The sequence below is a fragment of the Melanaphis sacchari genome, unplaced genomic scaffold, assembly GCF_002803265.2.
Source record: "Melanaphis sacchari strain LSU unplaced genomic scaffold, SCAv2.0 Contig2_pilon_pilon, whole genome shotgun sequence".
Classification (NCBI taxonomy): Eukaryota; Metazoa; Arthropoda; class Insecta; order Hemiptera; family Aphididae; genus Melanaphis; species Melanaphis sacchari.
This window is the reverse complement of record NW_020271173.1, coordinates 6150664-6372377: the sequence shown is the minus strand read 5'-3', so window position 1 is coordinate 6372377 and position 221714 is coordinate 6150664. Positions and strand designations below refer to the sequence as shown.

General features: G+C 24.9%; 6 protein-coding genes across 21 annotated transcripts; 3 read left to right on the top strand and 3 right to left on the bottom strand.

The window, feature by feature from the left end:
• Window positions 1-62475: 62475 nt before the first annotated feature.
• LOC112595922 (cAMP-dependent protein kinase type II regulatory subunit) lies at window positions 62476-73957 on the bottom strand. 3 transcript variants are annotated; one of them, XR_003114739.1, is made up of 10 exons: window positions 73545-73957; window positions 72864-73095; window positions 71539-71630; window positions 71396-71479; window positions 69892-69998; window positions 69550-69808; window positions 69317-69475; window positions 68981-69083; window positions 63849-64067; window positions 62477-63775 (listed from the first exon to the last, which is right to left on the bottom strand). XR_003114739.1 is itself a non-coding variant. In XM_025341320.1 (9 exons), the coding sequence occupies exons 2-9, from the start codon at window positions 73081-73083 to the stop codon at window positions 63937-63939; spliced, it is 1155 nt and encodes a 384-aa protein (XP_025197105.1). In that variant the 5' UTR covers window positions 73084-73095; window positions 73257-73520; the 3' UTR covers window positions 62476-63936. The 3 variants fall into 3 exon arrangements, 2 of the variants coding, with proteins under 2 accessions (XP_025197105.1, XP_025197104.1); XM_025341320.1 differs by lacking the exon at window positions 73545-73957 and adding an exon at window positions 73257-73520 and having other exon boundaries at window positions 62476-64067; XM_025341319.1 differs by having other exon boundaries at window positions 62477-64067.
• Window positions 73958-87716: 13759 nt separating this feature from the next.
• LOC112595902 (guanine nucleotide-binding protein G(o) subunit alpha) lies at window positions 87717-112205 on the top strand. Of its 2 annotated transcripts, none has more exons than XM_025341290.1 (9): window positions 87717-88496; window positions 90758-90800; window positions 93872-94022; window positions 101779-101939; window positions 104931-105059; window positions 105137-105266; window positions 110061-110214; window positions 111030-111259; window positions 112014-112205. In XM_025341290.1, the coding sequence occupies exons 1-8, from the start codon at window positions 88379-88381 to the stop codon at window positions 111215-111217; spliced, it is 1074 nt and encodes a 357-aa protein (XP_025197075.1). In that variant the 5' UTR covers window positions 87717-88378; the 3' UTR covers window positions 111218-111259; window positions 112014-112205. The 2 variants fall into 2 exon arrangements, with proteins under 2 accessions (XP_025197075.1, XP_025197076.1); XM_025341291.1 differs by having other exon boundaries at window positions 87721-88496; window positions 93872-94013.
• Window positions 112206-116794: 4589 nt separating this feature from the next.
• On the top strand, window positions 116795-189817 carry LOC112595959 (pikachurin-like). The gene is made up of 14 exons (XM_025341374.1): window positions 116795-117324; window positions 140067-140183; window positions 146430-146681; window positions 156930-157131; window positions 157206-157350; window positions 160704-160893; window positions 163690-163826; window positions 178424-178647; window positions 180474-180573; window positions 181042-181170; window positions 184702-184937; window positions 185821-186051; window positions 186462-186565; window positions 188894-189817. Exons 1-14 carry the CDS (start codon window positions 117204-117206, stop codon window positions 189034-189036), a joined length of 2331 nt encoding a protein of 776 aa, XP_025197159.1. The 5' UTR covers window positions 116795-117203; the 3' UTR covers window positions 189037-189817.
• Window positions 189818-195329: 5512 nt separating this feature from the next.
• Window positions 195330-201817, bottom strand: LOC112596030 (GPI ethanolamine phosphate transferase 2). The gene is made up of 13 exons (XM_025341474.1): window positions 201151-201817; window positions 200350-200548; window positions 200071-200280; window positions 199817-199999; window positions 199040-199191; window positions 198761-198957; window positions 197827-198023; window positions 197501-197731; window positions 197110-197431; window positions 196859-197033; window positions 196455-196746; window positions 195625-195773; window positions 195330-195552 (listed from the first exon to the last, which is right to left on the bottom strand). Exons 1-13 carry the CDS (start codon window positions 201324-201326, stop codon window positions 195330-195332), a joined length of 2706 nt encoding a protein of 901 aa, XP_025197259.1. The 5' UTR covers window positions 201327-201817.
• A 1165-nt stretch (window positions 201818-202982) lies between these two features.
• LOC112595820 (ubiquitin-conjugating enzyme E2 N) lies at window positions 202983-204538 on the top strand. Its single transcript, XM_025341186.1, has 3 exons — window positions 202983-203333; window positions 203442-203596; window positions 203781-204538. Exons 2-3 carry the CDS (start codon window positions 203499-203501, stop codon window positions 204136-204138), a joined length of 456 nt encoding a protein of 151 aa, XP_025196971.1. The 5' UTR covers window positions 202983-203333; window positions 203442-203498; the 3' UTR covers window positions 204139-204538.
• A 3449-nt stretch (window positions 204539-207987) lies between these two features.
• On the bottom strand, window positions 207988-218960 carry LOC112596052. Of its 13 annotated transcripts, none has more exons than XM_025341506.1 (24): window positions 218762-218960; window positions 218288-218596; window positions 218058-218195; window positions 217829-217929; window positions 217629-217777; window positions 217349-217561; window positions 217130-217279; window positions 215914-216078; window positions 215636-215848; window positions 215426-215576; window positions 214618-214855; window positions 214442-214479; window positions 214290-214372; window positions 213898-214047; window positions 212456-212495; window positions 211572-211592; window positions 210453-210595; window positions 210360-210365; window positions 209974-210276; window positions 209319-209501; window positions 209047-209259; window positions 208860-208979; window positions 208633-208773; window positions 207988-208360 (listed from the first exon to the last, which is right to left on the bottom strand). In XM_025341506.1, the coding sequence occupies exons 1-24, from the start codon at window positions 218920-218922 to the stop codon at window positions 208289-208291; spliced, it is 3501 nt and encodes a 1166-aa protein (XP_025197291.1). In that variant the 5' UTR covers window positions 218923-218960; the 3' UTR covers window positions 207988-208288. The 13 variants fall into 13 exon arrangements, with proteins under 13 accessions (XP_025197291.1, XP_025197297.1, XP_025197292.1 ...); XM_025341512.1 differs by having other exon boundaries at window positions 210453-210574; XM_025341507.1 differs by having other exon boundaries at window positions 214290-214369.
• Window positions 218961-221714: the final 2754 nt, after the last annotated feature.

The following is a 221714-nucleotide window of genomic DNA, read 5'->3' as shown; positions in this document are numbered from 1 at the left end:
GATTGTTTACTAGACGCAATTAGCTGATCTTCCTTTTAAAAATAAATTGTATTTTTATTATTAAGATAAATATTTTGTAATATTATTCAAATAATATATACAAAATAAACCTATAACACAAGACATTTTAAATGATATCAAATTGAACTATTTTTTATTCTAACATATTATTCCGTATTTTATAAGCTAAATATAGTATACTTGTAAATTTTTAAAAAAGGAATTTTAAATAGACTGTTATACCTATCTATTTTCATTCTAGCAGCACGATCAATGTATTTACATAGATTCTACATTCTACAAGCAACATTAACAATTTTGAGTTTACACTTTTTAACAATTATTTATCAAATTGTAAATATTTAGAATACTCCTTCAAATACCCAAATAAATAAAAAAATTTGTTCGTAGGATCCAAAGTTAACATACTCAGACACTTAAACCCACTTTTAACACTAAAACCACATCATTACTACATAGATTAATAAGATAAAATAAACATATTTTTAATATATCCGATATAGTATGTTAGTAATTATTGGGAACCGAATTTATATGCAAGTGCATATATGTATTAGAATAAGATTTTTGAAATCTAATGAGAATTATCCCCGATTTTGAACATTCTCATTAAAATAACACTGATTTTATTTTGCATATTATTCATATTTCAACGGTTTTACCTATTTAATTCATATTTAATGCCAATTAATAGTTTTATAGTGCATATTATTATTTATAGCACATATATTTGTTTTTTGTTAAATTTTCACGTTCACAGCCACATAGTATCGATAAAATTATGACCGATCGTTGTTGAAAAAATAAGATGACATACTCGTGTGCAATTTTTGTTTTAATTATTAATTAATGTGGACTTATATTTATTTTTATAAATTGAAAATAAAGAATGTTAAATAACGAAGACGACAAAATATTTTTTTATACTTTTAAAACCTTTTTATACCTTTTTTGATAATTAATAAATATATATTTTTTTTTAATAAAATATTTTTAATTCAATTTTTATTACATATTTAATAATATATACCATATTTTGTAGCATATTACACCATTTTTAGAAGCATATTTTAAAGACTTTTTGTGCATATAAATCCATTCCTAGTTATTATTTATACTATTAAATATGACATTTAATGTAGTTATTGTCTATACAGAACTCTTTATAAAAGGTATGTTTCTAATCCCTTAATAGTTATAGATCTAGATGGATTAGATATGGACTAACCCATATCAAGAAAAAAAAGATAAAAAAACTGGATGTATGCTTATTATATATTTATCATAAACTCATAACATAAAGATAAATATATTTATTTTTTAAATAACGTGTTTTTATCATAGTTTTTAAATTATATCCTATTATATATCACTTGCCATTAAAATAGATCTTATTTTCTTTTCTTTTCCATTTTTAACCAACAACAAGGGAGACTGTTTAATCATTCCAAATCTACTGTAAGATATGGATTCACCCTTAAGATATTTTACCGACAGTAAATTTATTCTTGACAAAGTATATTTTATTTTTTTTTTTTTTTTTTTATTGTCAATAGAAATCTCTGGATCCACAAAAGTATTACTCTGAGGATATTTTATTAGTTAAAAATTATAAAAATAAAATAAAAATACACACTGTGCATCATGAACATTATAAATTTTTGTTCATATCGAAAAATAAAAATAATTTTAAGCATTTTACTACATTTAACTATAAAACTCACTACTGAAAAGAAAGAGAAACAATAATGAATTGTTACCACATCCGCTTGTAACATTTTATTTAAGTGGTCGACACTAACCTTTTCATCGTATATTGTAATAATATAATATGTAACTTATATTTGTATATTAAACTTTTTTAACTAAAATACCCAAATAAATAATAATTTTAGGTTTTGTATCCTTGTTTTATAAAAGCTTTATTAAAATAAAATTCAAGTGTTTCTTGTAGTTAAATAGTTATAAATAATTATAATTATAATTAAAATTTTTAATAAATATGTATCTCTTTGATTGGTTAACTTTAAATGTCAATCATTAAATAATTAAAAATAATTAATACGTTTAATAGATTATTTGTTGACTAAAATTATAAAAAAATACGTAATTATTAAATAAATCTGGTGGTTGTGAGATACAGTAATAAGTAAAAAAAAAATTATGCTATTCACACACAATCCATATAAATTAAATATATTATAAAAATTATTATAGTTATTTAAATCAGAATATTGTATTTTATATTTAATATATTATGCAGAGTAAATAGTTAATAAAATGTATTATAAAACCAGACTATAATATTATATACTGTATATAGTTACAATTTCTGGTTTAATAAAATATAAAACATTTTATAAGTAAAATAAATAAAAAAATAGTAACATTTTAATAATAAGATCAATAGTTATTATTTTTATAGTGAAATTGATTTTTTGGTTTTCCTTTTTTTATTCACAGTAAACATTGGTGTAATTCTAAGTACTAACGTAATAATAATAGTTTACAATTCTTTTACTAAACTATAATTTACTTACGTATTAAATAATTTATAAATTCTAGAATTTATATATAAAATATAAAAAAATCATAACTTATTTTTTTTTTTTAGTATAATTATTTCTCTATATCACGTTTTATTTAAAAACATATTTAAACATAATTTAAGCGGAAAAAGTTGATTGTATATATTTAGCTAAGAATAGATGCCTTCATGCTGTTACTTATAAAATAAGTTTAATTAACTAAAAGTCTTATTTGCGTTTCAATGATGTCTGTACTTAAAATTGAACTTATTGTTAAATAAATGCCTTGACTGTAATTTTGTTCAAAACAATGTTCTGGAATTTTGTATAAAACCCATATCTGTGTGCTTTGTTTAATTCCCGTGTGTGTTAGTTTTTCATGAAAATATATTATTATATAAATATTCAAGTTCAATTTTGAAATCATTTAAAAGAAGATCTTAAGAAGTTATTCTTAACCATTCAACAGTTTTTACTTATTAAAAAAAAATAATAATTATAATTATAAAGTAATTTATATTGGTATGGTACATAAAATAAAAAAATAAAAATAATAATAATAGTTAATCCTGTACATTTAAAATATATTTTTATTACAATATGAAGGTATACTACTTCGTTTAAATAAGTAATTGCGTTAATAAACATAACAAAAAATGTTAACAGCTAACCATTAAATGGTAAAAAATAAAATGTATGATACAGCCGTTACACAAAAACATGAAAATCGTAAAATAATTAACGCTTTCATGCAATAGTGTTATTTTTTTATTTTTACTGTAGAAAATAACCCAAAACATTTTTTATTGAAGTCTTAGTTATCTCTTAACAATAAGCAAAACAATATATATAATTATATAAAAAAGTGTGAACTGTAAACTATTAATACTATTAAAAAGGAATATTCTATAGATTTTAAATTTAAATATATTTTACAATATAATGAACGAAAATTGATAAATTTGTACTTAAAAATTATGAATAAGTCTCTCAAAGGTGTTCTATGGCCTTTAATGATGAAAGAAGAACCAACCGGTGCAACCTATTTGCTCCCATCACACCTTTTTTATAACCCATTTGCGCCCGAAATATTTTTAATAAAAATGCGTTAAACCCATGTAACGTTGCAAAACTGTATTCTGGAATATAATCCAATACGACTTATTACCTTATAAGTATTGTATATATTTTTTACCAATTTTAGTTATTTTTAGTTTTTACGTTACACTCAAATCGATATTATCGAATATCGGTCCATTTTATCATAAGTGTACTTCATGACGTCTCAATTCTCTCTGTGCATGCATTGTGAAATCTTACAGAAACTACAAATCCTTAACTACAGTATTATACTTAAATAACTTTTTTAAGATTACTTCTAAGTTCATTAACACTAAAAATTAACTACAGTAAAAATTCAAACAATTAATTAAATTTATCAATCTAAAGATTAAAAATATATTTAATAAATTAAAAATAATTAATCAAAAAATATAGATATTAATTAAATTATTTATGTACATACATAAGTTAGCTAAAACAATATCTTTAAAATGTATTGTATTTCTGAAGTAAATTATTAAGTATATTCAATAATAATAACAATTTTTATAATTAAAGTTTAACTAAAAACAAATATGTAAAAATTACAAGTATACTTGTCTCGGACCATCAAAAAAAAATTTAACACAAACATACCTTTTGATTTAATTACTAATAGTTGATAACACATTATATCAGCGAATTAGGGTTATAAATTGTTGTACATAATTGAGTAATTCAAAATTTAATGTACTTTATAATTAATTATTAAAATTAATTTTTTTTTTTTTTTTCAATAAACTTTAAATTTTCTTATCAATAATTATTAAATAAATTAAATACATTTTAAGCCAATAATGTTTTATTTTCTTTTTAGAAAAGAAATTGTTTTCTTTCTACGTCATACAACATAAGGTTTCTTAACATCTGAAAATATTAAATTTACAGATCGTAAATTATGAATTAATTTAAAATATTTCTTTCTGCATGTCAGTCTTAGTTTGAAAAATATATCATAAACTATTGATATTTAAACAATATTTAGTTAAACTTGGCATAAGGATAAGACAGGATCAAAATTAGAATGTAAAAATCTCAAACCTTAGAACTTTTCTTAGCAAACTTATTTAATTGAAGGATACCTAGTTACTGAGATTAACATAAACTTTTCAAAAGTTGTCATAACCATGTTGATTTTAATATCAAAAATTGTATTTAAATAAATATTATAAGTTTTTATAAGTATATGTAAATCAGTAACTAAAAAAAAAAAAAATTTAAGAGAATGGAGTTGAACTCTTGCTTTAATTTAAATTGGAAGTACATATCATACTTAGGCAATAAATCACAAAGATTTTAATTCAACAATAATATTTAATTAACGAAAAAACGAGAAATCTATCGCAATTAAAGAAAGCATTTTGTTTTCAACAAAATATAAATTCTTAATTTAATGTACTTCAAAAATGAATAACCGTCAATACAAGTTACAGTCTATTTAAATCTTACAGATATCTAAAATATTCATCAAATACTTATTTCAGAAATTATTAGACATACTACTGAAAGTAAATTAACTATATTTTATTAAGAATTTATTTTATTTTTTTTGTTTAAAGATATTTGTAATGTTTAGTATCATTTTGACTTGTTTTATTTATGTATAATAATATTAATTCAATGTTCGTCATTAAATAATATTCGAAAAAGTTTGTAGTGACAGTGATTAAAAAGTACCAAAAATATAAATGTGTATTTTTTTTTATAGGAAATCATCAGATTCAAATAAAATGTAATTTATTTTTATTGATTTCACAAACATAAATATTTAAAAAACAATGAATTAGCTTTTTGTTTATATAACATAAATTTAAGTTAAAATAAATAATGAATTTATAAAAATACCCATATTTTGTATTTATTATTCTAGTTGTTATTTTATTTTTTTTTAGAGAATATGTTGTTTCTAGTTTAATAATAGTCAATTATTTATATTATTGTATCTCAGATGAAAACGGTGCTTTATATCATACTGAATCCATAAACAAATATTAACTATTAATAAACATTTATAATATCTACCTATATTAAAAAAGGTAGTTATTGTTTCAAGTAAAATGGATTATTTTAAAACAATTTATAATTAATGATATTTCATTATTTATTTTTACAATACCTTTCTAGCTACATGCAAAGGGTTACTTTACCCTATTAAGAATACTCTTACAGGAATTAATGTTATTATAAATTAATACATCTATTTAAAAACTATATTCCATCAGTTTTATAAATTTCAAAGGTAATAAAAATATAAATACAAATCTTTTAACAGCGCATACAATGCATTAATACATTTTTTTTTTTTTTTTATAAATGAGTTTTAAATAAAAATAAAACAATTTAACTTACATACATATGATAAATATCAACAGTTTTTTTTTTTTTTTTTAATAGAATTAAAGAGTGAATTAAAATAAATTGTTGGTGAATTTAAGTTAAAAAAAAATTAAGCAAATACCTTAAGTAAATTTATTTGAGTTTTAATATGATTATACATAAACATTTATATAAAAATATATTGCTTTAGTATGAAAAATTAAAAATGTAAATAATTATTGGAGTTCGATCATTTTATTTTAGATAATATTATCCTCATAAAATAAAAAAATAAAAATATTCAATCAAACATCTATACCTATAATTAATTGGTATTATATCGATAAATATAACCAGCCATTCAATAACCCATGAGATTACATTACTGTACCTCTTATTTATGAAATTCAAATCTAATAAATGAAAACTTACTATGTGGCGTATCTCATTATTTGGTCCATATGTTGGCAAAAATTTAATTGATATAACAAAGTGTTGACAGCATGTAAATACTAAGTGCCTACAACATACATATTGGCTAAATTTAAATTTAATTAAATAATAGATTTTATTGTATACACAGATCGTAGGATATAAATGTATAATATTTATAGAAGGAACATTAATTTAATCCTTGTTATACCAATGAAACGCACACTATCCAAAATACACACAAATAGATTCGAGAATATTGTAGAGGACATATTTCTATTGGTTGGTATATTACCTTTGAAAGTTGTCTCTTTGTGCAGATTTTAAAGTCTTTGTTACATGTTTACCGAAGTTTACAGCCTTTGTCAAATCGCCTACACCAACACCATTACGATAACCTTTTAATCTGGGACCTTTTAACAGGTATATTACAATTTAGGTTCTAACTCCTGAGTACTATTTATATATGTTTATTTTTTTTTGTTATTACTTGAAGATTGATTGACAAGTAGAATTATATTGAATAAATCATGTAAATATATAATCCGTATCATCAGTAATGACTTATTTAAATTTTTCGTTAGAATTATTATCACTTGTAAATACCATAAGATATCCTACCAAATCTTTTTTTTCTCCTAACTGTTTGTACTGTGTGCCTGTATTTTAAATTTACACGATAATTTCAATAAAATATATACTAATAAATTAATATACCTACCTTTTAACTTAGTATATCTTATAAAAGAAAATTTAGTGAGTGTCATACTGTAAAAATCTAGTGCACTAAATCAAACATATTAGTATTTAGCTTAAAATGTTAGATGTTAGAAGTAATTAATCAATTAAAATTTGTATTTAAGACTACCACTATAATGTGAAATATGATTAATATAATATTATAAACACAAGTAAATATATGTCAAAACCTATTTTCATATAATTCTTCATTATATGTGTCCTAATATAGATGTAGATTCGATAATAACCAAATGAGAACTGACTATTATTGTACACACTCATAATCAATCATAGCATTAGTTGCATATAATTTTCCACTAAATCACTCATGTACAAATATATAAAAACAAGGGTAATGCCAAAATAATGGTCCAAATTTACTCCACACATGCAACTTTAAATACTTATAACTAATAAACTATTCGTTTAAAATTCAAACGAATATAAATTTTATTTGTACTTACAACTCTTAGATAAATTTTAGCTTAAGAATATAAAATTAAAAATGTATTCTAATATTTAAAAAATAAATAAGCTTGAAAAAAGATAGGCAACGACAAATAAGTTGTTTTGTAATGACTTATGACTTCAAATGATGTAAAACAAATTTACAAACATACAAATATTTTTTAAAACATTTTAAGTCTGTCTTCAAAATAATTAACTCATATATCTATATAAATAATAAATTATACTATATATATTGTATATAACACACATTCAAAGAATATAAACTTTAATTATTGAATTATATTTTTTTATACATCAAAATGAGTTATAAAGGCTATTAAAATCAAACGCTGTAAGATCGCGATTGTGGTAATAGTGTTGATGATCATAATATTTTTAATGATAATATTTTCAACGTATATAGCTTCTGTTAAACTATTTGTGTTGAAATTGCGTGAAATCCGAATAAGGAGGCATTCAATAATTAGGATCCAAGCATTTTATGTAGATAATATTTGTATTAATAATACTCGATTGTTTTATTAACATTTTAAATTTTTTACAGTTTTTACGTAATATTTAATACGCGTATGTATATCATATGTACGAGCCAGATCTAAATCCACGACTGTTTGGTGTCAAAAACTTGAGTTGCATTCTGTGGTAGGTGGAAGAGGAGGGTATCAAGTTACAAAAAGACATGTGGGCCATCTGCATTTGTCATATTAAAATAATGAATTTTTTTGTGTGACATTTTAAAATAGAAGTACATCATAATATAAGCATAGAAACACCTATTATATAATACATCATTAGGCATTAGTAACAAAAGTTACTTAATCGATTTTCATTTCTAATATTGTGTTATTTACAAATTATATCACAAATGCATACTTAAAATATCTGTATGGGTAATTATATTATGAATTAACGTTGTACTGTTATATATAATGATAAAAAATCGTAAAAATGATTATGTATCACCGTCAGATCTATCTTGCCATTTTGGCATTAGATTTAAACCAATCAGATAAAATGAAATAAATTATTTGTGCGGTAAAACTGAAAATCCTGCCTGGAGCTTTATGATAATCTATATTATGTATAGAATATATTATTTAATATTAAATACGTAAACATATTATTCAAATTGAAACATAATATATACTTGAACGGGCCAGGAGCATATAATGATAAAATACACACCCGGACACCAACTTACTTGAGCACCACTAACACCCAAACATTATAATTATAATATGTTGTACTGAAATAACTCGAACAGGTTAGGTCATACACTGTCGAGCTGTGTAATGTTTGTTGTGTGATAGACGTATAAATTGGGTATTGTGTATGTGTGTGAACTTAAATTAATGGACTAATTAATGGTAACTCTTACAAAAATAATAACTCAATGTTACGGTAATAAAATATATATGAAAAGTAATTATTAGAGCCACAACCTAAGTATAATAATTTTATAGGCTATTCTGGCTCAATAATACAGATTTTAAACAGCTATTAGAGCTACAATATAAATAATAATAGTATAGTAATATTTAGCCCTTTTGGCCCAGCCGTAATAAAATGTAAATATATAATAAATAAATAAATAAATAAATAATAATAATCACACATACACACACAATACAAAAGAACATAATATAAAAATAGTAGAAAAAGCGGCAATAAGCGCACGCAATCTAAATTATAATACAAAAAAATGGCGATTCACACACACTTTATAATAATAATAATATACTATAAAAAAATAATGGCGATTTGCGCACACAATAATTACAACTTAAAAAAAAAAAAAACAATCAATTTAATATGAAAAAAAAAATGCAGATATTTTAATCTTTGAGCCACGACTATCGACAAAAGACAAAACGGGCGGCCGTGCTAATTTTTCCACACTAGCGAGCTGGCGGTGGCCAATAGCAAGACGCTCATAATCTTAACTTATATAAAATTATAATAATTCACAGTGACAAAATATAAATAAACAAATAATACGATAATGAGCAAGCTTTTATGTGTTTGTGTGTGTGTGTGTGTGTGTGACCAGCTATTCCAGTAGTTATGTATGTTAATAATTGCTTTACGGCTCAAACAATACTGTTAAAAATGCATTCAAAAATATATTTATATATAATATATATAAATATATTTTTGTAAATATATATATATATATATATTTACAAATAAATTCTTCCTAAATTTTTATTCAAGTTACAACTTCAGCAACAAAGTTGATTCGTTACATCATATAATAATTTTATAAACTTAAATTTTCTAAAAATTATAACAGTTATTAATAATAAATATCTAATAATATATAATTCTTGAGTCAATTAAATAATTTATCAATTGGTCAGAGAGACTAATATTCATGTTAGTTGAATTCTCCGTTTCATCTAAATTCAAATCACCTATAGGTACTGATCTAATAGCTTGAGTAATGCGACACAATACGATTGAACACAAGATATTTAGAACGACGTTACCATATCTTATCATTCCAACAACAATAAAGTTACCAATACGATCACAGTAGTGTCTGAGGGAATGGCCACTTTGTTTCTCTACGACAATTGTGCTTTGGAAACCGTAATATCATTACTTTTTATGCATGTACATAGAAATTTAAAATACAAATTAATTATTAAATATTAAGTTTTAAGAATATTCATGGCTACTATAGTATTAATATAATTGAACAATTTTAAAATGTTATAACTAATGAATTATCAATGATTACCAGCTAAAAACTTATTTATGCAATTTAAAAAAATAATTTTAACGGTATATTTACCATATGGCCCTTCTTTTGTAACTGGTGAGCTGATTCTAAGTAATGTATCGTATTATAGTAACTTCGCAATTTATTTAATGCTGAATATTATAGGTTTTCTTTCGTTTCTCATTCAAATTATTATACATTAACTAATTTGCTTCTATTGGAAAAAATATATTTTACGCACTAATATCGTATTATAGAAAAAAGGTAGAATTAATAAGTGTTTTATTTTTAACATTCGTAATATTTAAAAAGAAAATAAGACTTCGCATAAATCACATGATTTCTTTGACCCCAATCACACATTTTTCATATCACAACATATTTTTTATAGTTCAATTCTAAACCTTTTAAAGTGATTTAAAAATTGTTTGGTTTATTATTCAGTATAATATAAAATTTTAAAAGTCAAACTTATAAATTAATTTAATAACGTTATTAGTTATATGCTCGTAAATTAATACGTAATTTAGTTTTTAAGTTGAATACATTTTTAGTTTACGTTTTATGATATTATGTTGGTAAAAATTTATGGATACATTTATAAATACAAAAACCTAAAATTACAATAAAACATCCATATTTATTATTTAATCTTATCTTGCGTAACACTGAAAGATGCAATTTCAAAACTATCAAACATAATATGCTTTGACATAGCTGTTTATTGTAATTTATTATAATATGAGTAAATGCAAAAATATTTATGAATTAGAAATTTTAATAAATTACACGACTAAATAAATTTCAATATTTTTTTTTTATCAATATATACATATATGCATATAAATCTACCTCAATCTCTGCAGTATCCCTCATTTTATGTTATGAAAATACTTTTTAACAATGTAATAATATGTTATATACTTGGTTTTTACTATATTACTAGTATTACTCTATGGTATATTTTAATATTATATTAGTTACCTACGTCGATTGAAAAAAAATGTGATAATTCCTATCAAAATTCTTTAAAGACTTAAACATAAATCATTATTCCCTTGAGATTTAAATTTCCCTATAGTGCCTACTCAAACTTTAGCGTTCAAACACGTTGACATCGATGATATTGTTTAGGATAACATACATACGCAAACAAAATATCATACAGAGGAGTAATCTTCTGAAACAGAATTATAATTTATAACCTTTGTGCTGTCCTATTTAATTTATATTAATTAGTTTAATTAGTTTAATTGGTACAGCGGATGAACAGTTGTTAATCTAACATAAATCCTTAAATCTACAAAACACAATAACGCACTTGTGTAGTTTTAACATAATTATAAATAAAGATATTTATATCAAATCCAATAAATTAATTTAAAATAAATATATACATATATATTATTGTTTGAAATATACATAAAACTGCTTTGAATATTTACAACATACTTCTACTATAATCAAATCGCTTTAGGTATATTTTATTTCAAAATAACAATCATTCTAGTCATAATGTTTTAATTTTTTTTTCATTATTTTAATTAAAAAATGATCGCAAAATAAAAAGGTAAAAATTAAAAAAAAATCATTCATTTTCGAAAATTTGTATCATTTTACTTTTGCAATAATACTATTGGTGATTTAATGCAATTAATACAACTACGTCTTCATCAATTGCCCTCACAATACGCTCATACAATTTTATGAAATGAATATGATCTTTATACCATAGCAAATTTAAACTTGTATTAACCCGTTTCAGTGATAACTTTTTTGAACAACATAATATAAAGTAAACTTATCGGAACTTTTTTTTTAAGGATTTATAATTTCAATAAGTTTTTGAATTTTCATAGTTTTTTTAAAAAAACACTATTAAGAGCATAGCCATTTTCGATCAAAAGATTACCCTTCTCTTTTCAGCCGATTCTCTTTTCGATATGTTACAGTATGTAATATGTATAAATATATTACATACAAAAATAAAATTTAAATCACATAAGTAGGTTTATGACATATTAACATAAAAATGATGTTAATATATAGATATTCTTATATTTTAAATAATTTTCTACATTTTATTTCACAAAATTTTATGCATTTTATACTTTTAATCATTTTCAAAATTATATAATTATACAATTGCCCTAAATTTACAAAAATGTATGTACCAATTATTTTATTCTTTTATATACATTAAATAAAATTTTATTCTGGTCGAAAAGAGAGGAGATAATTTTGGTTGAAAAGTGAATCGGCCTAAAAGGGGAAGGGTACATTTTTGGTTGAAAACGGTCTCGCCCGTTATTCAAAAGGTTATTTTCTACTCGATATTATTATATAGTTATTCTAATAATATATATTCATACTATATTATATCAACTTATACAACTCAAAGTACAATAACATCTTTCTGTGAATACCATAAAACAGTAAAAATAGATCCATAGTATAAATATATGAAAATAAATTAAAATAAATCAAAAATTTTATCACGTCATTATATATAAAAAAATTAATAATAATATAAAATATATAAAATTCAAAAACAAAAAATAAAATAATTAACATATCGTTAAAATAATAAATCGTTTAAAAAGTAATTTTATTTAAATTTAACTTAAAATGTCTATAAAAAATAATTTATTGTATATATTTATTAGATTTTACAGTTCTAGTATAACCTACTTACACGTATAATGAATCTTGTATAACATTTTTTAAGAATTTCAACCCAGTGAATAATTTTTTATTAACAATTATAGAAAAAACTAAACAATTTAAGCATTTGCCATATCTATAAATAACTCAAAAAAAAAAAAAAATAAAAATATTTTTTCATACAATGAAAATTATAGTATAAATATTTAGTGCAAGTATCAAAAGTTATATAGAATTGTATCAAAAAAAAATAAAACAATTTTGTCAAAAATTGGACTTGCTCAAACATTTTTGTTTTCCACATTTTTTTTTTTATTTTTGATTTCCAAATAACAACTAGATCAAATTTACTACTAAAAACTACTCCCATTTGAAAAGTTAAAGCGTTGTTATTGCCTAAAAAAAAATATTTACAGACATAAATAAAACAAAAAAATACACAGATCGTTGTAAAATCGATAAATTTGTTGCTCTGCTCAGGATTTAAAAGGTTACATAAAATACAAAAAAAAAAAAAATAATAAGAAATTATTCAATATAATGTTATATTAATAAATACAAAAATATTTTCACACTATTTTAAATTTCATTAAGGGAATGTTAAACAAAATAATGTTAATAAATACACATTTATTACTATTAATAATGTTCAATAGATTATAAAGGTTTTCTGTGAAATAAAATGACCAAAATATTCACATATAATATGAAACATATTAAAATACCTATGATTTTTTTCACATCAATGGTAAACTTTTCACATTAAAATATCCTCTTGAAATTGTAATTCATCGTTTAATTTTAAATTTTATTTTTTATCATATTTTTTATATAAAATAATATAACAGTTAATAATGACGAAAGAAATTATTTTCATAAAAATTTCGAAAAAAACTTGATGTAGTAAAATATATAAAACACGGAAAAATATTTTTTATTTGTTTACGTTGAAAACAAAGATTACGGCTAAACGTAACCAACCATACTGTATTATGTGATTTATTTTTTTATTTAAATTGAATTGTATTTTTTAAAGTCCGTATCACCGTGAGAGTCGCAAATGGAGTTTTAAATAAGCATATTTGGGATAATCCATAATCCCAAAGTATCTTTACATACACAATATTATAATATTTTATTAGATACAATTGATTTGCTCTCCTACTTTTAAGGTATTCCCTAACGGGATATGATCAATGTATTAATATTTTCCAAAGTTTGTAAAATTACTTATTGAGCATTAGTTAGGTACCTGAGTTATGGAATCGACGATGTGTAAAATCTATATCGTTTATTCTAAAATTGGCGCTGCCTTTCAGAATCTGAGAACAAAACAAAGTTACTATATGTATAACATTTATTTTTGCAAATTCTTCAAGCAAAAATGCTGGAATAATATTGATATTTGATTTGCAAAAAACTTTTCTAAAAACCAAATCTTTAGACTATAGAACATAGGTACTATATAATAACATTTGTGTAATACGTAAGACTTTTAAAACTAATGGAAAATTGAAATAGATTTCAAGTATTTCATTTTCAATTCTTCCTTCCCTGATTTAATGCTGTTAATCCATTGATGAATTACATAAATTTTTTAAATGTTAAGCAAAGATTCAGAATATTAAAGTAAGATTTTAGTGAGTATTGAATTAGTTAGGTATGTATGTTTTAAAATATATATACGTATTTATATACCATGTTTTTTTTCTCCAAAAGTAGTTATTACTATAATCAAATATTAATTTATCAAAGTTTCTTAGATATTTCGTTTCATTTTCATAAACATTTTGTTTCAAAATAATGGAAAAATGTAGAATATTTTGTTAATATTATAATGTTTATAACTTGCTAGCTATTTTACAATGCACACTGCGATAATCATGCTTAAAATTTTGGGCTAAAAGCTGTTTTTACCATTTTTATGAGTAATTCAATTTTTATAAAACTTGAAGTGTAATATTTTAATATTTTACAAGCTTTTAGTCTTAATATTTTATCAATCAAATTTAATATGATTAATAAGATTATAATTACATTACTTTATTTCTTAGTATAATAAATTATATTATTGATTTTAATACGTATAAAAAATAATCATACTTGTCTGTATCATGATATCTGAATAATCATGAGTAACCTGAACCAATAAACCAATTTAATGCCACTCGACATTTATCAATATACACCTTAAATCTAGGAGAAACTTAGATATAAATTTTCATTTTACCCGATTTTCGACTAAATAAATGGCTTTTTTTATCTTTTATACTATTTTTAGATTCTCAGAAATAATTTTGATATTTTAAAATTAAAAGTTTAATTCACTACAGCTTAGAACTTTTATAAATGTACTAATTTATCAATTATTTTTACATTTTTTGGAATATAAAAGTTTATATTATTTGTATTAAAATACAAACATTTAAAACATATTTTTGTTACTAAATTAAATATTTTTTAAACCTACTAATATTTGTGGTTCTAAAAATTGTGATTACTACACCAAATTAACACTTAAGTATTATTTATAAATACTGTTAAATGTTTTATTTTGTAATGTAATTGTATCACATTAAAATTATTATCAAAGATTATAGATAATAAGCATATATACTAGATTTCAATAAATAATAACATTATAAATATTAAATTTAAAAAATGTAAATAATATATGAATCAAATTTACAACTAAAATTATGAAATTTAGTAATATTAGAAACTTCAATATAAATTATCGTCGTTTAACTCAAACTAGTTGTCTTGAATGTGGTTACTTACATATACGAGTATAATATATAATTTTAAAACCTCTATAGCTATTTTTGTTTTTAAAAATAACTTAAGATCTCAAAAACATCTTATAGCTGCACTATTTATATTTATGATACATTTTCAATTAAAAAAAAATAAATAAATAACATCATAATCTTGCGTTTACAGATACCACAATCTTTCATTTGTATGTAGACAACATTTCGTCAAGTATTTTGACCAAACATTAATGTATTATAGTTAATCGTCAACAAACTATATAAAATGGTAAGATAGATATCAATAGTTGGTTTTACTAGATGAATAACTGATGTCAATCGATTGGTTATCCCCTGGGAACATGCACTCAAGTATATAGGATTTTTTTTATAATTAACTAGTAATAGTAAATATCAGCTAATATTAATTGTCAGGTTAATCGTTATAAAACCATAATAAAGATATTTCTGAAATATACGTATATTATGATAATTGGTTATTTTCTTTTTAATATATGATGCGATCTTATTTCAAGTATTATTGATTTAGTTTGTATTTGTAATGCATACATGTAGTATTAACCACCAATTTTAACGTTATATGCGATAGAATTCTAATGAATAATCTATCAATACGCAATTTCTGATTTACAATAATATAATTGTAAATATAAATTTAATGACTATATATATATAATATCTAATAGTCTCACTTATTTAGTTCTTTTAATTTTTGATATGTTTTTATGACAATACAGACGATTTAAATCTCAGGTTATTTATTATTGGCCGTGCTTTTTTTCACTTTTAAATGTTTAAACAAAAATGAACCTACTCTAGAATGATGTATTTATATATATTATATATACATAAGAAACAATACTTAATTCAATCTTATTATACACATTAACACAATTCAGCACTTTTTTAATATTTTTAAACTTCAATATGTCTTAAATAGTAAAATTATTTTAATTTCCACTAGGTCTTTCAAAGTTAAAACATTAATTTGTACTTAGAGTAACATTTTTTTTTTATTTTTATTTTTTTTTTTTTAATAGACCAAAATAATAGATTTCCGGCGATGTCCACAAACGTGGCTCATTTTCAAATAAATAGAACGAATTTTTATTTTCCAAGAACTTATTTAGTTATATTTTATAACTTAACATAGTATTTTTTTTTTTAATTCTAATAAAATAATATATAGATAGAAAAATTGTTTAATTTAGCAATACTTTTTCAATATTATTTCTTTAATTATTATTCAACGAAAAATATTACTTTTTCAGTTAAAAATTATAATATGCTGTTCCTTATATCTAACAAATGAAAAAATGCGATGTATATTTTTTTCTAGTGTACAATTTCGTTCTAAATATTAAATACTAGAATTTATTCTAAATATAAAATATAGGATTTTCAATAATAATACAACCTTGAAATAGAACAATAGTCCAAATTATATACCTCTTAATCGTTATCGTCCTAGTTCACCAATAAACTTTAAATTACATTTACGATACAAGTGTATATACTATATTTTAGTATACTTCACTACTTTTTGGTGATAAAATAAAATAATATTGCGGAGCTAAGTATATTGTTATTATTACTGTTATTGTTATCATTGTTTTCACCTAATATACTAAAAACGAAACATATTCGAAGATATGTCAATGTTAAAATTTCTCTCTTTCTTAGCTACGTGATTATGTTACTCTACGTCGAAACTAAAGTTATTTTATGGATTAATATTGATGAACCTAACCAAAAATGAATTTATGTGAACATGCTTAGAAGATATTTTTTAACAATAATTATAAGTTTTTTAAAAATCAGAAAAACTCATCATAGTTATCATAATAAAATAAATATAAGTTAGAACTCATCCAATTTAGCTTTTATGCATTTAATTAGAAAGCTCCAAAAATATTACAAAATACACTTAAACTCATAAAAATTACACCAAAACAAATTATATTTTACTGAAATAAATAATATATCAAACAAATGCTTAGTAGTTATTTCTCAATGAAATCGACTAAATATTATATGCTGATAATATTATGTCAAAAAAACTACTATTTGTGTAAAGATATTTTTCAAAAATGTGGTATAATATACAATTTTAAAAACAATTTAAAGTTGAATACTTTAAAATGGTCATGTATAGTAGAGGTATAATTAAGTGGCTAACTAATTAATCGGGATATTGTCCGATGTCCTGAGTTACTTAAATAATGAGTAACCCGTCTATCGGTTCCAGACATTTTTAAATTTATTACGGTGATAAATTGGGTACTTTGTTTTATGATTGATAAATCACATTTTAAAAAATTAATAATTTATTATGTATAATTTTCTTGAAATAATATAAATGAAGTATATGCGATTATTTTATTCAATACCCGTATTTTTTATTAATCTACTAGAAACAGATGTATTAACATATCGACTGTAACTTCCCCATATCCCAAAATAAGGTTGCCAAATTACATCATTGTTAGAGAAAGATATTAAATATCTATATATATATAATGATGCCTTGAGTGTATACTATCTTACTTTAAAAATATTGTTATTTTTGCCGTTAAACTCCTTTCTTACATACATGTAGTTATTAATGGAAAAGATGGATTAAAGTGAATGCTATTTTTTTTTTTTGATGTTGGCTCTTGTTTAATGTACAGCATGCACCAATCATAGTTTTTATAAAGGCGTAATATATATATATTCATTTCGTTCAAAGTTAAAACTACTGTATTTTTATATGAACATGTTTTTATATTTAATAGTTGTCCCTAATACATTTATTTTTATAATTTTACTTATTTTACAATTTGAAAGGAGTAGTAAATGTACCTATTGGTTTTTTAATGATATGCGCGAGCGCGCGCGCGCGTGTGTGTATGTGTTTAATTAATTTTTTTTTTTTATTGTTTACCTCACATAATTTCATCTTTAAAAGCAGTAAAAATGTTTCAACTTTCAACTTAAATGGCGAATCTTGATAATTTTGGTTAATTAATTGCATGTAATTAAATGTTAATAAATCCACCCATATTTATAATTAATAATTATTGTATTATTGTATTATTGTTTTTGAATATTCAAAAACATGAATTATATATTTTAAAATAAAACACCGTATACAAACTACATACAAAACAACAAATATTGCACATTTTAAAAACAAAAATGTAGCTGTATCATTGTAGAGTATTACATTTTAATTTACAAATTATAAGTTTCTTATAGTGCAACATTTTCATAAAATTTTAGTGTAAACAACCAATTATTTATAAACCACATTTTTCTTTGAAACCTAGAGTATTTAAAATGACTTGATTTCTAGATTGAAGGATCTTTGACCTATAAAATATTTCAAATTAAATGCATACAGTACTTATGACATGCATGATCTTAAATTACATTATGAATTCTTTACAAGGGTTATTTTTTTTTAAATATTCAAGTATATATTATACTAATATTATAATAACCATACATATATGAACTGAAATCCTTATTCAATTATATAATATATTGCGATTCGTTTAAACTTATACTTATTACTTGGCCTTGACATAGGTATTTTAGTTCTATAGATAAGTATCCTTTTTTTTTCACTTTAGGCTCTTAGACTTATTTTGACATGATAATATCATGTATGTTAATTATATTAAATTTACATATTATATAATACACAGGTATATCTAACAATTATTAAAAATAAATGACTAAAATAAACTTTGAAGAATTATTTAGATTTTTGAACTGTCTATCAACTGATAAAAAATATCAAATTTTGAATCCTTGTAAATAATACAATTTATTTTGAGTATTACAACTAGGAACGTTATTCAAAATAGTAACGGAATTAATAAATAACCTCCTCTAATCGATTTCGATTTAAAACTTTTGTACAGAATTGTACAGAATCGTAAAACATAGATAAATTAACTTGTCTTTAGTTATAAATCTACACTAGACAATCTATATGATAAACATAGTATAATAATGATTTACAAAGTATAGTTATATCTTTTCTTTTTTTTTTTAGAAAAATTAAGAAGAAAATTAGTTACAATAAATGAAAAATTGATGAAAGACAATTTAAACCAAATCACTTTAATAAGGCTTCGAAAATTAAGTACGTACTACAAAATAATCTTCTAACATTTACCAATATCAACATTATATAAGAAAAAAAAATATATCATGAAAACCATATTTAGTTTAGTAGAGTATTATTTTAAATATTTTATGAAATTCACCTGAGACGCAGAAGTTTAGGCACTTCAATATTATCAGTATTCAGTGATTCGATAAATTGAAAACTTTTTAAAATATTGAACATTTATTTTTTGGATTTTTAAAATATATTTTAATATATGTTCATCAATGATTAAAAAAATATGTATGTAGAGATAAGAATACTTTTTAAACATTTGTTTACAATAAATATTAATTATGGACGTAACTGTAACCTAAATTTGTTTATTACGTCTTTTTGCACAACTTATGATCTATATATAGACAATACATAATAAATTACTTAATATAACAACTAAGAATTATAAATAAATAAGCTAATTTTCTCATAAATATCAGTATAAAAATAACTACTAAGATAATAGTTGAAATATTATGAAATACTTTATAATATTATAATATATGTAATTTAAAATGAACATTTTATTTTAATTGTTTTTGTTATAAATATTGATTTTTCTAAAATATGATATAATATGATACGTACACGATTATTTGTTTCACAAAGTGGTAATATTTTCTTAAAGCATACTTATATATGTGTCTAGTCGAATAGGTTATTAATACATCAACTTGAACAATATTATACCCTGCTTAAATAATTTATAAATCCATTTTTAAATTCCATATTTTTTTTTTTTTTAATATGTATTATAATTTAATTTTCATTGTTATTCATAAATTAATAAAATCATTGAAAACTAATCAATTATAATGGTAATTACACCAGTATGTTAAATCTTATAAAAAATATTCTGCTTTTACTGATCTAAATATTTTTAACTGAAATGTGAAATTAATAAAACTAAGTCATAATTTAATAAAAATTAAATAGACTACATTTTTATCATAAATATATTTTTAAATGTAAAGATTATTTTTAAAATACACTTTAAATACAAACATTTAATAGCCAATATAAGTATTGCAATACTTATATGAAATGAATTACTTTTAGACAATTTTTTAATAAACGATGATGATACCTAATACGACTAAATTAATGGGTTGGTATTCACACTTAATTTTACCGAATATTCTATTGACTATTACGAGTAGAGTATTATGTTTCCTGTTTCCCGTTTAAATTATGAATTATTTTTGTATACTTCACCAATTTATGTTAGGAACTAGTGTAGAATGGAGTAACTAGGAATGAACTACATATACAATTTGCAGAATAAATGATCTGATGAAGAATAGTGTTTAAAGAAAACGTTAATATCAAAGCATCATGACTATAATGTTGGCTAACATTAGTTATAATTCAAAATTTATTAAAATGTATTTAAATTCATAAATGATTTTTATACATATTTATATTATTCCAACTATGTATTGCGTTATCATTGAAAGACTGGTTGCACAGAAGACAATGACCTACCGCGGGGTTGAAGAGTTTTTTAACATAAAATTCACAAAAATACTTCATGTAAGAACACATAAGTTATAATATTATAAATTATAAATAATACAATAATAATTTTGAATTTAAAAAATAGATAGATAACTACACAATGTTACAATTAATATTATTTGAAATTTAAATGTAAATGTGGTTTATAAGGAGAAGTTACTTATCAATGGCGTATCAATAACATTAATGAAAAAACGAATAACGTCATTTTTCGTTCAACATAATTTATCATAACTCATATATACAATAGAAAATTAAAATTTCTAGATTTCATTAAATTTTATACCAATAGCTTCCAAATTTAATGTTATTTAGATAGCAATTGAAAAAACTATACCCCTCCATAAAAAAAGTATCTATTAAATATGATTCAATAATAAAATAATACGTAGGTCTCACTTAATTATTTTCTATAAAGTAAAAAAAGAAAGAAATTATTATAACTGCTCTACTGTACAGTAAGAATCAAATGTATCTCATCATTGAGTTTAGGTCACTGTAATAGACGTATAAAATTTGAATTCAGTAATCTATCATTACATGAAAAAAAATATTCTTAGCGAAAATGATACTATTGTTCATCTTATATAATTAACTATATTATATTGAAATATTTTTAAAAAAATGTACATGATATATATTTTTAATATTTTCAAATAGCTATATTGAAAACTTGTATTGCATATCAATTTTTTTTGTTAAAATTTATAAAAAAGAAAAACTAAAACAAATTTAAAAATTTTAATGTCTATAATAATTTAAAAATATTCAAAATTAAACCATTTATTAAAAAAAAATATTAATATTATGAACGTTTTTTAGAATTGTAATTATCTATGGATTATTATACGCACAATAACATTTTCATATGCAATGTTTTCAACAAAAATTAATTCAATCTGTCGTTTAACTAATAATGAAATATTTAACTGTAGCAATATAAATATAATATAATTATATAAACTGACAAGTCATTTTCGCTTGGAATTGTTTTTTGTTTACAATAAAAGAATCTAAAATAACTATATCAATAAAAATATATGATAAATATTTTCAAAGGAATGTTATTTAGGTATTTTTCATTATAAATGGAAAAATAAGATAATGCCAGCAACGTTTAAAAAAAAAAAAACTAAGCTTTACATTTTAACTGGAATAAAATGTAGTCGCAAATTTTTGGGGATGTTGACAGGACACGGTAAACAAAGTCGTGGAAACGACGGTTATTATAGTAGGACAGGTAAAACAACTTTGAAAACAAGACCAGCGTCTTTGTTATAAAGCCCGTAAACTGTTTTTAAATGTATTTTATTATCTCGGAATGTCATTGTACCACCAAACTTGTTTTTATCAAAAATTACTGTTTGTTAAGATAACTAACGTGTTTATTATGATATGACGGTGGCATCACGATAAAATAGATACGCCTCATATAGTAAAATGATCGTAAACTCGGAACTACACGTAAATATATGAAGAAGAAATTAATACTATACTATGGAAATATTCATTCAAATTGTGTGAAAAAAATTAGACATATTTATTTGCTTTGCTCCATCGAAGAGCAAAATACAATATTGTGAAGATATTGCGATATTTTAGCCATTTTAGCATATTGATTGAGCAAAAAGACTCAATGCATTTTGTAACTCTAATAAACGGAAAAACAAGAAGCGTCAAAGAACTATCCGGCATAATTTAAACTGATTTTAGACACACGACCTAGATCAATATATTGGAAAATAGCAATTTCATATTTTATTAAATAAATATTTTCGATAATAATCATCATCGAAAAAATTACATAAAAACATTATTATAATATATGTTTCAGTGACGTATTTACATTCTTGTTTTTTTTTTTTTTTTTTTTTTTGGGGGGGGGAGGGTGGATCAAGAAATTTTACATAAGAGGAGGGGGGGCGCATAGATAACAAAAAAAAAGGGAAACTTAATTTTAGTCGGTATTTATATATTATACATGCTTTTATTGCATATTTTTGGTGGGAGGGGAAATCCCCAACATGGGGAGTGTTATTAAATACGCCATCGATATGTTTAATATATAATATAGGTATTTTGTTTTATATTTGTTTTAAATCCTAAGCAGAGCGTATAAGTTTTACAATGATGTGCATTTTTTTTTTTTTTTGTGTGTGTTTCTGTCATCATCTTTTAAAGCAGTAAAAATACATAGATGTTTAAACTATAATGATGATTTCTGGTAGTAAATTGAATCTGGTTTATATTTTAAAGAACTAAAAGTTAAAACCTTAAAAAAAATGCTACAAAAATCGATTTTCTTATTTTGTTTTAATTCAAAATAAATAACTATACCTTTAAATTAAATTATTAAATACTTATGTTACACTGACTAAATCGATGACACAGTATATTTGACATCTACTGTACTGTAGCAAAGCGGTTACCTTCTTTACCGCATTTTATGTTTTAATTATAAATACATAATTAATAGTGGTATTTTAACGGTTTAACTTCTTAATATAATTTTAATTTTTAACCCACAAATTTTCAATTAAAACCATAAATTTTATTCACAGTTATTAATTATTAGCTAATTACAATACAAGCCATTTTATTATAATACTAATTTAAATGGATAAATTTAACCTGTAATAGTATTGGTTATTGTGAACTATCGTTAATAACTGATAAAAAATAGTAATGGAGTAAAATGGTATTTTCTAGACTCTAGATAACGAAATAGTATGGAACCTGCGGTTACGACATCGGGCGGTAGATAATTGTCGAGATAACAAAAAACTACCTTGGTACTTACCAGATTTTAAATAAAGGGTTTCGTGGTCAAAGAACAACCGATATACCTAACCGAAAAATTTGTCATAGTTAAACATCCAAACAACGAATAAAAAGCAAACGTTGCATATAGTAATATATTTCAATATAATATTATAATGATGATGAATACTTAATTTTATATGTTATATCATGTTTTGCGCTAACATGCAATCTTGTTATTATTTTATATTACTTCTTGATAATCTTTATGTTTATATTATTTTGAATCTTAGCTGCTATATTATATATTACTGTAATTGTTGAGCTATAATGGTTTTATACCGGAAGCTAATAAAAAAAAATTATGATGAAATAATAGGTATCATGTCTGTACCATAATTCTACTGTCACCTGTGGTAGTAAGGCCAGTAAAATAACACTGTGCACACGACCAGATTAAAATGATAATAATATTATCCCCGGTGTATTTTAGTTACGCCGATGATACGATTTATTTCAAACAGTCCGGTTAAGATTATACTTCTTTATATCATATCATAGTCTGTTATATCGGTTTGATGTTTTTTTTACAGAAACATTCCGATACTATTATTTTTATTATTATACCTATATTATCATTGTAACGTTTTACGTTTGAACTATAGATTTGTGTTTCTCGATATAGTGTTTATCGCAAATGAATGCTTTGTGCAACTGCATAACATTGTAATAATGTACCTATTTTGTTTACGGATTATGAGCGTATCATCATTATTCAATTTTCCCTCTCCCCCAACCGTCTGACTTGAGTTATAAACCTCTGTTTTGATTATTATTTAAAGCTGAGTTTAGTTGATGAAAAAAATAAAGGCAATAAAAAAAATATAAATAATAAATAAACACAGAGGTTGGTGTATTATTTTTGATACAAATGACTACACAATAACTTAAAGTATTAAAATTCATACGTTTATTTGTATTTTGCAGCATTTTAATAATGTATGAAACCATTGAATACTGATAGTTTATTTAATTTAATATATTCTACAGGTTGTTGTATTTCAAGAAAAATATGACAAAAAATGTTATAAACTCATAAGAAATATCTGTACTTTAATCAGGGCTTGCAAACATTATAATAACGTTATATTTTACAAAAGAAGATTGAAATTTGTAAATTTAATTATAAAGGAAAACGATAAACATAAATAACTAAATAATGCAAAACAAAACATAACGATTAAAAAAATATATAATATATCATCAAACAAAATATAACGCAAAACGTTATATAAAGTATATCATAAAAAAAAATAATTAATTTCAAATTATTTAACAGTTATAAATTATAAAATATACTAAACATTTTAACTCTGAATAACGTTAGACGCAAGAGTTGAATAACGTTTTAATTCTAAATGACGATAAACTCAAAATTTGTATAACGTTTAAATTATAAATAACGTATAACAAAATATTTATTTTTTTTTCAAATGCAAGCCCTGATTCTAATACTTGTACACATTTATAGAACAAATGTAATAGCCACGGGGCTTAAAAACAAAATCCTTGTAAAAATTTGATTTCTTAATTATTTCTTCTCTTGGGAAAAGTTTTTTTTTTTTAATGTCGATCATAAAAATTGTAGATTAAAGTACGAAAAAAAATTAATGTTTAAGTCAAAAATATTATAAAAATTGATTTATTTCAAGTATTATTAAACATAATATGATTAATTCATGAATCTAAAAATGTCCAAATTTCAATTGGTAAATCATTTTGCTTACAAAAGCAGAGAATGCAAAATTCGATTTATGATTATAATATAAAATGTAAAATAACCTAGTCATAGAACTGAGAAACAAATAAATTTAGAAATATTAACTAACATTTTAGATTCATCAAAATTGGTTGATAAAAAGAAATATACTTAATATTAAGTCATGAAACGAAGAAAATAATTTATAAATTTTTTATGTTTTGAATAATATTTGAATTTAGAAACCAAAAAACTTAGTGTTTTTTATTCTTAAATCTAACTTATGACATTATTAGATTTTTTTAATTTAAGTATCTTCAATTGACTTACAACTTCAATATTTTCATAAAATCTTTATTCGGTAAGAAATTGTACGATAGTAAAATTAATTTTCCATAACCTAGTTGTTTTTCATGATATGAACAAGTATACTTCAACTTTTCATTTTCATTATAGTATGAGATTAAACATTTGCTTTACATACTAACCTTTTATGGTTGCTCTGGCAAGAAGTTTGAACGATAAATGAAGTCTCGTGTTAACGAATATACTGCCTACGGGTAGATTTTATAATGACGTCACAAAATATCCTTCCTACCTATCCAAAAAACAATTATAATAACCACATTTTAATAACTAATAATCTTTTGTTTCATATTATATAACATGCGTATACGAGTACATGATACAGACGTAATATTATATTATATTATTCTAGTCTCAAATATATCAAAACACTTTTTGGAAATGTTAATTTAACTGAGATGTTAAGTAACTTAGTTTTAGCACAATTTTTATTTTGCATGAATTAGTACTTAATAATATTGAATTCCAGTAGTAAGAATGATTAGCGACTAGTAAAAATATCACATAAGATATCTCTGATTAAAAGTACTTTTGAAGTAAACTATCCTCGATCAAAGATATTTTATCCTTTTTTCATGAAAAATAAATAAATTATAAAATGTTGTAATTTTTATAAACATAACTTAGAAATATCAAAAATATTTGGTTTTTTTTTTTAGGTGTATGGCTAAAGGAAATTTTTTATAAAATTGTTTTTTAAGATATTTTAATCTTTAATCGAATGATATACCATTTGACGTTATACGTAAGCCTATTTCTCACTTCTCTCATCATAAAATTACATGGCATCTCTTAAAGAGATATTTCCAAATTGCATGCTACCTCCTAGAGAAGTCTGTTCAAATTGCATGCCGTGTATCCACGTTTATCTTTATTTATCATGTACTAATGTACACAATTCACACTTTATTTTTATTTTTGTTTTTTTTTTTTTTTTTTAATACGCATGAGTAGAAACTGATTAGTTTCAATATTTAAATACTTTTTATTCAAGTAAGTATTTAACTAATTTATAAAAGATGATACTGTGAGTATTAAATAAAAAAATTATAGTTTAAGATAATCAAGTAAATGTATTTCACATTTTTACATAGCATTTAAAATAAATAATAATATTATAAAATTTGGTGAGGTTTTTGTCGATATACAATAAAGAATAATTTTTTTTTTTTTTTTTTTAAATAAAAAAGTCAAAAATAAAGTTTAAAATGTGCACATAAGTACATAATAAATAAAGTAAAACTTATAGGTACATGGCATTCAATTTGGACATACCCCTCTAAGATATGGCATGCAATTCGGACATTTTTTTTTTCGTGCAATTCGGATGCAGCCACGTAAATGATAGTCGAACAAATAAGAAATAATTCCCATCTAGAATCTAGGTAGTCCTAGTTTCAGACTGCAGAGTCTCAACATTAACAAATTATTTGAATTACTCAATTGCTTATCGTATGCAAGCTTAATAGTAATAAGGTTATAAAGTAATAATTTAATGAATATATAATATATATGTTATGGTTTACTATATAATCAATTTTTTAACCAAACACGCAATTATAAATTTACCATTAAAGGTACAAACATGAAACACCGTGTTAGTGACTTAGATTTTTTCGTATTTATATATTGTTGTTTGTTTAATTGAAAATATAATTTAACTAACATATAATTATAACTTTGAACCAAACTACCTGAGTTACACTTTACTCTCGGAAATTTGAGATTAAGTCAAGTCCGATTATAAAATACTAGCCAACTATAAACACTATGCAGCACTGATCATATGTTCATTAGATCAACATTCACCTAAATTTCAACCTCAACATTATATACCTTAGTGAAACAAACTACTGTATGCCGTAATTGAATATTAATAAGTAATAACAAACAAGGTGTTCATTACCAACATGTGTGGTTTGCGAAGTGTGTTTCAATAAGTTACAATGCCCGATATTCGTTTAAACGAGATCCAAGTACGAAATCGTATGGTGTTTAAATATCGTAGCACACGTATATATTCATTGTTTACGTATTGCATTTCTTTTTAAAATAATTTAAACCATCAGCATGAGCTTAATCCATGAAACCTATTACTGGAATAATATATGAAAAAAAAAGAATAATTGTATTAGTCTTCGAACCCATTCGACCTAACATAAGCACTCTTAAGACCCTTCATAAACAGAGACAAATTATACAATAGACATACAAATAACAATATAAGTAATAACGAGTTAACAAATATTATAAGAACATATTATTATATGTATACTGTACATATATTTATATAATATACATTACTGTAAAATTCGTAAGTTTAGAGATCATTTAAGATAGCTGGTCAAAACCTTAAGAATATTATTCATTTTATCTTGTAAACATATATTTATAACTCTGGCTTAATAACGTAAACAATTTTCTTCTATGATACATCAATCTGATTTTAGCTACTCGTTAAACATGTCGATTTTCATGTAGATAATATTATTTGTTATAGATTCTCAAGTTGAGATTATTAAATTTTTGAAAGACAACGAATGTCCATTTTTTATTTCTGTGGTATTTTAAGATCATTGAGATCTCAAGAATTCCAACGATACCACACTGCAAAATTAAATGCAAATCTAATAAATGTTTTTTTCATTCATCTAAACGGCTTTGTACATAAAATCCCCACAATAGTTTAGATACCGTGTAATATAAAATTAATAATTATATGAATTCTTCTAAAATTACAGTTATATATTACAAATATACAATTCATTATCTTTAAATTATAATTTATCATGTACTTATTATTTTTTGTCAAAAGTACCTAAAATTGTATTTATTACAACCCTATCCATACAGATGGTCTTTGACTACATAGACTTAGTTAATAATAATAATAATGGCTGGTCAACTACAAAAACTATTATTTTTATTTGAATATACAACAATTGTGCTGAAATAACCTTTTAGTTTATAAAAATTTCGCCAATTTTTTTACATATTATTCCACTAACTACCGACTCTGCTAAACTTTTTTACATATTGATTCCGCTAGATATCAATTCGCTGAATATTTGTAAATTATTTACTTACTATCCAACTGTGCCAAACTATTATAAGACATACATGGTATAATATTGCGTCGGTTATCATAAATCTATATATATTATCAATTTATATAATCTATACAATTTCTATCAAAAATAATCATATTTTATTAACTGTCCTGTAAGTACATTATTAATAATAAAAGTGAGTAAGTCTTATTATTTTTGATTTTCTGTGTATTAAATTTAAAAATACAAACTGATTCTTATTTAATGATAAGAAGGCTAAACAATAATAAAATAAACAAAAATAAAAATTATAAAATTTAAAAAAAAAATATATAGCAACAATTTTTGACAATTATATAAATAAAGTTGATAGATAAACTTATATAAAACTGGTATCAAACCTCTATTTTAAAAAATGAATCAACTTATATTGTATTTTATTGATTTTTTTTTTTTTTTTTGCTATGATATAATATCTATACTTGTGTTATATTTTTTGTTGTGGACGACAATGAATTGTTTATTGAAATGTTTTTATTAAATATATATATATATGGTAAACTGGGTGTGTCTATACTAGTAATTAAAAAAATATACTTTATATTATAACCAACATAAACAAATATTTGACGGAATCAATATAGACAAACTTCGGGCAGAATCGATATTGAAACGGCAGAATCGACAAAACCCCTTATATTTACGTATTTATGGCGTATCTAAATTAGGTATAATATAATAAAACATACCTAAGAAAAACAGCCAGGGCTACTATAAACAATATCAATTTTTAATGTATAAATACCATTATTGGTGGTAACATATACATGTATATATATATATATATATATATGTCTAAAAATAATAGTAGGTATTTATGTATATAGAATATACAAATATATACCACTATTTCATACCTTTAAAAATGTTACCATATATTATAAATAAAAATTAGGAGAAGATGACAGATTTAATGATATTCTACTTTTCAATAATACGTCTAAACACTATAAATATACTATAGTTTACATATAATTATTTTATTTAACAAAATTAAAAATCACCTAATTTCTTTAAAACGCAATTTGTTTGTAGAAAAAAAGATTATAATCCCATTGAACATTGGTTGCCTTTTAAAACCATAATATTGTATACAGATTATTTTCAACACCCTCGTCGGTCGAAACCATTTTTATTTTTAAAAAAAATAATCGTGATCTCCGTACATTTAATTCTTCTTTAATTTAATTATTTTTATTCAACTCTTCAGTAATGTTATTAGCTTGTAACAAAATTTATCTCTTGCTGGTTTTTAATTTTTTTAATTTCTTTATGACAGAAAACTCAAAATACTGATACAATATTTTTTTTTCTTTTTTATACGTAAAATCAAAAACTGATAATTTATTAATATATATTCTTAAATAAAATTACGGTTCTCTGACCGATTTTGTATATAAATTCTTCATTGATCGTACAGACGATTACAGCGACCATGTAGATGGTAGCGTAAACTTATAGTATTAAAAGTACAAGTACTCCCTAGTTCATGATTTCACTAGCAGGTGAATATTATTATTATTATTATTATTATTATTATTATTATTATTAATATTATTATTGTTGTTGTTGTTATTGTGATGTGAGTAACGATGCTTCGTTACAAGTTTTGCTACAAAAGTGCCTTTAACATATTTTTCGTTATTATAAATACGAACATTCCATTATTAAATAATAAATATTTTATTCTCTATAGTTTTTTTTTTTTTTATTTTATCATTATTTATTTTTCCGAAAAAAAAATGGATTTTACACATAAAGAGTTTTATATATAATACACTCAAAATGTAATATTCAATTATTTTAAGTAAACAATTTTCCTATCTAAAATAGTATGATACTAAAATGCTAGTGCTACACTATCACCTTTTACGTGTTACTATATTATATAAATTATACAAAAAATATCAATACATGAATTTAAAATAAGCACACCAGTTTAAAAATAAAGACCTTATAACTTAAATAATATATTTTAACACACGCAAAAGTTTGTTTTATAATAATCAAAGAAGTTGGTACTGTTAGTCATTAAAATAAATATAATAATTGAATTTTCTGTACACATATTTTTAAACTTTTATAGGTATACATTTAAATTTTAGATAGAAAACCATATAGCATAGATATTTAGTGTCAACTCGTTGAAAAAATCCTTTTTTTTTATTTATTGTCAATATAAAATAACATAATAAAAAGAAACATAATATTTTAAAAAAATACACAAACAAAACACTTGTATTAACAGTAGCGTATCAGTAAGTTATATTCTGTTTTATGTAAATTTTATTTATGAAAAAAACTCTAATAACGTTGAAAGTGAAAGAAACCCGAGCCAAATCTGAAATACACTAAATAGATGCTTTATAATCCTATCTAAAATTCTCTATTGAAATAAAATATTATAAATCAAAATTAAAAGCCCCTTAACATGTATTAGGTATACGTATAAAACATATTACAACTTTATTTGATTATTTTATACGTCTCGTGATGTATTCAAATACAATACAACTATACAAAAACCTATTTGAAATAAATATTATTTATTTGTGATTTTAAATTTAAAAATTAGTACAGGTGCATGATATTTTTTTTATCAAAATATTTATTTGTCGATAATCCTAAAATAGATTACCTTAGCCCTGTTCAAAATCTAAAATATGAAATGCTTAAGAAAAAATACATAAAATTATTTAATGATTTCATAAAAATAATTATAAACCAAAAAATAAACAAAAAAACTAGCTAGATAAAGTCTAGGGTTAATGAGCTCTCTTAATCTGTCACTTCCTATTTCACCTGAATTTTTTACTAATATCTTATTTGTATTATATGAATTTCATGTCATAGAACAAATTATTTTTAATTTAAAATAAACACTGTCACAAGTCAATATTATAGTTTATTAATAATAAATTATTACTTGATAAAATAAAACGAAAATGCTATATCATAATAATTTTAATGGCTATACATATTTAAAGTAAGAGATACGAGTTTAATTCAATATGTCTATATTTTTTTCGTTGACCGTTATTCGTATTATTGTTGTACCGCTAAAATGGTTTATCCACTGGTCAATTAATAATTCTGTATTCTGACAAAAAAAAAAAGTACAAATACAAATTCAAACATATTCAATATACGGACAATAATAATCATAATTCAAGGAAATATTATAACGACTGGTATTTTATTCGATCCGCCAATCGTGGTTAATCGGTACCTACATATTATTATACGTAATATATAAGGATCGTATATTATTATTTATTATTGTTATAACCTAATATAAATTGTTCAATCAGTCACGGCGTTTCCTGCAGAGTACAGCTTTAATCCCAACCTTATTCTCATAGTTTCACGTATTTAGGTATAATGTTTGTACTACTACGTAATAAAGTATTAAGTTTTCGACTATATTCATTGAATAAAAACCTATGGACTTTTCTGTCCGATATGATAACACTAAGATTTAAGCCACTATATAAATTCAAAATTATGAGTGTACACTATACAGTCACAGCTAATAAATTATTTTAAATATTTACTGTTTTTTAGGTATCTAATGTGTTATTGTCTTGGATGTATCAAATCTTCTTAAAAACAAAATCTATAATCTATTTAAAGAGCTTATTCAAAATAGCTACACATTATTATAGTTTAGAAAAATAAAAAGTCAAACAGTACATCTGTATTATATGTATTATATTTCATTTTCAGTTAAAATATTATTATTATTATATGTGACTGGCCGTGATTGTATCTGTATGAGTTTGAATTACGCGTAAACATGAAATTAAAAATGATTTGAGATGCACACTTGTGCCATAACTCAAAAATATTCATCAAACATACTCACCTTTATGGTTTTCTTCAATAACATAACATATAATAAACTCTAATTTGGAATTTTTAGTACACTATAGAGGTTCATATTTTTAAATACTTGTATTTTTTATATGATTTAAAAAATTTTTTGTAGTGATACCATTTCTTTTTTTTTTAATTAGAATTTTCCCCTTTTTGTATTGTTATGTTAATATTTTTGAAAATGTTGATATATCTAGATAAGAATTTGAATGAATAATTTTTCAGTAAAATAACTTTGTGTATCTATTAAGTATAATAGGTCAATTATAATTTATAGATATGAAAGATATAGATGCTATGATGATAGATATATTAAAACTATACAGTAGCACAATGCGTTCATTCAGGAAAAGAAGGTTTTAAACTCACTTCCGATCCTATAAATTAATTAACAATTAAGTTACTATTTTTTTTTAAATAATTGGAAAATACGTGTTTCATAAAGGTATAAAAGGAATGTCATTTCGTCTGTGAACGACAAGTATAAATAATGAATTGAACGAAAATTAGATCGCATATAAGAGGCGTAATTTTAATGGGCAACGAAGTGTACGAGGATAACTGCTATATTACTTGCTGCCGTGTAAGCTCAGAAAACAATTTATACATCTATGCCCATAGTTATAAAAACAAATAATATAGTTTACAAAGAAATCAATATAAAATCAATAGAAACTTCAAAGTACACTTTAAAAATATATATTTATGGTGTAATTCCGGCCATCCAAGCAAAAAATATTTGTTTTAAATACGATTTTTCCGATATTTAAAGAAATTTGAACAGAGAAGCCGAGCGGGATACCTATATATTAAGTTGATATGTCGAAATATCATATATACACCAAATCAAAGTGCCACAAATATTATTTATTCATACACGTTCGCTAAATGTGGCATCCAATTTTAACACGAATACATTTTGTACAGACAACGAAACGCACACAGTGTATTTTAAAATTTCACGTATCATAATTTGAATAAATTCATTATTAAAATAAATACTAAAAGGTGATCATGCTTAGGTTATATTACCATATATGTATATTATAAATAGGTAATAATATCATAATTTGCACACCTGGCATTAGTTTCCATATCACATACACAAGTACTACAAAAACAGCCTAATTTCTAAAATATACAGTTAACAAATGTATAATAAGGGCCCTGTTTAAAATATATTGTATATTCATTATAATAAATGCAAACATTTATTACCATATACTTAAAAAGTATAATAACTTTTAAATTGAAATTATTTTAGTCCTATCGTGTAATTTAGCCTATAGCTAATAGCCCTGATTATTATACAGGAACAAAAATACACCCACCGGTTACTGAGATATATTAACATTATTATTATTGATTTAATAAGATTTTCTATCAAATTCCTCCTTTGTTTTAAATACAAGTGCTTAATTGTATAGATAAATTATCTGTATTATAGTACTATCTGCAAGTAATCAGTACGCATGTGATTCGGATGTTCCGAGTTTATCATTCAATAAAATCATATACCTACCAATGATAACATTTTTAAAGAAATTTCGATTTTATCCCAAAATATTTATATAAATGTCAACGATATACTTGAATTCGTATCTAAAATATTACACAACGGATGAAAAACGTATAAACCTCGTTATAGTAATAATGTTAGCAATAATATTTTACAGTATAAATACAAAGATACTCATTTAAAATTTAAGTACTTAAACACACGTGTTCAAAACTGCCTTACGATACGAACAATGAATTCAAAATATAACAGTTCATTAATCGACCACCGAAACTATAAAACATAAATTATGATTATATATTAAATCGCCAATTTTTAAAGTTCAATATACGTGCTTAAACCATATCCTAACTATGATTTTACGGTGAATTACATTATTTTCAATTCCTAGCAAAATGAATAATGTATTAATCTTAGAATGATATGTTCTGTGTATTTTAAAAATTCTAAGCAAATCAATAAACTTATTATGATTTAAAATTATATAAGCTTTTTATTTATTTATATATTTATTATTAATTTTTTTATAACCATAGATATTTATTATACAAAAAAAAATGTTGAATCTTCGATTTCAAACTTTGATTTCTCTAGAAAATTGGATCTTGTTGCTAGTTTGCGGGATCAAAAGTAAAAATATTCAATACTTTTCAGAATAACCGGAAATAAAATTGGTTTTGGTCAAAAATTAGATTAACTTACATTATTATTACTTATATATTTATATAAAAATAAATAAATAATTGCAATATAAATATTTAATAAAATATTCTTTGAAATTATGGCTGTCGAGTGTTTTCGATCAGAATAATTTTCCATCTTATACAATCGTTTATCATTTAAATTCATCTCATCTATTACAATAGCCTACTCAGTAACATTAAACACTTTTCAGTAAAGCGGTTTCTCCGATATTTATGTACTTATTTAAATGTCTGCGTAATAATAAAGTGACAGGTGTATTGAATAGCTTATACTAAAAATTATGTTTTATAGCTATATTTGAAGCTTTAAAAGCTCAAATAAAATTGGAAGTTAAGTTAACGATTTAAATGCTATACAAATTCCAAAGTCATGCACAATAGCCTCTGAAAAAAACAATGAAGAAGATAATACAGTCAAATCACGATTTTTGTGGATATAAAAATCCAAATGGCTATTAAATAAAATTGCAGATAAAAATATTTTCATCTTAATTTTGTGGTCAATAGTAAATTGTTTTTACTATTTGAGTATTAAATATAATATTTATGATTTTACTTTAATATGTAACGCAATGAATTTTTAAACATACGATCTTAATAATATTATTATACATTCCTTTAGTATTTTAATAATTTAGTAGTTTTTTAAATTACTACTCAATGTATGTAACAAAACAGTTTTAAAATAGTCATTTAAATATTTAAATATTATAAAATATTAACTCGAAAATACAAATAAATCAATTCACTCTAATATTTAAGTTAATTACACAAAATTGATTCTGTTAGACGAAAATTTGTTTTGTTTTATTTATTATGCGATAATAATTAATTGATTAATTAAATTGTCTAGCCATAATAACTTTTCTCAGTGATTGATATAATAATATTATAGTTATTAATATAATTTAAATCATTTTTAATTAACACATTTACGGTCTCCGAGTTTTCTAAATTGATATTTATAGTTTGTGTAAATATTTTACTAATGATTTATTTTATACGATCCAAAATAAAAAAATCAAACAAGGTTAAATCCTTTGGGTTTACCTGGAAATTTTCGATTTTAATAGGTATTCCCGAACATGTACCATTCTATTCTGACGTGCATCGGGCATTAAACGAGGAGTGGTGTAGCGTCGTGATTCGAAGTAATAAAATACCAAAATACGTATAGTCTTACCTCACTGATAAGTTTTGGGAAAAACGTAACAATGAAATGTTCGTTTTAGTTAAACTTAAGCGTCAAGTAAAATAAACTGTAAGACGAGACTCTTGTGCTCATTTTCAACCTATACCGATCAATCGGTACCCTCTCTGACCGATCGATGAAAACTAATAAAAATATAATAATTAATATATAATATAATATAATAATTACTTACAACAGTTCATGCAACATTTTCACGTAATATGATAACGAACGCATTAATCAAGTACATGGTCTTTCATATATAGATATTAACTACGTGTTGTATGGGATTATAAATACTACTAGTACACAGACCAATGACGCCATCTACAAAGATGGCAGATGTGCGTTGGCTCTTTTATTTTGCCCTGTGGTTTGTTAGCTAGCGGTAAATTTAAAATTTAGTCAATAACCACCATATAGCGGTCTTCGCAAAATATTTTATCAAAAACTTATCTCATGAATGCCGTCACTTTATTGTAAGTTTGCAATATGTATAATAAAATGTTATTATATATAATATTATCATATATAGTTTTGTATTAATTTATCTACGCCATGAAAAGTTATGAAAATAATAATTTAGCTACGAATATAAGTAGATTCTCATAATCAATGATAGCAATATTCAAGATCAAGATAAGTACTTATTATGTTTCTAAGACCAACAAATACATACCTATATTGTATGATATATTGAATGTATTTCATATAGTAAATTTCATCCAGTGATCTACTACCGTTAGAATAATAAATAATAATCTTCTATTATTCTTTTTTAATGATTAAAAATAATTTCGATCTGTAGTCCATTAAATTTTCAGACTAGTTGGGTGTTATTTAATTATCTATTGGTATATATTGTATGAATATTTTATTTATATCTTATGGACATACATTACCCTTTCTCTATTCTAATAAAAATGTCATGATTATGCAAATATTAAGGATACAATTAGGGATAACTTATTTTTATTAAACTAACAAGACACAGTTATGGTTTAAAAGAAATTCTTTCATATCATCATCCGCTTAAACCAATAATGTTATAGTGGATTTTTTGGTCATAAAATTTAGTCAAAAATGACTTATGATGAGAAAAAATGGTCTCTTTACAGCCATAATATAATATAATAGTAGATACTTAAAAGATAAAGAGTACATACTTGAAAATAGTGCTCTAAAAATAAGTTTTGACTAATAAAGAATAAAATGCTGATATTTTATAATACAGTATATTGCATATAGATTGATAGAGACAAACCGAACATAAATAATCCATATGATGTATAAATTCTATCCGCTCTACTACCCACCTACCATTTATCAACTAAATAAATCACTTAAGTACTGTAAAAAATACGAACATTAATAATTATAAAAATAATTTAATATTTTAAAAAAAAAAAAGTAAACATTAAATTTCCAATTAAAACAATTTAACTCACCGTATTACCAATTAAAATATGATATAAAATATATATGAATATATGATTAATGTATAATCAAATCGGATGTATACATAAATTAATATTTAATATTACTATTCTATCCTTACTACTATTCATTACTCATTAAAAACGTCCAACAATTTCGAACTTCTTATTATCAATGTTTGGCTACATCATTATACCATATTATTATATTGAAATGATGAAACGAATGATATGAAAAAATTTAGAAAATATTCGGTTATGACATTCTCAAGAAGTACAAGAGTGAAACTATAGATTATTATTTCAGATTCGTTAGAAATTACACAAGAGGGTTTTCGACTATGTTGAGTTAAAGTTTCTTAAAACTGCAGATACAGAATTATATGGATGAAACAGAATGAAAAACAACAGTTGAATAGAAACAAATAAACAAACGCATAAAAATACAGGCATTCGTCGAAAAATTGAAGCGCAAACTTTTCTCGTACAACAACGATACCAAATATTCACAGATTTTTCGAGTACGTGCGATAGTATTATAGCTACACACGCTGTGATGATATGTGGAAACAACCCATTTCCGAGGCAGTCCACGAAAATTGGTAATACCTACACCTGCAAAACGCAAGCGTAATCAGAATATACATAGCAATCACGGAATAATAGCGTGTACAGTGGTGGCTGCAATAGAAAAAACGAGTGAGAAAGCGAAATAAATATACAGAGAGAAAGAGAGAGCAACAAAGAAAATTCTGACAAAGAATATAGAATGCAATTTACGAGCCAAGAAACGTGTAAAACAAAGGTTGTTGCAGTAACATCTTAACTCTGATATGAAATATTCAACGGGACATCGCTTTCAATCTAATCTGCGGCGAAGGGATTCGGGTTGACTACGGGGACTTGAAATGATTTTACGAAAATTATATAAAAAAAAAAAAAAAAATCACACTAAAAATATTATAACCAATCATCGTAATAACAAGCAAAACACCACCACACCTATGCCTATGCTTATGATATTATGAATTTTTATATCTCTCCACTGCGTTAGTACCATTAGTTGAAAAAGATTGAAAAAAAATTCATAGACTCGAGATGAAGAATTTATAAGCTATATATATTCTGAATAACGATGACTTTTTCACACTTTGTATTTCTTATTTTATTTTTCTTGTAAATAATTGTTTAAAATACATCAGTCGGAACAACAAGGAAAATAAAATGTAGTATCATGAGTACAGTTGATTGTAAAATACATTAAATATTACAAAAATATATATGTTTATATGTAATTTATGAACTATAAATTTATACAACACAAACAAAATAAATACATTGTAATATTTATGGAAATTTTTTTCTTGTTTTAATAGCGTATAAAATAATATAAAAATCCAATTTATAAAAGAGTAACAGGTTGCGAATTATTCAAATTTTTATTTCTTATTATTTTTTTTATTATTATTATTTTTCGTTAAAATTCATTTTCTATTTTATCCTCTAATTGTCTTGTTATTGCAATGTATATTTTCTTTTTTTTTACGTTTCTTTTATCGTGAAGTACAATATTATAAATATATTGTACTACTAGAATGTTTAATATTAATACAATTTTTCTTCCGTAATGGCCGAACGAACAATTTTATGTCTGTGTACAAATCCACTGTTCAGTACCAATAAATTACATTATACAGTCTAGGTTAACTTTAAGTCAGTAAGTATCTAAGTAATGACATAATAAATTAAGTAACAGTTTAGTGTTATAATTATATTACCTATCATGCTATTACTATTATATTTACATGAGTATAAATGTAAAATTTTATCGTGAACTAAAAAGATAACAATTCTAATTATATAACTTAAGATATTAAGATATGATTGAAAGTACATTCTTAACACATGTAACCTATAGATAATCAAAAAGACAATATCAAATCTGTTTAAGCATTAATAATTAGGTAATTAGTGAGCAAGCACGGATAACATACAATTGACACAACAGACAATGTTCCTAAAACATGTCTGCCATACCATCTCATTTCGAGGTAATGATAAAACTGGCGTTGTGCTCTACACACGTTTTCCATACAATAAAAATAATTTTGTTTCTAGACGAGTACTTACTATTTTCTATGAGTGGACTCATTGCAGATTGCAATGTATATATTATTAACTATATATAGTTATAGTAGGATAAATTGTATACGTTTTATTATCAGCAAATTGTCAAGAAAATGGCACTTATAATTCTTTTTATTAAAACGCATATGCCAAAAATCCTAACTATTTAATATTATTCTGATCAAAATGGTAAATTGTGCATACCTTCGTAACTTATTTTGATGGTTATGATTATAAAGAACATTCTACAGGTGACATTTTAAGAGAAGGTAAAATAAAGAAAATGTCAAATTTAAGCTAAATAAAAGTGTGATATTATTTCAACATATACATATACAATATATGCTATTATTTATTTAATTAACATTTGTATTTATATTATATAGTAAATTAAAATAAATTTTAACAAATACAGGAAGAAAATTAAATATAATAAAATGTATTATTTGGTATCGGTCAATTCCTTCACTGTATCATGTCTAAGCCATTAGGTAATATTACCATTAAAATGTTTATTAAATTATAAGTTAATAATATTTTTTTAGATGGGCAAGTATTCCATTTTGCTTTCGTTCAATGGACGCCCACGGAATGGATTAAGATATTTTACCCGGAGGCCGGTTTTCAAGTATTGATAACCATAGTATACACAATAATACACTGCTATTTAATAATATATAATATTATATCTCGTACAAAACAAATATTTTTGGTTCATTTCAACAGTTTATAATTAAATAGTTTATAATATATATATTATAATACTATGAAATACATAAATAAAAAAAACTTGGTAGATCCTCTTCTCAATCTCCTCTTAAAACCGTAACCCTGACTAATGATACAAAAAAACATTTACGTCAAAATGTCAACGTCCGTCCACGGAAACGAGACTATCACATCTCCAATACCGAAAATTCACTGACTCATTAAATTATAATTATGTAAAAACCCGGGTGATGTGTTGACTCTTAAGTATTTTAGAATTCGTCCCGATATCAGATAAGATAGTGAATATTTTTTTCCTGAAATTAAGTATTAAGTAGTATTTTCTACAACGTGGTGTATTGAATTTATCATTCCTGTCTGTCACGTCTAGCAATGAAAAAACAGACCCGATTATAGCGTAGATACCTATATATTACATTTGTTCCTTTTGACTTAATTTTCATTTCTCTACGCGGTAACCACATCATGTTATATTTCACTCAAAATATTTACGGTTTATTACTTTCCAAGAAAATCGCAGTTTCTAACTGTCAATTTGTCACTCACGTAAAAATATTTACCACATTTTAAAGTACAAAACTTTTAATTTTTTGAACTATTTATGTATTACCTTTATTATACACTTATTAAACTGAAGACATTTATTTTATATGCCAAACTGTGTTTAATATAACTTGAAACATTATTTCAGACTATATAAAAAAAAAAAATGTTTTAAAAAATAAAAAGTTTTGATCGCTCTGGAATATTACATGATAAATATTGATTAAGTGAAGTATTTCTAGAATGAAGCATTATAGGTAAGAAATTAAAATGGAACCAAAAGGAACAATATACATACAACTTAACTCAATTTATATTTTTTTATACTATTCAATGGCCGGCATATTTTTAACTTTTTATTATGTTTTTTATTTTTCTGATATTTTTACAAATCAACAATTAATTTCATTAATTTCAATCGTTTAATATGTATGAGCATCTTATATTAGATGGAAATCCAATACATTTCAGAGAGAATAAAATTTTCAACATCAATATAAACCTATAAATAAGTCTATAATATATAATTATATTTTTGACAGTTATTGAGAGTGGGAATGAAATATTTGGGGAGCTTAACCCCCTTCCAAGGACTTAAAAATACCTGTCTAGGTTAGGCTTATTTTAAGTTAATAACATTGTTAAATAATAAAATTATTAACCTCTTTTTTTTGTTTTAAAAATCGAGTTGGAGTATATGCAGTCATATGTGATGGCTAAGTAAGAAATAGTTATTTATTCTATTTAGTTAACAATATGGTTACTATTACATATTTTGAACATTCAGGTAGAACTTATTGAGATTTAAAACATTATTTTATCCATGTTATGTTCACAATTGATTCAAATATCACTTTTTTTTTGTAACACGACTTAATTTTTTCAAATGCCACATTTTTTTTTCTATGTCTATTGTACTTCATCTTAATATTATGCCGTAAAAACAATCTGTAAAAAAATTTAAATTTTTTTTTTTTATATAATATTTTGAATTTTTTATTTCAAATTATTTGCTATGTAAAAATCATTTGATTAGGAAACATATTATATTACATTCATATTTTGATAATAATTTAGTTATTTTTGTCATTAAAAATTGATAAGTTTAATAATCAAGTTTAGTACTATTTAAGTTTCCTTTAGAAAATAATTTAAAAGTTTAATTTTACATCTAGTTCTATGTATTAGAATATATATTATATATCGTATATTTTTTTTTTCAATTATCAATGCGATAATTAGAATTATTATAAACTGAATACCTACCCCAACATTAAATTACATATTATACGTATATATTATTTATTTTTTTGTAAAAAAAAATTGCTTTGATTTTACTACCAATTTATATTCCAAAAATAAAAATAATTAACTGACAATTATTTTCGATTTATCTTTTACTATTATAATTTATTATAATATATAAATCATATCAAGTCACTAACACAAAACTTAAATATCCTATTTATAACAACAGACGACTCAATTAAGTAATCATAGTTTTATTATTAAAAATTTTTAAAGAAACTTTTGACTTATGCAAACGTATAGTCAGTATAGGTTTACCAGAAAGATGGATTTAATGTACTAAATGGTACAAAAAAAGGCAAAAATCACGTTAAAGACGTGTAATGAGTAAACCTACCTAAAAAGGATGCCATGAATATAGCAATAATGAAGTCAAAAATCAACTTGTCCTCAATGGGCATTGAACGAATTTATAAATTTAATAACAGTCCAACATAAGAATATAATATACAAACAAAACATCACCAAAAAAATATATTTATGCATAATTTAACAACTATTTTTAAACGAAAAATGTTAAATAATTAAACTGACCTAAATCCATATCACACTAAAACAGAATACTTCTGTGTAAAATTAAAATTATTGTAATACATATTAAACAGGACAAATAATTTTTTTTTTTACTTTAAACAATTTTAATATTGCTGAGTGTAATTTTATTATTTTAATTAATCTAAAATAATTTATTATAAATATAATAAAATATTTTAATTGTATATAGTTGAATTATATAAATTATAATATTATGAGTTAGTTACACAAAATATGTGACATTAGAATATATCATATATTAATAATATATTAGCGTTTACTGACTGCTAAATTTTTTGGTTTTTTTTTTTTCTGATCAATAGCATTACTATAAACATATTTTCACTTAAAATTTTTGTTTGTAGCTGTGACGCATTTTATATAGGCTACATCATAGCCGCTGAGGGATAGTTGCAGCATGTGCACCGTATAATATAGATGTCCCTGGGCACCCGAAAATATTACGCACTTACTTGCACAATTGCAGGTGTGCGATCATAGCCGTCAACGACGACTCGTAAACGCTTCGTGACACATGTGATATTGGTCTTCGAGTCGTAAACGATTTACCAAAATGTGTCTGTGGACATCAGGGGAGGAGGAAAATTTATCCCTCGTTATGGATGCAAAAATATCCTTGGCAGTTGGCGCCAAAATGATTCACGAAGACCATTTAGTTAGGTACACGCCTCTAAAGGGTATTCCCTATATTATTATGCATCAGAAAGAAACCTAAAACTATAAAATAAAACATAATTCTATGTAAAATACAAAGATATACTATATTTTTATACTTGTCATTACCAATTGGAAATTCGAAAATACTCTGTGGTTTCTTTTCTGATAAGAAAATGAATCTAGTAGATATTTAGGGGGTCAAAAGTAAAAAATCGTAGTAATTTTCTTAATTATTGGAAAAACAGAATAAAAAGGCTTACAACTAAGGATTTAAAATGTAAAACAAGTTTCCACTTCAGTAATTCTTACTAAAATCTTAAAATTTAATAAATAAATTAATTAAAAAAAAGACTTCAAAAAATTTCAATTATTTCAAATTTTGACGAAATTGAATATTTAAACAATGACTAAAAATTTAAGTTATATGTTGTAATTAAAAAACATTAGTAAAGGCTTGAAATTTTTGCATGTATCATAATAATTTACTAAACACAATGCCAATTTTAAAATATTAAGATTAATTTTAAATTATTGTTAATTTATAGTTCATACTATTAAGACATAATACATACCAATATAAACATATGAAAATACATACCTAGTATAATTATTAATACGAGTACAGGATAACAGTTTCTGCAAAGAATCTTTATTTTTTTTTGTTTAATTGTATGTAATGATTGATCACTGAATTCAAATTTAACATATCTATTACAGTAACCTATACATCCAACTTACGCTATAAAATAGAACGGTTATCTACTTTATCCCTATTTTAGATATTCTTTTCCTAAGATATATTATAAAACCATTATATACTATGTCAATCGAATATGGAATTATAATTTTTGATATTCAATCAATAATTTTTGAACTATTTGTTTGAAAAGTAATTAAATACTGCTAATAACATCTAATTTTTTTTTTTTTTTTAATTTCGGTTTCTATGTAATATGTTCTTTTCAATATATTTCAAATACAAATAAATTTTGCATTATATTTTTAAAACACATTCCCCAAAATTGTATTTTAGTCAACCAATTTAATATTTGCTTTTATTTATGTTTATATTCTTTAGAGATTGAAAATGTGGTTGCTCTTGATTATGGACCAAGAATTTTTATTTTATTTTTAGATTAGTTTTGTTCCAGGTTATTAACAAGGATATTTGGCTATACTCGCATTGAATGGTATTAAAATATTCACATAAATGAACAAACGAAAATTATATTATGTGTGATAACTTTAATTTATAGTTTCGCATTAAATTATTATTTTTAGGCTTTACTTGATAAATTATAACAGCACAATAATTATTGTCTAAACGTAACAAGATTTATCGCAAATAATGTAATATTTTCAATTTATTTAATTTAATTATTTAATGTTTCAATACTAAGCTCAATACTATATACAATTTTAGTCATTAATACGTATAATATAGAATATTATTATAGTGTAGAATTATAGAAATATTTCAAGGATGAAAATATATTTCAATCCTTCCATTAAAAATAGTGTGGGTCAAGTATATTGCATTATTCTTTATATATCTATCAAAATTTAAATAAATTAAAATAATTATACATTTTTTCAAACAAATTTTACAACACAGAAAATAATCTTGAAAATTAATATATCCATGTAGATACCTACATAAATGCCCAATGTTGTATTAATTATCCACTGTTATATTGGTTTTAAGTATTTTTTTCAATAATAAAATATTCTAGTATCCAAAAATAAAAAGCTTAAAAATGCTATTCTTGTGTTTCATAAAAAAAAAATATGATAGTAATAATAAATGGCTTAATTGCAAAATAAATATTTTCAAATATTTTTATAAGTTAAATTTTTATTACTATTTAGTATGTAAATAGTATCAAAGTTTTACATATTAAATGAGGCAGGCACACGGGTACAGTGTGTTATGATAAGCAGTAGTTTATTTAAAAGGGAGTCCAAGAATTGAGCCACAATTAACCTTTTTTTCAAATAGATATACGGTAATTGGGCCACTTCTGTTTTACATTTATAATAGGTAAACCCAATGATTAGGACACTATTTTCAACAGTTTTTATTATTGTATCCGGTAATCCGGTAATTGGGCCAGATATTTTAAATTTTAATAAAATAATATTTAATGTAATACGTCACGTATAAATTGCTGCAATACCAGCACTTCAGTGCACATGAAACTTTATTTGAAGTTATCACGTGCATTATTAAAAGGTAATAAATTATCCAATATTAAATGATATAGAATTAGTAGAAGCCGCCACCAAATAAAATTGAAAAAAATAACCAAAAGTATAATTTACAAAGATTATAAAACATCGCGATCGTTTAGTTCATTGCAAACTGAACGATCCACATTTAGTATTACAATACAATTCGGTTAATTAACAAAATTTTCAGATAATATTTTTGACACCAATATTTATGACGATGCTATTTTTCCTCCACATAATATATGGGCGTTACGGTCTGAATCTATAACTCGAATAACAAATATCATCGAATCTTTTCATTGGCATTACAAAAATAATTTTTACATGTCACACTAAAATATTTATTAATTTTTAATTTTTATTGGGAGTTCAATCGGAAGTTTATATTAAAATTAAAAGCGTAAAAACAGTAAAAGCCAGAAAATTAATTTCAATTCGAAAAAAAAATAAAATATATTCTCAATGAAATTAAAAAATACGAAGACGAAAAAAAAATGAGATTTGAATTTGTAAAATCTGTGTCATATTATTTAAAAAAATAATTATATTTCTATAAATAAGAAAAAAATATTTAATAAACGTTATATACTCGTATTATACATTCCTGTATTATACATTTGTGGCTAATCTCCGGATAGTAAAAGATAATCAAATATTATATTTTTTTTTTCAGATGGATAGAATATGGCTCAATTACAGACCATCAATTTAAAGTATTAAAGCGAAATAAAAATGAAATAAACAATACCGTTTAAAAAACGCCAAATTTTCAGGTATTAAAATTTCTAAGTATTTCATTTCAGTTATTTAATTTTCAGTAGTACCTATAATTTATAATCGCAAAACGTACAATTTATTAGGAGTTAATATTAATTCAAATCGTACTTAATATTGATTGTTAAATAGTAATAGTAATAACTTTAAAAAAAAAAGATACATATTGGAATTATTTTTAATTGAATTACAGACATATTATAAGAATCAAATATGAAATTATATTATTTTACTAATACCTATTACAGTATAACCATACAATACAAGTATTGATTGTATGGGTTGTTCGGTAACACAAAGATCTATAGTGGCCAGTAGATTAATACAAAACTGATAAAATATTGGTAAACATAGTATCGGAAGTTCATACATACAGAGAGTGATGCATTTAAGTATTATGTGCCATAGCCCATGTGGTAAAATATAAATGCTGCGAAACCAAACCAATATATCGTAATGAAATAATATCGCCATAAATTATTATGGCATTTTTTAAATCCAAATACACCAATTAAAAACAACAAGACAGTCAGTTGAGCTGAACGAATAAAGAAAGTAGTAGTAAATTATTATAACCAAGAGTTTGAAGATCATCTCCAAGGTATTACATTTAATATATTATACTTTCATTAATTAATATACATATTTTTTTATTTTTTTTAATACTTATATTAATTTTATAAAAATTATTTATATTCTTATAATGTTTATCAATTCTATTATACATATATTTATATAACAATATTATATGCTTTGAATTATATACACTTATTTATAACTGTTATAAAATATTAATCAATAATGATCAATAATATATATTTTTAATTACATTATTATTGCTATATTTCATACTGACGATATGTATACCATGCGATATATTGGTTTCGAGATATTTTGTCAGTGATTCATTATCCTCCCACTCCTAGAGATATTTGCAATACGCTTCTATCAGTAATTGATCATTATTTAATACTAATAATATTGAATATGTTTTGTAGAAAGTAGATAATCATTATAATATACACATGTTTTATAAAAGAGTAAAAACAAGGCTCCTTTTAAGTTGTTCTACTCATAACTACAGTTTAAAAATATCATAAATATAAAGGCACAATTTTTTTTCTAGACATTTTAAGTTTTTTTTATTAGTTTTATTTTTAATTTTTATGAGATATTATTCAAACAAAAATAATTAACGATTTTAGTTAGGTATTCTGTTGTAACTGAAAAATAATTATCGTAAAGACTGAAAACTTTTCATCTTTGGACATATTATTATTTTCCTTGCACAATGAAAGTTTCAAAATATTTTGACTAATTTCAAGCTTCTTATAAGTACGGGCCTATTTACTTAATTTTCTATTACCTTTACCTACGTCCTCACGTCGGTAATGATTTATAAGTTTTACGTTAAAAACAATATTAATAATTATTATATTATATAAATGAATAATAACTAATTATTTAATATGTACGGTGATTTTTACTAGAAATTATTTCACGTTTAGCTTACTATATTATTAATAAAACAATCAATTATTAGTAGTCGTATTACACAATGTTGAAAAAAAAAATATTAATTTAATGGCTTAACAAAATTTAATGGACCAATCACGGGCCACTAAATCGTGTTTAAAAGACCATTAAATTGATTCATTAAATATTTAATGATAATTCATGCAACCCGACACTAGAATATTATAATTTATAATAAATATCCTTAGAAATAGAAGCTGACACACGCTGTCTTTGCTGAGAATCGGTTTTTGTACCCATATATAATAATTTACGAAACTGAACTCAATCATTAGCAACAGTAACTTACAAAATTCCTAAGAACAATCAATATCTACGTTATTATAGAAGATCGAATGCTCCAGTTTTTTTGATGTCATATTTAGATTTAATTTATTGACATAAATTATAATTACCGCAATGGCGTAAAATTGAGGGGTCCGATTAGTGGATCACTTCCCCCTCACCAAAAAGGTTTGCACTTTATTTAATACTATATTATTTCATAAAAAATAAAAATATTAAAAAACTTTTTTCTAAATTTCCAGTCAGTAATAATAATAAAACTCCATGATTTTCACATTTGTATCTTTATCTTGTGCATTTTTTCTTAGCGCCTTTGCATAATTAGATTGGAAACATAATGATTACAATAACAAATGATAAATTAATATTTTACTTAGCTACTAGGCCATTTCGCATAATTTAATAGAAAAATTAATAGTAATATTGACTTATGTTCAAAAATTAAAAACCATAACAGAATTCCTAATGTGCTTATTACTATTAATTCTTTATTTCTTCAAACGTACAAGCTTTTAGTATAATTATTATATTTTAATAATTAAATATTTTTATGCATAAATGTTTACCAACATTTACTATATGTATTAAAACGATTAATTTTACTTTTTATAAATTTTTAATAAATAATAATAAATTTGACTAAATATATATAATTGTCGAGCTATATTAGTTGTTACTTAAAGCTATGATAAAAAAAATAAATAAACAAATAAAATTTGACTAAAATATATGTCATTTACATAAGTTTATTTTAGTTACTAAATAATTTTTTTAAATATGAAATCTCTATGTAAAACTAGTAAAAAACGAAATGATTGAATGGGTCAATTTAAAAACAATTTTTTTAAAAACACCAGAATTCATAATTAATTAATTTTTTTATCAACATTAACTATGAATGGGAGAGGAGGGCGTTGAATCCGTGATGATTCTCTCTCCTCCCGTGAGTACGTATAGATTTTGAATTTGTGTCTTCGAGACTTTAATACAACAACTACTAACTACTGCTTTGTATTATGACCGTTAAAAATATTTTTTTTCTATTATAAAACATAAAAGATTTCTATTTTGTGACTATAATTTGCAATCGATGAATTTTTAAAGTTTTTATTTATTTTTTTTTCATTTGTTGGTGGGATCATGATCAATAAATTCCATCATCAAAAATATTTATATAACCACTATTGATATATTTTGATCACTATATAGGTTAAATTTTACCCGCCCTTAAAAAATTGAACATCCAGGAAATAACTTTTATACTTTTATATATTTCTCTGTATATATTTTTACAAATGACAATTATAATAATTAATTTCTTATTCTCACAAAGATAAAAGTATACATATCATTATGCGATCCAAAAAACTAGATTAATTTATTTTGAAGGTATTTTTTCTATGTGACCATTGTGACCATTATTTAAGTAATAATTTTTATTATAATTATTATTAACATAAGTTATCTTAAATAAGAAAATATTCCTATAAAAGCTATTTTATTAAAAGTAATCTCACCTTCGCATATCTGTTATTTATTTAGGTGCCTGTTTCTTCTTTAAGGAGATAATGAGATCTATTTTGTTATATTTTTAATTTAACCAAGTGTTATTTAAATTTAAATATTAAACATCATTATACTGAATCACATTTTATATTTGTTTATGTTAAATAAAAAATGTAAGTTACCCCATTTGTTTTTATATGCTGTATCTTGGTTTCAGCGTTTTGTTATATTAATGCTAATTAATGCAGAAGAATGTCTTGGCGTAAGTTTAAAACAAGCATGGCCACCATTATGTCATGGTAATATACAAAAACAAAAATAAGTAACAATTTCCATCACTTTCATCATAAGTATATAAAACAATTCATTTAAGTAACAAAATATGATTAAATTTTGTCTAAAGTTAAATGCATTTAATCTATCTATAATACATATGTAAACGTAAAAGCTGTGCATAAAAAAAAAGCTAATGAATAACTATAAGCATCAAAAGAGTAAACAAAATATTGAGATGTTTGAAAATAATACATATGTATATTGCCACCGTATTAAATAAAAATCGAAAAAATCAATAAATATTTTCGGGATTTCAGAACTTCAATGCAGCTAGGTTCATCTTATTGTTCTCAAAATATATTTTTAAAATACATTCTCTATCAAAGTTTTGTTTGTTATCAAAATTGTTTTAATCATTTTCAGCATGTCTATCAAAAATGTATTAAATTATTATGTAAATCCAAGCTCAATTTAAAACGTTTATATTATTTCAGAGTCTACCAATATCTTCAGCAATGAGCTGACCTACAATGAAATACTTAAGTTAAAATATGTATTATAAATTCATAAATACATAAATTAAATTATATTCTGTACGTATGAAAAATAGTAAAACATTATTATTTATTTAGTAATAATTGAATAAATACAATTAAAATTTGCAAATCATTTATTTTATCGTGAATTTTACAAACATTGTGCTAATAATATTATAATTTATAATTACATAAATTATCATTATTAGTAATTTTTGTCATAGTATTTAGTCCCCTGTACCAATACTCAAATAAGTACGATGCTGTGCCACTTTATTCGACAGAAGATGGTTTAGCAATCGACCATTTGACCATTATCGTATATCGGTGACCGGTACACACCTGAAATCATAATTAATTTCAATATTAATTATAAACGTTCGGTCTGTTTAACGTCAAAATTAATAATATTCTCATCGTTCTATCGTAAATGTGGGAGGAGTACGATCCCGCTTGTTTTTTTTTTTTTTTTTGAACACGATTCCGCACACTTAATTGTTTATAGGAATACAATAAGAATTGGGTGCAACGTTGTCAAATTTATTACAAACAGTTTATTACGATCTCATAATTGTCATTTATTTATTTTTAAATTTGAACACCGTAAAAATATAAATTATAGAAAATACTCGAAATTAATACATTTTATTATACCTATTGAACTGTATAAACACGCGATGCGCTTTAACTAGATAGTTCTCACTAGACTGGCTACACTAATATTTTACCATCGTTCTACTAATAACACAAACCAACAAGTATAAAATAATCTTGTCATTATCAAAATATCATACAAACTCGGATGCTCGGTAAATTGTGATATATACTTAAAATATTATAGTTTCGCCTTTGCACCATACGATGTCCATTTGCCGTCAATTTATAGTATATTGTTATCTTTATCGACTTTATCAAAAGACCCAAATTATCTTAATTTTAATTAGTTTGAACTTGAAATATCGTAGTAAAGAAGTGGAAAAGTTCAGGTGCCTAAATATTATGCACTAATTGTATCAATCTCATGTTAAAAGAAAAAACGTGCGGAATCGTATTCCTCATGGCAACGTCGCAATCAAATACAATAAGTATTTGGGTAGAAAAAAAAGGTAATATCGAACAATGAACGTGCGGAATCGTGTTCTACCCGTAAATGTAACACTGATAACCCCCTGATAAAATAATAAGCACAATAAATATTTGTGCTTATATGTAGCGCAGAGACCTGAAACACTAATCGACTAAAGAATCTATTCTTTTTTGGTGTTTATATATTATATATTTAATAGTAATTAGTAGCTCATCTTCTCTTAGTATTATAATATTAAAAGTATATTTCGGTTAGTATATTTTGAAATCACACAATTTATTATCTTATGTATATTCACCAGCGTGAAAACTCTTCATAAATATATATTAAATATTTTGCTATTTTTTGTTTTATGAAGAATTTATTAAAAATATCAACAACTGTAGCTTTTTCTAGCAAAAAAAAAAATTGCACAAAATCACAATAAATTTTAATGATAGATTGAAAAGTTGTATCGTAATTAGGTACCGTTGTGCACCTATAAAATTAAAGTTATTATATTATAATCTTTATATTTATTTAAGAACTACAAATATCTATAAAGTAAGCAACACATAGCACCTACATAGGTATCAAAAATACTATATTATTCCCATTTTAATAGATTATAAGAAAATATATAAACCAACAATATTATTAGTTTAGCAATATCGAGTTCTGACCATACCCCACCTGAATTAAATATATTGTAATTATAGTGTACACAATTCATTTAGTTTAGTTCTTATGTAGGAATATTACTAACCTACTATATACACATAATATAAAATATTTAAAATACGATTGCAACATATTAGACACACGAGGTAAAAGGTTAACTACCGTACGCTTTTTTTAGTTGTACGTATTACTATTTTATTGCACTCCCGGGCGGTACATTTTCATTTAGATTTTGAAAGGACATCAGACTAACATAATTTCATTATGTGCTGACTCCATCTTATAAAATAAATATACAACTTAAAATCGACTTCAGCTTTTCAAAATTTTAAGTCTTGCGTTATTAACCTTGATATAAGAGTGAATTAACCTCTTTTTATACAAAATAGATAACATTCTTACTTTTAAGTAAGAACATAATCTGTATTCTCTCGTCAATATTTTATTTTTCAGTAAGTTATTCATAATTATATATAAAATTGTAAAATAAGAATTCTTAAATTCAATGTATAGAACATCAAATTTAAATCATTTATTTAAATTTATTTAATATAAAAATGTAATAATAATACAAAAAATCAGGGCTAGGACTTAAATTCATTGGTAATAATGCTTTTTTGACAGCACCTTTTACAAATTTGGTTAATAATATCTACAAATTGATTATTTTTCCAATTAACTTTTATAAATATATCACGTAAATATAATATAACCACACAGAGGTAATCAAAGTTAATAACATATAATCCGATCACAAATTGTTTAAGCTGCAATAATTTTGAAAAGGAGTAGAGATTTTGCGAGAGATGGTTTTCGGCTGCGAGTTGCGTTGACATCATATTTGATAATGAATAATGGTGGAAAGAAACAGAAGATAATATAAAATCAATACATTATACTACCTACTGAATTGTGAAAAAGTATGTGAAAAAAAAAAATTAATACAATTACATACAAATAATAATAATATAATATAATGTAATATATATCTAATAAATTATATTAAACATATAAAACAATACTATAATAATAATTAAAATCTATATTGTGTATTAAATTTGTTATGCTTGTATTAAAAATGTGTAATTATTTTACATGAACCTGTTGCAACAAACTCTGTAGACTGTATTCTACACCGCTGATGAGTTGCCGTTGTAACTAACGTACTGTAGTTGCCACTTGCCACTTATTGCATTAATTCCAATACAATTAAGAGAGTTTGCATAGCATGGTGTACATTTTGTAATCAAGTTGTTTATGCATACTCGTCTCATTTTTCAATCAACAAATACATTTTTTTAAATTAATTTAAACATGAACAAATCATTTTTCTTTGAGCATCCTTGCTGAAAAATTACGCCTTGAACAATATTTTCACTCACCACACTCCCCCCTCTTGCTCACCAGGATCAAAAATCATTATCATAGCAAACGTGCTTTTGATTTATTTTCAACCAATAGTGGCTCTCTTTAAACTATCACGATGTTATTGATAACTGATGAGATTCATACATTTACCATGACAAAATATATACAAAATTTTTTTTTTTCAGGCCAGTAGCCGTCAAACACAACTAAAATTCTATAGAATGACACATAAAATGTTGTAAGTTTAGGTGACTATATACTTGTATAACATATATTATTTAATGCGATGGTGATTTAAATTGAATAAAGTCAGACTCACGGCTTCGCCGTCTGTCAAGTCGTATACAAAAGTTTAGCTCAGCCAACTCTAGAAATTTCTCGGTAGATCATAGTTAGTGAATGATACCATGATTACAATAGCCAATCACGCTATTAAACAACTATACAATAGGTACATAATACGATGGACAAAGTAGTTGTAAAGGTAAATCCGAACTTAGTCTACACTATGTTCCGATATTCCGATGTCCGATCGTGTGAAATGTCTTGCGCGGAAAGGAAGAGGGATTAATCGACAAAGGTGACAGACCATCACGGCCGACCCAAAAGCCAGTCACTCGTGTAATTCGAATGGCGAATGAAATTATAATTTACATTTATACATCAGTTACCAATATAAATAATATAGTACACTTGTCATATTTTACTATTAAAGAACAAAAAACATAATATTTAAAATATAAGATGCTACCACAACTCACAAGTAGTTTTGTGTGTATACTACTGTAATCAAATGGAAACAATGTTGTATTTTTTGGCATGTGTTTTTATACAACTATAATCGATAAGGCAATACATAATTTATAAATAAATACTTATATATTAAAATGAGAACCTTAACATTCTAGGCTCAACAATCAAATGGACAATATGGCTCTTCAATACAATATAATATAAATTATAAATTATATAAAAGCAGTAACATAGACATTTACAAACAAAATCAGTGCGGTGCAATTTTATAGCCAAAAAAAAGCTATTTCCTAAATTCATCACAAAACCATAAAATACCTACAGATATAATAAATAAACAATAGAGCAATAGCTAACAATATAGCTATATAGATAGATATACTTGTGCATAAATATAATAATATATTTTACGACTATTCGAGCCAAACTAAAATGGCTGTTTTTCACTATTATAGTCGTAAATTGTGGTAGTAGAAGAATAAAATTGCTAGTGTTACTATTAAATATAAACACAAAAAGAACAGATATTATTGGTAATTTTAGAGCCACTACACTAGGCACAGTTATTAATTACATTTATTACATATATATATATATATTAAATAAAGAGACTATTATTGTCAAATTCACGATTGAACGATAGGAATAAAATTAATAACGAAAATATGCAGACTGAATATTTACAAAATATATTGAAATAAATTATAATCGTGGGTGTGTAATGTATATCAGTCGACAAGTTTATATGCAGCTGACCCATATTTCACTTTATAAAGAAATTATAATCACACATTGATTATAATAATCATGATACATATTTAGTTATAGTTTATGAATTATGATTGCCAGCACAAACACTTTAAGCTTACAGAGTTCATGTGGGCAATATATAATATTATATGAATTACATATATTATTATTATTATTTTATTATTTTTATTTTATTTATCCGTACATTGACGATAACACTTAAATATATCTACCATTTATCAAACTGAATAAAATAAATAAGTAATTAATGTTATTTATAAATTTAATTTAATTAACTTTTCCCAAAGTTAATTAGTTTCTGCAGCTGGATTTATTGGTAGATACTCTTCAATCGATACAATACGAACATTTTAAATTAAGTTCAAGTTCACATACTAATTCATCAAATCTTCTAACATTTAGCCATTCAAGAACATATTTTTATATACTTATTTATTTTTTTTTTTAATAGGAAAGTCGCTCTTCTGTATAGTATTTAGATATTAAGTGCACCTGGTCATTAGCAAGAGTAAAAGTTATCAAAGTAGAGGTATACATTACTATATTGACTGTATTGTAATGGAAATGTTAAATTTAAATTAAATATAATAAGTCGTTGCATACGAAAAAAACGATTCTGAGCGGAAATACCGTGTCCAGCCTCTACTTCTTTATGAATAAAATATTTTATATGAATTATTTAAATCTAACTAATTTTTGCCAAAAATATAACGCATATCATGTCATAACGTAATTTTATCATATCATATACTATTTCAAGAAATATTTCAAAATGGTTTATTGGTTTGTTGAAAGGGAGAGAGGCATAATCCGAATGTTGTAAGATCACTAGAAGAAAATATCCTCTATAAAAAAAATAATAATTTTATTTATTATTAAAAACTTTAAATCTTTCCTGCTTATGAAAAATAAAAGAGAGGAAAAATAAAATAGGAAGTATAAATAGTTCTTAACAACTTAATGCCTATAAATATAAAAAAAGACATATTCTATACGACTAGGGATTATATATAATTACAGGCATAAAAAAAAAAAATACAGATATGGCTATTTTCATTATTTAAACGAAAAATATGCTTATAAAAAAAAATCATTTAAATGTACGCATCACAAGTATTTATCTTATAATTGATACTTTTTTTTAAATATTAAGTATCAAATGCATCAATTATGCTTATTACTAAATTACCATTTAAAAATTATACAGTATAATATATAACCTACTATTATAAAAATTATATAATAAGCAAACAACAACAAATATTAAAGTATCACCATTTACCATAGTTTCAAATGTTTTCTTATTAACTAAAAAATCCCAGGATTCAATTATAATAAATGCATAAATATTGATGTTGTCATTTTTATTTTATTTTTTTAAATATATTTAATTATTTATAATATTAAATAATTCTAATAATGTAATTATGTAAATTATGTATGTGTTCTGAATGAGCTTTGAGATGGACCATTGGCTTCCTCCCCGGATCAGTCCTTAAACTTAAAACTACGTGATAAAATCGTGGATTTAATAGCTTAAAATCAATCTAAATGTTTTGAAAATGTTATTTTATTGCGAAAAGTTTAAAATACAACATAAAATAACATGATGAACTGATAATTAACACAAAAAAACACACATATTATAAGACATTCCAACGATCCACTCAGAATCTAAAATTATTTTCAGGTTTCAGGAAGTTATAAAACATTGGTACCGGTAGAAATTTTTCATTATTAACAATAACTAATTAATTCCACTTAAAATATTAGTTTAATAAAAATATAAGTTATATTTGAAAAGTTTGTAAGACAATTTAATAAAATTGAATTAATGAAAATAACAATAAAATTTCAGTAGGGTACAAATTATAATTAATTGTTTTTACGTGAGTTTGTATTGACATAAATAATTCGCCAAAAGAATGAAAATTTGATAAATGGAACCTTGCAATACGTTGCAGTAATATTATTCGCAAAAATAAGCTTTCGAAGGAATAAAACGAATCGAAAAATAAGTTATTGACGGTGAAAAACACAGCCATTGGGACTAACGCTTCAGCAACAGTATAGGTATAATAGTATACTTTATTATGTTGTTCACAAATTGTATCGAATACCAATCGATTGATCTTTAACGTCGATACGCCATCATATTATTATAATATATATTATATATGTATACGTTGCTATTTTTGAGAATTCGAAGTAATCAAAAAATATTAAAATGATATATCACAAGTCACAACATACATTTTTAACTATATACCTATATTGTAACTAAAATAATGTATGATGTAATACATAAACATAGTTGATGACAACAAAAAAATAAATAAATAAATTCACAACACCCTCGTTGTAACGTTTGCAATAAGTAATAACAGTCGTTATTGTTTATTTATTTTTATTTTTTTATTATTTTTTTATTGTTACAAGTCTTGGTATTTATTATTATTTTTTTTCATTTGCTCTCTATATGCATGTGCAACAAAAATAAATATATGCGTTTCTGTGCGTTGTTCGCTTCGTCCTATCCTAAAACTATATCCAAATATGATACATACTACATACATAATGTACCATTCAGCGGCATTGTGCCGCGTACATTTAATATTAATATAGTACATACTACATAACAATTAACAATAATGTTGTATTATTAATTATAGTAGTATAATACCTATAATCCATTATCTCACCAACAAGTTCGTTTAATATATATATGTTATCTATATCTTCAACAGCAGTTTGTTTCTACATATAATGTAAAAGTTAAATAATTATTTTGTATATATATATATATATATATATATATATATATACTAAGAAATGTTGATAATTATAATACCTAAAAATCATCATTAAAAAAAAAAAAATAGATAAGTATATTTTCTATATGCAATATTCAAGAAATTTCAGGGATATTATTTTTTACACTTTGTTAGTTTTATTGATATATTTATTTAGTCAATAACTAAAATTACTTCAATGAAACGTAGATATATTTTATTAGAATTAATTCCATTTATACGAGAAATAACTACAAACAATAATATATTATTTTTAATATTAAGCTTTCAATTTTTTTTTTTTTTTTTTACTTTTTATTAATTTAAATATTTTTAATAATTTATTGATATTTGATATTTATTGTACATATTCTTTTTGCACATATTCAAAGTTTCGAGTTTTAAAAATTATTTTAAATACTTCTAATCACTCATTTCTATTATTATTATAAAAATAACAATCTACGTATGAGCCTTCTAAAAAAGTTAAAAATTTGATTCAACAGAGATAACATACTATTATAATATACATACCTATGTATACTTATAATATTATACTTCCACACTTACTACAGTCTTCACATATGTATATAGATTTACATGCTCAACTATTACATATTATACTATTTATCGTTAAAACATCTTTATTGCGACGACGAAGGTAGTGTCAAAGGAGGTATCGCAAAAGGTTCGTGCTTTCTTTTCACACAAGAAATTACAAAGAGAAATTTTCAAAGCGGTATATGCGACACGCGATGCTGGTGCCTACAAAATTAAAGAGAACATCACTCGAAAGTCGAATAGTCGAAACATCGTAAAACTCGCACTGCGGAAATCATTATAGCATGTATAAATGAATAATATAACATATAGGGTAATTATTTTATTTTTATTCTGAAACAAACAATATCTAACAAAATACAATTTTTTTTAATTATTTCCAAACAATTATTATTCATTTAAACACACTATTTCGTGCATTTCTGACTATCAGTATTACGTAGGCATGTTTGTTCTTGAAATTAAAAAAGGAAAGTGATATTTTTTATATCCATTGTAATTTTCAAGATATGACCCATTGACGATGAAAGAACCACCCAAGTTTCACCCTGTACAATAAATAAAAGTGGTGCAATTGCAATTACTCGGTACTATACACATGTATACTGCAGTTGTTTATACCACGTCAAACGACTACGCTTTGTACGTTAACATCACGCCCGAAAAAATATGCCATTTTAATATCGTTGTCCGCCCTCCATATTTATTATATAATACAATAAAACTGTACGAGTTACGTTTCGTTTTTGGCGCTCACCCGAACGACGCCATTAGTCCAAAACTGCAAAATATTATTTAAATATAAGAACGTTTATTGAAATATTTTACTGTGGATGGCATTATTCGACCTCAGCGGTAAATTTCGCAAACACATCACCGGTAATATTATTATTATTGCGGATTAAAAAGCGTCATCGGCGAGTAACCGACCGTTTTTGGACTCCAATAAATATACAGTGGATTGCCGGGTGTATATAAGTGTTACGGCTAAAGCCCATACAATAATATTATTATAACAAAGGTACTTACGCGACGAACAAGGTATAATTACAAGTATATTCAGTTGTGTAGGTATTCTAGGTAAGTGGTTTCTAAAGTGTTTTTTTTTTCAGGACGTTGATTAGTTGAAGTCTATACTGTGTCATAATGTATATTATGTATATTGTTCACAATTAATATTATCCTGACGCCTCTACTATTTACCAAGGAACTTTTTTTTAGTAAACGGCATTTTAAGAATAATTACTTCTTTGTTTTTCATAGTTATAAAACCAATCATGATTAATGTACCATAAATATTTTTACTTCTTTGATTTTTCTTTGCGTGATAGTTTACGTTATTTGTATTCACTACCAACTCAAAAGTATAGTTAATAATAAATAAATAACTTTTAATGGAAAATATATCTTATTTGTTATTTTTTTCGTCATTTTATCACTGGATTTCAAACCAATATATTATAATATTGTAATTTGCCTATGTTTAATAATATCATTAATATTAATATTATAGATGGCCATTAAACTTTAAGTACTAAGTAAAATACCACAAGTTTAAAAAGGTAAAAATAAATGAAATTTAAATGCATTCTCTAGAACAGATTACAGTAAAAGACGTATGCGCTCTATTTCTTCCCCCCCCCCCCCAATACAAAATGTTTAGTTAATTTTAGTGGCTAAATTACTCAGAGTAATAGTAATATAATACATACTATTTGTCAATCATTATTCAATCACTGTAGTTTATTCAATTATACTTAATTTATCTAAAAAATTAGTTTTAGAATATTTTTTTAACATTCAATATTTGTACTCCGAATGTATAAAATAATATTCTGTTTTCAGTTATCGAATCAAACAAAAAGGTATATAATTAAATTGCAGAAAAAGGTAATAAACATATTTAAAAAAAATATATGTTACTTTAGGTACTTAAAAACCGTATATAAAGATTTTTTTCAAAACCTTGAACTACAAGCAGCTCATAAATGGATCACTTTATACGTTTGCTACATAAAATAATGTAGCGGCGATTACCTGTTGTCGTGAACCTACAATCTTTGGAATGTACAAGACGTGGAAAAGAGGTAGAGTGTAGCCGTATGAGAGCAATGTGTACGTAATAGATTGAAAATTAATAATAGAATACAAAGGATATTTTTATATGTATATACGCGTCTTTATATGTTTACAATGTTAACTTCGGCGAGCATATACAACATGACATTATTCAAATGGGGTAGTATTTTTTACTTTCCATGAGGTGCCTACCAAACTTAATCTAACGAATACACACACACACACACACACACACACCATTAACAATTGTTATCGACAACAATAAAGGACACACATTCATCCTCACTTCTATCCAGCGCGTTGGGGGTAAACAATAGCCCAGTAGATATATAATATAAACTGGGGCAAGTAAATATACATATATAAAAAGTGTATAGAACCAGGACCTATCAATGTAAGTTAACGATGAATGAAAACAAGTTCACAATTTTTCTCATTAAGTACCTAATATATCTACAATACAAGGGTATATAATTATCATTACGAATATCAGACGGGAAACAAATAATAAATTGACAAAATATTTAGGTACATTGTACTCGTTGTACTCGTAAATAATAATATATAATATAGTTATACACCATGCAATACATATAATAATATGTTGTATTTAAGAAGGACTACTTAGAGGGATTACTTAAAAGGATTTCGCATAATTACGGGGGGAATATAAACGACCAACAGTTGTGCAGTTTTTAATATTATATTTAATTATTACTTAAAAAATGGTAAATACAATTTTATTATTAAATATTATTTATCGTACTGGAATAGCCTATAATAAACTTTGCATTTTAATAATATCAACTAAAACAAAATAAAAATAAAAATAAACACATGGTAATAATACTCTAGGAAAATAAAAAGGCTCACATAACATAATAATTAATCGCAACCACCAAACAAAAAAAAAAAAACAATATATATATATAAAACATTACGATTAAATCATTGACTACAATATTATTTCACTAATACGATAGAAAAAAAAAAACGATTGTTACAATACAATAATTTACGTGCCTAATACGATGAGTGTGATAAATAACAACTAGAGTAAGATAAATTAATAAACAAATAAAATCACAAAACAAAAACAAAATTATGGATTACCTAAAAATAATAATGTATAGATAAATGTAAAACCTATACATTTATTGCACCCGGATATAATATATATTATATAAAACATTATTATTATATTTTAATTATTAATCATAATAATTGTGACTCTAACATAATGAATTAAACATCTAAATTAAGTCTTCATAGGTATATTATAATATATATATATATATATATATATATATATATAAGTATATACATATATAAATATATATTATATGGCTATTTTTGTTAAATTGTTATCACCTACTGTCTAAATAAAAATAATATTATTGGGGTTAGTTGATTATGGCCAAGGGGTGTTTTGGTACACGGTTATAATTTTTAAAACAACATTTTATCTCTAACAGGGTTTTTACAGGGCAGTCATCTTGAATTCATTTCGTTACCGAATGTTTTTTAATATTAAAAAAAAAAGCGAGGCATACATGTTTATAATTGAATTACACATAATCCGTTTAAGATGGTGGAGTAGCACGAAGATTAATTTTGTAGTATTGCACATAAGTATGTATTTCTCATACAATGTGAAATTACGTTCGAGAACGTGTTTCACGAGTTTTTGAGGTTCGTCGTTAGGAAGAAATAAATAAAAACAAATTGAAAATTGTGACCATCGCGACTAACATTTAGGGTTAAAAAAAATAGTAACTTAATGTCCACATTGGAAAATTATATTAAAATATATAGTCTGCCTGAGGACTATAGCTCACGTAAAATCCCAAAGATATTTTAACTACTCAGCGCACGATCAATCGAATAAGGCATTATTATGTAATATAAAAGATAAACGATTCGGCAACGTATGTATTGTTTATACATTGAACGACCTGACAATTCAACAAAGTTTATTGGTCGAGATGAGATAGAATCTGCTTAAATTCTAATTATCAAATACTCTCGTAATGTATTGTAATTATCATTATATTATATAAAGAATAGAAAACTTTACCCCAAATAGACATTTGAACAAAGTAAATTGAAAAACTAAATCGTGTTCATCATTCCTCGTGATTATAATAACACCGCGAAGTAACAATAGTATTTATCATAGTATTATACCGTTTTGAAACCTAAAATGTATCACTAAAAATACAGCTTTTGTAGATATATTATTAATCGTCTTCATATTATATAATATACATGTCATCACGCAACTAACATTGATATCAAAGCGCACAATAAAATTGAAGTAATACAGTCATTTATATCTTAGGTTATGATGTAGTTGTTCAAAAAGATTATCATATCAATATAATTATTATATATTATATTATATACACATTATGTATACAAAAGAGGATATCAATTGTTTGATTGTAATTGTTTGTATTGTGAAACTGTATCTAAAGTTAAAATTATATTCAAACATAATATTTTCTAATGGTAAATTAAGAAAAATAATAAATAATGATTTACCAAATATCGTTAGGATAAGAAAAAATATAACTACAAATGGTCAATGGATATACAACACAATCGTAGTGATCGGTCAAGCGTTAACCATTCATCGGACATCAGTCATATTTTGCTTGGAGCCAAAGATTTTCACCAGTTGATTTTCGTAGTCCTCGATGTTCCGTTGCATTATGTTCATACATGGACCCAGCAAACGTTCAAATGCATCAACATCCAAAACTGAACAAAAATTAAAATAAATATTTAAAATAAAATGCTCAACAATAATTTTTGATAATATTATAAAACATGACATTTGTTCAAAATAATTGAATTTTCTCTTAGAGCTTTTTATGAATATTATTAGCACAACTTTTTCAATTCGATTATTTTTCAAACCTCATAATACGTTATAACATCTAATTTTACTATAAATATAACAACATTTATATATAAAAACGAAACTTTCCTGAAAGTTAATTACTTTATCATAATTAATTCAAATAAGAAATTAACTAGATAAACAATCTTGTTATGGTTTCTGGAGTTAATAATACGCATATTTTAAATGTTATATATTAAGGACAGCTCTTATCATCGATTCTATTTAATATCATTAAACAGAATTGAGTGATATACCCAAAAACATAATTACTGCAGTAGTTGGATTCCATTTTACAAAATTCTAAAGAAATTATAAAATTACCTTTTGAATTCAATTTAAATTTTGATATTATTGTTTTACTGTATAAGTTATACATTAGTTTATAAAATTACATACACATGTTAAAAATCTATTCAATGACCATGAAAAAATATTATATACTCAGACTTTGACGGATATAATTTTAATAGTATATAGTCGTATATTAGACAATATTTACCTCGAATTTTATCCTAAAAAAATTATTGATAAAAAAAGAACCAAAGAACATTTTTTAAATAATTTTTACATTTATAAACTCCATTTAATAAAATTGAAAATATGAAAAACGTATGGCTCAGCTATTATTTCGTATATTATATAGAAAATAATGGTTAGAATATTAAGTAGAATATTTTTTTAAATTTTAAATTAGAATAGTTATTGCAGTGTACTTTAGGAAATAAAACGATAAGTTATTGAGGAAAATTTGAGACAATTAATAGAAAGAAAAACATAATTATCAACAAGTTCATATAATTTTTATAAGAACCTGAAATTTATAGGCATTTTATGGAGGTTGATGATGTTTAACAACAAATGTAATACGGGCCTTTATGGCTTTATTTATTATTTAAATAATAATATAGCAAAACAAGAATTCAAATGACTGAAAACAACAATAAAGTCAACCAGAATTTAATTAAATTCCAAGCATTATTTGCCAGTAAACTCAATCTGTAGAAGTGTTTATTATTTACGATATTTTCTTAGGACAATGTAAAGAATAAAAATCAATTAAAACATATTATTATAATCCTGTTTCTTCTCCTACTATACAACACACACCACCACTATAACCACTAATAGTGGAAAAAAATCTTATCACGATGTTTTAATTTATATTGTGTACGGAAAATATAATATACTTTTATTTTTTATTCATGTAAAAGGGTTTGTTTAAACAATCTGTTTATTGGAGAAAACAACCCTCTCGTTTAATAATGTCCCAGTTTCTTAACTTTCACTTAAACAGTAACACAGCAAAAATATCATTTTATGACCCCCTCTGGCACAACTCGGGCTACTATTTAATACATGAATAGGTAGGATCAAGAATCCTGTTGACAATATTATTATAACATTCCTGCACCATTCAACGCAGTTAAGGAAGTTTAGATTGTCCTAGACGGTTTAAATGAAATTCTTTGGTGTAAATGCAAGTAAGCAACGCTTAAAAGGATATAAAGTAAGAACAGACAATAGAGGTCGGCGCCATACAGTAGTACCTACTCGTAATATTGAACATTTTAAATTCTTAAATCCAGGTGCATATTGATATACCTAATGAAATAAACCATTTATATAAGTATAGTGATTGAAAAATGGTTATGGAAAAAAGTCCGTTAGAAATAAACCATTAAACTCGGATATATAATATTCAATATACATATTGCATGATATCGTTGAATGTTGAAAGCACTTCTTCTAACATGCATTATAACTCTATAAAATCTAAGTTTATTAGAAGGCCAAGAAATATATTATCGTATGGAACTTGAAAGTGATTTTTATCACAATCTAAAAATTATTATCAAAATAATTGATATATAATTTAACCTAACTATAGCCAAATAAATAATTTGGCTATTGTTATAGCATTTGTTGAACAAATGCTATAAATATACAAAAAAGATACGAATTACGTCACATTTATAATACTTAAAAAATAAAAACAAAACTGTGAAGAAAAAGAACAAATCACTCTTCAATACATTTTAATCACTATTAATACAATAAATATGTAAAGGTATGAAAAATACTTAGGTAATAGGGCTTTAAACGCCCATAGTGTGGTTTAGTTGCTAGAAACCATTTTAAGTAGAAAAACCCACTCAAATTCTAATTCAGCTATAAAAAAAAACAAATTAAAAAAAAAAAAATTTATGAGCAATGTCACTCTTTTTTTAAAAAACTGAAATCAAAAAAAATATAAACAAGAACCACGTGTACACGTGACCGTTAATGCTCATTAAAATAAGTTAATTCAGAAGTTGAGATAGTTGGAACATATAATTTGTATATTAGACTTGCATTAGGAACATTGTTAAATACAGTTGATGAAATCGATTGAACTTTAATAATTAAAAACAACTGCTTATGAACGTAATAGATTTTATAGTTTTCTAATTTTAAGATAATAACAATTAATTTCTTAATGATCACTTTTAACACTATTGTCTTTATATACTCCAATTATTCAGTTATATTCCAAGCGAAACAATTTAATGTTGCTTTGAATAAGTATTTAAATTTAAATAAATTCAAAATTTAAAATTTAAATTTATTTTATAAATCATATATCATTAAAAAAACTCTATATTAAACTGCTTAAAAAGAGGAACGCCTACTAAAATTTAAAATAATGAATAAGAATTTTATAATTTAGTATGAGAATTTGAGAAAATTTTCCAAATTACAATTTAAAATTAAGATGATGTGATACTGACATTTTTAAGAAGTTCAATATAATCAAATTTCTAAGCACGAGTGAATAAATGTGTAGGTACATATTAAATCGTAAATAATCATTAGTGTAAAAATAATATTGCGACATACTCGCAGCATGTCGAAAACATGCGACACCGTCACGTGTTCGACAAACAATATTTATTTTTTGCATTGATGACTTAACTTATCAATAATTTGACAACTATAATAACTTGTCTACTTATCTCATGATAATATTTCATCAAAAAAAAAAAAAACTTTTAAAAACGTGATAAAAACATAAATATAATGCATTACATGAATTTTAATTTCAATACTTTTTTCTGATAGGAAAACTAGAATCTAGTTAATACTTAGGGGTCAAAAATAACAAATTTTCAGCACTTTTTTCAAAGGTTGGAAAAAACAAAAATAATAAGAGAAAACGAGAATTTTAGAACATTAGAAAGTACACTCGACTTCTACTGTACAGCAAAATGGTTATTTTCTTTTTCTCTTTTTAATTGATTTTTCTGATTATAAATAGTATATTATTATCAATTTTAAATTTTAAAAATTGTACAGAGTTAGTTAAAATTTAAACATGTTTTCAGAAGAATTTTTATATGATAAATAAGATAAACGGTAAAATATATGTATATTACATATACTTTAGTAGAAAATACAGCTAGAATCTAATCCCTTTATCATACATTATACATATTACACAGTATACACCAATTATTCCCATATAGTATAGTTAAGCCATAAAACTATGATAGAAAACAGTAGTAGGAACTCTAACTAAAAAATTTTAAAAGTGTATGTTAAAGTTAAGTAAAGTACGATAGTCTAGTCATACTAGTATAAATATTCAATATAAATTTAAAATATGGATACCTAATCATAAATATATTTTATGAAGTGGGTTAGTGCAAATTGTATTTTTGAAGTCTTATTTAGAATTTAGTCCAATACATTGAAAAAAAAAAAGAAAATATTCGCATCAACTTGATTTTAATTTATAAGTCTCTTTTCTATATTTTATCAAAAATTTATTCTTGTAACTATCTAAAATAAAATTTGAAATGTATTTCAGAGCAAACCTATAAAACTGGTAAACCTACTTAATATGTTTTCAAAGTTAATATCAGTCAATCAAACAAATAGAATTGTTTATAGTTGTGACAAAACAGAAATATTTTTTTCACATTATGTCACATGTGCAATGTGCATACATAGTACATAATAGAGTAGACAGTATAGTAACTGAATGCTGAAAACATATATTAATATTAATTGTATTCTCATACAACACAGAATAAAACCACAAGCTTAAAAAACAAATGTTGAACGAATACTCCTTCTAAATAGAATACTACTTTGGAAGTATATAGAGCAGTGATGAGAAGTTAATTGATAAGTGAGTAAAATACAGTTGAGAAACACTAAGTCTAGATGAAAATAATTCTAAACCAATTATTATTTATTATTTATTGTTATTATTATTATTATTACGATTAATAAATTAGCTGCATTTTTCTGTTTCATTTTTAAATAAATAATAAATGTTTTTTTCCAATAAAAAAATTGTTATTTTACACAAAATTATATGGTTTTCTTATTAACATGCACAGGTATCCCGATTTGAAGAAAAATAATTATGATCACGTAAATTTCACAGCATAAGAGAGTTCTTTAGTTTTTTAATTATATTTCTTAGTCATATTAATGTATATTGCTAAAAATAAATAGATTAAATTATTTATATTTTTGGATAACTGATTAGTATTTACTCTGGAAATAACTAATAATATATCATTAACAATTTCTATTGATTGGTTTTAAAAGACTGACACCTCATGTTGGACAACAAAAAAATATATGCTATCTTACTATAAATCATTATATATCACATTTTATGAACAAATTCCAACACAGTTTACGCAATACATAAAAAATATTTATCAAGTTTTCATGGAAGATAAATTCAGCTGTTGATATAAAACAAAATACATACATGCTAATTTGACTTTGCCTTCAGCAAACACTGACGCAGCACGACCTTTATGAGTGACAAGAGCCAGTTCACCAAAGTAACCACCTTTTTCTATTTGATTAACCTATTGGAAATTAATAAATAAAACAAATGAAGTACCAAAACATTTCATATTCATTTAAATAAGGATGTGTCAAACATTCAGTTTTCACAAGTTTAAACTTTTTCTTAAACTTTAATATTCTTAAAATATTAAAATTGTTTGGATTCAAACTTAAATCACAATTCTGTTTGAATTTCTTAAAGTTTAAGATGTTATAGGGTTTAAAGAAAACACATCCATAATTTGAAACAAACCTTAATTTGTTCACCAGTTTCACTGGTTACTAATACATTAACAATGCCTTCCTCTACAAAATACATTCCATCACCCGGATCACCTTGATTTATAATGCAATCTTTATCTTGGTAATATTTAGGGACTAGAGCGTCAGCCAAATTCATACGCTCATATGACTGAAAATGTAAAATAAAAATTATAGTTTAAATAATTAATAATCATAATATAAAATTCCTTATTTGTTAATTACTTGTAATGTTTTTAACATAGGAACCACTTCAATGAGCTCTTCATACATCTTACGCTTTTTAAATGCACTCTTCAACACAATACGTCTAAATATCTGGCGATCCATAGCCCACAGAAGACCATCGGACTTAGCTTTAATAGTTGCTGCTCGAGGCATGTTATAAAGTAATGCAAGTTCTCCAAAACTACCTTTATGTTCATATGTATGCACCAAACGGTCATTACCATCTGCATCCGTAACATATGCTTCAAATGTACCTCTAAAAATTTTATTATAATCATAATTAATACGGTTCTTTATTTTTTCCTAAACAGAAAAATTAATATGATAATTAAATATTACCTATCAATAACATAAAAGTTATCACCATCATCACCCTGTTTTATAATATCATCTCCAGCATGCACCTCACGATCAAACATTGCATCAATCACATTGTTCATTTGTTCCTAAAATGAAATAAATAATATTAAAAAAAACAAAATCGCAACATGTATGATTGATGCCTACTGCAGTATAAAAATAACAAAATTATGCAAAAAGAAAAAAAATATATTCATACTATTATTAATATTTTAACTAAAAATTCAAAACACAATAAAAAACTTAACATGTACAACTATTTGTTTACTTTTTAATTAAGTATAATAAGAATAACAGAATGTTTTACACAATAAATTTAAAAAAAAACTAAAATTTATCTCACTAATATCGATGAACTTTTATAATATTATTATACAGTATTGTAGTACTTTAAAATTTGTAATGTCTTCTTTATAAATAAAAGCTGCATAAGACCTAATTATATACTGTTAACAATTAATTGATAAATATAAAGAAATAATTGTAAGTATTACAAGATATTATTGTGAATAGTGTCATATAAATGTTTTTCAATACTACAATTAATATATTACTAAATTTATTTAATTAGAAGTTAAATAATAATTTTGTATACCATTGTAAAAATTTCAAAAAAAAATATAAGTTACGTTTTTAATGACATTTTTTTTAATAGGTTATCAACAAAAACATTAAAAAATATACGTGTCTGAAGTAATACCATACTCCAAACTCATGTCATATGATGGTATATACTATATAGAAACAAACTTATGTATAAGTATTGTATAACTAAAGAATATCTATATAGAATATCTAATTTTACAGTTTGAAGTGTACAGATCATAGTTATTGTCATGGGTTACAAAGAAACAATAAATAGAAACAACATAAAAGTATCTAAGGAATAATAAAATCTACACAACACAGAATAAATTTAAATATAATTCATTCATAATATTGTACTATACAATAAAAATACATAAACACTGTCAGAATATTGAGAGAAAAATTTCCAAATAAAGGTTAATTTTAATGAAAATGTTCAGTCACATTAATGATCATTATTAAACAATGATAATATTAAGGATATTATATGACTCCAATTAACTTCTTTTCCACTAAAAATGTAAATACAAACCAAACCAATAAATTGAATTCAAATTATCCAAATACTCTATTATAAATAATAATAAGATTATTATTTCTCCTAAAGGATATTCTTTTAGGTATGAAAAAGTATTTACTTAGCTATTGTTAATTGCATTTTTTAACATTAAATACATTTTTATTAATTAACAATCTTATATGGCGTATCATTAGAAAAATTAAAAATATTTTTAAAATGGTAATGTAAAAGTTATTAATGCTTAAAAAATGTATAAACAACATAATTGTATTATTCTGTTGACCAGAGTTTCATAAGTTAAAAGCCTTTTTGATATTCAAAATCAAAAATATTCTTAAGATTATGATGATTAAACTAATGAACTTTCAAACTTACAGGATCCAAGGCCCTGAATATGAATATATTTTTAACACTAGCTGCAAGTGCTTGACGTTGATCATCAGATTTAGGAAACACAACCTAAAAAAAAAAATGTATTTTAATAAACTAAATTAAACAAGCAAACTTTCATTAAATACATTTGGTCCCTCTTCTTCTTCATCTTCTTCTGGATTATATGTTTCTGCAAAAACTGACTTACGTCTAGAACTATAACGTGTTGGTGGAGCTTCTACATAAAAAAAAAAAAAAAAATTAATTAAACTAAATTAAATAGTAATCATATTTAATTGAATTAATATACATATATACATAAAAAGTAAAATTACTCATGAAATGATTACCAATATTTGACCAAGGTCCTAAAAAAGTGTCATTAGATTTGAATTTAAGTTTAATAGATGGCACTTTTAAACATTTAGTAGTTTCAACACAATGATCAACTTGAAATATATACTGATCATTTTGAGCATTAATTAAGTTATAACAACCTTTCTTGTTTAATCTAAATATCTTCATACAACTCATGATGAAAACTTATAAATGAATGACATAAAGAGAAAAAAAAAAGGTATGAAAAATTAATTTTAATATAATTTTGTATGACGTGCATTGAGAGTATGGGTACTTTATGAATAAATAAAAATGATGTTGTTTTAATGATAAATTTTATTACTTATTGTATAACAATATCTACTGATACTGAAATGTTCAATAAAAATCCAATCAGAAAATGTTTAAGTAAAAATATTTTATTAAATAAATAAACAAATACTTATGAAAATAACATTCAATACTATAAGTCATGTTAAATGAATTGACTCGCAATCAGATTTATAAATGATATTCGTGGAGAAATTAGCAATATACCTGCCAACTAATAAAATTAAATTGTTTTAATAAAGAATATATAATCCTTTATAACTTGTGCTATACATTTATTACAAGTTTTAAGACTATTGTAATATGGATATCGGATTGATAAGTATGTATAGGTAGGTATTGTTATTTGATAGTAATAATATTAAATAGGTACAATTTAAACCATATAAATCCAAATTCCATCAATGTGAGATCAAATTTTTATTTATAACGATAATACTAGAGTGCCTACTAATAGATATTAGAGTATGAGTATTATTTTAAACAGAATGCAAATATTAGTAAATACTTTTTTTTGTAAACTAAAGCACATAAATATTTTATTTAAGAAATAAAAATCATTTTTAAAACGGAAGATTGTTAAATAGGTTTTTAAAAATGAGAATTATCTTAGTGTAGTTCCAAATTGTATAGATGCAATTAAAAAAAAGTTATATTTAAATAATACGGCTAGTTTCAGCAGCGTAACTAACTTAGAGTCGTATGACCTAACCTGTTCACTGGGTAATGAAAAGATAAGATAATCAGCTTATCAAGGGAAATAAAAACCATAAAAGCAAAGCAAAATATACAAGGTACGCACCTATGTCTGAAGCGTCGTCTTCGTCGCTGAAGTCTCCAGCGGTCTGCTGCTTTATACTGGAGGAAGACTTGGCGTTCTTGAGTTTTTCAAAGAACTCTATGCCATAGTCGATGAGATTGTTGGGCTGCTCGAGCAAGTAACCAATCGTGAATTCGAGCAGCATCTCTCTGAGCTCGTCGGGCACGTTCAGCCTGGCGGCGTTATCGCTGTTAGTACTCATCCTCGTTCGTTCCTGCAAAAACACGGCGCAGTCAGACAACGGTCACTGGTGTGTGGCCAGTCGGTCGGTCAAAGGACGGTCGTCGGTTAGCGAATACCACACGCCGACGGTCCCGGAAAATCGACGACCGTTTTTGCACAACAGTAAATAAATAGTTCCGAGTAAAAACATACGCATACATATGCACACAGTACACACAACGCACACAAACACACGCGAGAGCGAGGATCGTGTGGCGAGACGCGGGGCAATTGTCGTGTCCTTGACTGCGTATAATATTGTTGTTACAATATTATAACAACGAAAACGATAATAATTTTTTTATTTTTTTAATACTGCCTAAATAATAATAATAATAATAATAATAATCGCAATTATTGGGTATTGATAATCAGCGTCGGAATACGCCGTCGCCGCGTCGGCCTTCGACGCCAGCCACCCACGGCACACTCGTTACTCACCACGACACGATGTGACAATAATAGTATCGTCGATCGTCGGTCGGTTCGACGAATCTCTGGTCGGATGGGCCGTTCGGCGGCGTAGGCGGTGACGGCTATGCGATCGCTGGGCCCGCAGCTACAGTGTCACTACTAGTCACTACACTAACGGCACACGGAAGAAGATAACGCGCGCGCACACAAACACACACACGCGCGCACGCACGCACTACCGAATGTACGGGGCGGCGCGCACGCACGCACACACACACACACACACACGAACAAGCGAGGGCGCCCGCGCTCTGTGCGGCGGTGTCGGGCGGCGCGAGCTATCAGTGACGGCCGAGATCCGCGCGATCGTGCGAGGACAGACGGCGGCGTTCGTCTCGATCGCGATACGCCGCGGCGCGGACCGGAATGTTATGGGTCCTGCGGGCGACCGCCGATTATGTAACACTATTATTTTGTTGTTTTAATAAAAAAATTACAATATTATTACTATTACTATTATTATTATAATTATTATTAGTGTGTTTGGAATTTTTGATATCCTTGTTTTTTTTTAATCCGGCGGTGCCGTCGGCGAACGGAACGACGGACGGCCGTCCTGTTATCAGGCGGACGTCGCGAGAGCGGGCCGCGGCCGTCCGCAACGTTGCCTGCTCGACGGCAGCGGACGACCGACGCGCCGCCCGACGGCCGAAACCCGTGCGCGTATTTACATTTTACACACACAAGCTCCCGCGTCCTGATTGGGTGGCACATATTATTATTATTATTATTATTATTATTATTATGTACTATATATTTTTAATTATTATATTATAATTTATAGTTAATGATATGCCGCGCGTAATGATAACGTACCTGATATAGCCTATAGGTACGATTATGTTTTATATTCCACCCCCGTAACCGGCCCCCACTCCAGCCGCAACAGAGTAATAATAATTAAATACTTATAAACATGATAGTGGCGGTATTGTGTTACTCTTGGTATGTATTAATTACCGCACTTGTTATATTCATTTCGCTAATTGCCACTTGTTGGTGAACTGTTCAATACAAGCCGCCGGAAAACATATCTATATTATACTTGAGGTATAAACTATAAAGTATTAGGTTAAGCAGACACACCGTATACTGCAGTCATACATGGACGATAACCGACGAGGTCACAATTCGTCGTTATATCTATTTATATTATCGTATATGTTATATAATAATAAAAGAATTGTTACGAGTTTTACTCCGATCGCGTAGGTAAATAATTGTACACAACTGCCTTGGATTATTATGATTTATGATCACCTAATAGCTAATAACTTATTACTTATTAGTACCTAATAATCAATAAATACCTATCTACAGTCTACACAACGGTTAATTGTAAACGTGACAATTTTTTCTGTTGTCGTACCCACCGATACGATCGATGGATTGATATCTAGGTACGAGTTCAGTGGCGCCGTATCTATCTAAGAGACAACCACCTACCTTGTTCGAATGAGCGGGTGGGTTGGTGTTAGGTGTAATGTGTGGCAGGGGAACAGTGAGGATAGCAAACTGTGCATTTGTGTAATAGTTATATGTTTTTGTAACTGTAATTTAATTAATTAGCAGATACTTATCTAATTTAGTAATATCCTAATCTACATAATATACTATATATACCACTTAAACTTTAGACACTATAGTACACCTAATTAAACTGCAGTTCGCAACATAATAAATAGTAGTAAACATACCAAAATAAAATATAAATTATAATTAAGAACTGTATACTAGGTATTTGGATTTTTATTAAGTTAGGTATTAAAAATATTTAAAATACGCATAATTTTTCTTATAAAAATGTTAAGTTAAAATTTTAATGAAATCGAATAAACACAAAACGACTATTTTTTTTTCTAACGATTTTAGTTTTTTTCTGTACATAGGTAATTCAAAAAATTTTATAGTAATGGGAACTTAAAAGTTAAAACTTAACGTAGTTATGTACAGTATTATTATTTTAAAATTTAATATGTTATATATACGCAAGTACGCAACGAAATAATAATATAGTTCTATACTTTTGGAATACTACTACAATTTTTACTTTATTATTAGGGTGTGCAATTATTTAATGAGGTCATAGTTAATAGTATTTCCTTAACTGTTGTAATAAAGTATGTGCCTACCAATTAACTCCTCTCAAAATTAAACATAATTCCTATAATATACACGCATTGAAAACTGAGGCATTTTTGTAACTTACTTACGATAATACTCGAATTACAGGATAACATCCTGTTGGCCTGTTATGCTACTTAGATATATCTTTTTAAATATTTAACTAAGTGTCTTTATTTTTTTTTTAAATGTATTATACTACTATAATACTATGTAAAATAACACTACTACTGATATGAAAACCCATTAAAAAAATAATTTTGAAAGTTTCCAACTATACCGACCGTTTTAATAATGACATAGTGACAATTGATACCTACGTGATACTCATACTAGTGTTTGGATTTAACTATTATTTACATTTTGTCGAATATTTGTGCATAAAAAAATCGTTTTGAAATAATGATTTGGCAGATGCAAATTCATAAGAATATTTCATAGCCTACTTATTTTTACAAGATCCCATTTTTCAAAATATATCACCTTTTTATTTTGATTAAAAACATACAGAGTAATTTAAAGGTACACTTGCATAAATTAAAAAATATATTTAAGAAGAAAAATATAAATTAAGTTTCTACCTAGGTTAGTAATATATTAGCTATTCTAATTTTTTTTTTTTTTTAATACACGCACTTGTTAATAATGTACAACACTACGTTATAAATACTAATTGTATTTCTTAAATTTAAAAAGTAAGCGAATATTTTATGTAGAAATAAATAGTCTATAAATATTAATCCAATAATGTATTTAATTTTAATTTATCACAATACAAAAATAATATTAAAAACGTAGGTGTTTAGTGTTTACCTAAGCACCTATGTTTTATATGAAAAGTATGAAAGGTAGGTATCTAATAATATTGAAGAATATAGTTTATGTTTAATTATTTCATAAACAAAAATTAATTTAGATACATATTATGCATAGTTTTTTTGTTTTTACGTAAATAATAAAATATTTTTTATTTATTGTTAATTATTAGTAGGGGCAATATATTATAAAGTACGTAAGAAATCGTGAGATTTTGTATTGCAGTTTTTTCATATTTTTTTAGAAAGATTATAGAAAAATTCTAGTAATCAACAAATGTGTTTCATAATATCAGGAGATAAAATTTAAAATTTTGCATATTTTTGCATATTTTGTCATTATTGCATATAAATACATATTTGAGTATATTAGAAAAATTAAAAATTGATTTGGTAATTTTCGAAATAAATTTTTAAATTAGTTTAGACTAAAAAGAAAAAATTGATAAAATTTTCCATTTAAATATAACATTTTTATTATCAGTTAGGTAATATTTACTACCTGGTCGATAAAATCGACAAAATCGAATTACTGATTACTTCATTTGTCCGTCATATTTTTTATTCAAGATGCAAGATGAAGGAGATGAAAACAAAGAAATAAAACAAAAAGATTAAGACTATGAAAAAATATAATTTCAAGTTCTTATTATTAAACTTATCATAATGTAATTTTTACTATTATTTTTTTTTTTATATATAATTCGACAAAATAATAAAATAAAATAATTTTTAAGAGTATATTTTAAGTATATATTTCTTGATTTTTAAGTGCATAAGTGCATGCATATTTTTAAATTTCTAAGTACTAGAAGTCCTCAATCCTAATAATTATAATAATAATACTAACTGGTTTGTAATTTCTTTCGACGGTCAACAGTAACAAATAGCAATAAATAAGTTTTAAAATACAGATTCTTTACTCGACAAATCTATTAGCATTGACCATTAAGCTTAGATAATTATACATTGTATATTTTCTACAAGTCAATAATAGATGAAATAATCAAAATAAAATTGATACAACTATTTTAAAACTCTATAATTAATATAGGTACTCCTTAATTTTTACAATATTTTTAGAGCAACTTACATTTTTTTGTTTTAAAGTATAAATCAAGTTTTAGTGATTTCATTAAAATTATCGGCGTAGTATATATTTCTACAGAATTTATTATGTAGGTATTTATTACATTGCATTATAACCATTATGACGTACACAATTCAGAGAATAGAGATATTAAATGTATAGAATATTTTTTATAAAACACGATTTAAAACTTAAGCTTAAATAAAATGGTAATTTTTTCCTATTATAGTAACTATTTATGTAATTTATTTTTCATCGTTTCCCGGAAACATTTTTCCTCCGCAGTCTTATTATAGTGCACGCGTATCATAGAATAAATCTCTTTTAGGTACTAATTATCTGTTAGGTTTTTATAATACTCTACTGAGCAATGATGACTAAATATAATATAAATCCAAGCAGTATATTATAATATATAATGATATATTACTTGTATATTTCTGCCATGTATACATTTTTAATTTTTAATGAACACTAAACAAAACAATTTTAAGCATGAATAATAAAATTAATACTTATTCATAAGTAAAAATTAAAATAAAAGTAAATACAAAATAAACAGTACCTATATGGCTATATTATATACATACGTATATATGTATAATAAGTAACATTTCTAAAAGTTAAAATTCTGGTAAATTTATCTAAGTACAAAATCAAACAAAATTGTATCTTAGTGATGGTATGGTGTAATAGCATTATAATATATAACTGTTATGATATAAGATTTTCAAGTATAATCTTTTACAGATAATATTATAATTATTAAATAACAATGTAATATATTAATATTCTGTCTATTTACTGATGGCTGTGGTGGCGCAACAGTTTGATTCGAGCAATGTATATAGGTTTTACGAAGAATGAAAAGAAAAAAGGAAACAGCATTTTTTATAACAGGTCCACCGCTGACGCCAGCTTACGTCAGGAGCCAGGAGGGTCTCTATTCTCCAGCAGCGTCGTTGGCGGCGACCGGATCCCGGAAAAACTATTGATTTCTATTTTATTCAATAAAACACCGCGTGACACCCTGTCACGTGCTGCCACCTATACGGCTTGTCGCCCGTCAAAATTCATCTTTTCATAATTATTCATTTTTGTTTCTTTTATCTGCTGTTACCTCTATGTATAAGTAGACATAATTCAATAATTATATTATGTTTAGTACATATTTTGTATAGATATTTATCTCAAGATTAAAATAAAATAAACACATAATAATTTTTATATTATAAACCACCCAATACTTGAAGTATAATCTATATCAAAGATTACAAGATATATTTTTATAGATTTTGAGTAGAGCGAAATAAAAATATTTAAACTATACGAAAATAAATTGAATAGTATAAAATATACCTTAATTTAAAAACTTTTGAATAAAAATAAAGTTGGTCGTTTATTAAATTAATAATATTATATTATGTAGGTTGTAGGTATATGGCCTGGATAAAAAATAATTGTCTTTTTGAAGATAAATACTCAACATGTGAATTTAAATCTAAATCTATACAAATATACATAGCTTCAGAGGATCAATCAAATATATCAATCAAAATATATAAATATTTCAAATAAATAACAATGGAACTTTATGCACCGTCATTTTTTTTTTTTTATACTAAATATAGATAGGTGTTTTATATTTTGGTACTTATATGCATAAATAATAAATATATATTAACTAAAGTAATTAGTTAAGCTATAGTTTATATTAATGTTACAATATATTTTTGCTCATAATTAATTAAATTTATTCTAATCACTTTTCATGAAAATTATTCCATTACAGATTAATAAATTGTAAATCTGTTGATTATTTCCAAAAACCCTTTGTTTAACCCTATTCATATAAATATATTATTTTTAATTAACGGAACTTCACTAAACGATAAAGACTGTTTACTATATGTATACTATATTACTATAATACAGAGTGATCAAACCTTTTATAGCTGGCGAGTCAGTTTACAATTTCATAAAAACACCAGGAATCATCAAAATAAAAAAAAATGATATTGTTATTTATATTTTATTTTATTATAAACATATTACATAAATTATTATAATGCACAAATTATTGCATCATTTGCGTCATAGATTAATTCTAACATAAAATTGTGATGATTAGGTTATTTATATTTAGAATTTAAATTTAAAAGAAAAAAAATACAAATTTAATGTAAGTCTTCTAGTGGTAAAGAAGGGAGGGGAGGGCAAAAAAAGGCTTCGAGGGCCGTGAGTTGGGCCACCCTGCTATAATATATAGTATACATAATATAAAATAAATCTATTTATAGAATATGTGCATCGTACATGTACAATGTACATCTATCACCTATATATAGTATACGTGACAGAGTATGTTCAGATTTTGTTGTTATTATTTAGTTATTATTTTTTATCAATTAAAAAAGTATTGATTTAGTCTCCATGTTCATTTGAGAAAGACGGGGCTTGAAACACCATTTTAAATATTCTTTAAATCCATACCGATTGGCAAAGATATTATATTATAACATTAAAAAAATATATTTCCAACATGACATTTGAACTTAAAATACCAAAGAATAGTATAATTTAATTATCGGCTCTTGAATGTTTTTGGTTCAAGCAAAACTAAAATGTATTTTATACATTGTAGCCAAAAACAAATCGTGTATATTAAAAATTATTATATCATTATATATTTTACAAACTGTTATTAACTATAGAGTATAGGATCTAAAAATACAGAAGTCACTACCTATGTTTTATAGTAGATTTCAAGTAGAGTACCTCAACATTAAGTAGTTTTCATTGTAGTTAATGTGATATATATTAATTTAATGTCTTAATGATAAATCATTGCATACGAAAAGTTACATTGATCAGTCCGTTTAATCTTGATAAATAAATATGTTGAAAATATTTAATTTAATTGTATTCATATTTAAACTCAAAATTCATAACAATAAATCAATAGGAATAGGAGCATCGCATCTAGTAATAATAAAATTATGCACTGGTACCTGATATTAAGTGTATAGGTTTGTCATCACATATCAATCATTAGAATATTATGATTATAGTCTTATTTGAGGAAGTAACTTCTTGTATACCAATATTTATTGCTTACATAGCTTAATTACATGCATGCATAATTGCATAAATACATAATATCAATTTTGGAGCATATTTTAGTATTATCAAATTTATTTCAGATTTTTATGCTACGTATTTGCATGCCCATTATAATAAAGGTCTTACAAAATATAATTCGTGATATAAAATATGTATTATAGTATTAGGTCATCAATAAAACATGATGTACAATTTACCTACATAAATAATCCATAATGTTAGATATTGGTTTTGACTTATGACAATTATTGTGATTCACTATATAATATAGTAACCAGTCAGGATACTACAACCACGTATCTGTTATTCAGTTCATTACGATATTACTGATATTAGTATGAGTTTATATCATTATAGTTACAATATAATATTATACTACGACGTTCATAGACTTTGGTAGAGATATCTGATACAGTCATACATGAGAAGTAGATATGGTTTATTTCAGTGAAAAGTAACAACTTAAAATAAATCAAAAAAACTTACTTCTGTTGTAATTTATAGTATTAAGGTTACGGGTGTATAAAACTCGTCAAAGAGTAGTTCGTAGTCTGATTCAGGGAAATCAACCTTTATTTCGGTAAAGAAAATCTATGTTATAATTTTATGTTACCTATTATACTTTTATATTATATTATTTGTATAGATAGTATAGTATTTTATAGTAAGTACTAATGTACTATAAATACTTATTAATATCTATATCAAACATCAAACCTCATTTTTTTTTTACTTGTTTTTTTTTCGTATGACGCTTATGTCCGGGAGTAGGCCCGAAGGCCTATAGTTCGGACGCCTATTTGGCAGAATTTTTAGTGGGCACCCGTAGGTTTCTGCCATGCCCGAGTGATTTTATATAACAATAGCCAATAGGTTACTTATAATAATATATTATCTAGTCAATAGATTGAATTATTTTTTGGTAAGAACATTACATTAAATTTTTATGTCAATAATACCAGTGAAAAGTGTTTAAAATTTCTAGAATTAATATTTTTCTGATTATTAGAAAAAAATATCAAGCTTTCATTAAGAAAATTGTTATTTTTCATTTAAATAAACAGTTTTAAATATGCAGTATATATTTTCAATAATTTTTTATGTAGTTAAATTCAAATTATTAAGAACCTTTAATTATTTTTTCGATTCTTTTTATCCAGAAATAGAAATATTTTTAACATAAATATAAAAAAATGTATAAAAGTGCAAATATCAATTATTAATCAGTTAAAAGCTCAAATTTTAAATTATATCATATATCAAGAAAATTTCAATACAAATATTTGGTGAAAAATTAATTTGATTTTTGACAAAAATTTGTTGCGTAAATATTCTAGTTTACCTTCTGTTTTTTTTATTAATTTTTTCTTACCTACAAGAATTGTTTTTACTTTAAGTCATAAAAACACCAACTAATCAACATTTTCTCACAGAAACCAAAGATTTGAATTAAATTTTCTACTTAAAAATATGGTGATACACGAAAAAAAAAAAGAATAAATATTATAACTTTATTAAAATTTAAATCACGAAAAAGATATTGCAAGTATGTGTTGTAATTCATATAAATATACTAAAAATATGTCTCAAGTCTCAATATCTATGAATAATGACATAAATATTAAGAATTTTCAAATGGCTCAAAATCCATCAGGGTTCTAAAAATTAATTTTTGCAAACAATGAGCGCCCGTTGAAGGGGGAGGACAAGACGCGGCACTTGCTCCCCTCTGGAAAAATAATATGATCTTTTAATAAATATTATTATAGAATATAGATATTATATTATTATCTAAAGAGTATACAAATTATTTTTTTTCTTTATCACTATAGGAATTTGAAATAATATATAGTTATATTTATATATAATCGTATTGACGACTTGGTAGGTATATACGCAAAATTAAACGTTTATTTAGTTTATATTTTGAGACTTTTTTTGACATATTTTGCTCCCCCCCTAAAATTAAATAAATGGATGCCCATGATCATTTCACAAAATTTTTAAAGATTTATCTACATATATTATATTATACACAATATTACATTAATGCATAATATATAAACATATTTATTACAAGTTGAATATTTTTTTGACGAGAGCTTATAACAATTTTGAGAGACATTACAATATTTTAATATAATTATAATATTCAATAATGATATTTATTATTTTTAAATTTAATGTGTATAATAATATATGAAATTACTTTTATCATTTTTAGTAATACTAAATAATACCCATTTTTATTCTATCTTTTTTAACAATCATATGTTTCATGAGTAAATAATATGTGAATCCTTCCGTAATTAAGCAAATATTCACATTTATTATAACATCAAAAATATATATAAATATAATTTTATTTTTATTATATACTACATAATATCTATAGCTAAGGACCACAAACTTAACTAGTAATTAGCAATAAATAAAACGGATAGAGTATAGAGTATAGACCATAGACGGTAGTGATGATATTATGAAGCTCTAAAACAAGTTGTGTATTCGAATCGTTTTTTTTTTTCTGTAATAATTGTATTATAAAATATAAAAGTTATAAAAAAATGTCACCGTCTGCAAGTACACCTATTATTGTAACAATAATCGGATACTATCATATTAATCATCCTAGTAGTTTATGCATGTGAACACTAAACGACTAAACTATAAAGAGACTAAACTGGTTGTCACACTGACATTATGGCTCGAATTTATAACTATATAGTTATAAAATATAGACATAGATACATAATAATATATTTTGTGTAGTATGTGCACAAAATAATATTGGTTCAGATAGTAAAGAATGAAGGATAATCAATTTCTAAAAACGGTAAAAAAACTAGTACACATCCACTTTCTGGAAGATTTTTAGTCAAGTCCGATACCTATACTTATCCTACATTGTAATATAAATATCATATAATAATACTTCGTGGTTCAATGTCTCTTCTCATTTATTTACACAGTATGTGTCTATGTACTGTTCTAGGCTGCTTCATATAATTTTTTATTTGTAATTTAATATACATTAGACTTTAAGATTTGTATTAAATGTAATATTGTTATTATTTTATCGATCAGGTAAATGAAATAAATAATAACATAAAAAGATAAATTAATACGCGTTGTGTACGCGCTGTGTGGCAATATTCTACTGGGAGTAGAGACTAATAACACAACATGCCATCTGTCCGATGGCCTAGGCGTCATTTTTTCGTTATCCCTGAAAGTTGAACTTACCGAAAATATTTATATTATTTTATACGTATGCGCTGTGCTAGTATAACAAAATTTAGCTTAACAAAAGACATTTCAAACCTAAGACAACGTCGTCGCGTGTTTTATAGTATAGTAGTATTATTGTAATTCAAATTCCCAATGTACCTAACTATGTTATAGCTGTAATAATAGATGGAATAAAAATACTAAAAATTTATCTTCTAATTTGTATAGGCCTACTTAGCCGATCGTTTGGAATCTTTGAGATTGACAAATTAAGTTTTGAAGAAAAGTTTTGCTATTAGAGTATTTGCTATTTAATCTATTTATATTTTCATAAATCTATAATAATTAGTAAAGTTTAGGTTAATGTCAGTTAATAGTAAAAATAAATACTATAATGGCTTTAAAGACGGATCCAAGAGGGGGGCAAAGGGGGCACCTCCCAAATTAAATAAAAAAAGATATTATTGGGCCAACCTTTTTGCTTTTTTTTATCTGATGACCTTTTTTTTTTTTTTTTGCTTTTTATGTCCGCTCCCCCATGGAAAAATTTCTGGATCCACCCCTGAATGGCATAAAACACCATTACAACACAAATACTTAGCATTCAATAATTTGAATTTATACATTCAAACATTGATAGATGACAGTAATAATTATTGTTTTTATCGTTGTTATCGATCAAAAGCTACAGTTTACCATCGCTCGGACAATTATTACTAACCATCACATTAGAGTAAATTATATAACTGTATAGATCTAAAAATAATTGCCAACAAAATAATCGATTAAAAATTGCCACAAACCTTATCAGTTATCATAAACAACTATTAATATGTATCAAATATAACATTCAATTAAAAAAAACAATCATCATCATTGTCATATATTTGTGACAAAACAATATACTATGACTGATTGTATAATCTAATATAAATATAGCTTTTTTTTAAGAGAGTCTTACCCCCGAATCTCTCTTTTTAGGTGTCCACTGGACACTAACTCTATCGATAGACAATGGTTGAATAGGAAATATATGATTTTATTAAAAGTAAAAATATTTTATTTATATATGATGATGGATTTTTAATGATAGTTACACAATTATTATTGAGTACCTATATTCTATATTAATATATAGATTGTATTTTGATTGTGTATGTATTAAAATGTACACATCAACATCAAACACTGATAATTTAATTTGATATTTTTTTCTACTTCAGCTTATCGTATATATGACTGAAGAAAATATAAATAGTGCAATAAAATTTTTATAATAAAGGATTAAAAATAATAATTTTAACATACAAGCTATAAATTACTGAAAAAAAATAACGATTCAAAAATTATGTATAACGTTACTACAGATATTTGAAATATTAAATTATTACAATTGTATTTAAATTCTGTTCTAATGTATCTTCACCTAAATGGTTAAATACATACATCAACCTCACAACACCTGTATATATACCAACACACGCATACATAGACAAAAAATGTATAATTTATAATACATATATTGTCATATTGGTATAAGAGTGGTGACATTTATATCACCATTAAAATAACATATACAATATATACATATACTTCTGTTGTAATTATTCCAAAATATTAAAATTCAAATGTATAAATTAGATTAAGTCAACACGTACCTATAAAATCAAAAGGTATACAATACTAATTACTTAATTATTTATGTTATTCACAGTAAAAAATTGAGTAACATTAAGAAATAATTTAATAAATTCCGGTAACTCACTCTGCTGTATAGTAAATAGATGTCGAATGTACCTCCAACCTCGTCATCAAGTAGGCCACAGTATTACTATAATAATATTTTAATTAATAAAAATTAAAATAAAAATAAATTTATAATTTTATAAATATTTGTAGAAATTCTAGAAATATAATTAAAAATACTTAAAATATAATTCAATCCTATATGGCTATAATACTATATACTACTATAAATAATAATAATACAATTAAGATTATCAGACTAATGAGTTTTAAGTACAAAAAAACTCATTTAAACAGTGAATTTACTACAGCAAAATACTCTCACGTTTCATGAAATAATCAGATTTTAATAATTTTTTATTTTATTCAAACGATGAAGACTTAAAACTTATAATACATATCCTATGCTTATTATGCTACTTAGTTTTGGAAAAAAAATAATACAATGTTTATAGTTATACTTTACACCATTGTTTTTTTTCCAGCGTATTCAAGTCAAAGAAATAAAGCATCCATTTCTATTGAAATTAAAATTTTTTTTTTCTTTGCGTAAATTACCACGTGGTTGGGTCAACATTATCATGGTAACAATAAATATGACTTCATTATGTTATCAAATATTTTATTAACCAATATAGATTAATCAATCTACTTAAATAAAAAATAATATTAAAGTAAAAAATAAAAAAATAAAAATACTTAAAATATAATTTTTATTTAACAGTTTTTTCGGTGTATGTGAAGATTCAATAGACAAAATGCTTTAAGATCACTTTTATTCCCTCTGGTGAGTACACCACTAATTGGAAATCTTTAACTTGTTCATTTATTAATAGGAGGTATAAAAGCAAAAGAATAAAATGACGAACCACCGCAATTGCGATATATAACCTCTATTTTTAAAGCACCCTCTAATATTGAAATAAAACACTATAAATAATTATAAAAATGCTTTTAATAATATAATTTATAGCGGAGGCGTAATTTTTGTTTTTGTTTTAATATACGAATAAAAATAAATTATAAAAATATGCCGGCCACCAACTCTGTCAAGAATGTATCTATTTTTCACACTAATCAATTTAAGAATTGCGCCAAATCACAATAATATTGGATTTTAAATATGCTAATGATACCTTGCGTGGTCCAAATGACACCACTGATGAATAGTGATTAAGTTAGGGTTGAGTGATGTCTATATGATATTATGATTATATGTTTTATGTACTGAAAACATATTCGATAGGTGCTACAAAAATAATATTAGTTATCATTGATTTATTATAATATCAGTCATCACCATCGAATTCGATTTACAAAACTAATATTAAACTTATATGTTGTTTATTTTGAAAACGTATCAGCAATATGAGTTGTAATAAATTAGTACTCTTCTCTAGTAACATATTTCTTTGACTCGTTTACCCACCGGAAAACCGAAAATAAGGTAGGTAAATGGGTAAATAGATTTTCTATAGTTTGGCGTACATCATAGACAACCCGAAAACGTAATGCGCAAGACCATTGGCGGGGGGGGGGGGGGGGGGGGGGGGGGTGACGGGCGTAATAATAATAATAATAATAATAATATTAAAACAACATAAAACAACAGCCGACGAGATGACGAATAAAAAGCGAAATCGACGGTGACGGTCGCCAGGACGCCGCCGGGAGCAGCTACAGCTGGAACGTCTGAGCAGTAGCAGCAGCAGCCGCAGCCGACGGCCTCCCGTCCACCCGTTCGGCCCGGCTGTCTGTGGGACGCCGCTGAAAGCCCGTGTGGGTGTTGCGCCGAAACGAAATCGAGCGAGCGGATCCCTGCCGCCGACAGTCGTGCCATCACAGCAGCGCGCCAGCTCGCGCGCCCGGCCGTCAGGTTGGTCACACCCGGAGCGCGGCGGTCAGCTGCCGGTCTCCGCGCACGCCGCACGAGTCGCGGCTCACACACACACGGACGCGGTACACGCGCACGCATACGCACACACGCCCAGCCGATTACTCAATAGTCGATATCGCGCGCGCGCACACGGACGGGCGTCAGTTCCCGGTCTGCGCTTGCCCTGTAACCGCTCTCGTAGTCGCAATTCGCAAGCGCGCGGCGGTCCCCCACCCGAGCAACCGCTGTAGCCTCCGGTTCGATATTATTATTCGTTGTAATTTGCCGCGAGCGCGCGCGCCAGTTCGGTGTTTATATTAATCCGTCGCCGGTCGTGTCATTATCGCCGTTGTCGTAGGTTCTTCGGACGCGGTTTCCCAAATAAATCACCCGGATTACTTTTCGTCCCCCCCCTCACAGCACGCAGAGCCGTATTTTTCAAAGTGCGCGAGTTTTTGCGTTAGTCTGCGAGTGCGTGCGGAAAAGTTTTCCCGGTACACGTCGTAAGAGTTCGCGTCCGAAAGTCTGCGGCCCACGGCCTGTCCACCGGGTGCGGTAGCCTGCGAGTCACCGCCGCTGTCGTCGTCGTCGTCGTCTTCTTGACAGACACCTTCAGCCTCAAGATATTTACCGTAACATGCGTCACTTCGCGTACTACCGAAGATGGTATCGATGACCGGCACAATACCGGTACGGCACCGTTGCGGTTAACGGCGGTCGGTGGTGCGATTCCGTCCCGGCGCGTATAATAGCCGCGCGCATTAAGATTTCAGCCCTAGCGAAAGTCGGCCGGAAGATGGGCTGCGCTATGTCGGCGGAGGAACGGGCCGCCCTGGCCCGGAGCAGGCAGATCGAGAGGAACCTCAGGGAGGACGGCCTGCAGGCGGCCAAAGACATAAAACTGCTGTTGTTAGGTGAGCAAACATCATACTCCGCCCTAGCGGCGACGTTCCTTTCGCAGGAAAATCCCCTTCACCGACGGAGATGACGACGCGGACGTCTTGTCGACGGTGGCGTGCGTACGTCTTATTCTCAATTTTTCATTTTTATTTTTCGCGCTTAAATTGTATTATTTGTTTAAACATGCGAAATGCACTTTTCTGGTCGAATGCATTATTATTATTATAACTGTTATTCTTTCGTCGCATGAACACAGCCGCACAGGACCACACACATATACGCAAACATACTACACAATCAGTGCTATACCCGTCATTCTGGGTCACGTGCATGGAGACCAGACCGAGAGAGGCTTTTTGGCAAGGTACCCACCCAGTGTCCCGTCGCTGTGCGTGTGTGTGATTATTTTGGTGTTCCGATAGAAACCCGTCGAGTAACTGTGTCGTTGTGTGTCCCTTTGGGTCGTGTGTCTGGTGTAATATTCTTAATTTTTTTTTATTTATTTCTGGCAAATGTTTGAAGGTCGGACGTTGTCGAGTTCGTATTTCCTCGTTTTAACACATTACGGTGGTAACGTCCTTTCGACCACGGGTGGTGGAGCTTTTTTTTTAACATCGTCATTATGTACCTAAAAACAATGATGACGATTATGCACGCTCCGTCGCCGCCACAAGTGCACACTTGACGTCGTTTTTTCGCTCTGCACTTTCCCGCCAGTCATGGTCCGATCGTTGAATCCTCTCAGAAATACGCGAGGGTGGAGGTCCTGTCTGTTGTTGTGTTGAGAGTGGTTTGTAATGGTCTCGAACGGGGGAAAATGAAGGCGGGGGAGATCAAAAACAAACCACTAAATAACCTATCATTTTCCCATCGAGAGAGCATAATATATAATATTGTAATATATAGATAATAGGAGATACCTACCTTGCGCACACGTACGTATATTTATAATATTATAATAATTATATATAATAATATAAAAGATGTGTTGGACGGACGGTTTCTGTCAGAAGTGGCACTCCCGTGTCGTTCATCCCCTCCCAGCAGTCGGCCGCCACGCGCGAGAAATCGATTTTCCTCCACCATCGCCGCCACCGACCCTTTTGCGCACACTACGGATAATGGTAACATCTATATATAATATATATATATATAGGTATATGTGAGTGTGTGATATTAAACGCGTACTAGATTTTTTAACGTTCGAGTTTCTCATAAACATAGTTTTTTATGGACGGGTTGAAACGGGAATTAATCACCGAAAACGAAAAAAAAATACTTATAAACCATCGGGTTGTGTGTATTTTTATAATTTGAGATGAACGTTTATGTGAAGTACCGAGTAGCACCATGCACACGCCCGTTTTTGAAGTATAAATATTTTAATAATATAAATCGTATCATTGTACGATTGTCGGTTATTCTGATTTTCGTTACTCCCGTGTAGATAATAAATCTCCTTAATGTTATCAAAAATAAAAGAAAACTAGGACACATTCTTGGTGTGGCCAAAATGTGTATGTTTTTATGACGCTACTTCTATAACCGTTGTAAATACTTGTAATTGTTTCAAAAACCAATCAGATAAAAACAAATACCTATAATGAACGCCCGCCGGTTTGAAAATGTATAAATATCATTATAATATTATACTCTATGGACGTTACATCACGAAGTATCAGAAAAATGTTTTGCGTCTGGCAAAGCGATAGTTATATAAAATTATAAGATCTTCTCTAACAATAATAATAATATCATCTAATAATAGTAATAATGTTTCATTGCATGATGGCTACTGACGCTACTGTGTTGTAATTATATGTTGCACTGGCTCTGACAACCGGTTGTCGCTGTTAAAAATTGTATACAATTAGTAATTGATTTGGTCATTATATCGTGATGATGATGTAATCATATAGAACCAAATTAAAAATTATTATTTCTGAGATTTAGAATAAAATATTTATTTTTTTTTTATTAATGTTTTTAGGATCAATTATAACAATAACCCATTGCTTCAACTTATAATAGGATATCTAAATTAAAAGTTTATTAAAGGTTAAATATTCTACACGAGTTAAACACTATAATACTTGGTAGGCGATCGTTTTTTTTCTAGTTTCCTATACATTAATTTTATAGAAAAACAGTGATCCATTTCATAAGTATATGAGGTATAATAATTTTTTGTTTTTAAATACAACGTTTAATCAAGCTTAAGATGTACTTATAAAATTTTAAATCAACAAATAGATAATTAATGTTATTATTTCAGGTGCTGGAGAATCAGGGAAAAGTACAATAGTCAAACAGATGAAGTGAGTTTTATATTTCAATAAATATTATTATTAATTAATTTAAATTATTATTTATACATAAAAGACGCCTATAATGAGTACAACTTCTTTCAATACTAATGCTGCATATATTCATAGTAGATTCATACTATACATATTGTTTTACTAATTGAAATAATTGAATATGATTTTACAAGTGGTACCTATTTAGCATTTTAGCATAAACAAATACTCAAGTTTATTATTTAGTTGTAGCTCATTAGTATTTATAGGTGAGATGAATTTTATTAAATTTTATTTTAAATAATTTACGAAATGTTTTCGATATTTTACCTTACTTAATTTTATAATTTATGTATAACTATATTTAAATATTTTTGTTCAATTTTCTTATTACCTACTTTAAGACACTATACTGAATTTAATTGAAATAAATATTTTCCTATATATTATAACAAATTTTTTAAGTGTAGATTACAAAAGCAAAGCTTAAGAACATACAATGTTGTCAATAAGTAAAGAAGTAATTAGATTGGACGAAACAGTAAATAATATTTAAACCAAAATTATGGTTGTTATATTCGTGTAATGATGTGAGAAATTACATTTAAGAAAAATTTATATGTCGAGCGAGGCTACTCATGTGTGAAAACGATTTATTTTCAAATAGTTTTTTAAGATATAATATAGCGTCGTCATCCATCGTTTGCTAAGATTAATCTTATGATTAATATTGATCTTGTTAAAAGTGTAATGTGATTTATTTTGTTTGGTTAAATGTATGTATATACATTTTTTTTTTATGTATAACACAAATTCAAAATATGATAGACAGACTTTGCAAAAATGTTTATCTAGTTTTTTGTTGTGTTATAATAATATCTTATTTAAACAAATAATCAATATAATGTTTAAAATAAAATCATTAGGTATACAATATAAACATATAATATGGTACTTTTTTATTTGTTTTGTATTATTTAAAATTATTTGATAAATTAGGTAAGGTTTAAAGTATAAACGAATACTGTGATTAATCATATTTGTAATGATAATAACATAAGTAATAACTAATGAGTAATACAACTTTTAAATAGTTGGTGGTACTTCCGTTAACTAATTTTTTTAATATATAACTATTATAAACAAAAATTATTATCTTTTAAATATAATTAAAATAATTATATTTTTTGTTTCATGAATCTATTATTTTTTTATAAATGATTTAAGAATACTCATTTTTTAATTTATAATAATTAATAAACAATATTTCCAAAATCAAGTGTATAAAATTATAAATCTTAATTAACATTAAAATTTAAAAACAATTTAAAAAAATATTTGCGATCTTTAGGTTTGTAGGATAATTAAGAATTTTTAAACTATTTTAGAGTTAAAGTATAAAAAATTCAAAAAATACTCGATAAACATAAATAGAAGATTGTTTTTACCCATGTGTAAATTACGTTCTATAGTTATTTTTTTTAGAATGTGTTGGTTTTGTTTAAGAACCTTCAATGTTGTGTAAAATTTATATTTATTAATTTTTATCAATGTGCTTATAATAACTATAACAATTAGTAAATGCATAATATATTGAGCTAGGTTTAACAATAATAATTATTGATAAATTTTTGAAAAAATTACACCTCTCTTACGTTTCTAGAATAATTAAACATGGGTAGGTAAACATTGAAGAAAATACGATTGTATATTATGCAATTGAACGTTTTTTCGTAAATTTTAATAAATGTGCAATATTTGCAAAAATACAAATTTCTACAACTATATAGGTACGGAAAGACCGACCACGCCCTGGTATTAAAAGCAACGATGTTAATGTGTACCACAAAACATGGTTTGATGACTCCTCGGCGTCGGTGGCCGTGCAGGATCGATACTCCCTCGCGCACCCGTCTTGCTGGGCACACAAACGTCACCGACGGCCGCCACTATACCGGCACATCAATGACCAGTTCTATGGTTTGGAACGTGGATTTTTCCGAAAAGCTTACCACGACAATAATGTTGTATTTATAGATGCCGGAAATTGCTTTCACATTGAAAATATTGTAATGCCATATGTTTTCTTGCAGACGAATCGACATAAAATACAAAAATATTTTTAACATATATATATATATACATTGATATTTACGATCTCTGATGTACACTGAAGTGTGTGCAATGGAATGCAAACTTTATACGAGTTAATGGCGAGTTTTTTAAATATATATTAAACAAACAAACGCCAAGAATTACAAATATAACATAAACGTATTGCACATGATTTATATTATATCAATAAGTATATAACTCAAATTCATATTAGTAATCATTAAAAATGAAAAACAATAACTGTTTTATAATAATAGTTAGATTATTAAAATATTTAACTACTCAAATTATTGACTAATCATTAAGAGTTAATAGCAATAATTGTAAATTGACATAGTTTGAAAGGTTGATGGGGATCATTTCGTCAATGTGGAAAATATTATTTATTTTAATATTTTATCAATTTACAAACAATTTTAACAACAATAATATTATGTTCTGTCGTTTTGGTTTATAATGTAAAGCTATTCTATATTATAATGGTCAGTTTTAAGGAGTACTATGATAAATAATAGAGGTTTAAGCACCATTTCACTGTTAATAATAATTATAGTATACCTATAATGAAAATGTCAATATTATTATTGAAAAGCGGTCATTGCACTGTTAACGATTTTTTGGAAGACATAATATTATGTCATAACCTAACTATTAATTTTTTATAAATCCAATTTGTGATAGTAAAATATCTGTGAAAATCATATTATTAATTATTTTTTACATTTGTGTACTTCCGTACAACTTAATATTTTTAGAAAATAACATACAATTCATAATATGTTAATCTTATTGATATAGCGTTTTACTATGTAGTCGTACCTAATCCTTCATCATGAAATTATATAATTTAGATTTAAATAGAGTTTATTTTCTACTATTGTTATAATTTTCTCTGTCATGTAATTAAATACATATTTCAGATTTTTATTCTTTTTTATTAAAATATATTTTTCAATGAACTTGTGTATTTTCAGAATTATTCACGAGAGCGGTTTCACGTCAGAAGACTTCAAACAATACAGGCCTGTGGTATTCAGCAACACAGTTCAATCGCTGGTTGCCATATTGAGAGCAATGCCAAATCTTGGAATTGGATTCGGCACCAACGAACGGGAGGTAAGAAAAGCAAGTATTTTCTTTTAAACGATTTGTTAGTTCAAATACATTTCTTCAATTTCTGTTTGAGCTTAAATAGTGGAAAAAAAATAATCATATCCTATTATATAAATCGTCTGTATAATTTAATACTGGGTTTATAAAACAATAACCAATATTGTGTAAAATATTAATTAATATTTTACAAGAAAGCGAAAAATAACTTGGCGTTATTTCACATTTTTCATCAAAGAATTCACTGTTCATAACACAAAATTGTGTTCTCCATCATTGTAAACCACTCGACGACGTAGTCGTTAGACTACATGTAATTATCTTTCTAATCCCATCTTTCATTATCAATAATACGATGTTTTCAAGTACATACCATGTAATCGCTACCTGGCAAATTGAATAATATGTTCATTTTATCGTACTTGTACTCGTATGTGAACTTGGATAATTTTAAAAGTTGTTTAATTTAATTTTGGGTTTTTTTTCTTCAAATTTTAATGAACATTTTAGGAAAAAATTCCTGGAAAGGAATATTTATACCAACTTATTTTACGAGCATTAAATAATATTAGTACTTATAATACTACCACTATTATACTTAGATACGGACTTTAATAATATTAATGTTGATAATACGTTTTGGACTTTGGTCATAACACGCGATCATATCGTGGTAACGCACGCAAATCGTAGGTAAAAAAAAAAAGTAATACTTATAATTTAATTTATTTTACTAATGGTATTGAGATAGCGGTATACTATGTGGCGCCATAATATTTAAAATTGTCAAATGTGTAGTTCGTATGGTTCAATGACATTTTTCAAACATACCTATTGCTGCCTAATCAATTTGAACGGTCTTTAATAGTTTAATTTTATCATCCACTGTACATATAATGATAATGATTATCAAAGTTTATAATTTTCGAAAATCATTTTAATAAATAATGTGACACACACAATGTGTGTATAAATATAAATAATAAAATGTACTAATATTTTTCTTGGGATATTTGATACGTAATACTAAATTTAAATTATATGAAAAGCAAAAAAAGTTAAAACGAAAATGTAACGGGCTATTTTATTGATTTTTTTGGGCTCCTTGTGAGATAATCATTATAGGTATAATATGATAATACTTAAAAACTATATTATCATTTCGTTAAAGTATACACAAGTGAAGCGAATTAAATTCAAGGTACAAAGTTTTCCCACAGGGAAATTAACGTATTGACGTGATTACTACAATGTAGGATATATTTATATGTGCACGCACACACACATACATATCGTGCATGACATAATATAAATATATATAATATATATAATATATATGTATGAATGTTGTACACCCACGTAATATAGCGAATTAATTTGACCTACGATCAGCGACAGTTGCTGTCGGTGGCAATCTCGGAAATGAATTAAATTAGGTGTGTAGCGCGCACGCGCGATCGCGCATGCCGCGGGGGAGTGTATATAGGGCCCGATAACAGCAGCAATGTTAAAGTTAAATACTGTGTATAATAATATAGTGTCCTAATTTTGGTTATCATAATTCACACGCAATCGGAAAGCACGAATAATATTGTCGTTATTGTTTAATTTTTTTAATAATCCTGAAGTATATACGGGTTGAAACGGCTATAGAATAAAAATAGAATAATGAAAGCGAATACGAATTAATCGATAGGAATATGGTGTACTTCCTAATATGTATTATCTATATTATGTCGATTAAAATTAAAATTAAAAATATACTTAACTTATTAGGACTTAGTACATTTTTTCCTCCACTTGTTAATGAAACATTACAAATTTATAATAATGTCCCTTAATTAATTTATCGACAGTGAAAACAAAATATTAGTTATCCATGCACTAATATTAATACTAATACTGTAGTATATTTCTATTTCTGAGTAATTATTTTGACAGTAAGCACTCATTATTTTAAAAAATATTATCGAGTTTGAAATTTTTTTTTACATATTAATGTAATGTTATTACAGAAATATAAAAAAAACCTTTGTTTAAAAAAAAATATATTTTGAATAATAGCATACATTTTTAATTTCAAGTTTCGAAGCAAAAATATTTTTCGAGGTATACTCTTGTGCTGCTGCTTTCTGTAGCTCTACTTGTCTGAATTTTAATACTTATAATTTATAAGTTATTACAGTTATAACTTATAACTAATTTAACTGCTTCATTAAAATCCAATTTATAAACATTGAAATTCCCAGACAAAACATTCTGTTCTAACATCCAGTTTCGGAAGTAAATAAAGCTTTTCACTAATGAAAAAAATATTTATTTCAAAAACGCTTTTACTTTTGTGATATAATGAGTGTCATACATTATACATTTTTTTTAAAGTCTACTTCTAAGAAGAATTACTATATTGACCGCGCTTGATGACTAATATACTAAAACCTAAATAGGCTTATACATATTATATATTATGTTGTATTTCAATTGTTTTATATGCCTTATATTAATAAAAAAGGAAATATTTTCCAACATAATATATTGAAATACATTAATGAGAAAAGCACCATGCACATATCTGTAAGATTTTATGATATAAATGAAAAATTATTTTTTAATAATATAAAAATATAAAAACAATATGACTAAATGTATTTATCCATTTTTATTTTGTGTATAGTATAAAATTATAATAATATGTCATTGCGTACGTTCAGTTTGTTTGAGCGATAAGAAATTTACATATTTGTGAATAACAATAAAAATATCATAATATAAATGCTACATGGTTGTTAGTTGATGACGTCATAATTCATGGCATAAGGGCTTCACTAGATCACTTCATTCACATAATTTCTATGATGTAATTAAAACAACAATTTTTTAATTATTTCTAAGCGTATCTAAAAAAAATTACAATGTTTTTTTTTAAAAAAATTAACATAGTTCAGCTTGTGTGAATGTATTAGAATTGGTTATCTTTATTTAATTAAATATATTTCTAATATTATATTAACACAATGCATATTAACATTTTAAATACTACTTTTTTACCTAGTAAATACAAAAATAGATTTATCAGATATATTATAAAAAGTATAACATAAAAATTAAAAACCATTGAATTTTTAATGAAAAAGTAAAAGTAGATATTAATAGATCATTATTATTTAATACAGCTATCTTATTTGACCATAATTGAAAAAACAATTCTTTATATAGGTTTACAATCGCATCTGCTTTCCTTTTTCTTGTTAATATAATAAACACATTTCTAGGTATAAAATAAAATGTAAATCAATAATCATAATTTGTATACAAATAAATAAAATTAGTTACGAATTTTAATGAAACATAATATAGTTGATATTTTATTCTGGTATAAAATTGCGTGTGGTGTAGAACTTGCAGTAATTCTTTTTTTTTAAACATTGTTAGATTTTTGTCTATTTGACTTTACAATGTTTCAATTAATTAGATTTATACTGATCATTAAACATTATAACAAGAATACATGGACCAAAAAGGCAATGATCCCTTCAAAATCGTTAATATAACAATCCGATATCCAATATACAGATATAAGTAATTAATAAGGATCACATTGTACCTATGTCTTAAAATATAAATATAACGGTATAACTTTATTCAAATAAAAAATTTAACTAACTATAATACATTTTCCAAAAAAACATAAAATGTCTTAAAATTAATTTTTAATTGGGATTAAAGTTTTGTTTATGTATTTTTCATTTTTTTATTTCAATGACGTATACCTACATTAAATTTAAATTTACTAAACTAAGAATTTGAATTTTGAATACATATATACCTATTATTTTCATTAATTTCAACATGAACGGAATGTTAAAACTAGAAGTATCTTCAAACTAATTATCTCATTTAAATTTCAAAATGAATATTATCCAATCTATAATTATGAATAAGTAGGATGTATGAATATTTGTTGAACACTATTTATAAAGAATTTTTTTGGTTTTTTTCCTATAATATTTTTATTTGTTTTTGTAATAACCAATTGGATTTCAGATTATATGGAAATCGTCTACGAATACGAACACTTATAAATTATAATATAAAACAAAAATACATTAAATACTTTAACGTTATATGTAATTTATATTGTCAAATAGGTTTACTTTATTAGTAAAACATGTTTTTTTTTGCACATGATTTTATATAAATTATTCACAAATATTTTTAAAACAACCTAATAGATGTATGAAAAATGAGTAAATGACTGATAAAAACAAAATATAATCCTATCGATGTTTTTTCTGGCAGTATTCTCACATAAATAGTCAATATAATATTAAATTTACTAGTATTGTTATCTACTAGACTACAAACAACAGTTTTCAGTGTGTGTAAAATCTCTTTAATCGTACAACACTAATTACTGCTGAATACATATCTATTTATATGGTTAAAACGAAAATATAATTATGTTTACTTGTAATAGAAAATATTATGTTTGGGAACTAACTATTGAACTGAATGCTATAATATTAATAATTACTTATATAACATTATCTATGTATACTATATAAGTATATAATAACATTTTTTTGGGGTTATTTAGTATCTACCTTTGATATTTTTTTTTAAGTCATGTGTACATTACCAAATTCGATTACATTATTTATCACCTAATAAATTAATATTCATTTCAATGCCAAAATAACCATGGTATTAGTAGATTTTTGTTAAGTTTCTTACTATTATAATGGTTACTAATTTTTATGACTTGTAGATTTATTATTTACTAAAAATATATTGCATGTATAACTGATCAGTATAAAAAGGCTAAAAAGAGTTAGATATTGATTAATAAAATATAAAGATAACAACTGATATTGCGATGATGTACTATTGATAAATACCAGTAATAAAACTGTATCGAGGGTATTTAATATTATATAAATAATATTTACTTAATAAAATAAATGGGTTAAAAAAATTAAAAAATTGTCATGTCAGAATCTTGTTGAGCACTTGTCTTTCTTTACTCATTTTAATATACGATATATCATATTATTGTATTGTTATATTTCCTTTAATTTTTAATAGAACAGTTAAGATAATTGGAATTAAAAAAAATTTTTGGTGAATATTTATGTTGGCTATTTATTGCTGTTAAACACAAACTATTAAGAATATCAAAACTTATAAAAAATAAAATTTATTTACAGTTTATAATCCATAGAGATGGCTTTTACCATCCTAATTATTGATTCTTGAAATAAATCCATCGTATATTTTAAGTTTTCTCGCTTACGAGAATGATCTTAAACTACGCCATTTCACATTTTTATAAATTTAAACATTATTTTAATAGGTTAAAAATTGTTAGACTTTAAAATAAATTTAAAATTAATGCTTTGAACGTTTAAATTTTTGTTTATTTATCCATATTGTTAGGAATGAAAAAATTAATTATTTTTTATCAATAAGCATATCTACTAATTATTAGAGTATACTTTTATATGAATCTATGCTTGTTGATTTCAAAAAACATGATATTCCCAATTTTTCGTCATTATTTTTTCACACTTTTTGAATATTGTTTAATTTTCAAAACAAGATTTTCTTAATTTGTTTATAACCTAAACTCTAATATTATGCTTAATCAATTAAATATTAAGGTTATAACTTGTTTATTTACTTAAATATCCGAAACTAGGCAGCATTATATGATAACCTATTTAAGTACCTTTTTGATTATAAAATGATTTATTAATAAATAATAAATAATTGGAAGTTAGTAATGACATTTATAAAATAATTAAAACATTTTTTTTTAATATAATACCTCATTGTGAAATTAAATAAACATTTTATGTTATATTAACATATATATATATATATTAATTAATAAATGCCTCTGATAGGTACATAAAATAAAAACACAATTTAAAAAAAATATATTTATATAGGTACCAAAATAAATAATCGATCAACATATCAGCTAATTTAATTAAAAAATATGATTTTAAACAGTAAACACATTTAATAGACATTTAGACATAATATATATATTTATATAATAAATATTGAAGCTATTCAGTTGTATAACTACAATAAGTAATTTTAATATTTAAATAAATTATATATATATATATATATATATTCGTATTAATTCAACAAATAAGTTTCATGATATTTGGCTGTAGTTATTAGCTGTATGATTATGTAATTGAGACATAAAAATTATATTTAATGTTAAAGTGTATGATACATACTGTGTGTATTAGTATCTACTATTTATCTATATAAATATATTATAATATGTCTCTGTTAATACAAATGTATTCATTTGTTTTTATTTAAAAATTTATTATCAGTATTTTTGCTTATCATATTTTTTATTAGGTAGGTATATGTTATCAATATTTAATCGTTTTAAACCTTGAATGACCCTCATTATTTATTCGATAACTTTGATAATTTAAACGATCAGAAAATAACTTAAATCTTAAAATACATCCTTGTAAAACAACAATAAGCATTATTATAATAATGAACAAGTAGTTGATTAAGAAATAAAATACTAACATATCTCAATTATAAATAATAATATAAATATACTTATTATGAATCAAAATTTACAACACTAAGTAGGTATTATTGATTTTTGAACTTACAGTATTACAACTTTATTTTTAATTCATATTTATATCTTAATTTCTTATATTAGGTACTTACATTAGTAGATTATTTATGAAGTTAGTATTTTTTGTTATATTCGTTGACAAAACTTAGTTTGGGATTGTCTCACCACCACGTCATTAAATTATAGCCCTATCTTTAACCAATCATCTGTTGGTATTGTCAATCATGAAAATTTAGCAATATTATGGTCAATTTTTTTTTTTTTGTATATCATGTACAGGATGATTGAAAAATTTTAGTTAAAATAATGTTTTGTATTTTATTTATTGTATCATCATGTATATGTTGTCGATTCGTCTCTATTAATATAATGTCAAGTCATACAACCGTTATTTTAAAATATCGTTAAAATATATTTAAAAGAGTTTATTATCGTGATATTTAATATTTGAATTAATTTTACAATAAAAAAATTTTGTTAAAATAAATAGTTTCAGAATAATAAAGGTTCATAAGAAAAACATCTTATTTTTATTTATTTGTGTATAATTTTGAAATATCAATTTTTAACAATTATTAATTCTGCTACAAAATAACAACAAATTATTAATATTAACTTTTGTTTGAAAGATTGTTTTGGATTTATAAAACAATTTGAATAAGATGGATAGTTGCTTGGTGGCATAGTATGATGAATATCTTAAGTTGTGGTTGTTAAGTTAGATAAAAAAAAAACTTAAAAGTAAAATGTGTTTTTAATTCTAATTTTTTAAGGGATTAAATGAAATGTATTGAGCTTTTTACTTCCTTATAGTGTAAAACTCAAAACGAGTTATACAATACATATTGTAACGCCAATTTAAAAATTCACTCAAAAACTCAAATTTCAACTTTTATTACCTACTGAGAAAGATAAATTCCCTCCTTTAAGTAGCAAAATTTTCTGAAATGTCTTTTGCCATGTGACTGAACTAGGCAAAGAACAGCCAAGCGTCGAGCTCTATACAAAAATAAACAAAGTAAAAATTAGATTAAATTACTTAGTGTAATGAATAATCCCCTAATCGTGTATTGTACTAATATTTCTTTATAATATAATTTTTTAATTCATAAATATTCATTAATATTTTTTATTTTTTGGTAGACTGATGCGAAAATGGTATTGGATGTAATACAAAGGATGGAAGACACTGAACCATTCTCGGAAGAATTGCTGACTGCTATGAAGAGACTGTGGGCCGATCCTGGTGTACAAATGTGCTTTTCTCGGTCAAATGAATATCAGCTCAACGATTCTGCTAAATAGTAAATTGATACATTTTTTAAAATTATTTTACAACTGATAGTTGGTAATTTGTAATTCTAAGATCAATCATTAAAATTAAGAATTTTCAAAAAAAAATAAATATTCAAAATATTTTGTTTAGATATAAATAAATTAAAATATATTAAGATTATAACTTTTCCAATATTCATCAAGTTATAGTTTTATATTTATTAACATAAATTAAATATAACTATTTTTTTTATTGAATACATTTATGATCAAACGACCTCTGTGTTAATGCGTGTTGTGCCCAAGCCTTGGAGGGGTCATATTTTAAATGTTGAATGTTGGTATTAACTTTTTATTGGAGGTTTATGAATTTATTAAACTAATTAGTAATTAGTAATAATATTAAATGATTTGAAATAATTGATAAATAAAAAATAAAATCATATTTTTTTAAGTTCACTTATGAAAATAATATTAAAATTTAAGTGAAATTTGTCATTCAATCAGTATTTAAAAAAAATTAGATCAAATTAGTATTATAGAATTAGTTATATTTTATGAATTCTAAAAATTTAATCAAAAGACTTTTTAAATGTGAATTGTTTATTATTCTATCGTTACATTTGTATGTATAACATTTTAGTGTTATTTATATTGGAAATGATTTAACTCTCTATTTAAGTTCGATTTAAATTTAAATTCCACTAATATAACAGTCATATTTTTTATATTCTACCGCACTTTTTAATTTGTGAGGAATAAGTTGATATTCTTATCACATTTAGCAGCATGCTTCCAAATACCAAAAATAGTTTTATTTTTTACAGTAAAATTTTATTTTGTTCTAGAATAAGACACCATAATGGTGACTAAGCGTACTATTTTTTATAAAACAGTACTTTTTTTTGACGTATTGTTCATTAGTACCTATCTTTAACAACAGTGTTAAGTACGTGAAATTGTACTCATTTTCGAAAATAATGTGGGTTAATACACGATAATTATTTTTTATAATTTGATTATTCACTTATATTTTATGATTCGGCCAAATATATATAAATAGAATATAATATGTAATATTATTGAAATTAAATATGTAGAAAAATATTAATAAATATTTGTACTTAATTTTTTTTATTTTTTCAATAATTATACATTAAAATATTTCTCATACTTTTGACGTATTAAGTTTCAAAGTATTTTCATCATAATAAAAACACACATTATAAGTTAACATAATAATTAGTATTTATAGTTGATAATTAAAATTAAAAAAAATAGAGTTATCAGATAAAAAAAACGGTTTATATACATGGAGATGATCGATGAGAAAATAGGTAGAATAGTATACATATTGACCAATTCTTAAGTGATATGATTTTTATAATAAAGGAGCAAAGTTTTAAAAAATACTTTTTTTTTGAATTTTTGTTTCTAGTCATCATAACCATAATATTTACCTATTAATTAATACTTTTTTATTATAGCAAGGAGTGTTATAGACTATTTTAAAATAGAAAAACTAATTAATAAAGTCCAACTAAAAATAATTCGCATTTTATTCAAAATATTAAATACATATTTAAAATATTGAACTTCAAATATTTATTTTCTGGTGTAATATTATACTAATTATGGTGGATCTCCGTTTAATTTTGCCCATGTTTACAATTTTCAATTTTCATCATATTATGAACTTCGCTGACTTCTAGTTTTTAGACGCATTTCATTCGAAATTAATGGACGTTTATACCATTCCTTTAGAAAGCTGAGGAGGATTTCAGATTTTATTTGTTTACTTTGAAAAACGTTAATGTGATTCTTTGGAAGGGCCACAGCACAGCAGCTGCCGTTCTGTTTGAGCACTTCGAGCTCAATATTAGATATAGGGGTGCACGGTTAGTTTAGTTGCTAGTCGGGCGTGGTCCTCGATGACGTCAGTGGATCGATACCACCACCACCGCTGCCGTGTTACAGTGAGAAATGGAATAGGTGCACGAACGAAAAAAAAACATTACCGTACTTACCTGTTTCAGTTAACATCTATTTTTACGTAATTTTAAAAATATACATGCATAAACCACATTATTTTGACACTTCGTAAAAATGTATTATTTTCGCAGAGAAAAAATTAATGAACGGTCAGGTTAGGTTAACCTGGATTAACCTAAATGCAGTCACTTAAATCCACATAATCTTAGTCATTCACAGAGTGAATTATTATATAAGTTACATTTTATTAGTTTTATAGAATATATAGTTGATTATTATTTATTATTATAAAAATGATCTAAAAATTATAAAATTATCTTATGTTTGAAAAAAATTTAATTTTACAATGTTAGTTAAATAATAACTAATGATGGATAAAATATATCTTATTAAATTTATATGTCTATTATCAACTTTTTGAAGGGTATAAATTTAATACAATAAACATAATACGTATTACCTTTTAGACCCACATATCATTGAAAAGGTTGTTCACTTAACACCTGTGTTAATCCTAGTGTCCAATGATAGTTTTCCAAAAAGGATATATATATATATATATATATATATATATATATATATATATATATATATATATATTACAATAAGTATTTTGTTTTACTTGATATGTTTAAAGTGTAAAATTTTTAATAACAATCAATGAAAAATCTGTATCTTATAGTTTTAGGAAAATTGTTTATATTATGTTATAAATAATTACATTTAACATAGTAACAAAAATACAATTTCAAAAAAAAAAAAAATATTACACTTATTACAAACAAAAACAACCTATACTTTTATTTTGGTTTGATTAATTTAATATAATATTAAGTAATCAATCAAGTATGCACCATAATGATAATACATTTTTTTGATTTCTTAATCTATTTAGTATACGTATTTAGTTGTATACATTTAAAACCAATTTCAAATTATTTATACATATTATATTTATATTTATTTTATGATTGTATTATATCACATTGCTTATAAGTGTGGTATTAATCATTGTAATTTTTGTTTAGTTTTCTGGACGATTTGGATAGGTTAGGGTCCAAAGATTACCAGCCCACTGAACAGGATATACTGCGTACCAGAGTAAAAACCACTGGTATTGTGGAAGTGCATTTTTCTTTTAAAAATCTTAATTTCAAGTGAGCTTAGTTTTTGATAATAATTAGTACCTATTTTAAAAACTTAAAATAATAATTTTCATTCCATATTATCACAGATTGTTTGACGTTGGTGGTCAGCGATCAGAAAGGAAAAAATGGATTCATTGCTTCGAAGATGTCACGGCGATAATATTTTGTGTTGCCATGTCAGAGTACGACCAAGTGCTCCACGAAGACGAAACAACGGTAAATACTAAATATCCAAAATGTTATAATCTATGTTTTCTTATTTATATCGATTCAGGCTGACGAAAAAAAATAGAGACAATGACACACACGCACACTAACATAAACGAGATCATTAATAAATTGTCACATTTAGTAGTAATCATATGATCGCCACATTGGCACTAATTGAACTTTGACATCTCGTTGTTTGTTGCATTCATCGTAGTTTGCCCAAAGACATTTTAGGCCAGTTAAAATTTAAGCCATTGTAGCTATGGATGATCGCTCGATCTATCCTACCTGATGTCGATATTACTTAAATTATCCGTCTTCCCGTTGCCGTATTGTAACATTACCTTTGATTTGGGATCTTCCTTAAATTCAAGATCATGAATAAATTAAAATGTAGTGGTATACCTATTTAATTATGGATATTTAAAGTGGCATGTTGTATAGAAATTATTTATACTGGATTCAGATAACTTAAGTATTATGTTATAATTATTTGTTATACGAACAATATTCTATTGAATACATCATTTATATATTAAAATTGGAATAGCAAAACATTTATAGAGGTTTCTTGGCGTCATTTACAATCGTATACATGTTTATACATTTTGTACAAAATAAAGGTCAAGTTCTTTAAATGTTAACAGACCATCCATCAGATGAAATATAAATTTGTTGAATTCAACGAATAATATTCTAATAAGAAATAAATAAGATCTGATATCCATAATAGTTTCTTGGATTTTCTAAAATCTTATAGATATAATTTGCTTTTTATAAAACATGCCATTACCACGAAACGTTTTTCTTTTAATTTAAAACTTACTTTATATTACTTATTAGTTTCCATTTCAAAATTAAAATCATAAATAAATAATCTAGTTTTTCGATGTACGTGTATAATCTTTATCACTCGTGACTAATTATATATTGTTTAAAACCATTTAAATAATACCGATGTACCACCTACGCCAGAATCTGTATACATGTGACCAGTTACCCATGTATTGTATATGTGTGTGCATAAACATAAATATATTTATCTTCATACAATATTCATATGTGTATATATATATATATATATATATATTTATATTGTATGAAGATCTTATCTCCGACTCTGGCGCTGGTCGTCGTCAAGGCAACACTACTCTCGATCGATACAACCTCTCTCTGCTACTCACACCGTCCCTACACAAACGGTCAACCTTTGAACTATATATACATAACTACTACATAGTGCTTAATCAAATACTTAAAATATAGTATGTAAGTTACCTACTTTTACAAAAAACAAGTATGTACATTAATAGAAAAGTTGTTGTAAATCATATTTATTTAAATACTTATTTTATAATATATACCCTAAGATACCTATGATAAAAATACTAATTGAAAAAAATAAAAAATATGGATTTAAAATAAAAATGAAATTGTAAATGTATAGTATACTCAATGGTTTTAAAATAAGTTAACATAATATTTTTGTTTCGTTATAAACATTTTATTTAGTTACTATTTTTAATTTATTCAATATAATAATAATCATAATAATCATTATAGTATGTGATAATGTGAACTAATTTTAGTTTTCTCTGTAAATAGATAAAAATATATATATGTACAAATTATTAAGGTTATTTAAAAATAAAAAAATCAATATAAATATTCTTTTTTTTTCTTTTTTTACTAAACACAACTCTGTGATTATAACAAGATATAATATTATGATAAAGTATTATCTTTTAAATTGACTCAATAGTCAATAAGTATTAATTTTAGTATTATTTTATCACAGTTAAATTTAAATTTATGTTTTTCATTAGTAATTAATAATTAGATAATATGCATGTATGTGTTACTGAATATATATTTTTTTTAAATGTTACTGTGATTATCAAAACATTAATAGTTAATCATGGAAAACTTATAAGGCTGAAGATCCCGAAATATTTCAATTAAGAAACGCTGACAATTATATAATATAAATCATGATAATTTAAATATTTAATTATTAATTAATCAAAAATAAAAAAACACTAAAAGAATATTGGGAATTTTTATTAAAGTCATATTGATATCGGTATTAATGATTACATATAATTTGTATACTGTAAAAATGTATACTATTGTTATAAATAATTCAGTTACTACGCATAGAATTTGATTAAATTATTTTAATATTTAATAAAAACAAAAATTATTTATAAATCACATAATTTAAAATTTTCTAACTAGAAAAATAACTTGAATTACTTTACAATATCTATAGAAATAATAAAAATATAAAGCTAATAAAATATATATAATGGATACAAATACCAATTTCATTACCTTGCATATCTTTCTACGATATAACAATAACAATATAAGTTTAAGTACTGACCTATAAACATGAAGTAAATAAAACGATGAAGCAGTGCATTGCTTTTACTGTCAAAAATGACGTCCTAAGCAGCTTAAATAATCACCATTAAAAAGAATATTATTTCAACTTTTGGAGCTTCTCCAAATATTATATTACAACAAAGTTCTTTATAAATTAAAAAATTTTATAATAGTTTTTTGTCCAAAATAATGTATCAACAAGTAGATATTAAAGCATTTTAATAGTGCGTGTAGATTGCTTATTTTAACTTAATATAATTATAACACGCTAATGCTGACATTTTTAATAAATTAAAATAAAACTACAAACCTGAATTATTACATAAACTTAAATACTGTTAAAGCCATTAGCATTTTTTAACTTGAATATATTTTCTATACATTTTCTTATTTATCAAATAATATGTACAATATGTATACATTTTAAAATCTACACACGTTTATTGACTTCAAATGTAATGTTATAAAATTTAAATTAGGTTAACCTATTACTGCTTCTAATTTTAACACATTTTAATTGTTTATTTTAATGTTATTATTTGTATTGTAAATTTTTAACTTACATATTAGTTATTTATGTATCTGAGTTGCGTATTTTCATATCGATAGAATTCTTATTACTAATTCTGATCGGGAAAAATCTACATTAACACTCTATCCCCAAATTATTACTGATTTGAAAATTTGAAATTGTAATAAATAATTTACCTAATTCCATTAGATAAAATAAACAAGTATAATTTACAAAATATTTAAAAAAATTTCACCAAAAACAATGTATGATATATTTATTTAATAAATTTAAATCGTGTTATTTATGTCCTATAAACCTTACTACCTTTGTAGTAATATATTGCTATCGTTACTGTATTTACTCTATATGATATTTCATGTAGAAAAACGTGTAGCGCCATTCGTTAAAATATGTTCTTTAATTGAAATAATAATAAATAATATAAACAGAAATTTAGTTTATAATAATACAGTTTATTGAATTCATAATTCATAATTACGGTTGTGATAATGATTTATTGTGTAATTAAGTAATTTAATAAATGAATCTATTTTTTTAATCTTAACACGTAAAACAAATGTATTTTAAGAATTTACCAATTTCATAATTTGCATTAGAGTACCTACTATAAACAATAAGATTTTTATAGATTTGTATTTTTACTACTACAGTTGGCCAATATGTAATCGACTGTTGTTGGTCAAGCTACGATAATTACAGGATGTATGATTTAGTTCTAAGTCCGTGTAAACAGTAATTGAATCTTATCTCACATTTGACTGTTGAAAATGTAACATTAAACAAATAACGTTATTACACGTGAAAATTAATAATTAAGACTCGAAAATTAAAATTTGACAGTTTATTAGCTACATTTTTTTTTATATACATAGTGATATAGTGATTCATTAAGCATATTCACCCCTTTTTCACTTTAATATTGGATTTATCCAAATTCTGATTTTTGTAATTATTAAGAATAACTATAATTTCAAATTTTTGATATATTTGTATTACTTCATAAATACCACGTGGTAATACAAGCTTCTATTTTTTAAACAAGAACCATTTTTTTAACTGTAAATTATTTAGTGAATATTTTTTTTTTATAATTTGTATGTATCTAATTTAAAATTTTAATGAGTAATTTCTAAATTACTTAAATGTTTATACTACGAACATTGGTCCTTAAAATAATTAATTAAAATGGTTTTATATATTTCATCTAGAATTTAATGTAGTAATCTAATAAAAATCCATTAACTTGGACTATTTTTATAAATTATAAATGTTGATAGATTAATATTAATAACTAAAATTAACCACTAAAATCTCCACGTCTACTTAACCCATTATCATGGACCTATTATCCTTTAATACACTAAAATAAACAAAAAAAACCTAAAATATTCAAAAAATCAGATTTTGAATAATTGCATTATTGAAGAAAAAGTTGGTGAGCGTGCTTGATGAATCACCTTATGTACAATAAATAATAATGAAATCAAAATTTTACTTTATCATTATTATACATATTGTGTTGTACAAAAATGATTCAACCTAATCCAATAAACAATTTTATTGCACTTGGGTTTGAAATTTAGTTATATTTTGGAAGAATGTTAACTAAAATATAAAATAAGAACTGTAATTAACCTGAAAACTATTAAGGTGTTTTGATACTTATATGGCTTTAATATACAATTGACAGACTATTTATAATTCGATATATGACTGATAAGTTTAAACAATGTACTTTTATGTACTATAAATTATGATCAAATTGAAGACAGAAATAAGATATCAATTTTAAATATTCGGGACAAATTTACATACATATAATACTAATATTAATATTTCAATTGCTCCAAGCTTAATAATCAACCTTGTTTTTTTAGAACCGGATGCAAGAGAGTTTAAAGCTTTTTGATTCAATCTGCAACAATAAATGGTTTACCGACACGTCTATCATATTGTTCTTGAACAAAAAGGACTTGTTCGAAGAGAAAATCAAGAAATCACCGCTCACAATATGTTTCCCAGAATACGCAGGTATGTTAAACTATGTATAATAATGATATCTTAGATGACCATCACATGTTGTTAACATATTATATATCAATTTCAATATTAATGCTATTGTTGTTTATTGACAGCTAGGTAACGATTGAAAAAAAAACTTATATTATAAATTAAATTATACATTTTCTGACGCAATCGACAAATTTTACCAATTTTATTTTCTTGATAAAATGAACAATTAGACACTTTATTATGTTCAAATAAATTTGAAAAATATTATTATACTTTTTTAAAACCTACTGTGCATGGCCTGTATAATTTATAAAAAACATTAATTTTCCGTCCTCCAATTCCATAGTCACTATACTCTAAATAATGAACCATATTCCAGCGTGGTTTTAAATTTTGAATTTTACGTTTCTAACTTTTATAGGTGTGCCTACGCATATTAATTGTTGATCAGATTCTTCCAGAAAAAATAAAATTGAAAAAAAAAATGATTTGAATTGTATTAAAAATTATAGTGAATAATTATTTTCTATCTATCAAAATTGTATTTTAGATGTATATTTAGTCTATGTAGAAAACCAAACAATTAACTTCATACTTCAATACAAAACTGTATTATGCTTTAAATATAAAATAATTTCAATTAATAATCAACAATAATATTAGTTATCTGCAAAGTTTTGACATTACTTTTACTTCCTCCTTACCCCGCAACGCATTCCGCTTCTGTTCGCTAAAATGTCTGCTGATGTGCCTCAATATAATATAATATATTTATAACCGTGATATCTACCAAATGTATTAATGACAATTTTCTAATTTTCCGTCTGGTTCAGGTGCCCAAGAGTACGGAGAAGCTGCTGCCTATATCCAGGCGCAGTTCGAAGCCAAGAACAAATCCACCACCAAAGAGATCTACTGTCACATGACATGTGCGACGGACACAAATAACATACAGTTTGTGTTCGACGCCGTCACAGACGTCATCATCGCCAACAACCTAAGAGGATGTGGACTGTATTAGATCATACTGCGGCGCCGTTTAAGCAGTTTACACGCGTAAAAGGTCTGTTTACCGTTTATTACGGTGGCCGTTGTTATCGCATTAACCGATTTACTTTTACAATACCTAACTATAATATCATTGACGTGTCTATCGCATCCGATCTATTCCTAAAACTTACAACCTTTCAATCACTGCGAGCATAAACACCATAAGACCAATTTCTTACCTTTATATTGGAGCCAATACCAATTAACCGAGTGATATTATTTCATCATAACACGCATTTTCGTCGTTTCATAACTAGCTGTTTAACTGTTATTATTTACCCAAAGCATCGAACGTGTAAACACTTATATACATTCAAATATGAAAAATTAAATTTTTGTTTTTAAATTTAAAAAAATTAATCCCTAAAATGCTGAAATACACCGAGTATGTTATGTGTCTTTATTTCGATAAAACATGAACATATGTAATTAGTAAAACTTCAATCATATACACTCGTGATCATATATAGCTCTATTGTAATTATTAGCATTATTTCCTAAAAAAAAAATAATGCAATCAATGTGCTTTCAATTAATACAAATTAATTTTTAAATATTTAAATTATTTTATTTATTATTTAGGTACCCGTGTATATTTTTTTTAATTAATATAATTTTTTATATAAAAGAATATAATAATTTTAATTTTAAATAAATTTTTATTATCGTTGAGTTAATTTTATTAAATATATATATTAGTTCATAATAAATTAAACATTGTTTTAATTGTTTCATTTAACATAGTTTAATAATTTTTATGTTTACAGGTTTGATTTTAAGTACATGAAATTCAATGCACATATTTCCAAAATGGCCGGGTTCGGTGTTCATGTTAATTTAAGGAGACGCATCGTACAATATGAAATACACATACGCACACATATTACCTAAAAAAAAAATGTACCATAAACGTGTTACCTATCCTTTTTATTTTATTTTAAGTTTTGAACCAATTTTAAAATTAGCTTAAAAATATATTCGAATATTATATTTAAAAAAGAATAGGTATAATGTTATATAAAGTTTTCATTTCATTAATTTTATAAAATAAACAATATTGAATATTATCTATATATTATAATTTTTTTTTTTTTTTTTTTTTTTTTTTTTTTTATCAGAACAAATTTGTATTAATTGAAAAGATGGGTATAAAAAAATCATGTATATGATAAATCAATTCATATGCTTAATATTGCACAGTAGTTTACTTAACAATTTCAACAATTTTAAATTCAAATGAGTATATACTTAAATAATATACGTGAGGACCAAACGTAAACAAATTACATTTTGACTAACGAACAAAATCAGACTTAAAAAACTCTCAAAACAATTTACGCACAATTTTCTACTGTCATTATATTAATCAAATATTATAATCAAACCAGCATATCGATAAACCGCTATGATTTACGAGTATTTAATGAAAATTCTTCAGTGCCTATTATTATTTAACAAAAATAATTCAAAAATAAATGAAAATTGTTGTAAAAATTTAATTAAATAGCCATAATATTCTAGCATTGAAATTCTATACATTATATAGATAAATTTTGTTTTCTGTGTAAATATAAAAAAAGCGTAGAATAGATTTGTTTAGCTTTTAATCACTTAAATTTAATTATATACGAAACTTAATTTAGGAAAGTAAATGTGAATACAAAATTTACACATTATAATTATTATTACTATAACTAATTGTACTACGGCACAGTGATTTTTATTCAATGTTTTATTCAAACCAATTTTTTTAAATTGTTTACATTAAAAATAATTAAGAATAAAAAATAAAATGAAAATACATTGTTATTAAGGCTTGACAGAAATAATTAAAAATGAAGCCCACCTTTTATGTAAGTGTAAATACAATTTTTTTGGAGTTTAACAAAAATTAAAATTAAAAAACCATGAGTATAATCACTTTTTCCCATTTTGTACAAATCTTGTTTCCTCTACCTAAAAACAAATAGAGCGAGGAAATAATTATCGTATTATATTGTTTCACATCGAAGTTGTTGGTTCTTATTGAGTGCAAAATTACATAAAATTATATTTAGGTATTTATTTACCCATTTTTGTTTTCATGTATTTATGATTTTTTTTTTTTATTATTATTATTATTTATTTTAGTATTATAATATAGGTTTATTTTGTACAAATGTTTAAAAATAAAATCCTTGTAAACAAATTCTGTTCTAGTCATAGACATTTATATTTACAAAATTATTACTAAATATTATAAAATAATAATAATAATTACTACTTATATTAATAATAAAATTGTCTCCGTACAAGGTTGGACATCGTTATCTTTATAATTTATTATAATGTGTTTGATTGAATTATTATTAAAAAACAAAAAAAAAAAAAACAAAGTTAGTTTTGACTAGATTATTGCGTTTATATTTCCATTTCTAAAATCTAGATTTAAAGTACTTAAAGTTTTTCCAATCGATATTTTTTTATTGACATATTCAAATGTAAAATAGTTAAAAATTAAAATTTAGTTAATAATGAGGATGAAGAATATCATAATGTATCATCATACATTAGTGATAGTGATACTACAAAAATCATAATTCATAACAATAGCTTGATTGTAGTTGTAACCATGGTCTACATTTTATAGATTATTTACTTATATTTATATATGAATGAAATGTGAATGACACATTCATTATTTCTTATATATTAGCCGTAAATGTTTGAAATGCCTAATTTAAATTTAAAAGTACTTTTAATAACTGTCTAAAATTTCAATACAATTTAAACAGCTTTGATGGATGGCCTAATTCAATAGATTTATTGTTAAGGTTGGATAGGTCTAAGGTTACGTCATACTTTAAAGTAAATTCATCTTAAATTTATAAATATTCAATCTATGGTATTGATATGGTATTTTGAATTCATGATCGGCCTTTGATTTAAACTTAATCACAGTTTAGGACCCACGCATCCCATTGAAATGGTAAGTTGTAGAATTTTGAAAGTTCTTGGCATTATTTAGAGATTGGTGGAGAATTTCAATCAATAATTTATATTATATTGTACATTAGTATACTCTATCCACGGATATGACTGTAGTTTGTTATCTGTATACAGCAAATAATTTTATTAAATTAAAGTCTGTTTGATGTACCTTTTTAAAATTAGCTGGACCCTTACTGAATATTTTTATCCACTCCATGATTAGTTATCTATACTCTTATACCCACCAAGTGGCTAAGGGCTGTATTGATTGACGAAACATCGACATGTTTTAAATATACAACTTTTGAATAATTTATTATCTTATAATATAGATTATTCTACTCTACTTTCATTTTAATTAACTTCAAAGTTCCGCAGCTTATCTAACATACGTTCACGAGTTAACCAACTCATATATGTATCACATATGATCTATAAACTTATAAGACTAAGAATTGATGACTATTGCTAATATACTCGTAAATATAAGACATTTATAAAATATGGAATACCGGTTTTTTTTTTTTTGCATTTTTATGGTTAAATAGCAATAAATTTAAAATACATTTAATTGTTAAGAGTTAATTATTTTTTTTTTTTTTTTATGGTTTAAACATTGAAAATTAAATTCATGAATCTAATCATTAAAATACAAATATTAAATTTTTGTTTTTTATAAACGTCGAAGTGTTTTTGAATTGTTAGGAAAAGTAAATCCTAACACTTTTTTCATTAAGCTGCACTTATCGTAAAGTACTACAAATTTAAAGTTAGTACTTAGTATTCTGTTTATTATTATTAGAAAGTACGTATATCGGTATATCACGATACAATCGCTATTAATTTAACAATATAAAACAAAAACATATTATATAGTCATATAAATTAAATGATTCCTGATAATTTTTAAAAGTTAATTATATCATTTATAATTTATAGTTATTAATTCGTATCAAGTACATACCGTATGTACTACCTAACAGTTACGGTATGTAAAATATATATAAATGTATTAATGTATTATCAATAACCTAAATAGTGCATTTTTTTCGGTTATCGTGTATTTATTATTTATGCGTCAATAGTTTTTCCATACAAATGGAATGTAACGTTCTCAGGATTCCTTTTATTGTCATATTCCAAATATGTAAGCCTAGAGAAATTATTTAAGTTTGAATTTGACGAAAGGTATTTTACAAAATGCTAAAATAGTGTTTGACATTTTTACCTCAACATTAGATTTTTGAAGGTATATGAAAAGAGATAAATTATATTTTTTATTCGAGGTCAAAGATAGAACAATATTAATATATTAAGTATTAAATGTAATCAAAAATAATATTAAAACAGACTGATCATCTATTCTGATCGTTGCCGTGATTATAAAACAGAAGAATAATTAGAAAAAGCTGGTTTCAATCATCTAACAGTTAACCACTAACACAATTTTTCAGATCCGACAACAGGTGTTATAAATATTGAACGGTTGTAAGTATTAGCTAAATGACGAAATAAAAAACAGAATAACATTTCATTAGCATTTCGATAACTATTTTTTTAAATTTTTTTTGGTCGAGTTTATGTGGTCTTCAAACAGATGGTTCTTTCGTCAAAATACTATTTAACATATCATAACAATTTATACCTCGTGTGAGTTATTAGTTTTATCAATTATATAAAATGCTCTATACTTAAATCAATATTATATAATATTTTATTAATGTTATTATTTGTTTGTCAATCGTGGCGATAACCAAAAAATACCTTCTGTGCATATAATATTATATACAGACTGGTATTATATTATTAATAACAAAAATATGAAATATAGGTAGGTACTCAAGACATATTTTTCAAGTGTATATCAAGCTTTCTTCAACTATTCTAAATATGCTCACTAATTAATATGCTTTTGAACGAGTTCGGGAGTCTATGGAGTACCTATACTCCATGGGATATCTAAAGCTGAGTAAATTTTAATAGGAACTATTTTATTATACTGTAATCAATGAAGTAATAAAAATAAAAGGAAAATTTTAGAGCGTTCTCCATTTTCAACATTTTTTAAGTCTTTAAGTATTAGGATCTACTGACTATATAGCCACGAAGGTGTGTCCGCATACTTATAACAAAGTTTGCGGGTTTTTCCCGTCGGACTTACGCTTTGAGGTTTAATGTTACATTGCACTCGTATTATCGATTGGACACTGTGGTATTATACTATTATTAAATTAGAGACAGTAGAGTGGTAGTCTGATAGACATAATATGATTATAAATGTATTTCAGTTAGTACTTAGTAGACACTAGGCAACAAGATATCTACGTTATAATGTAATTTTGTCACATTTTAGTAGCAGTTTCCGGTCGAACCGAAACGTTCGCAGTGTCTTTGACTCGGTCTCGAAGACGGCTGGCATGCACAGGCGCGATGATTGTCACATCTAAGCACATAGATGGCGTAATGCGTGAACACGCGATTTTTAACCACCAGGGGTGGGTGCGTTCGTCAGCGGTCAAAAATAATAATAATATTAATAATGATAATACGCCTCTCGCGCTCGAGGACCGAGGGTCCTACACACAGTCACTAAACGCCCGTAGCGCCGTGACGAGAGTAACGTCATTGTCGTCGTTGTCGCCGTTCCACCCGACGGGGGTAGTTTTTTTTCTCGGGTTTTTGTTTTTCAACTCGCCAACGAAATAATACTAAATACGAATTACGATTAAAATTCGTTTCGGTATGTTTGCGATGAGTTAATAATAACTATAGTGTTTAAAAAGTTACCGTATTTGTCTACTGTGTATGGGTGCGTATTAAAAGTAGCGTTTGAAAAATTGAAATAAGTTGCGGCAAACGATGACGAGACGTGATGCCGAGAAAAAGCGAAAAGGGCGACGACCGTCGACCGTATGAATGTTTAACAGAGAATAGAGTGATACTCGCCCACAACTGTGTCTATACCAGTGCCGTGTACTACAAATAGTATGTACGACTTTCGGTTGTTGTCGATGTTGCTAGCGACAGTCGTCGTCGTGGTCGGCGCAATGATCGGCGGTGAGTTGTCGGCCGTCGAAAAATCGTTACAGTTTGAAGCGGCGTTTCAAGGTAAGATTTCCAAGTGTTATGATAATGGTTTTGATAAAAAATAAAAACCTCAGAAGTTCCAAGATCACTGGAATAGCTTAACCTATAATTTGATATTAGAAACTAATATAAAATAAAATATTTAAAAACTAAATTTGCCGAACATTCTAAAATTATTGTGCACACATAATTTGTTTTAGCATTAGAAGTTAAGTGCTTAATTTTGTCTGTAGTGTAAAGACTGTAAAGAAATATTGGTTTGTGGATTAAGCTGTTCTAGCGTTATAATATGTTCTATTATCATATAAATATCCAGTGCAGTTTTAGCGAGTTAAATAAAAAGTATGAAAAAAATTGTAAATAGGGGATTAATTTGCGGTATTAACACGTACAATTGTTGTTGATTTCAATTCAAGCTTTGAAGAAGCTTTTTACGGTACAAAGATTTTTTTTAACATTTGTTTTCTCATTTAGTCCAATTCTTCGAATAAGTCACTTGCGCGTCATCGAGTACGATTATTATAAAATATTGACCTAGAAACGAATGAGTAAGAACTATCGTAATTTGTGTACCATACAACCTCGCAAACGTTGGCTAACGCGAGGTATGATCGTTTTTCAATACGGCCATCGGCCACCCTTATTAAATTATTCAACATTTGAGAATGATAATTATCTTTAATTTTCAATGTTAATGTGTCCCATAAACTTTAGTGGATATTAAAGTGAACGCTATTGAAATATATACGAATTATAAATAACTGAAGAAGTATCACTCGCATGATTAAGTCATCATTACTCCAATTTCTAAAGTTTTTATTGATAATGCTAGTTAATCTTACAAGTATATACATCGAATGAACGTGGTATTTAAATACTCACTGCTCAGTTTTATAGTAGACCAATTAGTATTCGTTATTAAAACTGTAACGTAATATACTAATTACTAATTAGTAATTATTAAAATATTTGTATAAGACTAATTATATAATAAATTTAAAAATTATCATAACAATTTATTGATATATATATAGAACATAAATAGATTTTATAGCATAAAACATATTAACAGACAAATATAATAGTCCTTATAATGATTATTAGAACCATTATATTTTTGCTATGTTCAGAATCTAAGACAATTATTTAATTGTAAAAAAAAATACTTTATAAAATGAAGCAAAAAAGTTCAGTTATAAATATTAATTTTAACACGAACAATTTACAACCTTAATACAATAAAATGTCTGTAATGTTTATGTAATTAATTGTATCATTAAGGAATTAGATTATTTTACGTGAGGTACACATAGCTAACCATAATGTAAAATGTTTACACAAGGCGTGTTGTGTATGCAAAATTAATACATGCTTGTATTGTTGATAATATAATGTCGTTCATTTATAAATTTTTTTTTTTTAAATTTAAATAACCATAATTTATTGTTGTCTATTCAGTAGGTTAGGAAGGTATTTAATAGTTAGATTTCTAAATAAACTATAAGGTGAGATATTACTGTGGACACTATGAAACAAATTTGAATGATTTAGCAGGTAAATCATTGTATTGTCGTGTAATAATGTAAGTAGATATACTAAATTCTCATACATCTTCGGCGAACATTACTTGTAATTTATTTTTGCAAAAAGGAAGTTTTGAAGGAAGTTTGAAAATCTCATATAAACATATAGTTTATGTATAAAGCGGATTTAACACTAAAACTGACAGTATAACAAAACACGTATGTTAGGGGGAAAATTGATAACACTCGACATAAATAAAATAAAATATAATGTATATATTATGTATAATATGATATTGAAACAAGTTATTCTGTTAATCAAATAATGAATGCTATATAATGTGCGCGTTATAGTCACAATTATGGTACATATAGAAGCTTTATCTGTGACCCTTTACGCGTATTAGTCATTTTATGGTAGACGCTAGAGAGCAAACCCCAACAATAATAACCTATTGATTATTAATTTGATTTAACGGTTCGTTCAACAGATTTATTTTTAGTCACTTTTGTACTAATAAACATCACTTTCGCTTATGAATTTATGAAGAATATTAGAACAGTAAAAAAGGTATTTTAATTGAATTTGTTGGGAGTACTGCGGTAATTAGCAATTCAGTTTGTTTCATGTATCCCAGGGTGAATAAAAGTATACTAATTCAAAAATATATTAACGCATATAAAATTAAAATAAAACAATATGCTTAATCGCATGCACAGTATTATTTTTTATTTTCTATATTTTAAATTAAATAGCAATTCATTTTTACTAAAAATATGTCGATGTGTTAAATTGTACATATTGTATTCACCTAAACTATTACAAGGTTTTATGTACTATAAAATCTTAAATCATCCGATTTAAATTGATACAGCATTTAATTTAATAATTTTTAAATTTAATGTTATTTTTATAATACTTATAGTTAAATTCTAAATGTTTAACTATTACGTTATGACAACCGTAATACTTAATTTTATTGTATTTGTTTTTATAAATAAGTGAATAAGTGAAAAAAAAATAAGACTTAAATATCATATAAAAATAATAATATGTACAATAACAATCGTTCCTATTGAAATTTTGAGTCCATGTGTTATTTTTAAATCCTTTTCATATTTTAAAATGTATACAACGGAAGTCGAAATATAAATTAGAAAGTTCAAAATGTATGTGACTATTACAAAGCGATGTTATGTAAAAATGTAAAATACTATAATGTTCTATTCACTGTAAAATAATCAATACACATCACGCACAGACATAATAAGGTAATAGTTTCCAATGAAACGAGTACCTTTCACCTATTGAACTTTTTAGTGTTTAAAACTAAATAGTTATTTATAAATGTTTTACTTCCTACATGCATGAGATAATAATTGTTAAAAATTAATATTTTTATGTAAAAATATATATATTTTTTAAAACATTTTTCGTTATGTTTTTTTTATATTTTTTTAAATAGAATGAATATAAAATGTTTTACAAAGAAACTTGAATTGGTCTGAAAAAATATTCATTTTTTTCTTTTTTCCTTAAGCTCATATCGATAAAATGTAACAATATAGAACATTTATTTAAATGTCTTAAATTTTGTAAAACCTACTTTAAATAATTTAAAAAAAATTAGTTAAAATCTATGGATTTTATACATAAAAATAGGAAAACATTTTGAAGAGAAGAAACTCGAATTCAGAAAAAATTTATTTAAATCCATAAAATTTGTTAAGGTCTAGTTTTATTTTCATGATTTTTTTTCAGCTTATATATTCAATATAGTTATAAAATATATAATAAAATATGATATTTATTTTTTTTATTGATGGTAATAATTAATATAATAACTTATAATTATATCTATGTATAATTTGATCTTTTATATTTCATACATGTAAAAACCGATTGGAATTTATATTTTTAGACAATTAAATAAATTAAATTAAATCGAGTAAAATATAAACGTTCAAATGTAATTTTACTTTTTAGAACTATAGAAGGTGACCAAAGTTTAAGTCTTTGAATGGATATATCTTAATATATAAAGACTCATATTATGTCCCAAACTTTAATTATTGACACCAATTGACTCAAAGTTTGATATTGTTTTGTAAAATAACATAATTACGAAGAAATAATTAATTAGGTAACTAAAGAGATCCACTTTCAAAAACTTTTCAAGATGATTAAAAAACACTTAAATGATTTGAATTTTTTTTAAATTATTCTTACTTAAGATTTTGAATTCAATATTTTCCTTGAAGATATTGGAAATGTATGAACATCACAGCTGTTTCGTCTTATTCTATATACATTTTGTAAACATGAAATAAACTTGACCAAATATAGACTTCTCTGCGTTTTCTTTACAATTATAATTTTTATTTTCATTAAATACTTTTATTATATTATTTTAAATTAAATTAAATTATACTTAACATAAATCAATTTATAGATTATTAGAATATATGCATACTACTTAAATTTATTTATGAAATTAAAATGTGATTATTAAATGTATGAAATAATCAAATAAGTCCGGATTTATCTGATTATAATAACAAATAAATAAATAAAATCAGATAAGTCTATTTTATATCACACTATACTAATATATATATATATATTGAATTTATCTGGTTATCACGCCGACTTGTAGGGAATTCTTATTTTTATTATATTTAGAAAGGAACACATTTTCTAAAAAACTGAAATCAACTGATTTTTGTAGCAAACTCTTTATTATCAAATATAATTGTGTGGTATCTATAAAAGTTGTATTTTATTTTATTTTTAAGTTTTTTAATCTATTTAAATAAATTATAAAACCAATCTATTAAATTTAATATATTTATGCATCAGTTTTAATAAAAATATTTAAAATAGAAAAATGTTGTTAAGTACTTGATTGTACTTTACTTTTTACACAATATTTATAAAAACTTCTTTTTGAATAATCATCAACAATATTGAAAATAAATTTATTTTTATTATTATATTTATTAAAAAATGTATTTGAAATACAATAGAATATTTAATACATAAATTCATAATAAGTCTAATAATAAATGAATGGCTACATTTTTACAATTTATTAAAAAGTTTAATTCAATAAGGTTTTTATAAGTGTGTGAGATACCTGGATTATGGGTATTTTTAATTAATGTAATACTATATTAAATAAACTTCAGATCTACTGAGAAATTTAATTGCTAGAACTTAATTTACTTAAATATGTGAATAACCCATTTCAATATATTTCATTAGACTCATATTTCGAAAAGAAAGTTTCCTTAAACTCATTAATTTACCATCATTATAATTATTGTGCATTAATTATGTGTTTAATATTATATTTGTCTACACTTAAAAAATCTAGATCTCTTATGGTAATTGTTTTCACAAATACAATTTTATTGAAAAATGCGGAAGTTTAATTTAAAATTAAATAATTATAGTTTATAGGTATATTGCTATACGTATTATCTAAGATTGAATAAAAATATCCAACTAACTTTTAAAACCTTCAAATAAATTATTCTTTTAAAACAAAAAACTAAAATAAATATTTTTATAATATTATATCGAATAATTTAGTATAAGGAAAAACTTTTTATTATTTTGAATTTTTAACTACTATTTTGTCATATTATTTTATTATTAATAATATCTGTATTATATAAAAAGAAACAATAACGGACTGTATTAATATATTAAATTAGTTATATAAGTTATTTAATTCTAAGTCTCACGAATAAATTTAAAATGTTGTATAAATCAGTTAAAAATTAAAATATGCAAACAAAAGTATAGACCAAGACAAAGCTCTTACCTTTAGATTAAAAATAGACAAATTAAGTTTAATATTAAACCTAACAACATAAATTTGAATAAAAAAAATTTCATATTTTTATTTTGTAGTTAAAATATTTAAATCTCTTTAAAAAAATAATTTGATTTTACATAATCATTATTACTTCAAAATTTGTATCATAATATTACAAGATTAGATTTATTCAACCACTTTTATTTTAAGTAAAAAATTAATTTTTCTTCAACATTATTTTAATACATTATACTGTTATTAATTCTACAATTGGTTAATGGTCTGAATGTATTACTTAGTGACCATTAGGTTCAATACATTTAAATTATAATAGAAATGATTTATGAGAGGGTTCTTAAAGTTTTTTTTTTTAACGAAATAGTTATGGTTGGATAATTCATTATACACGGAAGTATTATTACGTTAGTTTGTTCATTTTGTTTTAAATTTAACAATTCTATTTAATAAGTATTAACAGTCTATGCAGTAATAGTTATATACATTTAAAATTATTCATATATTTTTACTTTTACATTTTATATTTAAATATGGTATTTGACCATGCCCAAATACCAGACGTAGATTTTATTTTATTTATCTAAATTAAACTTTTATATTCTGGAGTTATTGGATAATCAAAAGATACTAATTGACGAATGTTTAAACAATGAAATAAATCACCTGGAATGTACATGGAATTTAAAATACCTTATAGCATTCTCTGATTTGCTTTTACAATTAAGTTGATATTAATATTTAATGTCAAATGTTTGAGCATAGGTATTAATATTCTAAATTCCTTAAATGCTTAAAATTGAATTATTTTGTTATAATATATTCTTATTTTTCATTCTACCAAAATATATTTCGTTTTCTGTTGGGTATTTAATAAATTTTATTTACGCATATGGTTAATCCATTTTTCTTGACGTTTTTCTTTCAAAGTTTATGATGTTTGGAATTAGTGTGATAATATGTGGATATTAATAATATGGTTATACGGTGCGATCTCTGAATCTATTTCTGTGAATACAAGGATAAGGAAAAGTTATGTGTCCGGATAAAACGCTACATTCGAGCAACAGGTCCGTATAAATTATACACATTTAAAAAATTTGTAGAGTGCAAACAAGATAAGGCTATTGTTGTAATAGGATGTTTGAGAAAATATGCCCTTAGAGGCGGCAGTAAAACACGACTCGTGCAGGCAGGTCACCTGCAAACTCAGTGGTGTGTACTCGACTTAATATGTGTATATATATATATATATATATACACATTATATATATACATATATTTGACACCCTTCTGCAGTTTCGCAGATACTATCAACAGCGGTAAAGCAATGGCGGTGGGTGACAGAGGGTGGCGGCGGCAGCAGCGGCAACTTGTGTATTGATTAACAACAATTGCTCAACGGCGCGGCGGCCATAGAACGCTCCGAATACATCTATACACAGTTACAGTCTCCACCTTGATCACACTTATGCTTATCTCTGTAGCCTATATTTGTATGTGAAATATTACCCAATTTATTATATGCACAATTAATAATATTGTGTACACATCATTGCATGTTTTGAACATTTGTCTTGTAGAGTTACAAGGAAAAATGAAACATAATATTATTGATATAAAACGCAAACACACTACTGCCAGTCGTTACACGACACATACCGATTTACGGTAAACGATATCGTACCCGTTTACGATTTGGGGGAGGGGGATTAGGAATAATTGAATACGATTGGTTACTGACAACGGTGGTAACGGTAGATGGAACGCGATAAAGAAGATATATAAGTGAGAGATTTTGGCCAAGGCTAAGGACAAAGAGGTTTTAATGAAAATGGATTTGGTCCAAAAGCATTTAATTTCCGTCATCATAGCCACCATAGCCGTTATTTTACGATCTTTCAATTTGAACTCATTTGATTGTACGAGTTGAAGACTTGTGCCAAGAAACACGTTTTGTCGTCAATTGAATTATTCAAAACTCCCGGAAAATAAATCTCCATGTCTCAAATTTTGGAAAAAAACAATATCCTATTAACAGTTTTTTAAACCTCTCTTTAAAAATATATTTCTTGTTAAATTTCACAACATTAACTCAATAACACGTTTCCATTTTAAATTTACATATTTTATTTTTATTATTGTGTATTTTTGACTAAGTGTATAGAAAAATAAAAGCCCAGAGAAATTAAATATGTAAAAAAAATATTTAAATGAAGTATTATAAACCTAACACTTGATGTGTTCAGATATTCTCTTTTTTTCTTCATAAAAAACTCATTATCTTAATTAAAAAGAGTACAATTTCCGTAATTAAATAAACTTATTTAGTTGTAGTAAACTCTATCCTTATTATTTACTAATTTGTTCTTAATTATTAAATTACATTTATAATACTAACACTACGCATAAAATTATTTACTTGATGCAAATATTTTGATTAACTAGATATATTATTCTTGATCTAATCTAGTGGCTAGCTCAAAAGTCAATAAAAACTTGAGCTCATAGTGGTTCCACCAGAAAATCAGGCTTAGTGAAATTACCTTATTTCTAAATGGGTTTTTTTTTTAAACTAAAATCATCAAGCTTCTAAATGTAAATAGTATGTCAATAATATATAACGAATAACAATTGTACAATTTATTATCGGTATACATTTTTTAATCATTGTTCTCATTTAGCATTGTAAAATAATTAAAATAGTACACAAATACGTATTTGCAGTGTTTTATTCATTAGAAAAAATGTATTTTAATACTTTAATTTTTTTATTTGGTATATCATAAATTTCTGTAAAGCGATCGACGTTTTATATTCTGAATTTGTTTAGGCACACATTTTAGTTAAGGATTCCCGATATTAAGATTACAATATATCATAGAACAATAGTAAAAATATTTTATATTTTTCGTTTGATATTCTGAATACAATTTGTAAAAAATATTCAAGTATTTATTTTGAATATTCGTTTTTAAACAATATTTTACTTATTTATATCATATAGTTTATTCTTACCTAGAGAAATGAAATATGCTAATATTTAGATATAATATTTTACATCAATATGAAATCGTTCTCAGAATTTATTTGATTTTTGAACTGAGATTTCATTGTCTAAACGTTGTCACAATGAATTTGTATGCTATTTTATTTTTATACGAGAATAAATAAGTATCAAAAATATTACTGGGCCTAATTGAGAAAAACTCGTATAAAGGCCTAGGGATATCTTAGTTTCAACTATTCATAATAATATAGGTATACATTAAGTTAAGAAATAAAAAAAATGTTTTTAATAATATTTATATTAGGCACATAATTTAACATTATTATAATATTTGAGCATTCAATTTATTTAGTATCATAAAGTTGTGAATTAATTAAACTCAGTTTTAAGATTATTGTAATGTAAACTCAGTTATTTATGTATAGAAACTGTATAATGTATAAATTATTTTGGAAAACAAAATAAATTACTTATTTGTATTATCTTTTTATAAATAATAAATAAACACGTTTTTCATTCACTACCATAAGAAAAGGAAATGATACTGAAAAGTTATCGATTAAAGAAGAAATAAAGTTTAAACCCTAGTTTGTATTCGTATATACTTTAGTAATCTACATATTATTTAAAAATTAAAATTAAATATGGACAAAATAGCAAAGAAATAACCTAAACTAAATTTTACTCAACTCCATACAAACAAAATATGATAATATGTATGAAGTCATATATCTCTACCTAACATGAAAACTCAAACTACTATAAATTAATCGGCTACACTTCGGATTCGGGACAAGACCAAGTACTGTGATTACTCAAAATAAAATAATAATTCGCAATAGATACTGAAACTACTTAATATAAGAAACAAACATATGAAAATCGTTATGTGTCTTGATCAAACACCTGAATTGCCTATTACCGCAGTACTCACGTTCTTAAATATTATTTACAATGTGCTACTTCAGCTCATTTGCTTCATTGGCCTATACTACGAATATGGTACCGTTTTTTTGACAAAATTATTATTATTTTATTCTATAAGTACTAAATTGGTTGACGCATACAATTCCCCTCGTGTAAAAATAAATATATCCTCGTTTTTTCAAATCTAAGCCTATGAAATTAAATGTATGCAATTATAATGCAAAACCTAAAAGAGAAAAAATAATATTAAATACAGTTTTTTCATCTCTCATTCTAGCTATTTATGAGTATACGTATACATGTAATACTATACATAAATTATCTGAGAATTTTGTATGTATGATATATTTCAAAAGAGTATTAGTTTAATTTTTTTCTTGACATATAGAAATGCGTCGACAATGGGTAGAGGTGGGTGGTCACAATATCAGCTTATAGATAAATACTACTTGCCTGATTGATAGTTATACATGTAGAAAACTAAATATGGATGATAAAATTACTTATACATAAATATATATGTGTTTTATTTTTATCCGGGAGAGGAAATATTTTTGGAAAGGATAAAATTTATAATTTTCTCAAAACCTTCTCTATTTTTTTATTTTCAGAATTTTATTTTTCTTCTATGTTTGGTACACGTGTCGTAAGTTATCTACCAGTGTACGTATACTATCTACAAAAAAATGACCATTTTTGTAGTATGCTGAAAAACTGTATACTTAACTTACCTAAACATTTTTATTTGAGCTTAAAGTTTTACAGTAGGCATTGAAATTGTCATCTTCTTATACGAATGTACCTTTTATGTCTCTTAAAAAACTTTCTAATACATTGGTCGGATGGATTGAATGCTACCATTATTCCTATAATTTCCTTTTGAGTAGGTTTGTTGTTCCACGTGATCTTTTATTACATTTTACTTTTACGTTTAACAAGCACTGAAGACAAACTAGACGACGAAGCTTATACGAATCCAATCGTAACAATAGTTGTTAATGTATTAAAAATAGAATGGGAAAATGTATAGACAACTTTATTAATGTACACAGCATAATTAGGTTATGCACTGTGTTTATTTAAGTTAAATGGGATTTCTCTTTTTTTAAGTCAGTTCAAATTGAATTCATTTTTTTGATATTTTTGTTTGATTTCTTCGCGCTGAGTGCAATTTTAAATTTGTTATAAAAATTAATTTGATACCATTTTTTCTTTCTTTCGGCTTTTTTTGTTTGCTGTGAACACCACAAGGATTATACAAAATTTAGTTTTGTTTATCTGGTGATTTTTGATATTATAATAGGTTTATATCATTTTTTTTTTTTTTTTTTTTTATTATTGAAAAATATAGAAAAGCTAGACGTAGAAAAGAAAAAAGAGCTTAACAAAAAAATATAAAAATTGTATAAGTATATTCTTATTACTAAAATAATATAATTACTCAATAGTTCATATAGTTGCAAGGAAAGGCTATTTTTATTTATCTAGAGTGACTGTGATTTAATTTAAGTTCTTCTATTTTTGTTATGTTTGATATTTATTTTTTTTATACTTGAGATAGGTTATTTTTAATTTTATAAACCTTGATAGAATTTTATGTAGTTTAAATGAATATTTCTTTCATGGTTTATAGTTTATACATTTTAGGATAACCGATATTAAAATATATATTATTTCTCAGATACCTTGAATTGTATTTTTCTGGTTATATAATTTGTTTTTTTTTTTTTTCTGATAAATTTAAAAAAATATCTTTTAATGGTTTCATTTTATTTTCAGTGATATTAGTATATATATTCAATTCTGTTGCTAAGTTTTTTAGATCTTTATGGTCTGACACAAAAGCATTTTTAAATTAATTGTTAAATTGTTGATCTAACATTTTTTCATTAGTATAAAAGGTTTTTAATTGTTTTTCTGTTACGACATTACATCAGAAATGGTTTTAGTTCCCAAAAAAATTGAATTCATCTTTTAAATCTTCTATTTAACAGATCTTTATTTATTATGCCTAACATTTTTATATCGCTTTTTCTTATGTTTTTATTAATGGAGGTTAATTTATCTAGAGTTTGGTTCGTGTTTGTATTTTCTCAATAGTTTTCAATCCCCCAGTTATTTTAATGTTTTCTGAATTATCGTCTGGGTGGTCGTCTGCAATTCCTGTGTGTAGATTAAAAGAATGCTCTTATCATATAATATGACCTCTGCTACATCGTCAAAAAAGCCTTCGGGAGATACACTTATAGCTATATCTTCTTCAGAGATAGCATTGATATGTACTGCACCGACTGTGGATGTTTTTAAAAACATATAGAACTAAAGACCGTAATAAACATACGTCTTGTATAACATTTTCCAGAAGGTTAGATTTGTTAAGTGTATTTTATTTGTTTTCTATGTTTGATATCTTTATTTCACAAAAAGATTTTATTCTTTGTAAATGTATAGTTTTTTTTCCGTTTAAAATTAATTCTGCTTTATAGTTAACATCAGATAGATTTTCAAAAGAGTAAAGAGAACTCTGTATTTACTTACTACTTTTCTTAATTTCTTTTTAAATCAAATTTATAAAGACTTTTTTTACCCGGTTGAAATTAATATTTTTATGATTTTCGTCAAATTGCTTTTTTTTGAACAGCTTGTTTATTTAAAACATTTTAAGTATAGTGTCTATGTTCTAATCTTTTGAAGTTGTTTTAGGAATTTATTAAAATAAAACAATTTGTCTTCTAGAGTTATTTTGCTATCTCAAGGTTGATTTTCTAAAATGAGCTTACTTTTAATCTCAAATTTAGCTTATATTATAAGTTAAAATGATCATTTTGAAATAGAACGACCACTTAACGGTCTTTCTGATTTTCGTTTACGTGATGCGATAAACTATTAAAAAAAAATTTGTTCATAAGTTCAGCATACTATTTTTTTATGGATGGTAACCGCTAGAGAAAATTTGCGTAATGTCTAATTTTTTACACGCATAATCTATCCCTTTGTTTTTGAAATGAGTGTTTTTATTGCTACAAAAGTATTCATGTACTCTTTAGGATGTAATTAATTCCATTAGAAAACTTATTGGTGCTGTTCCGTTAACATTTTTAACCGCCTTTTCGAAACATAATTTTATAGAATTACGAGAAACAACAATAAGCCGTTTTTTCCTCTAGAAATGGGTAGTTACTCTAAATAGTTAAATATCATTGTTTATAATAGTTTTTCTGAAATCAAAGGTATTGGTTGTGGTAATCCCATGGCCTTTATCTGTTGAATTTTTTATCATTTAATAAGAAATTCGAGCTTTTGAAAAATCTGTGGTGTCTTTAATTATTGTGGGTCAATAATATTTTTGTTTTAGTTTAGCTAAGGTTTTTGTAATTCCGAAGTGTCTACTGAAATCTGATTTGTGGTAAAATTTTAGAATAGTGTTAATTAAACTTTTAAATACCATCAACAGCTTATTTGACTCGAGGGATGTCCAATTTTTAAAATATAGTAATATTTCTGTGTTATTAAGTATTTTTAGATTTTTTGTAAAATTAATTTTTTTCAACTGCCAATAATTATGATAAAATTAAATTATTGCAAAATTCGTCTTTAAATTGTTGTATTTTTAGTGTCTCAGATTGTATTGATTCGAAACAAATTTCAAATTTTATAGTGTTAGCTTTGATTTTGTCTTTTTATTTTTCATCTAATATGCATGTGCTTTTTATTGTGTTAACGGAGTAATGTAAAAGATAATCTGTCATAGTGTTCCATGAACCGGGTCGATATTTTATTTTTAAATTAAATTCTATAAATTTAGTTTATGGTTTTATACAAATAATCGCTAAAAACGTTACTTATTATTTTTTGAAAAATTGATGTTGAATTTTTAAATTTTTGCAGAATTCTTTTAAAATTAAATAATTCAAAATCCATAATAATTCTTTTTTATTTCAGCCCTTTTGTTTTATCAGAAATTAAAAAATCTTGGGCCAAGTCTAGAGTAGAGTAAAATTTAGTCCCTTCTAAACTTCTAAAGAGGTCTTATGATCGTGGTATTGAGTGTTTATCAGCTACAGTTTTGTTATTAGGTTTTCTATAGTCTACCAAGAATCGGTATTCAACTTTTATTTTTTAGGATTATGAATACAGGTGCCACGTAATTGCTTTTACTTGATTCAATCATGTCTGCATCTATCATTTGGTCAATTAATGTTTTTAGAACATCTCTTTGTGATAGGGAAACTCTAAATTATGACTGAAAAAATATAGCTTTATCTGATTTGAGTTAAATTTCACATGGTTTTATATTAGCTTAAGTTATATTTAGTAGGTCTAATTTAAATAATTGTTTATAGTTATAAATCAATTTTTAGGCTTCTTTACGTTGTTTATTGTTTAGTTCTTATATATTTTTATTACAATTCTTTGTTTATTAGTGAATCATTAATAATTTCATTACCATCTTATTGTTACTTAGTTGGTATATATAGTTTTAATGTTTATTTCTACTAATTCTTTTTTTATATTTAGAATATCTATTTTCATTCTCTTGGAAATATTATTTTAAATATTTGAAAAATTGTATAAAGTTGTTCCGTCTTTATTATTAATAATGGATTATTTTAACGTTAAAAATTAGTTTTTACTTAATCATTAAATTGGTTTTATTACGTAACTTGAATCTAGAATATTATTTAAGTTTATGTTGAAGCTTTTAATATTTATTTGTTTTTTAGCGGTAGTTTTTATTGTAATTTGATACGATTTTTTTAATTAATTTTTGTTCGTCATTTATTTTTATTATATTCTATTCTATTTTTTGTTATTAGTATTGGTTTGCATTTAATATTTATATTATTGTTCATCTATAAGTATTATGATATTGTTATCTTTAAAATTTATAACTAAATAATTATTTTTTATTTTAACCATTAATTTTGTTTTGTCTGCTTTTGTAATAACAAATTTTTCTTTGTTTTTTTATGTGTTTAATATTATTAATTAAAGAAAAATCTATACATAAAATATTTGACCCGGTGTCTATTATTGCATATTTTTCAATACCTTAGTGTTTTACTATTATTGATTATACTTTTGTATTGTATGTTTGTTTACATAAGTGCAGATATATTTATTAATAGTCTTTGGTTGTTAATAATTGTGTTATTTAAATAATTGTCTTAGGTTCATTAGTTTCAATTGTTGAACTATAATTTTCATTAATAGGACATATGTGTATACATATATATATATTTTAATTTTTATAAAGATATTTTGAAATATAAATTTGATCATAATGGAAACGATATTCCATTTTTTATTGTCTGAGCCTGAATATATTTCGGGAAAAACTAAGTTTTTTATTTTATTTTTTACACAAAATTAATTTATGTTTTCTATGGTTCTAAAAATATTAGAAAACTTAGGTTTATGTATGTAGTTGTCTTTTTTTATAATATATATATAGTAACTATTAGTCGTCTGAGCTTATGTAGGCTATTTCGTAAACATTTTTATTTCGATTAATTATTTTTTTTTAAGTTATTAAATTTTAACGATATTTCCTGTGATATTGTAAGACATTTTCTGAAGCAGTGACCTATTGCCCAATTTTCGTCCAGTAAAAAAAATGACTTTTGTTATTTCTAAATAGTTGTATGCTCGTGTTGCTGTAGCTTTCATATTATTGCTGAGATAATGTTTTGAAATTTCGTTTCTGGTTCCGGTTTTAAATAAATAGTTTCGCTTATATCTAGGTTTTTATTAACAATGGTTTTATTTAATTTTTGGTCATACCATTTTTGAATAAAATTTATACAATTATTTCTCTTTTTCATTTTATCTCATTGGAAGTTATATTTTAAGTTCGTAAATGTTTTTCCAATTTAGATGCTCTGATTTTTTTTTCTAACTCGGACCCTAATTGTTATTTTAAATATTTATAACTGTCTGCATAGTGTCCTCTTTCATTATATCTATAGCAAGTAACTCTTTCAGATTATTTTCTATAGAGTTCTTCCCTATATTTTCCTGGAATTCTATCTCGAATAATTTTTCTGCTATATTGCTGGTTATTTTTGCGACGTTTTTTTATCATCATTGCTTTTAATACCGTGGTTATAATTTTCTCTTGTTTCCTTGTTTTAATTTCTCTCTATTTATACGACATAAAATCTTTGTTATACTTCTGTCTCTACTATTTTTCCTAAAACTGTCATAGTTGTTCTTTTTTTCTCTTGAGTATGATCCAAAGCAATTACTGTCTCTCCTATTTAATCTATAATAACTATTATTCGGCCAGCCTAGATGGTAAGAGTTATAATCTCTTTTATTAATATCTCTCTTTTATTTCATCTCTCCTATAAAGATAAAGATTTTTCTTTCGATATTCGAATATTTCGTTGTAGTTGTCTCTTTTCCGATTATAAATCCGTACTTTGTTTTTATTATTATGGTAATTATTATTAATTTGTTTATTATTGTCATCAAAATTTATTTTATCTATTTTTTCTAATATTTTTTTCTATGTCATCACATAATTTATTAATATATTTTTTTATACTATCGATCTCTGTCCTCTAATTTCCTTCTCAATTCTTTGTTCTCAGTACCTACATGTATTTCTTATTTTTTGGTCTACTTCTATCTAACCTAACCTGTTAATTTACAATTTCTGTATAATCACTTACATCATCTTTTCTATTTTTTACTCTGAACTGCATGAGATCAATTTTTTTTTTAGTTTTATATTAAGATTTTTAAGTTATTATTGCATCGAGATTTATTGTAAAATATTATCCTTTACATCTTTTAAAATATACTTGCAATATATTTTTTCACCCATGTGCTTATTTACCTGTCTACATAATTTCTCTATCTCAGATAGTAAAAAATACAAACAAATACTTTTAATTAAACCAATTAAAACACAAACTAAAATACGAACACAAATATTAAGGTAAAATAAATTTGGATAGTAGATTACGAATTAAATTTGGTACTACTGCCTTATACCTATCTTCCAATGGTACACCTTTATCTAACTTGAGAATTTAAACGACCATAAATTAATCGGTTACACATCGGACTCGGAATTAGACTAAGTACTGTGGTTACTTGAAATAAAATTATAATTCGCACTAGGTACTGAAACTATTTATTAAAACAGACAAACATACGAAAATGCGAGTTTCTTGGAAACGCAAGACATATAACGTGTCTCAATTTAAAACTTGTATCGTGGTACTCACGTTCTTAAATATTATTTGCAAAGTGCTGTTTCCTTAGCTCATTTGGTTCATTGACTTATACTACGAGTATTAAACTATTTTTTTTAAAATATCATTATTATTACTATTATTATTTTATGTACCAAATTGGTTGAAAATTTTCAATACTATACATTTTAATGCAATATTATTCAATCGATATTGTTTGAAAGAATAAGGATACGTGAAGCTCGTATTTTTTTTATTCTGTTTATTAAATATTTTTAGAATTTAAATTTATCATAAAAAAGATGTATGAAAACATTAGTTATAAAAATTATGTATTGACAATAGTATATAATATAATATGAATGATCATCTATATTAAAATAATAATATACTGAAACACTAAAAAAAAAAACTAAAAATTTGTGTGTTTTTAGTGAATGCTTAAGACGATGACACAAGTAATCCCAATAAACCATAAGGCATAGATCATCACTGTTTTTTTTAAATGTTTATGATGAATGTTATAATATTATTTTAATTAAATTGTCACCTAGTGTAATATATTGTACGCTTAAATATTTATATGATTATCTTCTTGCTCAGTTAAACTTAACTTTTTTGAAATATTAAAAATTGCGCAGTTAACCATACTGAAAACATACATTTTTATTTCAACAATAAATATTTTTTTCTATGTTTTTGAGAAATCAATAGACTCTTTCCCATAATTACATGACCTTTACATGACGTCATCTTAATCAAAAATGGTTAACATTTTTTATAAGAACTATAACTTTGTATCATATAAATTTGATTACTTTGATTATTATTTTTTAAATTATACCAAAATAATCAAAATTAAGTAGAAACTTATAACGAATTAAAATGGATTTACTATAAAATTAATTTTTATTTTTTACCTATAATTTTGCGATTTTCTGAAAGCCAAAGCTAATCATTTAAAAAAAGTCTACCTATTATTTTTGTTTAATTCATAATGTATATAGGACATATATGCGGTGCATATAGCTGCAATTATTGGAACTTTTCTCCTAAACTAAAAATTGATGGGCATAAAATTCAAAATAATATAAAATCATAGAATCAATGTTACGTTTTATGCATTATAGAATATTTGTTTTAGTCGGAATCAACAATTGTAATCAATTTATTTATATATGTTTTTTGTTAACAATGACATTAAAAAACTCAGTATACCTAATATTACACATTTTGACTTTGATAACCGATTAAATTAGTTCATGTAAATTATTACCATCGTGGGTAACTGCTGTGCTTACAATAATTAATAATTATTGTTTAACAATTGGTACATCAATTATTACCCTTTAGAACTATTTCAAACTCGTGGTTTTAATTTTACCCAAGGGCCCAAATAACTGCATATATTTACAAAATATATTATACATATTTAATATTATACAAAATCTATAATATATTGCTAAAATAAAAATAAATTAATTTAATTATTATTATCTAATAAATCTAATAATATCGAATCAAGATATTTTCTTTTGGAGGTATATAGATTATAAATGTTGCATTGAACTTAAACCGGAAAAAATATTTTGAAAATAGTCAAATGAATATTAAAAAGAATTTTAATTATAATTAAGAATTATAATTTGTATACTTTCACGACATTCTTTTTAGTTCAAAAATGTTTATAATTTACATTGTTATTAGCTACTTATAATCATTGTTAAAACATATTAATACAATTTTGTAAACTTTTACGACAGTACGATAACAGTATTGATTTTTATAATTATTCAACTGAATAAATTAAAGTAATTGCGTGAAAGTTAATAGTTAGGTAAGTTAGGTTGTCTTAAAGTTAGATGATGTATTATATATTATTTTGTATTAAAAATTGTCCATGTCATATAGAAAAATATTAAAAGACATTAACGTATAAAAAACGTAGAAATATTTTATTTTTTTTTTTTTTTTTGAGCAAATATATTTTTAAAAGTAGATGTAACAATACAAAATAATAAATAATATCAAAGTAAAATAGTTTATTTTTAAATTTTAACAAAAATATGAAATATTAATTTGACCACTTAGTTAATTTGATTTAATAATTGAAGTAAAAAATATAAAAAATAATAATAATAATACTAATAATAAACTGTAATAGTAATAAAACTGGATATTAAATATATTATTTATTAGATTCGTGTTTTCGTATCATGTTTCAAGACTACGCTATACGATGGCAATACATTAATATCCGGATATATAGCCACGGGTAGATGAGCTGTAGAATATTCTTCCGCTCCATAAAGTTATACCATTATTTTCTTACATAGAATTAAAGTAACGAAACCTTTATTCAATTTAAACTGAAATATTTCATAAGTCAAATTACGAGTACTTGAACTTGTTGGTCGACAAAATAAATGTAAGTTGAATTATTTTTTTGGCTTTATTTTTATTTACTTTTCTTTGGTAAAATTACGATGTGAAGGACGTTACATTATTTCTATACTTTAAAGTATAGATCTAGTATAGCTCATGGATCGTCCATGCGAGTAAGCGCTTCGTACGCCTTCAATGACATATGTTAACCGTCAGGGCATATAGATAGAAACTATATAACACTTTAGGTATAAAATTAAAATATCATTCGTATACAATTCGTATACATTATATTCAATAATACTTTACTTAATAAAATAACCGATTTTTTATCACATACTATTGTATTTTAATTTTAGATAAGAAGCAGAACGATGAATTTATTGATTTAACAATGAAATGTCTTTTTCGCAGCTAACAAATTGGATCCCAGGATCTTTTTTCATACAAATTGCATCCTGATAAAATGTATATAACTCCACTAATTGCATTCAATTTCGATATTGATAAGTTATTTGATAATTCCTCGAGAATTAATTTTGATAGCTTATCATATAGATCATCTATTGCCTTGCGTTTCATATTATTACTTAATTTTTGTCCGTTTGATCTTTTAATCGAACAACTTGCATGCTTATGCTCACTAGCACACTTAATATTTTATTTTTACAATATACCTTAATTGATGACTTGCATGTTTTTATGAAAAACATCCAACATTGCATATCATTTATTAAAAACATTTGAAAACAGAATAACGCATGATGGTTAATGACACATAATCGAAACATAACTAACCTCTGTATACATTTATTTCATAAGTTTTAAAGTATTATTCAATAGATAATAATTATAATTCTCATACTAATAACTGATATATATATATTCATATAGCAATAGATAATTGAATTTTAAAGACAAACTTGTAAATTTAATACAAGGCTCCTATAAATTATTTCAACGACACTTAAACATTTTTGAAAATACATAATCAACATTTTTTTATAAAGTTTGAAATTCAAATTTTTTAAAAATGATAACAAAAAATTGAAAATTATTTTGTATTGTTTTAAGTTTATTACATTTTTTATTTAAAATCTATCTCTGTTCAAAATTGTTTTTTTGTATGCAATGATTTATCATTGATTTACAATTTAATACATTCATTATAATTACCTGATTACTTAATGACTATACCTACTGAATTATAAAGTGCTTATCTACTTGTTTAATGTCAGGTATTTATTATTAATGTTTTAGAATTTTAAAGTTATATAAAAAAATTAATTATTCAACAAAGACGAAAATTTATTTTAAATAGATAATTATAACAAGTTAGTTTAATCGTAGTAAATTACTTCATAAATATAAATTGATTATATTTTCTATGTAGTTAAAAAAAAAAAAAATCTGGAGTTTTTAAACACATATTTTTACTTTAAATATTTTTTTGGAGGATTATAATTTAAACACACAATTCACCTATACGAATCTAATGCTTTTTGTTTACATAAAAAAAACACTTAATCCTGATGGCTTATCCCACTAGATTTAAAACCAAAAAAAGAGAGTTAAAAAAGTAGTATAACGGGTTACACGCATTAACTGAAATGTGTGTGATATTTTTGAGATTTTCGTTAAATAAGTATAAGTAATAAGTATGTATATAAATTGATAAATTTTTAAAATTAATTTTAACGTATTTTATAAAAATGTTTGTATATAAATTAATAATGAGATTTTATTAGAATATTTTGTATTCTATACTGCAAAAATTCTATTTTAATTTATAATCCAAACAAAATATAATAATTACATTATTTTATTATTCAGTTAACTTTACTATATGCATGTTACGTCAACTGAGTATATTGAAGTTAGGAACATCATAAATTTATAACGTCTATCGTCGTATATTTTTAGTTAAAATTTAAGTTTTAAAAAGATGTGTTAAATTTCAAACAACCATAATTTATAATTGTTTGCTAAAAAAAACTACGACAGAGAGTCTTAAGTATATTATGCATCGCTATATGTAATACTTTTAAACTTTTCATTTTTATTTTTTTTTTATTTCAAATATTCATGGCTTTTGCTTCGCATATATTACCAGATAAAAAATATATAAAAATGAATTTCTTTATTTATGGTTCAACGTTGATTATATTTTAAGTAATAATAAAGTTCTTATTTTTATCGATTTGGTGAGCTTTCAAAACATAATATATAAACTCTAGAATAAAAAAGAAAACATGAATAATGAAGGGTATTAAATACATAGCTGTGTATTTATTATTTGTTATACGTTAAAAAATATATACTAGATAGAATATAATATTATTTAAAGTTATTTATAAGTACTTCAACAAATACAATAGGTACTTATATTTATTTGTTGATAAGTTTATCAAAAATTATACTTTTACTTATTTTTCATCTTATTTTAAATTTCAAAATATTTTATAAGATTATTGTCATTTAAAAAAAGTATCTATTTATAGAATAGTACCAATTATTTTAAATTGGATTTATTTATTAAATGATTCAACTGATTCAATTGATATTAGCATATTTAATATAAATTATTATAAAATAAAATAAACCACACCAATGTATCAATATTATATCTTTAGAAAATTGTATGTATCTGTTTAAATTTGTATGATTTCCTAATATTTTAATTTTGCAATTGAATTACAGTTATCACATGAAATTAACTTAAATTATTTTTTTTTTAATGTGTATTTATATGATAACACGAAATTTAAATCATTATATTATTGTAAACAATGTTTTAAATAAAATATTATACTGAAACATAGGTATAATTATATCGATTGAATAAATTATAACGTATGTTTATATTTAAATTCATCATTTATCCGTTCCATAAGATTGAGGACAAAATAATTAGGTTTATAATTATAGGTATACGTTTTCATTCAACTTCTATTGTATAAGAAGTAAAAATATAACAATTGGCTTGGGAAAATATTCATCTGAAATAAATTATTTTTACTTGTAAACTTTATAATTGTATAAAATCTGAACCAGAATATAATATTATTTTTATTTTATTTGAATATTAACAATAATTATTCACTTACTTAAATTATATGAATAATATTTTATTTTAATTATATTATTCTTTAAATTTTATTTTAGATTCATAGTTCAGTATTTTAATGGTTAACTCTTGTTTTGCATACTTCTTTACGAATTTTGAACTCTTTTGAATATTTTTAAGTATGCAAAATTAAGCTTGGCAAAGTTTTTTTTTTTTAATCTGATTTATAATTCTTTCAAATATGATGACACCTACACCAGTAGCTTGTGTTTGGCTCCTGAATTTCATAATTTTATTTTACGAAATTTAATAATTTAAATGTGTTTTTCCTCTTAACAAAAAAGTGTTTGTTTGTTTTTATTTTAAATTTTGATGACTATACTTCAACAGCATTCTATCTAAATTATTTAAATTTATAATTAAAAACATTAATTAATAAGATTTACTTTTTACATAGATAGTGATTTTTTTTTCAGAAAATAAGTACAAAATAAGGATTTTCAGCAACTTAAAAATTATTTTTTATTAGAACTATATATATATTTGATACAAAAATAATGTAAATTGCTATTTATAATACAATATTATATCAATGACTTGATCAAATTTCTCCTTTGATGATTATTGTTACAATACTTACGTATATATTCTAAAAAAAAAAAATACGTGTTAGTTTCTATAACTAACTAATTGTATTCTCAAATAGCTAACCATAAATAATTTAATAATGTAATATACGTATTAATATATACTTATTATTTATGTGAGATTTACTGTATAGAATATTAATTTTTTTTTTTTTTTCAGGACGTTGTGGCCACGATAGTCCATGTCAACAACTATGCTACGAGCTTCACGACGGCATGTTCGAATGCGATTGTAAAACAGGATTTTCATTACATGAAGATGGTTATACTTGCACAAGTATGCTTAATTAGTCTAATATACAATAAATAGCTTAATCATGGTAATTAATATTATTTCATGATCTGATTTATAACATTTTTCTTGTACAATTATTCATAGGTAATACTATAGATTATGCAGTATCTACCTAGTTTCATATAAAATGTATCACCGTATTTTTCATCTTACGAATACCTACAATCTACATACATGCTTTCCTGATATATATCACATAGGTATTATTCTCTCAATCAGCCGTCTAACTATACTTTAAAACTTACTCAACTATTTGAGTACATAATTTAAGTAATTAACTCATTATTTAAAATATTTAAATAAACTAGTTATTTTAAATACCAACATAACTTTAATATGTTGACTTTTAAAGATTTTTAAAAGATAAAAATATTTTAATAACACTAATAACTACAGTTAACTATAATTATTAATTAATAACGCGGTTTTCATTTACCTACAGCAATATTATTAGAAAAAAATTATTAATAATTAGAATTATTTTTAATACTGACTTATTACTAAAATAAGTTAATTTTATAGACCAAACTTAAAAAAATACTCTGTTTTCACTCTTCAAATAAATGATTCTCTTTATGATACATATTTCATAATTAGATAATTTTTTACTTACAAAAGGGTAATTCAATAGGTACTATTAGATGATATATTTTGTAATGTAACATAATTTAAAGTTATATTTATTGTAAATTTCTATAACATCAAAATAAAGGTGAAATTTTGTGCAATATTTCATCAAAAATTATATTGTCCATATTCGTGAGCTTAGAGTTTTATTTTACGAGGAGCCCTGTGAAAAAAAATCTCTCGTTATTAATGTTTAACGTCTGTAAAAAAAAAAGTATTTCTGGACACAAAAACATGGGACTCTGAAAAAAAATCGTTATCTACCTTAGCAACAACGAAATACTTTCTTAAAAAAAAAAAAAAACAATTGTCGTCGAAACAAAAATGTTTTCTGAGGAAAAATTATTTCAACACTTTCCATACAACATGCTTTATTTACTGTCAATCAAATATAATATAATTATTGAATTTATAATATTACTTAACTAAATCATTATTTTACTAAAAACAAGGTTCAAATATTAAACCAATGTATATTCATTTTAACTATGATAAGTATATTTTCGTTATTTTTATTTTCTTAGATTAAAAATATAATATTTATTTTTTATTATAATTTAAATGTTAATATTAGTTATTTTATAATGAATTGTATCAATTTCTCTTTCAAAATTCACTAATCCTATCATTCAACAGTCGGATTTGAATGTTTATTATTTTATGGTACTCATATTTTATAAGAATAAAATGAATTTAAATTTTCTTCCTTGGTGAATATTTTATTATAAATTCCTTTAATTCTATATTTTAAATTTACAAATTATCAATAAAACAGTGATTAATAATCTCTTTGTCAAATATCTCTCTCTTCCTATAAATACATTCTAATATAATCTAAAAAAAGAAATAAGTACCTAAATTTATTGCTTTTAATGATTTTATGTAAAAATGTAAATTCAAAAGATTGTAAAGTATTAAATTACTTAAAATGCGAATATTATTCAAATTAGGCATTGTTCAGTATTTTATCTTTTGTCTCATATTTAAAAATGAACTAAAAATGATTTTATTTTCAAATTAATTAAAAATTATAAAGAAATAAAATGAAAAACTAAACTAAACTTTACATTTTAGCTATTGAATACCAAACGAGTTTAATAATTTACACAACAAATGTTATTATATATATATAATACTAACAATTATAAAATGCTTATATACTGAAATATTGACTTGATTGTTGTAAGGGCATTAAAGTAAGTTAAATAAGTAAGTTTAAAATCATAAAAAAAGTACTGTAGTTTAATAATAAGTAATTTAAATTTAAAATAGCTTGCATTATAACCTTGCAATTGCTTGATAAGCTAGTGATTATTTTTTAAGACTGGTAATTTGACCATCACTGATACTTTTAAAATAAGTATAAAAAATAAAATAAAAGACAGATATTTGACATTTGATACCTCTAATTAAAACTATGTTATTTTCAAAAATAATATACAAAGAAGAAAAAATATTAATAACTATTAAACAAAGTAAGGAGTCAAAATATATTATAAACATAAAAATTAAAATTAAATTTTTTCTATTTAAGATCCATTTAAAACAAAAATTTTGGTTAGGATAAATGTATTTAAAAATTTTAAAATATCGTTTTCAAGAATTTAATTCTCAACAAAATAAAATTAACCTAGTATGTACAAAAAACATTGTCTTGTTTTAAATTTTTAATAAATTACAAAATAACATCTAACTTAATATATAATATTTATATTGATTTAAACTTATGTTTCTTATTTTTAAAATTACAGTACGTTCATTTATTTAACAATAATAACATTAATAAAACAATTCGTTATATTCATTTAAATTTCTTAGTGAATTACCTACATAACAATAAAGTTTATTGCATATAATAATAAATAAATTAGCATATTCCACACGTTTATAACGTTATTTTGTTATTTTAATATAGATAATCATAATAATTTATTGCATTAATTGTTCAATAAAAAATTAGAATAATTATTAATAATAGAGTAGAAACCCTAAAAAAATATGTATTTATCTATATATTTTTTAAGAGTACAATAATTTAATATGTTTTACAGCATAAACCTGTAGGTAATATTTTACAATAATGAGGGTATCTATAAATATACCAATTCAATTAAATCGGCACTGCAAAGTGCAAACCAATTTACTAATCGACCGTGGTATTAAATTGCGGCAGTAGATAAATTGGCGTTTTCAATGGATGACAATAACCACGACTAACGTTACTTATATATTAATATGAGTAGAGGAACCCTAAATAGAATGGAGAAGCGAGACACAACGGGTTCCAACTTTTTTTTCATACACGACGTTGTGAATCCCTTAGTATCGTCGGAAATAATGATTTTTCTTCACATATTCATAAGGAATGTTATCACAAACAAAACACATATTATATTTTTTCATTGATTGACTGTTTATTGTTTTATGTCAATTGTTTATGATTTTTGAAATTATTTACTGTAGGTAAGTGAAATTTATTATTTTACGATAACCTGAGTATTATTTTTAATAAATACAATGCACTTAAGTTAAGTTGTTATTTATGTTTAATATAAAATAATCGTATTGTTATGATAAAAACTTAGTTTTGATATAAATACTATTTTTGGACGCAACGGAATAGGAAGTATGGATTATTACAAAGACGTACTTCATCCCATCTTTCTTTTGTTAACGTTTTTAAATTATATAAAGTGATTGCTCATTTATATATACTTACGTAAATAACTATTTAAATTCTTGAATAAAATTTGTCTTTTTTTAGTAAAACGGTACATCATTACGTTCGTAAAATTTAGTGACAAATATAGTCTACTGAATGTATCACTAAAGCCAATTCTGTTATTTTAAAAAAAAAAAAAAACTGGTTACAAAAAATCTGCTTAGCAATTTCCCTTAGCAGTTCCCCACGCAACATTAAAGCGGTTTGCAAATAAAAAAAAATACTGACTTTGTGATTGATAAAACAAACAGAAACTTTAAATGTATTTTTAATGAACAGCAAGTATTAAAGTTAGTGGGTTATTTGAAGTCAATGAAAAAAATACTTAGATTTAATTATGTCAAATATTCATAAATTGGTTTTCCAATTTGTCAAATTAAATGTTTGCTCTCACCGTTTTAATAAGACTGATGTAATGACTAGTTAGAACTATATGAATGGTCATTTATTAAAACACCCAGATTTGAACTTAAGAAAATCTGAAGCTTTTAATATGGGTTTTAATAAAGTATGTAATACTCAATTCTTCAATTTATTAAGTGGATGCATTAATTAATATAAACTGAATACAAAAAGAATATAAAATTGCGATGAGGCTAGTATAACAGTAAATCTAAAAGGACAGTCAAAACTCAAAAGTGTTAGCTACTAAAAAGAGAAGACAGGTTGACATTTTAATATTTTCTGAACGCAAAGAAAAGATTACTATAATAATATGCTTTTCGGCAAGTAATACATATATAATCTCTCTAATATTAATTTTACCTAGAAAAAAAAATCAACCAAATGTTTATACTGGATTGCCTCTTGGATCGTGAATTGAATGTTATGACAAGATAGATTATTCCGAGCTGTTTTTAAAATGGTTCATGAAATTAATTTAATTTTCGAGGGAAAAAAAGAAGATCCAGTTCTATCAATTTTTGATAAAAAATTGAGCTGTTTAACTATGCTTTCTATTTCATTGTTCACATAAAACACAACTTTATAACGTATCTTTCATGAAACTATTATCCAAATACTATAAAGTTTAAGTTAGAAAATGACTATGTTGTAATCCAGGCAATTTTGTTACTTTAGGAAATAAATTCATCATTATTTAATGCATTTCATACATACTGCAAATATTAAAATTACAATGAAAGGTCTTGAAACAATAGAAGTATGGCCTTCGAATAATAAAGTTTTTAACGGCGATAATTTTTTTGCCATCAATTATAACTGACATTGTACCGAATACTTCGTCACCTGAAAAAGATATCGGAATAAATGAAAAACTAGCTGTTCACATGTAAACGCAGAAATGATAAAAGCACAAGCTACAGTTTTTTTTATAATGAGCCACAATGTTCTTAGGTCAATATGCTTCATAATGAACCACATACATTTCCAATTAAATCATCTACGGAATCGCTCTATAAGAATAACTTGTAAATGTTTTTGGAAATACCACAAAAAAAATAAAGAAGTAAAAAAAAAAGAAAATTAAACAATAAAAACAAAATGACAAATAGACAACTAGGTATTTAATACCGTTCCAAAAAATAAAATAAAAGTTTACAATCATAAAAAAAATTGAGAAAAGAGTTGGCGTTCAGTGGATATGATCCGGATAATGCACTGTAGAAAATTTTACTAAAAGTCACTAAAAGATGAATTGGTTGTTTGAAATATAGAAAGTGGGCACACAATTCTTGTGCAAGAGTTAAGAACGATTATGAAGGGCAATACATGTAAATATTGTTCAAAAATAAATAATTCTGTTTCAAAATAATAATATGTTTAAAAGTTAATATGCATATAAATATTCCATTCTACCCCATTTTTGGGGTAAAATGAGACAAATTATTTATTTATTTTTTTAAATAATATATTAAAATATATTTGAGTTATTTATTTGATCATTGAAGTTAATTGATATTTGTATTTTTAAGAATTTATTTATCGAGGATTGAAAGAGGATTAAGTAGAATACTATACAATTAATTTTGAACATTAAATTTACTATTCTGCCCTTTTCCCCCCTTTTTTTTCCTTTTACAAAACATTCAGTATAATTCATATACCTACTATTTTAGATCCCGACCACTTTTAGTCATATACATTTATATATATATAACAGATTAAATATTCAAATTGTAATTTTTAGAATTTTTAAATATACTTAAAGATCATATTTTTAATTTTTTAGATTTTTTGTACTATTTAAAGACTGTACAGTGGTGATACAAATTTCTGTTTTAAAATTAGTGTCCCTTCCAACTTTTTACTGTAAATTGTTTAGCAGAAATACTTTTGTTTCTAATTCAAAATTTGAACGAGTAGCTTTTTAGTTATTAAAATAAATAACAAAGAATAAAATTCCTTAAAAATGGTTATAAAACATATAAATAGATGGTTCTAGTATTAATTATATTTCAAACATTTTTAAAAATAATAAATATTGATAGATTAATATAAATTACTTTAATTTTCAATCTATTTTAGTTTATTACCTTTCATATATTCACCTATTTATATTATTATTATTTCTTAGTACAAAAATTAATTATCTATTCAGGTTTTAATTTTAATATGTCAAAATGTTCGAAAAGATTATGTGTTTAACAAAGTTAAAAGGGGGGGGGGGTTGATATATCAATATTTAAAAAACAGAAAGATTTTATTTCCACGGAACACTTCTTAAATAATACAAAAAAAAAACCTTAAGAATTTTAAAGTATGGTCTATAAAAATGTTTAAAAATTCAAATATCTTATTTTAAATACCTGTGTTATTGAAAATGAAAAAAGGTACATGCTTGGTGAATCGCTCTATTATACATGTTTTATATAAATTATTGTCATATACCTATTATTATATTTATATGTATTTCATAGGAAATGATTCGGTAACGGATAAGATCAAAGAGTTCGAAAGAGATATTGGACTGACCTTTATCGATTCCAACGAAGTAGACTCCGAAGACAGCGTACGGTTTGTAAAGCACGTCGAACCTCAGAATTCTATTGTCACAGGCTCACCAGCTTTATGCGTTAGAAAGTGCGGCGAAGGCACATGCGTGTTCGATAGTCGAAATAAGCAAACTTGCCGATGTCCGTTTGGTAAAACTGGATCCAGCTGTCAGATCAGTAAGTATTAAAAAATTTAAAAAAATAATTATCATATATTTAAAAAGGTATGTTAGTGAGTATCACTCTTCTGTGCATTGTATATTCGGTGTCAAGAAGAACTATAATGGATGTTGTTAAATTTGAATTCAATGATGACTCAATACATAAGATGAAAGATTATTTTGATAGAAGACTGTCTAAAATTTCATAACCGTGGTTATGAAAATTATTATTTTGAAAAATATTTGAAGTTTTTAATTTTAACTTTTTTAAAAGTACAAAATAGACTAAATTGTCTATTAAAAACCACTCTTAAAGTAAAAATTTAAGCATTTTATCGACTACTTATCATGTACACAAATACAAAAAGACACATAAAATATGTAAAATCAATACACTCATTGCTCCGCTCAGAATTTAAAATTAAAAATATAGTTATTCGAGTCTTATCATAAAATAGATGTTGATTTTTTAACATAAATACGTTCATACGCTGAAGTTTAGTAGCCCACCTAAGTCACGAACATAACAGAAAATTGAAAAAAGCAAACATCAAAAATGTGAAAATAAAATAGCTAAAAATATATCTGTTAAAACTTATAATAATGAATTTCAAACAGTTAACATACTATGCTCTTTATACACAATATTCAGCTTGAAAACATAACGATAAAATATTTATTGATTTATACTAACATTAATTCAATTATATTTTACATAACTTATTAATTCATAAATTTCAATATTTTTAACATGTGGTTAATTTTTTTTGAAAAATAAAATATTTTTGTCAACAATTAAAACAAAAATCACTGAATATTACTTGTAATGTAGAATGTAAATAATATTTTAAACATTTATAAGATAGGTACATATTTCCAGCGTTGGATTGTACTTATGTAATTTTAAGTTTTCGGTAGTCTTATTTCAGTTTTCAAAAAGTTGTACAAAATATTTTATCTGTTCTATATTTCACTTGATTGAATCTCCGTTAAATAAACGTACTAATTAATACATATCATATCGTTGGCATTTTAATTAATATTTTTATATATTATATATTTAAATGTATAATAAAATATTTAAGCTGTTCTGAGTACTCACTATTTTATGCTAATATGTCATACTATCGTTATTTTGGCTTCGTAGTTTTGACGTGTTGCCATTCCACAATAGCTAATTAATTTATACTTGAATTTTGCAATCACGAATCGTACTTATCTATTGCATTCAAAAAAAATATTACAAATGAAGCCAATTGTCGAAACCGTGGTCATATACACTTCTTTATATACCCACTTGTAAATAGTGTTTTATAGTTTTCCGAGATATTCCGCACAATTATTTTATAAGTTTTATGAAAATAAGTTGAAATCATTTACAATACTATGATGAATATTTTCGTGATAATGAATCAAACTTTTAGGTTAACTAAATTAAAATTAAAAATATAACTCATTTTCACAGTAATTCATTATACAGGTTTGGAATGTAAACATACAGACATAAATTATTATGTCACATAATAGATCAATATTTATTTAAATTTGCATAAAACATTATTATTAAAAATTACTGAAAATATAAAATACTTAATATAAAATATAAAATACTTAATATTCTATTTAAAAATATCCAAAAATAGATAAAGTTCAAAACGTGTACAATATCATAGTGTTATGCCTAAATTTCTATAATTTTTTTTTTTTTTTTTTTTTATTATTTCTGTGAAACCATTAATATAAATATATATTCAATAATCAATATAATGGCAGATAATAAAATTTTGCATTCAATTCTTTATAACATTTTCTTTACTCAAATAAATTCACAAATAGCTGACTATAAAATTAATTTAATTAAAAAACTTTTACTTTACCATTCTTGATGCAAAATAACTATACATTTTTTTTATATGAAATATAATTTTTAAAATTTTTGTACGTTTTGCTGTTTTACTATCAAAATTTTTTGAAATGTAATATATTAGTAAATTAGTTTACTTAATTTCTACAATAGTATCATATTACATGAAAAATTACCACATTACTAATGAAAGTACATACACCGAAACATGATATATCACAGATATTTTAAAATATTGTTAATACATTTTTTAAGCTGTATTTTCAATTACAAAGCCTTAACACGTATCAAACTAATGATAAGAAGTCTAAATTTATTTTTTTATTGATTCTCAAAAAATATATGTAATGACCTACTTCATTATAATTATATTTTTTAAATAATATCCCAGAATCAAATATGATAAATATATATATATAATATGTACATTTTTATTTTAGTATAATAACATTGTACAACTTATAATTAATAAACATTAAATGAGAATTTGATACTTCACATTATTCAAACTATATTATCCTTACTATACTTATTTATTATTATTCGTATAATTAAAATAGGATGACTTTCGTAAATTTGAATACTTTAAAAACGTGATTATAAATATATAAATTAATTATTAAGTGTTATAATATGACTGAAAATATTTTAAAAACGTATTTTCAAAGAAAATTTATATTTTAAATTAAAAAAACAATGATTTTAAAAAATGTCTTTTTTTAAAAGATACACCATATTTATTAGTTGAATTATACATTTCGTATTCGTATTGTATTACACATTCAGTACAATTAAATAATTTATCATTGATTTTCGTGATAGTTTTTTTTATCTTTAACTATATTTTATAAGCTTTTTTGTGATTTTTTTTTTTTTTTGTAAAATTGTTATATCATTAAAAGTATAAAATAAAATAAATGATTTTAGATGAATTAATTGTTATATTATTATTTTTGTTGTAAACTAAATTTTTAAATCGAATATAGTTAATTATAAATTAATTAATCATTAGTGAAAATATAATGTTATAGTATGCTATGAATTAATCATATTTTGTTACTAAATTTTGCCACCGTTAAATAAATCTATAATTAAAGCATAATTTTAATTCTACAAAACTTATTTAACATTAGAGTGATAAAGTTATTTTTATTATGTACATATAATATATTTATTATTCTTTAATAATACAATTAATAACAAAATATCTTTATTTCAATAAAAATCTTATCTTTATTTATGTTTATATTATATACCTACTTAAATTTAAAAAAAAAATTTTATCGTATATACAGCAATTATTTTAGTAATGAAATATTAATATTATAATAAATTTAATGTTATTGGGAAATAATAGATCAATCACCATACTGATAGTAAAATAAATAACTTTAAAATCTGTATAAAAATACATATCATGATAATATACACTTAGTGGAATGGGTTGATAAACTCTCTTCACTCATAACCAGTTTTTGTATACAATGATATATCATTATATCATCATACCTTCTCAAAAGCACTTTGACAATTTTCTTTGAAAAAAATACCTACAAAAATATTTTACTATTTAATCATATTTATAATAATAACACAATAAAGAGTGAATGCATCGAAAAAAGTTTCTAAGCTGATGTACTTGTCACAAATTATATCAAGTTTTGACTGAACACGAGAGCTTTCTGATGACACTTTACTGTTATTATTAGGATAACATTAAAAATTAACTTTTCTAAGCTCTTAAACTAACATCCTACGTCTTAGCAATTTCTACTTAAAAGTTATGTTATATAAAACTGTTGATGAAAAATTTAACTGCCATAAAAGTTTTGATTAGAAGGAAAAAAATATGAAACCAATTTCTTCCTTGCTTCCTTCAAAATAAAATCGATACTATTTGAGTATGAAATTATGAAAACATAAACTATAAACTATGACTATCAATACAATAAATAGTGTATCTTTCTCGAACAGTAGTAGCATTCGCATTCATAGATTTTAAGTCTATTACGTGTCAACTGATATATAAATATGTGGTATGATAGAGTATAGTAGTTTATAATATAGTATATGTATATGTTAATATACTATATATGTACCTTTTCATTTCAATTCATATCTATTGCAGCACACATTTTCATGTATACACTCGCATTTTACAAAAGTTATATTTTATTATTTTGTTGATAATATAATAGTTTTTCTTTCTCTTTACAACCATAATTTTTCTTATGTGCATTCAAGTATATGTTCTGAATAGTCAAATATGACTTAAAATACATAAATGTTCGTATAACAAATAATAATATACTTATTAATTATTATTTTATTATTATAACATAACATACGATATATTATAAATATATAAAATTATGACTAAATAGTTGGAATGTTTTTTCTTTTTTTTTTTCTTTTTTATATATCAGTCGTTTTCAATCTAGACCAATTTATAAATCTGATTATTATACGACAAAATAATTACTATTAAATATTTATGTTTTCATCAGCTTTTTAGTATCATATGTCATTTTTTTCTAAATATTATACATTATAGGCCATTTTTCTTAAATTTTTAACTTAAAAATGCAATTTTAAAAACATTTTCTTTATAATTTAGTTTACATGATATACATGTGTTCGTTAATGAGTGTGCTCTATATATTTTTATAATCATAAATAAAAGATAATATCGGAAATAACTATAAGTATATAGATCTTATTTTTGGTGTCATAACTTCTTCAAACGCACAAATACGAAATAAAAAATATTTGTTATTTATATTATATAAAAATACATAATATATTAAATAAATAATAATGAATATAATTTATTATGATGCCTTATTTAATTGTTTAAAAAGAATACTTAAATATAAGTATGTGTTTTTTAAGTTTTTTAAAGTTATTAACATTCTAATCTTTATTGGAGCATAACATAATATTTAAAATTAAAATTATAGTGATTTTTTTTTATAACGAACTGATTTAAAATTATTGCTTTTAGATAATTGATCGTATAATTTATATATTTCAAAGTTTATTACTGCTTTAATCTTTTTTATCAACATAATTTTAATTTGTGAATATATAAGGGAAATCATAATAAAAATTTTATTTCTAATAAAAAGTTATATGAACTTGATTCAACAATAACATAAATTCAAAGAAAAAATACTTAATAACCACCTTTACATCTTTCGTATTTAAATCAATTCATGCAAAATCTAAACTACACAAATCTCTACTAAAGGCCATTTGATTTACGGTATGTAAATTTAGAAGTGTACTAAATAGTCTTAAATCCGCATTATCTGATTTGTTTAGTTCTTATCCTTTCGTCTTAAATCATCAACCCCTTGAAATGTAACCACTATTTCCATAAAGATTTAAAAATAAAACTGTTGACTAACTAACCAAAATGTATTTTAATACGTAAACTTTAGTTCATAAATATGCTAAAAAATATCAAAAGACAAAATTCGAACAATATATACACGATCAAAAGAAAAAACACAGAGTAAACATTAATACATTGAAAAATTATGACATTATTCTATTCATCATATGACTTCTAACATCAAAAATATCTTGATCAAAATAAACTTCAATATTATCGTTTGGTACTGATTGCGTTTGCCCATTTCGGTACGATTAGCGATAAGTTTCGATAATATTCCAGACTGGACGACCCTCCAACACTCACTTCGACAACGGACTCGATCAAGCCGTCCGTCGCGTTTACAGGCGTATCATAAAAGACAAGTCGTCTTCGAGTCGCCGTTTTGTGCTCGTAAGCACAATCTGTCGTTGGTTTTTTTAATTTATCGGAGCGGACATCTCGATATTTTTCATTGACGTACATGTTAAAACACAAGCCACCGATTCTGGAGTGCATCGGGCGACTCGTATAGTTGTGTCGCGGCAAGTTATACTACATGCATGCGGGTGTAGTGGTTACCGTATTATACGCACGTGTAAGCGTGCTGTAAGGACATTTTCGTTGTATTTTCTTTTGATGTTAACAAAAGAACATTAGCATTAGTAGAAATAGCGTGTGATGACGGTACGTCTCGCAACTGCAAACGGTCGTAGTCATTAAAATCGACAAGCGTCGATGGGCAAGTGGTGAGTGCGTCGCCAATCGTCGTTTTAGTATTCTTTATTAATTTGTAGCACATGGGTGGCGAACTGTTGTATCATTATAATAATCGAGTTATTCATCAATTGTCAATGGTCATTGTCAGATACATATTGAGGGTCAAATCAAACCACGAGCGATGAGCTGTCGTATTGTATTACTCTTCTGTTATCGTTTTTTGCCACTGTGATTGATAATATTATTATTTGTATTATTTGTATAATTTCCTATGCGGCATGAATTATCACGTTACACAGTAGTTTTATTTTATAAAGGAAATAGACACCAAGATTATTCCTCTAAATTTCAGGAATTAAAATATATACAATTACAATAATCAAATTTCTGTATACCATGTAATATAATATAAAATTAATAATAAACAGTCCACTAATTCAATTATATTTTTTGTAATTGTTATTTATTGATGTCTATTTTTTAAATTTTTTTTAATATTTATTAATTTTGGTTTCTCTGGTTTGTTATTTCACAACAAAACAACAATATTATGTATTTTATAACTATGATTTGCATAAACGTGTCGTGTTTACACAATTAGGAACAAACGTTTAGCATATAGTTATATTAATATTATGTGTGTAAATAATTTGTCTTTAAAATTTTAAAATAACATTTATTGGTATATGATGTAAAATATCAACTTTTACGTTTATTAATATAAAAACTTTCAATCAAATTATAAATTCTCTTTAAATCTAACCCGTTAAATGAAGCTAAACAATTGTAACATGTGGTTTTATTTTTACTGTACCTAAATATTATAATAAATCTTGGTGAGATAAAAAAAAATACTAAACAAAACGGACTTGGTTAATCCTTGTTTTTAGTTTATAAAAGCCTCTTTACAGGCCAAAATTATTTAAGTGAAGAAAAATGAGAATTTAATCCCATTGATGTCCAGCTTAGTAAGCCAATGCAATTAAAAAAAAAAGATTTGCATAAAAACTGCAGTAGTGCATTATAACAAAAAAAAAATAATAATAATAACATAGTGTGTATACGTATGGTTCAACAATGCTAACGTTTAATGGATCAATTTAATATATAATTATTTTTCATTAATTTAAGTTTAGGAAAACGAAAATAGTAAAATAAAAATTTTAAATATGATATTCATACAAAATATAACTAAGGGTATCAAGAATATTTATTTTATTAACCGTAATAAAAATGAAAATCTTAACAATATATAGTAGAATATTATATTATTATACACTATGATATTTTACTTTGTATTTTCTTATTTAACATAACTAACGTCTTCAATCATTTAGGACTGAACTCCGTTAAAATCAATTTTATTGAATAAACACCATAATAAATACATCAAATATACAATTTAACATTTGGGTGACACTTAGTAGTATCATTCACACGGGTAAATATGCGTGAACACTTGAAACGTCTTACCCTCGTACACTTTAAGGCTATGGCCATATCGGAAAACAATTCAACCAGTATTGTCACATTATAATGAGGCACAGCGATATACTTTTATAATTTACAAAGGTTCCTCTAGAACTTAAGATTATATGATGTATTCATCCCGGTGTAGTAAGAACTTTTAAAGGTAAGGACGTCGAACAATTAATAACAGTATAACATAAAATATGCTTGTCGAAAACACTTTTACTGTGAAACAAACAAGCACAAAAATGATATATAAGTTAGTATTTTAACCACAAAAAATGACACACATGCGTACTATCAAGACCTCCGAGTCTGTTACAACCAAGTGTGATCAACCGTTTGACCTACCTACTTTAATTACATACTAATCTAAAATATATTTTTCTATACATTTTATTAAATAATATTAATGATTTTCTATATAATATATAAACGACAAAGTACTATTACTTACAAAAGCTTTAATTATATCTTGAACAGCTTTAAAGTATCATTTACTAATTTGCATTTCACAGCTATAATAGAAAATTATATAAATAATCTCACTATTTAAGTAGTCAGCTTTTATTTGCAAAATTATTAAAATTGATAGAATATAACAAAGACGTGATACAAGAAGCTTGTAGGTGTGTGTAATTTTTATAATAATGTGATATATAGGTATCATAAGAACAACGGATTGTATTATACGCTAAATATAATATTATACTCATAACCTTGTAGTATTGTGTATTCTATCATAAACATTGTTCTAACTACGTAATAAAAATCTCAAGATTGTGCATAGATTTATAAAAACTGCGCTTGGTGATTTATACTGTATTATATATAGAGCTCTCTTGATATACATAGTTTAACGAAAGTGATAGAGATAATTATAAATTATATTTAAAAAAAAAGAAAAAAGAATTTTAATAGCTGATCAGAAAAAAATAAATATTATATATATTATATGTATACATATATACACTTTTAATAGCATTTTTATGTCAATCATATTTTTAGTTTATTTTTAAATAGTTTATACCTTGTAAACTTGTAACTCTAAATATTTTTTTACCGTCACTATACTTTTTTATACTGTTTATTTTGTTTACACGAAATAATACACACGTATATACTCAAAGATACTGTTTCTATGCTTTAAAATTATTTGCATTTAGAAATGTACATTATAAATCATCAATAACTGACCACATAAACAATCTTACGTAAGATAGTAAGTGCGTATGCGGTATACGTATAATAAAATATAAAATACATATAATATATATATTTCTGTTTCATCCATTCCGTTGGGGGTGTGCACTGTATGCTAATAAAAACTGTAGGTAAATTTTTGGATGCGTGTCAAATATATTTTTGGCTTGCTCGGGGTTCGCGTGACTATCTTACTGGATTGTTGCGTGACCGCGCCCAATAATTCGCCCCGGATGTTTGTGTCGACCGCACCGGTGACCGGACAAAGGCGCTTTGCAAAAATAAACCCATTAGAGTTTACTGATATTTTATATGTTTACTACCCGTACTACACACGTAGGTATAGGTAGATAGACAATACATGGTTATTCATGAGTCGATAATAACAGTGCAGCTTTTTACGTGTAAAGAAAAAAAGAAAAATCGAAGATAATTCATTAAGATTTCAGTATTGATAATAACTATTTTGGAGAAAAAATCATTAATTATAACTTAAAATATATAAATTTAAATTATACTAAAACTAATATTAGAAAAAATACCTATTATGAGTTACAGTTTACAACATCGATAATATGTATACATATCATTAACGTAATATTATTCTATTTAACCCTCAACAACAGTTACTTGCTAAGACAGATTAAAACCCAAATAATCACTGTTTAACTACTATATTTAGTTTTATACCAATTAAAAGAGTCTATCTCAGTATCTTGCAAGGTATGCTAATTAATCGTAACTAACTAATAAAACTGGTGAAATGCATTAATTAAAGAAAAAATTTTTGAATACAGTCAAAAGTTTTAAATAACACTTCTATATAGTCGTTTAACTTAATTTTGAATAAAAAACTTTTTTAGTAATTTTCTAATCATTTAATTTAAAATATCCTACTAGAGTAACCAGTTATAATCGATTCAAAGAAATATATCTACTATATAGTCTATATTTAATCATTTATAATGACAATTTTTTTTTTTTTTTTTTTAATCGTTTCTTTAAGGTTATTTTCAATATAAACTAAAATGCACAATATGTAAATTTTATACTAGATAATGATGCAAAAAACTTAATGAGCGTAAATAGAGAAAGTGTTCATTAACAGTACTTCCTATTTTAAACAAATGTTATGTTTTTTCTATTTTTATTAATGAGCAGATAATTCGGATAATCTATTCAGCGTGTTAATATAATTTAATTTAGTTTGTTATTTTATAAGGGAAAGTGTGGATGATCAATATTAGTTAATATTTTTAGTAGTATTTTGTTGATAATTGCGGTAAAAGTAAGATTGGTGGATTTATAAGAGTTTTAAAATCGTTTAGGAAAAAGTTCGTTCGGTATAATACAATATTTTAATTTTTTTCATTAATAATATGAAACACAAATAAACATAAATTATTTATATTTTATTCCTAATTCAAAAATTAAATAATGTGATTTTATAATTGAACGAGTATTAATTATTTAATGTGTAAAATATTATTATAATTATGCAATAATTATAAAAATACTTATTTGTATCATACTCAGTTAAATATAATATTTGTATAAAAAATAAAATTAATTATTTTATATGATTATTTTTTTCAACTCCACAATAATATTTATTTTTAATTTTCTTAAAGCAAATCCAATTAGATACCCAAGATTCAATGGACGTAGTTGGTTAGCATTTCCACCACTACGAGGAGCTTACAAACACGTTCAAATAAGTTTAGAATTCAGACCAGAAAGCTGGGATGGTATATTGTTTTTAGCTGCTGAAAGAGATGATTTAGTTGGAGATTTCATGGCTATACTGCTTCACAATGGCTTTTTGGAATTTAGGTAATTCAAAATTGAGCCAATAAAAATGTGTTTATTTGTAACATTATAAATATAACCGAAATACTTCTTTATAGGTTTGATTGTGGATCTGGTTTGGGAGTAGTTAAATCTGAAGAAACAGTGATTTTAAATCAATGGAATACTCTGTCTGTGTATAGACACAGATGGGATGCGTGGATCCAATTAAATCGTGGAAAACGCATTGCTGGGAGATCAAAAGTAAGTACATTTATACATTTTAATTAAAGTAAAATCAAAAATGTAATGATAATTATTTATATTCGCATTTAACCTTTTCCTGAACAAATAAATTGAGGAAAATAGTTTTAAAAAACATTTTTTTAAATTGGTCATTTCAAAAAGGTTATAATATACTTTTTATTTTTTTAAACATAATAAAATGTACTAACTATAAATATATCAATGATTTTGTACCTAGTCAACAAGTTACTGCTGTACTATATTCAATAACATTTTCTATTAATTTAACATTTAAAACGTTTAAGTAAAATTTGTTTTTTCAATTTAATATTAGAGTATTAGCTTATAATGCCTTACATATTTTGAATATATGCAATAAACATGCATATTTTATTATATCTATACAACGCCGTATTTTAAATTTGTGGGTCCCCAGGCAGTTAAAGCCCTTAAGAAAATTATTACTTACATACGTCTTTAATTTTACAGCTTAATAATTAAATAGGCAGTTTGGGTTATATGTATTTACATATTTTAATTAACAAAAGTTAATACATTTTTAAAAATAAAAGCCATTATACTAATTTACATGAAACATTCATAGAATTGTGAATTTCAAAATGTTAAATTTATATAAATTTAATATATTTTTTAGGAATTTTCTTCGAAAATAAAATAAAGTTAAACTGATTAGTTAAAACTTTAAAGTGTTAATTAATGTATAAACGTCGTCAAAAAATAAAAATCGTATTTACCTTAATTAGGCAGTACATTTAATGTACAAATTACTTTTTAATAAGCTAATAATTATCTGAAATAAAGATACTAGTATTATAAAGTAGAATAATTTATCAACTACTCATTAATGTAGAAATTCACATTTTATTTAGTTTAAATATGCAAAACCTAATTGAAATCAATCGAGATTTAATCAATTTTGATACTTGTGTGTCATAACTACCCAAAAAAGAAAATTAAACATAATATTATGTAATGAATTATAATTTTAATAATAATCACATATCAAAAATCTAATTAATACTTAAGAAAATAAACAAATATACATAATATTTAAAAGTTAGATTACTCCATTATCATCTAATTGGTAGCTTTTTTGTAAGTCTCAATAATCCAGTAATATATTTATTTTATAATGTAAATCAATAAACTTAAAATTAAAGTTAAAATATAAACTATAACTCAACTGTTAAAACATGCAATTTTTAACAATATTTTAGATTTTGAACATAGCAATGAATAATGTGTTAATTTTACAATGATGTGTACCTATTTATACTATTTTGATTTTAATTTTTGTCTACACAAACTTTTTCTATGAGAAAAATTGTTTTTATCATCAAATTGATGGAGGTTTCTTATAACAAAGTGAATCTAGTTGGTACTTAAAAGAGATCAAATTTAAAAATTCTTAGTACTTTTTAAAACAATTGGGAAAAACTAAAACAAAAACGATCATTCGTGAAAATTATAATATTATTATTAAAATAATTGTTTGATAACTTTGTTTATCGAAAAATTAGACAATTTTCAGAATTTTTTTTCAATTATTTAACATTTAATTCTAATTGAACATGTTATACATTATAGTGCCTACTCAATGAAGAGATACACTCAACTTTTTCTGTATAACAGAGTAGTTATCTATTTTCCACCATTTCTTCTAAAATCACAAAAAAAATGTTTATAATTATAATTATTTATTTAAACAGTATATAAAAAAAATGAAAATAACTAAAATTAATTTAAAAAATAATATTTTATAAAACATACTATTGAGATTGTTAATTTCATAACAATGAAACACAATTTAAACAAAACACAAATAATTTCCTTCTTTATTCACTTACTTTAACTTGGTTATTAGCCAAAAGATAATAGTTATCTACATCAAAAATATTTGTAAAATACCGAATACAAGAATTCCTTATTTAAAACTATAAATTAAGAGTTGAATACTTAAGCGTTATAAATTTATAAGTTAGAACGATGCACATATCATTATATTTTATTTATCGTGTTGTGGTATTCAAATTATTTTAAGTCATAACGTCCTACTATGGAATCTGTACTACCATAAATTATAGAGAATAAAATAATGTAAAGTTTAGTTTGACTGACAGTAAATATCAAGTCTTTGTCAATAAATAAAATAATGTGTTTTTTATCTCATATATTTATTTTATTAATATTTTATTGTTCACTTAATCTTATAGATATAGATTTCACACAATACTACAAAAGTATATGTTTTTATTTAGTGACTCTATTAATAGTTGATCGACATGGATAGATATTAATGTAAACTAAAAATTAAATTAAAATATTGTTAATAATATATTTATTAGTAGTTGTATTACTTGTTAACTAGTAATTTATAACTACAGACCATAGTCCAATACAAGAAATATAAATACTTTACCTGTGCATAATAGATATTGGCTGAGCCGAATTAACCATTAGGCGCTATAGGTATCAAACTACCAAGTAAATTATTACTTAATCAAAGCATCATACTTTCTACTTCTTTTTTTTTGTTATCTATAATAATAAGGGAATTACATATACAGTAAGTGTTATCAAATAGTTTATAGCATCTTATATATATGTATATATGTTATGTACCTACACATAATAAATTATTATAATAATTATTGTATACAGATAATAGACACATTATTATGGTGACAATGTATATACATTAACAGAAATTCTATTTTTTTCTTTGATTCCATGAAAAAAAATGGGTACTGTAACGCAGATATAATTATTGTCTTAAGACAACTTTTCCTTATTCTGGCATTGAACAAAAATTTAATAATCAAATAACATAAAATATTATATGTGAATTGGTTTTTCAAATAACATTTTTTATTTTAAAATATACTTTTACCGAGATAATGTTATGACCTAATAATGATCTTTTAGTTCGTGTAATTTAGCCGTATTAACAAGTGTTTATTGATAACCTATTATTATTACACTTATTTTATTACTTACAATTATTTATAACCATGTTGTCGGTTTCTTTTATCATTTACGCAAACACCAAATACTAATTTTTTTTTTTTTTTTTGGAAAATTTGATTCAAATACACTCTCCTCAACCTTTGATAAATTCTTAAAAAAACACAATCTTTTCCCAAATTTAAGATATTTCAATAATATATTATTTACATTTATATTTATGAGATGAATCTATCTCAAGATATATTTACAATTTTCAAAAACATTACATTCGTTTTACTTACCTTTTACAAATATTAAAAGTTAATAAAAATTAATTTGGACATAGTTACAAATGATAAGTCTAATTTCGTCATTTTAACGGTAATTTTTGTTTTTAAACTTAGGGCTTATTCTCAAGAATAACATTTCGAGAACCTGTCTTTATCGGCGGTAGAGGTAATACATCTGGATTGGCTGAACGATTCCCAACAGACCGTGGATTTGTTGGTTGTGTTCGGCTGTTACAAGCCAATGATCACAGATACGATTTTGGTGAAACACCTGCTGGCGATACAGTCAAATCCCAAGAAGTTGGTAAGTGTTAACTACACATTTAGTTTTCTTAAACTACCTTCAAAAAACATAATATGAGAAATATCGATTTGTTCAAATCCGTCGACAAAATATTTATTTTTATTATATTTATTGGTATTAAAAATGCAATTTTATATATTCAAAACAATGCTGGAAGACGTGACTGAACTTTAAAAATCCCACGATGATAAAAAATTAGATATTCTATTTTTATAGCAGTTCTAAATATAAATAAAGGAAATAATATAATGGGAAAGGTCCTTTAAGAAAACTTTAAGCAAACTGCCAAAACTGTTTAATTTGTAGACAGTGAAAACTTTTCATTCTCCTTAATCTACGTCTTCTTGTTCGCTAACTTCGCAAATTATACCGGATAAAACATATGGGTTACTTGGTGATGCCATTAATTATTCTTGTTCATATAAAATAACAGCTTATAATTTTTTTTAATATAAAGCAATATAATAAAATTATTTTTGAGAAAACCAGTTGAAAGTTAAAATTGAAAAATGCTTAGCTACTATTGAAAATTATAATTATATTATTTAAGATCTAAATAGTATATTATACAAATATCTTTGTAAATTTATTGCTGATTTGAACGACGCGATTCTATTTAAATTTTGATCGTGTATATATTTTATTTTATTTATTTATTTTTTTTTTTATTGTATAATATACATATATTATATTATTATATTATAATATATAATGGATATGTTAAATTTCTATAATTTCTTTGGGATTTATATGATACATTCATATACATTGTGTATTGTTCTAAACATTATAAAAGTCATATTATTATATTCATATTATTAAAAAATGTATAATGAAAACAAAAGGATTAATATTAATTTTAATACTCATTATATCTATAATATGAATAATAAAAAAAATTACACTTTATTTATCCTAGTAGAATCACGCGAGTTTATGACTCATTTATATAACCAGTTAATTTTAAAGTAAAATTTAATTATATACAACTTTTAAAATAATATATACAAAATAACCATCAAACATCATTACAATTTATTGGTCGTGGCTTGTGAGACATGAGTATATTATAGTTAAGAGTTTTACTCTTAAATCTATCATTCTGGTTTCTTAAAAAAATACTTTTATTTAATGGTCTTTTAATAAAATATTAAAGTTTTAAAATAAAGACACTATAGAAGACGAGATTAAACGAGAAAGAAATGTATTTGAAATATAGACGGTTGATGAAAAACGAAACATGATTAGATTAGATGTCGTGTAGTACATGTTTATTAATGTATATAATTAATATTAAACTAAAAACTACAACAATGAGAGAAAAAAAAGCTGCTAAGACTCTTTGAGTAAACATTAGATAGAAGCTTTTGAGGTGAAAGTCGAGGACATCAGTGTACTCCCACCCTCTTTATAGTGCGACAGTGTTAATTAATTTTCTAGTCAACCGCTCTACCGTCGACGTTGTTCGATAATGGTTCATGTTTTATTATGAATTTAATCAGCTGGGAGACATGGAAAATAACAAAAAAAAACACAATTTGCTTCTTTCTTTTTAATCTTTTTAAAAATTCTTAGAGCAAATGCTTGATTTTATTAATTACTTAACGTGAATAAATACAATATCAAACTTTGATTTTTGTTTTGACTTTTTTTGAATTGCTATATTGAGTTAACTTTTTTATGGCACTAAAAAAAATTTATGATATATTTTAATACCTAATACTATAAATCGCCCAATCAATATATTTATAGGTCAGCAAACATTATCTATGAGTTTTTTGTATAGATTATATGATAATAAATTATATGCGATCTATTGGATATTGGGTAAAGATGCTTGTCAAAGTTTCAAATTCCCATTAATTTGTGATAAGGGAGAAAAATGGCTATATTTATAAACATAACACGCCAAACTCTGCTTTCCATGAATTGTATTATTCAATGGTTCATAGTTAATATACAACTTTCGGTATTGTAATGGCGTTTCCATAAATTTAAATCCTAGTAAGTGTCAAACGAAACGATAAGCGCCTTTAACACTTAAATTATACCTAAACAATTTAAATAAATAATTTAATGTTTAAAAATTAAGAGTAATAGTTTTATTTAAAAATTATTATATATTTAAAGTTTGATTATAATATTCATACAATTTAATCATCATTATTAAAATTAAAAATTATTTTATGGTCGTTTAGCATGCCATACTATTACCATAATATTTTATCTCACAGTTAGTATATTCATGTAATTTAAAAATATCATCAGCATTTTATTTAAATTTTTATGGACTTTAATTTATATGAAACATAATTATATCAATGTTTAAATGAAAATTATTATTGTTAATAATACAATAATTTAACACACTATGTTAAATTTATTAGCAATTATGTAAAAATTTTAATACTTTTCATCTAAACAAAATGTACAACTTTTAAGTCTAACACTGCTATTTATTTTTTATAAATCAAATCGATTAACCTCGGGCAAAGCATTGTTCTTACAATAGCTACATATATCTTGAACAACGACATTGAAGTATTGGTTTCTGATCGAAAACCCTCGCCTTGTAATTTGTCTTTGATAAATGGCACCGTAATTTAGTACACATGGAACTGGCCAAGACGCAGTAGAGTTGCTTGCTTTTTCTTGAATAGAATAAAACCAAATAAAAAAAAATAAAGATTTTCTGATCTTGTTTTATTTAAACTTTATTACTCGTATTAATTATACAATAATATATATATATATATGAGTATGACAAATGATTTCAATAATAATTTGATTTTACAGAGGAATGCTCTACGGACAAGTGTACAAGATCGCCTTGTCAACATGGTGGCAAGTGTGTAACAACTACCAATTCATCACTTTGTCTATGCCCTCTTGGTTACACTGGAGATTTATGTGAAACAATATTAGACTTACAGGTAAATATCACAAGAATAATACCATAATACTTCGTGTGTGTTTATTATTAAATATATATTATATAATATTTAACTATACCCGACTGACAATATGTATGTAATTTTATTTATAATGTTAAGCCTTTTCTTTTACTTTTATTTTCTTTCATTTTTACAATATTTAAAAAATATAAATATTGTTAAATTAAAATAATATAAACTAATGTAGAGCTTATGAATTATAACTAAATCTTCAATGTAAAATTAAGATCAATACAATTTTTAAGTTCAACCACTATTTTTTCAAAAATAAAATTATAGCAAAAATTGAATTATAAACAGAATTTTTTAACAATAAATAGATATTCAATATTTAAACGATTAGTTGGATAAATAAATTGTCACAAAAAAGCGACAAAAATATATTATAATGAGATTCTGAATTTTTTCTAAGAACAATAAAAATGCTCAACTTATAATTACATGTTATTACCACATATTTTTATTGAACCATGCCACAAAAAAAATTCCTTACTATTATAATAATATATAATACTATTTATTTATTTAAAAAATAACTTTAAACACAGAAATTAAATAGGAATACACAATTAATAAATATATTTAGTTGCATATTTAATCTTAATGACAAGTTTTTCTATACCTAAAGTATACCTTTTATAAATCAACGAGATATACAAGTTTTTGTATTTATTTTTAAAAGCCAAAAAATGCTTCAAAACCTGATTAAATTAGTAATAAAAATAACTAACATGCATTCATATAATCCAATCAAATACTTTGGAAAAAACCAATAAGTCAATATAAAGTAAAATCTGAATATATTAAAATATTTTGATAAACTATACATTACAACTTAAAATATTTCTAACTTACATCATAATTTCAACATACCAACAATATTCATACTTATTTCCTATCACTATAATAAATTTCATAAAATCTTTAACCACGCGAATCTTTTCATATCCAAACCTCTTCTCGCCTATTACCTAAAAACACTTCCTATCGTCTCAAACGTAAATGGCCACGTGGCCTATTAAAAATTCTATATTAACTTATATCCTCTAAGTTCATAAATTGGAAGTAGTGTCGATGGATGTTCCTTTATTATGTTATTATTTTGTAAATAAAAATTATGAATATTTTTTATAAATTAAAAAAAAATATTTTTAACAAAAAGGTAAATAAAATATTATAATATTGAATTCTATATTATGAAAATTTTGAAATTATATGACATTACAATTTAATATTATCATCAGATTTATACATCAATAATGATAGGCAAGTATAATTGAAACTGTAGTGCTCTTGTTATCGGTTTAGAAAGAGAAAATGAAGGTATATATAAATTAAGCATTTGAATTGTATAGATTTAAAGATTGAACAATTGAATTGTAACCCAGTTTTAATCCTTCTCAATAATTTTATGTGGGATAATATGGAAATCAAAAGCTTACTAACCTGAAAAAGTGAAAAGGGTTAACAAATAAATTGAAAGAACATAAGAAGCTTACAAAATTGCCTATGCAATGTCATATGCCATATTGTATTTTGGTATTATCATGGCATTCGTAGTGAATTTTATGCAATTCAACACATCTTTTTTCAATAGACTTCAACATGTATAATACGTATGTTATATACCTAGTACCTACTCGTACTAAAATTAATTTTCATTTATTGTTTTATGTAAGTTATATCATAGTTGATATTTAGTTATATATAACAATATAGGTAAATAATTATATAACTATGAAACTATCTAGTCGACAATATCCTAACAGCCTACCAATAAATTTTATTTATTTAAACTAAAATTTATATATTTAATTTATAATACAAAAAATAGTAAGGTAAATACATTATTTTACAAAATCCTTGATGGGGTATTTATTTTTAAAAGATGCATGAGCTGCAATATATCTAACCAACTTAAAGAGGAAAAAAATCTCTATTGAACATAAATCACAAAAAAACATTTCTAAGATTTTTTTCTACAAGAGATAAAGTCTAACAAGAAATCTTTTGTGGACACAGGACTTTCATGAGTTTCTACATTTCGTAGTTTCCGGTTTCAAATGAATGCGAGTATTTTTTACGCATCATGGTTATAGTGAGGACCGTATATCAAAATGTCATCCTAATTTTTAATGCTTATGATTTACAAATTGTAAGGATTATTTCATTTTTATTTTTTGCATTTTTAGTTTATTAAAGTATTTAATAACTATATTTATTCCTCAATATTATTATTTTAAAACTACAAAATTATATTATAGTAAAAACACGCATAGTTTTTAACTGTTTGAGGTTAAATATTATACACATGGAATGTATGAGCTTTTTAGTTAGGTATTACCCGTATAACTTTCATAAAGTGCACTTCATAAATATTCAACTTTCATTAATATAAGTACCAGAAGGAAATATATTATTTTAAACTAGAGCATAAAATATTTAAAAATGCATTTTTAATGAAAATTATTTAATAACCTCTTACTCGTAAAAATACCTTATAAAAATACCTACTTATTAATGAATATAAAATATACTTAATTTTAAATTTTGCTTTAAGTTTTATATAAAGATATTATTGATCTAAAATAATAAAAATATATTTACAAAATGTTGTTCACTAACATATTTTAACAATTTATTTGTAATAAAAGCTTTTTAACATGATCTAAATAACCTTAAACACATATATACATCTGTTTAAATATCAAAAATTTTAATTGGAGAATATACTATAAAGGTACCTCATATGTTTTCTTCCTATGTATATACTACCTTCGATAATGTAATATTTAAAATAAATATACTTTTTTTATCAATTGTAAATTTAAACATTATATAGTATATGTATAAGTTTATAGTACATTATAGGTATCATCGTATAATATACCATCTATATTTACTGCACTGCCACTATTATGTTTAAATTGAAATTGATTTTAAAATATGGTTTTTAATTTATATAATGGCGACTGAAACAGCAAAAACGCTATTTAGACACTATGGCATAATTAATATCAAATGACTATTAAATTACATTATTGTCATTTAACGACCGGTGGAGCATGAAATGGCAGCGTATAACATTAGGATATTCTAACGAGTGAAAAGGGGCTGGTTTACAACGCACGCACGTATAGTCCTCGTATGCTATTACATAACCAAATTGCCTATCAAAGACGCCGTTGCACGTAAATCTGCATTGGACATAATATTATATAACCATATAAATGCAATCCTGAAACCGCATTTACCCCACACGTAACTCCTATATTGTCATTAACCCTTATATTCTATGCTAAAGAGTACAATAAAAAATACTTGTAAAAATTTATTTTTAACGAATTTCCCAATCTAGAAAAAATATTGAATATAAACTAATATTACAAAATCAGTTTTTACACTTCAATAAATAATAAACCATGATATGGTGTAAATAAAGAAATATTATTATTTGTTTATGCTATGTACAAAATATATTTGTTAGTAATATTTCATTATCTCATAATAAATAATAAACTTTAAAACAACAAAACTTCTTATTTCCGATTTTTCAAAATATTATAATATCACGAATTTCACGTTTTTAATACATTAAAAAGTATGATGATATTTATAAGTATTTTGATTAAGAACTTATTCTAGCTATACTCTAATATTTCTATATATATTAGTTTTTATTCATAAAATGTTTTATATATCAAAAATTGGTTAAAAAATAAAATAGTATTATAACCACTTTCAATACATATTCTAGTAAATTATTAAACCAAGCATAAAATAAATATTCAATAGATCAGTGAGTTACACCAAAGTTCAGATTTTATAGATATAAGTTAAATATTTTGATTTTCAATGAAAACGTTTACTTAAAGTTTGATTTATACAAACACAAAAGATTAACCCATCTCGTATAAATAGGTCTCCATGGGAACACGTAATGTATATAATTTATTGTGTAAAGGATTTACACGAACTTTACCCTCATCCGCCACCAACAACCACCATACATTTTATATTACCATGGAAACACTTTAAATTGTGTCAAAATCTCATCATATAAAATTCAATTTTTGTTGAGAGTAAAAAAATTTAGTTAGACCCACCACGCTAATGACACATCAAATCAGTTATGTTTTTAATGAATTTATATCTTGCACTTCCTCGCAATAAAATATTAAAAGGCGTCAAAAGAAAATAATACCACCTAGCTAAAGCGTACTGATACATTATCACATACAATGACTACTTGAACAATGTAAAACGTATATAGCATGGTAAAATATGAAATAAATATATCCATGTTATAATATAATAATAACATCTTTTAAATTTAAAAAATCTTTAACACCAAACACAATACATTGTGACTAATCAAGCATGCTTTTACTTATTTTTTTCCTTTGGAAATACATTTTTAAAATTCTGATTTTTAGAATTTTTAACTTTTTAAGTATATCTAAGGATTGTATTTTTAAAAATTTGGACATTTTAAACTATTTAAAAATTATTTTGTAACGTTACAAATTTTTTTTCTCAAAATAAAAAATTATAGTAGATTATTATATTGAACACATATATTATATACTTTTAACTTCTAACTTCAATAACGTACCGTAAAATAGTGTAAATACTTATTTTGGTATTATTATAAGTACCTAAATGATTATAATGTAAAAATACAAAGTATTAAGTAGCTTAAATATTTTTTTAATTGAATTGTGTATTATAATATATTATTTATGTAATGTCGTATACTCGTATAATATACGTAGATAGTATTGTAATTTTATTCAATTTTAACTAGAAAATAAAATTTGAAAATGTTTATGAATTTTTTATTATCTTTAAGAAAAACATTATTGTTCAGTTTTAAGTTTTTTAAATTATAAACAAAAATGTTATTAACATAAATCGAAAAATAAGTTAATTTCCCTCGCCAATCCACAAATGATTAAATGATGAGCAGTCTAAACATTATATACTAATTAATGTAAAATTAATACACGTATTTCGGTATGAAACATTTCTCGGCTGATATTTTTTTTATTATTTGATTTTTTTTTAATATTTATTTATCATGTAAAACGCACTCATCGAATAATGTATTGCAGAATCCGTACATTCAGCACAAAAAAGTCTTTCTAATTCCAGAAATCAGCAAATAAATTTCGCCGATTTATCAATTTGCTAACCAAATTGCCGATTACATGTACTTAGCAATGATATTATTAATTTCATAAATTCATCATAATATATATTATTACATAGGAACATGATGTCCATGTGACCGTATACCCTGAATTCCGTAGACTGCACTCGATTCACGCCACAAATGTAGTTTGTCACTGAAAGAATACATAATTTATATGCACGAAAAAATTAATGTAGAGAAATACAAAAATCATCAAAGTCTCAAACTTCTATTAGTTTACTCATATTATTGCGAAAAAATATTGTAATTGCACCTGCACATATTATGAAAGCTTAAAAAGTTGTATAAATATCTAAGTCTTTTCATATTAAAGACTTCATATTTTCTTGCTGACTTTCCCGCGTGTCTTTACGTTGTATCTGATACACCGCTATCGTAATTTTCCGAATAACTAAACAAAAAATAAGTAAACTATGAATATTTACAGCGACAGTACATATTTATTATTTAAACAGGAAGCGATTCATCCGTATGTATACGAAATCGTAAATAGCGATGTTTGAAAACGTTCATTACTGTCAACTCTAAATAGTGTAAAAACATTATGTGCCTACGTTTAATAAACGTATAAAACTTTAAACCGTGAACCAAAATGCTGACTACAAATATTGACGGTTTATAGTCCATATACGTGTATTATATACAATAATATTTAATTACCTCACAGATTTATAAGTGAAGAGGTTAGAAAAGAAAAAGTGTTTTATCTTTATCTATATAATATAATCGTCGTCTAGTGGAATGCAGGCAGATCACCATTTTTCTATTATTGTGTTTACCGACCATGAAAATGTCGGATCACTTTTGTTAATGTTCTAAAGAGTGTTTGCGCACGTAAAGTCGATATTGTTCACGAAACCTACATGATGGTGTATTTAATGGTGTAGTGAGATAAATGTCCCAGACCCTTAGATTTTAGATTTTAGGGGTGGAAATGTGTTAGTTAAATTATATAAAAGAAAAGACTAACTATTTACTTATTTTAAATTCCAAGCGGAGCTATTTTATATTTTAATTTTTTGTTTGTGAGTACGTTTTGGAACAAAAAAAATACTTAGATTTTCAACTTCAATATTATTTTATAAAAAGTACTTTTAATAAATTTTTTGTTGGAGGGGGGGGTAGTCAAAAGCATTATTTTTTTTTTTTTTAATAATTGAGAAAACTGATAAAAAAATAAGTAAAAATTGAAATTTTTACTCAAAACCAGTTTTTGACAAAATCGATTTTGCGTTTTTGTGTAACATAACTTAAAAACAAATAACTGTAGATACTTGACATTTTTACCAAATGTTTATATTAGCATTTTCTTATGCATGATAAAGTTTTAATAATAGTTTATGGTAATTTAGTTTTTAGTTGTCATAACAATATTAAAACATTTAAATTATAATAATTATGTATTTATTTATTTGTTTCGTAGCCATAGTTTCATTGGTCACTTATAAACACTGAATAATATTTAAAAAAAACTTTTTTTTTTTTTTATAGAACTATATTAACTATAGTCAATTTATTCTAATTATCTTTCACAAATAGTTTTAAAGTAAAACGAATTAAAAATTAAGAATAACTAATAAGGTATTCCTGACGAAGGTAACATTTTTTTGAATAGCTCGTGCTGTATTTTATCTTCGAATAAAAATGACTTCAAAGCTTTGTTATGAATTTTAAACTTTTAATCATATCTCTTAACTGATACAAGTTATTGGCGTGAAAACGTTCTATGAACATGCACATTAATCGATTTTGTCTGAGAATTTTCAGCTCTGTGGGACAAAATATAGTTGAAAATAATACCAGGGTATAAAAAAATAAGTAATCTCCAAATCTCCATGTTTTAACGAAAATTCTCAAAAAATATTTGCATATTATTTAAGTTCAGTGAAAATAATGTCAACGTTTATATACCACATGAATATATAAAAACTAAAAAATATCCTCAGATTTTGAGGAAACGTTACTCTAGCTCTCTCCACCCACACAATCTTGAATTTTTAGTCCAAACTGATGTCAAACAAATTCTGAATTAGAAATTCAAACTTTTACTTACCAAATATTCTCAAAAAAAATTGCAAAAATTTAATGACGAGTTGAGCAGGAGAAAAAAGCGTGTACTGAAGGTTAATTTCAAGTGATACTGCATCGTCTCTTACAAAAGTTTCCATCAAACTATACAATAAGCCATGAATCTTTTACTGCAAACCATAAACGTTGGTACAATATAGTAATAATTATACGTTATTATTTAGTACCATAAACGTATTTAATTCGAATTCGTAAGTCGTTTCTTAATCATAGTTGATTATCAGCTTGGATCTAACAAATTTATATAAACACACTATACGTAACAATATTATTATTTACAACTATTAACTACAATAACTAATATTTTAAAGAATCGTAGAAGTGTACAAGTACGTTTAATAACTTTTCGAGTGACTGATGAGCGTATTACCACAAAACGCCGCCCTCGGGAAATGGGTATCGAGTTTCATCGAACCGGAAATATATTGATACTCACAAACATACCCACACACGTATTCAAACTTCAAATTTCATTTGCCGAAATGTCATTACACAACATAACACTTCATAAGGTATTTGAAGTTTAGTACATGCAAATGGCGCCACGAAAAGGTTTAAACGCATTATACACATTATCTTTTCCTGAAACTCACTAAACAACGAAGATAATTATCGCCGTTACCCGTCCACTAGTGAACATAATAATATACTGTGTACAATATTATATTTTTCTATTTGACTAGTAGTATGTTGGGCCATAACTCGACATGTCGTGTAAAAATAAAGTGTTTTTTTTAGCGTTATATAATACCATGTATCACAACACGGTCGCAGTAATTATTTTATTTATATATATATATATATAATGAATATTAAATTCCTAATAACTTATCAGTATATTAATGGCTTTAAACAAAATTTTTCTACTCAATCAGAAGTTAAATATATATTCAACTACATAGTTATATTATGGTCACGTTTATGTGCCATAGGCACGATCAAATTATACTATTTCGTTTTAATAAACCAATCATAAAAGTGTATGTTATACGACACGACACGCAAACACTATAAATTATTTGTTGGGGATAAGACAGTGTGGTGACACAGAAAAAGCGGGTTTAAATAATTTATTTTTAACCATTATTGACCATTCCTGATGTATAATATGCAGAATTGTCTATTGTAAACGTCTTAATAGTTTTGTAAAATCTAGGTTAAATTTATTGAAATAAGTGTGTAAAACATTATCTGTCGGATTTCAGTGAGAATAAGTATCATATAAATATAATTTAATAAATGTATAATTTAAGTACAAGAAATATTTCAACACGTTAAAAAATTACTATATATGTAATTATAAAAGTGCTATAATTGGAACTTTATAGGTTACCCCAGTATTCAGTAAAATCTATTGTTACGTAAAACGATACCGTGTAAAATTTGACATGCCGTATATTACATCCATTATACGTACCTATAGGCTATTATAATAAATAATAAATTTTGCTAATATATTAAACAAAAAACCACTTAGTGGATACTGTTTTAAAAGATAAAATACGCTTTTACCTCTTATCAATATTACGTGGCAATGATTGTTCTGTTTTGTAAGGACTGCGGTATTGATCGTCAGTGTCTGACGGTAATCTATAATGGACTGTTTTAATCGTCTATAATAGTCTACTAAGTTTATTTCAATAATATATGCACTGTACACTTGTACTTGTACAATAATATATACACACAATTGAGTGTTAAACGCACTATTTTTTAAAATATCAATATTAATCTTTATGCATATTGTATGTATAATAATTATACAATATAATTAAAAATGGCTATGGATCAAAACACATCAAGCTACGATAAATTTTTCTAAAATGTTCTTTTCGAGCTACCTATGTTTACTGTAACTATCACAAAGTTTAATTACAGGTGTAAACATATTTTGTCTTAAAAAAAAAATCATATCAAAGTAACAAATTACATCAAAACGCATTATTAACAATGTTATAGTGGAACATAAAACAAAAATATCGATTTAATAAAATGAATAATTTCTAACAAAAAAAATAATATTATATTAGTATGTTCATTATTTGATCCATCGTAATCGTATATAAGTTACGCCGCCCCGAGGGCTCCGATTAAAGCCGAAATACAACTTGTCATGTCGTCGTCACCGGCACGATAAAATTACTATCATAACAACTTTTAAAAATTTAATTTATTTAATTTTTTTTACTCTTAAAGAGTTTTTGCTTGCTATCGCAATGTGTTGTCGTGAGGTATAGGTTAGTGAAAAATCCGACGTGTTCTCGTGGAGATTAACGATAAGCGCTAAAGATGACGGCCACGATGACGTGCTCGTAGTTGGTTTAGACGTTTTCCTATTATGATACAGACCCGTTTTAGTGCCGACGTGCTGCCTAGACAAGCCACAGCTGCAGCCGTTGTGCCATCAATGAAAAACGTTAGAGATCAGTAATGCATAACACGTAACCCACAAACGCCTCGCGTTGTGTACATCTATGTTATAAGTGAATATCAATATTGTACAACGAAGTGAGCAAAAAATATTAAATCGAATCCTATACTGTATATTATATTACCTCATATTTATTTTTAATTTAAAAATACTTAGTATAATTTATTTGTTTAACTATAAATTAAAACAATATCGTTTGAAAAGAATACAAATATTATGTTGCCTTTAATCCAAAATTTATAGTTTAATTTTTAATTGTGTTCACCTACTCGTATAGCATTGAGTTGGGCGTTGCACTCGACACAATTAATTGTCATTTTTATTAGCTGTATTCATCACAAAACGGAAGAATATTCTCGTGTGATAATTTGAATAAAATATTATTATTATATATAATATTAAATTTGAGATAAAAAACTATATCTTTTATGTCGGTATCTATTGAATACATTTACTAAATACACAATCGTGTGATATTACAAACATAAAAAATAATGAGACAAATAATTATCGTTATAGTTTTGTATGATATTTTAACAAAACGGTTTGTCGAACCCACAAACTTTGCACTTAATTTAGTTGTGATTGTAATATTAAAAATATCTAAAATTATTAAATATTTCAAAACAGATATATTATATTGTATTATGTACATAAAACAGTATGCGAATATAATACGATTAACTAAAAATTTTACTTATCAACTTTTTTGGATACCTATGTGGTATTTTCCGGTTACCTAAATTCTAGCATTGTAACCAACGTCGGTTAACATATTATTTTAAAATAATTTTGAAACAACGCAAATATTCTAAATAAGTCTTCCCGATAGGCATCAAAGAAGCGCAAAGCATACTATTTATTATTAACCAGTTTCTAACAAACCAATTCCTAATACCCATCATATTTACTCGTTACTACAGAATTTTGTACTAAATTTTCAAAATATTTGTTTTCTAAGTATAATTTTATTTCGAAATCAAACACGCGAACTCGTTACTTCGATAAAATAACATGAATTCAATTTTTGAACAGAGGTCGCGAAAACTTTTTAATTGGACAGTAAATTCCAGGTTTCCATGATAAAAATTATAATCGACTAGACAAATTGCACAAATCGTGAGTTTCATATACATATTATATTATGCAGTAAATAATATTACATCGGATAATTACATCCGGAATAGTTGTATTTTTGAGTCAGCAGTGTTTCACACTCAGGTAAATCATATCCAACAAACATTTTCCGAACTGTGTCACAGTTAATCGTTGTATATGTGTCTACACAAGGACAGAAATGCTGCTGCAACAGTATACAGCTACGTGTATAATACCTGCACGTTTGTATTTTATTATAATATACGACAACAATAAATAACATTGGCGCTGGCGGCTTCGCGGTTATGCGGCAGAGGTCAACGGGCGTTTGGTGGAAAAGGGCGGTTGCAGAGCAATGCGGTCTGATGTATTTTCGCGAATTTTCTCTAAGTCTGCCCCAACTAGCGGGGAGTTTTGTCGGTCCCGTTCGATTCTAACTCGCGAGAATCCTCTCCGCCTACACGCGCGGTATTTCCTGATATCGTTATAATATGACGCCGATTCATAATATTTTATGCAATTATTATGTAAGGATTTTCGTAACAATAGGCGTAAATAATACACCGCCGATATACGTATAATTTTCACTACAATACCGTGTCATATTGTATTGTGATTAATTTTTATTTTCACTAGATCAGTCTAATTTTATATTATTTTCTGAAAATTCTGACATACTTGAAGAGAAAAAGTTTATATCGTTTATTGGTAATTGTCTAAGTCTTAAAACACTTTTAAGGCGCGTATTTGAATTGTGTATGCACTGGATCAAAATCGTTTAAAAAATTGTCGATATTTAAGTACTGAAATACTAAAATGTAAACAACAATGAAAACTCGGATAGAAAGTCAAAACTTATCATCAAAACAAATAATGATAAAATTATAACATGTACGTGTGACAAATATTTATAATACAGACTTAAAAAAATAATAAATACGACTTTTTTGACATTTTTTTTTCGAAATCACTTAAGTCATTCGAAAAAGCGATTGTTGTACGCTATGAAAAAAATCAATTTACATATTATTATCCGTCTTTTCGCGATAAGAATTCGCGCCTCGAAACTGCTGCAAGTTTATTAGTCTCTGGGCGTAAATTCACAAAGTACGTCGACAACTGTTTTCGTTGTAAATTATTTCTTCCCTCCCACACGATCGGCACACAACCACTCGACGATTTATAATAAATGTATTTATGTGTTCTTTCTACAATCACGGCTGATGCACATTTTCCAGAGAATAAAAATATGATAATGTTATATTGCCATGTCTCGAGGCAAGAGGCCGTTTCTACGTGAAGAATTTATACATCATAATATAATTTATTGAAATATCATTTTACTATTGTTATTTTATTATTATTATCATTTGCTTTTCGTTTGTCTAACCGTACAACCCAATAATGTGTTTCAATACATAACCGTAAAATATAAGATAATAATATACTATACGAGTATGTATGTTTATGTCACAATGATAACACCGCACTATAAAAAAGAAGGACCAAATGATGATTTGAAAATGAAAACCCCGATTCTATGAAAAAATATTTATATTTAATATACATTATACATTAACTATTTACTATAATTTATAGCTATATCTCAAATATTTTGTTATTTTTTTATTTGATCTATCAATCTGAATAACATGCCCAAAGTCTGTTTTATTGTCACATTCTGGTTAAAGTACTGGATCAATATTATATAATACCGATTGTAAGACAAACAAAATTTACCCAGCTCACGGTTGTCGGTAGCTACTACAATACATGGCATAGTTATAATATTTTCACTTTATATAATTCTTCGCGTGTACCTAACTATGTTTTATATCCGACCGAGTAAATTTTAATTAACTACAACAACTACATTCTTGGTATTTACTCTACTAACCTTTTTGATTAAAAATTCGATGAATACTTTAAATTTAAAAAGCAAATAGTAAACAAAGTATTTGAAGTAAATAGTCGGTAATTAATACCCAAATTTTCATCTCATATAAATAATATACAATTATTATTGCACTTTATTCTACTTAAGTAAACAAAATTCATGTTGTAACCAAAAAAATTCAGGTACATTTTTTGTTTATTTTGTTCATAGTTATTTTAAAACTTTATTTAACTTCAGCTGCTATTTATTTATATTTATTCACTATCAAGTTTTCAAAATATTTGGTCGTTAATGTATTCTAAAAATTGTATCATACTAAAAAATCGTTTATTTTCGCAAACAATGCACATAACATTTTCCAATTTGTTTTACTTTTATTTATTTTGAGGACCACATATAATTTAGTAAATTTTGAACTGCTGTTAAAAACTGAATACAGTTTTATAGCATAGTAACAAATACATCATCACACTCGCAAGATTATAAAGACATTATCGGCAGGGTAGATGTAAATGATTTATGTATTTAATTTCAAACTTACATTTTATTACAACAACTATTCTAGAAGGATCAAGGTATAATGAAATTGTTTATCAATATTCACTTATCACAATGCACTAACCACTCTCTCTTTCTATCAAGCACCAAACACATTAACCACAAAATATAAATCATAACGCAGTATACCTTATAAAATAAAATGAAATATCCTCTATTATACTTACAAATGTAAAATATCTATGAATTATTATATTAAAAGAAACAAGTAGTCACTGTACATATTTACTCCTATACTGAAGGTAAATAAAGTATATTTTAATTTATAAATGGTATATTTTTTAAAATCAAACATTAACGGTTAATTCAATAAGTATATAACCATATGCATTACACTTTTATTATTACTTACATATTAACGTCTATATAATACTAATATATAATTTGATAACTCATTGTGACACTTAAAACAAAAATTGTATGAGTAGTCAATAACCTACATGATAACTCAATAAATTTGATTTCAATATTTGTTATTTTGTTATTTGATTAATTATTAAATTTTATAAAATTATCTGGTATCATTGATTTAATACATAATAATTAATTTGACTGCCTAATACTAAAATCTAGAACTTTTTGTAAATATATATATTGCGTATGCCAATCTTTGTAATATTATAATGAAGTATGTTATTTTAATTAATTTTAGAATACAAGGAAAACCGCGTAAAATTTTTGAAAAAATACCTATAGATAATAATCAAGAATGTTAAAATTTGTTGGGCTCCTATAGTTAGAAATTCATCCAATTGATAGAAACCAAGCAATTTCAACTTTGTAGTAAAATAATTATGAGGAAAGATAGGTATAAATTCCTTCAGAGTTTTTTTTTACCCCATTATGCATTACCATAGGTAATAAATAACTTTTAATTATATTAGTGGTACTCACCAGTATTTTATATATTCAGCTTAATAAATTGTTTAATTTCTAACATTTTACTACTTTTGAATGCCATAATATTATCTAATAATAAAAATAATATATATCATACACACAAAAACATAGTATTTTTAATAACAATAAACCTGATATTATGACAATTGATCGATAATACATGTTTTTATGACATTGCTTATATTGAGATCTTTAAAATTATAAATATTATATTTATACCTACATAATATTCATGACAAATATATGTACATAAAAACAATAAAGAAACAAAATGTTTACATTTTAAGATGATGAAAGTAAAAGAAAGTAAATTATTATTAAAAAAAAGAATACTTAACTATTTGTAACGAATATATCATAATTCATATTTTATTTTGTTAATGTTTCAGGTACCATCATTTAATGGTTCCAGTTACTTGAGACATCCTGCTTTAGGTGACTCAGCTTTGTCATGGTTGGATTTAGAAATTGTTTTCAAAACTCAATCAATAGACGGACTAATACTCTATGAAGGGTACCAAAAGTATGGTTCAGCTGATTTCATAAGTGTTTATATGGTTGATGGTCACGTAGAGTTTACATTCGATCTAGGCACAGGAACAGCATCATTAAGGTTTAGTATAATTTCAATTTATTAATTTATAATGAAAAGTATACAATATAAAATATATTTTTTTATAAAAACAATATTAAAAAAGTAAAAGTAGAATAAAATATGTACAAACGCAATAATATAGTCAAATAGCCTATCTATTACGCCGTGTAATCATTAAAATATTATTTTTATAGTATTATAATAACATAAAATAATATTTATGTGATACAAAAGTTTTACATAAGACATTATCTTGTTTAAATTTTTTCAAAAAATAGAAATATTTAATTCATGCTATAAAGCAGCGGTTTCCAAAATGTGAGACGCGACTCCCTTGAGAGGCGCAACCACTTAACAGGGTAGGCATGATATAAATATTGATAATTCACATATAAACTATAAGTACTAATTTAGTATTATATACACTAATAAAAATTTTTATTTCATTAATTCAAAGGAGGCACGATTGAATTTTTTTTATAATTGGAGATGCATGAACAAAAAAGTATAGGAACCGTTGCTATAGAGTAAACAATAAAATAATCATATTATTTAGCTATCAACTAATCTTAATAACTCATAAACATTTAGTTATATCGTAGTTTTTATTTAGTAAAGAATAAAAATTATATTCTCAAAATTCGTTAATATTTAAAAATTCACTATCATATACAACAAACTACCAGTTAACAAATGCACATATTAACATTACTTTTCATTAATATTTTATGTTAAGCTTCCTTTTTATCCTAAAATGCGTTATGCTAATAAAGCTTTGATAACAGAAGTGTAAAAAAAATGATTGAAAAAAAAAACATGTTAAAATATTTAAATATAATAAAATTTAAGTTTTTATTCAACTTTTTATATCATGATAATTAAATTTTTATATCTAAAATCTCTTAAAACATTTATAATTATAAAATAAGCTTTGATTTATTTATTATTATATATTTTGATCGTGCAAAGCATATTTTTAAAACCAAAAAAATGCACTACTCATGTGTGTACACTGTACATACATTTTAAGTAGGTACACAATTTTTTTAGAATTAATATTTTAATTGAACAGAATTACATTATTTTTCATGAAACGTATATGTATACGTCATAGTGGGTTCTTTAAAGTATGAAGTTAATATGAGTATATTTATCTATAATATAATCTTTAGAAATGTTTGTTCATGCATATATTTGGGTGGCTGACTAACTGAACGGATTATAAACATAAACCGTAATAACATAAACTATATTACACATTCACTATTTTACACAAACAACCTTAATTATTTATACAGGACTGGATCTACATTGATTTAAACTATATTATTTTAATTTATAACCCATAAAACACGATTTTGACAAAATTTTAAGTTTAGATTAGGCTTTGGAGTATTGTATAATATTAAAATAAGTAATAATACGTCTAATTTGTAGATTATTATTAAAAATGTATAGAAGTTTTTTGAAACATTTTGTAATTTAGGATATATTATCGATATACAAATTTTATATATAGTAAATATATTATGATAGAGTGCTTTACCCTAGCATACGTACAAGGGAGTTTAAAGTGGATTTAAGGTGCTCGAGTCTTATCTAAAATTATATTTTAGTAATAACTTTTTTAGGACATAATAAATATCCTGAACTCTGAAAGGTCTATTTATGTATATGGATAAGGTTTTTCAACCACTGATAGGGAATGAATATTCCCGTCATAAAAAATGTATTAATTCATTATTCGCCTCTAGTCAGAATTCAAGGAAATAAAATAAATAAAACACTATCATTAAATTGTTTACTATTTTAAAGAATATAAATTGATTTTATATTTTGAACAGGAGTCCGTGGACTGTTTCTTTAGGAGAATGGCATAGACTATGGATATCACGAACAGGAAAATTAGCAGTTATGCGTGTGGACAACCAACCAGAAATTCAAGTAAGGACCTTTTTAAATATTTATAAACTTATAAATATGTCTTAAGAGTCTTAATAATTTTAAGTATAAATACGGAAAATTTTAAGTATGGATATTGTATAGAGATCATATAAAACTTTAAATTGAAATTTAAAAACTAAATAGTAGGTGTTTTCAAATTCGATGGTCCGTGGTATTTATTATATAAACTAAAAGTAATTTATTTTTATTATCTATTCAAAAATTTAGGCTTAACAAAAGAAAATTTTCATGTTCATTAAACAGTGATAACTTTATATACATAATTAAAAATATAACAAAATATTCCTAAAAATATCTTTATACATATTATTATAAATGGAAAGTTAATCATTCAAACATAAATAAAACAAACAAAAAACACATATTTCTATAATTTATAACACAAATATTTTAGTGAATGTATACTTAAAACACTGTTAACACTATTAATCTATTATTTTGGTTCAGATATTGTCACCAGGAGCATTTACGCAGCTATCATTACCGTTAAGTATGTATATTGGAGGTGTGCCTGACTTTGATACAGTACCTACACAAATCAAAGTTCGGAAATCGTTCAGTGGCTGCATACAAAAAGTTTGTACCTATTCAAAAATATTATTATTATTATTATTATAGTATATTAGCTATAATATTCACACAACTGGTAACCTAAAAATATTATTAAAAATGTGTTACGAACACAACAATATAAAAATATATAACGTATCTTTATATGTATTATATTATTGTACATATACACTGCAGGTGTGTCTGATCAAAAAGAAAGTCTGACACGTGTAAAATATCAAGACTTTTTTTCGATCTATAACGTTATTTAAAATAAAATATTATTTGAAAAATGTTATTTTTAAAAATTTAATTACTTAATAAGAATACACGTATATTATAGTGTATTAAATAAGTTTTAGTGACAATATCACGATAATGGTATTATATTTTCTGTTTTATTTAAATATTCGTTAATATGTAATATGTATCACAGACTTTAACAAAACACATTTACAGAGTATACTATTTTTATTGTATATTATAATTGATATACTCGACTCCTAAATGAAAACTAAATTATCCATTAATAACGATGAAATGCTTCACGCACCATTGCTACGGATATAATTTATATTTATAATAATTTTTTTTCGGTTTTCAATCCTACTTTCTATTGTCAAAAAACGAGTTTAAAATGTTTACAAGCTTTAACAGAGTATTGTAAACTAATGCTTGCTGCTGTAAAAATGCAATATTATTATATATCATAAATAGTTAATAAGAAACTCAAAAATTGTATTTATTAATTATTATAAATTTGATTAAATATAATAACATTACATATTATTATTAAAATTGTTGCATACTGTAAACAGTCGTTAATATGATTTTATAAAATTTATGTATCATAATATTATGTGATATTATATTTTAGAAAATAAATTATCAAAATAGATATCAGACCAGCAAAACAATATAAGCAATATATATATATTAGTGTTGAGGTATAAACGATATGATAAAATATAAAAATCATATTAAAATAAACAATAAAATAAATTATAAATTAATCAAAAATTAATGATAATTTTTAGTACAACTTTATTTCATTGTAGAAAACACAGGTAAACGTTACACCTTCTATACTAATGCATTATAACGTATTTTTATCTATCACATTCTTAGTATTTTCATCAGACTCTTTTTTTGTTTTATATTGATGCATGTATCCTGAAGTACACTACTTTAAAGTTATAACCAAAAAATATTTATTTGAGACAGCTAACGATGATGAACTTGATAGATATCTTTTTTCTTTGAGTAATATACTTTATAATACTTTTTTTCGTATTTTTCTTTTCACTATTTTGTCATTTTAAACGATTGATAGATGAAAGACTTGAATCCAATAAAATATACTAAATTAAATTATTTTATATTTCAACAAGCACCTATCATAAATTAAAACCAAATACATATAATTTTATCTTAGTTTTATAAAAAAAGTATTAGGTAAATAATGATTATTATGGTCAATTATTATGGATTCAAGCATATTTTGTAATAAATTATATATTTTAATCCATATTCTCGATCCTTAAGCATTATTAACCGAGTGTTTAATAGAATATTTAATTATACAGAATAAATATATACATTCAATATTATTATGCATACTTTAAAAACAATTTTATTTTCAGTTAACTGCTACTTTAATAAAATGAATTTATTTTATAATTTGATTATGAGATCTGTAAATTTAATATCGCGTTATTTACTGTACCTATAAAGAATATACACGAATATTATTTTAGTTTGCATTGTGTACAACTTTTTAATTAGATAAATTAACTTACTCGATCAATAATTTACAAAGCTGGAGTTTACACTCATTTAAAAAGTACTCTTACATTATTTTCTGAATATTGTATCACTTTAATTTAGAGACAATAGCTATAATATAATCAGATTAAAATCTTCATTAGGTATTATAGTATTTTTTTCTGTTGAAAATATATAAATTAATTTACAAATTTACAACAGTATTTTTCAATGAAAATGAAAATATGAAATATGCAAGTATTTAGTTATTTTATTTATTATGTATTTTATTTTATACTTTAACTTAAAAGAGATCTATTACAAGAATGATAATTTATACTCGCAATAATTAACGTCCTTTTTTAATTATTGTAATATTTTATTTTATTTTAATTTTAGATAAACAGGTCACAACAAAACTATATCTTTTTAAACCTATTTTGGAATTCCCTTTAACGTTCCGTAATATAATAAAGCAAGTGTACGAGGAATATGATTTTTTAATTTTTAGATTCAATCAGTTTAGAAATGGCAGAGCTCGGAATAGGGCAAGTAGGAATCGGGGGATCAATTATTATAGATTTACATTCATTTAAATCTAAAAATTCAAAAATTGTTTTACCTATGTTGACTAAAAGAGCATAATTCGTTTTATTTTATGTGATTTCATTACCTACCACATTAGTGTCGGAACGATCATATTTTTATGGTTTTGCACAGTACTTTCTGGTTGACAATTGAACTGGGCATGAAGGTATTAGAACTATTGTTGATGTTACATGTGGGCGTGTTTAAAATTGTTGTATAGCATACGTATACTATACTGGTAGAATACTAAAATTCTAAAGTTTCATTGTTGGAGTCATTTATATACAGTACATACCCTATGGTTTACTGTTTGATAGTTATTTTTACACATAACAAAAAAAATATAGTGCGCAAATAACATAAGAGTCACATGAATTATCAACACGTCATAGTAAAATGGCTTTCACCGTTGGTGTGACCATGAGATTGATAATTTTTAATTGAAAAATTATTTTTTATTTTTATATGGTTCTAAAGTTTTGACTTTTGTGTAAGATACAAATGTTTACAAAAAAATACATCATTAAACAAAATTAAGTGGTATTGGATTTTTGGTCTCGTGATGTTTAATATTAATTACCTGTTTAAGAAATAGTCTATTTTCTCTATTGCTTATAAAATATTTGAATCGAGAGTCGGTGAATACATTTTTATTAAATAACTTTTCTTAATGAACAAAGTCAGCGGTTTCACTTAAAATCAATACTAATTAAGCATGTATACTCCGCAAACGACCATCCCTTCCAAATGCGTAAACTGTGGGGCAACTAACCGCTCTCGAAAAATTTAACAGGGTAATGCCCCTCTTGATATATTGAAAATTAATTAATAAAATATTTCCGGAAACGCATTTTAAATTTATGGGAGTTTTATCCAAAAGTTATAATATTCTAAACAACTAAGTATAGAAAAATGTAACATTTTATACATTTATTAACTTGCTCTTTTTCTTGTAAATACGTAGTTAAGCAGACGAGTCTGTAGAAATGTTACTCTATATTATTATCTAGATCGAAATTCGAACGAGTAGTTTTCGAATTATAATAATAACTTTATTTACCAAAAATAATGAATTAGGTTGGGTTAGGTGTTATCTACCCGTCTACAACGATATTGTATTGTCTACGACAATGGCCGCCCTACACCGTGATAATATTTTCATTGCCAAAATCATTTGTTTATAATTTCGAATTTTTATCGGCGCAGGTTACTGTCAACGATAAACCGTTGCAAATCGTCCGCGGAGCCTTGTCTGGGGCGAACGTAGCCAATTGCCCTCATCCGTGCGTAGCCAAACCATGCGGCGCCGACGTGCAGTGCGTACCGATATTTGATAAGTACAAGTGCGTATGCGACAGACGATGCAACTCGTCCGACGGTGATCAGGTGTCATTCGACGGCACGTCTTTCGTACATTACACCGACCACGAAATACAACAGAGGTATTTCATTACAAATGTTATTACGATATAATATGACGTGTGTGTGTGTCTTGTGTTTCACATTTGTGATTCACAGAACTATAATAAAATACCTGAAAGTATAAATATTTTCATATCCTTTACATATTTATTTGTTTTAATAACATGCCTTTAGTGGATATAATGTTTTATAGAAATTAGTTATTTCATTCTTTAATATAAATAGCAAAAAAATATTTTGGGACAGTGTAATTCTTACATCATTTATACTACGAACTAGAGGGAAAAAAATACGACGAAAATGCTATACATAACCATATTATTATATAATACATCATTTAAATCATTTAACGTTTAAAATAAAATAAAATCATACACACCCAAATCATAATCAATCATATTACCATTGAATACAAGTATAATAATATTGTTAGTTATATATGCACACGGTACCCTATACCTAGGTACTAAATATTATAATCAAATTAAAATTAAAAACATATTTCACACTTAATGTTACATTTTTCAACACTAATACAAAATAAATAAACGTGTTTTTTTTTTTTTTTGCAAAATTAATCAAGTTTAGTTTATGGTAGGTACAAAAATATAATATTTTCAATGCGAGATGAATCATATTATTATTAAGCTTAAAAATTTCAATCTAAAACATGACTAACCTATAGCTAAATTAGTATTATAACAGTAAAATTATCGTTATTAGTTTTTTAGTACTCTCGTAAGACTAAAAATAAATTCATTATCCATACAAAATAATATATTATTTATGATTTTTTTTTTTTTTTTTTTTTTTAATATCTGAGAATATTATCTCTTTTGCTCAACTTTAAAATCATTTATTATTATTTATAAGCATGCGTGTATTTTCTTATATTATTTTTAGGATCACTGATGGACATTTGGATATTAATATGCGCTTTCGGACTACTGCACTCACCGGACTCATATTATGGACCGGACGGTCAGACAGGTCGGCTGACTTTTTAGCATTAGGATTACAAGATGGTCGTATTGAAGTAGCTTACGATTTAGGGAGTGGTGAAACGGTACTTAGATATAATACCACTGGATTACCTATAAATGATGGACACTGGCACAGAATGAAGTTTACTAGGTTTGTAAATACCTACATGTTACATTTTTACCTAATAAAAATATAGAATTAAGTAAATCTATTTTCAATTAAAAGTAATTAAATAAAACTTTCCTACACCTATTTATGCAGTTATAAATAAAAATATGTACGCTATATATCATGAAATAAAAAATATTTTAAATATTTATTAATTTTTACTTTTATTTTTTGTAAATACATAATAGACATATTCAATGATAAATATAATATCAAATTGATTAATTAAAATATTTTTATTTTTTTTTATTGAAATATTTAAATTTCAAAATAAATGAATGTATAATTGATAACAAATTAAGAGTCTATAAAATGTCTAATTATTCATTATTCTTATTTAAAAATTAATATCATAAATAATGTAATAAAATACATTGCTTTTTACTTTTTAGAGATGAGAGATTGAGCGCTTTAACTATAGATAATGGTACAAAAATGATAACAATTTCTACGGGACGACTAAAGCAACTCAACACAAATACAGGATTGTACTTAGGTAAGTCTTGTTTTTAATCCAATATCATCTTGAAAATAAATAGGCTAAAATTTGTCGTGTAGGCACTCAATTAATAATTCAACATAATTATCCTAAATATATTACTGAAATTATTTATATGTTTATATGTTGTGTATAATATAGTTCTATTTATAGTATAATATAATACTTCTAAGAACTTTTTTGATAAGTTTTTTTAATTATGAACCAAAATAAAATATTAGTTAAAATAATACTACATTTTTTAATAAACTGTTATAATTTAATTTTTCATTACATATTATAGTATCAGTCACTGTTTTAGACCCTTCTACATCGGTATTAATATTATTTATATATTAAGTAGCAATATTATGCAATTGAAATTACTCTATAAAGAATCTAGGAAAATATTCCCATTAAATTGGCCTTTATATAATTTTCATTCTTCATTTATCAAAATACTACTATTCATTTGAAATTTTGTGAAATTCAACGATATGTTATATAGTTACATAATTTTAATATAATATGTACATAAATTAGTTTTTGTTTAAAATTTATGCCAACAATTCCAGTGATATCATACAATTTAGACCCTTATTGAAAATCTTTACAGACATTCAACGAATTATGTTTTATTAAGACATTTCCAAGAAAATTCTTTACGAGATTTACTTTACCGGTAAAATATTCAGAATGTTTGGCTTCAATATTGTTGCATTGTTAGCATATTATATACATTTTAGGTTACATCCAAAAACCACACACTTCTTTTAATTTACAATCTACACTACACTATACAAACCAGATGTATTCCAAACGTCAAAAACTTTTATCGGGTTTATAAATAGTTTAGCAGAAACACCAAATCTTGTTTTAAATTATGTTGTTCTAAGAACTTAAAACAAAAAAAATATAACGTATGTTTTTAATAATATAAAATTATTATCATAGTATGTAAAAAAAAAATTGAATATTAATGTAATTATTATGATGAATACTTATTAGTACCTTCACAGACGATAATTTCTTTTATATTATTTTATCCAATCATAAAAATTATACATTTTTAAATGCATAGATACAAATATCTTAAAAAAGTGTGTTATCTTGTCTTTTATTTTATCTAGAATGTGCAGTTTTTGGGTTTAACAATATTTTACACTATTAAATTAATTTAATTTTCTTCAAAATAAATTACTAGGTACCTATTTATTTTTTAGGACACATCATTTATTTAATTAATCAATTAAAATAATATATTCCATGACTTTTGAAACAGAGTCTATATAGTATTTACTACTTAGAATATAAGTAATATATTATTATTTATTCTTTATAGTCAACACATACATAATTTTTTTATACTTACCTTTTTTTATCACTATAATATAACTTTGAATTAATAATTATAGTTTTTTTTTTTTACAATTTAAAAATTTTTGCTTACAGTAAAAATTACTTTATAAACACATTATGCACGTATAACTCAAAACTCCCATTATATAAAATATAACGAATAAAAAATACTTCAAAGTATATGTACATAAAATATAATTTAAATTTTTATTAGTGTAAAATACTCAACCTTTTTCTTTTCTATCTACCAATGTGCAATAATTATGATTTAGTGTTAATATTTAAATATATTTTGCACAAATATAAAATGTTCGTCTTTGTTGTTATACTAAAACATACCTATATAAAATAAAAACTGTAAACTAAATATTCAAATCAAAAGTTTTACAAAAATAATTAATTATGTACGTTATTTCTATTCATATTATTGTTTGTTCTTAAACTTTCTTCAAATTCTAATAACTTTTTAGCACCACTTTTTTTTCTAACGAGTAATTGGTTAGGGTGGAAGTGGTTTTTTAATGTTATTGCACATTTCTTGACAACTATCTTCGTGCCAAAACACAAAAATAGTCATTGACACAAAACAAATGTAGAACATATAACAATACTCGTATACTTAAAATGTACAAACTTTTAGTTGGAAAAAATAAAACTAACAGCATTTTCTCTATTACAGCTTTTTCTATAAAATCGTGTGTAAATACTTACTATGATTTATGTTCGTTATATAATAGGTGCTATATAAATAGATATTGCCGATATTGGTAGACATATTATATATTATAATGTCACGTAGGACCATAAGAGATACAATTAACATTCATTTATACAGTATTTAAAATATAACAATATATTATAATTTTCGATAAATAAATTGGCTATAAAAAAAAATAATAATAAAATGAAACAACACGATTTATTTAATATCTTATATTATGTATATTATATTATAATATATTATTTGTGATCTATTCGAATTCGTAGGAGGTACGGAAGACGTGAAGAAGTCTACCGGAAAGAGATACAGAAAAGGATTTGTTGGTTGCATTTCAGACTTTATCCTGAACACGGACTACCAAGTGAAACTGTCTTGGTCTACCGGCAGAGAACGTGTTTGCATATCATAGAGCGTGAACGTCGTACGCAATTATTTCCTTCCTCCAGCACTCGTGCGCGCGTGTACCCACTGAGCTTACGTTTAAACATGTAAAAATTACGACGAAACATAAACAAAAAAACTTAAATACCTCTTGCAGTTTTCAACTGGAGTAAAAATATTAACTATATTGTGTTTTCCTAACGTTTGATATTTAGTCTTGTATTGTAGTTAAAGGAAATTCTGTTTTAGACTATCATTATTACTATCATTATTATTATTATTATTATTATTATTATTATTATTAATATTATTACTGTTGTTTGTGATACGAGTAAAGTTGATAAACCACTATTTGACTAGCTTCGAAAGTTCAAATGTCAAGTCTTAAAACACAATACTTACTATAATTATTATGTACTTAGGCATATTTATCGTGTATCGATGTTTTTCGAAAAATCCGATATATTCAAGGTAAGCTTGGCTTACCTGCCTGCCGCCTACACGCAAATCGTTTCACATCGTTTGAATCGAGTAATAGCATAAAAATTATTGTTATTATCATATTGTGTTTTAAAACAAATACGAACATCGTATCGTCATTCGAACGCTCCTTCGCATTTTCTATACACTGATATCTACACTTTAAAGCTTATTATTGTAAATAATACTGTATGTCGAGTACAATATCAGCCAATTTAGAATTTCTGAACAAAAAGAACGAAATTCAATGAAACATTTCTGGAAAAAGAATTTTGACTACACAAAAAATTATTCAAACGATGTTTAATATATGTTTTTAAATCGTACATTTAGTGATAATATTTATTATTTAATAATTAATATTATTATTATTATTATTATTATTTTTATTATTTTTATTATTTTTATTATTTTTTTTTTTATCAATTTTGGACGATGAAATTTTTAAAATATTTTTCTACACCGGTGAAACGCTACTATATATCTATCGACAATTTTTTAGTAGATATCCACTTTCCTAACTTCATACATCGTACACGACATCACCGTTTCGTGCGTTGCATACTATATTTTAGATATATTTCAAAAATATAAATTACAAGGTTTTTACGTACATATCTTAAAGTTAGAAAATAAAAATTGTAGACAATAACCCTTAAAATTATATTGGTATTTTTTTTTTTTTTATATATACATAGATTCGTGCAATTATAATTTTAAAATATCTATGATAATTAGTAAAATATTGTATTCAATTTGCTAAGACATCAAAAAATATAATTTTAAAAATAAAAACACTGTTCTAATTTTTAACTGTGTATTAAATAAAATTGGCACTTGTTAACAATAATTATATAATATATTACTATACTTTGTACAAAACTAAAAAAAATCAATATGTTATAAGTTAAAAAACAAGTAACTTGTACAATATATGAACACAAACGTACTTGTCAATTAAAATGTCCAAAAATATTAAATAATTTGTGAATTAGAATTATATGTAGGTAAAAATTCTACGTGTTAATTTGAAAATATCACATAATCTATTATTTAGCAAAAAATTAATATTGATAAGAACTTCTTATGTATCTGATTATCACCGTGTACATTATTTATTTATTAGCGACTGAATAATTGAAATAAACTTTCCAAAAAATGTTAAATATTGTATGTTATGGTAATGAATACATTTTATTTCACACACTTCAGATCAGTCTAGGTTAGGCAAAAACAATGTATACATATTACATTATTACATACATTATGGTAACCTTTATAAGCTTTACTCAACTGCCAAGCATTTGGCTACCTATTTCAAATATATATAATGTATTGAGCAGCTTAAATTAAAGAGATTAAGATGTGTACCTTAAGAAAAAACAAATTGTTTACAAACTTTGACACTTACTTTGTTATCGGGAATACGTATAACTCTGCTGACCTATTAAATAGTCTGTACCTTCTAAGTAGAATCTACTTAGTAAGTATTATAATGCTGCAATAATTAGTCTTTACTACCGAGTTGTTATGAAGATCAATAAAAAAAAAAATAAAGTACTGCTTTATAACGTTCTATACAGCCACTAAAGCATTATCATAGATTATTTTAAATACCTACCTACTATCCAATATATAACGTACCTACATAATTCAATATTTATAATTAATAGTAATGTCATCATAAATCATTGAATTCGAACAAAGATCAATAATAATATACAGTAGGTATTATTTTATTATAATACATTTATTGTTTATATAAAGGTACGTATTTTTACAAAATTATAATGAATAACGAAAGACCGTCAAATTATGATACCTACTACATTATTCTTAAAAATCAGTTGGATAGGTAATATTCAATGTATAAACGTTTAATATAAACGAATTACATAATATAATATCTTATACATATATATTTATATATATATATATATATTAGTTTGATTAATCATTTATGGAATTTAAATTGCCCATCATTATAATATATGGTAGGTACTCATGTACAAAACAAAACGACAATTATGTTTTTTTATGTTGGAAACGGTATAACTAATTTTACAGACACGATAAGTATTTTATTTTTATTTTAACATTACATAGGTATCTAATGCTTAACTATTTCAAAATAAGAAAATGATTTATTCACCAAAGATATTTTGGTCTGAGAACTGAAATCCACAATATTATAAAAGGTAAGCAATACATAGACATATTATGTTCACTGATACTCATCAATAACTAAAAATTAGGAACGTTTTTTGCATAAGGTTAAAAATTAAAATACTGGAGTATAAAATGTTATTTATAATTATTTATTAGTATGTACTATACGTACCAAGATAGATACACTTCATTACATTATATGTATCTACTGCCAAGTGTCAATATTGATTAACTATCAAACATTGAGGAGTAGGAGTTTTTAGAAAACATCCAAAAGGAATTCTAAAAATACTCGGATGTTACCTGTAAATAAGGTAAGAACTTTTATTTTATTTTATAAATCACAACAGAAGAAAAAAATTACGTAAGTAGGTACCTACCTATCACTTATCAATAAACATGTAACAAAGTTAGATACCCATTTTTAATTTTTTTTAAGTGTTAGTTCTGTGTACTTGTTACTTAAACAGGTAAGTCCTACACAATACTTATGCATACTATTAAACAGAGCCGTGCCGTAAGGAAGGATCAAAGGGGCCTGTGCCCTGAGCACAAATTTTAAATGAGCGCCAAAAAGTTCATTGCCCATCAGAATGATTTAATAATACTACACAGCAATATTTTAACTAATAATCTCTAACAAAATATAGTTTTTATTTCATACATTTTTAAGTGAAATATTAAAATAAACTATTATATCTAAAATTACCTAATAATTTAGAAATGTAGAGATTAAAAACAATACTGAAAATAAATCCCAGGTTACTATATAAGGCTAAAAAAATATTCATAGTTGATTTTAATGATCCCTCTTCTTCGCCGCCAATTACTGATAAAATTCGTACGTTATTAATTAATCATGGTCTCAAATGGAACAAAAGAAAAACTTAGGTTTTAATTTTTCTGAAAATAAAACTGATAAAAGAAGTTTTAAGTTTTAACTATCAATTGGTTTACTAAAATCCTTTCAAACGGTGAAAAAGTTGAGCGTCCTTGGCTAATGTACAGCAATAAAACCAAATTTTTATACTTTTTTCTAAGACATTGTAGAAGATTTTGCTTCAATCAAGTCAAGGAGGGTTAAATTTTAAATCATGTATTATAATCATACTTTAATAACAAATATTAATTTGTATTATTTGTATTATTATTTTTAATTGTTGTGTAATTACAGTATTCACACTATTTACTAACATCTAAATTACTATACCTATTATTTTTACAAAAATGTTTAAAAATGTACAATAAAATATAGATTTGATAATACCAAAAGAAAAAAGAAAAAGATAAATAATAAAATAATGGAAGGAGCGAATATTTTTAATTTTTCTCCGAGTGCCAAATTATGATACCATAACTCTGCTAGTAATTATTAAGGTACTTGGTTTTACATAATAAGTATAGTATAAAATTATAGTAACAAAGAGTTCAATACTTCAATTTATTAAATACATTACCGATGTGTAAAAAATAAATCTAACATAACATGTTGGTTTTATATTTTAACTCAATGAAAGTAATAATTTCATTAGTCAATTTTAAATTGGTTAATATAGGTAGGTACCTAAATGAATATGATTAATAAATTGTGATATTATCAATATTTTTTCTTAGTACTGAATAATGACTAAAGAAAAATAAACATTAAAATGTAATTAAGTCTGAATTAGACGATACATTATTTAAATATCCATAATCTAGAATTATTTCTTTATTATTTGCTATTTTCGCCATTTTTATAGAATTTTTACTTGTTATATTTAAGTATTAATTTTATTTTTTTATAAATAAGTACCTAATTTTATTATTGTATTATTGTTTCTGCTATTAATCCAGAGAAATTTCTATGAAACAAACTTTCATTTAACAACACTTTATATTTGATGAAATGTTTCTAAGAAATTTAACCAAATTTATTTAATTCTATTTTTTTACGAGTATAATACAATATTTTTCTTATTTTTGTTGAGACTTCGTAAAATGAAAGTTTCACTGCACATTTGAATTTGACCATATAATATGTGATAGCTCCATCTAGCGACTTCACATTACACACCAGCCTTTAAAATATTTTAATAATGTGTATTATTCTCAGATCTCCAATAATACAACGTAGGTAGGTATTTTAACAAAATTGCAAATATTAAAAACAGTTTAAGCTTTATATTAGTTATTACACAATAGGTAGAAATATACCTACTCGTTAAAAATGCCAACGATAAAAAATAACCTTGACTATTTTCAATCAAGGTCCGAGACATATTAGTCGATAAAACTTCTGAAATCATACTTAAATTCTTAAATCTGCTAACACCTCAGTCATTAGCCATCATCGCCTTAATTTCGCTAACACAAAATATTTACACCAATACGATAACAATAAAAATTATTTAATACTGAATATATCAACTGTAAGTACAATTATTACTGTTGGACGTCGGTTAGGAAATATTATGCTGTCCATTTATGTATTGATAAGTATTATTAAAAGGTCCCAAAAATCTTTAAGTGATTAGGTATTGGAAATTTCAACTATTTACTCAAAAAATATACACTTAACTATTAAAATGTATTCTCAATGTAAATTAATTTAATTTTTATTATTTATTTCTTATACCTTCTTATATTTTACATTATTTTTCTGAGAAAATTTTAACAATAATTTATTATGAACCATACGTTATCATAAATATTAATTGATTACAATAATCTTGCTAACAACATTATACTTTAAATATTTTTCTCAAAAAAACTATGAAATTACATGCCCTTATTTTATTGATTTGATTTATAATTTAGATGTATAAATTTTTTTTTGTAATTTGTACAAAAATATTTAACTTTGATAAATTTCTTTACTATTTTAAGAATATTAGGATATTCTTAAGACAATAAAAAAATTTTTTTTTTTTTTTGATAATCAACAATTGCCTATAATAAGGTTTCCATACAAATAAATCTTAAAAGACAACAAAATTATTTTATACTATAGAAAATTTTTTTGAAAAGAATTAAATGAATTTAGTTGAAATTTGGTTATGGTTCTAAAAACCATTTCTTCAAACAAAAAATATAGTTAAATAAGTTTATTATATGGAAGTTTCACTGTAAATAATCAAATACCTACTGCATATTATATTGTTTTAAAATTAGCACATAACAAATAAATAATATTATTAAAATGTAACATTCATATTTAGTATTTTAATTTATAAAATTAAAGAAAAATAATATTTACAATATCATAAGATTTTAAAAAAATACATTAAAATTTAATAGATATTATATAATAATCAAAAACCAAATTAATATTAACAATAAACTTTTCTAATTGAATAACACTAGACAGTTCTTTGGAATGGTTTAGTAATATAACAGTCAGTTTAACACATATAGAATAATACTTAAAATTACTAAGAAATAATTATGAATTATGTATATTAATAATTCTAGACAGTGTAATAATTTGATTAAAAACAAATTTGGTATAAAAAAACTATACCTAATGTAGTCTTACAATTTGAATGCACAATACTTAATATGATCTAACAATCATACAATTTTATAAATAAATGATTAGTATTTTGAATCTTCAATTATTATTAGGATAATACATATAGTTATAAACAATAAAATATAATAAGTAATAAAGTAACTAAAAAATGCACAAATTTAAATTTCTAATTCTTTTTTAGTAGAAGATCTACATAAAGTTAATAGAATAATAATTAGTGCAGAAAAAATATAAGTTGTAGATGTAAATATTACAATATACAAAAGTTTTGGAGAAAATACTGACCATATAAATAAATGATTACGAAAAAATAAAATAACTATGTTATATACACATGATTGAGTGACGTTGAGCATACAAAGTTTTTGAAGTCCTGAAAATCTAATTTGAAAAAATCTAATTAGTTAAAAATTCAAACATATGAAAATGATATAAATATTGTATATGTTTTACTTTTGATCAAGAACAAGAAATAAGTAAACCAGCATTGGAAAACCATATGTATGGGTAAAAATATGGATTCCTGCAACAACAGGATCATAAATGGTTTGACCAATGTACCCAGGCACTATATCTAATGTACCAACGCTGTTTGAATTACCCTATAAATTATAAAGTGTAATAATTATTCATAACTCTTAAGTAATATGTTAGTGCTTATACTAGTCATATTGTACATAATATACATATGTATATAAATAATTATAACTAATTATTTAAATGCCAGCCAATAAAAGTAAACTTTTAAGACCTATCTAATAACATCTATTATTTAAACAACTTAAGTTATATTTTATTAAAATTAAAATTTGAAACTATAGTTATAATAAAAACTAAAAAAAATTAGAGCATATAACAGTCTATAACTACTAATTCACACTTGCAGTGATAAACAACGATAAGTAGAAGACTTAAACATGAGATGAAGAATTTCAATTAACACTGAAAATCTATAAATGCACTAGCAAATTGTTTATATAAATTCTGTATAATAATTAACAAGATAATGAAAAGTGAGTATGTTGTGTCAAGATATAGGAGCAACAATGTATTTTTAGTTTAGAGGTCATGAATAATCTTCTCTGAAACATAAATAGATAAATAAGTTATTTTTCTAGCAGACACAAGAGTAGAGTGAATTTACATACATGAAATTTTAACTACTGCATAATGTGGAACATTATATAATTCTAAGCGTTTTCAAATACTTTTTATTTAATAATTGCCTAATATATTTTAACAAAATTGTTAGGAATATGGTTCTAAGATCACAAGAGATTTACCTGATAGAAAAAAAACATCAATGACAACCAATAATGAAGTATAGTTATAGTCAAAGTATTCCAGTTTTTAAATTGAATAAGTTTACAAGTATACACTAAGACTGCTGGTACCAAAATGTTATGAGGTCTTAGTAATAATGACAAACGTAGCATTAACAATATTATCATTGAGCACACAGCACTATTAAACTTGTTGTTATTTCGATTAGTTTGTTTAATAACAATAAAAATATGGCATCCAATCAATAAATACCATGCTATAGTCCATGAATGCAAACAAAATATTAACTTTCTAAAAAAAATATTAATAATATATTAATTATATGTATAGTGAAATATTGTTTTGATAATATACTAATGCTAGTATATAAATCATTAATATAATAAATCTTTATGATTCTTACAATATGTTATATCCATATGGTACAAAAACTTCTTTAGTTTCAACCCTATACATATAAACACTGCATAAAGTCCAAAAGTATAAAATTAAAATAATTACACTCAACATATGAAATTGCTTATTATTTTTAACGACTCGGTAAATGTTGATACAAGCATAGAATATACTACAAAGACCTGAAATTTTTTCAAAGATAATAATTTTAAATAACTTATCTTATTATATTTAAAAAAAATAGTCTGTACAACTTACCAATAACCATTAAAGTTGATAAATAAATTCTATTTTGAGACTCACGGAACCAATCTCCTAAACTGTAAATACCTGACCACTGATTACCAATAATATTCAGATTTTTACAAAATCGATGCAAAATCATAGATACTATCCACTTAGCAGTTGTTGTATAGTTATGCATAACAAAAGTTTTATATACTTGAATAGCAGAAAATCCAGTCCAAAGGTGATACAACAATTGATGCTCTTCTTCAATATAACTTGATGAAAATAGACTTAATACATGTATTAATATACCCGGAAGAACATAAAATAAGTTATTATCGAAATCATTAATCTGAAAACAGTAATAGTTTTTTATTAAGATATTCTAAAATGAAAAAATAATAATAATAATATTCAGTACCTCTAATCTAAAAAATGTAGAAAGTGGCCGACCAATACCACCAAGGTTTATAATAAACATTATGATTACAACACTAGCCAATAAATTAAATGTGGCGGTGAATTCACAAAGTACACTATCACATTGTAACCATACACAAACAGCCCAACGAATTAGCATTAAGTACACTAAACGGCTAACTTTAATAAACTTGATATTTACAGCATCAAAGTCTATGAGCAACAACCATACCTTAAATTATCAAATAATAATCATTAAAATAAAACTTGTCATTTAAAAATAGTAAAAAACAAAAAACTTGAGAAAAAAAAATTATTTTTATGTACCTGTATAGATAATACAATTGAAACAATTATAAGAAATATATCAAATTTAGCTATTGATCCAATTACATAGTTACTCATACCACTCAGTGCAGATTCATATAATGAAATAACACGGTGCGCTTGATTGACTGAAGCAGTTTCTCTCTTCAACCAATTATAATAATAGAGCACAGCATGATCATAATCCTTCATAAATGCTGAATAATAGAAAAATAAAAATACATATATATAATTGTACAAACAAATTATTTCTTATAAAATCACTCTTTCATATATATACAATAGGAAAAAATAAATGCAAGTCAATAATTGGCTTATTAGTACAGCTAAAATGTATGTGCAATGTAGAATAATAAAATATGTATTTTTTGTTTAATATAATATACACTGAATTTGTCAATAATTTCCATACTATCATTAAATAAAAAGAAATTCATTTTTTAATTTTAAGCAAATTGAATAAAATTACTCTAAAACAAAGATTAATCATTTTGTTTTTTTTTAATTTTTAAATAAATACAAAGTACTTTTAATACATTTTTTGTCAAAGATAAAAATATCATTGATATCATAAAATTTAAATTATGAGCATAATATAATGCAACAATAGTTTTTTACACAAATCTTGTCTTGTTTAAATGTACCAAAATAATTGCATTTTTTTTTTTTTGTTTATAGTTGAAATATACAAAAATTTAGTTATTTATGAACACTAAAATAATATAACAATGCATATAAAATTTAACCCTACTCATAAGTATACTGTTAATACTTTTACAAGATAGTATTAAAACTGTTTTAGATTCACCAATACTTACATTTTTTCTACTAAACAAAATAATACAAAAAATCAGTAAAAAAGCAAAATCTAATGATTTCAAACCATTTTAATTATTTAAACATTTTATATAATAGGTAGTCTAATTCAAAATACCTTTATTCATTAACCCCTTTTTTGAAATATAATTTGTATACATTTGCTTTGAGTTATAATGATATGCAAAAAGAATTTCATTAATATTAAGAATTTGCAACATTTTATTTATAAGTTTTCCCGTACTGCTTGAAGGTATTGGTAGCCCCATAATTACAGAAATTGAAGGAACAAAATCTGTTTGCATGATTTCTTCTCTAAATTTTATAAAAACAGTAATATTTATAGGAAAAAAATTATATATTGCCAAAAATAATATTTTTTTATGATTGAACTTACTTTATAGACCCACCACATGTCTTATTTTTAAAATAAACAAATAGAGGAACCATTACTTCACCAGTTGATGATCCACCATGACCACCATTGTCACGCATTCCATGATCACCACAAACAATTAAAACGGATGGCAATTCAGATTTTTCAGAATCCTAGAAATTTGTTAAGAAATACTTAATAATAGTTAATATATTAATTTTAATACCATTTCCTAGTATCTAATGATAGTATAAGAACTTCAAATATTAAGGACTGTATTCATTAATTAAGTTTTTGTTTATCTTAACAATCAATCAAAATATTTTATATATATATATTTTTTTTTTCTAACACGGAGTAACTATTAAAAGTAGGTAATAATTTTAATGTATTTTTGATTTTTGTAGAATGTAACTGGTAGTTTTTTTAAATACCTTCTAATAATTATTAGATATTAAACAATTTATAAAAAATAACAAAATTAAATATTATTTTTTCTACAGAATTACACATATAGTAATATAAAATTAAATATTAGTCAATGTTTGAAAATTATAATATAAATATTTAATTTTTAATTTTTAATCATTTTTGAACTTTCGTAATATTTAGACTTGATATATTCATTAAATAATAAGAATCTATCTAATCAGTACCTATACATTTGTAATTAGACATTAATAATGTTGTTAACAATAATTTTCATTAAAAAATGCTGTGTGGGCAATATATGGTTTTTTTCTTGGATATATTTATTCTGCAATTCACTCTTTTATTTAATCAAAACAAATTATTCACCATGTAATTTACAGTACGCTGAATAATATTATCCATCTCAGATAATTTATTAGGCATCAATGTACTTCGAGGACCACCTGTATGACCAATATGATCAAGACCTAAATAATGAAGTATCATAATATCCCAGTCGGCCGTTGGTTTCAATTCATTTTCAAGATGACGAGTGACATTATTATCAACCTAAAGAAAACATGCCACTTAGTATAATTTTTATATTTATCAAAAATATATACTACAGTAAATAGAATTACTTCAGTGTAATCAGATATATAAAAAGATGTAGTTCCATCATGTCTGACAAATGAATTTGGGAATAATTTCAACCATGTTTCATCTCCATAAAATATAACTCGTTTATTAGCTGCAGAGGCTTGATAAATAATACTATCTTGTTGCACAGCTGAACTATCCAGATTTAGCACAAGATCGATAAAATTTGGCACCGTACCTGTAGTTAAGGCCTGTTAATAAAACATGTACTAGCTTATTTACAATTTGCTTATAAATTACAACATGACTAAAAACTATACTTTTATACGTGGCATTGTAACTGTAGGGGCATTCACTCTGGTACGAAACAAACAACTTCTATTTTGCTTTATGAGATTAGTAGAAAATGGCATGTATACATTAAATTCAGAGTCCGTGAAAAAATCATAACGAATGCCATCAATTACCATCAACACAACTTTATTCACTGACTTGTGATACAAGCGTCGAGTGTCAAAACTAAAAAAATGTCCACATTAAAAATAATATGATTAATTCAAAATATTTGTTCATATTTCCTTTTGAAGTATCCGATGATAAAAAATTCCACCAAACAAAAATCACTACTGTTTTAATGAAAACCCTATCACATAGGTCATAGTCACTAGTCACTATTAATTATTAGTTTTCACTAAAATTATTTATTGAATTAAATTGAAAAAAAAATATTACTTAGTGTCCTACAAAAATTTAAGTATAATACTGATACTCAAGTACTCTGCAATTGGCAATTTAGTAAGGGACTACATATAGTAAAAGGTTTTAAGATTCACATGTCAATCTCAATAATTTAAAACTAGAAAATCGAGGAAAGGTCTGATAAACCAGAAATATGATGTAACTAGGAAAATGCACATTTTTGAAAGTACATAACAGTCAGTGGTTGGGTAGTAGATGAGGTAGTACTCAAAATAAATTTCCAAGGGAGTTAAAGAAATATTATTAAAACATTTTTTAAGAAATTGAAAAATTTTACAAGATTTTAGGGAGTGGTGGATTCTTAAAACATCCTTCCAAGCACGGTCTTGGTGTTGAGTATATATACTCTGTAGTGTAATTACCGCCAAGGTTCCGAGTCATTTCTGTTTGGCCATATGGTCGACGGAATATCGTTTGACGTTGACGTGCGTCTGTCGTTGTAGTCAAACGAAAAGAACCCATAGAGAAACAACAAATTGGCAAAAATATTGCACGACGATAGATATAGCAAAGTTACAGACTGCTTAGTCGGCCGCATAATGTTACCGGAAGTTACCGGAAACCGAACGAGTTTAATTATTGTTGTTCGTTACAATTTTCTATCAATTTCGCATTTTCACAAGACTTGTAGCGGCGAGTACGAACACCAGTTGTTCTACAACACCATTATACTATTATAATAAAGTGTAATAATATCTGCTTATCCAAAATTTCCATTCGCCGAACACACGTCATAGTTTTTTTTATTCAATATTCTATACATCCAGACCAAAAAATAATTGCTATGCACTACAGCTGCAGCGCTCAGCACGACAACATTTAAAACGACTTCAAAATCGCAATCGAATTAATCACAAAAATTAGAGACGCATGGGCATGGTGCAGGAAAGAATAAATGAAAAGTGAGTAGAGTTTAGATTATAGACGAAGCAAAACAACAAATAAATAATAATCGAAATAATAACATGAATTATTTACATAACCTGAAAATCACACCGATCATTGATTAACTGCTGGAAGTTAGATACGCGCCCCTTGGTGGATTTAGAATTAAATACTTTTTATACTGTTATAAACTTATAAGTATAAGTAGTATAACTATATAGCCGCCTGGGGGCCCTAAGACTTGTAAATGAAAAAACCACTAAGATCTGAGACAAAAATATTTGTCTGTTGGCCCCACACAATTTGTATCATTTTATATTTTATAGTTTTATACAATCCAATATCGAATTATCATGCTACCGATTATTGGTCGTCCCTTAATAAAAAGTATAAAATATATTTATTTTACACTCCCAAAATTCAGTCTATTTCCAAGAATCATGACTCCACTGACCGACCAGACTAAAATAATTGGATTTTTATATCCTGGGCGCTGGCGGTACAACCCAGCTACTAGAAAGATGAATTACCGAAGTCTAAAATAGATCGATAAAACCATTAAAGCCGTTTGGATTTAATAGTGAAAACCACAACTGTAGGTTCAGAATAGAATGCACAACGCTCCGAAAGTCAAGTTTAGACCTATAAACGATTCGTGAATTCGTGATAATCGTTTATACGTTTTTGTAAAATAACAAACGATTTTATGTTTGGTCGCTAAACAAGCGTCACGCGCAAGATGGTTTAGGAACCAATTTTACGCGCGCACGCCATTTTGAAACAACCTTTCTTTATTTTTTCTTTCACGAGATTTGAGAATTTACGATTTTTTAACTCGCCAACAGCGAGAGCATTAATTTCCAAACTAAAGTTGCGATCAAACTTATAACTACAGTAACTACTAACTACCGAGTACCGACTGACAGGCTACGAAATAATCGTTTTAACGCTTTATCGCTTCACGCCGCAGTATAGTTACTACTTTACCAACTAGTTCGGCACTACTGTACTGTGTATAGTCGCCAGTGGCCAGTCGGAAATAAAATTCAAAGTATAAAGTACACACTAGGTCATTGGAGTTTTCAAGTGCATTAACAACGTCGCGTAATTAATATTTATTATTTTATTGGCATAGGAATTTTTTTTTCTTCCCATTATCATTTAACACGCGCGCATGTACACGACACACGTTCCACACTTCCACTTGTGCAGCTCGCTCTACACTATATAGTATATACTATATACCTATATGGCTATAATACAGTAAATGGTCATTTTATTACTATTACTATTATTACCATCGTCGACGCGGTATTAAACATTGAACAGTGAACACTCGAATGCGGGACGTACGTCGTGGTATCCCATCAACCCCGCCGACATGTTTTCATTTCGTGATAATAATATTCTCTATATAGCTGCTGTTGTATACTGAATGGTGAATTGTGATTATTCGTGAATAATAGCAACCACCAGTCTAGACGTACAGGCTATAGTCGATTATAGTGCATTATTGCAGGTACTACGTCTGTACTTTTGTAGTCGTCTACTCGTCTAACACCGACCAACGCGCGCGACGTTATTGATAATAATAATTTTAAACTACTATTTAAAAACAACGAACACACGTCATAGCACATACGCACACACATCGGAACCGGTAAGAGAAGAAAATAATATTTCACTGTTATACAGAAGCACAAAAGTTAACCAGTGCACTGCAATAACAAATCGGCGTTCGCCAATTCCACATTTTGTCCGGTTACAGTGCGGTACATACTCGGCGTTCATTTGGTCATCACTCCTATTTTAGCGCAATATTACTATGTCTGTGTTACCGCGGAGAATACTCAAGGAGACCCAACGTCTGATGCAGGAACCCGTGCCCGGCATTAGTGCCAAGCCGGACGAAGGCAATGCCAGGTGAGACGCGTTTTTCATGCGTTATGTATTAAACATTTGTTTATGTGCTATTATCATGTTTGTGTGACCGTACGCGCGCGTTATTTTTTTATTTTTCTGACAAATTCTCCTACGATATGAACGAAATGTATCTCGATAATATGTTAGTAATTGAATAATTTATATTTTCTCTTTGATGTCACAGGTATTTTCATGTCAAAGTCACAGGACCCGAAGACTCTCCATTTGAAGGGGGCCTATTCAAGTTGGAACTATTTTTGCCCGAAGACTATCCAATGTCAGCGCCAAAAGTCCGTTTCATCACTAAAATTTATCATCCAAATATTGATAGACTTGGAAGAATATGTTTGGACATACTTAAGGACAAATGGTCACCAGCATTACAGATACGTACCGTTCTTTTGTCCATACAAGCGTTGTTGAGCGCACCCAATCCAGACGATCCGTTAGCAAATGATGTAGCTGAACAATGGAAAGTCAATGAAATCGAAGCCATACGCAACGCTAAAGAATGGACACGCTTGTATGCCACAGAAAACTGAAGAGTACGCTTTAAGTGAGGAGTATAAAAATAAAGTTAAAAGTTAATAATTATAATAATATAAAATATTCTGAATGAAAACCATTCTAAATCGAGCAATATACTTTATATATTTTTTTCCAACAGTTGTCTTTTAACTAATGGAAATTTAAGAATTATAGAAAATGGTAACGATGGAATATAATTGTTAACATATTGTTGTTCCCTCAAATTGTATTATTATGCCTTTGGTATGTAATCACAATGATAACTTAAAAGGGTAGGATGTCTTACTAGCCTATTCTACTGAATGAAATATAGAACTGTTAAGTCATCAGTGAATACTAGTAATATACTTATATATATATATATGTAAAACATGTATTTTCATTTTAATGTTGTAATGCTTTTCATCAGTTATATCTTAATTTAAACTTGTTCATAATCTTTTACTTTTCAATTTTTTTTTTTATGATTATTATTATTATATTGCTGAAATTTATCATTCTTGTGTGAATAAAAAATTTTATTTAAGACTTACTTAGCATTTGAGTAAACTATTATGCACCCATGAAATGCTTAAATCACTATCCTAAACACTGGTTTTTTTTTTTAGCGTTATAAATATATTTTTGTTTGTCCTTCAAGTATATATTTTTTTTCATTAACCTTACATTTGCTCATTTTTTAAAAACAAAATTGATAAATTGGATGTACTAAATCTTTATTAACTTCAATGACTAAGCAACTCTAATAGTCTTATCATTTTAAGAGGATATCAGTAAAATTATTTTATTGTTAGAATGTATGAATAATTGGTTTTAGATTGTAAGACGCAATTTTTATATCATTGATTTTGCTGAACGATACCTTGTTATTCATTATGATTTAAGCCTACAAGAAATAATGACATCCACTTCACTTTGTTTGAGTCTAAATAATTATTCTAATTAAAAATATATTTGTGATACCTTGTGGTTTTAAAATTACAATTAATTTATAATTTACAATACCTGTCTTGAATATTTTATGTGAACTTTATATGAGTTAAAATCTTGTCAGTGAACATGTTTACATTTTGTTTGTACCATAATTATTATTGTATACTTAAAACATATTTTAGACAATTAAAACATGATCATTTAAAAAAAAAAAAAAAAATTATATGTGTAAAGTATAAGAAAAAAATAATAAAGAAAACTCATCATGCATGATTCTTAAATTCAAACTTTAAGAAATAAAATAAACTCATTTATCAAATATTAACATGGACTAAAATAGACTTTATAGTTATTAAAATAAACCCATTGTAAAAGAATTAAACTTTTAAATAATCACTTATACATATGTTCCATATTTAAAGAATGAAGTGTTGAAGGCGATTTCTGTCTATATCCAATGAGAGAACATGGTGATTCTACATGTTCTTTTATGGCACCTCAAGACTGGTGTTATATGAGATTAGGATACCTAACTAATATTAATTCTAAATGAAGACTATTTCTCAGGTATGTGCTAGGGAATTAATTCAAATGATTTTATTCCTTTTTTATATGAAGAAATGTATTGGAATTTAGTTCATTTTTTAAATTAATAAAAAAAGTTTCAATAGTTTCTCTATAGAAATGTTGTCAATGTAATGAGCAATGAAATTTAACCGATATAGACAACATACAATAATATTGACATTGTTTACAAAATTTCATGTCAGTTACTTTAAATTTATTGTTTACAGTATTAGTGGCTGGAAGAAACCATTTAATCGTTTAGGTATGTATTATTTAAATTTACTATTTTACTTTCGTACATTTTAAAATAACTTAGGAACGGGAAATTATTTAATTACTTTTTAATAAAATAAAAATGAACATGAACTGTAGTTCATAGGACATATCCTTTTTTTTTTTTACTGAGCATTTTAGTCATTAATTTTTATTTTCAATTACTAGAAATAAGGATTGAATAAAATTATGACAAAAAAAAATGTAAGTACTGTATTCTTTGCTCTGCTCATAATCTATGATTTAGACTTATTATTCAATAATTGGTGATTTAATTTAAATAAATTACTAAGTACAAATATTCTTATTTTTATATCTAATCACAATTAGCCAAATATAATAAATCTAAAATCAATTTGAAATAGTTGCAATTGACGTTTACACAGCTGTGAAAAAAATGTAATTACATATTGTCAGAAGCATAACCCCTCTGCTACAAAATTATATGATATGCTAATTCAAAGGGGGGTATTAACTAGTTAAAAAGTTAATTTTTTTTTTATACAACTTTAATTTAACTAGTATTATTTTCTAATCAACTTATGAACATAAGGAGTTTAATTGACAACTGAAATAACTTAGCTTTTTACAGTTGATATAAAAATTTTTTTAATAAAAATTATAATGTTTTAATGTTATATGATCTTCAATTGCTATATAATTTAAAAATAATAATATTTGTTAAATAATTAATTTGAGATGTGTATAGTTTAAATTAATTAATAAAATATCATGTAATGTAAAAAGGTATTTACACTATACTATGTACATTATGATAAAAGTTCAATAAAATTGTTTTTTTTTACAATTCAGTAAATTAAAAAGACATGGTCATTCTTTATGTGATTTACATACTAATTTTAAAAAATAGATGAACTTTTTTTAAACTGAGTAGTTAATATTTTTTTCTGTATTAAATTTTAACTTATCGAGTCAAATTTATAATTTGTTAACAGCTAACTTCTAAATTATTTTCAATAACTTGTCCGCCTTTGCTCACCTTTAATAGTATTTTTTATGAGTATAATTTTAAAGTTTTAAAATTTAATTAATTATGTTGTACCAAACAAATAACAATTTACAATTTAATTTTTTATGAATTTTCTATTTTTAAAGTTCAATTATTCTCAAGACCTTTCTGCCTAAAGATTACACAATGCACAAGTCAATGGCTTGTTAATATTATTTAATATATACATTTAAAATAACAATACCTCATGATATTTATTTTTTACAGCATTCCCGAAGTAAGACTAGATACTTTTTTCAATAATTATATATTGTTAACTTTATATACTTGAATGTCTGCAAAATTAAAAAACTAAAAAAATGACAAATTAACCATCAAACCTAAAATGTATATAAATATTTTAGATTTAAACTGGTAAAAACACATTTTTAAAACATTATACACATTAATAAATTATTATATATAGATATAATAAATATATATATATTTTAAATATTTATTATATTTTTATTATAATACATAATATTTAAGTCTAATGACCACAATAAATATTAGGATTAAAAATTACATCATAACATGTTCATTCATGACAATGACTAGAATAATTAGGAATTAGAATTGTCATAGCTAATGCATCCCGATAGACACATTTTATGTATGATACATAAATTTGAGTTGTTCAAATGACGGCAATGCTGTTGTGCTTACAATGTTGTTAATCAAAGTATAAATTAATACAATGCTACAGCAATGTCATTTACATTAGCAATAAGATAATTATCACAAATAAAAATAAAATAACAATAACAACATTAAAAAAATAATAATAAAAAATACCAAATAAAAATATATATAAAAAAAACAAACATAATGTATGAAAAAATAAAAATTAGGGCCTTAATTAGATTGATTAGACTTAGAAAAACAATGTATAGTACAATAATATAATATTTTTTGTGATATGGCAATATTTGATAAATTGTGTTTTAAATGTGTATGTAACATATGTTAAAATCATCATCATGTAGATGTTTTCTTTTATTATTTAGAGTTTTTGAATATCAAAATGCTCAAAATAATAACAGAAACATAAGTTGAAAAATCAAATTAAATAATGTTTGGAAAATTGTTGTTTCCATATTTAATTCTTTATTTTTTTTCAATCTTTGATAATATTATGATTAAAAAGGAAACGGGAGAAGATACATGTGAAATTGTGCAAAAACCCTCTTTACTAATCCACAAACTGATCAGGCATTATATCAATTATTCAGAGATATACAATACCTAATGTGTACATCATACTTTGTTAAGTAATACTGCAACATCTCACAAATAAACTTTTCCTCTTGAGGTTTAAATTAAACTTATAATGGCAAATTATTTTTACATTCATTATATAGACTATTCATGTTTTAAGACTAGATGAATACAGGTGTCTCTTGACCAGTCAGTAAACGAAACATGGATGTAGGCATTGTTTTCATCAAAATCTGTAAAATAAAAACATTACACAATATATTCAATCAACATTGAAATTATTATTTTATATATTTTCATAAAATATACTTATAATTATAATATTAGTTATTTCAATGATATTTTCAAAGTGATTCATTTCAAAAAAATGTTAATTTATATTTATATTAAAAAAAAATACATTGTTTATCAAAACCCTTTAATATAATCAAGAATTAATTCACTGTAATAATTAATTTCTTAAAATATTAAATTTTTAATAACTATAATATATTATTTTAATTACTTCTCCAACTGAAGTAGCCAATAGATTCACGATTTTTTCATGTGGCACGGCTACCACACTTTGATTGTTTATTTCAATAATTCTATGGCCAACTCGTACCCCACCACGTTCTGCAATTCCACCACGAAGTAAACTGCATATCTATAATATAAAACAAAATAAAATGTTCTTAATATTTTAATTTCAATAAAATACGAATAATAAGATAAAACATTTTTATCACTTACCACACCGTTTTGAACACTAAAACCAAGTTGATATTTTGTATCTGGCCTTTTTATTTTCACTTCGACTACAGGTGCACATGGGACAACAGTTAATTTTATTACTGTTTGGGGTTTGGAATTCTTTAAAAGTAAAAGAGTTTATTAAAATTAAGTCAGAAGCCAGTGTGATAAATAAATTCAACAGTACCTTGATATAATTTTGGCAGGTAGACAATGGTAGGCCAACTAGTGATACACCATTAATAGCAATAATTTGATCACCAATGTTTAACTGACCACAACGTGCGGCTGCTCCAGCTGGAGCCAGATTGGCTATCACAACCGTAGGTAACATGGAACCCCAACCAGATTCCACAATCACAACACCGAGTATTTCACCTTTAGATTTTGGCACTACAACCTGACAGAAAAACAAAAAAATCAGTTTGATCAATATTAATCAAAAAAGTTATAACATACTTCTTTTTGCAATTCTTTTTTTGCAAACATTTGTAATTCGTCACCAAATATTTCTTGTGAATTTAACACTTCTTGATAGTCCATTTCTTTAACAAAACTATGGTCCTCTATACCATTTGCTTTTAAGAATTCCATGTATGCCACTTGAAAGGCCTGACCAATAGATTGGGCAATAAATTGTGCCTATACATAATAAAGATAACAATTGAAATAGAATTTAATATGTACCTATTAAAATAACATGTTCAACAACTCAATTTATCATTGTAAATAATTATTGAAAATTAATAGTAGTAAATTCAAAATGTCTATATAGATATAAACAAAGAAATGTATTAATATGTATTGAATATTTTCAAATGTACATATAATCTATATATACAGAATCTGAATGTTTTCACATATACCGTTAAAATTATATAATTATTCAGTAGAATAATAGTATACTTATTTAATACAATAATAATGATAAAATTATATCTTAAATATTTTTGAAAACTGCATAGTTAATAATATCAATAATATAACATGATATGTGTCAGTCAATTTACACTTGTGTAAATATACAAAAAAACACTGTCAAAAAATGATAGGTTAATTTTACTAGTATCAACTTCTAGGTTTAATAATAATTTAGATATTTGAGATATCTTACTTCATCACTTTCAAAAACGTGGCATATCATTTTTGGAGTTCTGTTATTGGCTGTTTTGTCAACACCATTTACACTCGAAGGCACTAATGAAGTTTCTGTGGTGGATTCAGATTGTTGGTGTGTAAGGAAACAACGTCTTCGGGCCATTAACACAACCAATTCACCAATATCAGCTATATAAGAAATTGTCCTAAGGGCATGGTCCATCATGATTTCTTTCAAGTCAGTGTTGAGAACCATAATTTTTTCAGTTGATATGAAAAGATCCACTTCTGTACTTGGTTGAGTCTCGCCATCAGGAGCCTAAAAAACATATAACATCTTATAATTCAACATTATTAATTATTAATATAACACAGATGAATTATTTTACTCATCCAACTTACCAAAGCCTAATTTATAATCCAAATGTAAGGAAGCAGAATAAGATAAATTGAATACATAAAAGATTAAAAACAAAATATTATTAATTAAATTACTTTTATTCTAGACACTGCTTCTTCAGCTTGCATCATCCTTGTACTTTTTGTCGGTTGTCCTTCACAAGCCAACTGCGTAGAACCCAAGTAACGAGCTCGGAATAAAACACCTTCAATTAATACTGCAGGTTCGTGAATCATAACTAAATACCAAGTAAACATTTAAAAATATATATGAGAATAAATTTTAGATACATATACTTAAAGTATTTTTTAAGAGTTGTAAATTTAATTTCACAATCATACAATTTCAAACACTAGTCTTATAAGGTTTTTAAAATAAAGTAGTATAATATCAAAATGTAAGAACTTTAGAAAAATTGTAATTTAAAATTAGATATTACTATTTTATTCTAATATTTTGCATGTATATAATTAAAATTGAATCGCTGACAATTTCACAACGATAAAATATTTAAAGCAAGTGTTTAATGTTAATTATAAAAATTGTGTGTTTCATTGGACTTACCGTGCAATCAAGTGCAATATTGTGTTAATTCCATGTTGTGCAGTTAATAAAAAAAAAGCAATATTGTTAGTGTTAGGATGATAAGACAAAAAAAAATAAAATAAATAGTAATTTAAAAATATACTGCATATTCTAGGTCTCAAAAATTGAATAACAATTATTAATTTCCTTTATAGTATTAAGTATTAACAATTGTTAATTTTATTTTTAACACATCTAAACAGATCTAAGATCTATAATATATACTATATTCATTTACAATATTAAAATTTAAATAATATATATTAGCATGCGCTCATAGTAGTAACTAGTGAGGAAAATAAATAAATTAGATAAATCCAAATCTACCAAAATATAATTGCACAGTAAACTAAATGGTATGATGTGTAATAACAAGAAAAAAAAATATTTAGAGTGAAATAGTAAGATCTTCAAATTAAAAATAGAATAATTATTTGACCAAAGTAGTGTTTAAAATTCAAATATAAAAATCAATAATGACATAACTTTATAAAGATTGGATAGTATAAAAATGTTCAAAGAAATTAATTTAATATTAGTCATAATAATTATGTATATAAGATATATATACCGTGCAGATAAAATTATAAATTATAAGAAAATAATTATTCATTCTTATCAAAGCATACCTGTTTGGTGTTGAGATATTCCTAACGGAATAATAAAAACAAAACAAAGCTGTTAAGATACATATTATAATATATTTACATACAAATAAAAATGTTCTGATGGAATATTGGGTGTTTTAGAAATCTGTCTTACTTTAATAATTTTGACTAAATTTTCAATGTTGTACTAAATATTTAAAAATGATTCTGAATGGATTTTTATGTATTATGTATAATTGTAGATCCTTTTTTATTATTTAATTGCTTATATTAAAAATAAAAATGAAATATTTTAAACTGTTTATTGAATATTTTATTTAAAATATTCTTTAATTAAAAAATACAATAATATTTTATACAAAAAAATGTCATTATGTCCTAGTTTTAGAAATCAAAATTTTTAAATTTATAAATAAACGAGATAAAACTTTTAAGTATTTTCCCCACCTACAAAACTGTTAAAACATACTTATAATAAACTGAATAACTAATATACTGTATCTAGTTTCACTCAGATATTAAAAATATTTATTATATAATTAAGGTTATAGAATGACTGTGATTATAATTTTTGTATAAAACAAAATATTTGTAAAGGCTTTAAGCCTTTAACTAATGAACTTCAAGTACTTTGCTGCTGACAAGCAAGCTGATAGCTAGTGTAAAAAGCATTATTATTTATAACTTTGAGTTAAGTTAGTGTTTTAGTTAAGCATGATTATTGTTAAAATAATATTATATTGCCTTTTAAGTGTTAACTAGCTAAAAAAGCATTGAGACAAAATCATTATTGAATACTGCTGAAAATAGTTTCTCAATTTTCCATGCGGCATAATAGATTAACAATTATTTATTGTTATTAAAATTAATTTAAATAATTATTAAATTATTTCAATTTTACTGACCTTCTTTATTTCGAGCTTTCTTCTTAGTTCCATCTTTCTCCTATGAAAAAAATGTGTATACATCATTAAAATCAATAACTTATACAATTTTACTTTGAAAATTAAACAATCAACATAAATTTAATTTAAGAACACTTCATTCAATACAGAAAAATAATAATATATATATAACTACAGGATTACAACATATATGAAGCATTTATTCATATGGAATTAAGCAGATACAATAAAAATAAAAATCCTAGCAACAAGTGATTATAGAATTGACTTTATGATATTAATTTGAAATACAAGTTGTTTATTTTAGAATACTTATAAAAATAATTCATTTATATTTAAAATATATATATTGAAATTTGGGTTAAATATTTCAAATGTATAACAAGCAGTGGCGCCAAACCTATACATGAACTGAAGATCGCTCATATAATAAAGAGAGTGAATTTTTTTTGTATATGTTTATATGTGTTTTGTTTTTACATTACATAATACCTATACTAAATAATTTAATAAATAACTTAAGTTATTAGAGGTAGATAACATATTATTTCCTAATTCATTTACCAAAATATTTGATTTTGATTCACTTAAATTTATAAGACTCAGCCGCCACTGATAGAGACATAATTACAATTTTTAAAATGCTTTTTCTAGCCATGATAAAATCAGCTTATCTATGAATATTTATATTTAAGTATACATTATCTTTGTTTATAAACAATAACATATTAGATCAACAAAATGATTAAGCAAATATGAATTTTCCAACCAACAAAATTAAATTTAAATATTAATTCTAAGCTATTTCATATTGCTATATTCTTTTTTTTTGAACTAATTAAATTTAAAAAATCATACATCAAAATACAAATCTGTCATTCTGTCATATAAATTTGTAATATACTTAACTGAAAAGAATAAAGTATTTAACATAAGTTAAAATATAAATCATAGGTATTTAATAAAATTTAAAAGTGTAAAATTTAAGACAATTTCTAGTAACTGAAAAATGAATGTTTTAAATACCTTTTTGTTATATTTTTAACAATGTAAATGATTTTTAACATTAATTCATTACATAAAAAAACAACTAGTAACTAATAAGACAAGTGTAGGAATTTAAACAGTTACAATAATATAAATGATAATATTTAGTATCATAATTCTAAGACAATTAACTAGTTACAGTGATTGTAAAAGAAGAAATATTTTAAAAAATTAATGAAATTTAAAATCAACTTTATTTAATCAGCAAAAAAGTGTTCTACAGACTATAGAAATATCACCTGTTGTAAGAAATTCATATACTAGCTAAAAGCCAAAATCAAAACTGTGTTATGCAAATAACAAAAAAAATAATAATAGTGTCTTAACAGAGAACCAAATTAAATCAATAAACTATTAAAATGTCTAAAATTGAAGATGTAAGCACTTAGGCAAACCTTTTTTGCAGGATTAAGGGTTTGGGTTACGATGAATGGTTTTTCAATTATAGCAGCCGGTTCTACGGGTGTAGGATGTGTGGACGTATTGCTTGATGATGTTGTCAAATTAAACGGTAACAAAGACCGTGTTTTTGACTTCTTCCAGTCCTGTGGTGATATTTTATACAAAACTAATTTGTTTTCTTTCAAGTTTTTTGTAACTTAAATACTTATTTATATTTCAAAAATTAAAATTAAAAAATTAAAGTAATTGACCGACTGGGTTAGAAACACATGTCACAATTGCTCAAACAATATACGCCACTTGAGTAAATACTATCAAATCACTAGGGGTTATCAAAGTGTTAGGGAAATAAAATTAATAGTTTATTAATTATTAAAAAACTTACAGTTTTTTCATCAAAAAATCCAGTGTCATCAGTTCTTTGTTGTCCTAAAAGTCTATCAGTTTCTAAGTCTGTATCAGCTTCTTCTAGTAATTAAACATGTATAAGTTAAACTAATAACAATAATCTGAAGAAAATAATAAGTATATAAATACCTTCATCGCCGCTAGGTCCAGATCCAGTACCTCTATGCCTTATATATAAAAAAAAAAAAAAAAAGTATAGTTGTAAATAAATTACTTTATGCCTTAAGTAAACTTTATTAATATTTCATACTACTAAAAATTTTTATTTTAAATCATTGATAAAATATAATATAGTATAATTTTACCTTGGTACCCAAATAGGTAAATCTTCAGTTTTGGCAGTATTTGAATTTGTACTATCTTTGCTAGGGCTACAACCTGGAGATATATCATCATCCACATTAGTAGTTTTTAATGGTTTTGTTTGTCTAAGACTAGATCTTATTTCATGAATAGCAGCCTCAACTAAATCGGCAGATTCATTGGCACTACGATGTGCTGTTGGTGCTGGTGGAGGAGGTGTTCTACTTTCATCAGGTCTCACTAAAATTAAACATACACTTTGAATTAAGTAATTTGTTTTTATGAGAAAGGCATTTTTTTTAAAAAACAATTGATAATTATTGTATGTGTTATATTATTATTAGTGATAGATTCTTAAAATCATTAAACCCCTTTAACAGTTCAAAATTCAATAAAAAAATTAAGTTATCGAATATATCAAATAATTTGAATAGTTCAAGCATAATCAAGCTAGAAATTATTTTTACTAAGTATATACACTGTTTTATTACTATTGTATTTTACATTTTGTTATAATTAAAATGTATACAATTTGAAATTTAAAAAAACTCAATTAACATTCAAATTCAAACAATTTGAGGTAAAACTTAAATTTGAGTTTATTAAAACTAATTTTTGACCCATCTCAAATTATAAAATTATAGTCTTGGCTAATTAAATGAAAAGTAATTGTTTTTTGTATTTATTATATAATCAAATAAGTATTTAATTTTCAATACCTTAAATTATGTGCAACCCCACTTTTAAGTTAAACTTGATTTGGTAATACTAAGATAATAGTATATTTATGAGATTATTAGAAAAACAAACCTAGTGAATCCAATAATTGAATTCCAGTTTCTTGGCTATTGGAATGTACCTCACTTGCATTTGCATCAATGCTATCACATTTACTGGCCCTATTTGTACGTTCTATTATTTCTCTTTCAATCTCACTAATTTGTCTTTTCATTAACATAACCTGAGTAAATAAAGAGTAAATTTCATTAATTTTGAAAACATAAAATATAAATTACATACAGTTGGATTATTATTATCTGTATCACTAGTATGACCACTAGACAATCCATCTTCTAAGACTGGCATGGTGATACATGTTACACCACATAATGGAATTAGGTGTTGACCATCTACCATAGATGATGATTCTCCATCACTACCCATACCAGCATCTTCACAGTCTGTTACTTCAGGTGATAAAGTCACATTACGACTATACCTTCCAACACAGCTCTAAAAATATATTAATCATAAAAAATATTATTCATAAGCTTTCGTCATTTAATAATCAAACATACTTGATGAACTCCAGCTAAACATCTAGATCCATCTGATGACGAATCATGTTTGTGTGGGGATAACTGAGAATTTTTGTGAATATCTTCATTTGATAAATGCATACCAACATATGTATTACCTTGTTCAGACACCGGTATTCTACGTCGCAATTCATACTCCAAATCCTAGATAAGAAATGTATTAAGTTAAAACATAAATTATCACATGAATATATTATTAATAATTAATAACAAAATATACAGTTAAATCCTAATTATTAAAAATTATAAAATAAAGGGTAATTCAGAAAATATAATATAATTTTAAACATCAGCATTTGCTAACTTAATAACTATTAAATACATCCGGCTTTGATGATATACAAAAAAAAAAACACAATAAAAAATGTTCAAAATGCTGTCCACAAAAATGTTTTTAATTGAACGAGGTCCACGAAACTTATTATACACTATACAGTCTAGGATAGTAGTTTTCAATCAGTGTACCACGAATTTTTAAGTTTGTTTTTTTAATAATTTTAATTAACAAAAAAATAATATAAAGAATCATATTATAATAAAATACAAGTTAATTAATATTAATGTATAATAAAGTAAAATTTTGTTTATCTAATTTGGTGCAAAATATTAATAACCTAAAAAGAAAGATCTTTATTGAAGAATTTGTCTTCATGGTTATGATGAATGTCATGAAAATGTTGTGAAGAAACAGAATGTCATGTTTAAAAAAGATTGAAAAACAATAATCTGTTAAGTATTAATTTTATGCTATACATTTTTAGAGAAGTGTCTAGTCCTTCTGAATAACACTTTTATTTTATAAAAATAAATATGTTAATATGATTTCAATACCAAGCATGTATGGCCTCCCATTTATACCATAGACATTATACTATATTTCAAGACACTATTAAAATAATTGTATAACAATAAGAGAAGGATGAGGTTAAAGTTATTAATGTGTTTATAATTGAAAACGTGGACATATGCAACCAACAATCAGATTAAATATTATATTTAAAAATTCTAAAAATATAAATTTAGGCGAATTCATTATTCACATTAATGAATCAAATTTTTAAAATAAAATAGTAGTAACTATATTTGGTGAACACTCTATTCAACAAAATAATTTAACTTTTTTGATAAAAATTAAGTATAAACATGAGTTAAAAACATTATAATTTATATCATAAAAAAAAATATTATTATATACCTGGAATTGCAACTGTTGAGTATCTTGATTTTCAGCTCCAGATTTGAAGAATTCTTCTAAAACTTTTCTAGTTTCTGAAAATTCATACAAATAATCGAAATTCATTGTTGGAGATGGACTGGAAGACCTAGAATCATCTTGAATCACTCTCTAAGAAAAATTAAAATTATTGAGATTATAAACACAATAATATTAATACTATGTATACAACAAATATACTTGAGGAAATCCTGGTCGAGGCATATAAAGTGTAGGAGATGATAATAAAGATGGCATTGATTGTTCTTCCTCCCTGTATTGTTTTGGTGATCCATTAAAATCATTAGTCTGAATTTCACATTGAGACCTAACTAATTCATCAGTGTTTTCAGTGCTTGATATTTCTGATCGATTACTATTTGCAATCATATTAATATCACCATTTTGACTAGTCTATATGAAGTATAAAAAAAAATAATATTTATTGTCATTAAAATTTAAAGAAAAGCTCTATACATACTTTATAATTTAAATGGTGTTGACAAGGATCAATAGTTTGATACGTATTTTTATGATGATGTATTCCATAATGTCCAATTGAAGCATCATGTTGAACTTTATCCCACATATCATTATGTATATCATCAAACAAAACTGGATCATCTAATTCTAAATGAATAGTAAATAAAATACATTTTATTCTTATATTTATTTACATACCTAAGGATAATGGTCGTTGATGTTTGATAGGTTTTACATCAGTAGAAAATACGGCTTCAGAAATGTCCCGTGAAGATTCAGTACTTGAAACATCGAGTCCTCTACAGAATACAATTTAATATTAAATTTAAAATAAAAAATAATAATATTTTATTATAAAAAATAAAACTAGGTACTATAAAATTATAGAATTGTCCAATAAAATACTAAATTAAATTATTTAACATACCTATTGCGAAGTTCCCAAACCCGACCAGGTGATTTGATCCAATCAACTTCTGTAGGCAAAGGTAATTGACGAGTTTTTCGACCAGGTTTACTTCGGCTTTGACTATAGACTTCTCGACCTCCAGCTATTTCTATTATTCTGTATGTTAACCACAAATATAATTAAATATAGTTCAAATCACTTTTAAGTTCAACTTTCTCAGATAATTTACTAAAATAATATTAACAAACCTTGAATCTCTCAATTTATATGTAGATTGATGAGATGTTGAATTGATTTTATTTGAGTTTCTTGTTCGATTAGTAGCTCCAATATCAACATTACACATGCCTCCAGATTCACTGGATGCATTTTTTATATCAGATTCATCATCTTCATCTTCATCCATGTTTTCATTAATTTCTTCCTCATCGTCTTCAATACTAGTTTCTAATGATGAATCTTGACTAGCATCACTATCACTTCTTCTACGAGTTCGAAATTTTCTTATTCCACGGATGCTACGTTTTCTAGTACCATTTCCACGTATGTTATCACACCTATTGAATAAGGTAGGATTATTTTTAATTAACCTTAAAATTAAAGCATAGCATCACCCATTTAAGACAATACCCCAGGAAATAATTGAAAAATGTATTAAACTGGACATTTTTCAATATCAAACAGAAAATCTATTAAACTTATTATGTATTCATAATTAGTACCTATTTCTTTGCCGTTCATTTGACTGAGTCAAATCCATGTCATGGTCTGTGTCGTCGTCACAGAGGGGATTTAAATTTAAGTCTGTAGATCGTACAGTAGATGGGCGACACTTAGGGAAAATCTTTGATAAATCATCATTGTCCAGTTTCAAGCCTATCATAGCTTTTCAAAATACGGGTCCCACCGTTTCTGAAATCTAAAACAAAACAAAAAATATATACATATATTTAAGCTTACAAAATATTCAACTATTGTAAACACTTGAATAACAAATTATTATAATGTTCTGAAAAATACCTATAATAACTACCTATGGATTTTACTGGAGTTAAGTAAATATCATTTAAAATATTTGTAAACAATACTGGGTGGATGTTAAAATTTCTTTTTCTTACAAAAACAGCCATTATTAGAAACATATGCAATTTGGCTACATTGTAGTTGTTATGGCAACTAACAACTAACATAAGAAGTTCAAGAAAAGATCAATTAGTAATTCATTTATATGGCAAACCCAATAGACACTATTGTGTTTCAATATTTTTACTTAAATATTAATATTGTATACATTAAAGTACATGTTTGGAGTACAAAATAAGTATTGTAAATAATATATTTCAATACTGGACCAGTAGTATTGATTTAATTTCAATAACAATGTTAATTTATATTATACATATAAACTACCTACAACTAAATCTAAAACCTACATTTAATAATTTAGCAAAAATAGGTACCACAAAAAAAAATTTAATACTTTTCAACTATTTAATACAGTTTCAATAAATTATTCTAACTATATAAGCGTTATTTTTTTTTATTTTTATTAATATTTACAATAACTGTATATTTTACAATAAATAACATGAAAAATTTAAAGAATAATAGCCATTTATAGGCAAAACTATAATTTTATGTCTAGATTTTATTTTTAGTTAAACATTGAACTGTATTTTTTATATTCATTATAAGAGAAACATGATAAAACAGAAATGCTTCATGAAGAAAATTAAATTCCTATGCATGACATAGGTAGCTATAACAATAAATAATAATCCACAAAAGCATGTATATCAATTAACTATGTATATTTATAATTCTTTTATTCATCAAATTATACAGATTGTTTAAACAATAAAATTGGTATAATACTAGCTATTTTTAATTATGTAGAATATAAATTACACCTATTAATTGTTATGATAACATGTATAATGTACAATAATTGTAATGGGCTAGATAGTTAATTACTGAATTATGAAATATTCAATATGGTTAAATGATCACACAAACATATTGCTTATAACATGAGCACAAAAGCATTAAGAAATAAATTAAAAATGAAAGATTATATTGGTCTACAAAATAATTATACCTAATATTAAATATTATCTTTGCGAATAATTATGCAACCACAACAAAATACTGAATAACTTTTGATAATAGTCACCGATAAATTGTTGGACATGTGAAAAGATATTGAAAATTGGTGTGCTATCGATAAAAAATAATGATCGATGACACCTTAAATTGTAAATAAGTACAAAACAGTCAAAAACACTCCGGTACACATAAAATGTGTCAGAAGTAACAGCATTAAAGTACATTCTCACTAGACATACATGATATGTCGTCCGTGATCAAATTTTGAATGGTAAGACGTACCAAAAGAGAACCGATACGCTGTTGTACTTGTTCAGTTACGTATTGCTCCGTTTAGTATAACGTCACAAAATAAATTATGAAATCATAACAATTTCATTTATTCTGTGAAATATACTAAACGGTGGTTAAAAGTATTATCATTAGTCATAATACAAGCGGCGTTGGCCCTCTTCGCCTCGTGCGCGCAGAACGACCGTGATAAATAACAACGTACGAGCGCCCCGACTATCCCTGCAGGCGTGGTCTACCCCACCGCCCATCATCAGATCGATTTCCACAGCGTCGCGGACCCGTCGCCGGACGCGCGCGCTGCCGTCCGTCGCGCGCCCGACAGGGCACCTGCGCAGCACGCGCGTACGTCGGCACGACATTGAGCGTGCGACGAGTGTCGACGCTCGCGCGTCCAACCAGCAGCCGCCGCCGCTGCGCTACCGACCCCACGAGGATCGCGCGCGACGACGTAGGTCACAATTTTCCTCGTTCCGCCAGCGACATGAACAATCAATAACCTCTCAAACGGCGTACGCGCACACACACGCGCCGGCGCGCGCGCCCGTGCACGAGCAGTACACGCAAACACGCTCACGCGCCTGGTCTCGCGTACACGCGCGTCCGTGCTCGCTGGTCTTTCACTGTCGTGCTACTTGTACTGGCGGCGCGACCGTCCTCGACGACCCGACGGCCACGAACGCGCGCGACGGCGGCGTCTCCCTCGAATTCTGCTGCCGTCTCACTTGCCGCCGCCGGGCCCGGACTCGCCGTGCCAGTGATCAGTATCAGTAGTCGTCAACAGCGCCGTCGGCCGAGACCTCCGTGCTCGTCGTTCGATTTGATGTCGGCAAAAAGTAAATCCATCTGTTTCGGAAGGTGAGCCACACACATACGTTACCCCGTCGGGTGTACGTCGCGCGCGGGTCCGTGTCGTGTCGTTCGTCAAGCTCCGGCGGACGATTGTCGCGCGTGTCCGGCACCGCGACCGATCGACGATTGCCGCCGGTGCTGCTCCTCCCACGACCATGTCGCCCTGGCCCCGAAAGTTTTGGCCTCCGCACCGTCCTGGGTTCGTGTGGACTTCGCGTTTCCGCACGGTCCTCTCTGTGCTGTTCTCTGGAACGTGTCGTTTTGTTGTGCGCCAGGTCGCCAGCGACCGGTGACGTCTGTCACTGTGCGTTAGTCCTCTGGTAAGTGTTTCGTTTAACTTTTCACCAGATAGACTCATGATTCTGAGTTTGATGTTTTTCTAGAATCATAAAATATTTGTTTGATGTTAGGCGACCGATATGTATA

Bases quoted from the DNA above. Each gene is read 5' to 3' on its own strand.
- LOC112595922 (XM_025341319.1), bottom strand. From the start codon at position 73,083: ATGAGTACTAACAGCGATAACGCCGCCAGGCTGAACGTGCCCGACGAG. The intron at 69,999-71,395 runs GTAAGTTTGAAA...ATTTCATTTTAG, and splicing joins TATTCAGGGCCTTGGATCCT to GAACAAATGAACAATGTGAT. The intron at 69,084-69,316 runs GTTTGTTTCAAA...AATTTCCAATAG, and splicing joins AAACTGGTGAACAAATTAAG to GTTAATCAAATAGAAAAAGG.
- LOC112595902 (XM_025341290.1), top strand. From the start codon at position 88,379: ATGGGCTGCGCTATGTCGGCGGAGGAACGGGCCGCCCTGGCCCGGAGC. The intron at 90,801-93,871 runs GTGAGTTTTATA...GTGTATTTTCAG, and splicing joins ACAATAGTCAAACAGATGAA to AATTATTCACGAGAGCGGTT. The intron at 101,940-104,930 runs GTAAATTGATAC...ATTTTTGTTTAG, and splicing joins CTCAACGATTCTGCTAAATA to TTTTCTGGACGATTTGGATA.
- LOC112595959 (XM_025341374.1), top strand. From the start codon at position 117,204: ATGTACGACTTTCGGTTGTTGTCGATGTTGCTAGCGACAGTCGTCGTC. The intron at 157,132-157,205 runs GTAATTCAAAAT...ACTTCTTTATAG, and splicing joins AATGGCTTTTTGGAATTTAG to GTTTGATTGTGGATCTGGTT. The intron at 184,938-185,820 runs GTATTTCATTAC...TATTATTTTTAG, and splicing joins GACCACGAAATACAACAGAG to GATCACTGATGGACATTTGG.
- LOC112596030 (XM_025341474.1), bottom strand. From the start codon at position 201,326: ATGCGGCCGACTAAGCAGTCTGTAACTTTGCTATATCTATCGTCGTGC. The intron at 198,024-198,760 runs GTATTTTGAATT...TCTATTATTCAG, and splicing joins AAAGGGGTTAATGAATAAAG to CATTTATGAAGGATTATGAT. The intron at 196,747-196,858 runs GTAAGAATCATA...TATTTTTTTTAG, and splicing joins CCATATGGATATAACATATT to AAAGTTAATATTTTGTTTGC.
- LOC112595820 (XM_025341186.1), top strand. From the start codon at position 203,499: ATGTCTGTGTTACCGCGGAGAATACTCAAGGAGACCCAACGTCTGATG. The intron at 203,597-203,780 runs GTGAGACGCGTT...TTGATGTCACAG, and splicing joins CCGGACGAAGGCAATGCCAG to GTATTTTCATGTCAAAGTCA.
- LOC112596052 (XM_025341506.1), bottom strand. From the start codon at position 218,922: ATGATAGGCTTGAAACTGGACAATGATGATTTATCAAAGATTTTCCCT. The intron at 217,562-217,628 runs GTATGTATAGAG...TACTTCATATAG, and splicing joins AACACCATTTAAATTATAAA to ACTAGTCAAAATGGTGATAT. The intron at 211,593-212,455 runs GTCAGTAAAATT...TTATTCCGTTAG, and splicing joins GAAAGCTCGAAATAAAGAAG to GAATATCTCAACACCAAACA.